Source organism: Notechis scutatus, chromosome 5 (assembly GCF_049901735.1).
Source record: "Notechis scutatus isolate UNSWTSFEM ecotype Mainland chromosome 5, rNotScu1.2, whole genome shotgun sequence".
In the NCBI taxonomy this organism is placed as follows: Eukaryota; Metazoa; Chordata; class Lepidosauria; order Squamata; family Elapidae; genus Notechis; species Notechis scutatus.
The window spans coordinates 80,446,068-80,734,425 of NC_142013.1; the positions used below are offsets into that span (position 1 = coordinate 80,446,068).

General features: G+C 37.6%; 1 protein-coding gene and 1 long non-coding RNA gene across 4 annotated transcripts; both read left to right on the plus strand.

Annotated features, from left to right (window-relative positions):
• Positions 1-221: 221 nt before the first annotated feature.
• LOC148130550 (uncharacterized) lies at positions 222-9,421 on the plus strand. Of its 3 annotated transcripts, XR_015749986.1 has the most exons (4): positions 222-519; positions 746-813; positions 3,478-3,584; positions 9,073-9,421. It is a non-coding gene; the product is annotated as an uncharacterized LOC148130550 (long non-coding RNA). The 3 variants fall into 3 exon arrangements; XR_015749987.1 differs by lacking the exon at positions 746-813; XR_015749985.1 differs by lacking the exon at positions 222-519 and having other exon boundaries at positions 650-813.
• Positions 9,422-45,291: 35,870 nt separating this feature from the next.
• Positions 45,292-188,151, plus strand: ATP10A (ATPase phospholipid transporting 10A (putative)). The gene is made up of 21 exons (XM_026666962.2): positions 45,292-46,297; positions 104,154-104,358; positions 127,056-127,141; positions 130,606-130,712; positions 130,816-130,947; positions 132,374-132,507; positions 139,177-139,429; positions 147,091-147,308; positions 149,516-149,701; positions 157,950-158,508; positions 162,775-162,878; positions 163,180-163,306; positions 164,200-164,384; positions 166,650-166,971; positions 170,027-170,103; positions 171,522-171,647; positions 177,171-177,371; positions 180,681-180,761; positions 183,219-183,323; positions 186,311-186,498; positions 187,287-188,151. The coding sequence occupies exons 1-21, from the start codon at positions 45,858-45,860 to the stop codon at positions 187,984-187,986; spliced, it is 4,536 nt and encodes a 1,511-aa protein (XP_026522747.2). The 5' UTR covers positions 45,292-45,857; the 3' UTR covers positions 187,987-188,151.
• Positions 188,152-288,358: the final 100,207 nt, after the last annotated feature.

Sequence of the window (288,358 nt, forward strand, 5' to 3'; positions counted from 1 at the left end):
GGAATGGCAAAGCACTTCTTTATTGCCAAAGAAAATTACACTGGTATGGAATTACCATGATTTGAACTTAATTCAAAGATATTTGTATCATTTCTCTTGTAACAGAATTTGGTTTGCATTAATAGGTTAGTCTTTTCCTGGCTCTGTAACTTCTTTCCAGTAACATAAAACTTTTCTCCTGACAAAAATATTTGGACCAGATGGGAACAGTCATACTTACATGAGATGCTGCAGTACTTCTCAACTTCAACACTTTTTTAAAAAATCAGGACTAGGCTTAACACCTTTTCCCCCTTAAAATATATGCACTTTATATGTACGATTGGAAGTCCTTAGGGAATAGAATGTGTTAGATTGTGGGTAAGAAAGACGTGGGAAACTCAGCTCGTCCAACTTCTCTTTATTCGTTCTTACAGAAGTGAAGAACTGCAGCTGCGGCAGTTCCTTTTACGGTAGAGCTGTCTGTTCAACCAGTGACGACTCTTTGAATTCCCACTCCTGGGGAACAACCAATCAGGGGTGAGTATGCTAATATCTAACACCCCTCCCCACTGGTCTGGTCCCACCCAATCCTGTCCCACCTAGTGTACGTAGTTGCATAAATAGGCGGGACTTTTGTGGGTGCGACTCAGCTCAGTCACTGGTTGGTCTTCAAGTTGTTTGAGTGGATTTATTGTGTCACCTGCTCTCTCCCTTGGAACCTCCTGGAACCTTCTGGCTGGGACGGCCATTTTGTTACCACTAGAGGCCACCCTTTTGACTCCTCATGGGCTGGTTCCTGCCTGGCCATGCTGACCCTCTGTTGGATTTCAGGTAGGTGTCCGCTTATTTTGTTTGGTGCTATTGTTAATTGTTGAGGGTCTGCCTTGTTAGTTGTTAGGGCCTGTTCTGTTTGGTTTCTTGATTGGGAGGAGTCTCCCCCCTCTTCACTATTTATAATGGTTTTTTGTAAAGGGTCTCCCCCTTCTTCTTTGCTTGTGTCTAGTGTTTCCTTTCCCCCCTTGTCCTTAGTTGGTCCCTTAGTTGGTCTATGTGTCTCCTCCAACTTTGCCCATCAGTAGTTTCTACCCTGTATGAATTGGGTCCGGTTAGTTGGGCCACCCTTGCAGGTATCCATAGGGGTTCCCCTGTTAGGTTTTTTCTTTTTGCCTCAAGCCCAGACTGCCTTCTTGTCAAACAGTCTGTGAAGTGGCTCTGCAACTGTTGCCTTCTGCAGTAGAAATATATTGTAAAAGTTAATAAGTCCCAGGAAGGCTTGCAACTATGTCTTATTGGTTGGCCTGGGGGCTTCTTTGATAGCTTTGATTTTACTTTCCATGGGGTGGATTACTTTGCTGTCTTTCAAATAACCCAGGAATTCTACCTTGTTGGCTGCTAGTTGGCATTTTTCCTTTTTTACTTTTAGCCCTACTTCTTTGAATCAGGTTAGGACTTCCCTTAGGCGTTCTTGAAATTTTTCTTTGTTCTTAGCTGATATGAGGACATCACTGAAGTAGGGCACCACCCCTTTTAACCCTTGTAGCAGGTGTTCCATGAGACTCTGGAATAGCCCTGGGGTTCCGCTGACCCCAAATTGTAATTGTTTGCATTTGAATGCCCCTCCGTATGTTATGATTGTCGGGGCTTCTGCTGTCTCAACGTCTACGGGTAGTTATTGGTAGGCTTGCACGAGGTCAAGCTTCGTTAAAACTTTCCCCCACCCCAGGGAATGTAAAAGGTGCTGCACCACTGGGACGGTGTACACGCTTTGCTGTAGGGCATGGTTCAGGGTGGACTTATAGTCAGCACAGATGCACACTGACCCATCTGCCTTTACAGGAGTGGTGATAGGAGCTTCCCATCTTGCATGATCAATTGGTTCAAGGATCCCCTGGGCGATGAGCTTATCTAGCTGCTCGTCTATTTTTGGTTTAAGTGTGAAGGGGACCCGCCTTGCCTTTAGCCTTATAGGGGCAATTGTGGGGTCTAGATTAAAGGAAATGGGAGAACCCAAGTACTTGCCCAATTTTCCATCGAAGACATCCCATAATTCTTCCATTAGGCTGTCTTCCCACTCGATATCAGTGATGCTATGGATTCTGGTGACTTCTATTCCCAACTGTTTGAACCATTTGAGCCCCAGCAGGCTTGGCCAGTTCTGGTCGACTACAGTTAATGGCAAAACTTCCTATGCCTATCACAGGAATCCTGTTCCCTTGATAGTCTTTTAGGGTTAGTCTCTGTTTTTTCAGCTGGTCTTTGGTTAGGCTGGGTTTTAGCCATTTGATGGTGTCCCAGGATACCATCAACAGGTAGGATTCGGAATCCACTTCCATCCGGCATTGCTTACCTCTATGGTGACCTGAACTTGGACTTTTCAAGCACTTGTCATGTTGGAGTGGCCCACCATCACTTTCTGGTGTGTCTCGCTTCTTCCAGTTGCCAATGCATTGTTCCATTGGCTTCGATTGAATTGGTGCCATTGGTTCTCTGGCTGGATTTCTCTGTTCCACAGAGGTATGTTTCTGCCTCTGTCTTCTGGTGTGGAGTTTCGATGCTCAGCATGCCCTTGCAATGTGTCCTTGCCGGTCGCAACGCTGGCAAATGGCGTCGCGGAAATGGCATTCCGACCAGGGGTGGTTTCCCTCACATCCCGCACACCAAAAGTCTTTTCTTTTCCCGTCTAGGCTTCTCTGGTTCCACTCCGAATGGAGTTGGTTCACTTCCTCATCATCATCATCTGTTTCAGTCTCGGATTTGATGTCCTCATAGTGGATGACAGTGGCTTCCTTCGGTGATAGCTGTGGTTCCTTGTTCATTTTCCTCATGGTGGCAGCGGATTTCTGGGATACTTACACAGCCGATGCTTCCTAAATGGCATCTTTTAGGGTTATTTTGGGATTCGTCAGGAGTCAGCTTTGTAGGGTTAGGTCTCAGAGTCCCAGGACTATGCGGTCCCTCATCGCCTCGTCCACATTTAGGAACTCACAAGCTCTGGCGATGTCCCTCAGGTTTGCGACAAAATTGTTTATGCTCTCCCCTTCTTTCTGGTCTCTAGTAAAATTCATGCCTCTTGATTAGACAGGATACCAGCAGGGTGTAGTGGGCCCTCCGCATCCTCTCCAGGTCTGTCCAGGCCATTGTTTTTACATTGTTGGGTGCCACTAGTGCTTTGGCCATTTTAAAAATGGCGGGTCCACAGTGCGTGAGGAAAACGGCTCACTTCCTCTGTTCCGAAATGTTAATGAGGTCGCTTCCTTCAAGAAACATGTGGAATCGGTCAACATACAATTCCCAGTCTTCTGTCATGGAGTCGAACAGTGTGGGTGGCATGTTGGTCCCGGCCATTGTTGATTCTTCGCTCAGTGTTTTAGTTGCCATGTGCTCGCTGGTTTCTCTTTGTCTCAGGATCCCACCTTCATTGCCAGTGTTACGATTGTAGGTAAGAAAGATGCGGGAAACTCAGCTCATCCAACTTCTCTTTATTTGTTCTTACAGAACTGAAGAACTGCAGCCACAGCAGCTCCTTTTACAGCAGAACTATCCACAGCTTCAACCAGTGATGGCTCTTTGAATTCCTGCTCCTGGGGAACAACCAATCAGGGGTGAGTATGCTAATATCTAACAGAATGTATGCTTTAAAACTGAGAGGTATAATGCATACATTTTATCCCCTAAAGTCCCTGATCTCCCAAAAACAAACTGGCAATAATTCTCAGCCAGACCTACTCTGAGCAAAAAATGGGGCGGGAGGCATCTGCTATGCACTATTGGTTGCTCACCCTTGCCTAAAACTTGTCAAGGTAGCAAATCTTCAGAGAAAATATCCCAACAGAAAAAGTATTCTAATTTGCAAAATTAAGTCACGCTATTGGCAAGTATCAAGACCTGGACTATTCAGTTGAGCACAGTCTAATCAGAACCACTTTGTGTATATCTTTGGGAGTGGATCTTGATGTCGTGGCATATATTAAATGACTGGAAAATCATCCACACAGCATGCAAAATCTATTTGCTGTTTTAAGGACTACCCTTATAATATTCTTTCTTCCAGGTAGATGCATCAGGTAGATACAACAGCCATCAAAGAATGGGCGTGGGGAGAAATACAGCCAAAAAAAGTGTGGGAAGAAATACAACTTTGGCTTATGAGCTACTATACTGAGGACTCATTTTCTGCAATTTCTTAACTTGGGGCAGCCTTGAGGTTTTTGAAAAGGGTCAGAGATTCTGCCTACGAATTGTGCAATCTGGTAGGATAAGCATGTTTCTTCCAGCACTTTGTAATAGTGAATAAAACCAAGGAGACTAGAAACAGATATATGCTATAAATAGATTTTCAACAATGGGGATGGCACTATGCTGTTTAATTTTTTATCCGTAGAAGTATTCAGGTTAATGATTCATGTAGAATTAGGAATACTATTGCAGATGCTGAAGTTTAGAAGGACTAGTGACCATGGTTTGTTTTTCTGCAGGCCAAGCCAGATTAAGTGCGCTTGCTTTGGTTTTGTAAGTTTAATGAACCCATAGTTCATTAAAAGTTCTGCCTTAGATACAGATATCTGCAAGGCTTTGTGTGATCCAACTTGCAAAAAATAGTCAGTACATTTTTAAAAATAGATAAAATGTTTGAGTACTCTTTTCTTCAACCCAGTTCTGCAAAGTAATGGCATCTATGCAAAGCTGAATTTTTGTGTGCCTTTTATTAAACCCAACGAGTATTTTCAGGCAATGTTTCTCATATCTTGCAGTCTGGACCTTCTCATTCTGTTTCTGTAATTTATTTTTTAGTTAAGACCTTTCCAAATAGCATCCATTCCTGTCTACTTACACAGGTGCAATCAAATTTAATGGAGCTGCTTATTCCTTAATACAAATAGATCTTTCTCATTTAAGTTGCAGTTCTAAACACCATTAATTTCTTCCCTGGTTTCTTCCCTTTCACCTTTTGCTTTTAAAGAATTGCAATCTTCAGAAGGTTATTTTTTCAGTTAGTTCTGAAGGTGATCATTTACTGCATCAGGCTGTGTCACTCAAAGGGCTTAGATTGCAACTATATTAAACTAGACTTTATGAATAAAGTATTATTAATTGCATTCACTGAAAAACCTAAATTTCTTTTTCTTTTTTTAATAAGATACTAACTCAAGTATTCTGGCCACTTGCCAGCACTGACAATTACATTTTTTCTGCATTGGTTAAAAATCTCCAGATACTGTATTCCTCATCCCTCCATCATCTAAGCCTGATAGATTGTGCTGCTGGTGCTATTACATGGTTGTCAGATTCTAACCCAGAGGTCCTTGAATTACCATTATAAATGAAGTGCATATAGTTGTAATTTTGCAAAGCAGTCTGGAGTTTGTGAGTGGCACAGTACAGATGAATACATCACTATGTTTGATTATGCACACTTCACTCAGTGGAAAAACAGAAACATTTAAAGGTTGGAAGAATTGTTGAATAGACTATAAAGTTTGCAACTTTTCTTCATTCTGGAATATTTTTACTGGCAGGCCTTTTTAGCATTATTTTTATAAACACATACAGCCTGCGGCACTGAATTGCATAAGGTTGTGGAAAAGACCTGTAAGTTGGCAAACATCTCCATCTGTTTAATATTAAACAAATTATATTTTTCTCAAATTTAATTCATGTATCTGAAACTTGGGAGCCAGCTGATTCAGAACCAAATGGAAAAGAAACAAAGCAGCCCTATTTTACTGCTCTCCTAAAAACTAATTTTGAATCCTCATCTCTTTGAAATTGTACCTACTCTGATCAGCCCTCAAACTGCCATAACAATTTTCCACTGACATTGCTTTATTTTCCCCTTTCTCACATTTTTTCTTCATTTGTGCTTTAGGAGGTAAATCTGAATGAAAAAAAAAATCCTCTGATCATTTCAATGCCATTTATCCCCCAAAAGAGCTAGAGCTTGGTAGAACAATCTGTAGACTCTAATAGACCTTTAAAGCCTGTGCTAATTATCCATCTCCCTAGAATCAATTCAGTTTCTGGGATGTGAAGTTCCTAAAGGATAGGAAATCCTCTATAGCAAGAACCAACTCCTTGATAGCAATGCTACCCTTTCTTAGGCGTTCTAGATGAGTATTGCTGAAAATTACTGTATACAAGTAATGGCAATTGTACCTATCTCAGAAATAGGACTGGAGATGCAAGTGCTCCAAAGGTGGTCCTAGAATCCTAAATCTTATTCTGCCCAATAGTGAAGAGTTGTCCCCAATACAAGGAGAGCCCTGCAGGTCTGTTTGGGACAGTCTTTTTCAACCTTGACCACTTGAAGTTGTGTGGACTTTAACTCCCAATAGCTGGGCAATTCTGAGAGTTGAAGTCTAAGCATCTTTAAGCAGCCAAGATTGAAAAAACAATGGTTTGTGATGTCAGCATTAACTTCTATTGCTTAAAATAATTATTGGCCAGTGCTGACATTCCATTTTTTTAAAAGAACACCCACAACTAAATTGACTAATTAGTATGGATTATCAATCAATAAGTCTAAACTAAATTATGAATTTTAGTTACCAGCCAATTTTCTCACCCACATAGAAATCAAAGCAAGTAAAACTGGAAGGTAAAATATAATGAATTAAAACCCAGTATTATTAAGGCAACTCAAAAGCTGGGTGAAAATCTATTTTCAAGATGAAAGTTAAGGGATACATTACAATTTGAAAAGATGTACATTTCATAGCTTCTAAATCATGCAGAAGAAGGTCTCCCCTGAATTTAACAAATAGTTCTCTGAAAGTTGATGACTTCCTTGCCAACTTAATGCTTCAACAAGTCCATACAGATTGAATGAATTAAATGTAGTTGTAATAAACCAAACAAAGTGACAGATAGGACTTCTTGTAACAGCCTCCAATATCAGTCATTGAGACTTTCTAAATATGGCACTTTGACTGGAATTCTCCTCCTCCTCCTCCATTATGCCTAATGCCAGCTCTTGTAAGCTTTGGCACCAACTGAAGACACATCTGTGTTATGCATTGGACAAACAAATGCCTTACTTGAATCTGCATTTGCTCTCCTAGCCTTCTGTTTCTCTTTCTGGATTTCTCTGGAACCAGTGGAATTTCATGGTGTTCTTTTGTTTTTAATTACATTCTTTAGAAATAATGAGAACCCGGCTTCTACACTCTACAAATAAATAAAATCATTTGCTACTTTAAGAAAATTGATTGTATTCTTTTTCTAACAGGTAAATTATAATGTTAGAATTAATAGATCAATTCAGGAACAGTAGATACTGGCTACAATAATAAAAATGGAGCCTTTTTATATAGTGGCATTATGGATCAGAAATATTGTATGAAAACAATTGGGGAGAACATAATCATTCTGTCCTGCTTGTAGTTTTTTATGCAGCTGGCTGGCTACGGCTGAAACTGAGGGCTGTTTTGCCAAATCCTCCCACACACTTCTGATATTTTTAGTGACCTAATTAATTTACTTGCTACTAATTTACTCACTTGTGAAGAAGAATGAAGAAATTAATAGCTTCCAAAGCTATGCCTTTCTCTGGTAAATTTGTTAGCTTTATAGCCTGGGCTATGAGAAAATATGAGAATTTATGGAGATCCAATGTGAAATTAGAGACTATCATAGAATGTTAATAAACCAAGGTCACCAAAAATGCTGATCTTTTTCTGCATTCTTCGCTCCATTTATAGCAATTGTGTTTCTAATCTACTACATCATAGAATTGCTGAATGCAGACCTGGCCCAAACAAAACAAATGACAGATTATCTGTATACTCTCTAAAGCATTTCTTTATGTTCATGTGAATGAGCATCTGGGCAAAACATTGCTGCATATTCATGATACAAATAAATGCACACTAAAATGAAGGGAGGAAACACAGGGACATGAGATGAGATGAATTACGGAGGATGTGCTAATTTATCAATGGTAGGACAGCATAAGAGTCTCAGTGTAAAAGAAACAATGATAGTATGGGCAAAAAACTTTGGCTATATTCTAGAATTAGACAAATAGCAAAAATTTTGGGATAGAAACTATAAACTGACAGTGGCTACTGCATATAAAGAAAATCTTTACAAACTGTTTTATAGGTGGCATTTGCTACCAGCTAGGTTAGCAAAAATGTTTCACAACATGTCCACCAAATGTTGGAAATGTAATCAGACTCCAGATAGAGTACTTATTATCATATGTGGTGGACATGTGTGAAGGCAAGAAAATATTGGAAAAAAATACATACATGGTTGGAGAAGATGATTAAGCAACACATAGATTTTAAACCAGAAATATTTTTGTTAGGTATAATGCCAGAAAATTATGACAAAGGGACTATAATCTTAAAGTTACATGTATTGACAGCAAGAGTTGTATTTGCACAATATTTGAAAAATGAGAACATCCCACCAGATGAAGATGTAATCCAGAAAAAATTGGATTGTGCAGAGATGGATAGATTACATTGAAAATAAAAGGGAGACACAGAATGCTATTTAACATGGAATAGGTTTTATCAATGGTTAGAGATAAGAGGTAGAAATTAGATGAAGAAAGTATTGTTATGTTTCAGTAAAATATGAATGTTTATAATTATATGCATGCCGATATATTTAATAGGAACATAAATAATTGAATTTAATTATAAATATGATTAGAATTATTTTGTTTCATTAGTAGTATTGCTATCAGTATATGTGTTTTTTTTTCTTTTTGTAAAATAGTATGCCCGGACAATACACTGTATTCAAAATACTTATGTATAAATTTTAAAAAAACTTGACTTAAAAAAAGTCTCAATGTACATTAGGAGCTATTAGGAAGGAATTTGTACAGCTATATAAATGAACATGTAAGCCCTACTCATGTCATTGGGGTCTTTTACAGCTGAACAGGAATATGATTGGAGCCTCCCTGTCAGCCTCCAAGATTTATTCCTCTGCTTGATTCTTTCCAGCTGCCATAGAAATTGGGGGGAATAATTGGGCCTTGTGGGGGAAGAGTGCTGGAGGTTGAAGTTGTGTGAATTGTAAAAGTTGGGATGCTTACTTGCTTACTGCACAAATGTAGCCACTTATCTTTTCTAGGCCAAGGTCAACCATCTTGGCATACCAGATATGTGAGACGCCACCTGAAGATGTACCCACATGGCATTATACACACCTCAGATTGGATATCCAGTTCGAATTGTTGGGGGTGGAGACATGGGATAACTTTCTATATGTAATTTCTGCACATTTTGCTTCAGATCTTGTATTTCTTCTGTTGCTACCACTTCATATTCAGTAAAAGTCCTTTTCTCTGTAAAAATGGAGCCTAAGGTTTTCTTTCTTGGATTTTGAATGGAGCCACATCTGACACTCCCATATTGCATTAAGTTATTTCTAATTACCCCATGATATGACATTTATTTTGCAGGAGTTGCTAGAATTTACAGTCGCTGCTCTTTACAGGAAAATATGGAATGGTTGTTTGCTGAAAAGAAGTGAGCACAAAAATAAACAGCAATTTAATTTAATTTTAACAAATACTTTGCTCCCCAGCCCTAAATTGCTATTTTTCTCCAGCAGAAGTCCAACACTAAGCTTGATTTGATCAGCACCATGTCTTCTTGTCAAGACATTGTGATTATCTTCCTTGGTTTTCCTTCTGCAAAATGACTCAGCCTGATGAAGATGCATCTTTTCTGAAACAGCCATTGAAGTACCTTTGTGACTATGTGCTTATGCATACAAATATTCCCACAGGCAGCTCAGATTTTCCTGCTGGTAGAATGCAAGGGTCACCCAAAGTTGCCGAACCTTCATCAGTAGAAAAGTCAGTGAGACAAACAGAAATCAAATTTGTTTAATGGGCAGAGCTGGCACAATGTTCAGGTATTATTCATCTTTACCTTGTGTTGATGACTTTCCGTGTAACATACCCTTTTGATGCCTGGATGTAATATCTTTGTGATGCCACTAGATGGTGGTATATTGAGGTGCTTTGACTGAATTAAGTCACCTTATGACTAAGCGTTGCTTGAAAAGAATTAATTATTATTTTCTCCACAAGCAAAAGTTTTACAATTGTTTTGCTCTTGTCTGAATATTACATGTATAATATCTGTATATATATATGTACTTTTATATTTTTTAAAAAAATGTTATCCAGGGGACTAAATTCAAATGGATTTAAAGCCAAGAACAGTGTTGTTATCCATCTTTATGGATGAATGAATCTACTATTATTTTGTCTCTCACATTGTAATTTTGAAAAGTTCTAATTCTTTCCATGCTGTTCAAGAGTTTTGCACATTTTGGCATTTGGTGATCTGAAAATGAAGCAGCATTCTAAACTATTACAAAAACAGAAGACCCTAAGAAACATGCAAATGCAAATATGCATGGTTCAAACCACTTCAGAATAAATCTCTCTAATGGGTTTTTTAATTGTATAAAATTGTAATCACAAATATTTACAAATCGTTCCTGCCCTCCTTTTTGCAACAGATTCTTTAATACATAAACAGATCTTTTAGCCATACTGACAATCTTGGATTTGAGAAGACTAAAGAAAAACAAGAGAGCATAAATGAAACAAGTCTTCGCATATATGAAAGTATATAACAAAGAAGAAGTGGGTTCATTCTCTCTTGCACCTGCAGATTAAAAAAAAGAATTAATGGGGGAACGCTTTAGAGTGAGAGATCAAAACTTAAAATAAAGAGGAATGTCCTGATTGTGACAACTATTAAGCAATAGACCAGGCCTTCTATTGAACTTCTGAGTGCCTGCCATTTGCCAAAAATGGGCTGAGGATTCCTGCATTGGCCAGAGAACCTGAACGTCCCTTCCAACCCTATTATAATCCTATAATTCTGAAATCAATTTGTCCTTTAATGGTCTACCTAATTTTATTTCTGGGTTTTAGCACATTTGAATAGCAAGTTCTTAAAAATAAGATGCAATGCAAAAAGAAATGCAATAATTAGTATGGATGAAAAGTAGTTTTGGCAAATGCTATCTTTATCTGTAATATAATATCACTTGGTTGAACTGAGCTGCTATAGAAATTGAATGAATAAATATTAAGAAGCAGACTGAAAAATGTGTAAGGTTTTTGGTCAAAGTAGTAACACCAATAACAGCAGCATCCATCCACCCATACAGCACGAAGAGCTTATCACAAGATGTCTGCTAATCAAATCACTGTGTTGTAATATGCATTTTGACTCTCTGAAACTCTAATGTTGTGTGTGTCTGTATGTGTGACTGTATGTGTGTGTGCATGTGTATTCACTCCATGCACAGTAAACTCATATTGTGCTTACAGTATATCATATTTTACATTTTCATGTTCCTGGATGCCCAGGTTGATGTCTATGGAGATTTTCAGTCATCCAGGTCATGGTTGTCCCAAAAGTGCTTTTTCAGGAGGCAATTGGATTTTCTGGGTTTTCTTTTAAGACATTTTGCTCCTCATCCAAAAAGCTTCTTCAGCTCAGAAAGTCCAGTTCCTCTTGAAAAAGACCTTTGGGATATTCAGGTTGATGTTTTTATAAATTCTAAATAATGAGGATATAGCAAAGAAGGCATATGCATCTACAGTCACTAATTTGCAATCGATTGGGTGAGGCACCTTTTTTGTAATAGTGATTCACCTCAGAGTCAATTTTCTGACAACAGATCTTCTATTTCAAACTCACGGCCCATGGGCTGGGTGTGTCACGTGCTGCCCCCCCCCCTCAGTTTAGCTAAGGGGAAAAAAATTCTGATACGCCATGTGATGCTGCCATGACGCGAGTTTGACACCCCTGTTCCATTTGATGTATTTACCAGTATACTCCAGGCAGCTTGAAAGGAGAGAAGAGGAAATAAGGCATAAGGAAACAGAAGAAGCTTTCAATTAAAGCTAATACTCTACATCTTCAAAGAAGAAAGCTAGCAGCTAAAACTAGAGGAGTAAAATCCTTATCAAAGATAACCAGGATTTGTCCTCTGACTTCTTCCATTAAAGACTTATTTTTAAATAGGAAAATTCTACTTTTTTTTTTTTTTACATACAACTGATTTTCACTCCTATATGAACTCCAAAACTCCACTCCCCTGAAACCACCCACATTACTAACATTTTCTTGTCTTCGTTTGATATGGGATTTGAGATAAAAATTAACTATGCTTTTGTGGAATAGCTAGGAATGTCTTTTGAGAACAGTACTGATTTCTTTCCAGATGAGAATATCTGATACCTAAAACAATAATATTTGTTACTTAAAATTAGGCGAGCCATAAGTGAATGAATAGAATAGAATAACATAGTTGGAAGGGAGTTTTCTAGTCCAGGGGTCCCCAACCACCGGTCCACGGACCGATACCGGTCCGTGGAACAAGTCCTACCGGGCCGCTGGTTTGCTGGGCGCCGCCATCTTTTTTTGATGAAAAAGTGCTTCCGGTGAGCTTTTCCGGGTAGAAATGGCTTTCTACCGGAAAAGCTCACCCAGCGCTAGCCGCCATATTTTTTTGATGAAAAGCGCTTCCGGTGAGGTCACGGAAGCACTTTTTCATCAAAAAAGATGGCGGCGCCCAGCTGATGCCGGTACCGGGCCGCGCCATAAAAAAGGTTGGGGATACCGGGCCGCGGCATAAGAAAGGTTGGGGATCACTGTTCTAGTCCAACTCCCTGTGCTCAGGCAGGAAACCCTATACCATTTCAGACAAATGATTGTCCAATCTATTCTTAAAAACTCCCAGTGTTGGAGCATTCAGAACTTCTTGAAGCAAGTTGTTCCACTGATTCATGAAATACCAAGTGAAGGACAATTGAAAAACCTTAGTGACTTAATTAATTGGAAATGTGAAAACAGCTTGTATTAGTGGAAGGAATACAGATAGTTTATAATGCTGGTAACAGATACAATCTTCTATTCATATGGTGGTTTGGAGAAAGTTGAGCTGAATCTCTGCCTCGGATGAAAGGTTACTTATCACAAAAACTCTGATTATTTTTTTTAGGTTAGAGAATATAGTTGAAGATAGTTGAATATTCTCTTTAACTTTTAAAATCTAGCATATGTCTTAAATTTCCTTATCAAGTAAAAGTCAGCAATATATGGAATATAGAGTTACACATGGAATACATATTAATGCATTCTGTACTTAACAGTGAACTTTGAATTGGGGCGTAACATTCACTTGTAATCTAATTCATGTTTACTCATAGACTGGAAGGTTTAATCCTGCAATAGATTCAATGCATCAACCTAGTGATTGCCTTATAGCTGTATATTTAATTGTGGTCATGGAATGATGCCTACCTGTTATTATTTCCATTGAATCTAATTATTACCAAGTAGGGCTGCAATATTTTTCCTGCATTTAGATTGGTGTGGGGGCTGGCATTAGATTTGACTGACTTCCTAGAAAACTTAATGTGGAATACTCTTTAAAATACTCTTATTTGCCTTGAACTAAACTGCAGGGATTTCTCCAGGTAGTCTCTGAGCATTGCGGGGAGAAAATGAATGTGGGAGCAGAATCATAACTTCTAGGACCAATATAAAGCAGAAATGTGATCTTATTTAATATTACACTGAACAGATGCTTGCACAGAAGCAGATGGCAAATTAGACATGATCAAATTTGGTTTTCATATTCCATGATTTTTTACTAATTTTCTCATTAAACTGATTTTGAAGGCAATAGCAGCTGATGAGCATGTGCGAAGCAAACATTGAAAGATGACTAATCAAAACTATCTTTCCAGAAACATCACAGCATGTATTTTTAATTCTATAGAAAATGTTCCACATGTTGTATTTATTATTCTGGCATAATTGAAGATAATAATATCATAAGAATTCATTTGCACAGATTTGCCAAGTTTCTTGAGAACTTCGGTAACATTGTTATCTCATTTATGAAAAGTTGTAATAATTAATAGCTTCCTTTATTTGCTGTCTTGCCTTTTTAGAAAGGTAATACAATTATTTTGTCATGAAACCTATAGAAAAGCTTTCAAAGTATCAATTTATTTGCTTGATCCTCAACAACTCAAATATACCGATTTAACAGATTTAACAGATAATTTAACAGAGTTGGAAGGAACCTTGTAGGTCATCTAGTCCAACCCCCTGCACAAGCAGAAGACCCTAGGGAGATTTATCTCCTAAGGATTTTTTTTATTGTTTAATAGATGAACTTACACTTTCTTATCCACTGTTTCTAAGTTATTTGTTGCAGCTTAAAATTTAACTGGCAAAAAAACCCTTTAAAAATGAAGGTTTGAAAGAATAGTTTTGGTTTTTATTTTTCTTTAATATGGATTAATTTGTATAATCATTGTTAGAGGAATGAGAATTTCTGTAAAAAAATTATACAGAACACTTAATTTGCAACATGAATGTGGGATATTCATGTATATATATATATATATATATATATATATATATATAAAGGACAACAACATGAATGTGGGATATTCATGTATATATATATATATATATATATATATATATATATATATATATATATATATATATATATATATATATATATATATATATATATATATATATATATATAAAGGACAGCTCTAACAAATGTTTACATTAGCAGGGAAATGTACTCAGTTTGCCAGAATTAATCTTGCCAAAAATGGAAAGAATGGAAGCAAGCAAGTTAAAACATATTTGCAGGCTGAAAAGAATCAAATTGCTTACTTAAAGATATGAAACTGGATTTCCCTCTGCAATCTTTTCTGAAGTCTGGGTTATATTTATTTGTCTCTAGAGTAATAGATACCCCTATTAAGATGCTGAACAATATGTACTTTCTGTTCTTTAATTAAACGTGGTATAAAGAGAACAGTTCAACTTTAAAAGTGCTGTAACCTTTTAGAAAGCTGTATCCAAAAGAAATTGCCCGTTTCCTATGGAGAGCAATGGCTCATTTTTAAGCATCTAAATGGCATTAAACAGACATAAAGGGGAAAGAACTTTTGAGAAAGTATTCTAGCTTGTGGTAGGCATTTGAGTATATAAGGAGGACTTTTAAGCAACCTCTCTTGCCATGGAAGCTCTACAGGGAAAGCCAGATTAAGAGGTTCTAGAACACGGCATCAAACTTGTACATCACATTGCCATCATGTGATGTATCACAACTTTTTTGCCTTCGTGGAGCTGGGGTGGGCGTGGCCTGTGCATGATGCATCCAACCTGCGGGCCACCAGTTTGTCACCCATATTCTAGAAGGTTTTAAACAGCCTATACAAATACATATCTCTTGCAGTCTAAGTGAAGACTGCAAGAGATAGCTATATAATATAACCAAAATTATATAGCTAGGAACAGTGGTTGTTGAAATGACTAGTCGTTACTTGACTTCTGCAATCAGAATTTGGAGCCTGTAACCAGCAACATATTTTTGCAGTATTTCCACTTTGACTTTATTTGTACACATTTTATTGAAATTATCTATCCATAGACTAAAGAATACTATGATATAAATGAAAATACATATATTGGAGATGTATCTTCTGGCAATAATAATGATATACATAGAAATACAGACTATGAATACTTCTCTAAAAGGCTATCAGATAAGGTAGCTGGGAAAAATTCAGGATACATTAATTTCATATCTTTTACTTAATGAATGCATTCATTCAGAGTATAATTAATATATAAATCATGAGCACCAAAATATCATTTTTATGGATTTTTGTTGTAGCAAAAGCCTATAAATGGCCTTATCTGATCTGCATACTGCTTGCATTGATCTAATGCTGATTTTGAGGGCAGAGGGATTGTCACTGAAGAATTCTTATTCATTCATGCAATATATGATAACTAAAATCTAAGTTATTATTTCAGCATTTAATTTTCTAGAAAATGGCCAAATAGATCACAAAGTAAAGAACAGTTTGTGGTCAATGCTATTGAAAACTAATGATCGCAAATCTCTTTAGAAGTGTTCTCTTATATTTTCCCCTTAACATTAGATTTTTCGTATTGGTACGCAACAATAACCTTTAGTTTTACACATGTATACACATGTGGTTTAGCCAGCAGAGGTGGTATTCAGCAGGTTCTGACCAGTTCTGGAGAACCAGTAGCAGAAATTTTGAGTAGTTTGGAGAACCAGCAAATACCACTTCTGACTGGCCCCACCCCCATCTATTCTCTGCCTCCCGAGTCCCAGCTGATTGGCTGGGTCTTCTTTGGTTGCCCTGCACAGGAGAACGGAGCTGGAAAGCAGGTTAGTGGGGTGGGGAGGAATGGGGATTTTGCAGTATTCTTCACCTGGAGTGGGGTGGAATGGAGATTTTATAGTATCCTTCCCCTGCCACACCCACCAAGCCATGCCCACCAAGCTACACCACACTCACCAAGCCATGCCCACAGAACCACTAGTAAAAAAATTTGAATCCCACCACTGTTAGCCAGGTAAGAAATTTAAAATTGAGTTTATAAAGCATGATGCTTATAACTACAGACCACCCCAACAGTTCTAAATTTAAGAATATAGAAAATGCCTCTGAAAATTGGTACCCCATTCCCTTCTAGCACTGATGATAATAAATTCTTTGGTAATGAAATGTTTGCAAGAAAATATCCAAGCTCAGAGAGCACCAAGGACCCACAGTTCAAACCTGAGCTACAAATATTCTCTTCTCGTGGTTAAAATGTAATTGATATGCAATCCACTTCAAGGGTAGAGGATAAAAGTTCAAACCAAATATTTATATGCAACTCACAGATCCATTTTGGATGTGTTGACTCTATTTTAGGCTTCAACTACTGTGTTTCCCGAAAATACAACCTACCCCAAAAGTAAGCCCTAGCTTGATTTTTACATGTGTGCCCAATATAAACCCTAGTTAAGACCCCGCCCACTCCGGGATGCACAGGTAAAAATTAAGCTAGGGTGGGAATGGGGAGTGGAGCTGCCCTATTTACTAGGCCTCACAAACCCTAACACCTGCCTCACTTTGCACCCACTTCTTCTGTGGCCTCTTGCTGCCGCTTGCACACATCACCCCTGGCCTCCATTTCACTGCCAGAGGCCTTCAGGAAAGACCTCTGCAGCTGAGAAATTGGCTCTGGATGGATACACATATGCCTCCCTGGAAAGAGTTCTGGATCGAGTGGGCCAGTAGTGGGCTCCTACTCTTGCTGGGCAGGACTGTCAGTGCCGCCTCCAAGAGTTGAGTCAGTAATTAAACATTCCCCCAGAATAAGACCTGGTGCCCTTTTTGGTAGCAAAAAATATAAGATAATGATCTTATTTTTAGGGAAACACAGATAGGTAAATAACCATTTTATTTTATTTTATTTTATTTTATATTTTATTAATTTTATTATCTTTATTTTATTTTTTCAGATTTCTGTAGCACCAATCTCCCTTAAAGGAGGACTCTGGTCACTGGCCAGTGTACAATAAAATAGTATATAAAAAGTATTTATAAAAATAAAAATTTTAGGAGGAGGCAAGAGATGAAAATTGAGCCCCCTAGAATCATCTTGGGCAAGATGGACAGCTTAGAATTTTGATCAATCAATCAATCAATCAATCAAATTAGTTAAAAGGCAAAGGGATGGCTTTCATGGGGCTAACCAGACCCATAGTTGTGTACTGCCCCTTACTCTCCATGCAGGGCACAGAGCTTCCAGAAGAGTGGAGGCCTGTCTCACCTCTGGGGAAAGAAGATTCCATAAAGTTGGGGCAACCGCAGAGAAGGCTCTCTTCCTAGGCTCCACCAATCAGAATTCTTTAACTGACGAGGTCTGCAACATACCTTCCCTGCCTGGCGAGTTGTGATGGGCTGATGTAATGGGATGAAGATGGTTCCATAGATAGCCTGGCTTCATGCCATGCAGGACAGTTGCCAATTACATACATAGATCTAAGAGACTCAGTGAAAAGTCACTCAGTGAAGTATTTGGTTAAAATGTAAAGCACCTTGCAATAGAACATTCTGACATGAGTAGATTGTTTTGTTAATCTAGGAGTTCTGTTGGACATTGTACTGACAGATTACAAATGCACACAAATTCTCCACTGCTAAACCAGATAAATAGTTTTGTAAGCCTCACAGAATTTAGGGCTATAAACCTTCAGCTCAGAGATATGTATGCTTTGGTCTTAACTACTCTCACCTTAAAGGAGAGTTTTATTTTATTTTTGCATGAGAATTGTTTGTTTTTAAAGGGCAAGCCAATTTCTGTCCAGAGCAATTTTTTATGGTTTAACACAAGTTAACAAGCAAACTAAAGTTAACAAAATAGTATGGCTGTACTGTGGGGTGGAAAATTGACCATGAAAATACCAACTCCATTGAAAAACACTACAGTACTGGTTGTTGTTCAGTCACTAAGATGTGTGCAGCACTTCAACCCTCCCTGACCCTAGCACACCACTGTGTCCCAGAGTTTGCCCAAATTCATCATCAATAACACTATCTATCACCATCTCCTCCTCTGCCATCCCCTTCTCCTTTTACCTTCAGTCTTTCCTAACATTTGGGTCTTTTCCAGTGAGTCCTCTCTTCTCATTAGAAGGCCAAAGTATTTGAGCTTCATCTTCAGTATCTGTCCTTCCAAAGAACAGTCAGGGTTGATTTCTTGTAGGATTGACTGATTTGATCTTCTTGCAATCCAATGGATTCTCAAGCGTCTTCTTCACAGCATCACAATTTGAAAGCACTCTTGTTTGGGGCTCAGCCTTTCCAACTCTCACATACATACATCACTACTGGGGAAACCATAGCTTTGGCTATATAGACCTTTGTTGGCAAAGTTATGTTGCTGCTTTTTACTATGCTGTATAAGTTTGTCATAACTCTCCTACAAAGAATAAGTGTCTTTTAATTTCTTGGCTGCAGTCTCCATCTGCAGAGATCTTGGAGCCCAAGTAAATAAAATCTGCCACAGCTTCCATTTCTTCCCCTTCTATTTGCTAGGAAGTGATGGGACTGGATACCATGATCTTAGTTTTTTAATGTTGAGTCTCAAGCCAACTCCTCTTTCACTTTCCTCAAGAGGCTCTTTAGTCCCTCTTCCTTTTCTGCCATTAGAGTGGTATCATCTGCATATCTGAACCACAGCATTTTTACTCTTAGGTAAAAAGGTGACAACTAATAAAAGAGATAGATATAGATGATATAACTATAGATGCCCAAAATATATTCTGCACTTATTTTCAACCATTTTGGTTTAATTTATTAGGGAAAATATTTCTGGATTCTTTTTTTTTACCCCCAAATAAAATTCTGTTGAGTGAAAGCAGGATTCTAGCACTCAGAGAGTAGTCCAATTGAGTATAGTTGTCTCAGTGTCCTGTCTTCTATTGTAATATCATCTCACTTGTCTGCACTTTCCAATTAAATTACTAATTAGGGAACTTATATTACAAGGCCTTTATAATAGACAAAGAATGAACAGCTTGGGGGCTACAGAAAGACACTGGGACTAAACCTTCTGAAGCACCCTGAGAATGAGATTAAAAAACACATTATCTTTCCCAGGAAAAACACATTTAGGAAATGAGGAGGCAGATTTTAGTTTATAATTAATACTGTATATTCCATCCATTTCACTATGGACAAGAATATCGAATCAATTAACTATCCTAAATGAGTAGCATTTCTATTATCATTGCCATTACAACAGCACTAAAACATTATCAATTTTTCTTAGTATAAAATAAAATGAACTCCAGCCCAGAAGATAGTGAACTGACTATTGTATCTTACCAAATTGTAATCAAAGAAACTTTAAGAAAAACGAATGAAATGATTAAATTGTAAACTAAATTGACTTTTTGATCATGTTTTTAAGGAGGGCTTTTTGGCATCATCTTTTGGCACATTTTGGAACAGGGAATACTGGATTCAGGGATCAATAGGACTGTACTAAAATCAGAGTACGTATTCTTATGATCAGTCTGTTCTATTACATCCATTTGAACTACTAGCAAAATAGTAGGAAAAGATAAAAGAGAATGGAAACAAATAAGTGACATATATAAAATTGCAGACACTGAAATCACAATTCATTGTTAGCCAGGATTTTTCTTTTCTTTTTCTTTAGGGGACAGGGAAAAGGGTTTTCTCTATGTGATTATTTTTTTTATTCCAAGCAACACTAATTTATTCTTCAGTTCATCATCACATACTTATTCATCTTGAACTATTGTTACCATAGTCTTCCTCTATTCTTTTTTCTGTTCCTCTCCTTCCTCGTGCCTCACTTTTCCCCATGATTTCTCAAACTTCACTTTTTTGTGTGACACATAAAAAACAGGTAGAATATTACTCAGTCATCTCTACCTACTTGTCTTTTGAGCCCGTGTCCACCACCTATTCATATTGAAATGGGAAAGGTTGATTAGAAAAATTTATATATGTAGGATTCTGGCTTCCCTCACAAGTGCTAGTAGGGTTCTCTTCATTAATATCAAATAGACTAATTTGGGTTCAATTTCGTATAGTTTTAAGTCTTTACAATTTGATGTTGTTACAATAGTTTAGATACATACTCCCTCGAAAGGAAATTAAAGCAGCCCTTTTGTACAAATTGACTTGCTTCAAAAAGATGTTTCTTTTATCCACTTACTTTGAAGTAAGAACGATCAGTATGAAAGGAATGGCTGGCTACAATTAATTAAAGAAAGCATCAGTGAGATCAAATCCAGGATCATTTGTTCTAAGCTGAAAAGCTTGTAATATTGGGACCTAAATTGCTGGGGGAGAGGTGTTCCTGGTGAGGCCTTTGACATTTATTGATGTACATGAATACTCAGGGGATTAAAAAAAAACCCAATACTCTCTGTGCTGAAGAGATCATAAAGCCCTCAAATTAATGAAATAGTTAAAAAAAACCTGGAGAGAGTGTATGAATTCATCCCTGTTACTGCAGCAACAGCTCTATAGAGAACTAATCAGTACCTGACTATTAAGATTTCTAAATAACAACGGGGAAAAACCCACTAAGATGATAGATGCATTTAATATATATTCAGAATGCATCCTTAGTTGCATGTGATTGGTATGTGATTTTTAAAATTAAGTCCTGTATCTTACCATAAACTGGGGGAAGAATCTTTCATCTATGAAGATTTTTAAAAAGTAATGTTTTTCCAATTGGAAATTTCATATATTGGAATAAAATCCAGGGGGTCATACGTGTAGTCTCCCTGTGATCTCCATTCCATCTCAGTAGTTTTCTCACTTAGCCCAAGTCTGTCCCAGAGATTCCTTTTATCCTTCCAAATTAGTTTTGGAAATTCCCACGGTTGGTTTCCAGGAGAAAGGATGGAAATGATTCCTCTAGCACATGGGTGTCAAACTTGCAGCGTCACATTGACGTCATGCAGAAGTGGTATTCAGCCAGTTCGAACCGTTTCTGGTGTACCAGTAGCAAAAATTTTGACCAGTTCAGAGAACCGGCTAATACCACTTCTGACTGTAAAGTGAGGGCCCAGATTGTGGGGACGATATGCTGATTCTATAAATCGCTTAGAGAGTGCTGTAAAGCACTATGGAGCGGTATATAAGCTAGTGCTAGTACTATATCCTGCAGATAGTTGTAATTAATATTAATGCCTTCATCCATCATAGTGATAGAAAAAAAACTTGGCATAAACAAAAGATGCCTTAGTTCATGAATGAATGGTGATGAACTGCAACTGACATAACAAGGATCATGTCTCTAACAGAACCACAGTGATTCTTCAACCAAAGAAAGCACTAATGCATTAAGCCTGCCAGTACTGATTTTCACCATGGTTACTGAGCAAGCTGTAAATGTTCATTAGTACAGAACACTAGGCAATATTGGTTGGGTTGATATGTTCAGCGAAGTCAGGGGCTGGCAGCATGATACTGATGTGATCACAGACACTGTTCTTGGCAGTTGCTCAACTCCTTACCATCTCCCTTGATCCCAAAAAGAAGCAGCAAGAAACAAGAATTTGCTAATAAATGGATATTTTTTGACAGGCTGCAGGCAGCATGACAGACTTTATCAGAATAAGCAAGCTCCTTGTGCCAACCATATTAATAGCCAGACATTTTTAAACAGAGGACTATGGTTATTGAAATCCAACACATGGATTTCATATGGATTGGCAACTTTAAGACTTGTGGACTTCAACTCCTAGAATTCCTCAGCTAGCAGGGCAGTGTAAAGTTAGCTGAGGAATTCTGGGAGTTGAAGTCCACAAGTTTTAACGTGGCCAAGGTTGGAGACCCCTGTACTAGACAATATTTTGGCAAAGGTTATTATGTACAAAGTGCATGATGATGCAATCTGTTTTGGCATTATTTTCATTTATTATTAAATTCATTGTTAAATGTATATGTCACCCATCTCGCTATCAAGTGACACTGAGCCTCAGCTTACAAGGAGTTTCACTGTTTAAACATAGCTCTGTATCTGCATACTATGCAAATATATCCTTTCTGAGAATTTTCATAATGACTGGGAAATGTAAAAAGCCTGCAGTCTTGCAGGACCAGTAGTAACTGAAGGATAGAAATTATTTGTGCTTCAACAGTGGGATGGAAAGCAATGGATCACTGTTCCAGAATTGGCAAATCTTAGAATTACTGTACAACTTATTGTACAAACTTTCAGGAATCGCAGCACGCCCGCAAGTGTGTGTAGAAATTCTTTTGACTCCGAGTTGTATTACTTAAATACCCAAATAAATGTTTCTTTATAAAACACATTTGCTTATTATGTGGGTGTTTTCTATAAACTGTTAGCATGTGTTTTCAATGCATTCCTTGTTCTCCCATATTTCTAACTCAATCCATTACTGCATTCATATCTCATCCAATTCTCTCTCTCTCTCTCTCTTGTGTGTGTGTGTGTGTGTGTGTGTGTGTGTGTGTGTGTGTGTGATTCAGCTTTGTTCGGGTATTTTCCCACGTCATTATAGTTGTGCTTTTAAAGTTGTAGCAACATTTCAGCAACACACACACACACACACACACACACACACACACACATATATCTTAATATATGGATCTTTGGTTATTCGGGTTTTCTCCCGCATAAGATTGGAAGTATCTAGGCAACGTTTCGATGTAAAAAATCTTATTTTATAAATCTTTGGAATTGCTTTGGTAGTGCCCTGTCCAGTGTTTCCCAAACTTTGGCTCCTTGAAGGTAGGTGGACATAAATTCCCAGAATTCTTAAGAGATCCACCCATCTTCTAGTCCAGGGGTCTCCAACCGTGGCAACTTTAAGACTTGTGGACTTGTTGGCTGAGGAACTCTGGGAGTTGAAGTCTTAAAGTTGCCAAGGTTCGAGACCCCTGTAATCTAGTTCGAAAAACACTGTAAAACAGATACCAATTACTTGCACAATATCGTTTCATAAGCAATGACTTTGTTGTGGGAGGGGGGGCTCCGATTGCACCCCTTTTCTCCCCCGTCTCCAAATCTTTTGTTGTAGACTTAGGGGACGGAGGGGGAGGGGCGGGAAGAGGCGGAGAGACCATACTTTTGCCTCACCAGACATTTTTCAGCCAACTCTGTCCGGCATTAGCAATTGGGGGAAGGGGGTGGAATGGCTGCTGTGGAAGCTGCTACCGCTGGCTCACGCATCTGGCTGCCGCAGGGCCGCCTTTGCTTTGCTCCTGGGGTCGCTCTGCAGTCGCTGCGACAAAGGGGTGGCTTTGTCGCAGCGACTACGGTTGCTGGAGATGGAAAGTGCCGCTGCTGATGTTGCTCTACTCCTCCTCTTCCGTCCCTGTCCTGCTTTGACCCGCTGGCATTTTTCCCTGTTCGCGCCTTTTCTCCCCTTCTTGGGCTCCCGCAGGCTCTCCACGTTGTTGCCGAGCCTCTACCCGCCGAAACCCAAACCCGTCTCCGAGCATCTGCAACGGCGGCCTATTCATCCCCCTCCTTTATTTTTTTTTGCACGCCCACTCAATCTTTCTCTTCGTCACCTCCCGTCTTCTGACGACTTCCAGATCTGCCTTTTATGTGCGTCGGTTTTATCGGCTGTTTTTAAAAGGGGGGGGGCGGGGGGGGGCGGAGCCCGCCGCCTTTCACTCTTCTTCATAATCTTGAGCTATTTATAAAAACGATAAAGATGGAATAAAAAATATATAAAAGCTTCAAATATCTGGAACTTTTGGATTATAAAACTGGTTGGGATTATCTAACCGAGAAAAAGAGCAGAATTTCAAGTTTGTGAAGCGTTCACGAAGCTTTTGCAGCTTCTTCCCAAAGTCGCCACATTATTATTATTTTTTTGATGTAGATTGAATTCATAAAAACTACATTTCATTTAATTATAAAATAGATTTAATCAAGAGTTAGGTTTTGTTGTGGCCACAAAGAGTTTTCTTCTGTCAGCTTCACCTTTCCTTTGGAACCCCGGGCTCTGGATCACCCTGCCCAAAGATAGTCTTCTCTGCAGCAAGAATCTGGCCAATTCTGATTGCTTTGCTTACCATTTTTAAATATTGATTGAATCCAAAAAGTCTGTAAAAGCTAATTCACAGAGATAAATTTATAGCTAGTAGTGCAAGTGGCTTAAGGGGTTATGGCTATAAATATAGTTAAGTAGAACTTCCTTTTGTGCTGAAACAAACAGTGCTGCCGCACATTGTGGATGTGGCAAATATAAATCTAGTGGACTGATAAATACATACAGACCCATCACACTGTTCTCCTTTGAGGTAAATCATATTCAGAGCAGGGAGGGTGGGGGGGGAGAAATAGTCCCACAAGTTAAAAATATGAAATCAGAACAAGGATTTATTACAGTATGCTAACAGTTTTCACTTCTCCAAGCCGTTCAATCTTCGCTACCCATCTTTACATTTACCCCACCCACATGCTGCTTCATACATTGACGTTTATTCAGTATCGTTCTCACTGCTATGTTTTAAAAATCTTTCCCAACCACAACTTTCTCAGGTTTTCTTTTCCTCTCAACCCACTGATTCTTCCTTCATATATTTATTTTGAGGCACCATTCTTATTCTCTCAACAGCAATAGCACTTAGACTTATATATTGCTCCATAGTGCTTTACAGCAGGGGTCGCCAACCTTTTGGACCTCAGGGACCACCAAACTCATAATTTTAAATCCCGCGGACCAGAGACCCTGGGAAAATCCCCAAAAAAGTCTTCAGGAAAATTCCCCATCCCGTTTTCCTATCGATTAATCATTCTTTATTTGGGATCGCATGATACCGTCTCCAGCTCCATTCTCAGAAGGAAAGAGAGAGAGAGAGACTTTTGGCTTCATGCAAGGAAAGCAGCAGAATCAGCAAAAGTCTTTCTTTCTCTTCCCCAAACTCTGCCAGAAATGAGTCTTTGTGAGATTTGTCACGCCAGGGCAGCCTCTTAGAGCAGGATGCCTTGCAGAGTCCCAAAGACTCATTTGTGGTGGAGTTTGGGGGAGAGAAAGAAAGACTTTTGCTGCTTTCCTTGTGTGCAGCCAAAAGCAGAAAAAAAAAGAAACCGAAAGAAGCAGCCCGGGGCCCAGGCAAGGAGGGGGGGGCAAGTGGGGCAAGTTCCCCCCCTTGGCCCTTTTCCCCCATCCCCTCACTACCTCATGTTGTTCGCAATGCAAGCGACGCAAGACTTGTGTTCCCACAGGCCATATCGGTGGTGCAGCCTTGTGTTCCTGCGCAGCCTGGATTAATTGCTTTGGGGATGACATTTCTCTGCAGACCACCAAAATTTTATCGTGGATCACCAGTGGTCCCCAGCCCACTGGTTGGCGACCACTGCTTTACAGCACTCTAAGAGTAGTTTACAGATCAGTGGTGGGATTCAAATTTTTTTTACTACTGGTTCTGTGGGCGTGGCTTGATGGGCATGGAAGGAGAAGGGTACTGTAAAATCCCCAGTCAGAGGTGGTATTAGTGTGGTTCTCTACACTACTCAAAATTTCTGCTACCAGTTCTCCAGAACTGGTCAGAACCTGCTGAACACTACCACTGTTACAGATGTCACCATATTTGTTTGTTTGTTTGTTTGTTTGTTTATTTATTTTATATTGCCGCCTATTCGCCCATGGCAGCTTACACAATGTAAAACCATATTTAAAACAAAAAATAAAAACAATAAAAAACTAACAAAAAGAATCAAATAAATTAGTAAAGTACAATAGAACAAAATTTGGGAAAACAAAAAAACAAAACAAAAAATCAAAAACCAACTCCCACCCACCCCCGTCCTGACAACAGCAGATCACACTAGCCACCTGATGGGCTCCATCCCTCTCTGGGTTCCCCAGGCCCGCTGGCAAAACCAGGTCTTCAGTGCCTTTCAGAAGAGTATTAGTGAGGGGGGCCATTCTAATCTCTGGGGGAATGATGTTCCAGAGAGATGGAGCCACCACGGAGAAGGCCCTTCTTCTGGGTCCCAACAGGTGTCTCTCCCTCAGGGGTGGGACCTGCAACATTCCCTGCTTCCTCACTCTAATGGGTCGGGTAGATGTCACTGGCAAGAGATGTTTCCTCAGATAACCCGGACACAAGCCATGAAGAGCTTTAAAGGTGACGACCAACTCCTTGAATTGCACTCAAAAGCAAATCGGCAACCAATGCAGCTCCTGCAGGAGAGGTGACATGTGCACACCGGGGTCTGCATAAAACCATGCGGGGTGCTGCATTTTGCACCAACTGGAGCTTCTGGATGCTCCTCAAGGGCAGCCCCATGTACAGCGCGTTGCAATAATCAAGACAGGAAGTGACCAGGGCATGAGTGACTCTGAATAGGGACCGCTGATCCAGGAAAGGGTGTAACTGGTGCACAACCCACACTATTGCCCCCAATAAGCTGGGTCTTTGTTTTACCGACTGTGGAAGGATGAAAGCTGAGTCAACCTTGAGCTGGTCAGGAGCCAGTTCTAGCTATATGCAGAGTTCGCCTGCAATACTGCATTCTAACCACTGCATATCAGGGTTCCTTCTCTTATACTAGGAGCCAATGATCTCAAAGTATGTCTTCTATAGCCATTGCTCATTTTTTTTAATTCAGCGCACATTCATTCATCACTCAGGGGTTGCCCCAAAGAAGAGGGAGTCAAGCTATTCTCCAAAGCACCTGAAGGCAGGACAAGAAGCAATGGATGGAAACTTACCAAAGGGAGAAGCAACCTAGAACTGAGAAGAAATTTCCTGACAATTATTAGAACAATTAATCAGTGGAACAACTTGCCTCCAGAAGTTGTGAATGTGCTGACACTGTAAGTTTTTAAGAAGAGATTGGACAACCATTTGTCTGAAATGGTATAGGGTTTCCTGAGCAGTAGGACAGCAGGTTTCCTGAGCAAGGGAAAACCTCCCTTCCAATTCTGTTATTCTATTCTGTTCTGTTATTCTGTCAACAGTCTAATGAGAACTAGGAGTGTATCTCTTTTTGTTTTGCCAAAGATCTGAAAAAGTAGAAATCTGAAGTCTTCTCTCCCAGAAGCCGTCTAGCCAACTTCTTGGCTCTGGCTCATGCTTGGGGATAGCAGCATCTTCTATATATATTTCTGTAGCATCTTCTATACAGTGCTTCACCCAGTGATTTCTTTCCTAATCACAGTATGTGGAGAAGAAAGAGACCTTGCAACCTGTATTGGCTTATTATTGATTGAAAAAGGAAAATAATAATAATAGTGAACCCATTTCTAAAATGCTGCATAATGTGGCTATATAATGTAGAAATGTGCGGCTAGAAGAGGTAGGCCTGCCTTGGGGAGACAGATCAATCTTATTTATTAAAAAAACCCAAACTTTACTGATGATTAGAAAGTATATAATACAAATATTTTTTCTCTAAAGCGCAGAATTATTATTTACCTCAAAGTCTCACGGGAAGGGACTGAAGGTGGCTGCAATGCTCTTCTGTTCTAGAAGGGCCATTAAATAGAAGACGGGCTGCAAAGTGAGAATATGGAATCCTATAGAGAGGACATTCAAAGGTTCATAGATTGAGACTTCAATTTCATATAGCTCTGAGAAAAGGACATTGTTATATCTTCCTTCTAGAACCACTGAGGTAGAGCATTAAAATGAACTAGGAAGAAAGCTCTGCAAAGGCTTAAATACATAATATCAGATAGGAAATTTGTTAGCATAAGCAGCTTTCAGTTAATCCCCAATTCACAGAGTTCAATGAAGGTTCCCTGATATTTTGGGTAGATCTATATCTAGATCCCTTTTTTAAAAAATTCAGCTTTGTCCTAACAAATCCCTGATCCAGAAACATTGCCTTGGAAAGCGAAATCGACTTCTATCCTGTAGTTGCATCTTCTACGTTGAAATCAAATTATTGCAGCATAGTAGAGCAAGCAAATAATTTCTTATAAAACTATGCCAATTTATTGAATTAGCAAATACAAGCACCAACTGTAAGGAAGTCTAACCCAGATTCAAGTTGTGCAATATGTAGAGACACAGCATGGGACTTAAATAAAGCTCTTACTGGATCGGGTGGTTGCCGTTGAATTTAGCTTTTTGTAGATGCACACTGGGATCCCTGTAGTATCTCAGAAATTATTTCACATTTGAAGATCTTAATAGTCACTAAAGCCTTCTTGGGTACAAACTATGAGTTTCTGCCAGTTTTTCAATGGCTGTCCTAATTTGTTCCCTCCATGAACTAAGAGGAATGGAAAGTTATTTTTGAAGATCTGCCTTGCTCCATTAAATTTTTATTCATTTGCCAACAAATTTATGGCACAGGACTCCCTTTTGAAAAAAAAAATGAAAAAAATGCAATCTTAATTTTGGAGTCGCTTTTCCTTATCTCATTAGGTTGCTAAGGGTTGAAGAATCTCCTGGCTCAGGAACTTGTGCAGTAGAAAAGATAGTGGCTTCATCAGTATCAACTATATATGTTAATAGTTTTAGGAGCGTGAAACTCACTTTTGGTGAAATGTTAAGGAGAAGACAAGCCAAATGCAGCCTTGTTCTCGTTTTGTGATTTAAGCAGAAAGAAGGCAACAGAATATGGAGGTATTTTCATGTCACTGCTTAAGTAAAAGTAACAACATTCAGCCTGTGGAGCAGTGGTTATCAACCTTTTCTTTACCACAGACCCCCATTTAGATACCTATTGTGGCCATGGACCCCTCAAGATGTAAATAATAACATTTCTTCAAGCCTTCGCAGACCCCCCTGTGACAACATCATGGCTCCATGGGATCCACAGATCCTAGTTCGAGAACCACTGCCATAGAGGGCTGAACCAATCTCTCTGAGGGAAATAAGCTTGAGAGGAGATTGGGGGCTTCATGGTAATGATTAAAGCTGGAAAAAATACAGCAGCAGAAACAATAATGTGCATTATGCAATTAGCATGTTACAACTCTGCTCCATGGAACTACATGGGTTGCCAGTATACAACCTTATCAATGTTCTCCTTGTTTCTCTCTTGGTGGGATCCAAGACAAAAGCTTCTGTAATAAGGAGAAATGTAAGAATCAAACTTTTAAGAACCACTGACCTAAAGCACTTCAATACATTCTTATATTTCTTTGTATGTAACCTCTGACATTTGTATATTTTGGTGGTGATATATCTGTAGAACTCCAGGGTTCAAACCTCCCAGACAATTCAAAGGATAATCATCTGGCCTGAATGTTCAAACAATCAGTCATAGAATAGAATGGAATGGAATGGAATATTTTTTATTGGCCAAGTGTGATTGGACACAAAGCATTTGTCTCCAGTACATAAATGTATATACAAGCAACAAAGTGATAAAACCTACATCATAAGATAAAATCATAAATCATAATATACAATCAACAAAGTCATAGTCATAAGATACTGATAGGAGTAGGTAATAGGAAAAATGAGAAAGGTATACATGGTTAGATATCCTTAAACATAAGGTGGTGCTGTGGGAATTGTGTTTAGCGGAGAGATGCCTTGGGGGTAAAACTGTCTTTGTGTCTAGTTGTTTTGGCATGCAATGCCCCGTAGCGGTATCCTTGGGGGAGAAGTTGAACTGTTTTAAGTCTACGATGTGAGGAGTCAGTAGATATTTTCTCAGCCCTCTTTCTGGCTTGTGCAGTATACAGGTTCTCAATGGAAAGCCGGCTGGTTGCAATGTTTTTTTCTGCAATCCTAACTATCTATTGAAGTCTCTGCCTGTCCTGTTTTGTTACTGAACCAAAGCAAACAGTTATAGAACTATAGATGAATATAAGTAGTATAAATAATCCTCTGTTATTAGTAGCTTGGGCACTCAAAAGAGTGTCAGAATGCAACTTTTCCAAATTGTTAAAGCAGGAAGATTATTTCTAAAGTTCTCATGGCCACTTCATAAGCTTCTTGGACTATTTTCACATGTTGAAGCACACATGTTCACTTGAAAAATATTGGGGTAAAAGAATTTAGAGAAAGAAAAACTAGCTTGATTGGCTTTAGCCTTTTAAACAAAAGAGGCATCCTGGAAGAGATAACATTGTGGGATTAGTGAAAAAAAAGTATTATTCAAAAGTACTTGATCTTAACTTGATGAGTTCATTATCTGGAAACTTATTTTTGATCGGATTAACACATAATTACACAAACCACACCTCCTGAGTCATGGGAGTCAGTTGCTGAGATATTTCAATGTTTTCTCTGCCTTTTTTCCAGGATTAGGTTGTGAGAACCTACTTGTACCATTTTGTTCATATTGGGTAGGTCTGGTCTAATACAAAGAAGGACTAGGAGAGACATGGTGCAGTGTTCCAATATTTGACAGGCTCCTACAAAGACAAGGGAGGGTCAAACTATTTTCAAACACCAAAAGGCAAGACGAGAAACAATGGATGGAAACTAACCAAGGAGAGAAGCAACCTAGGACTAAGGAGAAATTTCCTAACAGTGAGAGCAATTAACCAGTCAAATGTCTTGCCTTCAGAAATTGTGGCTACCTCATCGCTGGAGGCTTTCAAGAAGAGACTGGAAAATCATTTGTCTGAAGTGGTAAAAGGTGTCCTGCTCAAACAGGGGATTGGACTAGAAGACCTCCAAGGTCCCTACCAACTCTATTCTATGTTCTATATATACAATATCATCTTTCGGTAGAATACACCCAAAGAGTACTGTAGTACTCATGTATCTAGAGCAAGACTGTCAAACTCCTGACATCCGACCAGGTCGGATGCGTCATGGGCTGGCCACACCCATGCCTGGTTTTGCAAAGGTTAAAAAAGCTCTGATACATCCTGTGACGCTGCCGTGACAACGTGAGCTTGACACCCCGGATCTAGAGAATACTCGGTTGGATAAGATTGACCTAAAGGAGCACTTGATCCTTAGATAATGTTTATGGGCATTTCTTTTAAAGTCTATGCCAAATGATTTGATGAATGGCTACCAGAGAGAGGGACTTCTGTTATTAGAAATAATAGCAATATAGAAAGGATAATATTAGGGATAATTTATAAAATCCGAGATTGGTGTGATGGGAACCACCATTACATCAACAGCTGTCTACCAAGACAAACAATCTAGTATTTCAGAAATAGGAAGAAAAGGCCTAAATATCTCTCTCTCTCTCTCTGTGTGTGTGTGTGTGTGTGTGTGTGTGAGAGAGAGAGAGAGAGAGAGAGAGAGAGAGATGGGGGGGGAGAGAGAGAGAAAGAGAGAGAGAGATGGCTTATTACAAAGATGGCAATATCTAAATCATAAACTTCATTGATGTTTATAGAAACAATGCTGGTCCAATGCAGATTAGTAGGCATGTTTTAAATCTATCTACCAATCCACAGTAAACCAGATAGTAGATTGTACTCCATAACCTCCAATGGAGAGGCCGTCTCCTTGCAGTGGATTGATTAGGACTGATAATAGGTTTTCTTATAAGATGTATGTGTGCATGCACTTACACAAATACATGCAGTGGTGACATGATAGCAGTGTCTCAATATCTTAGGAGTTGCCATAAAGAAGAGGGAGTCAACCACTTCTCCAAAGGACTGGAAGGCAGAACAAGAAACAATGGATGGAAACCAGTCAAGGACAGAAGCATCCTAAAACTAAGGAGAAATTTCCTGACAATTAAAACAAGTAATCAGTGGAATGATTTGCCTCCAGAAGTTGTGAATGCTCCAACACTGGAAGTTTTTATGAAGAGATTGGACAACCATTTGTCTGAAATGGTATAGGGTTTCCTGCCTGAGCACGGGGGTTGGACTAGAAGACCTCCAAGGTTCCTTACAACTCAGCTACTCTGTTATTCTGTTACATGTACCTGTTGGCTTAGACTTCTTTACACTGCAGTGATCAATCAATTATATTTCATGCTTCCTTCTTGGGTGCAATAAAGTTCCTAATCTAGTTGAATCGTGTTTGAGACTCCCTTGCCAAGTCAAGCCAAGTGCTGAATAAAAGGTTAAGTATCTCTGGAGCTGTGATTTACTGCTGAGCCCTGATGTGAAGCCTGCCATTACCTCCTTGTTTGGCACTCATATTGTTTCCTCTCACACTTAGACAGACACTTAGTTTATCCCAAGTCTTACGATTGTTAAGCCTTAGTAGCATTAAAATGATTGCATTTAAAATTTATTTATTTATTTAGCATAATATGGCACATGTTAGCTAGAAATCACCGAGGTGGCTGCCTGCCTCTGTGAAAGGAATTTTTTCGGGCCTTGTTATCTTGACCCGTGGGACACCTGAATGCCAGTAGGTAATCGGGGAAGGCTCCTTTCTTGTTGCTCTGTGGTTTATTCGCTCATGGGAATTGAGCCGCCGAGCTGCCGGCCTCAGCGGTGCACAGGCCCTGTGTCTTACCACGTGAGCCACCACAGCCCCTGCATTTAAGTTGTTTCATAGCCTTGGCTTTTTATAATTATTCATTCTGTTTTCTGGAATCTGTCCAGGGAACAAGGGTTACTAGACACCTTTAAAATACAGTAAATGGAAAGAAATATACTACAGTTAGTCCTCGAGTTATAATCACAATTGAGCCCAAAATTTATGTGGCTAAGTGAGATACATGTTAAATGAGTTTTGCCCCATTTTACAATCTTTCTTGCCACACTTGTTAAGTGAATCACCGCAGTAAAGTTAGTAACATAGTTGTTAACTGAGCCTGCCTTCCCCATTGACTTTGTTTGTCTAAAGATGGCAAAAGGAGATCACATGCACCAGGGAGAGAGAGAGAGAGAGAGATGAATGAACCAGTTGCCAAGCATCCAAATTTTGATCACATGGTCATGGAGATGTTGCAATGGTCATAAGTGTGAAAAATGATTGTAAGTCACTTTTTTTAGTGCTGTTATAACTTTGAAAGGTCACTAAATGAGCTGTTGTAAGTCAAGGACTACTTTAATATATGATATCCATATATGTAATGTATGCTAAATTTAATGTCATGCATTTAATACCAATAAGGAATATGAAAAGAGAATCCTTTATCCACAGTAATCAGGAAATGCCATACAATATACATATGAACTTATGGCATACTCTTGTGATATCTTCAGGGTATTTTAGTCTCCTTCCTCAGACTGTAAACCTAACAAAGTGAAGCATACACTCCATTGTCACTTGCCTAGTGAACAGTCGTTTTCCTGTGGCCTAAACAAATGGAATTGCCACTTTCCTTATTCACCAGCAAGACGGAAGGATACTGAAGAGGTCAAACAGCCACATTTTAAACTTCTTACTCCTAGTTTGTAGTTGCAATACAAAACCAGAAAATTTAAGGCATTAATAACTCTCTATGCCTTAAGGAATAACTGTTGTTAAAACTACTTGGGGCCATAGTGACATTTTCTCTAGGTTATTTTCCAGTGGAGTTTTTATTTGCAAATGTAGTATGCAATTGATCTTTTTAGCTTTGCAGAAAAATGTCATTTTGTGCTTTGTTTACATCTGTAAAATAAATGTGTTACACATTAACTTAAGCAATGCAAACATATGATGTAATTTATATGTGGAAGAATTGTGCCTGTTCTAGTTTTGCTTCTTGCATATTATATTAAACATATTCGCTCAATTCTCTGAAGTGCTCTTTGAGCAAAATATGTGTTTGCACATGACTTCTTTGTTCTATGTATTCTAGATGAATGTGTGAACTTACTCCTTTGGCTTCACAATGAACTTATTCCCTTGGTTTAACGTTGGGTAGTATGTTACTATGGATGTTACTTTACTAGCAACTCATTTACATCCTTTTGAAGTTCTATATTCACTCATCAGGGATTAACTTCCACCTAGTTTCTGAGTAACAGTACATAGGGTTACACTTAGCTGTTAATCTCCTGCCACCCCAGCCTAATTGTCTTGCCTATTTTTTTCCTCTGTTCATCCATATATGAGAGAAGCATTTTGGGACTGATATAAAAATGCACAAATACAACTGTAAGTCAAGAACATCTCAAGCATGATTTTTAAGTGACAGGAAATAAATCGCTCTTACAAAAACTGAATCTTGTCAAGATTTTCATTCTCTCCGTATATGACACAGAAGAACATGAGAAATGTCTCTTTTTTTTGTAAATTTTATTTGAGTTTTCACAAAAAGAAATACAAATTAAACATCTTTTTTGAAAGCAGCATAATCCCGGGTTACATCTCTTCGTACAGACACAAATTCAAGTTCATGCTCATTTTTATATTCCATTCCATATCTTATTACTATTCTACATTTTCTATATAGCTTCTCCCCTCTTTTAACTTTCTTAATTTTATTTTATTTATTTCATCTCAATTCAAATCATTGTACTTATATTCTTTGTCTGTCCTGTTTCAACTGTCTACTATCTTTTCTCATTAAACAAAATCTCCTGTAATCACTGATTGGAGTATGATGCCTTTATATCTTTCCCCTAAAATTATAGCACTTAATATAATATATAACTTCCATTCGGATTCTGCTTGGTACATTCTAAAACTACACACTGTATTCTTAAAAAAGGAAAAAATTATAAATGTATAATATAATTAAAACAATGATCCATTCCAATTCAATTCTATCATTAATATTAATATTCATTTAAATCTTAACATTTTACACATTACTTTTCAAATAAATATCATACTTCTATGGGAACAATTATAAACCTTCCATAGTTAATCCCCCCCTCTTCACTTATATTTTATAAAACATTGACTAATTAAAATGTTCCCGTTCCTTCCTAATTCAATTTTCTCATTTATTTTATTTCATTTATTTTATTCACAAACATTTCACTAAATTACACTAACTATTTTATCCCTCTTTTTAATCATGTTGTTTCCAATTTTCTAACATTATTTCTATTACAAATATAACAATACAATCTTATGTACCTTCACAGAATCCCTTTTTCAGTTAGATTTTCACCCATTATCTCTAAATAGGTCCTGTTTCTTTACATCTTGCTCCAAACCTTTGTAACTTCTCTTCCTTTCCTTCTTCCCTCTCCTCTTCTCTCTCCCCTTTTTACCCCCCTGTCTCTCCACCTCCATTTCCCTCTTCTGTATTCCCCTTTTCTGTTGCTTTCCAACATTATATCCACTTTTCAAATTATTTTTCCCTTCTTTGGCTGTTTTTTGAAGTCTTAAATTCTCCATTCTCTTTCCCCCCCTTTCCCTTTCTTCCCCACATAGAGTTACTTGTTCATTAAAGATGGCTTCTTCTTTGCCCCAGTCTTCTTGTTTTGCAGTCTTTTCTTGTTGTTTCTCGTAGTTGCAGATCTCCATTTCTAAGAATTGAAAAACGAAGCCAAAGGAGTCCTTCCCTTCTTGTGCATCTTCTTTATATTTTTTAAGTTCCATTTTCAATTCATCCAGAAGTGATGCCATTGTAAAAAAATTTAAACAACCACCCAATTGTTTTTAGTCATTCAAATATAATAACCAAAAATCCAAAAGTCACCAAGCAATCCAAATACACACAAGCTGTTTCTCTTTACACTTTCTTTTTTCCCCACTTTCTCTTCCTGGGGTTACTATTTAGTTGCAAAGTTTCAGTTAAAATGTATCTTTTAGAAGTCTTATTGAAATTTTACTTTAGATTATTTTGAAGTCCAAGCAGTCTCCTCCCTCTAGATCCTGTCCTTATTTCTGACCACTGCTCCTACCGCCTTCGGGAAAGGGAGTTTGACCAGCTGAGGAGGAGAGATGCGGCTCTCCTCGACCCTGCTGGCGATCTCCCCCCTCTTCACCACCTCTACGGGGTGGCTTAGCCCCGAAACCAACCTGCTCGGGGCGCTCCAGCGACGAGCCCAGGCAGAAACCGCGCACGATCGCGGATTCCTGCCTGTCGCTGAAACCCTTCAGACCGGAAGTCCCCCATGATAAATGTCTTTAACATATATTTGTGAAATACCACTTGTCACTTTTTTTTTTAACAGAGTTGGGAAACGAAGCATTCTGTGTGGAGGGTGGCCTCAGAGTTAGCCTGAGAAAATAAGCCACAAGTGTCTTCCTGTGAACAATTACACTAAAATGAACTGCACGTGTTCATGTGTGTATGTTTTCTAGTGGATGTCCCTACCGATTTTAAAGCTCAGAGCTCAAAATTGTGAGGAAGATAATTTCACTCAGTTTTAGTCAGCATTCTGATGGCCTCTGCCATAAGCCTCCCAATCTGTGTGCATACCCCTGGTTTAATTTAACTCCCAAATGATCTACACAAATACATGTAGCACACACTCCTTCCTGGGATCTGCAAAAGCCGACACTGGGAGGAAATAGTGAATATCTTTTAAAATGATTATACATTCAAGGATCCACCTTTTCCCAAAGTGCTCTGACCTGTTAGAATAGTTTTTATCCCTTGTGGTCTTATGTTTTGGATTTGTGGCTAGCATACCGGTACTTAACCAAAGCAGAAAGAAATGGAGCTCCTTTACAGAAGTTGCCTGAGACCTGGTCATAAGGCTAGCATTTTTTTCTGAATGAGTAGACATACTCTCATTAGACAAATTTAATTTCTGTTTGGAACAATTTGCATTTGAAAGAGATAACTTTCAATCCACTTCAGCCAGCTAATTCAATATTTTTTCACACTCTCTACCCATGCTTCTCCAATGAAATACAGCAAAGATTCTAATAGGCTCAAATATCCCCTATCTTTCCCCCATGATGGCTGGACTCAAGTGATTTCCTTGAGATAAATAACTGAATTCATAAAACCTGATGGCAGATCGAGTAGAACTTGTCTGCGTCTTTTTTAGTCATGAGAATCTGGAGAAAGTAGAAAACAGGAAAAAATAGTATTTTTGTTCAGAGTTAACCTCTATTCTACTAGCAATGTTAATCAAATTGACTATTGCAACCCCAAGTACCAAATGGATGTTCAAAAGAATAGTTAATAAGGCCCTCTTGTTGAACTTTATTCCTAATTTTCATCACTATCCCTAGAAAAAAATTGAGTCTTTTAGAAGTGCCTGAAAATATGGGCTATGTTCAATAAATTGGGCATGTCTAATGCAGTTTTGATATGCTTTGCGGATATTGCACTTATTGTACTGGTAAATTTCCCCTAACGTGCCTCACATTTCATGATCAACTCTCAACAGCATGATTCTGCAGCAGAATATGGATGCATTCTTTATCCATTCATTTCTTCTTCTTGGTGGCTGAGATTAAGAGTCTCTGAAAGTGGCTAGCTATGATAAATTTAAACAATACAATGACTACACATTTTGAATCTGGCCTCAGTAAACTTTCTCTTTGGGCATGCTAGCGTAAGTATTTCTGATGAGTGAAGTTCCTGGGTGAAATATTATGGAATACGATACAGCCCTCCAAAGGACCTCTCATCTCATGATTTTTTTACGCTTTTGTACACAGTTCAGTAAGCACTGGACTGTAACTCCATGCAGCTTAATGGAAACTAATGACTAAAACCCTAGTAACCATGTTATCTGCCTCATCTCTGTGGATTGAAGGTTTCTTTAGTAATGGGTGGGGCTCTTCCCTAACTTTTTTTTTTTTTGAGACAGATTTTATTAATTTTAAAGACAAACAAAGTATCATTAAACATTGAACACATAAAACCTCTTTCCATTATAAATTTTTACAAGGCAGATAAAACATTATTTTATACAACATAATTCTAATCTATCCCATTTCCATATGGACACATAAATATCTTTTAGCAAATTTCTCATTATTTCTCTTTACTCTTATTCAATTACCTTTCTTTTCTATATTTATTCATTTTATAGTCATCATATTCATATTTCCCTCTGACTTGTTTACAATTATTCTCATCTGACATTCCTCCAAGGTTTTATTAATTCTCAAACAAACATAAACACACAAAACACAAAAACATAAAACTTCTTTTTAGAAAGTGGCTTGGCCCCGGATTACCTCTCTTTATATGGACTTCAATTAAATTCATGCTTATCTTATATACCATTACCTATCTTATTTACCATTCTATATCTTCTATATAACTTCTCCCCGCTTCTCACTCTTCTTAATTCTATTTTATTTATTTCATCTTAGTTTAAATCATTATACTTGTATCTTTTGTCCATTCTTTTCCAATTATCCATTTATCTCATTCCCTATAATAATAAAAAAAAAAAGATTTCTCCTGAAATCACTAATCGAAGTATGATGCCTTTCTATCGTTCCCCTAAATTGACATTTAAAATAACACCTAGTTCCCAATCTGATTCTGCTTAGTACATTCTACCTACTAAATTTTAAGAAAAAGAGAAAATAGTAAATCTATAAAATAATTAAGTACATAATTAAATATTAAATCTTGTAACATTCCAATTATCTATTTCAAAGACAAATGCTGCAATAATAAATTTATAATAACATCAACACAATAATCAATTGAAGTCTATAATTGAACTAAATATTTTAAACATTCCCTTTAATATTTTATTAAATCTTAAAATCTATCATTATAAAGCATTTTAATATTTTAATCTTTTTTTAGATCTTATAAAATTCTAATTTTCTATTTCTAATACAAATACTACAATACTATCTTATGTACCTTGCAGAATCTTTTTTTTTAAATTATACATTACCCTTTATCCCTAATTTTTTTTTGCTTTTTCCCATCTTGTTTCATACCTTTGTGGCTTTCCCCCCCCCTTTTCCCTTCCTTTCTTATCCCACCTGGCCTTTTTACCCCACCCCCCTCTCCTAACCTCCGCCTTTTAAGCTTCCCCTCTCTGTTGTATTCCTCTTTTCTTTTGCTTTCTAACATTGTATTGATTTTGCATCTTATTTTTCTCTTTCCTACACGGCTCTTCCCTAACTTAAAGACCTGATTTTGGCTTGAACTCAGACTAGCCTTGCCCATTCGTAGAGGTTGGGAAAATTCCTACACTGCTTTGGGTAACATCCAGGTTCTCTATAAAGACCAGAAACCTCCAATTCACCTCCTATCCAACAGAGGAAATGGCTTGCCTCCTTTCCTTTGAAACACTTTTAATTCTTAAGAAAGCTTTTAACAGCAAGGGACTTATAGGATATCCTGCACTCTCCGAGGAGCAGTGAATGATTTATTCATACATTTTCCTCTAGATAGAGCAAAGTGTATGCGGAAATAGAATTGGATTATTTAAAACTGATTTAAATTGGATTGTAAGAATCTTACAATCCATCAAATACTTTTGGGGAAATGTTGGAAGTGTCACCAAACACCAGGAACATATTACCACATGTGGTGGACTTGAATAGAAGCTAAAATATATTGGACTAAAATACACACATGGTTGGAAAAAATGATTTAAAAACATATAGATTTGAAGCCTGAAATATTTTTATTAGGAATGGTACCTGAAGGTATTAGTAAAGAAAAAACATACTCAATTATTCATATATTAACAGCAGCTAGAATTGTATTTGCTCAAAATGGAAAAGTGATAAGATACCAATAGAGGGAAAAATAATTGAAAAAATATTTGAATGTGCAGAAATGAATAGATTAACATTAGAAATTAAAGAAAAAGAACAATCTGAACATTATATGGTATTGGATTTTTTTTATAAGTGGCTAGAAAATAAAATTAATTAAAAGGGATTAGACTTAATTATAAAGCAATAAGAGAAACTAGTGTAATAGATATACTGAATATTATATATATACCGTGTTTCCCATATAATAAGGCCAGGTCTTCTTTTTTTTTTTTTTTTTTGAGCCCTGAGAAAACAGCTAGGCCGTCTTTTCGGGGGGGACTTAATTCCCCCCGCTTGCATCCTCGGGCAGGCAGCGATGAGTTGGGTGTTGACCTCGGCGTTGGTGGGGCACTTCATATCAGGAGACCTTCTGCCACCGTTGCTTTCCCTTCTCCCTATGCTGCCGTGTGTTAGAGCAACGCTGCGGCGTTTGGCGCAGCCAAGCGGCATTTGGCACAGCCCCTGCAACCGGAGCCCGGCAGAGACACTTGGCTTCAGGCGCTCCTGTCGCTGCCTTCCCGGGCATCGTTCGAAGGCAAAGCCCATTCTTTTAAAAATGATGCCCTACTACCGGTACGACAAAGCCTCCCCTGCCCGAGAGGGCAGCCCAACCCCACGTGGGGAGGCGAATCTCCCGGGGCTGCAGCGCATGATCGGCCCACCCCGGGAGAAGCGCCCAGCTGCCATCCCTGCCTGGCGCTGGGCAGAGCGTGAGGAGCTTCACCTGGGGTGCCCAGCACAGGTGACAGGCGGGCCCTCCTGCCCGGCAGCGGAGCTCTGGCCAAGGCAGCGAGTGCCTCCCTGGTGGGCCCTCCAATCATCCCACCAGGGCCGCGTCGGACCCGGGTGGGCTGGGCAGAGCTGGGAAAGCAAGCTGCGGGTGCGCGCCTGCCTGCCAAGTGAAAGAGCCGGGCCGACCCAAGCTTGGCTTCCTTCCCAAGTCCCTCCAGCCCAACCCCAAAGGGGCCACTGGGAGAGGCCGCCTGAGGCATGGTGTGATAGTGCCCAACCATCCGTAGACAGGTAGGCAAGGTGACAGCGCAGGCCGTGTCCTCCTCCGAGCTGAGCCCCGCCGAGTGAGCGCTGATGCCCATGCCGCTGCAGCGTTTGGAGCTGCCGGCGCATTTGGAGATGCGTGGGGATGGGGATAGGCTGGGCGAGGGGGGGAAAGGATGGGCAGCTTTGGGCTCTCTCCGCCGGACCCACCAGCCAGGGAAGCAGCATTGCCGTCGCCTCACCTCCCTGTCCGTGGATGGTTGGGCACTATCACTACCTCGGGAAGCCTCTCTCCGTGGCCCCTTCAGGGTCGGGCTGGAGGGACTTGGGAAGCCAAGCTCGGGTTGGCTCGGCTCTTTCGTTTGGCAGGCGGACGCGCACCCGCAGCTCGCTTTCACGTCTCTGCCCAGCCCACCCGGCTCTGGCGCGGCCCTGTTGAGATGAGCGGAGGGCCCGGCGGGGAGGCGCTCGCTGCCTTGGCCAGAGCTCTGCTGCCGGGCAAGAGGGCCTGCCTGTCAGCTGCGCTGGGCACCCCAGGTGAAGCTCTTCACACTCTACCCGGCGCCAGGCAGGGATGGTAGCTGGGCCAATCCTGCACTGTGGCCCCGGGAGATTCACCTCCCCACGTGGGGTTGGGCTGCCCTCTCGGGCAGGGGAGGCTTTGTCGTACCGGTAGTAGGGCGTCGTTTTTAAAAGAATGGGCTTTGCCTTCAAACGATGCCCGGGAAGGTGGCGACAGGAGCGCCTGAAGCCGAGTGTCTCCGCCGGGCTCCGGTTGCAGGGAGCCCTGGCTGGCCATGTGTGGCTGCGCCAAATGCCGCGTGGCTGTGCCAAACACCACGGCATTGCTCTAAATGCCGCGGCAGCATGGGGACAAGGGAAACAACAGTTGCGAAAGGTCTCTCGATACGAAGTGCCCCACCAACGTACAGAAGCCTGATGATGGCAGATGAGATTCTGCCGAAACGTTGCTACAACTTTAAAAGCACAACTATAATGACATGGGAAAATATCCGAACAAAGCTGAACTTCCATACATGTAAATACCCACGAAAATTTTATATATATATATGTATGTATATGTATGTATATGTATATGTATATGTATATGTATATGTATGTATGTATGTATGTTATTCAGCTTTGTTCGGGTTTTCCACGCCATTGTACTTGTGCTTTTAAAGTTGTAGCAACGTTACGCAGAATCTCATGTGCCATCATCAGAGTTCTAAAGTTGCTGCAACTTTAAAAGCACAACTACAATGACGTGGGAAAATACCCGAACAAAGCTGAATACCATACATGTAAGTACCCATGAAAACTTTATATATATATATATATATATATATATATATATATATATATATATATATATTTTCTTAAGTTTTGGGTGCACTTACATGTATGGTGTTCCGGCTTGGTTCGGTATTTTCCCACGTCATTGTAGTTCTTTAAAGTTGTAGCAACGTTCAGCAGAATCTCATCTGCCATCATCAGGCTTCTGTATTGTGTCCGTCTGTGGGTCAGACTTTTACAGTGGTTTCAGATTTAAATTAGCAACCCCAAAGATAATATTGACCTGGAAAACCAAGGCATATACGAAGTCCCCTGTGCATCATGCCCGCCACATACATTGGACAGACCAATAGAAGAATAAGTACCCGCCTGGATGAACACAAAATGCAGTCAAAAAGCTGGAACACACTTCTCACTAGTCCAACACATGGAAGCTACAGGTCATAGCATCAACTTCAATGGCACCAAAACCCTGGCCACTATGGAAAACCCTAGCCACAGAGTCATCAGAGAAGCCATAGAGATTGAAAAAGACCAGAAAGCATGAACAGAAGAGATGATTCCACCAGGCTGTCAATCATTTGGAAGCCTGCACTCACAAACAAAAAAATCTCCACACCACAAGCCAGGCAAACACCTGGGCACAAACAGATCCCCTGATACCTCCAGCTCAAACACACCCCAACCAGGCCCCCAGATGAAACCCAGCTTCCTAACTAATGATAGCCGTCCATTTACCCAAAGCCAAGCTGCACTAAAGGCCTCCATTAAAGTAACACAATGCTGCCAGTCAATCAAGATACAAAAAGAGCCAAAAACAGACAGAAGATATCAGAGCACCCATCAAGCAGAACACAGCAAACCCGAGACCAATAAACACAGACCAAGACTCCCAACCAATCAGGATGAAGAAAAACATTCTGGCACAGCAATAGGCTGCCCCAAATTTAAATCTGAAACCACTGTTAAGTCTGACCCACAGACACAATACAGAAGCCTGATGATGGCAGATGAATTCTGCTGAAACGTTGCTACAACTTTAAAAGAACTACAATGCGTGGGAAAATACCATAAGCAACACCATGTATATATATATATATATATATATATATATATATATATATATATATATATATATATATATATATATATATATATATATATATATATATATATATATATATATATATATATATGTGATTATTATATGGTTATACTGTTAGAAGAATATTATTAGTAATTGTTAAGCACATGAAATATATACCTAATCAACACATGATTGAAATGGAATGGATTTATTGTATATCAAAAATAAAAACAATTAATTAAGAGATATTGGGGGGGGGGAGAGCTTTTCAATGTCTCTATCATAAGAGTCAGTTTGGTGTAGTGGTTAAGGCACAGGGCTAGAAACCAGGAGACTGTGAGTTCTAGTGCCACCATAAGCACAAAGCCAGTCACCCTGAGCTTGTCACAAGAAACCTTGTCACAAACCTTGCCCAAGAAAACTGCAGAGTCGTTCACTCAGTCTGAGAATGGGACAGGACTTAGTAAGACTACACCTAGAACACTGCATCCAGTTTTGTTTACCAAATTATAAAAAAGATGTTGAGACTCTAGAAAAAGTACAGCGAAGAGCAACCAGCATGATTAGGGGACTGGAGACTAAAACATATGAAGAACGGTTGCAGGAACTGGGCTTGGCTAGTCTGGTGAAGAGAAGGTGTGCTCTTCAAGCCAGGTATAGTTAGTTAGGAATTGGGAGCTGTTCCCTTAAGGGAATGCATCATGGTAACTGTAGTTAAGGTATCCTGGGAAATGTAGTTCATGTCATGTGGCCACATCTGTAATCCTGATTGGTCACTGAATTGACCCTTCATGGGTTGAAGGAAGTTTCTTCACTCTTGCTCGGACCCTAGCTTCGGGCTAGCGCTTCTCCTTTGGCTCTACTACTATGGGATGAAATAAGGGAAAATATTACTATCATTTTACACTACGATTTCAACTATGCAAAGAATTGGACATTAGATGCATCTCGACATAACTGTGAGTTACCTTGAGGATACCTAATATAATATAATAAAAGAAACTTTGCATGGAAGAATTTGTAGAGTTATTCTATCTGTCTTTATATTCAGCAAGTGAATCAAAGGAGAGAATAGAAGGACCAGGGGAGACATGATAGCGGTCTTCCAATATTTGAGGGGCTGCTACAGAGAGGAGGGTGTCAAGGTATTTTCTAAAGCACCTGAAGGCCAGACAAGGAATAATGGATGGAAACTGAACAAGAAGAGATTTAACCTGGAAACAAGGAGAAACTTTCTGACAGTGAGAACAATCAACCAATGGAACAGCTTGCCCTCAGAAGTTGTGGGAGCTTCATCACTTGAGACTTTCAAGAAGAGATTGGACTGCCATTTGTCAGAAATGGTGTAGAGTCTCTTGTTTGGGTGGGGGGTTGTACTAGATGACCTACAAGGTCCCTTCGAACTCTGATTATCTGTTATCTATTAGGACTGAACAGAAAGGGGAAAAAACCCTCCTCTTCCTAATGAATACAGAACGGTGAAATCTGCCCTAATTAATTGCTCAAAACAAGCCTGATTCATAATTTTAACCTTCTTGGCTTTCTTCCTCAATGCTCTTGCAGCATCTACTTAAGTGAGGCAATTACTTCCACCCGGTTGACCTTATTTGACTAGCAAAAACCAGCCCACGACTGAATCCGTGGTTCAAACTCTCCTCGAGCGGGGGAGGAGGAGTTTGCCCGCATCCGCTTCCACAGGCTCGTATCGTGACCACGAAGGCTTCACACTTCTACGATCTCCTCCGAAGTGTCCAGCAGTTCCGCCAAAAAATAATCAGACGGTTGACCTGAGACTCTTCCTCCCTCCAGGATCCCCTGCAAAAGTTCCTCTTCTGGTTTCAAAACTTCTAGAAACTTGTTGGTTTTGCGAGAAAAAAACGCCCTTTTCCGAAGATGTCACGGGAATATAAGTTTTAGCCCCAACAACCGCGCGTTGCGAAACGGCCCATTTTTGTATAACTGGTACCATACATAAGCCATCGTATACTGCTTAAAACACACACACACACACACACAAAACCCTTTATCCGTTTTCTACGTTGCCTTAAAAAGAAAAAAAGAAAAAAAAAGCAGCTTCCTGCCCGTCCTTTCATCGCTCTCCTCCCCGCGACCCACCCTTTTTGGCTTTCCACCCGGTTTCTCTTTCCCAGCCTGCCACGAGGGGAAGATAATTTTGTCCAACAGGCTGGCGCGCTGGCTGCTTTCCTCCACGTTATAATCTCCCACCTTTTTTTGGGTGGTCAACACGGGAACCGGTGAGGAGTGGGTTGTGATGAGGGATGACGTGTGAAAACAAGAGTGCCTTTGTACGATTCCCGCCCGCCCGACAACGGGCCACTCATTCAGTGGCCTCGCTGAGGGAAGGCAGAAGCCAAAAAAAGAAAGCTGGGTGGTGAGGTGCGCCCGGCTCGTCTTGGAGCAGAAGAAACGAAGGAAAGCAAGCGTGAGAAGCGAAGACCTTCCCAACCGGGGCAAAGTTTGTTAGAGCGGAGGTGGGGAACCCACCCGCCTCCTCCTTTACTTCGCGGGAAATTATAAGGGCATGACTAAGTTCCTAAAGATGATCACATAAAGTCGCGGAGGAGGAGGAGGGTTCTCCATGTGCTGGAAGCTGCCGGAGAACTTTCTTCGAACACTGATTTCCTGTCCTTGCTGTGTGCGTGTTTGGAGGGAAAGGCGATGACCGAGAACACAGATGCCGTGGGGGACTCGTCTTCTCAGGAGCAGAAGCGCGACAAAGAAAGGAAGAAGAAGAAAAGGAGGAAGAAGAAAGATGTCAGGAAGGTGCGGGTTGTAGTTTCCAACCTGTTGTCTGCCTGGCCTGACGCGGACACCTCCAGGCGGCCAGCTAACAATAGACTGAAGACCACCAAATACACAGCCCTGTCTTTCTTGCCCAAGAATCTCTTTGAACAGTTCCATCGCTTTGCCAACGTCTACTTTGTTTTTATTGCTTTACTTAATTTTGTGCCTACTGTCAATGCCTTCCAACCGGAGCTGGCGTTGGCCCCAGTGCTCTTCATCTTGGCAGTTACAGCAGTCAAGGACTTGTGGGAAGACTATAGCAGATACCGGTCAGACCAGGAGATCAACCATATGGAATGTTTGGTCTACTGCAGGTAATGGGATCAAGAGAGTGGTGTGGAAAGTTGAAAAGGCAGACCAAAATGCAGAGATATTATGGTGCTGGGTGAACAGAATGGGATGGGGACTCCGATGAATAGGACAGCTTTTGGAAAGTCTGTGCTGGCTAACTCTGGCTAACTGTTTACTACTTTCCCCCTTTTAAGCTAATACAAAGACCTCCAGTGACATAGTTAAGTAATGGTAGATTATAGGCATCAATGTGTCTATACCATTTGAAATGTGTGAGTGCATTTCACTTACTTGAAAACATCACCCCCCACCCACGACTTTGAAAGGTTCATGCTATTTCCTACCTTGATGGCTCCCTAGGTGTCATACTAACTGTCCACTATAAACTTTGAATACTTCGTTCACCTTTTCCGTTCTTTACTTTCACAAGAATATTAGAAAACAATGTTGGGTTACTATATTATATCTAGATTGCAGCCCACAGGTTAATTTCTTTTTTTCTGGCAATATATTTCATTTTTGTTTCACTATTTCTCTCTGCACATTTCTCTCTATGGGCTTTGTTTATATGAAATCATGCCACAAAGGCTCTATTCTATGCATTTTTTTTACCCTGTGGGAGAAAAAAAAAAAAGGCCGCCTCAAGAAATTGGCTGGTGTATTTTGCCTAAGTTTTTTTCCATAGATTTATGGGGAAGTTTAATCATGCTATATTGGCCTATCGCCTGATGGTTTTGGGCAGATCACAGTCATCCCAACCTTAGAATTGAAAAGCCAAAGGGCATTTTGGCTGCCAGGAAAAAGCAGGGTTGCTTTAAGGTGATTGAAACAGGTACTATGTCGATCATTTATCTAATGTATGCACTATGTCCAACTCCGGGCTTTAATTTGAAGTGCTGTGCAGCCTTTAATAGGCCTTTGATCCAGCACATCTTATTTTATGATCTATAAATTTCACAGAAATAGTTGAGATCACGTGATTAGAGAATCACGTGGAAATAGAACCTTTGAATAAACCTGATTAGAATTACCACAGTGGAGTGAGATTTTGTGAATTACAATGCTTGTGCAAGTCTCATTGACTCCAGTGAGTGCAGTCTTGCATTGTTATATTCTTTTCCCAAAAGTAACTGCTTGACTGACTTTTTGAATTATGTACCTTCCCTCAATTTCTTCCAATTTAATTGATACTGCTAATGCTTGTGGAATATTTTTCTGTTAATTTTAGGCATGGGAAAAATAATTTTTTTCATCTAATATGAACTTAAATGTTTGTGTACTGTTCCCATAACACTGTTAAGTAAACATTAAATTACCAATGAGTGGCTACCGTACTTGTTTCATGTAGTGTGAAACTATGACTGAATTCTAAAATGCCTTATTTCATTAATGCATCTTTGAGATTATTTCACAGCAAAAAGGGGCTATATTTATGGCAACAGTATACAGTAATCTTCCCCTAATAATTTTAAACCTTGTTATATTAATGTTCAGGTAAACCTCTGCTGACCCAACAGAAAAAGATGATATGGTACATGTGATAGCAATGCATGAAATAATTAACCTTTTTTTTGTCTTTGCATCTCCAAGGTCTGATTTGTGTATTCATTTAATACCGTCTTTTCACTTTCTTACTTATAACATGGTGAATTGGTGATAAGACAAGTTTTATTGCCAAATATTATACTCCTGATCTACAGCATGTCCCCATTAGATATAGGTAGTTCTTGACTTAAAATAGTTCCTTCAGTGATGGTTCAAAGTTACAACAGCACTAAAAAAAGGTGACTTATGACGATTTTTCACATTTACAACCATTGCAGGATCCCCCTGGTCACATAATCAAAATTCAGACATTTGGTAACTCTCTCATATTTACGACAGTTGCAGTCTACCAGGATCAGGTGGTCACTTTTTGTGGCCTTGCAAGCAAAGTCAATGGGGAAGCCAGATTCATTTAAACAGATTACTACCTTAACAGCTGCAGTGATTCACTTAACAACTGTGGCAAGAAAAGTCATAAAATGGGGCAAAATTCACCGTCTTGCTTAGCAGCAGAAATTTTGGGCTCAATTATGGCCATATGTTGAGGATTACCTGCATGCTTCTGGTCATTGGTCACAGACTATAATAAAGATTATGTTCGTGTTTCCATTTGTCTTCATTTTTATGCCTATGTTAATGGAAAACTTGTCTGGTTACAGTGTCTTAGCTAAAGAGCTAAGGTTTAATCGCGCCACGCAAGCCTGCATTAAAAAACATTGTTTAAAAGGTAAAGTCTTGTCCTATTTGACTTGTTTAAGTGAGATAGGGTAGTATTGTGTAAATATTCTTTTAATAAACACCCTTTTTTAACCGCATGGCAATCTTCTATCTCAATGTTTCTCAACTTCATCAACCATAAATCATGTCAACTTTAACTTTCAGAATTCCCCTTGCTGGCTAGGGAATTCTGGTAGTTGAAGTCTGCACATGTCAAAGTTGGTAAAGTTGAAAAACATAGGTTTATCCATACAGGCTTGCAGGGCCAAGAGCCTTTTGTTTTGGGATCAAGACAGTGCACAAGACTCATCTAGCAAGGATAGTCCTTAATGAAACTCGGCCAGAAATTCTAGTTTCCTTTGTGAACCTCTATAGTTAAAAGAGAAAACACAAATGGATTTTTCTTACACCTTATTAGAATTAGTTCAATTGACCTAAAAAGCACAGCGGACAATATTGTACCAGAAACAATTAATGCAAACTGTTTAAGGTGCAATCAATCATAATCATTTACCTGTATGTTATATCTCAGGAAGAGACAGTGCCTGGCTGATAAGTCTGGACTCAAAAATAATTAGGATCAGTTGTACCTGGTTAGACTAGACTGGCAGGTTGGAAGAAAACAGTGGCAATCTCTTTCCATATTCAGCCAAAAAGATTACATGGCATCCCATGTAAATATTATCATTGGGAGTTGAATCTGATTTGATTTGACTTCTTAGCTGTTAAGGTCCATTATACCTGGACTGTCAAACTCAATGATCTGGCTTAAAATATCAGTTGATATCCTTAAGCCTTTTCTTTTGTGGTGCCTGCTCTTTTGAATGTCTTCCGGAGCAGGGGTCGCCAACCTTTTGGACCTCAGGGACCACCAAACTCATAATTTTAAATCCCAGGGACCAAACTCATAATTTTAAATCCCAGGGACCACTAACCGGTTCTGTGGGTGTGGTCTGTTTTGTGGGTGTGGCTTGGTGGTCATGTGATTGGCTGGGCATGGCTTGTATGTAAATATTATAAATATTTATATAAATATTGAATTTTTTATTAAAAAAGAGCAACTTTTACCCAAAATCAGGCAAAGCAGGCAGGCCGATTGAGTTGCTCACAGAATCACAGATTCATTCAGAGATCTATCTATCTTCCGTCAGCTAGCTCAGTCTGTCACATAAAATTTGCCTGCAAGCAAACTAACAAAATTAACTCACAACACACCATGTATGTAAATATTGATTTTTTTTTATAAAAAAGCAACTTTTACCCAAAATCAGGCAAAGCAGGCAGGCAGATTGAGTTGCTCACAGAATCATTCAGTGATCTCTCTATCTGCCATCGGCTAGCTCAGTCTGTCACATAAAATTTGCTTGCTGTGAGTCTGCAAATAGAACCTTCAGTCCTAAGGGAGGTTTGGCTGTGCTTAAAAACAGAGCTGAAGATCTAAAGACTAGCTAGAAAGCAAGAAATCCAACCATTTCCTGCTTCCTAGCTAATCTAAATCTCCCAGCACAGGAGAACAGCTGCTGGTGATGGTCGGATAAATAGCAATTTAGCAGGCAAGTTTGCCAGGTAAGAAGTGAGTGGGTGGGGAGGTTTCCTTTGGGCCATGTGGGTGGCGCAGCCTTGTGTTTCTGCACAGCCTGGATTAATTGCTTTGGGGGTGCTCTGGGGGTGAGATTTCTCTGTGGCCCACCAAAATTTTCTCGCGGCCCACCAGTTGGCGATCACTGTTCCAGAGAATATATGGGCCCAACCCTGTTGCCTTTCCCAAAGCTTTAAAGATGTGGTCTGTCACCAGGCCTGGGGATTTGGGTGTGTATCAGCCTGTGCGAAGGCTGTACTGATATGTGGTGGTGGTGTTTTTAGCTTGATTGTGGACTATCTGTATTCTTTTTTTAATTGTTGATTTTTTAATTCTGTTTTTAATTATTGTTAACCACTCTAAGTCATGCATTTGGAATGAGCGGCTATGTATATATTCTTTTTCGGGAAAAAATACTCAGAGTTTTAAAAGTTCAGAGCAGCTTCCCTTTCTCTTTGAATGGTGATCATAAACATTCATAATCAATCGAATAGAATACTATAGAATAGAAATCTTTATTGGCCAAGTGTGATTGGACACACAAGGAATTTGTCTTCAGTGCTAATGCTCTCGGTGTACATAAAAAGAAAAGGTACATTCGTCAAGGGTCATAAGGTACAACACAATAATAGTCATAGGCAATAAGCAATCAAATCATACTAGGAAACAGTCAATATAAATCGTAAGAATACAAGCGACAAAGTTACAGTCATACAGTCACAAGTGGGAGGGGATGGATGATAAGGAGTGATGAGAAGATTAATAGTAATAGTTAATGCAGACTTTGTAAATAGTTGGATAGTGTTGAGGGAATTATTTGTTTAGCAGAGTGATGGCATTCAGGAAAAAACTGTCTTTGTGTCTAATTGTTCTGGTGTGCAGTGCTCTATAGCGTCGTTTTGAGGGTAGGAGTTGAAACAGTTTATGTCAGGGATGTGATTGGTCTGTAAAATTTGATAAGCTGCCTCCCTGCTTCTGCTTTTTCCTTTCTGAACATTTTTATTATATCTCTATTTCTAAAAAACTTCTGGGGATGCGAGCAGCAAAAGTGTAGTGATAGAACCATAGCATTCTAAAGTTTTATTTCTTTTACTTATTTGGATAGGTACGTGCAGGTGGTCCTCAACTTACAACCACAATAGTGCTCAAAATTTCTATTGCTAAGCAAGACAGTTAAGTGAGCCATGTCCCATTTTATGACCTTTTTGCCATGGTTGCTAAGTGGATCACTGAACTTGTTAAGAGAATCACTGAAGTTTTGACTGAATCATGCGGCTGTTCAGTGAATCTGGCTTCTCTCCCTTTAACTTGGCTTGTCAGAAGCAACCTAAGAAGATTGCAAATGAAATCCCTGGGATCATGAGGTAACAATTGTAAATACATGCTGGTTGCCAAGCATCCAAAATTTGATCAAGTATCTGTGGGGATGCTGAAACAGTCATAAGTGTGAAAACTATGACTTAAGACACCTTTTCAGTGCCATTGTAACTTTTAATGATGGTTAAATGAACAATTGTAAGTTGAGGAGTACTGTAATCTTAAGCATTATAGCCTCTGGAATCTGTAGTGGAAGCTCTCTAGATATTTGCAGGGATTTGTTATTGGACAATAGAGAGCAATAAAGACTTCCTTTGAAGTTGTTAGATGGAGGATAAAATTTCACGGAGTGGAGCTATGAAAAATATATTCCGCAGAATGTTGAGACCTGATTTAAACATAGAATAATAAGTGAATTAGAAACAAGATATATTGGAAGAGCTTTAGAAAGTCTTTTCAGATCTTAATTGTATATTTATACAAATCAGATAACAGATTCGTATGAGTTGTTTCATCTTCTAGCTAATATTTTTCAGTGTGCCAGCAGATAACAGAGGATATGTTGAATTTGACCAAAAATGTGAGATAGTGGTAAAGTTGTGAAAAGTAAGATAACTTGCTGTTATCTTTTAGTTGGAAAAAAATAATCTATTCTTTGAGTTTTAAAAATCTGGCTAGTATAGCAAACTGCAGTGTTATACGTGTCATTGTTGGAGCAGTAATACTTTGGAATTGTGGCCAAAATATCAACATATTTGTGTGAGAAAATGCACAACTTTTCATAATTTCTTTTTTTAATATTGTATATATCTCTATCTAGCAGTGTCAAACTGATTCCATGTGTAATGATACAAGTTGGAACCCAACCAAGTACAGCTAATCCTTGACTTACAACACTTTATTTAGTGACCATTCAAAGTTACAGTGACACTAAAAAAAGCGACATGACAGATTTTCACACTTATGACTGTTGCAGCATCCCCCATGGTCACATGATCAAAATTCAGGTGCTTGGCAACTGACTCATATTGATGATGTCTATGGACATTTTCAGCCATCCAGGTCATAGTTCTCCCAAAGGTTCTTTTTCAAGAGGCAACTGGACTTTCTGTTTTTTCTTTGAAGGCGTTTTGCTTCTCATTCAAGAAGCTTCTTCAGCTCTGACTGGATCCAGTCAGAGCTGAAGAAGCTTCTTGAATGAGAAGCGAAATGTCTTCAAAGAAAAAAACAGAAAGTCCAGTTGCCTCTTGAAAAAGAACCCTTGGGACATATTTATGACGGTTGCAGTATCCCGGGGTCATATGATCTCCTCCTGCAATCTTCTGACAAGAAAAGTCAAGGGGGAAGCCAGATTCATTTAACAACCATATTACTAACTTAACAACTGCAGTGCTTCACTTAACAAATATGTAACAAAAAAGTAATAAAATGAAGCAAAACTCATTTATCAACTGTCTCGCTTAGCAACATAAATTTTGGGCTCAATTGTGGTTGTAAGTAGAGGACTAGCTGTAAAAAGCTTTTCATTATTGACTGAATTCTTAATTCTTAACAAATCCCTTAATCAATATCACAGCTTTAAATGAACATTTGCTGTTAATGAAGGTGAATTTTAAAGAAGAAAAAGATAGATGGTGATGAAGTTAGATCTCTAGTTAATGTAACACTTTAACCTTTTGGTTGGAAGGTTCACCTCTGACCTTTACGTTGCTTCTAAAAATTTGTAATTAGTGACTGTTATGTGACATTCATGTACAATAATTTTCAATTTGCAAGCCTGACTAGAATGAATTCTATAGCAAGATCAATATCTTTCTTTTACAAAAATAGGAATCATGGCAATAACTGAAATGTAACATTGGCGTGTCCTATTATTTAGTGGAATCATTCAAATTTCATTCATTCATTCATCTCCAGCAGTTTTCTATTTATTGAGCAATATTTATAACTTTCTCAAATCCAGATTTACTCTAGCAGTGAACAGTAGAACATAATCAGCAAAACTTGAAAACAAAATTACAAGGAAAGTAAAACAGCCATGTTGCTGTGCCAAGTCTTCCTTTTATTGATTTTTTAAATTAATGTTTTATTAATTTTTGATAGAGGATTCAAAGTCTCTTGGACCTCATCAGGTGGTTTTTGCATTCTAATATATGCATTTAAAAGTGGTGAATGAACTTATTGTTGGAAGGGAATGACAATAGCAGTGCTGATTCTCCAGCATGGTGTCCTTGTGAATATTAGTGTCATTGGTGATCTTCCTTGGTCACATGCCAAGACCCATACCCCAATTGTGCAATGTAGCAATAGCACTTAGACTTATATACCGCTGCACAGTGCCTTACAGCCTTCTTTAAGCATTTTACAGAGTCAGCATATTGCCCCCAACAATCTGGATCCTCTTTATACCCACCTTGTGGGTAATTGCAGGCAGCTGGCAGTCAGCAGAAGTGGCCTGCAGTACTGCATTCTGACCACTGTGCCACCATGGCTCCTGTACCAAGAGATCAACCTCTTACTTCTATGAATAGCTCTCTGTTTCACATAGGACATTTGGAAAAATAAATAAATAACAGCGATGCACTTTTTCAGGCTGGTGTCTTATTTCCAAAAGGTTCATTTGTTTAGGGGGGAAAAACAGCTGAAAGGTGAATTCAGATGATGGAGAGAGTCTCGGAAATGTTTGGGAATGACATCACTATATTTCCTTATGGTGAAAGGTTGTTTTGAGTTGTCTGTGCCTTTTGTGGAAGACATTGTATATGAGTGCCCGTAGTTTATTTCCAAGCTGGCAAACATGTTTACATTCCCCAAATGTTGGGTAGCTGCCACATAAGCTATCCAAAATGCACGGCAACAAATATAAAGATTTTTGGACCATAATGCTAATGGCTGCTCTGCATTTTTCAGACTTCTGGAAAATTATCACCATAGCTGCTTAATGCTGTTGTTTGCTGTTTCAAAAAAAAAAAAAAAAAACCAACCCTCCAAAACCTAATTCTTACAACTCCTTCAAAATAGGAAGAAATATCCATTGGATAAGTGAAACAAAAACATTTTTGAAAAAAATAACATTTAGTTTTTTAGTAGCATGCTGCTTGTTGTACCAAGGACATTCTGAGTTTTTTATATTCAGGGGCGTACTTTAACAAAGACAAGAAGTAGAAAGAGATCCTACTGCTAAAATTAACAATTGTTTCTACACATAAGGAAACATGGTGGCGCAGTGATTAGAATGCAGAATTACATGCTAATTCTGCCAACTGCCAGCAGTTTGATCCTGATTGGCTCAAGGTTGACTCAGCCTTCCAAGATTAGTAGAATGAGGACCCAAATTGTTGGTGGCAATATGCTGACTCTGTAAACCACTTAGAGAGGGCTATAAAGCTCTATGAAGTGATATGTAAGTTGAAGTGGTATTGCTATTGCTATATGCAAATACATCTCTCCCCTAGATTTTTCTCTGAACATCTGGATTTGCATTTATAACAGACAAATGTCACCACATTTTTTGAAATTCTTTCAACTTAAAAAAAGAGAGAGCTGGGTCTTATATTAGATAGAATGAATTAGTTAGCTAAAACAATGGATATGGCAGGATAGAGGTTAACAGTGAAGATTTAAAGGACAAATTCCGAGTTGTTTTTCTGGTGCCTCAAAAGTTTAGATTCAGTCTTCAGAGCCCTCCCAGTTGTTGACAGAATTTTAATGACCATATGGGATAATTATGTAATCTTTTAATGACCAAATGGGGAAATTATGATTACTTTCAAGTAATACTATTTAATTTAAATTTAATTAAATAGCAAGTTAAACATAAATAAATGTATACACTACTCAAAGGCCAGCTCCTGGTCCAATTTATCCCAGGAAGAAAATGTCTACTGTAAGTTAAATTTTGACACTTTAGCTTTCTGTTCTGGTTATATCACTGCCTATCTTTTTTATGTTTGCCTGGTTATAGAGTTAATGGTTCAAATCCATTTCTCCAGAATGCGTAATGGAAGAATTTTATGATAGACTTATGTCATGTAAAGCTAACAATATAACAACAGACAATGACTGTTGCTAAAGAGCACTCTACTTGGTGCAAAGCCACTAGTACTATAATTAGTTACTTAAATTATAAGTGTGGAGTAAATCTGTTTGGTCAGTTATATGTTCCGTGTTTTATGACTGTCTATGCCGAGTTGTGGTGTTGTTTCTTTACAACTGCTTGTGAAATATGTGGGCATTAGGGTGTTTTGCCAAGTTGATAGGACAGTGATCAGATGTCTAGTCAATTGGTTCTTTTGGATCCAGAGATAATAAGCATACCAGTAAATAAAATAATTTTAAGCTTTATTATTAGCTCAGGCAAAAGATTTAAAAGCATAACATAAAAAGCAAATATATCAAGCAGAATGATACCCAAATCTCTTACAAGCTGTCAAGAGCTCCTTACTAATGACAGCAAAGATACCCAAAAGGGTGGCTAGTTTCCACAGTAGCCTATGCTAAGTTTTGTGCAGAAGCTCCCAATAAATAACAATATACCCAAGGTATTTATCAAAACTTGGCACCATGACTTCATGGTCCTGGTTTGGTCATGGAGAAAACCTCACCATGACTGGGTGGCACATGACTTGGGATGATAATTGAAAATATCCTCCCTTTCCCCTTCAATTAGCAAGATAACCAGGTAGGTTAGCTCACAATGAGCTCTAAACTTCTAGGTTTTTCTGAATGTGAAATCAAAATGTGCCACTAAACTCCTTGAAATAACAGTGGTCTTCTACCTTGCCACTACATGGCAGTCTTTTGGTATTTTTCCACATAATGGCCAGAAGAAGCTAATCTTGCTAGTGAGCCATGCCAACAAACTTGCCAGACTATTAAAAGCAAGTGATCAGAGAACTAGTGGATACTTTGATACTTAGAACATTTTCTGGAAATGTGTATTTTAAATGGACGTATGGATACTTATCTGAAGCCTCTTAGTTGAGCAATTTAGAGACCCTTCAATGGTGTTTCCTTACCCTTATTTTTTGGGAGGGGGGTGAAGGTTGCACTTAAAAGAGGAACAGATGAACTATTTCAAAAATATATTTAAACTCTTTTAACATTTATAAGATTTAATGTCTTATAGAGGATCTACCATCTTTATTGCTATTTTGATACTTCCCTATTATAATTTATGGTTGAATTTTTGAATGGTTAAATCTTGTTGCCTCCAGATCTCAAACTGACATTTAATATTGCCATCTTAAAGTGTTGAAATGGAATCAAATTGGGCTGATTTGCATATGTTGAATAAATATTTTCCTTTATATATAAAGTGTTGTCTTTTGATTTACTTACAGAAATCTGGGTTTGTATGTAAGAGTAACAATGGTTTTGCCGTCTCTTCAATTTTTTAAGCATTGTAAGTTGGGTAAATGGACTGTGCCATTTTTAAAAATGTAAAATGTGACCATAATAATAAAAAAGAAGGTTTTGTGATTGTTTCAAGAGATTCAGATAAAGAACACATAGTTTGTTTCAAACACAGAACAGCCCCCATTAGTTTCATCCAGCTATCTGAAACATCTTGCTATCTGAGCACATTGTGTGACCTACACACAACCCTGAATTGGAATAACCTCTGTGTAAACAGCATTTTGCATAACTGAAGTTGGGATAGTATCAAAATATCTTGGTTTCCCTATCAGAATTTGTATTTATATATTTATTGTATATGCTACCCATCTCATGGTTAAAATGGTTCTGGGTGGCAGTTAAAATAATTAAAAATAGTAAGAATTAAGTAGAGATTAAAAATCAAGAGGATGGTACAAGGAGTGGGCTCTTCTCTTTTACCCCCTCAACTATCTTCAACATAGAGTGTCCCGATTGGGTGCCAAAGCTAACTGGTAGAGCCATGTTTTAAGGCTCTTCTAGAAAGCCAAGAAGATGAGGGAGGACCTCACCATTGGCTGCATGATATTCCAAAGGGCTTTTCTTCTGGATCGTGCCAGCTGAAATTCCTTGACAAACAGGGTCTGCAGCAAGTCCCTTCGCTGGAGCAAGTGGGACAAGCTAATCCCATTGCACTAATTGCTTGATACTCTATGATGCTTCCTATTTTTTTCCCAATAGGTTTCATTACTTTTAAGGCTTAGAATGTATTATATTTACATGCATGTATAACTGTTATTAGGGGATGTGGTGGCCCAGTGGCTAAGACGCTGAGCTTGTTGATCAGAAAGGTCGGCAGTTTGGCAGTTTGAATCCCTAGCGCTGCGTAACCAAATGAGCTCCTGTTACTTGTCCCACATTCTGCCAACCTAGCAGTTTGAAAGCATGTAAACATGCAAGTAGAAAAATAGGAACCACTTTGGTGGGAAGGTAACAGCGTTCCGTGCGCCTTCAGATTTAGTCATGCCAGCCACATGACCATAGAGACGTCTTTGGACAGCGCTGGCTCTTCAGCTTTGAAATGGAGATGAGCACCAACCCCCTAGAGCTGGAAATGACTAGCGCATATGTGCGAGGGGAACCTTTATCTTTATAACTGTTAAAAAATTTAAATTTAACATCACAAGATTCATGAACCAAAAAATGAGGCAATTACAGTCAGATGGGTGAATAGGATCAGGGCCCAAAACCAAGTGTTTTTGCAGGATTGCTTTTACATCCCATATTATATTCTACCACTGAAACCCAGTTACTTCACTGATAATTGGAGAAGGTCCATTGAAATTCCAGGAACGCTTTGAAGTAGATTCTTGCTGGTGTTTATAAGTATTCCTTAATGCATTAGAGAGCTGATTTTTTTTTTTCATTTCTCACTTTTTCCTGCTGTGAAAGGCATAATTTGAAGGTGTCTTGATCCTGGAGGCTCTTTTCATCTGTCTGTCTCTTTTCCCCTTTGGATAAAACATGGAATGAATAAAGGACAAGGACTTCTTCAATATAACTACCAGTTCCTTAATGTAATATTTTCCATGAGGGGACAGAGGAGAAAGAATTATGAGAGAGGTGGGCTTTTACCATGGATTGGTTTTAGCAGACTCCTCTGAAATCTTCACTGTGAGCTATAGCATTCCTGCTTATGCATAAATATTTCCAGTGAAGATCCATCACATCCCAAGACAGCTTATATAGCCAATTATTGCTGTGAGAGCAAAAGGCAACTCCAAGAGAGGGAAAAATGCCTGTTCCCTCAATGTTCTAATTAGGTGTGAACATGAGTAAATCAAAAAATAGTCAAGCAAGATTAAAGGTATGAAAGGTTCATAAAGGTATTCTTTATCAACTCTCTTACCAGTGTAAATTCATTGGCTTTTTGTGAAGGATCTGGATATGGCTTCAAATAAAAGGGATAAAAATTCCTTGTTAATAAAGAGAGGTAAAAAAACTAGCTGTGAAACTGAACGTTACAATTAAGTTGAATATCATTTTGAAAGGCCTGCACACCCTTACAGCCAATAATAGCAATAGCAGTTAGACTTATATACCACTTTATAGTCTTTTACAGCCCTCTTTAAGTGGTTATAGAGTCAGCATATTTCCCGGAACAATTTGGGTCCTCATTTTACCCACCTCGGAAGGATGGAAGGCTGAATCAACCTTGAGCCTGGTGGGATTTGAACTGCCAAACTGTAGACAGCTGGCTGCAGAAGAAGTAGCTTGCAGTACTACACTCTTTATTTATTTTTTATTTTATTTATTTATTTTTGTCAATTGCTTACAAGATAATAGGTATAAGTAAAAACATAGCTATGAATACATGGATACATATAAGAAAAATAAAAAATAAAAATAAAAGAAACAATAGGACAGGGATGGTAGGCACGTTGGTGCGCTTATGCACGCCCCCTACAGACTCTCAGGAAAGGGGTGAGGTCAATAGACAGTCTAAGGTTAAAGTTTTTGGGGTTTGGGGAAGAAACCACAGAGTCAGGTAGAGCATTCCAGACATTGACCACTCTGTTGCTGAAGTCATATTTCCTTCAATCAAGTTTGGTGCGATTAACCTTGAGTTTGTATCTATTGTTTGCTCTTGTGTTGTTATGGTTGAAGCTGAACTATTCATTGACAAGTAGGACATTGCAATATATGATTTTATACACTATACTTAGATCGGACCGAAGGAGGCGTAGTTCTAGGTTTTCTAGGTGTAGAATTTCGAGTCTGGTGGCATAAGGTATTCTGCAACGAGTAGAGGAATGGAGAACTCTTCTTGTGAAATATTTCTGGACTTTCTCAACTGTGTTAATATCAGATACATAATGTGGGTTCCAGACTGATGAGCTGTATTCGAGTATTGGTCTAGAAAATATTTTGTATGCTCTAGTTATTAGTGTAATATTACCAGAGAAAAAGCTACGTAAAATTAGGTTAACAACTCTTGATGCCTTTTTGGCTATGTAGTTACAGTGGGCTCTAGCACTTAGTTCTTTAGAGATGAGTACTCCAAGATCCTTGACAGAGTTTGGATCATCAACAAGGTCTTGACTATTCAGCCTGTATTTTATTTTCTGATTTTTTTTGCCAATATGTAGCACAGAGCATTTATTTGTTGAGATTTGAAGTTGCCATTTGTTTGACCATTCTGATACATAGTCAAAGTCTTTTTGAAGGGTAGCAGTATTGTCTGTGATATTGAACAGCTTTACATCATAAGCGAAGAGAATGCAGTTGCTCTTAATATGATCACAGAGATCATTTAGGTAGAGTATGAAGAAAGTTGGTCCTAGAACGCTGCCTTGGGGGACACCACTGTTGACAGGTACAGAATTTGATAGGACGCTCCCAATTTTGACCATTTGTTGTCTGTTTGACAGGAATGCTTCTATCCAGTTATACAGGTGTCCAGAGATACCGTAAGATTTTAGTTTTATGAGTAGTTTGTCATGTACCACTGAATCAAAGGCTTTACAGAAGTCTATGTAGATTGCGTCTATTGCTTGGCCTGATCAAGTTGTGTAGTCCATATGTTTTTGCAGTGTAATCACTGTGCCACAGAGGCTCCTTATTAAGCTGAAATAATGCAGATAATCCTTGACTTCCAACCACAATTGAGCCCAAGATGTATGCTGCTAAGTGACAAATTTGTTAAGTGAGTTTCACCTCAGTTTTCGACTTTTCTTGCCACATTTGTCAAATGAATCACTGCAGTTGTTAAATTAAGTAATATAGTTGTTAAGTGAATCTGGTTTCCCCACTGACTTTTGCTTTTCAGAAGATCAAAGGTGATCACATGACCCTGGGACCCTGCAACCGACCTAAATGTGAGTCAGTTGTCAAGCATCTGAATATAAATCACATCACCATGGGGATGTTACAATGGTCATAAATGTGAAAAATGGTCATAAGTCGTTTTTTTCAGTGCCATTGTAACTTTGAATGTTCACTAAATGAACTGTTAAGGCAGGAACTACCTGTACTGAACGCCCCTGGCCCTATAATTCCTGAGCCTAAAAAAATCAAGAAGCATCTAACATACCTAGCAAACCACCAATGGTAACCTGGGTGTAGGTTTAAGCAGATCATATGTTGAACACGCCTGCATTCTGAAGCACAGAAATCTAGATTTCCTACCAAAGACACTTGTTTTAGTATTTGCAAGGGGGAAATGGCTTCCAATGTATTGCTCAAGAGCATCATGGAGAACAATCGTGCTTCATGGTATTGATAAATAATATACATACAATATTGATCTGTGCAATTAGCACAATATAAAAATAGATCAAATCATTTACATACACGTGTAGATGTTTATTGCTTTTATTCACCACTTTGCTGTAAAAAGTGTCAGTTCTGATTCAGAAGAAGAAGAACTTGAATTTCTGGCTAAGACTACGCATGTGTCTGATCAGAGGTTTGAGCTGGAGCAGATACATAAGGATGGCACTTTTAATGCCTTCTTGCAGAAACACTGCATCAATGCTGTATAATCTGTAGTGAGACATGATTTTGGAAGGGTATAACTTTTGATGTTGATGATTCTGTGCACTGAAAATAGATTAATCAGAACATTTGGGCTGGAGCAAACCTGTTGGCCTTTCTTGATCCCCTTCTTTTAAAAAACAAATTAACGTAAGTACTTCTGCAACATCAGTTCAGATGGGCTGAAACTTGGCAGGAGTATTACAATGACAGTGCTATGAAAGATGATGCAATGCAGCAGCAATAGCAGTTGAAATAAGGACAACAGATGTTAGTCCTTTGTAACTTCCATTTTTCTTTCTTTTCAAAGACTTTTCTTGGCCATTGTACTTGGAGGCTATTCACAAGTGTGGCTTTTGTGAATTGGCTAGTTTCTGGAGTAGTTGAAGGTTGGCAGGGCACTCTGGTGGGGCCTGTATTTTGTCACTTGATGTTCTTCCACTGACTGGCTTCAGAAGACATAAGAGATGCTGGAAATAGATGTCAAAGTGGGCCCTGCCAGGAGCCTGGCAGATCCTAGGATGCCATTTGCTGATGCCAAACCTGAGCAAGAATACACAATATGTCCTGGGTTTGCAATATTGAATGTTCCAAGCTTGGAACGATATTCCTGCATTTGGAGTGTTTTGCCTATATTCAAACCACAATGGGATCTAATATCCTAAGTTCATGACTTGCTAATTTTTTTAAGTTTAAGCTGATTAATGTGCTGCTGTATGTGCTAAATTTGGGAAGGTTGACTTTTGACAAATGTAAAAGCACGTGAAGTGTCCCTTAAGTCCTTGGCGCTTTCTCCTGGATGTAATTTGCCAGTGTTGCTTTAAGAGATGTTGTAAGAAGGCCAGTTCATAATGTAAATATGGTGTCATGTATTCGTACATGTCAAGAAAGTGCCTATGTCAAGCCTATTGGCAGAATAAAGGTACCTTTCTGTATTGGGTCTTGCTATGGTTAATAGGTTCTTTCACTCATTTCTGTTGCTTGCTTGTGAGATATTAAAAAAAAAATGAAATTCTCTCAAATTCTGTCCGTTTATTGTAAAGCAGTGAACCAGTGGTGGGATTAAAAAAAAATTACTACCAGTTATGTGGGCGTGGTTTGGTGGGCATGGCAGGGGAAGGATATACTGTAAAATCTCCATTCCCTCCCAACTCCTAAGAGAAGGTTACTGCACAATTGAATTCCCTTGCCATCCCACTAACCTGCTTTCCAGCTCCAGTCTCCTGTGCAGGGCAACAAAAGAAGACCCAGCCAATCAGCTGGGACTCGGGAGGTGGAGAATAGATGGGGATGAGGCCAGTTAGAAGTGGTATTTGCCGGTTCTCCAAACTACTCAAAATTTCCGCTACCAGTTCTCCAGAACTGGTCAGAACCTGCTGAATGCCACCTCTGTACTGAACCATTCAGCATGAATTCTTATACTACATTGGAGTGAACACTGGAACAAATGAGGAAGTTGAAGCTTGGCTTAAATTTCTAATTTTCCCTATCAGAGGAAAAAGGCTTTTAAAGTTCTTATACAGAACTTTATAAAGAACACTAAAGCAAATTATTTTTGTTTTGTTTCCTTTGGGAAATAGATGTTTTAGATCTCATTGTAAGAGAACATCATAGGTTGAAAAGATTTTCCCGTTGGTGCTATGCAGATAAGCACTGTCACACTGTTTCAGATTTCCTTTTCTCTAATTAACTAGAGAACAACACAGAAGCATGCATACAGAAACACATACACAGGCATCCTGATACCATCTATTGATTTGTGTGGCTCTGGGGTGCGAAGGCTCACACATTGTTCTCCTGGACACTCTGTTTTTTGGTTTTCTGAGCTGACAAATAAGTGTTATCACTTTAATTTCTGAGACATTACATTTTAACAACTTTATGTGAAGCAGTAACATGTGAACCGCTGAGGAAGAATATTGTAAAAAAGGACCAGGAAGTGGAAATCTTTAAATATGTTTACCTTTGTCCAATGTGATACTTTGTAACTGTAAAATACAGTATGTAGAAATATATTACTCAGGTTCAAAAAGCTCCTGAAAGATCTGAACATTGAATATTTCCCAACAAAATACAGTTCAGTGGTGGGAAGTATATAGTTCTGTGCTGAAGTAGGAAAAATGAAATGTACTTTATTTATATCCTGTCTTTATTATTCTTACAAATAACACAAGTTAGTAAATATCAACACACCTTCCCCGTTCTATTTTCCCTACAACAATGAACCTGTGAAATAGGTTGGTCTGAGAGACACTAACTGGCCCAAAGTCACCCAGGTAGCTTTCATGGCTACAGTGGGGCTCCTGATTTATAGCTTGATGTCTTAATCGCTACACCAAACTGTATAATGACAAGATATGCATTAAATGGCTTGGGAGCAGTCCTTGTGAGAGGCATCTGGATGCCCTGATAGATTAAATGTGAGCAACAGGTGCCCCCCCAAAAAAGGCAATGCAATCTTGTGTTGCATCATCAGAAATATAGTGCCAAGATCAGAGGAAGTGATAATCTTGCTGTATACTGCAGGTCAGACTTCACCCAGAGTGTCCAATTTTGGTTGCTACATTACAAGGCAGATGCTGAAGAACTCAGAAGTGTGAGGAGAAAACCAACGAAGATGATTAAGGGCCTCGGGGCTAACTCCCGTGAGAAACATAAAAAAACTGGTTATGTTTAGCTGAAAGAAGAGAAGGCTAAGGAGGGACATGGAGGCAATCTTCCAATATATGAAGGGATGTCATAGGGCAGAGGTTCTGGATTTAGTTTTCCATAGTAGTGACAGCAATAGCATTTAGACTTATATACCGCTTTATAGCCCCCTCAAAGTGTTTTTCAATGTCAGCATACTGCCCCCAACCATCTGGGTCCTCATTTTACTAATCTCAGAAGAATGGAAGGCTGAGTCAATCTTTAGCCAGTGAGGTTCGAACTACTGAACTGCTGGCAGACAGCAGTCAGCAGAAGTAGCCTGTGGTGCATTCTAGCCATTACACCACCATGACTCTTAGTAAGACAAGAATCAATGGTATGAGCTTCAGTTAAAAAAAAAACTGAAGTAAGAAGGAATTTCCTAAGTGTGAGAGTTATTAAGCAGAAGAACAGGCTGCCTCCTGGAATTCAATCATTGTGTGTTTTCAAACAATGATTGTATAGCTGGGATGGTCTGGGAATTTCTGCCTTGGGTAGACGATTGTCTGAGATGTCTTCCAACCCTGTGATCCTGTGTGAGTCTATTGAAAAGTTGAAAACATTAGGCCTCCTTACCCATGAATGCTTAGAGATTTCCTATCACTATCACTGAACTGTGTGCTATTAAGAGATAGACTCTACTTGCATGAATGCCTGAGGCAGGAGTGGATTCCAACCCCTGGTCTGTGGGCCAGCACTGGGCCACGGTATGCCAGAAACTGATCTGCACAAAGAAGCGAAGCCCCATCTACGGGATGCAGGTAGCAAATGAAATCACACACCCTCCAGTCCACAGAAAAACCTCTCCATGGAGCCGGTCCCTGGTGCCCAAAAGGTTGGGGGACACTGCAGTGGTGGGATTCAAAATTTTTTACTACCAGTTCTGTGGGCATGGCTTGGTGGGCGTGGCAGGGGAAGGATACTGCAAAATCCTCATTCCCTCCCCATCCCACTAACCTGCTTTCCAGCTCCATTCTCCTGTGCAGGGCAACAAAAGAAGATCCAGCCAATCAGCTGGGACTCAGGAGGCAGAGAATAGATGGGGGCGGAGCCAGTCAGAGGTGGTATTTGCCAGTTCTCCAAACTACTCAAAATTTCAGCGACCGGTTCTCCAGAACTGGTCAGAACCTGCTGAATACCACCTCTGGGCCACTGTTTCTCTGATTAGTCCACGACCTAATGTTCTCCTGGCTTTTTAATACTGTTCTTCTCAGAAAATTATTTGGTTATTTTTAGTAAAAGTAACTTTGGCTATTTTCTATTTCAAGGTATAGATTTTTTAAAAAGCCAGGGATCTTCCAATAATAGCAACAGTGTTATTTTTAGTGTATGATCAAAAATACAAATGTGGCCGTCACAACAGTGTGTGTGTGTGTGTGTGTGTGTGTGTGTGTGTGTGTTTTATGGTGGCTACATTAAGAAAGCCAAGAATACCTTTTAAATTAGGTTTTACATCAGAACAGAAGTTAGTAGAAACTTCTTCCCTTGTCTGTAAATTTTTCTTATAATGGGCAAAAGATGAACTGATTTTGATCAAAACCATGTAAACCTTACCCTTTTTCAAAGCCAGTCTTTTTGTCTGTAATGAGCGATTTTTCCATGACCAGCTGTGCATTTTTATATATATATATATATATATTCTGTTTTCTTTTTTTCTTTAGCCCTTAGGGCTATAAGGGAGTGAAGTTACATTCCAAAAAAGGAGAAGTTTTCAGTTTCCTCCATTATTCGCACTATTTTTAGAGGAAGTATTTTAAGCTTTATTTTAAGGTGATTTTAAAACTTTCTAGTCAAAGAACTACTGTATTTAAATAGCAGGAGTGTTTCACTTGCCATAGACCCAAAAGAAGGCCATATGTATCGACATCCCTGCTTCAAACTATCAGCAGAAAATATGGAGCTAAGATCTTGTGGATAGGATCATTTCCAAGGTACATTTACATCCTACCAGCCATTGCCAAGAGTACAGTGAGGTTCATTGTCTCAAGTACAAGTAACAAAAAGCCCTGGGAGCTCACTTTCATGTAAAATAAAATCACTGAAACTGACCTTTCCATAAAGGCCCACTTGCAATCAGCTTGGGCATAAGTATCTTCTCAAGATAACCTGATGGTGGCACTTATTTCATGGGGTTATGGTGAAGTCGAAGTCGATACAAACTATAGAACATGTTGGCATGCTAAAAGCACTCTTTATAAATAGTAGTCATAATGCAACCAATTTAATAATAGCTACTATAAATGGGAAAGAACAGTGTTCCTCTGGGAACCTTGAATAATATTGCTGTGCTGCTTGGATGACTTTCCTCGTTGAATTTCTTCCCTTGGATCAAGCTATAGGCATAGTAGCCAGGCGTCATTTCGTGTTAAGTCATTCTATAAATTTGCACTGCCAGATGGGTTTATTTGTATGTCTTCTTGCATGTTTTCATTAATAGCATAGATCTTATTTCAAGATCTTTATCTATCACCTTTTTCCTGTTGAAAGATCTTTAATTATTTCCTCCTTTTAGCAGTCTCACACAGGGCAAGCAGATATTGTTACATTGCAGTTATCGTATTTTAAATCAGGGGTGTCAAACTCTATTCCATTGAGAGCCACCTTATATTTGATCTCAGGAGGGTGGGGTGGGTGTGGCCAGGGTGGTGCCTATGGGAGCCTGAGCACTCAAACCAGGCTCCCACGCTCCTTTTTTTGTCTGTGACGGCTTCCTGCAACCCTCTGCCAGAAAAACAGAGTTCAGGAGGGCCACCGCAACCCTACCGAGCTCCATTTTCGCTGGCAGAGGCACCATGGGCCAGTCCTTTGCTGTTTCCAAGGCAGCCCCACGGGACAGATCTAAGCCCCCTGTGGGCCAGATCTAAGCACCCCGTGGGCCAGATTCAGTGCCCAGGCCTTGAGTTTGACATTCCTGTTTTAAATGAATATGAAAATGTATCAGCCTGGGACTGAACATTACAGGTGAAGACTTCCCTTCCAACAATGACATCACAAACCTTCAGGTTAGATCATTCTGTTATAGCGACTTTACAATAGCTATAAAGCATCAATATTATCAGCTGCAGGATAGATGGAATTAACAGTATAGGGTTAACTTTTTCTGTATCTAAAAAAGCAAGGCCAAAACAACTGTCCTCCTGCCTCAAGACAAAAATCTTTCTTTGGTCTTGAGTCTGCCTTCTTGAGAACAGTCTGACTAAATCCTTGAGAGTAGAAAGGGGAATGGAGTAAAATAGAGGTAGCATCATAAAAAGAGTATGTAGAAGGGCTTCCAGTTTTAGTGAACTGAATATGGTTCTAAGAAAATGGAGCCAATGACCACGTCTAAGACTAAGGAACTGGGCAATAGATTGATTCTTTGGAACCCCTGCAGATAAGGAAAGGATAGGAGATACAAAATTCAAATATTTAAGAATAGAATATTTGATAAACAGAAATATAAGATTTTACACCTGGTAAATAGATATGTCAAATATCTGGGTTTTAGGGTGTGAAAATGATCTCAGGGTTTGAGTGAGTTAAAATCTGAATTTACCTTAGTAGCAGAAGCAATACAAGTTTCTTGTCTATGGATGCAATACTTTAATTTATTCTACATTCGCCAGAGGTTATCCATAGGTCTGTGCTGGGTGCCCAAGGAAGATGTTGATAGATTGGAAAGGCTTCAGGGGAACATAAGTAATCTTATGTGAAGAGGTTTTCAACCACTAAGCTTAACTATATTATAGGATACTGGTAGTATACTAATATTAACACTAACACTGTACTGTACTGTCCTAGATTGACGCTATACTACTGTGTCAGAAGTACCAAAGTGCTTTTGTGGTGAAAAGTTCAGTCAGTGACATCATTGTTGCCCAGGGGTTGCCCAGTTGGGGGCTCCTTTCATGTCCGCATTAATGAGACCACCAAAGTGGTACCCATCTATTTACTCGTGGTCACCTGCTTTTGAACTGCAGATTGGCAGGAGCCAGAGCAAGTGACGGGAACTCACCCCTCCACAGGGCAGCAACCAGGACTTGAACACGAACTTACCAGTTGTCAGTCCAATGTCCTAACCATGTGAGTCACTGCGCTCCTGCTCTAAGTTTAACTATCTCTGCATTTCCCCACCCCCTTTATCATGCAGTTTAACTTAACCAAGAGTAGATTCAGATATGATACTGCTCTTTAATGAGAACAAAATGCAAAGATCTGTTTGTTGCTGTTCCGGAAGGTGTGATTAGCTTATAAATCACTGTAAAAGGATAGAATTTGGGTAGTTTTAAAATGTCACTGAAAGCAACTGCCTTAAAAACTGCAAGTTCTTCCTTACAGAAAAGTCTGTGACAGAGGCTGCACAACACTTCATCTGTTGTAGATTCTCTTGATCTTAAATTGCTTCACTGAGCAGGGGTTAGGCCAGATCACTTCTATGCCATCTTCAGCTGTGTGTGATTTTTCTACTTCTGTAACATTTACTTTGATTCCATAAAGCCTATGTTTCATTAGTTCTATGTCAAGTCCCATATTGCAGCATTCCAGAGAAACTGGAAAATCCCTTGCCGTTATTTTCATTTTTATTGGACCCACGCAAGAATGCCAGTTTGAAAGACTTCTGTCTTTTAGAATATAGTTTTTAAATATGTAATTTTTACTCTATTTCAAACAGGTATCAGCAGAACAGAGTTTACATGTTACTCTGGAAAAGTGGATGGTTCATTTATCCAGGCTCTGAAAAGTAGTAGTATAGTAACCAAATTTGATGTAACATGTTCTATTAATACAATTTGTACTTTAACATAGTCACCCTTGGAATCTGGGAATTTCAGCTCCAATGTGCATATCAAGTGCCAAATACTTTGAAACCAAAACACACAACACAAAAGCCCATCTAGCCAATAAGAGTACCAATGTAATTGTGGAATGGTGGTTTCACCAGTATTCAATCAAATCTGTGGATCAGAACATTTCCATGTTTCATTTTTTGACTGCATGTTTGAATCTTCCTTCAGTATTATTTCAACAACTACTTTATCACTTTTATCAATTTGTGTTCTTTCTAATTATACTCTAAAAGCTTTGGACACAGATTGATTGGGAAAGAACTGTGTTTTTCAATATTTAAATAAATACTGGCTATTTCATTGTATATGGAAATTTCAGCTAGTACAAAACACTTTAGGGAATGCTGCATTGGAATATAATTTAGATCTTATAGGGTAAAGCTTTGATTGCATGAAAATGATTTTAAAATAATGCTGAACTCTGCTGGAATGGGAAATACAAAAGAACCATTATAAGCCTGTATCATTCTGAACTTAGATAATACTCAGTCAAGATGACATTAATTCTGTTCCCACAGTTGTATTTGCTTATGGTGGGTAAAGTGAGAACAGGAACTGTTAAGGACACTTAAATTGTTTTAGCTTCTTTATATCCATTTGTCACCCAATCTTACATATAATTGGTTGTATTTATCAAAACAGTGCTTAATTGTTGTTTTTCATTAAGTTTGATAGAGATTTTTATAATGAGGAGGCTTATTTTAGAGAGGTGTTGCCATGTACTTTTAAGTGAGACAGTTAAATGCAACGTATGCTCCTTTGAACTTAAGTCATGATAAGGATCATGGTGCATTTTTTTCAGGTCTTTTTTACAATTATTGGGAAGTTAATATGTGCTAAATGTAATTTGCACCATCAGTTTGGAGAGTCACCTTCAGTTTGCAGATTCATAGAGACTATTTGCACATATGTTCTATCTATGAGTAACATTCATAAAAGAAGAACCTTCAAGTCTTTTCAGAAATAAGTTCAATGACATTCCTTAAATCAGGAGTGGGTTTTGATATTTTTCTCTTAGCAATTGGGAAAATATTGCTCAGCTCCTAGATTTTTATTTTTTTTTGCACCTATTTTTCTAGCTTTCAAAGTACTAATTTATCACTGTTCCACAAATAATTACATCACTTCCTAATTCTATGTTTTCAAAGCTGGAATTTTTTTCTTTTCTAAATCTAGCACTGCTTAAATTTTGTGTCTGTTTTACCACCTGTCACTCTGTTCAAGCAGGAAGACATTTTTTAGCAATATTTTTTTTCTGGCTCTGCAAATTGTTGATGTCTTGAAAGTTTTTATTACTGTCCAAATTCCTTTTTTTAAAACTCCAAAGAGGTTTCTATACTCCCAGAAAATTAGTTTCCTGGAAAGGAAGGAATTAAAGCATAATTTACTAAAAGTGCACTTGCATAATATTTCTTTAAATAAAGAAGTGATGCCAGAATTATTAGATGTCTAGAGCCTAATTCAGTGAACCACAAGTATCCAAGAAGATTTTGTTCCAAGTAAAAATGCAGGCCATTAGAAGTTTCCTACCAATTACCTACATTTCTGGAGATCAGATATGTTTGTGGGAAATATATGTAGCAATTTGTCAGGTTATAACTAAGTATGATCTAGCCCAGTGGCCCCCAACCTTTTTTGTACCACGGACCGGTACTGGCATCACAAAATGATCCACGGACTGGTACCGGCATCAGCACGCATGACCAAGGCAAGGCGAGCCGAGTGACCGGCCAGCCAGCCGTCCCCCGCTTCTCCCCGCCACCTTCAACTCCTCCTTTGTACCTTCTCGCGGTCAATGGGCTTTTCGGGCTCTTTCTTAATCTCCTCCTGAGTAACGCGAGACTCCACCGCCATCGGGATGGCTCTTCGTTCAAAGCCGCCCCCCCTCTTCGACGAAACTAAGGTGCGAGGATTCCTTCAGCATCCAAACGCCACTTTCCAACAACCGACGACCGACAAGCTCACCCGGAAGCACTTTCTCAAGCACCGTCAAAACAAGATGGCGGCGCCCAAGCAAAGTAGGCGGCCTGGTACAAAATGATCCATGGACCGGTACCGGTCCGGGGCCCGGTGGTTGGGGACCACTGATCTAGCCTGTATGATCTGGAAGCCAACTTTTTTTTCTGCATTGAATGGAACAATATAATCTGATTTTTTTTTAGTGCAGAATGCTATGAATGCATGAAAGAGGGTAAAAATAACAGAACTTGACAGGAAGTTACAAACAATTGGCTTATAACATTATGAATACTTTGCTAAAATTGAAATAGCTGATAATGTAAAATATATCTCCTTTTGTCCCTCTGAATGAACCTGTCCAAAAACTACCAGTTGTAGCAAATGAGGGTCACCATGTAAAGTGTACTAAACTATGCCTCCTGCAGAGTTACAGCTGGCTTTTTCAACAGCTTAAATTTTGAATTTAGAAGAACAATATTAGTTAACATTTTGAGTTGTACTTTATAATGTTGTCAGTATTTGTTTATAAATATATTCCAAATACATAATAAAATTGCATTTGAATATACACTATTAACAAATAATTTTATATACTGGGCAACCACTTAGTCAGAAGTGCTAGAAGAACAGATCCTGGTAATTATTCCTTGCCCTCCTGTGTTTTCCCACCTGGATCAAACAGTTGTCTTTTACGAACACTTCTATTTCTTTACGTTCACACATCTGCAAACATACAAATAGTTGAAAACTTCATCCCCTGCAATCATTCTTTAAAATTTGCTTCAATGAGACCAGTGGAAACATCTTTAAAAACTTGATTAGGACATGTTGTTCTGGGAAAGGAACAAAGCATTGAAGAAAATTAGTCCCCCCCCTCCCCCCCCCACCCATACACACATACACAAACACCCACCCACGCAGCAGGAAGTCAACTAAAATAGTCCTCACCTGTATTTAAAAATACATGTACTGAGATCTTCGGAGGCTAGTTCAAAGCATTGCAGGTGAGAAAAGGTTTTGTTTTTCCAACTGGATTCAGTCCTGAGTAAACTAGGATATTTGTTCCATCAGAGTCTGAATTGAAACTTGTGGTCACCGTGCACTCGTGCTTAACACCGTAAAATAAATTTTTAGATGACCTGTGTGTTTCTTTGGGAAAACTTCCTGCTGTATTCAATGGAACTTACCCATAGACTTAGAAAGCTATGTTTTCTTGTAGTCACAGCATACATCCAAGTCACAAGATACTGGTCATAATTTATTATTATAATCTGTAACAAGATCAGTACTCCAAGTATAACTTGAACACATTGCACAATTACAATCTAGAACAAACTCATGCAGATATCAGGGTTTCATTTGTAAAAATAAGGATATCTGGTCTCTGTAGAATATTTCTGTTCCTAGTAATCATAAAGATTCTGGTATCCTATCTTTATTTTTTTAGCTTATTGTATGTCTGATTACTATACAGATAGTCCTTCACTTATGACCACAACTGAGTCCAAAATTTATGTTGCTAAGTGGGACATTTGTTAAATGAGTTTTGCTCTATTTTACTACCTTTCTTGCCACAGTTGTTAAGTGAATCATTGCAGTTGTTAAATTACTAACCTGGTTGTTAAGTCACTCTGTCCCAGCCCAACCCACCTCAGAAGATTGATCTTGTAGGGAACATAGGAGGGCCAGGACCATTAGGTATGTTCATCATTTTGTAAGGTAATAATGGTGGGATAAAAATATAATAAATAAAAATAAAAATAGAGAAAAGAACAATTATGCAAAACCTATGGATTTTAGCTAACTATCTGGCTTGACATTGCAGTGCATAATTGTTTGGCTATCCTTAGAAAGAAACCACCCACTTGTAAAAGTGTAGCCAACATGGCACTGGTCTACTAGAATCATTAATAAAATGACATCCCAAAATTACAGCTTTATTATCGTTGCCAATCTCACTAGAAATATATTCTTAAACTGTCAGGCAATTATCTGTCATGCTGCACTCTGCACTAAGAAGCAATAAAACATTCTCACACTGTAATACCTAAAAAGGTGGGAATATTGCCACAGTGCTTATTTTCTTGTTAACCTTCAAACGTTATTGATGTCCTCTCTCAAAGAATCTTCAAAATAGAGCGGCCATTTTTCATGAGTGGGAAAAGGTTTGGAGAAGTCTCTCCTCTTTTCTTTAGGGTTCAGAGCAGATTTAGGTAGTTTTCCAGAAATATAGTTCAACTGCTACTGTGTAATGAGCCTTAACTACTATGTAATGAGCCTTAGCTACTATTTTCCCCAAGATGAGATCCCAAATAGTTAACTCATGTAAACTGTAGGATACTTTTCAACTAAAACAAGATTTTACAGTTGTAGGCAAGTGGGGGTGAGGGGTGGGAAATCAAATAGCCTAAAATTACTTCTATGTATAATTTAAAGAAGCTGGCAATAACTTCCAGCATGCCACAAAAGCCTTCAAAGAAGTGAAAACAAGACAAGAAAAATCTATTATCAACCTTCTTGTTTCACTCTAGAATTTCTGTGTGGAAAAGGAATCCTCCCTATCTTCCTTCTTTCCAAATGTCAAGTTTGCACAGCGGCTGCACCCAGTACTTTGTACACAGAGAGATTATTGCTCTGGTGTTCTTTCCTACCTGCAAAACAAGTATTTTCAACGTAGCCTTAAGAAGAAGCCATCAGACTTGCTCTAGCCAAATTCTGACAAATTAAATGCCTTTGATGTTATTGGCATTATTTACTGATCTAACCATTTTGAATCTACTTGGAAGACAAGCACTTTGGGTGGGAGCTTTGCAAAGGCTCTTTTATCATGCCAAAATTGTTCATTTTTTTTTCAGTGTTTCCTCCCTTACGATTATAAAATGCCTGCTACGTTTTTACTCTGATGTCCGTAAATATAACTTTGTTAAAATAGATTAGATATAAATCTTGATAGTATTGCTGACTTGATAGACATTTGACTTCCTGTTTTTCTGTAAGGTAGGTTTGACAATGTCCTTTGATGATAATATTACTGTGCATAATTTAGGGGAGGATTGCTTCCTTTAACTCGTACGGAGATCTGTAATGGAGCTTGACAGTTTTTAATTAAAAACTGGTTGTATACAAAATCAGGGCAGATTTAAATTAAATCTGAGATCCATGACATTTTCAGGGGTGGGAATCTATCAGTTCAGACCAGTTCGGGCGAACCCCTTGCTCCAGATCAGCTGGCAACAAACCGTTTGCTGTGACGATCATATGGGCTTGCCCACCCACCCCTGCTCTTTCCTGTGCTTTATTTCCTTTTGTTAGCACACAGCTGATTCATGTGGCAGAGCGGTTTGCCATGCCTCAGCTGTTTTATTCACAGGGACTCCTGTAGAAGGTAAGTATTAGAGGTTTTTTTAAACATGGAGCACACAATGCCCGAACCGGTTGTTATACTGGTGGAATCCCACCCCTGGACATTTTCCAATGTAAAGGTGTATGCGGTACAACCAAGGCCACATTACATGCAATGAAATGCATTCAGTTAAAATAATTCGTAAACTCTTCCATTTACATATCTTTGGTGGATATTTGGGAGCAAGCCAATGCAATACATTTCTTCATATCTAAAGGAACAATTCAATTTAGAATAACAGAGGAGTCATAATTTCCACATTATAGTAAAGACTGGTCCAAAATCACTCCAAAAAGTTGTGGATGCGCTAGGACAAAAACCCAAAGTGAAGTTTGGCCCAAAATAAGTGTCATACCTAGCCATCACTTCTCAGATACAAATGTAAAATTTGTTCTTAAGAAGCCCATTATTAAAAATGCTGTTTTTAAATCACTTTAAACGCTCGACATATTTGGTCTTGTGTCTTCCGACACAAGAAATTAGGACACTGGTTTGCACACTTCACTAAGAAAGTGATTACCACAAGGTCATTTATGTGATTTCTTTAACATGTTCACCAGCAAACATGTTTCTTGAACATATTTGTTTCTGAAAATAAGTAAATTTGTATTATGTATTGATAACCTTCAGCCACTGGCATAATGTAAGTCAGTGTTTCTCAACCTTGAGAAATTTAAGTTGCATGAACTTCAACTCCCAGAATTCCCCAGTGTTCTGGGAATGGAAGTCTACACATTTAAAAATGTCAAGGTTGAGAAACACAGATAAAAGTTATTTCAATCTGTGTAATCACGTCAAAGAGTTGTTGTGGGAAACAATGGGAAGAGGAAACACTATGCATAATTGCTTGATCTTCTGAACAAAAGAAATTTGTGGTAGAAATCTAATATATACCTGTGTACGTGCTTGATGGGGGCCCACATCATAGCAACTCTTCTTCTTCTGTAGTTAAATGTTGCCTGTAATAGCAAGTATTGACAATATTGAAAATACAATTAAGTGAAGAGAGATCTCCCCTTCTTTTTATTATCTGTAATTCAACTCTTGACATCATACATTTTTCTTTTCAAGGTCTCAGTTGAAATTTCAATAGATTCAGGAATAAAACATCTTTACCTCACCAACCACAGTTTCTTCAACACTATGAAAATAAGCTTTGGGAAAGTCAGCTTATTTTCAGTTCTTCTCTTTAGACCAATATACAGTGAATAATTTTGATTTTGCAAAAAATAATAATCATCATTTAGCTTACAAACTGCCATTAGAATAGACTACTTCTAGATATAATGTTCCAAGCAATCCACTCATGAATGCCATCGGATCTCTTGTGTGAGAGTTAATTTCCTGCTTCCTTTTTTTCTTCAGAACAGCTGCTGCAAAGTAGTTGGTGTGGAAGTATTTTGCAATTTCAACATTAGCCTTTATTTCTGGAAATTGAAGTCTTTGGCTATGAGGGGCTTCAAATTAGCATTGCAACTGCATGTGATTAGTTGGTGCTTTTTTGAGTTTCTTGCAAATTTGTTCTCATACTATATACAGTACATGTGTAATGTTAATTGTGACAGGTCTGCCTACTAGGCATTTAAAGTAATTATAACAGTTTCAGCTTTTACTGCTACTATTTGCAAGTATGGAGAAACATTTGCATTTCCCGATTTAGCTGTTGTTTTGTAGAATCATACAATTGAAAGAAACACTTATGACACCAAATCTAATCTCTGCTGAATGTTAGGAACGTAAATTAAGGCATCTTGTATAGATGACTGTCTTACCTCCTCTAAAATACATCTTGTAAACCAGAAGTGTCAAACTAGCGGCATGCAGGCTGAATGTGTCATGTGCAGGCCATGCCTACCCCAGTTCCACGAATAGGAAAAACATCGCAAAATGTCATGTGGCAGCAACGTGACATGGCGAGTTTGATACCCGTGATGTAAAGGAAAGCTTGCCACTTCTTGAGGTCATTGGTAAAGAAAACCCCATGCTGATTCTTGAGGACCAATAATATCTCTAATTTACTCTCAATCCTGATCAAGATCCAGGTGAATAGCTTTTTGATCCTAGTTAGTTGTATCCTTTCCCATTTATTCCATACATTATGTAGGCAATTATTTTTGTAAGACTATCCTGCTTGAAGGGACTGAACCAATTTTATGAAATATGTGCTGTCAGCCATACAAAGGAGTTTTTTGCTCTTTGACGGCAACAGTAAATAAACTAGACTGAACATGAAAATAAGGCCAACCAAATATCTGTCTGGAAAGAACTTTTTTTTTCAATAGCAGGACTCATTTGTGTAAGGATTATGGCTTATTGTGTCATTTAATTAGCAGCGGCATAAGAAACAGATTGAACAATGAATGCAGTGCCAGGTAGATAGGCAGGTTATAGAGCTAGAGGCTGGGACCCAACAATATGCCTCTATAACCTTTCCACTCACTGGTCTTAAAAACAGCAATAGTTGAAGCCAGCACTAATGTTTGTCTGGCATTTATTTGTTCATTGTTCATTAATCTATCCCAGTCATGCAGAGAAGACATGTTAGATTGATTTGCTTTGAACTGAGCTCCTAATGACATTGACAGGATCAGCTCAGAAGTCTGTTCATTATTGCAAGAGACATCAAGTTATGGCTTGTGCCTGGCCACATTTAAAAAGATGAGAGCTGAGAAAATGAATGATGCCCCAATATAAAGTTAGCCACTGCTATTCATATAGCATAATAGGGTGGTAAATCTCATTGGGAGGCCATTCATGTCAGGAAAGCCATCAAGTCACTCAAGTCACCACGCCCTGTGATATGCTTAAAAGCTGTCCAATTGGAGTTGTACTTCAAAGCAAATTTCTGTTTCAAGTAAAGAATTGGTTGTGATGGGTTGATTAAATTGAAACTTCATTGAAGATTTTGCAAAACTTTGCACAAATCTGTATTTATACCAACTCCTTCTTGGTTCATCTATTCTTTAACCTTCATAGCTATTTTCATTGTTATAGAGAGAAATACAGAATTGTATGTGTGTATGCATGTATTTCCAAAACTAGTTGATCGGGTTTGATAGAGTCACCTTATTTGCAACGTATAAATTTAATAAATAAATTGTTTTCATGTTCACGTCCTGCTAATTACAAGTATTTTGATAACATACAATTAGAATAGGTACAACTATTACAAATATTGTACCTTATGGCTAAATTATGTCTCCAAAAGAAGGGAAATATATACGTCATGGTTGAACTGTGGAATTCTTCGTTCTCTTTGAGCTTGGTTGTTTGCCTATATTAGCCAACTAGATAACATCATCAATGCTAGTGAGTGTAAGGAGCAAACACACTTAAAATTGTAACTAAGACTCACAGTTGCCAGACTGCCTGGAAAACTAAATCTTCTTTTTTTAAAAAAAAAAAACAAATTTTATTAATTTTACAATTAAAAACAAATCAACAACACATACACAAATAGAAAAGCCAGAAAAGCGCAAGGAAAAAAGAAAGAAACGCGAAAAGAAAAAAGAAAGAAAGAAAGAAAGAGAAAGAAAAAAGAGGTGAACACTTAAAAACATTCTCATTTTCGACAGTTTGTAAGATCTTTTCTTTTCTTAATTTATATCATATATGCACATCTTATCCATATCTATATTTAGATTACACTCATATAAGTTTATCCCATTCTTTTTTACTTTATGATATAAAGTCTATCTTTGGTCTAACCATTTATACCAGCAATTCCAATTGTTATAATATATTGAAGAATCTTTGTTTTTAAGGGATAAAGTTAGGGAAAACTAAATCTTCTACCGGTATATCCAAATCCATTTATAAAATCATGAATGCCTCTACTGAATTTAGCATTTCTGGAGACAAATAGGATAATTAAAAGAATCCAATTGCTCCAGTGCATCTAAAATTAATAGTTGTTTAAGTTGAATAAATATAGATTAATTTGACTGGCAGTCTTCCCTAATACTGCTAACAAAATTTGATAGTAGGCAACTTGGCAATTGGTCAGTTTAAATAATGTTATCAAAGAAATTAAAAATTAGGTTCATTTATAGGAATAAATAAGTTTTTCATACTTATAGCCATCAGCTGAAGTCTTGACCAGAAACTCCAGCTTAGAGAATAGGTATGAACATTACATATTTCATAAATTAAGAACCCAACTCCATGCCTCAGGGAAAATTTTTATAGCTTTCCGAAAAGCCAGGAAGTTTGGGGCCAACTCAATCTCAGGGGTATAGTGTTCTAAAGAGAAGTATCTGTGATAGTAAAATGGCCTGCTTCCTGGATCCTATTAGGTGATATTCTTGAATAGATGACACCTGGAGGATGCCTCTACTGCTTGACTAATGGGACAAGTAGAATTGGAGAAAGATGGTCCCAGTATAATGAAAGCCAGAGAAGCTAACAGAGCACAATTGTAAAATGGCTATGCAAAGGTGTGCCTATAATACCCCACATCACCATATTCTCTATTAGTTGTAGCTTCCAGATGTTCTTCAACATCAATCCCATGTAGAATGTTCTGCAGTAATCCCCTCAGGAGATAACCTGAGTGACTATGTTCAGTGCCCATTAATCCAGGAAATGATACAATTGAGACTTGAAGCAAAGTTGTGTAAGCCCTTCTGACCATGTACTCCTCAAATAGGAAATGTCCAGAAGGATGCTCAAATGCTTCTGTATCATCCAGAAGTAAAGATATTACTGTATCCAGAGAGTCTTTAAAAATTCAAGGCCATTCAGGCTTGCTAGAGTTGAGCTGAAGACTGTTTTTCCCCAACCAGAACTCTATAGTCTCCAGGAACAAAGAAGTAACCTCAACAGCACTGTTGGTCAGCCTGTAGCAGAAGTATATAACGCAATCAATATATTGATAATACATTGTGGCATTAAATGACCTCAGTGGCTTAATATTCATGTTAAACAGGAATGGGGAGAGCATCGTGCTTTGAGGGAAAGCAGGAATGCTGGGTTGGATCTTTCTCTCTATCAACACTAGCTGGAGCTGATCCCTAAAGAAGGAGAACAAAGCTAACACTCCTAAATCCCAAAACTTGTCCAGAATATTGATAGCAAAAACCACTGAATAATTAAGGAAAACTAAGATGGGACACTTATCCAATCCTATTTGCACCAGAAGTTATCAGAAGAACAATCAATGTTGTTCTCATAGCTGCCCCTGAAACCTGATTGAAAGGGATCTGGATAATCTACATCCTGTAGGGCTTTCTGAAGCTTTAACAAGATGTCCTTTTCAATAAATTTCCCTTAAAAAGGAGATGTTGGAAATAGAATTAAAATTGTCCAGTACACTCTGGTCCAGCAATGAAGAGAGAATCTACCATCTCCTGATCCATCTGTAATACTAATGAATTCACCACCTCAGGTTCTAACCATATATCATTTCCTAAGTGGCTGTAGCAGACCAAGACGGATATTAATTTACACAGGTGTCCAACGTTACAGCTCAAAAACCTTGCCCAGGATTGCTTGAGACTAACAAAATCAAACTTATCCCAGGTTACTAGAAAAGACCAAGCCCCAGTCTATTACATGGAACCTGTAACGGCTCCATCGGAGCCCGGTTTGGAGGAGGAGTTGGAACTGGGACCATCCAATGGGGATTGCGTGTCTCTCTTGAAATGTTTGGAGAAGCCAGGGGCTGAGGATGATGTTGTCCAAGCCCCACTCAGGCATTGGGGGAGGTAGTTGATCAGATGGAGAGTTCCCTGCCTTCACAGACACAGGGAAGGGTAGTCCGCTGACAGGCAGTAGTGCTGTTTAGCAGCGGATCCTCTCGGATAAGGAATAGCTGCCTCCACCATTAAATCCAAGAGCACAGAACATAAGCATTCAGGGCTCCAAGACTACTTGGGAGAAGGTTGCCCCACCCCTCCTTACAAGGAACACATGAAGTGGACTTAAAGAGAAGCCATGGGGGAGAGTCTTTGCCAGGAACCATTGTTTGTTTTGGATTACACTTCCCCGGCTTTGCCTTTTGCCTTGTCCTGCCCTGCCCTGAGGATTGCTTTTCTCCTTTGGCCTTGCCTAGCCTTGAGGATTCCCTTTTGTCTTGTGCCTTGACTTGGCTTGTGGACTACAGTTTGCCTTGTGGACTTACTTATGCAGGTGGATTGGACTTGGGACCAATGGTGGGATTCAGCTGGTTCGGACTGGTTCAGGTGAACCAGATGTTAAATTTCCATCTGGTTCGCTGAACCGGTAGTTGAACCAACCGCATGACCCCGCCCATCCCACCCTACCCCTCCCAGGAGTCTCCACATGGCCCGTTTTGGATGCAGCTAAGTGCAGGGTCCGTGCAGAGGCTCTCCCAGAAGTCTGGAAACGGGCCTGTTTCTGGTTTCAGGAGGGCCTCCCAAGCCTGGTGAAGCCATTTTCATCCTGCCAGAGGCTTGAGGGAAGCCTCCGGAGCCTGGGAAGGCAAAAAATGGCCCTTACAGAAGTTCTGGTAGGCCACGCCTATCATGGCCACCCTCATGATTTTTGAATCCTACCCCTGCTTAAGACCCTGGAACTTGCCCTATGAGTGTGTTCCTGCTCTGTGGACTTTCTTTGTTATATATGGGCTGTTCTTTGGGGGACCGAGGGTGGCTGCCTTCAGGATAGCATGAGGTGGAGCCTTACCATTCATTGGAGCTCTTTTTGTTGGAACATTTACTTAGAGCAATAAAGAACCTGACTTGCCTTGATGACCTGAGTCATAACAGGACCCACAAAATCCATAATTCCAGAGGGGAATTTCTAGAAGCCCTTTCTCTTCTTCTACTCATAGTGATGCCATGGCAATCTTTGGGGAAACAAAGGTTATGATGAGCTTGAGATATGCAAAGGAGTTATTCCTTTTTCTAATGAGTATATTAAGTGATTCATGTAAGTAATTGCTGTCTTTTACAAGAAAAAGAAGATGCTAAACGGGGGGGGGGGTTATCTTAATAGGAGAATTTAATAGAAAAAATAAATAAACGAGAAGAGATTACATGAACCATGACAGTTAATTTTAGCTGAGTAAAATACAGTGAAATACAGAATTAAAAGCTTGACTTTTGACAGAAAGTTGAAAATTGTAAGGAGACTGAATCACATTTTAAAGATGGTCCTCAAGTTCAACCAGATATGCCTGAGAAGTAACCTTTTGACAGAACATCTTTCAATTGTAATCAGAAGGTTTGAGGCAGGGGAGTTACACAGCCAGTTACTTAGCCATAAACAGTTTTTATTTTTTTTTAACTCCAGGTCATCTTGGCTTTCTTCCTATTTCTATTATAGCAATAGAACGTAGATTTATATATCACTTCATGCTGGTTTACATCACTCTCTAAGTAGATTACAGGGTCAGTATAGTGCCCCCAACAATCTGGGTCCTCATTTTAGAAGGATGGAGGGCTGAGTCTACTTGAGCCAATCAGAATCAAACTGTCAGCAGAATTAGCCTGCAATACTGCATTCTAATCACTGCGCCACCATGACTCTTATATCTAGTTCTGGTGTAGAATCTGTACAGGTAGTCTGAGCACTGCATCTCCTGTGCTTTTTCTATATTTTGCAGAGAAGAAATGCCATGTAATAGTAGCTGAAGTCACTGGAACTTACCTTCTGGTTAAGATGTAGACATGACCATGAAGCAAAAAATATGTTTTGTTCCATCACAACACATATATGTATTTACAGAAAAAAAAATTTAATTTATCTTTTATATTTCTTAACGGCCCATCTCCCTTGGAGAGGGGCTCTTTATCCTAGTTTGGGTGATGCATTTGTTTGGAGAAGGATGATGTATAAATAACCATATTGGTACATTGTTAATTTAACAACGCATCTCATCATAGCAGGGAAATGGGGCATAATATGGTAATTTAACCTTTAACCTTTTCTTTCCATACCTTTGACTCTGTCAACTGTGAGGGTACCTTGTACATTATGCTGACCCACATTTAATCATTTTTATTAGATAAAGTATAATTTGCTTTATGGGGCATACAAAGTCATAGCCAAACATTAACAAATACCTACTGCTGAATTTACAAGGCATTGCACTGAAATGAAATAAACCATATTGCAACTTAATGCAAATGTGAACACATTTAATCATCATCCTCACTGTAGTTACCAAATATTGGTCTTGTGGTATATTTCCGAATAGCAAATAATACAAGCAGTAAACATATTAGGAAGTGAGATCACCTGAACTTTTTTACATTTACATACATTAACATATTTCACATAATATGTGTTTTTGCATGTATGTGTTGGCATTGCAGATTATATGTGATCTGACAGTCTCCATTGTCTTTAATTGCAGATATATCACTATCACTAAGTGTTGTGTCTAATGTTTATGATGAATGTATTTTATAATGACCTCATCCCTTTCCTAAGAGGTCTGTAGGGGACGTGCATAAGTGCACCAACGTGCCTACCGTCCCTATCCTATTGTGTTTTTTTTTCTTATTTGTATCCATTTCATGTATTCCTAACCATGTTTATACTAATACGTGTTATCTAATAACCACTTAACAAAATAAAATAAGTAAAAATAAATTAAATGTTAATTATCTATATTGTTGTATGTACATTGAGAGCTTATGCACCAGAAACAAATTCCTTGTGTGTCTAATCACACTTGGCTGATAAAGAATTCTATTCTATTCTATTCTATTCCATTCCATTCCATTCCATTCATTCCATTCCATTCTGGTATTTTATATAACAATTATTTTCCTTGATATGTTATGTTACATTTTATTCTATCTTTTGAATAAATCCAGTACAAATAATCTGTTGTACTGGATCAGAAATTACAACATAGCAAAGAAAGCATATTTAGGTATTAGCAATAGCAATAATACTTGGGCTTATATACTGTTTCACAGTACTTTACAGCCCTCTCTAAGTGGTTTACAGAATCAGTATATTGCCCCCAACAATCTGGGTCCTCTTTTTACCAACCTTAGAAGGATGGAAGGCTGAGCCAACCTTGAGCCTGGTGAGAATCAAATTAATTTGTAATAGTTCTATATTACTCTTTGACATGTTACCAATACACTTTGTAGTTTTGGGGAATAATCTTTATGGAGAGAATAAAAAGGTCAGCAACCATTTCTGAAAAGAGATTATTATAAGATGATTTATTTAACAACTGTTTTATTACATGTCAAGCTACATTTTCCATTCTCACCCTGTTTGGGACCAAAACATTTTCTTCCTTTTCTTTAAAAAGAAAAAGTGTTAGGAGGAAACCTTCAAAATTACACTTCCTCAAGTGCATAAATAGCTGTGATGTTCATAAAATAAAAACACTCATTAAACTCATTAATCTTCCTAGAAGATCATTCCAAGGGATTATGAGACACCTGGGACATCATTTGAATGCCAAAAGGTCATCCTTCCTTAAGAGAATGGCTGTAAGCAATCAGAATCCAAGTTGAATCCAAGCATACCATAGCATGTCCCAAGGCAGTTCTCCACAGTTAAGGTCTTTGGTGAGAAACTCCACCTTGGATGGTTCACTTTTTTATTATGTACAGAATACCCTCATTATTTTATCATTTGTAAATGTGAAATATGCAGCTTCTGCTACATACTGCTAAAAGGAAAGTGTATTTTTAGCTTTGTACAGAAGAACTGCAAATCATTCTCCAAGAAAAATAGCTAGTGAAAATTTATACTACCTGTGTATTAGAAGCTTAGTTTTTAATTAGCATGCTCAACTAGTTACTTCAGATTCTTTTATGGATTCCTTCAGGAGAGAAATATGGGACTGACCAAAGCAAAATAAAGTAAACATTTCCTTTTCCACAATGGGAAATTCCATCCGTACCTATTAATAGAATGATTTGGTTTGCTTTATAGGGCTGATTCCTCCCAAAGAAGTAGACATTAACAGAATTTTCCACAGGCAAAAGATTTTTCTTCAGAACTTCAAAATATAAACAAAGTAGAATGAAACTTGGAAATAAAGCAAAAAAAAAAAAAAATCTAGATATGCAGAGGAGTTAAGATATTCCACATATGGCAAAATGCAGAATTATTCTCTGGGGAAAAAATTAGGATGTATATCTGAAATAAAGAACGTGTATAAACATAATGTGTAAAAACTTTCTGTCTTTCCTTTCCTTTCCTTTCCTTTCCTTTCCTTTCCTTTTCCTTTTCCTTTCCTTTCCTTTCTTTCCAGACTAGTTTGGGTGATGCATTTGTTTGTTTTCTTTCCTTATCTATAGATTCCCCCAAATAGATTTGGCTCAAAATTTGGGAATTCTCAGGACTCACATCTCATTCTTGAACTTCCAAAAGCAACAGAGATGCTTTGTGTATGAATATTGGTCATTTGGTTTGGGAAGCTTTGTGCATTGTTTGTCACCTCGTGGCTGCTTTATTAAAATGTGTCCTACAGTCAGGGCCTTCTCTGAAGAACATCTGGAACTTTCAGCTGGTACAGCATATGGCTGCACAAGTAATTGTGGGCAGATTGAAACTTGCCTAACACTTTGTAACTTTGTGGGCTGCACTGGTTGCCAGTCAGGTTCCAAATGCAATTCAAGTTGCGGGTCGTCAGTTTAAGAGCCTGTATGTATGGATAATGTGAAATGTTCTCCAGGTTGAATCTGTGAGATCCAGAGGAAAAGGCTTGCTAATGGTACCTTCTCTGAGGAAATGTCATCTACAAGAGCTCAGGGATGACCCTTATTGGTGATGGTCTCACTTTTATAGAATAGCATATGCTTCAGTATCCAGTGTACCTCCACTTGATTGGGCTTTCCAAAGACCATTAAGACTTGTCTGAAAAGCACAGAAGACATCTAGTTTAACTTATCACCTATGTGCATGCTACGCTGTTGGTAGGCAGTGTTTTGTGTAATTCAATTTCTTAATGTGTTTTACAATTTTATAAGCAGTTCAGAGCCCAGATTTTGAATAGAATAGCAGTGTCAAAAAGACAGACAACTAAATGCTTGGGGAAATCATCTATCGTTGTTCGGTGTTTGGCCTAGAAAATGCCCTGGTGCGTTCTGGTTCCAATCCTTCGTTCCAAAGAGGAATTCTTACGGCAGCTAGACAATTGCACCAAAGGTTAATTCTGCAACCTTTATAGTGAGGCATTCAGTCTAATTATCAGGAGGTTCATGGATATATATGGTAGATGGTGCTGATTATTACTAATTCAAAAGCTGATAGTTGCTTTTCCCATAGCAGGTGGAGGAGATGCACAATACATCCTTTCCAAACTGACTTCTAGCATAAGATTTTATCTTGCTTTGTAGAAAGACTAGCTCAGAGTACTTCTATCTTGGCATTTATGCACAATTCTGTCTGCTGTTCACTGTCCTCTGTGAGATAAGAGGAACTACAATCATTGAACAGAAGCTTTGGATTTTGAGCATTTAGTGCTCATATACCTTATATTTGTGTATATGCTATCAATCTATTCTTAAAATAACTGCTTACCAGTCACTTTGAAAGTGGAAGTTCCCTTCCAAGAGATTCATATTAGGTTGCTGATTTTCTTTGCGGCATTTGATGTGCGTTTTAATACTGCTTTTTCTTCCCCTCAAAAATTCTTAATGATAGCTTATCCCTGAGTACATCACTTCTCACACCAAAGCAGCAGCTGTCCTTTTGAACTGAAAAGCATGATAAAAAGTATGAGCATTTCCAGGGATGATTATTTTTGTTTTTGTGTGGTCACAGATTAGTTCATACATCCAATGCAATGGTATTTGAGATCTATCTATCTATCTATCTATCTATCTATCTATCTATCTATCTATCTATCTATCTATCTATCTATCTATCATCACACTACTTAACTTGATACTTTCAATGGATGTGGTGGTCAGGAATCTTTTCTTAACAAAACCTGAAAAATGTAATATGCACAATATTTGCACATGTTGCTGTCCTATTTGTGTAGGAGCTTACTGTTTCTGAAGGGATATGAGATCTGAAGTTCGAAGCCAGCTCTTGGTATGCAACCACCAAATTTTCTTCAAAATCAATTCTGTATATGTTTATTAGTAATATTTGAAGCTTTAAGATACAAACATTGCTGCAAACATTTTGTGATTAGTTTTAGAAGAGGAATTGGTCTGTATACACTTGAAAAAATATGAAAAGACACTGGATTTTTTTTATTAACAATTCAAAGCATCTTGCAGAAGATTACAAATATTTGATAATTTTTGGTCTGCTATTTTAATCCAGCTGCTGTGTTGGACCATCTTATTGTCATGTTAAAAATATGTATGAATTCTCTTCTTACTAAATCAAATAGTTTCCAAACTCTGAGAACATGAATTTTTCAAACATATGAGTAAAGCTCACAGTTGAAACTTAGGACTATAAATTTTGGCTTAGATGTTTGTCTCCTTTGCTCTTAACTGCTCTTATTTTAAGAAAACCACAAAGTTGTTGAATGAGAATTTTTTTAAAAATACAGAGAGCCAAATTCTGTCAGAGCAGTTTCCTATTTCAACACAAGTTAAACAAAAGTTAATACTGGAAAAACTGATCCTGAAAAGAAATACTCCCAAAATATACTATCTGACCTCAGAATACATTTTCTTATTTTAACTGATAAAAGGAAAAATAAAGTGCAAAGGTTTTTTGCCACTTTTATACTGAATGTATGTGTATGAAAGAGGGAGAGATAGATCTCAATTACAATGACATTATCAAAATATGAGACTCTCTTCTTTGGGTCTGTTAAAGGAAAAGTAATGCTGGGAATTGAACAGTTAGCACTTAACTGTCCAGAGTTAACAAAACCACTCAATTCAAATACAACAACATTGTTGTTTTCTTACTGCTATTTCCTGATAACAGAAGTCCATAGTGACATTTTCAGGATTGGACCAGTTCTGATTAAAAATCAAAATGGCATAAAGAGTTTTGAGGAAAGAGATGTATATTGCTCTTCATCTTTAACAATTGTCATCTCCCACTGACAACTCAAAAGCCATCAGCCTCCACAAACGCTATTCTATGGTAACATGATGGTTGTGATGCAAGGAAGGAGTTACAAAATGCAAATCTTAAACTGTCTGGAAGCTAAACTTCAGTTTGATGTAGGAAAGATTTTGTTCTTCATGCATCCAGATTAACTATGTGGATGATTGCAGGAACTGAAATCATTTTCAGATACATTGAGGAAGTGGGCTTACCAGAAGGGTCCGTGTGATGATTAATATAATATTAAATTGGGCAATTGAATTGATTTGCAACAGGTTCAGGTTAACAGAAGGATGTGCTTCTTAACGGAATGTTTAACTTATTTACAGGATTCAGTACCACAGATGTGTTAATGACTACTAGTTTCGGTGATTTTGAGAACAGATTTGAAACTTTCATTTTCCATATTTAACAGCTTGGAAATTAGTAATAAGGAAGTGGCAAGAAATGGTGTAGCACATGTAAATATAAATGTATCGTACATATGTGATGCAGCAAGATCAAAGATATATCAATTTAAAAAATGTCAAGAAAAGAACTTTAAAGAAAAGAAATGGTTTAAACAACAAGGACAAAAAGTTTTAAATATATGTGATGCACATATTGCATTCTCCTGCTCATCCTCCTCCTCAGAGTCATGCTCAGTGAACACATTGGAGAAAAAGAGCTTTAGTTCTAAAAGAGGATCAGCTCAAAAAGTCACGTTTGTGGATTATTAAGCTTGTACTAGCAAAGTGGAACTGAGAATTCTTTGTGAATAAGGAATTAATAAATCCTTGGTGTGAAAATTAGCACTCTTTAACCAGCATAATTTGACTTGCTATCTGATGTATGCAAAAGGTAGGGCAAATTAGGTAGCAATGTAATGTTGCTAAATATGAAAATAAATTAAAAAGCACTAAAATAGAAAAAGGAAGAAGATGGAGTCATGAAGGGATCTTGATTGCCATCTAGTGGAAGAGCCATACAGCTCTTTTGTAACTCAACAAAAGATTTATGCTTGCCTGCAAAGGCTGGCAAGTCAGGTCTTTGACATCGCCAGCTGGGAATGGTCTCTGCTTGAAATTCTGGAGAGATAAAGTCAACCTAGGAATGACATACTCAGCTCTCCTGTCACTATTCGCTAATCTGATTAGTGTGACTCAAGAGCGTTTGGAGAACCAAAGATTCTGGTCAAACAGTGCGAAGCTACAGATAGATCAATGATTTAATTTGGCATAAGGTAGTTTATTTGATTTTTTTTGTGAAAAATTCCAAAGCATTGATGTCCAAAGCAAAAGAAAGTTTAGAATATTGAAATTGTAAGTTGAAATACAGATAATCCTCGACTTACGGCTATAATGGAATCTGCCCATTGTGTTCTTAAGTCATGCCTGTCATAAAGCCGGTCCAATAAACCCATGTGACTAACCTGATTTTACAAACTATTTTTTTGCAACAATTGCTAAGCAAATTCTGTAGTTGTTAAGCAAACCCATTGTTCACTATGGGCTGTTTCTGCTGAAAACTGGAAATACACTAAATATCTGCTTTGGCATAAATGTCATAATTCATGGTCACATGACCACAGAATGCTGCAAATAGCCATAAATGTTGGCCAGCTGTGAAGTACCCAAAGGACATGTCCATTGGAACTGGGTTGTAAACACTTTTGGGGAGGTCCATTGTAACTTGGAATGGTCACAAAGTGACCAGTCATAAACTAAGAACTATTTGTATATAATATTCCAGGGGTGTCAAACTCAAGGCCTGGGGGCCAGATTCAACCTGCCGCGTGCTTAGATCTGACCCCCGGGGCCACCCTTGAAATAGTGAAGGACCAGCCCATAGTGCCTCTGCCAGTGAAAACGGAGCTCAGGTTCCCGGGCTCCATTTTTGCTGCAGGAGGATCCCCCCCAGGCCTGCCTGGGCCACCACAGGTGCCTCCAACATGAATGATGCCAAGCTGGCCATGCCCCACACCACCCGAGGTCAAACACAATCCTGATACAGCCCTCAATGCAATTGAATTTGATGCCCCCTGTAATATGCTATTCATATATACTTTAACTCCTGTTTCAAAAATGTATTTGACCAATGAAGCAACACCCCATTAATGGTACTTCCTTAGCCCCTAAGTGATGCTTATGAAAATAGGGAAACTAGAGACAACCTACGTCCCTCACTCCACAACGCTGAACCTGTGATATCTCTTCCTGAAGATGATTCTCCATGCAGAGAACTTGGCTGTTCAGTGTAAACTTTGGCATGCCTTTTCATGTGAACTAAAATATATCTATAATTCCATCGTCTTTGTCTTTTTCCCATTAAAAACATTTAGGTGTGAAAATCACCTTCAGATTTTCAATGGCTTGAGGCTATTTACTTCACAGTGAATTCATATTCCTATGGCATTGAGAAAAGTGGTGATCCATAAAATTAAAAATTAACACTGCAATCCTATGACATCTGTTAAATATGAATAAAAGAGATTGCATTTTATTTATTTATTTATTTATATATTTATCAGATTTGAATAGCCACCCAGCTCACATGTGTGGCTTTGGGTGGCAAATAATTAGAACAATTTAAAATAAAATTCTAAAAACCACCAAACCATTAAGCCTAATATGACTAAAACCACAAGAAAATACTCTGTGAGTCTGTCTTTTCTTTGTTTTAGCTGCAAAGACGTGTAAAAACTATTTCCTCTCTTTGTTTTGAATCACGGCTCATGAAAACCATAAATAATGATTTAGGCTGAATTTTGTGGACTTCTAGAAGTTCTATTAATCTTAAAGAGACTTAACTTTCAGTAAATAGGTTTATATCCCCCAAATACCTCAACAGTTCTAAAAATCTGATGGCATTATTCAATCCAATAATGTGGCTGCTTACATTGGATACAGTAGGGATTGTTGTGGGGGGCGGTTGTTGTTGCTGCTGTTGTTGTAATTCTTGGAATAATCTAAGAATTTATTATATGTTGGGCTTGTTAAAGATATATTGCCTTTATTGTATTCAAGAGAGAGAGAGAGAGAGAGAGAGAGAGAGAGAGAGAGAGAGAGGAGAGAGAGAGAACTACAACCCTTGCATATTGGACAACTGTCAAAAGTGTCCTGGCTGAGAATTTTTGTAGGCTGTGTACAAAATGTACAAAACATATTATTTCCAGCTTCCGGCAAAGTCTTATTAGTCTAGTTGATGTCCCTATAACTCCCTTGCTTGCTTACTGGAAGTAAACAATGCTTCTTGATAGCCTCAAGGTCATGGGTTCATAATTTGCTATAAAGTTTTGGAAAAGGATGAGATACACAATACCAGAAAGGAAGCAAGAGCTTTTCACAAATTGTGGAGAAATGGCATGTGGCCTATTACTCTAAAAGGATAGCAGGTGTAGGATTCCTATGAGAAACCAGGGATGAAAATGATTGTATTGAAGAAACACGATGAGTAGAAGGAATTTACAGCACAGCAACCGGAAAATAGACCTTACTTTTTAAGGTTTGTCCCATTCCTGTATTGTGTGTTGCCATCGGGGGTGGGGGGGGGGGGTTGTTCAAAAGTGCCGCTTTGACTTCCATTCATTCAATGCTGAATGCAGAATATGTTTTGTGAATTAGATAGTCCTATGTTTTAAAAATCAAGTTCAGTTCTGAGAAGAATCTATATTGAGATAATTATGCCAGATGAAGGTTTACAAAATATTGCATGTTACTGAATTTCAGAAATTCTTCAGTAGAGTATATGTTGACAGGGATGGAGGGAGGGAGATGTTGAAATCATGCCTCAATCAGTTTCAGTTTTATATGGCCTATGGAAGTAGCATTTTCTACTAGAAAGGGGCCAAATAAACTTTGAATCAAACTGGACTTAATTTCTCAATAAAAACTCAAAATATGAACTTTCAAGACAAAGGGCACCACCAACTTCCTAAAGCTTTGAGGCTTTACTTACTAACAATAGAATATGTTGGGGAATTATTATTTTGAAACTGTTTTGAAAATATGCTTGATTTCATTATCTGTAGCTATATGGAATAGTTACAAACATGGTCATGCTTCTAGAGATGGTACAAATGCTGTCCTAATCCAACACGGGGTCCATTGACCGGTGTGTCTACACCAAACACAGAATATACAAGGTTCTCTTCATATCAGAAAAGTTCAAAATCAGAAACAAAAGTCAGTAGCAAAGCCCATTTGATCTTATAAAGCAGAGGTGGGGAACTATGGCCCTTTATGACTCATGGATTCCATGCTGCTCAGGGATTCTGGGAGTTGACATTCACAGGTCCTAAAAGTGCCATAGTTCCCCACCCCTGTTTATAAAAGGTAATATTTCTAAATCAAGGTTGAAATGAGGGGTCCCTGATGCTCTCTGAGCTGGATTGCTTTCTTGCAGACATTTCATTACCCAAACTAGGTAACATCATCAATCCTAGTGATTAATGCACTAGCATTGTTGATGTTATGTCGTTTAGGTAATGAAAAGTCTGCAAGAAAACAACCCAGCTTAGAGCACCAAAGATCCCTCACATTTGATCTTTCCAAAGCTAGAGGTCTACCAATATAATGATTACATTTTAGGATAGGTAACATTTCCTAATGCTTTCAATCAGCTTTCTAACAGCCTGGCAATACCTATAAGGGTAGAATTTAGAATTATTCTGCTTGGGTTTTTTAAAAAAAAATGTTCAAGGACTGAATTAAAATTATGGTAATGTTCTATAGCATAAAACACTGAAGGTTATTTTCCAATCACATGTTGTTAATTTTCTTTTTTCTTCTCCTTTTTATCCTAAATCCTCCATTCCACCCCATCTCTCCGCTCAAGGCAGAGGGTCCACTTTAGCCCAATGAAATAACTTCTTAGCAGACCCATTTCCTCCCCGCTCCCCACAAAATATCATTCCAGAATTCCATTGTTTTTTTATGAGTGAACAACTATGACGGCTCATCCAAGACGCAATGGTTTTGTAAATTGTACCATTATTACAAAAAAGACAACAAAGCTTTACTTTAAATAAAAAATAAAAAAAAAGTCAACTAGCTTTTTGGATGAGGTTTCCTGAGCCTAGTGAATCAACTGGCTTTACAAAAGGAAAATTACCATTTTCAGAAAGCCATTGGAAAGACACATGTTGCTCTAATTATATCAAATTGGCTTGATAGGTTAAAATGTAAATGAAAATGGATTTGCTTATATTTTCTCCTGACTTTGCCTTTACAAAAATAAAGGCTTTCTAAATCAATTCAGCAGATTTTCAAGAAGGCAGTCTTAAACTACCCTGATGGCTGCAGGAAAAGTAACTCAGGAGTGAAAGAAAAGAGGTAACAGATTTCTATCTTCTCTTGGTGCAGTTTAATTTTTCAGAATTTCAGAAGAAACAAGGCCATTCATTTTTCTGGACCTAATTCTGTCCACCGGAGAGGAACTGATTGATGGATTAAAGATGTCAGGCATCTTAGGGAAAAGCAACCATGTCATACTGAAGTTAAAGATAACGATGACAGGAAAAGCTGAGAAGTGTCAGCTTGGACTTTTCCAAGTCTCTTTGCTTGGAACATAGGTTTTTGTGAACCCATGAAAAGGTTGGGCAGCATACAATCACTTGAAGTAATCACTTGAAGTCATAAATGATAAGCAGGCCCAGGACGGATCATGGAAATGCAATACTGAACAGAAGCAATTGCTATGAAAAGGAAAAAGTGATGAAGAAATGTAGACAGCATTTCATAAATTGCTTAGATTGTTGTTTTCCGTATCCACCCCTTCCTTTAAACATGCTACACACCTGTTTTATTTGCCCAACTTCCCTCTTTTTTACCACAGCCCAGAATTTATTTTAGAACATTTAGATTCATGTGACAATTGCATTATAGCCTCCTAGTGTTTATTCAAGCCTGCTTTCCTCACTGGAATAGGCTATTATGGTGAGCGGTATCAGTTGAATAGGTTCAAAAACATTTTTTTGACTTAGAGGTCAAAAGATGTTCCTTAAACAGATTTCATAGTTGTGTGTGTGTGTGTGTGTGTGTGTGTGTGTGTGTGTGTGTACTGTGTGTGTATGTGTGTAACACAGGCCCCTACAGCTTCTTGGATGAGAGATGTGACATCTTCAAAGCAAAACCAGAAAGTCCAGTTGCCTCTTGAAAAAGCACCTTTGGGACAACCATGTCCTAGATGACTGTGAGAATCTCCATAGATACAGGGCCCTATATTTATTACATTTACTGTACTCATTATTAAACCAGGTTTGGAAAGCAATAGAGGTAGTCCTCAGTTTACAACCACAATTGAGCCCAGAGTTTCCATTGCTAAGCAAGACTGTGAATTCTGCCCCATTTTATGACTTTTCTTGCCACAGTTGTTCAGTTGAATCACTGCAGCTGTTAAGTTAGTAACACTATTTGTTAAGTTGATCTGGCTTCCCCATTAACTTTGCTTGTCAGAAGATTGCAAAGGGCAATCACATGACCCCAGTCACCGCAACTGTCATACACACATGCCAGTTGGCAAGCGTCTGGATTTTGGTCACAGGACCAAGTAGATGGTGTAACAGTCGTAAGTCTGAAAAATGGTCCTAAGTCATTTTTTTCAGCACTTTGCAACTTCAAAACAGCCTGTAGACAAATGCAGTGGGGTAACTAGGAAAAAAGATACACAAAAACATTCAAGTGCTTATTTGACATAAATGTAAGCACCAGCTAGCAGACCTACGTGTCACATGGAAAAAATGCTTTTTGTGTTTGTAGGTGTTACCAGGACACAATGGAGATGAGCATTATACCCCAGCTCAGAGTTTAATTCAATTTGGAGAAGAATTACCTTTCTATCTGGTTCTCTATGTTCCCCTGCCCCACATCCATCCCATCCCGTCCCATCAGTTTGTCTGCTTCTGGAGCTCTGATAGTGAGACAAACAGGAAGAAAGAAGGGAAATTAGAGAGATTTGTTAATGAAATATCATTTTCCTACAAATTATTGATCCCAGCTGGTCAGGATCATTGGGTGCAAGATAAGTGGCAAATAAATTCAATAATAAATAAAAATAAAAACAGAAAAATTCCCAGCCTGAAAATGAGGCAAAAATTACAATTCTTTTGGTTGGCTGTGATTTGTCCTCCTATCTGGAGCATCCAAGTTGATTCTGGGTGAGTTTTAGAGGATGGTTGTACAGGAAAGACAGAAAGTGGGAAGCTCATGTTGAATTCAGATTGCCCTGCAAATTATTCCAGCTATTTCCTGGTTTCAGAATAGTAATGGCTTGGCTTATTCGGAGGCCTGTCTAAGTCCAGGCAAATTTACTCATCCCCTGCAGCTTTCGGGAATAAAGAGGTTATTAAAAGGAAGGCTGTGACTGCAGCCAAAAATGTATATTTAGAGAATAACGAGTTAGGGTTTCTTTCCTTTCTCTCTCTCTCTCTCTTTTACCAGAATCTATCCAGTTCATTGATTTCTTAATTCTCAGAAAGTGAAACAGTTTCTGTTTTATAAGAAAACGTCTAAAATGCAAAGTGAGCATTGTATTGTGCAATCATGTCAATAACAGGTAGTCCTCGACTTACAACAGTTCATTTAGTGACCTTTTGAAGTTACAACAGCATTGAAAAATACGACCATTTTTCACACTTATGACTGTTGTGGAATCCCAATGGTCACATGATCAAAATTCAAATGCTTGACAACTGATTCAAATTTATGATGGTTGCTGTGTCTTTGAATCGAGTTGATCCCCTTTTGTGACCTTCTAACAACCAAAGTCAATGGGGAAGCCAGGTTGCCTTAACCACCACATTACTAACTTAACAGCTGCAGTGATTCACTTAACAATTGTATCAAAAAAGGCCATAAACTGGGCAAAAGTCACCTAACAAATGTTTCACTTAGGAACAGAAAATTTGGGCTCAACTGTTGTCATAAATCGAGGGCTACTGTCAGGGGTGGGATTCAACCAGTGTTACCACTGGCTCGGTGACTATGTTTTGCTGTGTGTGCATGTAAAAAAACCTTAAGCTGTGCCGCCCAGACAGCTGAAGGGCGCTGCGCGTGGGTGCGTAGCGTGTGGAAAGCCACTTTTTTCCTTATTTTTCAACCTCAACTGTGCTGTGCAAAGCAGCTGAGGTTGAAAAAGCAGGAAATAAAGAGCCCGGGCTGGCGGGTGGGCCAAACAGCATCAAACACAGTACTGGTTCAGTGTCTGCTACTTTTCAGAGCTACTGGTTCTATAGAACAGGGCAGAACCGGTAGCATCCCACCCCTGACTACTGTACAGAACTGAACGTATAGATGCCAAAACTTATCTTCAATTTTTTTTAAAACTGAATAAACTTGAATGTTATGATTTGAATAAAGCTAATTAATAGGGACTGAGCTTTGTGTGAGTTACTCTATTACAAACTATAAGGTTTTCCATTGTTTAATAATTGTTTATTTTTTTTATTTACCTTCAAATTAATTTCTAATAATTTTGAGTTAATTTCTCTGAGTTAATACTTACATTCTAATTACATTTTCTTGAAAGAAAGTCCCATTTATTACAGGAACAGACTTTCAATTAAGTGTGCTTTGGATTGTATACCTGATGGTGTCCTTGTTTCTTTCCTATATTATTTAAAGGGATCTGATTTAAATCCAAGATATAAAGTCTTTCAAGTAATGCCCTTATTGTTTTTCACAATTACACCCCTCCCCATTGTCTTTCTTGGAACTTAATTTTTGGACTACCGTTCTTATTTTAAAGGCCACGATCACTATTTACTTCCTTTAGGAAGAAGAACAAAGCATTTGGCCTCTTTTGAAATAAAAGCTATTTTGTTTCAAAACCTCCCAAACAGGCAATTGCACTGGGTGGGTTAAACAGCTCATTTCCGTTTTTATTTTGAATAGTGTCAAACATTTTTTAATGTCATTTAAGGGGAATATCAACCAGTAATATAAAATGTATAGGAATTTTATTCTATCCACTCCCAAGACCTGATGTACTGTCTTATTATGGAAGTAGTGGCTTTCCCCAGAGGGAGAAGTGAAGAACACTGTCTAAGACAGTGGTGGGTTTCAAAGAAGTTTACCATCCGTTTGGTGGCTATGGCTTGGTGGGCACACTTTGTTCATGCACAAACACTTTGCACGTGCATGTACACCAAACATGCACTTTGCGCACACACAGTGGCTTTCCTACTCACTTCCTGCAATCCCTGTAGCTTCAGGAGCTGACGCGGGGCAATTACTGTGCCACGCAAAGCAGCTGCACTTCAAAAGCAGGGAATAAAGGTCAGCATGGAGCCTGGGCAGGTGGGTGGGTCCAACAGCAGCTCATCAGAGAGAATCAGTTTGGTCTCAGCCGATCTTCGGCACTACCGATATGCCAGAACCTGCCAGAACCAGTAGAATAGCAGCACTGGTCTAAGGCATAGGAGTCAAGCTCACCACATCACCTTGCTGGCATGTGATGTGTCACAATGCTTTACCCTTCACAGAGCTGGGGTAAGCATGGCTTGCATGTGATGCATCCGGTCCACGGACTGCCACTCCTGGTCTAAGGTACGCATTCCCTATGGGTCTAGAACAATTTGCTGCAGTCAACTTGCCATAGTCAACTTGCCACAGTCAACTCGCAGTGGCCAACTTGCCATGGCCAACTCGCTGCAAGACATCTCACCATGGCCAGCTTGCCGTGGGATAACTTGCCACGTAACACAAGTTACATTAATATGGAAGAAATTGTGGAATAGAATCATTAAAGAAAGGATGCCAAAGGAGGGACAAAATGAAATGTGAATGACAAAAATTTAAACATTTTAAAAAATATTTTAAATAATTACATTAAATTAATGAATTGTCCTGTGGTGAGTTATCCCATGGTGAGTTGGCTGTGACAAGTTGGCTGTGGTAAGTTGTCCCATTCAGTGTGGAGATCATCCCAGCTTCTCAACTAAATCAAACAGACTTGTATATTTAGCGACATAGGAAAATGCTGGAAGCAGATAATCATTTTAGCAACAATTGCAAATTGTTAATTTCATATAGCAGGGAAGAAGATAGTGTAAACCAACGGTGTACTATACAAGATGATCACATGAATAGGAAATACAAAATGGTTAACAATATAGGGCCAGATGAAAGGCCCTGAAGGTTGGTTAGTGCTCATGCTACTAAGAAAGAAGACCTTTCTGAATACTTTATGACACAGCTGGTTAAAACTTTGGTTAGTGCTCATGCTACTAAGAAAGAAGACTTTTCTGAATACTTTATGACACAGCTGGTTAAAACTTTCAAGACATGTAATTGCTGATCCTGCCATGCAGGAGAAGAAAATCTGAAGCTATAGAGACAGCATTAGAACAAGAACATGGAATCATGAACATGAAGAAGTTACAAACAGTGAAAGATGAAATAAATTAATGACACATTGACTTCTTGGGCATCATCAAATTGAAATGAAATGAAATTGGACACTTTCAGTCAAAATATCATACTGTTTGCTATTTAGATCATGAAAACAAAGGGACAGTGTTGCTTTTATATTGTTAGGAAGGGCATTATAAGAACAGTAGTTGGTAAAATGCAATCAATGACTGAATATTATCAAGTGGATCTCTGATATTCTTTTAATATGGTAGTTATTCACATTTATTCTTCAACCACTGATTCAGACGAAGAGAAAATTGACATATTTTATCAACAAGCTCAATATGACATAAACAGAACATGCCAACCAGTTGTGCTGCTTGTAATTGGGGACTGGAATGCCAAAGTAGGTAGTAGGAATTAGTAGGATGGGAACATTGTTGGATTATATAGCCAGGCAAACAAAAATTAAGCAAGAAAACAATATATCAATTTCTGCCAATCCATTCTAAGATCCTAGAACAAATCAATCCAGAATTCTCACTTGAGGCACAAATGACTAAACTGACATTCTCATATTTTGGAAATATTATGCTTTGATACAGAACCCCTAAGGATAATATAACAGAATGACAGAGTTGGAAGAGGAACTTGGAGGTCTTCTAGTCCAACCCCCTGTTCAGGCAGCAAACCACATACCATTTCAAACAAATGGTTCTCCAATCTCTTATTAAAAACCTCCAGTGTTGGAGCATTCACAACTTCTGCAGGCAAATTGTTCCACTGATTAATTCTTCTAACTGTCAGGAAATGTTTCCTTAGTTCTAGGTTGCTTCTCTTCTTGATTAGATTCTATCCATTGCTTCTTGTCCTGCCTTCAGATGGTTTTGGAGAATAGATTGACTCTCTCATCTTTGTGGCACCCCTTAGATATTGCAAAACTGCTGTCATGCTACTCCTTCTTTTCATGAAACTAGGCATATCCAATTCCTGCAACTGTTCTTCATAAGTTTTAGCTTCCAGTCCCCTAATCATATTTGCCGCTTTTCTCTACACTCTTTCTTGAGTCTCAACATCTTTTTTTATATTGTGGTGAGCAAAACTGGATGCAATATTCCAATGCAGTCTTACTAAGGCATTATAAAGTGGTACTAGAACTTCACATGATCTTGATTCTATCCCTCTGGTAATGCAGCCTAAGACTGCATTGGCATTTTTGGCAGGTGCAGCACACTGCTGGCTCATATTTAAGTGATTGTCCACTGGGATAATGTTGAAGAAAGACAGTAGGGGAAAAAGATGACAACCAATTTGTGCACTGTTGGGAGAGATCATCCTGGAATAGTTCTCTCTGTGTAGTGGCTAAGAATCAACACCAACCTAATGGCAGATAATCATAATCATAAACATTTGCAAACACATTTAATTGGAATGTAAAGGCCTTTCTTTGTCAACAGAAAATTGCATATAGCAACCATGCATTAGTTGTTCTTCAATTGTAGCAGTAATAAGTAATATCAGGAACACTAATAAATAATTCAGTGTTAGCATGGTTTCCTGAAAAGAAGCAAAGATTTAATTGCCAGGAAAGCTCTTAGACAAACCACTTGTTTTTAATTATGAAGAACGTTGCACTCAGCTGTAGAATATACAAGTGCTCTGTATATGTATGTGTGTTGGTACTATGTCTATAAATTGACTGGTTCTAACCAATTAAAAAGTGGTTAATGATTTTGTTGTCAGTCTTTCTCTAATGAATTATGGGAACTTTTCCCTCTGCACTAGATTCTCTGCAATTTAGCCTTACATTAAAAAAAAGTGGATAAATCTGAAACTCTGTAATGTGTATGTCTAGCTGAATCTCCACACTTATAGTATAACTTTATGTTTAGCACTACAAAGACATGAATAGAAAGCAACAAATTGGTTTTAAAAATGCCTATGAAATGCAGTGCTTTGACATGTTGCCTTTTAAAATCTGTACCATTTTCATTTTGTATAAACATCTTCCTGTTGTACAAGCTGGCTGATCAGGATAGCTACTGAGCACAGGAATATAGAAAGTTAACACAGAGTAGATACGTAGGCATCTATAGCTAACCACAGCAAAAGGAAAGGTGAACAGTGTGTAGAAGTTTCACAATGCAACCCTGCCCCTTTAGACTTTCATTGCAACATTGAGCACAAGTATAAAAATGAATGGGTTTGACTGTGCTGTCACATTGCCCATTTAGCCCAACCCTCCAATACATCACGGAACTCAGGAGGTCATACCACAAAACCTCAGGATGTTGCAACATAGCCAATGACCCAGGAGATTACAGCACAAGATCCAGGATGTCACAACAATAGAACTCAGAAGGTCATCACACAGCCCATTACCCAAGTCGTTACAACACAGGAGGCTGATAGACACACAGCCAGTACCTCAGCCACACAGATTCTTACAAAAAAGACAACCAATCTGCAAACATCAACTCCATCAACCAATCAAGAAAAAACAACACAGCCAGCCAGCCCGCTTACAACAGAGCCAGCACACCACACCTCCCCACCAGTATTTATAGAGAGACGGCAGCTCCGATCATGCTTTGCTTGCACAAGCACGAAGCCGAAAGCACTAGTCTGAAGATGGCGAGTGGGGCCTCATTGAAACATCACCAAGATACTCTCAATCTTACACGGGAAAAGACCTGAACACGCCAAAAGTTCATTTGTAAGCATGTGTTTAGATACTTCCATGTGTGGTTCTCTTAAAATGCATCTTTTGTACTATTTCTTCTGGTATTTTTATTGCCTGACTAAAAAATTATAAGTATTATTTCTTTTTGGTACAATTTTCTAAACATGTTTTGAGTAATGGACTGGATTTCAAAATTCAGGAAACTATAAAACATTTATAGTTTTATTAGTTAGCATTAGGGTAAATTTCCATTATGTAAAAAGACCTTGCCGGATTATGGAGGATAAGAACATAGTCATAACTTTTATTTATTCTGCCAAGTCCTAACTTTTGGGGGGCGGAAATGTGATCTTCGCCTGTAACAAAAACTAGAGCAAACATATTTTTACAATTTTAAGACTAAAAGGTATTTTCTATTTCAGCCAAGAGAAAAATATGTCCTAGGCATCCAAGGCACTGTAAACTAAATGATATTTGATAGTGCATTAACACTCTTAAAGTACAAAATGTGCAAAGGTTCTTTAGAAGAAACGAATTACTTAGCAAATTTGAAGGGAACATAAAAGACCTAAGAATATTATTTTTCTATAAGAGAACTTTGTCTGCATTTTTAGCAGAATGCCTATGGTGACTCTAGCTTTGTGATTTATGCCCAAGGGCATTTTGACAATATATTTTTAGCTCAATCATCTCTATTTCATATTCAGAACTATTTCCACATTGTCCTTACAAGGAATGATATTAATTCAAAGTTGTTGAAGAAAGAGTAGGAATGCAACTCTTTTATGCTAGAACTTTAAAATAACTCAGGAAAATTCTGTTCTCCTTAGTCTGTTCCTTTCATAAAAACGGTCCTTGCTTCTCTTTTTGGAAAAAAAAATGTATGGCACAATTGTTAGAGCTTTGGTCTAAATTTCTCTGATCCTATCTATGGTCAAAAGGTCAAACTATTGGCAGTAATTGTATTCATCATAATTTACAGTATCAGATAATAATCTGATACTGACAATCTTGCTGATGTGTGGTGGTTGTTCTGGGACACTTCAGATGAGAAAAGTTTGGGAGATTGTTGTGATAACCATATTCAAATACTGAAGCAGAAACAACAGAAAATGTTCTAGTACAAGAAAGCTTCTATCTTTGGTATAAGATTCCATTTATTCATTGTATAGTGACAAAGAGATTCAAAATATAAGCAGTGCAATAACAAAATATTATATGCAAAATATATAGACAGTAAATTAAAGCTGAGTGGTATGAGTTATTCTTCAAATATTACAAACACATTATTGAATTTTTAAATGCGGTTTTCTCCCCACATGACTCAATTCTGCATAAGGTAATCGTGTATATATCTCTTAATAACATTAGAGGTTTTCCCTGTTTTTGCACAATTCTGCTATCACACAGCGTTTGTAAATATCTATGATAGATTGGAATCTTATCTAGCTACTTTTCCTGTTTTTGAGATTCAACTACAGTGTCTTAAATATAGCAAATCTATTTCACAGTTGTAAAGACTAAAATCATCATCATCAGACGATGATAATGATAGATTAAAAGCTGCAATTCCAAAGAAAGTGAATCCTATTCTCAGTGTCATATATCATCCTTTCTTGCTTGCTTTTTTCCCTCTCTTCCCTTTTCTCTTTTCTGTTCTGTTTTGTTTTTCATTGAGAACAGCAGCATATGCCTAAGTCTGAAATGTGTGGCTTCTGTTTGTTATTGAGAAAAAGACTTGAAGCAATTGCTGGAACTTATTTTGTCATGCTTCATAACTGATTCATTAATAAACTATATACTTCCACAGAAATATGAACAGGACTCTGCTACTTCCTTTTACTGTCCAAGAACTAATGCTAACATTAGAAATTTCTTTTCTGAGACAGAAGTGACTTCTTGAATCTTAGCTGTATTTTAATAAAATATGATGGTTAAAATGAAATTACATAACCTAACTTCAGTGAAATTTTCCTACAGAGATTAATATTCATCCTGGATTATAATCTTCAGTATTTCAGTCACTGCAACACTTCACTTTATATCCACACATTTTTCATCATGTATTTAACAGTTCAGATATGATTTAATTTATTTAACAAAGGAATGTTTTAACTTAGAAATATACTGTATAAGAAACAGAGAGCTTATCTAAACCTAATAGTATATCAGCAATACTTTATTTTTTTTCAATTCAGCTGCTATTTGATTGCAAAAGGAATAAAAAAAGAATGGAATCTTTCAGAGTAGGATTATCTATCTATCTATCTATCTATCTATCTATCTATCTATCTATCTATCTATCAAATTTATTTGCCACCCATCTCGCAGTTTAAGGCAACTCTGAGCAGCCTTGAACCACTCATCAAAAAAGTGAGGGAAACATCAGTTGATTAAACGGGTAGCCTTGGATAACAGATTCAATGATTGGCCTAAGAATTGATATACACTGCTCATTTTGTAAGACATGTAATTTTAAACTCACAGTGGAAAATATTGTCATTCTGCATTGGCACAGCACAGTTATTGATTTCTTCTAAGAATGAAGGATGAATATTTATTTATTTATTTGATTATGTTTATCCCACCTTTATTATTTTATAACTAATTCAAGATAGTGGACATACATAATATTTCTTCCTCTTCCTATATTTTCCCACACGAATAACCCTATGAGGTGGATTGGGCTGAGAGTCATCCAATCCACTTTCATATCTAAGGTGAGGCTGGAACTTACAGTCTCCTGGTTTCTAGCCAGCATCTTAACCACTGCACCACAGTGGCTCTCTTTATTTGTTTTCAATACCAGAGTTGCTCTGTGAGGGAGATGGGTGGTTTCTAAATTTGACATATAAATAAAATAAGTGATTTATTCATTTTCTGTCAATATAATAATCAATTGCTTTGTATACTTGTTTTCAGTTACCATTTCAACAAACAAGCACTATCATTAAAGCTATTAGTATTTTAGTGTTTCCTGCTTTGTTGAGTAAGGCAAAACAAAAGCAACTCTACAGATTTAGTGGCTGTGCTTCCTATTTTATCATCAATAACTAAGGAGTATTGAATCACACATATTTTTGTTTAGTTCATACAAAATTAAATTCACAAAATGGCTGGGTTTTCAGAACTTGATAAGCTAAAACAAGTTATAGTTCAGTGTTACTCAAACACAGGTTCTGTGCCTGGTCTTCATTCATCTTTCTTCCAGTTTGGTAACTGACTTCCTTCAGATGGTCCTGACAGAAAACTATTTACCTTAATGTAATTCTCAGATAGTCTTTCATTATTAACAATAATTTGTACATCACCTTCTATATTTGGTAATGTGGGATAATATCCATACAGGTGATGAGGTAGATTCTAATCCACAAGGATCTGGATTTTTCCCTTTTACTGCCAGTCTTCCTTAATCCTATATTTCACTTTCTATTTCTTTTTCCTTCCCAGGCTATATATCCTTTTATTTATTTATGTATGTATTTGCATGTAACGCACCCACACTATCTGACTTAGAGGACAGACAGATCCCTCAAGAGAAACTGGTCCTACATATAACCTGGACTTGTGCATTGTAGAGCTGTAAAGATAATAATCAGCATTTTGAACATACTCTTTTCTGAAAATAAATATATGGACAGCACATATCTTAAGTTTCCTTCTCATAGATGTAACCTGTATATTTTGTGCCTCTGATCCTTCAAAGGTCATCTTTATAGCAATTGTTAAGTTTTGATCCTGGGATAATGATAGCTGTTTCTCACCAAAACTGCTGTTGGTGAATAGTTTCTTCTGAGAACTTTATTCTTTGAATGCAAGTTTTTTGTGAATCAATAGGTGTCAGAAGATTGATGAAATGAAATATATATATATAAACTTATCCTGCTATTATATTTCTTTAAACTGATGTTTTTAGAGTTGATATCATGTTTTACTCGAAACATTTCTTACAGGAATGAAAGGAAATACACAACAAGATACTGGAAAGAAGTAAAAGTTGGAGACTTCATCCAGCTTCGCTGCAATGAAATCATACCTGCAGACATATTGCTGCTTTCTTCAAGTGATCCTGATGGCTTGTGTCATATAGAAACTGCTAATCTGGATGGAGAAACCAACCTAAAACAGAGACAAGTTGTGAGAGGATTTTTGGAACTGGTAAGCATGTTTATTGTACTTTTTTTTTAAGTTTCAGGTAGGTCAGCTGTTCATTAATCCTATTGTAAGAGAGAACTTCTGTTCATTCTGAACAATAAAAAAAATGAATGCTCCAGATTTTAATTTTCATGAAGGTTTTGATAGCTGCTAAGTGTGGATCCTATCATAAAGTTTAAATATCATAACACCAATTGCAATGGCAGTGCAAAAAATGGAATGACTAGTACAGAAAAAAATTCAATTTAGAAGTTACTGCTGATGCAGAAGGCATGGGCAGATTAATGAAGAAACAGGGTGCTGTCAACACATTATATCTATTTTATTTATCTGTCAACTTTACATGATCTCCCATCTAACCAATGGGATTCTGGGTGGTATTATAAATGACTATTGGGCCAAATTTGGTGGATCTGTCTTTATACATAAATCCCCATATAATTTAGATCTTGGATATTTCATGTGCCTTGTGCCTTACACTTATCTGAATGAAGATATATGTATTCACTTAACAGATATTTCTTACAGGGCATTCAACGAACGGAGGCTGAAATATGAGTATCCTAATCATACCATTCAATGAATCAGATGAGTTTTCAATCTGAACACAGCCTACCTCAAACTAAAATCAATAGGGCTGTGCCTTTTTCTTGTGATTGTAGAGACTCCAATTTTAAGGTGTTAATATTTGATGTTTTGGATGGTTTTATTTATCATATTTATATAGTCATCCATCCCACAGAATGTGATTCTGGGCAGTATATAATAAAAATGTTACTTTTTATTTTCTTCCATTTCTATAGCTGCCCATCCCAAACAAATGACTCTGGCTAGTGAACTACCAGAAAATCAATTAAACCCAAGTACAACATCAAATAAAAATGTTATTTGTTTCTTGTAACTTTCCAATTTTGAAGTGCATTATTGGTTTATATTTTTTCCTGCAGTTTTGAGATTATGTTTAGTAAAAAGCAATCTTAAAATGGCAATAAATAAAGAATTAAATGCACACACACACACACACACACACACACACACACACACGTAGTGAAAATATGATGCAGAGAAACTGGGGGACTTTTTTTTTCTATTTGGAGCAACATTCCCCTGGAAATAATATTTAAGACTGCATGCTATTTGGGGAATGTGAAGCAAGCAATGGGCGCAGCCTGAATCTTTCTTTTTTCTTATGACACCATCTGTTTTCTTTTCTAAAATTTCTTCTCTTTCAGTGGCATGCAGAAAGCTTCCTAAAAAATCAGACCAGGAACCAGATAGAGACTTAGCCTTGATCATCCACTCAACCCAGGGCAGGAGGAATAAAACAGTTATCACAAAACTATTAAAATGATTGAAGAATAGTCCCAACAATTCTCACATCTCTTCTACAAGAGATGGCAAAGGACGGAAATTTGCATTTCAGGCATGAAATTTAATAGAGTTTTCCTTTCTAAATCTGTCATCTGTCGGTCATTAATGTTGCAACCATTAACATAATCCTGTGGAGTGCTCCTTTGTTTCTATTTATTCAGAACAAAATCTCAGTAAATGAAATGGGATTACTCCATCTACATTGGATAGTAGTCTTAATTTTTCTTTGAGATTGGTGTATCTTTGTATAATTGGACCAGTCTTTTCTTGTGAATTTAAACAGTTGCCTTTTTGCTTTATGCAAGAGGAGTCAGCTGTAACCCACCAGAATGGTTGAACTTTGATTCCCATTAAGCCTGATGACTGCCATGCTATCTTGATGGGACTTGAGGCACACAGGGGATTACAGATTTTATCTGTTTATAGCCATGTTTACTTGTTTCTCCACTTTGTGGATGTTTCTCCGCTTTGGCAGTTGTAAGATACAACTTTGTAAGTTGTAAGACTTCAATTCCCAGAATTCCCCAGCCGACCACTGCCTTATAGGAACTGATTCCAGATTGCAAAGAAACATGTCCCCTGAGATGAAAGACTAGAAACAGTAAGCATTTCTTCTAGAGATGAAAATTTTGAAAATCACAAGATCACTAAAATCACTAAATGAATTAGTTTTTCATAGCAATTATCTCTTCTTATGTCCTATGGTTTGGAAGTGACTGCATTAAGACAAATGAATCCTAAATTAGTATTCAAGTTCTTTCAATATCTTCCACGGTAAATAAGCAAAGTGTGTAGTGTGCAAGAAGCAGTTATCATTCATGTCCCTTGAATGTTTAATGTGCATGATATGGAATTATTTTGAAATGGAGATTAAGAAAATCTAGTATCAAAATGCAAGGTAAAATGTAATAGTTACAAAATATGAAAGGCCATATTCTGCAGCCTTATTATTTATTATCTGATCATGAAACACCTTAGCTTGTGATAACACTTTTTAAATGAAAATCTAAACTATAAAATGATAACTCTGCTAATTTTGTTTAGCATGAGGATTTTTGTTGCTTTAAAATAAATGATCTGTTAAAATTAATGTGTCATTAAAATAAGTATGTAAAAACGGGGGTAGCATTAGGAAAACTATTCCTTTCTTGTGGCTTGTAACCATATGGCGTCAGTTATTAAACAGTGATTATAGTCTGTGAAGAAAACAAAAGAAACTCTGTAGTAAACCTCTAAATTTTATTTTTATTTTTTATATATATATATATATATATATATATATATATATATATATATATATATATATATATATATATATATATATATATATGGGGGGTATTCAGCTTTGCTTGGGTATTTTCCCACGTCATTGTAGTTGTGCTTTTAAAATTGTAGCAACGTTTCGGCAGAATCTCACAGACAAACACAATACAGAAGCCTGATGATGACTACAATGACGTGGGAAAATACCCGAGCAAAGCTGAATAACATACATACATACATACATACATACATACATACATACATACATACATACATTGTTTTCTTAAGTTTTCACGGGTATTTATATGTATGGTATTCAGCTTTGTTCGGGTATTTTCCCATGTCATTATAGTTGTGCTTTTAAAGTTGTAGCAACGTTTCGGCAGAATCTCATCTGCCATCATCAGGCTTCTGTATAGTGCTCGTCTGTGAGTCAGATTTTTATAGCCGTTTCAGTTTTAAATTTGGGGCTAGCCTATGCTGTGCCAGAATGGTTTTTTCTTCATCCTGATTGGTTGGGAGTCTTGGTCTGTGTATATTGGTCTTGGAGTTTGCTGTGTTCTGCTTGATTGGTGTTTCTAATTTAAAATTTAAAACAGAAATGGCTGTGAAAGTCTGACTCACAGACGAACACTATACAGAAGCCTGATGATGGCAGATGTGATTCTGCCGAAACGTTGCTACAACGTATCCATGAAATGAATACGAATAAGAAAAAGAAAAAAACAATAGGACAGGGACGGTAGGCACATTTTGGTGTGCTTATGCACGCCCCCTACAGACCTCTTAGGAAAGGGGTGAGGTCAATAGTAGACAGTCTAATGGGGGTTTGGGGAAGAAACCACAGAGTCAGGTAGAGTATTCCAGACATTGATTACTCTGTTGCTGAAGTCGTATTTCCTGCAGTCAAGTTTGGTGCGGTTTATCTTTAGTTTGTATCTATTTTGTGCTCTTGTATTGTTTTGGTTGAAGCTGAAGTATTCATTGATAGGTAGGACATTGCAATATATAATTTTATATACCAAGATCGAATTAAAGGCGACGTAGTTCTAGGTTGTCTAGGTCTAAAATTTCAAATCTGGTGGCATAAGGTATTCTGGTACGAGTAGAGGAGTGGAGGATTCTTCTCATAAAATATTTCTGGACTTTCTCAATTGTATTAATATCAGATATGTAATGCGGGTTCCAGACTGATGAGCTGTATTCAAGTATTGGTCTAGCAAATGTTTTATATGCTCTAATTAGTAGAGTGATATTACCAGAGAAAAGGCTATGCAGGATTAGGTTAACAACTCTTCATGCCTTTTTGGCTATGTAGTTACAATGGGCTCTAGCACTTAGATCATTTGAGATGAATACTCCAAGGTCCTTGACAAAGTTTTTGTCATCAACAAGGTCTTGACTATTCAGCTTGTATTTTATTTTCTGATTTTTTTTTTGCCAATATGTAGGACAGAGCATTTATTTGTTGAGATTTGAAGTTGCCATTGTTTGACCATTCTGACACATAGTTGAGGTCTTTTTGAAGGGTAGCAGCATTGTCAGTGGTGTTGAATAGCTTTACATCATCAGCGAAAAGAACGCAGTTGCTCTTAATATAATCACAGAGGTCATTTATGTAGAGTATGTAGAGTCCCTTGGGGGACACCACTGTTGACAGGTACAGAATTTGATAGGACACTCCCAATTTTGACCATTTGTTGCCTGTTTTACAGGAATGCTTCTATCCAGTTATGCAGGTATCCAGAGATACCATAAGACCTTAGTTTTATGAGTAGTTTGTCATGTACCACTGAATCAAAGGCTTTACAGAAGTCTATGTAAATTGCGTCTATTGCTTTTCCCTGGTCAAGTTGTGTAGTCCATATGTTTTTATGGTGCAAGAGTTGCAGGTTACAGGACAGTTTCCTTCTGAAACCAAACTGTTTGTTAGAAAGTAGGTTGTTTGTCTCTAAGTGGAGGATAATGAATTGGTTAATAATTGATTCCATGACTTTACAGGTGACGCAGCATAAAGAGATTGGTCTGTAATTTTCAACTAGGCTGGGGTCTCCCTTTTTGAAGATGGGAATGACTGTGGCTAGTGACCATAGATTTGGCAAGGAGCTGGTCCTGAAAGATTTTTCAAAGATTATGCTTAGTGGTTCAGCTATGGCAGTGGATAGCTTTTTAAAGAAGTAGGCACAAACTTCATCCGTTTTAGAGCAAGCAGGCTTATCATACTTCATATGATCTATCACAAGTCATGAAAACCTAGAAATTTGATTGATACAGATTTTGAGAAGGTCTCATCAGAAAATAATGTTACTCATCTACCAAAACATACATGGGGTCCATAATAATAATACAGCTAATATTTTTTTAAACTATTTTTTAAAATGTAGTCTTGGATTGTACTTTGATTATTATCTTCATTATTATCTTTATTGTCAGAGTACAACATGCGTACAATGAGATTGGCTATTTGGGGATAAATTAGCTTTAAATTAATAAATAATTAATTTATTAATAAATAATATGCATATGTGGCCAGGGAGAAATAATGAATTAATCATTTAAAAGCAACTAAGTATTCTCTTACCACATATAGTCATCAATAAAAAAGTAACTAGCTATTCGAAAGTTACTGAGCAAACATTGATTAAGAAAAATTACTGGAAATAAAAACTCATCATTTATTCTCTATAACGTACAATGTAGTATAAAAAGTGAATTCTGGTGAGGAAAGTAATCTAATTTACTATAATGCATTTTCTTTGGGGGAAAAAACAAGCTCAACAGAAGAGTTTTATTTTCTTTCCAGTGAAATATATACTGGATTCACATATTCCAAATTATGGTTTATTTAACCACAATTTGCCCAATTAGCTGTAGTAGTCTGATTGATACATTATATTAAGACATTAGTATCAATTAATTTTGACTGTCCAGAGTCACTTTCATGTGAGATAGCATGGCGGCCTAGATGTGAAAACACTCGCCTGCTACTCGGAAGACTTAGAGTTCAGTCCTGGGTAGCAGCAGATGTTTCTCTCCCAGGGAGCAAAGAAAAAAAATACCTGCTGAGAACTCTGCGTAGCATTAGGAAGGGCATCCAGCTAGTAAATGTTCAGCTCCATCCAGTTGCCCTGACTCTACTCCGAATTAAGGGATTACAAAGTCGTAAAAAGGGAATTTTACTGGTTTATGAACAGAAATGGCTGGGATCACATCTCACCATAAAACAAACCAAATAAGCCACATTATGACTGACAATAGAGTATATGAAACAGGTCAATATTTGTTTGTTAGGTTCATTTTTGTTTTTAAATTGTCATGTCATGGGACAGTCTTAAACCAACACTGATGTCATGTGGCTAAATACATGACTTTTTTGTTTGTTTGTTGTTGTCATTCATTTTCTTTTTTAAAAAATGTCATGAATTCCAAATCCGGTGGTTTTCTGAATTTAAGCATTTATTCATTCTTTTTGCAATTCCCTAAGCCCTGTCTGAAAATTGATGATAAAATACCCCTGTGATAGCCTGCATTCAGCCATGGCTTCCTGCTGGGTGTTCATAGATATTACACAGATACCACACACACATGCGCTTTAGTGAACAGATAAGTAAAATGTGGGGTAGAACAGACAGCGTAGTTTCCATCAGAGAGTCTATTAGAAGCTATTAAGAATTCATCAGAGGTGGAATCTTGAAAAACAAGAAAAATAACAAAAATTGGAGGGAAAACATGAACAGAGGAGATATAATGGTTGGCACAATGAATGATAGTGTCAAACTATTGAAAAGGCATTGTTTTGGTAAACAGTAACATTAGCTAGTAATTCTAAATTGGATTTAGCAGTGTTATATTACAGTATGTTTTTTGTGAACAAATCTGAAGAAAACATGAAGAAAAGTGTTGGGTGAAAATTCAGAAGATGATTTGCTGAAGAGCTGAAAAAACTGGGAAAGAACCTTGCACTAGTCTGAGAGATAAAGGTGGTACCAGTAAAGATATATTTAATCCTTATCTCTAAAACAGGATGTAATTAGAGAGTAGAGGGATTAGAAATAGCCAGGTGCATATAATTTGACCAACAATTGAGTTTGCAAAGATGTATGCACTTAGAGAAATGTAAGGCTGTATGCAGAGAAAATTCTTTTTTCAATATATTTTAAAAATCAAGAGGCAGCATTCAGGAGCAAAGGAAGTGTAAATGGTGTCATTCAATAACTCCTATGAACCCATAAGAAGAGTATATACTGTATAATACTGTAAATCTGTACAAAATGGGCTTAGATCACATATAGAAAATTAAAACAAAAACTTCCAAACAATCAGAAAATCCTTGCCTTCTCCATGTACTTGATAAAGCCTTATTCACATTGAATAATTCCCTTTTTACTGTGGCCCTTATCATAAAAAAAACACTAATTGGCTTTGCTTTAAAAAAAAATAGAACTCTTTAATAATTAATTTTCCTTCCCTACAAATATTTCCTGGCTTCATCTTTGTATCTGTTTAGAAAAAAAATATGAAAGAAAACATCTGTAACCTCTCCTTTTCTGTATATTTATATTTCATGTTTTTCCTAGATTAATTGTTATGTTCTTTGGCTGTTTTTTCTTTTAATTTTCTCTGAACCTATGCAGAGTTTTTCCTTTCCCACTACCCTTTTTGTGGTGTCTCGATTTTTTTGAACAATGTTCAGGGTGTATTGAGCACTTTTAGAAATAAGGTCAATCATAATAAATGTCACTTTTAGAAATAAGGTCAATCATAATAAATGTCTTGGATTCAGAGGAGATATAAAACTAAATATCACCAAATAATGCCAAAGAGAATCCAATACTTCTAATAGAAGACATACAAGGTGGTAGAATATCTTGTACATGTCAACCATGATGTCAGCCTACTCTTGGCATCATTAATTGCCCTTAACTGTTGTACTTTAAAGCTATATGTCTCCATCATTACCATATGATGACTTCCAATATAGATACTGAATTCCTTTTCACTTTGGAATCAGTGTTGCTTACTTCTTGATACAAATAATTTCAACTGTGCTGTAAGTTACAGTCTGCAATCAAACAGATATTCAGATCTTTTAACGTTGTTTTAACTTAGCCTTTACATTATCCTTTGCAATATGTACTCTAATAATATTGATTTGAATTAAAAGGCTATTTAAGAATTGTTGGGATAATGCCATTCCATTTGTTTGAAAGTACAAGCAAAGACTCGTCAAAGATTTTTTCTGAAAGATTTTCATATATACCTGGGTGATTGACATCCTTCTAAGATGCATGTTGAACTTTGCTATCAATGAGAGTCAAGTAACAAACATGAATTGAAACATTGTGATGCAAACTCCAGCCCTTATCTACTTACTATGCCACATTATGAGACATGTACAAAAGGGAGGAACTTGTCATAGCAAGAGTTTTGTTCAAACAAATATTTTTCATTTTTCACTAAGAGACAGTCAGAACAAACAACTATAGTAATTTTTTGGTGAAAAAAAGTCTTGTAAATAAAATGTTCCTTAATGATGTGAAGCCATTTTGGTTAGGGGTCTGTTTTGGTTTTGTTGATTAATTTATAAACTGAGATACTAAATTGCTGAAATCTTAATATAGTTTCTTTGTCTGAAACATACTTGATTTTTACAGTAATATTTGCTGTTTTATTTGCTACTCCATACTGACATTTAAACTTGTAAAAGAGGTTATTCATGTGGCACTGCAGAGTTTTAATTTCTTAAATTGTATTGCATGTTCTCCAGGCTCTGGAAAATCTCATGTTAATGTATAAATATTTTCTACAACTTTTATGCTGAGGATTTTAAAATGAGAGGGAGCACCATGATTTTTATAGGAGGATTAAATATATGGCTTCTTTCTCTTTATCTTCTTAATCTCAGAACATTTTGAAGGACTTTCACTGGGCAGTTGAATTTACCTTTCACAACAGATCAAAAATTCTAGGAGAAATTCTAGGAGAAAAATCAGTTCTTGATAGTTTTTTAACTCATTTTATAAATACGAGGAACATTTTTTAAAAATAAGCCAAATAAATAACTATGCATTATTACAGGAAGTCTTCAATTTAAGACCACAATTGAACCCAAAATTTATGTTGCTAAGTAAAACAGTTGTTAAGTGAGTTTCGCCCCATTTTCTAGCTATAGTTGTTAAGTGAATCACTGCAGTTGTTCAGTTAATTTTTTTAATGAATCTGACTTTGTCACTGACTTTTCTTGCCAGAAGATCCCATGATCCCAGGACACTGCAACTATCATAAATATAAACCAGTTGCCAAACATTTGAATTTTGATCACGTGATTGTGGGGATGCTGCAATGGTCATGTGAAAAATGGTCATGCCACTTTTTTTAGTGCTGTTGTAACTTCGAATGGTCACTAAACAAATCGTTGTAAGTTGATCACTATGTGTACTGCTTCTGTGTTTAATGGAGGATCCAGAATATAGCCACAATGAGACAACAGAGCAAAATGAACAGAGTTTAATGAACAAAGATTTTTGAAAGTGACCTTCACAAGACAGGTTATTTATTCCATGTTCTTTATGTATTTGAGCCCTGAGCTATGGCCATTGACAGATTTACAAGTGGCACCTACTTGTACTACTAAGCTGATAGGCATTCTTTCTATTCTCTTTAGCAAAGATACCTGTATTTCATGCTCTGTGATAAGAAATCATGGGTGTGGGTGTGGACTCTCCTCTCCAGGAACAAAGGTATCAGGTGTGTCAGGTGTTTAGATGTTCCCTCTATGGACATATGACAGGTGACAGGTGTGTCAGGTGTTTAGATGTGGCCTCTATGTACATGTGCTTCTGCTTCTGTATAATTTTGGAAGTATCTGCCTTTTGGGCAGTATAGGGCATGCCTCTTGCTCCGATCTGGGTCACGTGAGGGCTGGGTTGGAAAGAATAACATGGGTTGAATTGGAAAAAAAATCTCCTGGGGTGGAAGGAATAACAAGATAGAGAAAACATGCAGATCATGGCTTTGGCTATTTTTTTTTCAAGCCCTCAATAACAGCTCCACTCTAAATTGTATGACCAGAAAGAGAAGGGTTTTTAAGAAGAGAATCTGGAAATTTGCAGGGCTTCCTTCTTCCCTTAGCTCTATTTGCCTAATAAGATTTAATAAGGTAGAATCACCATATGTCTCCTCAATTAGAGAACCTTTTCAAACCCTGTTTTCTTCCCTCAGAATAAATCTCTGCCTGATGTGCAATCACCCTTTTTCCTTTTCATTTTTAGAAAGCTGGTGAAAACCTGGTTATGCCATTAATCCAAGGAAGCTATATTGTTGTTACTGCCCCTTGGCTGAAAGATTGGATTTCTTTTTATTACTGTTAATGTGTTCGGTCAGAACTCTCTGTACCATAGCATTAGTTCTAGGCACGGTTCTTAACTGAGTGTATGATATTATTCCCAGTTAAATATTACAATTGTGTTGTACAATGGCCAGAGTCAGGGAATTGGAGCAACATAAAAACCTTGTCAGTATTTACATAATACATTCATATACTGTGTGAAACAGATGGAAGCATTCTAAACTTATGCTCTACCTGTCCCATAGGAATTTGAATGGAAGATTCTTTTTCTGGAATGTTTTTTCTGCTTTTTGTAACTTGATCTTGGTTCACGCACACCCCTCCCCAATTTCTTCCTCCTCCATACCAAATTTGACCTAGTTAGGTTTTGAATAATTGTTTTGCTTACAGGCAGATGGATTGATGGACCAAGTCCTAAATTTCCCTACATGATCTCTTTACAGCATACTTTTGGCTGGAAAGAATTAGAAATATTCTAGTATATGCAGTTTAGAGAAATCGCACCAAAACATGGGGCAAAATCTATTATTTAAGTGTTTTGTTTGGTGGAAGTATTGACCTTAATTGTGCAGTTGAATTCCAATTCTTACCCAAATAAACACTGTATTGCCTGTGTCAGACATTACCTATACATGAAATGAAGGAGTCTTAGATATATGTTAGGCTTTAGAGATGGCCCATTTCTCTGTACTATCAGATGTTCAATATTTAGCTTTCATCAAGGAATAAGAAGGACTAATATGAGCTGCCAAGTTGGACATAATATTATATAAGCAAAATGTAGCCCTTGTATGATTTTGTCAAGCACAGACTGGATAATTCTGAGTCTCTAGCATAATTCATTTTACAAATTATACTCCATTGTTTTAGAAGCCTTTTCTCGAGACAATGGTTGCATTTAAAATTTAAATGTGGTCGAGAAAATTCAAATGTTATAACTATAGCAGCTAAATAATAATAATGTAGGCATTTTTCTAAGTTTAGTGTTGCTTATCTTGTGAGAGAGAAAGAAATATGTCTACACCACATTGTATCTAGGATTTCAGATCATCATCTATCTACAAGTAGTCCTCAACTTATGACTACAATTGAACCCAACATTTCTGTTGCTAAGCGAGACATTTGTTAAGTGAACTTTGCCCCATTTTGTGACCTTTCTTGTCATAGTTGTTAAGTGAATTTCTGCAGTTGTTAAGTTAGTAACATGGGTGTTAAGTGAATCTGGCTTCCCCATTAACTTTGCTTTGTCAAAAGGCTGCAAAAGGTGATCACATGATTCTGGGACACATTAACTGTCATAAGTATGAGTCAGTTTCCAAGCATCTAAATTTTGATCATGTGACCATAGGAATGCTACAATGGTCATAAGTGTGAAAAACGGTCATAAGTCACTTTTTTCAGTGCTGTTGTGACTTTGAATGGTCACTAAACGAGCTGTTGTAAGTTGGGAACTACCTGTATTGAAGGCAACCATAGGGGCTAGAAAGCTATACATTATTTATTGTTTATTTTTAGTGGAACTTTACCACATAACCAATTTGAATTATAAAACCATAGACGTGTAGGTTCCATCTTCTTTTCCTTTCTCAGCATCTCCAATATCTGTCATACACAATTGTGAGACATTTAATATAGTGGCTCTGAGGTTTAGGGCAGAGAAGTAATATAGCAGTAATCCTTTCAGTCTGAATCCTAAACCTAGGAACCATATTTGCTTGATGGAGCAGGCCAATTTTGTAAACGACAGTGTCAAGTTGACTTATTTCAACTAGTCATAGTTACATTTGATCCAATTCTCCAGTGCATATGTATTGAACCATTTTCTGGAGTGATTATCTATATCAGTGAACTGTGTTCTGAGTTCAGCTTGTTCATATCCCATTTCTGAAAACATCAGTGCTAAAACTTCCTATTAAATATTTTAATGGCAGTATTAGAAAATCCAGAATCTTTCATTTATTATTATAGCCATGAAAGGAACTTTCTATTACTTTTGCAGTGTGAAATTCTTAAGAAGATGGCCTTTTGCCTTGTGATTGGATAATCCTGGATACAGAAGGATTTCTAAGGCTCAAAATAATAGAATTCTGTCTTTTTGAGGCCCTCTTTTTGTACTTTCTTAACAAAGGGGAAATCTTTAATTACAGAAGAATCCTGTAATGCTAATAAACATCAAGACAAAGAGTGGAATGATTTATTTGCTAAGTGTGAGGATATTTTTATGCAATAATCTTTTTCCTCATATACTCTAGAACAGGATATAGCTAGAAAAGATGCTCCCTAGTTAGGCTTCACAAACATTGTTACAGCATTGTAACTCTAACGCCGGTTGTGTCCACTCAGCACAAGCAGCATGATGAAGTAAAAAAAAACAGAAGCTTAATAAGGATTTTTTGGGGGGGGTAGGTATTTTTGTTTGTTTGTTTTTGCTCTTCTAAAAAATGATGGTGATACTTTTATTTTTATATACTGTAGAGAACTGAGGGTATAAATATTTTCCACCAGTCTCAGTTAAAGTTTTCAAAACACTATAAATCATTCTTATGATACTTGACTGGAGCAAGTAAAGAATCGACCAACCTTGCTGTTCTTTGCAGCATGGCTGACAAAATATTTCCAGTTCGTCAAAGACATTCCATGAGCAATTACTGTGGGTGGGGTGGCCAGAAAGCCTGCCAAATTTCCAAAAAAACACACTGGCTCTTCTTTCATGAGCCCTCCTCTCAGAGAAATTTAGAAATATTTACTGCAAATTGAGCACAAGGAGAGTAGATCATGTGTAGAGGGCATCTCGGGTGACAAAGAAGGTACACCAACCTCTCCCCTTCTATTGGAATGTTTTTTGTGTGAAGAAGCCAAATTGTTGTGGTATGTTAAAAACATGAATGTTTGAGCCAAAGCATTAATGCCAACACCTGACCGTATGATTAGTGAGTGATCCTACACAGGAAAAAAGAAAATGAATTACTAAAAAAGAAGAAGGAAAAAGCAGTCTCCAAGTTGCATAATTTAAGGCTTTGCATTTATGTCTGTACAAATACACACTAGGAAATAATTACATATCATGTGAGAGATTTTTCAATCTGATGGTTACATCAGAGTAATTGTTGAAAGTCTGTTCTTTCAAAAATGATATAGTTTACTTCACAAAAAAAAAGTGGGGGGTAATCATTGGACATATGTTCACTTATCTCATGAAGTTCCACTTACTGGTTTCTTTACTGGATTCCACCTCCTTTTCTCTTCGAGTAGGATTGAGAGCTACTGAAGGCGTGGCTGCCTTGGTTCATTTGTTACTTCTCAGAGACAGCTGCAGTAATGGAATTAGTTCAGCATGTTGGATTTTTAACATATTAGTCAGGAGTGCTTTTTCCAGCATAAAATCAATTGTGTCCAGCAGATCCTGGAATTCTTATTACTTGTTTGAATACATTGCCAAGACAGAAATTCTGGCCAATTCCACGCATTTATTGCTGTCTTTTGGAGCCAAACAATGAACTTAGATTAGCCTTCTCAAAGCTGATGCCTTGTTGGTTGAAAATTCTGGAACTTGTAATCAAAAAAAGATGTTTCAAGAAGCAGCACTGGGAATAATAATCTAGAATTATTTTTTCAGGACAAGGTTATATTTTCCTGGACCCATGATCTTTCTTTTGCGTTATGATACAAGTATTGAAGTTAAAGGTAATAATTGTCAGGCTTCACACCAAAACCTAGCTGTAAAGCTCAGCTGTCAAACATTTTATCTCTTATTTGCATTCATTTATTTATTCAATTTGTACACTGTTTGATTTCTCTTAGGTGGGGATGAGCTTACCTGTCAGAAAATTTTCGGGTGGCATACATTTTTTATTGCAGACAAAAAAGTGACTTCACACATGTATTTTGCAATTCAAAGAATTACGTAAATGTATCATGCATTTCACTTTAGAACAGGGGTGCCAAACTCATGTTATCATGGCGGCATCATGTGACAATTTCGGCACTTTTTTCCTCTTTGCTAAACTGGGTATGGCCATGGCCAACCTGTGATGCTTCTGGCCTGTGGGCCACGAGTTTGACAGCCCTGCTTTAGAGGTTGTCAGGGAACTTCAGTTTCATCCTCCTGTTGTTTCCTTGTTTGATCTTTTTTTCTTAATTTTTTTAACTATACCATCATCTGATCCCATGTGCCACCTTTTTTGAAATATTAGTTCGTAGGACCCAACCCTTAGAAACCATCTTCTCTACTTTTGGTGTTTTAAGAAGCAGCTGTCAGCTCCCTGCAAAGTAGGGTGATATCTGCTTTCTTTACCAGATAAATTAGTGTTGTGTGCCCCCAAACTGTAGAGTGTCTGAAGTCGAACCGGTCTCTTGAAAAGTAGGTGGGTAGGAGGAGGAGCCAGGAACCTTTAGAAATATATTCTCATTGTGACCCATTTTCTGATGACCCAGGTTTTTAGTTTAATTTTGGGTCTCTGGCCATAGATAAATAAAATAGAAGTATTTCCTGACTTATAACAGTTCATTTAGTGACTATTTGAAGTGACTTGTGACCATTTTTCTTATGGCTTATGACTATTGCAGCATCCCTATGGTCACATGATTTACATTTGGATGCTTGAGAACTGGTTCATATTTATGATAGTTGCAGTATCCCAGGGTCATGTGATCATCTTTTATGACCTTTTAACAAGCAAAGTCAATGAGGAATCCAGATTCACTTATCAATTGTGTTACTAATTTAACAACTGCAGGGATTCACTTAACTGGCAAGAAAAGTCGTAAAATGGGAATATAATTTACTTAACAAATTTTGTCGCTTAGCAACATAAATTCTGGACTCAAGTGTGATCATAAGTCAAGGACTGCCTTATATCACATCTCAAAAAGTCTGTCATTTGAGTTGATAGGCAGATAAATTTGTGATGGAAGAAAGGAAAAAGATACTAAATCATTTCATAATAATTATTTGTTTGAAGTGGTGGCTGTAAACCTGATGTTATTTTATTCTCTTAGTCTTGGCCACCTTTTCTTTAGTAAACACTTATAAACATTCCTTCAGTTAATGAACAAGATCATTGAGTGAGTAAACTTTTGTTTGCTAATCTGTGATAGCAAATCAAAAGCATAGAAGCAATTTGATCTCCATGAGCTTATCTTCATGCTTGCAGAGCAGTTGCAAAAAGCCCTTGGTTGTGCCTTTGTTGACTCACTGATAAGTAAGAATTTCCATCAACAGTGTCAGAGTCTGTAACTGAATGGAATGCTGTGGCTTTTTCCTTTCACAAAGGTGAACATCAAATTTCTGTGGTTGGAGATGGATTGGAAATGATTTTGGCCATTGAATTTGCTCATTTGGAAATAGCTGGTTGAAGTGTTCTAGAGCAAGGGTGTCAAACTTGCAACAACACAGTGTTGTCACGTGACATATCACAACTTTTTTCCCCTTCGTTAAACGGAGGTTGGGCGTGGTGCAAGAGGCATCCACCCCATAGGCCATGAGTTTGACACCCCTGTTCTAGAATAACAAACATATCATAGCCAGACCTGGAGAAAGTGTTGCTTTTGTTGCAAATAACTAAATAAATGACAATTATAGATTTCTTTTTTCAAAAGAAAAGTACATTCTGTTATGCTGCTATGTGAAATGGTAAAATTCCTGATCATTTCCTGCCTCTCTGCGTATCAAACTAATATATGTAAAAGATACATATTCTTGGTCAGCATTTGTTCCTGGGTGAAAGAAAATTTGTTCATAAATTTACAATTGGTGCAGAATTTAATATAGCTACTCTGAGCTGAGATCAACCTCGGTTTGCTGAGTTCAGCAGTTACAAAGTGTTCTGTTTGATTAGCCTGCCGTTTAGCAGATGATTTCTTCCTAAACATTTGTCAAAGCTTTAAAGACATTACATTTTTGTTCCTTAAAAATCTACTAAATGAAAACTGAGAAGAAATAATGCAACCACTAATGTTATGTCTTGTCCTATCTTTTGATAGGGATAAAACCTTTATAAAATTATAAATTGTAAATTTGGAAGATATCTAAAATGTCATGCACTCCATCTTCCAACTCTGGATCTGCAGTGTCCAGTAATTGTAGGATAGCCATTCATTTACTAATTCAGATGGAGGCTTTAGCCAAAATCTGTTTCCCTACATACTCCCTACTATCTTCTTTCCCACTTGGCTTAAAACAGTCAGCATTAGGAAAACACAGACTAACTTTCTCCTATGGAGATAAGACAAAGATGCACCATATGTCTGTGCCCTGGAATTTTTATGGTAGACAGATAATGAATTCTGCTATGATTGGATAGACAATATACATCGCAAGACAGTCTTAAATTTGGCCCCATGGACAAGAAAACCTAAACAATTTCTAACACACCTAAACAACACCCCAAAATCTAGGTAGTTCACCATGGAAACAGAAACAAACAAACAACTACCATTCCTAGATGTTCTAAAATGGGAAAAAAGAAAGATGGCACACTAGGACAGACCATATACCAGAAGAAAACCCACAAAGACCTCAAGCCCAATCCCACCACCAAAGCACAGATAAACTCAGGCTAAAAACTAGAACCAGAACCAAAGAAAGAAAGAAAGAAAGAAAGACTGAACTAGACCCTGAAAAAGTACTGACAGAAAGAAAAAAAAGAAACTTTAAAGCTATGATGCACAAAAACACACTGAAACGTAATAGATTTGACCCAGAAGATGAACAGACCTAGTGGAACAGCTGGATTTCCCTAAAAATTTTAAATGTTGGTTGGGCTCACAATGGATTGTACTACACAGACATCACATCAGGACTGCCTTCAAAACAGACAGAAAAATAGCAGCCATCCTTAGCAACCCCAAAGATAAAATTGACCTGGAAAACCAAGGCATATACGAAGTCCCCTGTGCATCATGCCCGGCCACATACATTGGACAGACCAATAGAAGAATAAGCACCCGCCTGGATGAACACAAAAATGCAGTCAAAAAGCTGGAACACACTTCCTCACTAGTCCAACACATGGAAGCCACAGAGATGACCTTGCATCAACTTCAATGGCACCAAAACCCTGGCCACTATAGAAAACCCTAATCACAGAATCATCAGAGAAGCCATAGAGATTGAAAAAAGACCAGAAAGCATGAATAGAAGAGATGATTCCACCAGGCTGTCAATCATTTGGAAGCCTGCAATCAGATTTACAAGATTCTGCTACTTTAAAGCCAGGCAAACACCTGGGCACAAACAGATCCCCCTGATACCTCCAGCTCAAACACATCCCAACCAGGCACCCAGATGAAACCCAGCTTCCTAACTAATGATAATGCCGTCCATTTACCGAAGCCAAGCTGCACTAAAGACCTCCATTAAAGCAACACAATGGACTGCCAACTCAATCAAGATATTCAAAAAGAGCCAAAAAACAGACATGAAGATGAGCACCAATCAAGCAGAACACAGCAAACTCCGAGACCAATAAACACAGACCAAGACTCCCAACCAATCAGGATGAAGAAAAAACCATTCTGGCACAGCAATAGGCTGCCCAAATTCAAATCTGAAACCACTGTAACATCTGACTCACATATACACAATACATATGATGATGGCAGATGATTCTGCTGATATTATACAACTTTAAAGAACTACAATGCGTGGAAAATACACGAACCAAGCACATACACCATACATGTAAGTACACATACACAAGAAAACATACATATATATATATATATATATATATATATATATATATATATATATATATATATATATATATGTGTGTGTGTGTGTGTGTGTGTGTGTGTGTGTGTGTGTGTGTGTGTGTGACAAGCTTAAAAAAATAGAAGACAGTGAATCCACTGATTTAGCTCTTTTCACAAGAAATAGATTTACTAGATGTTTTGATGGTATTTTTGTGTTGTACCAAAGTTAGAAATTAATTCCAGCTGGTAAGAATAAGGAAATAAAACTCCTCTTGTTTGGAACCAAAAGGAAAGCAAAGTCAGAGTAAGACAGACTTTTCTAAAGAAACATTTCATAAAAGGCAACTAGCTATTACTTAAGTAAAAAATATATAGTTCTGAACTGGCAGGCCACAGATATAAAAATATCTAAGTTTCTCTTTTACATCAGCAAAATGAGAAATTAATTTTATTGTTTATTTGTATCTGACCTTTATCATTTTTTACAAATAACTCGGGACACCAAACATATCCAGTACACCATCCTCCTATTTTTTTTTCCACAACAACAACTCTGTGAGTTGGGTTGGACTGAGAATAACTGGCCCAAAGTTATCCAACTGGTTTTCATGGCGAAGGCAAGACTAGAACCAGTCACCTCCCACTTTCTAGCCTGATGTATAGACAGTAATAGTGATGTAATGCATATAGAAAAGCACCCAGGAGGTGAAATTCAGTATATTCTGAATTTGTTCTGTACAAAGCGAGTGCAAAACAACTGCACATCGTAAGCATTTAAAATATACACACACATACAAACTGATTTGCCGAAGATTCATAATTGGTGTTAGTATGTTGATATTTAAATGTCCACCTCTAAACAAAAGTGATATTTAGGCTCTTATGAAGGCATGCTAGTAAAGCCTGAAAATAGGAAGTAAATAGACATACAAGGCAAATCCCAGCTTGAGCCTAATTAGCTAGGGAATGAAGAATTTTAAATGTTAATTGGGAAAGAATCATTCTACAATATATGTATAACTTACAATGTAGAATTAATGTATCTGAGTTAGCACAAAGCAGTTGGGAAGTACTAATTACGTTTTTCAGAAAGCTTCTGTTAGCGTTCTTTGAATTAATGGTGCATTGATATATCTGGTACCAGATTCCATTGCAGCTTTCTTTGAATTTAAATGTTTAGAAGCTATTTATTGTCAAATGTTGATATTTTCAGTCTTCCTCATTGTTTTCTTTGACAGTCCAGTTTTAGTTTGAGTGTGATTTCAAAGATGTCAAAACAAGACTTTTGTCAGAACAGGTGAAAAAAATTCACCTTTGAAAAAAATTCAATACTGAGTCCTAGCTTCTATTATATCTATATCAAAATGTGTGTGTGTGTGTGTGTGTGTGTGTTCCAGCATAACTCTGGAACGCCTTGAGCAATTTCAACCAGGGGTGGGATTCAAATTTTTTAACAACCGGTTCTGTGGGCGTGGCTTAGTTGGTGGGCATGGCTTGGTGGTCATGTGACTGGCTGGGTGTGGCCAACTCAACATCACTCACATTGAGGCACGCATCTCCTCGCCTGGCCTCTCATGACTGTGGGGATGCTGCAACAGTCGTAAGTGTGAAAAACGGTCATAAGTCACTTTTTTCAGTGCCATTGTAACTTTGAATGGTCACTCCACACAAGCAAAGTACCAGCAAAGGAGGGGGGGAAAACTCCAGAGACGTTCCTGAGACAGGAAGTCTAGTCCTGCCAAGAACGTACTAAGGGTTAACAGAGAGGCAGTTTCTGTGAGCAACACCAGAATATTTCCTTCCTGCTTTCCTTACAGGATTAGGCCAGTAATTTCTTCTAACAACCAGTTCTCCAAACTGCTTAGAATGTTAACAACTGGTTCTAGCGAATAGGTGCGAACTGGTAGAATCCCGCCCCTGATTTCAACCAAACATGGTACACAGAGTACTTACTCTCTGGAAAAAAAATACTGTGGGGGTAAGACCTAACACCTCTCATGATGTGTGTGTGCCTTAAAATGGCTTCTACTGTACAGCACAGTGGAGTTGCCATAATAACAGCTTCACAGTACTCCACAAGGGGGCTCCCTCTAGTAAGGGTGATTGGTTCTTACAAAAAACAAGGGGGCTCCCTCTGGTAAGGGGCCCTCAGCTTCAAGCAAAGAGGGCAAGTTATCAGGGGAGGTGCCTGCTAATACAGATAATCACCTCAAAGGCTGTTCCCTGTATAATTTTTCCAAGGCTGTTGGCCAGAGCAATTAGGTCTCTAATTCTTACCATAGTAGTTGAGGTAACAGGACCAGGCACAAGATGCCTTCAAGGAAACATCAGGTGATTGGCCAAGTGCAATCAAAGGCACACACACATCATGAGAGGTGTTAGGTCTTACCCCCACAGCATTATTATAATGGAACACCAGCGTAGACAAGAAACTCTCAAGGAGAGGAATAGAAGACTTGTGACACTACGCGAGAGAGCTACTACATCTAGAGCAGGGGTGTCCAACCTTTCTAGAGCTTCAGAGACAGTAAAACAGTGTGAGTCCCGACTACAGTATAAGAGAGATAGAGCTGCTACATCTAGACATTCAGAGACAGTACAACACTGTGAGACCTGTGTACACTCTAGGAGAGATAGAGCTGTTTCATCTGCTGCTTCTTTTATAATTTGTATATTCTACTTATACTTTTAAAACCCTGTAAATAAAGTTACTTTGATTTGACACTATAGATATAATTCATTCCTTTTCCTGTCTAATACAGGATTGGGATAAATACATACCCGGGCAACACCGGATTATCAGCTAGTAATATATAAAATGGCTGCATGTGGTGTTCTACTAGTGTACTTTGTGGGAAAATATAAATTATTTATGTGTTTATTAGAATTGTATACTTCCTCGGTGTAAAAGGCAAGATGGTTTACTACTGGGCCCCTTCCCCTAGGATCTCATGTTGCAAAATGTCTTAGCAAGTCAGTACTGGATGTTGAATAAATGTTTACCTCTAATGCAAAGACTATCCTAGGAAAGTCAATGAACTTTATAGATAATACTAAACAAACTCAATTCCCAAGATATTTAGGAGTTTTACTCTGCTTTTTACATAGCTTGTTTTTCATGGAAAAGCATGGGAAAACAACAGTGCTGGCTCTGGCTGCAGGCCTGTCCAATCTAGCAATTTGTCTGCAGGAGGCTGACAAACAGACCTTGTCAGTAAAAGATGTCAACCTAATATGTTGGAAATCCAGAAAGGCTGTTTTGAGTTATTAAGCTAACATTGTTCCTTGGTCAATTATTATCTTTCATTCAGCCTGACCCACCCAGCACGCCCTGGTTGTGTTATGCGTATACATTGTGCCTCCTGTGCATTCTGCCTTGAACTCCAGAATATATTGAAATACCACAATAATAATTAGAGGCAGTAATAACAGCAGTATTGTACCAATGACAGTAAAGCTATTATGGCTAATATTGTTGCTAAGGAAACTTTTTTTCCAAGCTGTTTGTATCTCCACTTCTTTTGGGTAATAATGGGACACAAGAAGGTGAATTAAGTTTTTTTACCTGATCCAAGAGGGTGGAACCAAGAAAAAAGAACTGTGCATGATGGATCAATAATCAGATATTGTGAGACTGTTTATTTTTGAGTATTTTAAATTTTGTTTAAATGTGTATATTTATATGGAAAGAGAGATGAATGTTTTAAATTAATATGCATTTTATTGCAGCTAATATTATCTGATAAGTTTTTATTTTTTGGTAATCCAGTTGAGAGGCTACGCATCTTTAACTATAAGTGTACAAGGAAAATATGTACAGTTCAAAATCCTGTGAATTCAGTGGGGGTGAGCTGTTGCTGTTATAGGTTGATTAAATGCCTTTGATATTACATTGTTTAGTTACCTTGGGCTGCCTGTATATATTGCAATTCATGTAGTATCTGAACCTCTAGAAGTATTAGTGAAGCAGGCCTGCCCTTTGTTCGATCAGTAGAAAAGCCACTTCAAATGCAACTTTCTTTTTTTGGGTTTGTGCACAGGTTTGCCTCCTGAGTGAAGGGAGGGGCAGAGCTATCAGTGAATTGAACGCCATCCTCAGCCAATTCATCTTGCTAACCGTAGAATAAATTATCTAGTCCCAAGTTTATTACTAATTAATTAATCTTTTTTGAGCAGTCAATGTATAAAGCAGGATCCTTTTCTTAAACTTCCCCCTGATAAACCCGATTTTTAAAAAAAATCCATATTTTTATTCGGTTGGAAAGATGAGGCAGGAGCAGAAATTAATACTGGAAGCCACTATTGCCTGCATTTTTCCCTCTTAATTATTGTACTTTTTTGCTGATTATGATATCTTTTTGGTCTGTTGCCATGAAGTTAATAAATAAATACATAAACGAAATCACCATTCTGGAAGTACAGATAATGCATATCTACAAACTATTTTTTGAGTCTCAAATAAGCCTACAGCATCTGCTCTAGAATAACTCATCTTCCTTAGCCACCACTACCATATTAAAAAAGCACCCAGTCTGAGTGTAGCAAAGAGGCTACAGATAAGGTTCTCATATTCTTTCAAGCTCCCAGAGATATAAGTGGATACCAGAGGTGGTATTCAGTGGGTTCTGGCCAGTTCTGGAGAACCGGTAGCGGAAATTTTGAGTAGTTCGGGGAACCAGCTGGGTCTTCTTTTATTGCCTGCGGGGGAGAATGGAGCTGGAAAGCAGGTTACTGGGGTGGGGTGGGAATGGAGATTTTACAGTATCCTTACCGCCATGCCCACCAAACCACACCACACCACACGCACCAAGCCACGCCCACAGAACCGGTAGTAAAAAAAATTGAATCCCACCACTGGTGGATACCTAAGTAGACATTACTTATTGTGGGGGGAAACTTGGGAATCTCAACTGGGCCCCACAGTAGGACAAATAGAGAAATAGATTCCTCAAACAAGCAATCACACTTGTCATCTGTGGGTGACACTGACATATAAAATAATCCTTTATGTTATTTATTGCAGGACTCTGAATTTGATCCCATGAAATTTACCAGCACCATTGAGTGTGAAGAACCCAACAATGATATACGTAGGTTTCGAGGCTTCATGTGAGTATAATTTACTATTTCATCTGTAGTTTTGATTTACTTAAGGTGGAATTGCCCTACTATAACACAGTGTTGGATATTTTTTAAAATATCTACTAAAACCTATTTGCTAATTTAAATGAAAATACTTAAATTTTTACACACACACCCAATTATAATGTATCTTGGTGTTCATTGCTAGGAAAGGATGCAAATAATAATACAGAATAATAGAATTGGAGATCTTCTAGTACAACCCCCTTCTTAGGCAGGAAATCCTATACCATTTCAGGCAAGTGGCTGTCCAATCTCTTCTTAAAGACTTCCAGTGTTTGGGGCACCCACAACTTCTGCAGGTAAGTTCTTCCAGTGATTAATTGTTCTGTCGTGACATTTCTCCTTAGTTTTAGGTTGCTTCTCTCCTTGATTGGTTTCCATCCATGGTTTCTTATCTTGCCTTCTGGTGCTTTGGAGCCTCCCCTTCTTCTTTGTGGGAGCCCCTTAGATATTGGAACACTGCTATTATGAGTGGTAACAGTGACATAATGACTTAATAATAGTTCAATGAATCTTTTTAAATATCTGTAAATATGAAGGACAGTTGTAGGATTTGGGTTTGGCTTATCTAGAGAAAAGAAGAACTGGAGTGACATGATCGCAACATTCCAGTATTTAAAGGGCTGCCACAAAGAAGAGGGGGTCAACTTATTTTCCAAAGCAGCAGAAGGCAGGACAAGAAACAATGGATAGAAACTAATCAAGGAGAGAAGCAATCTGGACTTGTAAGAAGAAACGTCCTAACACTGAGGACAATTAACCAGTGGAACAGCTTGCCTTCAGAAGTTATGGTTGCTTCACAGGGATGGGATTCTACCAGTTTGCACCTATTTGCTACAACCGGTTGTTAACATTCTAAGCAGTTCGGAGAAGCGGTTGTTAGAAGAAATTACTGGCCTAATCCTGTAAGGAAGGCAGGAAGGAAATATTCTGGTGTTGCTTACAGAAACTGTAACCTCTCTGTTAACCCTTATTACATTCATGGCAGGACTAGACTTCCTGTCTCTGGAACTTCTCTGAAGGTTTTTTCCCCCTCCTTTGCTGGTACTTTGCTTGTGTGGGTGACCATTCAAAATTACAATGGCACTGAAAAAAGTGACATGACCATTTTTCACACTTACGACTTTTGCAGCATCCCCACAGTCACGAGAGGACAGGTGAGGAGATGCGTGCCTCGATGTGAGCGATAGTGAGTTGGCCACACCCAGCCAGTCACATGACTGCCAAGCCATGCCCACCAACTAAGCCACGCCCACAGAACCAGTTGTTTAAAAATTTGAATCCCACCCCTGTTGCTTCATCACTGGAGTCACTTGTCTGAAATAGTATAGGATTTCCTGCTTGAGCAAGGAGTTCCAGCTCTTATTCTGATTGATAATCAGTTTTCTATTTTAATGTCTCTTTTTTTCTCTTCGTTTTCTCATTCTCTTGCTTATATAACTTTCATGATTAAAAAAGCACATTCTGCAGACACAATGCTACAGTATCTGCCATCTCTGAACAAAAAGTATAGGGGCAAAATCCATCCTATGCCAGTCAAGCATTTAGGACATGGAGGTCACCACCAGCAGCCTTGTTTCTTCAGTTTCACAAGCTACCATGAGCTTTTAGGCAATGATTTAGGCTTCTGTAAACATTGTTTTGAGTGATAAATTGTTCTGGTACTTATGAACTTTAAGGATTATTGAACCTTGCAATCATTATGTAAGATAAAAAGCCTTTAGCAGACCAATGTAAGAACTAGCCTGTAAGAGAATTGGGCCACAATCTTACCCTTTCTTTCTTTTTCTTACCTGCTGTACTATTATATTTTTATGATTGCACCTTCTTGGGGGAAAGGGAAGACTTTATAAGTACATACATTATTATGGGGAAAAAGCAATAATAGATTTTTTTAAGCAGGAGTACATTGAATTCTTAAAAACTAAATGAATTATGAGCTGCTGCAATGTGTGATGCATCATCAGTTTGGCTGTTGTTCCTGAGATGATGTCTCAATAAATAATGCCGACATCTCTAGCATCAGAGTGGCTTTCTATCATTTTCCTTGATCCATATGATTGTCAGAAAACTATTGCCCTCTTTCAGGTTACTTTGTTCTAAGCTATATTCTCTGGCCTCGTATCGCTCTCAAAAGGTCCCCTCTAAAGGTCTTCACCCAATTTCAGCAGCAAAACACAGGCTTTCAGTGGGTCACATTTTTCTGGTTTCCCAAAAGGAACTATGAAAATGTCCTCACAAAACCTCAGCAAAAGATCATCCCCTATCTGTTCAAATGAAGTCAGTGCTTCTCTAGCTATGCTGTTGGCTCCCAAACTCTTCTATAGCTAGCCAATATTCTGTAAATGTTGATTGTGATTTTGTTAACAGTACACACTTTGATATGATTCAGGACTTCCTTCTAGCACAGCAATTCTTAGCCACAAAAGCAGTCACATCTCTTTATATTTTCAGATTCATACAGAAGTCTCAAAAAGGCACTCTGTTTTAGTGAACAGAGAAGAAGAACTGCAGCCCAACACGTCCTAATGTTTAGTTTGTCTTTCAGTCTTTACTTGTTAGGAGTTAACTCTTTACATTGCTTTGAGCTTCCTTTTATCTTTATCTTACAAGGTCCTTCAAATATTTAAATATTATTTAGAGCAATTCAAAAATAAATCGTATTTCCTAATAATATGTGAAATAGTGTGGTCATGGATACAATACAGGTAGTCCTTAACTTACAACTTTTTGTTTACTGACCATTTGAAGTTACAACATCAGTGAAAAAAGTGACTTATGACCATTTTTCACAGCATTTCATAGCATTCCCATAGTCTGTGATTAAAATTTGGATGCTTGGCAACTGATTCGTATTTATGACAGTTGCAATGTCCTGGATTGATCTGATCACCTTTTGCAACCTTCTGACAAATAAAGTCGATGGGGAAGCCAGATTCACTTAACCATTTTTTTTTTTTACTAACAACAGCTGCAGTGATTCACTTAATAGTTGTTGCAAGAAAAGTTGTACATTGGGGCAAAATTCACTTAACAACTGTCTCCCTTAACATAAAATTTGGGCTTAATTCTAGTTGTAAGTCAAGGACTACCTGTAGTACATAAAACTCTTAAATATGGTTTTTTTTCCTCTTGCATTTAAAAGTTTAAGCCAATAGTTCGATAAATTACTCAAATAATCTATTTGTTTCACAATTCTGAAAGAGAAAATATTGTACTGATGTTTTGTGAAATACCATGATATAATACTCTGAAATAAGTCTTCCGTTATGGAAAGTCAGTGTGGCTAAATATAAAACTGTCAAATTCAGCCTTTCTAGCTTCCTATAAATTGCTTAAACTTAATATATCTTTCTCCCAATCTTTTTAAATTATTACACATTATTTATAAATAAATTATTATCTCCTTCCTTCTTCCTTTTTGGCAGTGTGCATAAGAATGGGAAAAAAGTTCCATTATGTAAAGAAAATCTTTTGTTACGAGGATGCACTGTTAGAAATACAGAAGAAGTCTCTGGAATCGTGATCTATGCAGGTAAAGTATGGCTGTTATCTTTGTACTTATTATACATTTTCCCTCCCTTCATTTTTAATTCCATTTATACATTCTATCATGTAATCAAGTTGTTGTTTTTCAGGTCATGAGACAAAAGCCTTGTTAAATAACAGTGGACCACGTTACAAACGTAGTAAGCTTGAAAGGCAAATGAATTGTGATGTTCTTTGGTGTGTCCTCATACTTTTTGCAATGTGTTTATTTACTGCTATTGGTAAGTTCATTTAACTTTTATTTATGGACTGAGCTCAGAAAAACACAGCTCAGAAAAATCAAAATGAAAATACAGATAAATAAATATTTTAAAACAATCTCTTGGCTTAATTAAATGTTGAAGGCCTACTTCTGATGGACTGAATTAAATGTCCCAGAAGGAAGACTTCTTTCTTTCAAATATATATTTCATATTCTTAGCCACTTAGAAAGTGCTGAAAGTGATGTCTGACATATTAAATAGCAACAGTACAATCCCAATCTTGTTATATTTTGTAAACCAACCAATCCTGCTTTGTGAAGCATAAATTCAAACATAACTACAAAGCAAAAGCAACAGAATGAAGGCAGAATTAGGATCAATTTCCTAATGTTGTTACAAACCTTTTAATGCATTCAGTTTTTTTCTGGTTTAGATTAAAATTTAAACTGAAAGAATTGCCAGATTTTTCTTCTCTTGTCATACATGTAAACAGTGCACTAATCCTACACATCATTCCCAGGAACTCCAATCGTTCGAACACTACCAGAATAATTCAAATATAGGAACAACAGCCATACAAATTAAGCAGAATAATAGTGGGTTTTCTCCTATAGCTCACGATATTATATTTAGCTTGTCACTGGATTTTAAAACATATGTTTCATCGTTTCTCCCTCAAACACACTCACATGGATGCTTGTGCAACATGATATCAACTATGTAAGATCAATAATAATGTTCTTCTGACTCAGTGTTGTCTACACTAGCTACAGGCAGCAGGTTTTTGCATCCTTCAAGATTCTATGAACCTTGTACACACAAAGCATGTTTTATCTAACAATGATATAGTCTTTTCCTAAAAGAGAAAGTCATTACCCTCTCTAATAAGGAAACTATCACATCAGGTAGTCCTCGATTTACAACAGTTCTTTTAATGACAGGTCAAAGTTACAATGGCACTGCAAAATGTGACTTATGACCATTTTTCACAGTAACAACCTTTGTAGCATCCACCAATTGTGGTTATAAGTCGAAGACGACCTGTATTATATCAAAGCATCTAGTTTACAAATGCTTACATCAGGTGTGTAAAATCTGGATCCATTGGCCATGACTGAATCTGTGGAGGTTGATGAAGGACACCAAATTATCTGAACTTGGTTAACACTGACTAGCTGTCTGAGTTTCAGAAAAGAGTCTTTCCTTTTATTATCTGAAAATGTCAATGATAAAATATTTGGTCGTCTGTATGCAAATTGTATGGTTGTCACTGAACCATTATATTCCAAAGTGACTTTGAATGTATACTCCTAAAATAATCTAGTCTTACAAATTAGGAAAGATCATGAAAGTGTTGTCTCAGAAGACAGAAAACATATCTGTTAAATGTGTTTACTTTTCCATTGTTTAATCTGTGTTTTAATCTCTCCCTTCTCTCCTGCAGGGCATGGAATTTGGATCTGGCAGTATGATGACAAAAAGAAACCTGCCTTTGATGTCCCAGCACCTGATGGAAACTATTGGCCTCCAGCTCAAGCTGCGGTTTATTTATTTTTGACAATGATTATAGTTCTTCAGGTAACAATGGAGCATAATACTGAAATAACATAGATGTTTCTGCCAAACCATTTGTGATAAGTCATCGATTAAAAAAATAAGGAGAGGTATAATTAATGTGGATGAATAATGTTTCATTCTAATGTACACTTGCCTGGAATTAAGTAACACTGAACATTGTGAAGCTTATTTTTGGGTAGAAAGTAATAGAATTGCTATTTAACATGTAGATATACTGATATATTCACATACTACTACATACTTCATAGAACTCAAATCAGATTCCACTTAACAAAAACATTTATGGCATATGGCATTAAAGGAATAGTTTCTCCTACTGAATTTTAGCCTAGATCTTACTGCACAGAAAAATGATTCTCAGTAGTTGTGCTAGAAACATTAACCAACTTAATCAGCCCAGTAGATAGCAGTTTGGTTTAAATTGATTCATTACAATCATAAACACCAGAATAGTATGGTTGCTTTCAAGAAAAGATAAAATTATTTCTCATAAATACTATTCACAATATCAGAAGCTTATCTCTAAAATCCTTAAAAATCAGTTCACTACAAACTAGACCATATCAATTTTCCTTTACCAGCCCCAACCTATGGAGCAAGTGATAGTGAAAAACCTAAACTCACTATTGGAAACCTTAGTGTTAGGTCCTTGCAGGCCTCATAGCTCAATTGCAACCAAACTCTGACTATCTCTGTAGAAGGAAGATTGTAAAAGAACATGTGTTTGATTTCACATTCCCTGATCCGTAGAATAAATACATTATAATATAATAATACTCCTAAAGGGAGAATTTTTTACTTAGACCAATATAAGAATCCAGCAATATTTCCTTGCAAGTGTTTGAAAGGAGAAAGATGACAGTAAATCTGTTCTTTCAGATCTCTATGTAGGAATGGCTATGAGACCGTTTTTTGTAGGCCATCTCACTTTCATTGTTTGATATCTCTGCTGGCATTTTCAAGACCTAATATAAATACAGAGTGTGTTGGTTAAGGCATCAGGCTAGAAACCAAGAAATTGTGAATTCTAGTTCCCCCTTAGGCATAAAGCCAGCTGAGATCAGGCGTTCTCTCTCAGCCCTAACATACAAATATGTTCTGGCAATTTAAGCAGACACAAAAATGAAATCCTTTGGCAGGCAGCTCTTCCAAGATACAGGATGTGGAGTGATTTGGGAGTTGTGGGCTGAAAATCCTGCAGGGAAGATTTTCAGCTCCTGAGCACAGCCTGAGTCCAACTTCACATTTTTTTCTACCATCCTGAATCACCCCACACTTCTTACCTGAAAGTGTTTAATGACCCACAAGATTTGCTTAATAATTACAGCCTGAAATCTCAGGATTGCGGTCATTGAGTGAAGCAGTGACATGATGTCTTGCTTAACAACTGCTCAGCGACCAAGATTCCAATCCCAATTGTGATCCCAAGTCAAGAACTACCTATTTACAGTAGGTTAATGTAAGGTAACGCCCTGGAACTCTGTTGAAAGGAACCTTCGTTAAATTACTGCACTAGAGATAAATCTATGAACTGCAAAGGTAGAATAACAATTTGGACTTTGCTATTTTTAGAGTATGTAGCAAGTAACCGGAATTCCATAAAGCAGCTAAGATAATATGTTTTATATAATGTTCACTGATATTTGAGCAAAGATCAGACTACCATAAAAACAATAAAACAAAACAAAAAATAAGACAAATGTATCACAATCCACCTAGGAAAGTACACATTAATAAAATATGACCTAAATTTAAGTAAAAGACTCTTCTGTTCTCCCAGGGAATCAAAACAAATGCTAAATAAAATCCACAATAATCTCTAAAAATTGCAGTAGAGAAGTACACACTCTAGATAGTTTTAACCTTCCCAAAATCATAAGCATATATGCTCAGACACAGGAATGTTATTATACCTACCATTTAAAAGGTCTGAAAGTATTCCTGAATAAAAAAAAAATGCTTACAGTGAGTGTGGGGAGGTTTAATGTGCTTGAGTAGTTTTACTGGTTCCCATATATTCTTACCAAAGTGTATTATATGCTGTATTAAGAAGCCAATTTCAGCTTCAGGTCTATGTCTTCTAGCCTGTGATAGATAATCCTTTTAGCCTGATCATAGCCAACAGAAATAAGATATTATTTGGCTAATCCGATGGGATTTAATTTATTGTCCCCTTATGAAGCCGACAATGAAAAATAGCCCCCTGCTGGAGTCAATAGTGCCAGGCCCAATGGGGAAAATTTAATTTCATCCAGTACTGCATTAGGAAGGTCTGAACCCTCTTTATCCAAACGAAAGAAATCCTGCCTCGAGTCCAAGAACTGCCTTAGGGATGCTTTTAGAAGCAGAGAGGATGGAGCTGAGAAATTTAGGCTTTATGACCTCTTTAGGGTTTTCTTTTTTAAAAAATCTGTGGTATACAAAATCTGGTTTGGAGTTTTGGCCTCAAAAAATTTAAGGGCCACAAGTTTTTTTTAAAAAAACCTATCCTCTAGTTTTAAAAAGAACTCTTCAGTTAGTCATTTAGATGCTGCTTGCTTGATGTATTTATAATGACTTTTCCTAGATCTCGTGGCATAAAATATTGTTCTATGGTATTGAAAGAAAGAGAGTGATTTTATGCTATTTCCACCCACAATCCTTCTGTGCTGTTTCAGCTGCTAGGAATGCCATTTATTTGGACTTCTGGCAGTTTAATGATCAATTTTTGGAACTCACAGAAGTGAGTAATAGTCTTCAATGCTCTTCAATCAAAGTATAAGAGATAACCCCATGTCATTGGCATAAAGGAGTATCGTGCACTGTCAATTTTAGGAACATGTACTTCCAAGCATTCTAAGGCTTCTACCATATCATTAATATAAATATGTACAAGGCCAGGCTAAAATGCACTTCTTTTTCAATTGCACACTCTTTTTTAGTACTCTGTGGGGTCTCACTTGGAGCAATGGTTAAAAACATCAGATGCCTACTGATAGTAGTAGGTCTTTTCCCACAATAAAGTTCAAGATATCAAATAAAATACAATTTTAAAATCAAGGAAGATCATATAAAAAGTTTTAATTTTATAGATTGGATTATGTTGTTGCAAACATTGTATTTATTGGATGGTACAATACAAAAATGAGATCCACCATCAAGCTCCCTGTCTGAAATCCCACTTGTTCCAATGGTTTTTTCCCCCGCAGTTTAGCCTGTTCTGTAATATCTGGTCCAAGCATCTGACATAAAGCTTAGTGATTACACTCAAAAGGGTGATAGGTATTTGAGCAAATGGACCTCCTCTAGTTCTTTCTTATGAATAGGCACAATAAGCAGCTACAGTAGCATTTTTGCTTCAAAAATCTTTAAAGCAGTAAAGAAACATTGGTTACTTCTTCTCCAGTAGAATCTAGAGACATTTGCCACAATTATGTGATTGCAATACATATTACACAGATATTTAAAGTTTTATTTATATATCATATACCTTTTAAGTACTTAAAATCTCACTTATTCAAAGACCTTTTGTCTATTGCCACCTTCAACATTTTTCTAATTTTCATTAAAAAGCTATAACTTTGGTTTTTCTTGCTTTATCAACAGCTTCAGAGTTGCAATACTCAACAATGACCAAATGGTGCAAGATAAGTAGCGATAATTATCAGATACTGTAGCATAGGGAAATAATAGTTATGATTCTTGAGTAACACATTTAAATAAAAAATGAACAATAAAGGACTATTTGGGACAGAATTTCTCTGAACAGTTGGTACTGAAGATTGCACTTAACTTCGGAATATGCGTTACTGTATAGTTGTTGAATGAAAAGGCACATATTTGCTTCAAATTAAATTTCAAGATAGCAAGACTTAAAATGGAAGTGTTGATACTAAAGCTCCATCTGTAAGATTATGTGTTTTTAGCTAGATTCCATAAAATTTGGACATTGGCCAAGAGTACCTTCTCCTTCCCTAAAAAAAAACCTTGTACATTCTTCCATTAAGAGATCTCTGACAATTTCCAATTTAAATGACCAGCTCACATTTTGACAATAATGCTTAGCAAGCCAATCAGTTGGTCACCAGCAGTCTTTTTATCTTACATATAATGAAAGTGGAGCCTCCCATCTTTTAAGACCATATGATTTTTAAGTGAAATGACATATCTATCTTTGTCTCCACTAGATGTTCTTCTAAATTTCAGTTGTGTAATGAATTTAAGAGGCTGTAACAAAAGCCAATGTGGTAATGTATCAATGTAAACCTAAAGTTAGCAACAAAAATGGTGCAGATATATTTATCATAGGTAACCATGAAAATTGAACAATTATGGATAAACTATGATGTAAACTGCTGTCAGATGCCCCTCAAACCCACAAATTTCTTTATCTAGTAACTATGACTAAATATCCCCAATCTTTCTTAAAGCGTTAATATTTTTCATCCTTATCAAATGTTTAGACTTACTTTTCCTAAGGACAAAGGTGTTGTGGAAATGTGGGATAATTATGTAATGTATAATTGGCTATTATAGCTTTTTTAGCCTGTATGCCATCAAAACAGTGCTTACAGTTCATGGAAGAAACTGATTATTACCTTGATTTCCAGTCAATGAATATCCTCTTTGCCATTCTCTTGTATTAAGAACTGAAACTTGCAGGGGAGATAAAGGTATCTTAGCATTGTTTGATTACAGGTGGTCCTGGGTTAGGATCCATTCCTAAATCTTTCTTTAAATTAAGTTTGTAGGTAAGTAGGAACAGGTACATAAGTTCTTATTTAGCATCAATTAGTCAATTGTTTGTCTCAGTATATATAGTATATATTTTACCTTTTCTTGAAATAGGCATTAACTGGCCTTAAAGTAGCTGGGGCCCTCAGTAACTGTAGTAAACTTCAATGAACCTCTCTGTATTAGGATCTTACTAACTTTACCATCCCTGCTTCAATGAGATGAAAGTCTTTAGCTAAGTCTTTCCTCAAAATCTTTTTCAGTTCTGGACTTTTTAGGTCCAAGACTTCTTTCTCAAATGCTATTGTCTGCTGCTCTGATTGCTTTATTTTTTCCCTTTATTTTCATAATTATTTTTCTTTTCTTTGATGCATCATCAGCACTTGCATTGGATGTACGCTTCGGAGGCATGGTTACATGGGGATAAGTAAGAGAAAAATACAAAATTACATACTCAACATAGTGTTAACCACAACATGATTCACTTTAAAATGGTGGATAGTACTCGAGCCAATGAATTGCTGAAGCTGTGAAGTGTTTTCATGAAGATCACAAAGTAGTGTGCACAGTCATAATTTTGAACTATTGTTTTAGCTCAATTGTTTAATATAAAAAGCTTTCTGTTGCTGTCTGTTCATAAGTACAAGTTGTCTGTAAATTGGACATTTGTTAATCTGGACTTCCTGGCCTGGCCTGTTCTAGGCCTCCCTTTGAATTTTGAATTTTGAGGCTGGAGAGTTGAATGCAATGGAGTCAGTTGGTTCCAAGATAATGTACATATTTAACTAATTAATTGGTCAAGTCATATTAACTTTCAATTTACATGTTTCTTAGAAAAAGACTTAAATTAACTTTTCTCTTGTACATGCTCTTCTTTGTAGTTAATGCAATGGCAGTACATGTTGAAGAATTATACTACAATAGTTATAATTGTCTTGCAGAAACTAAGAGATCTCTACAGATCTCTGCACTTTGAATAAATTATTAAATTTAATTAAATATTTAGGAGGCAAGTGGTTGGCGTGCATGGGTTGTTAAAGATACAGGGTGCTCAGGGACTCTCTGTGGCTAGCAAAGACATTAGCTGGAATTTCATCCATTTCTGATTACTTTACTAGCCACCACTTTTACCGGTCCTTGCTGAGCTGGGAATTTGACACCAGTGAAAGTTCCTGAACTTTTCTGACACATTCCTGGGCCCACTTTATTTCACGGGGTTATTGTAGGAAGAATTTGGAGAAGAGAGTACTCTGTACACTGCTTCAAACATACTGTAGAAGGAAAGTAATATTCTGTTGCGAATCAAGGCTTTTATGAGGTTTCAGAAAGTATGTGAAAAACTACTACAAAATATCTGGAGAAAAAATATAACACTTTGCTTAGTGATTACAGAACATGTTGCTCATTTCCACAAAAGCAACTGTTGAGGCAATTTCTTTGCACATAGACCCACACTATGTTCCTTGTTTCAAGTTGTGCTAGAAAGCTCATTTGAAAACCTGTTGTGCTTATCAACAAAATGTTAGGACTATTAATTAATGTTGTTTTCTTTTGCAAGCTCTTTTATGCTGGCATGATTCTGACTGCAGTATCTCTTTCCTCCCTCCCACTCCCTCCACCCCTACAATATTTTCCTTCTTTTCCTAGCTTCTTTCAAGCTCATCTTATTACCCTGAAAGTATTTACTTCTTTTGAAGCTTTTGATAATAATACCACCAGACCTAATTATGGATATCATCTCTGCAGCTGCTCCATATGCTTTCCTAATCTGTCACAGTAAACCTTTGCAGATATTCTAATAACTTTACAATGCTGGCTTTATGTCAAAATATATAAGTTCCAAAAAAGGTACAGTACGATACTGCACTATTCATAACCAGTTGATTCAATTATGCATCTTTTCTACCACCTTGGTTGTTTCTTCTGTTAATGACTCTCTATTTTTATGCGTTCCAGGTTCTCATTCCAATTTCCTTATATGTCTCCATTGAAATTGTTAAAATATGCCAAGTTTATTTTATTCATCAAGATAAGGATTTATTTGATGAAGAGACTGACTTTCAGCTACAGTGTCGAGCTTTGAATATCACAGAAGATTTAGGGCAGATTCAATATATATTTTCTGACAAGACTGGAACCCTCACTGAGAATAAAATGGTTTTCCGGAGGTGTACAGTTTCTGGCATAGAATATTCCCATGATGCTAATGGTAAGTGTAATAACTTTTCATTTAATTTAACACGCATGGATTTGTATTCATCATAAAAATCAAGTGCATAGTTTTAGACGTGAAAACAATCAGCATGGAAAATTGTAAAGACAGTTTTAAGAAAATAGCATATAAAAATAAAACCACGTCTGAAATCAACTTCATGTAAATGATTTGGAGGGTAAGTTTCAGTGTTTGTTTGCTTGAGAGCAGTTTCTTGCTTTCCATACATAAGATTATGGTTTTAATTTGTGACATCTTTAGCTAAAAGGACCTGAGCACAGCTCAATCTTACCTCCAGTTAAATATCAACAAATGTTTTAATAAAGTGTTGTCACAATGTAACTAGTATATAACTAATACAATAAAAAAAATTATTCAGGACTGTCCCTGGTCTTATAGCATCCTTTCTAAGCTTATCTCAGAGGCCCTATGACCTTCATTTGACACAGACCTACTTGCATTTCAAAGTTTCTTAAAGACCTGGATGTTCCCTCAGGCCCTATAGAGCAGGGGTGTCAAACTCAAGGCCAGATCATGGGGTTCTTAGATCTGGCCCATGGGGCCACCCTGGAAAAAGCGAAGGACCAGCCCGTGGTACCTCTGCCAGTGAAAACAAAGCTTAGAAGGCCACAGGCAGTCTTCCTGAGCTCCATTTTCACTGACAGAGGGTTGCAGGAGGCTGCCGTAGCTAAAAACAGAGCTTGAGAGCCCATTTTTACTGGCAAAGTGCTCAAGCCAACACAGGCGCCCCTTGAATAACATTGAGTTGGCCACCCACCTTCACCACGCCCACCCTGGCCCCCCAAGGTCAAACACAACCTTGACGCGGCCCTCAGTGAAATCGAGTTTGACACCCCTGTATCAGGGAGACTTGAAAGAAATTTGTTACAACTGTTATATAAACAAAGAGGGCTGAACCATTCCTTAATTCCAGAAAACAAGATAGTATTTTTAAAAGGTCCAGGCAGATTCCTGCCTGATTCAATATAGGCACGGTATTTGAATGCTGGGTGAGCCCATCATTGTGACTTGTTATAGGTGTAGGATTGCATTAGATTGTCCTGTTGTGGCCCGCCAGTGGCTGATGGAGCTGGCAGCAGAGTCGGACAGTAGCGGGGAGATTGGGAAAGAACCTGGGCCAGGTCTGGAGGCTGAGGAAGATCTAGAGGAGAGTGCTGCATCAGCGGCAGAGATAGGGCCAGGGCAGGCTGGCAGTCACCAGTTGCCTTCAGACACAGTGATGCAGGGAACCAGTTCCCACCCTGCGCATGTGCAGAGCTAGCAGAAGACAAGAACAATTGAGAAAGCGGGGAGTGATTGGCCCCTCCCATAGAACATAAAAGAGTGAACAGGACGTGAGCTTTTGCAGGAAGCAATTAGTTCATTTGCTCAGAACACAAGCTTTGAAAAATCCTGTTTGACTGTGTCAAGTTTGGCTTTGCCCCGCATCTGGCAATTATTCTCTAGCCACATTCCAAGTGTGACAATGTAGGTGTTTATCAACATTCCCCTGAAAGATTGTATGTGAAGCCTTGTGAATGAACGTAATTCACAGCTGTGGAAATAAAAGAGGTATTGCCGGGAGAAGATTGTGTTCTATGCTTTCTAAGGAAGCCTAGGTCAGAACATGTCCTGGGATGATATTGTGCTACTATTATGTTTATGTTTATATTATTATTAATTTTATGTCTTGTTTTTAATCTTGTGTTTGCCACTCAAAGTAGCAAAGGCAAAATAGGCAGCTTTATAAATTAAGAAGTAAGTAAGCAAACATAAATTTTTGAGAGGTTCTTCTTATCCCTGGTAGTTCCCAAGATTTCACTACCTTTTTTCTGTTGCTGGTTTTAGGAAGTGAATAAGGACAGGGATACTTTTTCTGTGAGCTTTCTTAAATCTATTAACCTCTTTGAGAATCCCAGCCAAAGTTAATATCCCTCCCTATAAATACATGCATGCCCACAGCAGTCCTCTATTCAGTTCTTCAGAAGCAGTCTTCTGTATCAAATAAGTTTTATTCAATAGGTTCCTTTTGTGGCTTTGAAAGTTGTAATTTAACTTTTTGCTCTTAATAAAGAAGCTTCTGTATGGGAGAAGTCCAAGAGCATTAGAAGTCAAGGTAAAGAATATTGACATTGGCAACCATCCCACCTTCCGTAGACGGAAGAAGTTTCAGAAAAATATTTGTGGTAGAAAAAGAAAGAATGTGCTGTCCCAGGTGGAATTCCTTACAAGGCAAATCAAGTGGCTTTCCATCATTTCTTAAATATCTCCCTTCATCCATGAGAAGGTGTCTTCTTTATTCTAAGAAAAGATACTACATCAAAAATTGGGTTCATTTTGTTCTCATTTGTAAATAAATAAATAAGTGCCGATTTGTGTTGCCTAAGCACATATGCGCAGAGTGGTTAAAGACATCAGGATAGAAACCGGGAAATTGTTGCGTTCTAGACCAACTTTAGGCACAAAGGGGGTGACCTTGGGCCAGTCACTCTCTTTCAGTCAGAGGAAGGAAGCAATTGCAAACCACTTCCAAAAAACCTTGCAAAGAAAACTGCAGTGACTTGTCCATGCAGTCTCTAGGAGTCAAAAAATTGATTCAAAGGCACAAAAAATAATAATGAGGTCAGCCACAAAGTAGAAGCAACCCTGCCTTCTGATTATTACATACCTAAAGCAGTCTTTCTCAAACAGATGCTATTTAGATATTTTGGACTGCAATCCCCAGGATTCCCAGCTGGCATCAGTATTCTGGTATTGTACTGCCCACTCATCTTGACATAGTCAAGCAACAGTCTATAGAACAGGCAATAGTCTGTAGAACAGGGGTCTCTAACCTTGCAACAGTCTATAGAACAGGCGATAGTCTATAGAACAGGGGTTTCCAATCATGACAACTTTAAGCCTGTGGACAGGCAACAGTCTAGAAGGCTGCTATGGTACATAATGGAAAAGTCCTGGCATGTTCTGTAAAGGATAGTTATTATTGATTCGAGAAAGCGGTGTCTAGGTTACAGGTTATAAACCAGAAAGTTACACACAAGGCCGTGATTATGGGAAACGTTTGCTTTTCTCCTTTTTCCAAAACAAACTCTCCCGCAGACTCTTTGAAAATGTTAGTTAAGGAAACAGATGTCTGTATTATGCCTGCATTTTCTTCCAGGGACACAGTTCTGAGTCAACACTGTAGCACCATCACAATAATGTAATAGCTGTTTTTAAATGTTAAGGTCACAGACTGCACATAACACAAGTCTTTAGGAGGCTTATATTATATGCCTAAAAAGAAATGTTTTTTATTGTGAAGTGTGTTGCTTATAATAAGAGAGGAAGAATAAAAGCGGTTTAAACTGGTCAAGATGGTGACCACAACAGCACAAAGATGCAGGGCTTTGATCACACAGGTAAAGACACAGTCATATGTTTCTACAACCCCACTATCCCCCAAGCATAGTTATTAATCTTAGTGTCAAACTTTATATTGATTATATTCATGCATATTTGCATCTTGATGCCCTTTCAGACTTATTTCAATTTGCTGTTAATAAAGAACTCAGTATTCAGTCATTTCAATTGTACAGCATGCAGTTTCCTTTTTATATGGTTTGCACAGTTTTGTCAGTGCCTTTTCTTTCTTCCTGGTCTATTTAATTACAGAGATCAACATGGAAAATTTAATTATGATATAATCAGATGTTCCTCCTTTTATATAATGAAAGGGAGAGTCAAGATGTGCTAATTAGCTTTTCCCTCTGTAGCAGACAAATGTACCAAGGAGCCTGAATACAGATAGGCTCTTTGCAGATCAAGAACTAAAGGATGTAGAAAAGCTACAATTATAGCAAATTTCTCACAGCAACACTTGCCCTCTAGTACATGAGGGATAGAGGTAAGGTGGCCCCCAAAACACAAAAGATAGCTTGCATATCTGTTCACCATGTGAGTGTAAGGATAGTGGAATAGGAGCAACTGGTTGTAAATGTTCAGTAAATGGTCAGCCAATGTTCAAGTGATAAAATGAGAAAATATAAAGACTAATCAGAAGACAACATAGGAAAGGAAATTCTGAACAGAGAAGTGCAAAGACCAGAACAGGTAAACATCTGTTATGGTCTTTGCACATCTCCATTCAGAATTTTCTTCTGTTTCTTACATCTGAAGTGAACAGAATCTGTGTATTTCTGTATTAATATACACCATTAACATTATGAAACTGTTATTTAACAGTGACAAAATAGCTTTCTCCCAATTAATAAAATGAAAATCTAACTATAAGCTGACACTGAATTCAGTTCTGATTCTCAGAAAAGCACCTGGATGTGAAACATTTTAATTTAATTCTAGTTAGTTATTAACTTCTAGTTGATGGAAAGTTCTTGAAAGCCAATCCTAATATATTTATTTCCCTTTTAACTTCCCTTGTGACTTCCATCTGCCCTGGCTGTTCCCCATGAAGATAGTCAAACAAATCAAAGAATTGAAGCATTCAATAATCCTCTTTTAGTTCCATCTTTCTATAACATTATTGGTCAACACAATGGTTCCACACATTGTTAAGCCATGCTAAATTGGGTTGAATTGGATTAGGTTAGGCTTTATGCAGTGTGTGAATCTAAATATTGATTATTTTGTGTAATGTACAAATCTATCTTATGTTTGTTAATAATGGCAGCTTTGATTCTAAAGTCTCCTTTATCTCCTTTATCTTAAAATGCAATTATTTTTAGGCTTACCATACCCAGCAATTAAAAATTAACTACCAAGTTCTAACTTGTATTAGATTAATATAAAACTTTGGCATGTGTCAAGATGAATGAAATTAACACAAATGTTATCTGGAACACTTTGAGTTATACAATAATTGACAAAAATAGATTTCCTAGTGTCTGGATCAGAAGATTCTTTTAACATTCTGCCAACTTGGCTTATCAATCTAAAAATAGATAATTAGCAGACTTGAGGCTATTTTAGTCCCTAGTGAACTTTTATAAGAGTGTTTGGTGATGTTTTTCAAACTAATTATTCATAGCTTTCATATCTATTTGGAGTTTAGTTTATATTGACCTACAATCTACCATTTCCTATTTATTGCTAATTTTAATTTAATATCCTGTATACATTTAACCAAGTTTCTACCTTTTCCTTTGCACTGTTTATTTTCAATAATCCCTACAGACTTATTTTTCCTCTTGATTACGTGCAAATAAAACTGCAAGATGATACCACTTAGCTTAGGAAAAAGTACACTGCAAAGACATTTTTCTCATGGGCTCTACTAGGTTTTATGAGCTATTTCCGCATGAAATAGCTTTGTCACATTGAGCCAGAAAATGGGGGAAGCTATGTACTGAATTAAATAACTAATTATTTTACTCAATTAGTCATTATAACTTGATGCTCAATTAAAACCCATCTGTGTTATGCTGTAATGTCCAAATTGTTCATTCTCCCTTCAGTATAATATCATAAAACAAATGTGGATGATGCAGAAAATATTTGTGTTCATTACTCATCAGGATAGTTCCCTATGCAGTTGAAGTAGGATGGCAATGAAATTGGAAACAGGAACGGTCATCTGGTCTGGTCCAGATTTAAGTGAATTACACTTTCCAGCATCCCTCACTTTTGGCTATGATGGTGATGGTTATTCAGGAGCATCCACTAAACTACATATTCCCATTCCTGATATAATCTGTTGCCATAAGAAGCTTCCCCTGTATAATCTTCCTGAGGTCCCCTCCTTTAACTCTGGATTTTAGGCCTATCCCCAGTCCATTTTTGCTTCTGGCTTATGTTTGTAACTCAAATATATCCTAAATTTAGCCCATGGCAAGAGTCTCAATAGTTTTATAACAACCAGTAACATAATCCCATTATTATTGTGGTCTGTTTCAGTCATTTTGCTATCTTAAGTTTCAGAATAACAGAATTGGAAGGAACCTTGGAGGTCTTCTAGTCCAACCCCCTGCTATGGCAGGAAACCCTATACCATTTCAGACAAATTGTTGTCCAATCTCTTCTTAAAAACCTCCAGTGTTGGAGAACCCACAGCTTTGAAAAATGAAGTACAAGAAAATCTTTTTTTATTTGCAATATAAATTTTGAAGACCATTCCAGCTCAGCATTACTTTGGGTGATGTGTATTTAAAAATAGAAAAGAAGAGAAGAAAACAAGAAAATCCTGTACATCTGGATAAACACTCTTCTTTGGACAAAAAATACCACCAAGAGCAGGAATCTCCAACCTTGGCAACTTTAAGCCTGGAGAACTTCCAACAATGATGTAGTTCAAGAGATTGGGCTTGGTCTAATGATAACACTATTTTTAGCACTACATGCAGGACTTTCTAAGAGAAAGTGCAATAATGGAGTAAGATCTTTCTGTATCTTATTTTTAAATTGAACTCTTGATTGACTCAGCAGATCATTCATCCATATAGCCAGTATGCTGATGAGTCACTGATTTCTGGGCTCTATATACAAGCCTGCTACTTAAGTTTGTTTTAAATAAGAAGAAACATATTAAAGTATTTTAATATAATAAACAGCCAAAATGAAATTGGAACTTACTCTAAGCCACTGGCATTATCCTTAAGTCACTAGTGCAATCTCACAACTATGTGGTGCTTTGCACTGACATTTAACCTCCATGTATTAATCATTGGTTCTAATGATTATAATAGTTCAAAATTCTCAATAGTACCAGATCCCTGTATTTTTGTTTTGTTGAGATTTTTGGTTGTTTTGTCATTTTGCAACTACTGTTTAGTAAAATATTCAATTACTGTCATGTTAACTTTCCTGGAAACTAGTAACAACTGGGTACCTATTGATATACATACACCCATTTTATTAATAAAAGTATTGTATATAATCTAGTGTAGAGGGGTGCAATTTGTTTGTGGACAAGAGGGACTTTCAAAAGCACAGAGACTGTGGTGGTAATGCAAGATGACAGTGCAAGAGATGGTGGCAATTTTTGGTGCTTTTAATGGGGAAAAAAAAGATAATTGTATTTCAGAATCCAACAACTTTTCAAGCACCATTGTATAAATCTGCATGAGTATCAAAATATTAAAATATTTTAATATGTCTAAAATCTTGTGATCTCACAAAATCCCATGACCTTTCAGTGATCCAAGCATCCCGAAAGTTAACAAGACTTAGTATTGTATTATTTCAGTCTTTTTATTTTAATTAATATTTTATTTTATTATTTGGTTTTTGGGCCATTTAGGGCCATTGTATGCCAACTTCTACTGCACTTATAACAATTTGGGGAGCTGTTTCATCATGAAAAAATGCACTACCAAATTTCAGCAGTGTAGCAGGTTTTAGGTGGCTGGAATAAAGTTTCATGCATTTTGTTGAGACAAAATAATCCAATGCCAGGAACTATACCCAGCAAATGAGAGAAATAACTAAAGAAATAATTACTAAGACTGTGTGCCTGAGGTCAAAAAATATTTTAGTAGTCTAAGGCTACTAACTTTTTAAGCTCTAAGTTCTGAAATGTTTTGCAAATTAGAATATTATTTCTTATTTGAATCTCAATTGGTGATTGTGCTAAGAGTCTTAATGGGTTTTTATCTGGTAGCTGCCTGTTTAACCACATGTTTTCATTTTTTATATTCATTTTCTTCCCATACATTAAAAAAAAGCAAAGCGTTTAGCTATGTACCAGGAAGCTGATTCAGAAGATGAAGAAACCTCGCCTAAAGTGGGGACCTTGTCTCAACGGGATAGCATTAGCAGCCATCAGAGTGTCAAAGTTCCCTACAGGAACCAGAGTGTAAAATCTCATAGACGAACAGGAAGCAGAGTAGAAGCCAAAAGAGCAAGCATTCTTTCAAAGCATACAGCTTTCAGTAGCCCAATGGTAAGTAAGGATGGAAAAGTGATATTTTATTCTAATTGTTCCCTTAGTACCACCATTTTAATCTATTTGTCATGCCCTTGTTGGAATCTGATTCTGAGGTGGAGGTCGAGCAGCTGACAGGGAGTGGGAGTGTGGCTCCGGTGGTTGTAGAAGAAACTGAGGAAGGGCACAGTCTGGCTGGGCATTCAGAGGAAGACCCAGGGCCACCTCCTCTTCATCCTAGGGCACGCAGGGAGGAATGGAGAAGGGACCAACGTGAGTTACGTGGTTTATGGGGGAGGAAAGGGCCCTGATCCCCTTCATTAGTTGCAGCTGGGAAAACTGTTTAAAAAGGCAAACTACACAGAGCAAAGTTGCTGGAAGCAAAGCATCTCTGTTTGTCGAGGCTTATCTGGGTTCTGGCGTCCTCCTAACTGTGTGTTTCATTATCTTTTGGAAGTCTGCAATAACTTATCCTGCCCTGTTTCGTTAATTGCTGCAGCGTGGTTTGTATTGGTTTTTATTGATAATCTATATTTACTTTGGGTTCGGACTGAATTTCTTCCCTTTAAAGATTGCTCTTGGGAGAGTTTTTTCTCCAGCCAATGATAACTGGACAGGGGGGCCAAGTTGGAGGTATTAAAGGGGTGTTACCTACTTTTGTGACTTAGTTGCTTTTGTGCTACGCCCTGGATCATCACACTAACTGCACCCAATCCAACTATGTTTTACTAAACCTGTACATCATGACTTGCCAGACCAGAGGAACCTATGAGACATGTTACCAGTCCACCAAACCAATCTTCTGGCTTTGCTGTCTTTGTAGCAATGCAGAAACTGAGCAACATAAGTTCTTATATACATATATTGTAGTACCAGGTATGATGGGGAATACAAGCCAACAATCAAAGAAGAAACTTGTAGTTACTTCTTCCTATGTTGATTTTACATGGGACTTCCAGTTGTCCTAGGTGAACCAGTAGCATTGATTCATTTTCTTTTATGGAAAGCAGTAGGACTCCTAGACCTCAATTTAATAAAAGATGTGCTGTAACCCCATATAGTCCTTTGAACTTGTGATTTATGGTTTTGATGATTAGATAGAATAGATTAAAGAAAGAAGAGAGTTATATTGTAACCATACATATAAATTTATAATTGTATTTATAATGGCTGTAAAGAAGATCAGAAGCTACTTCTATCTTTTTTTCCCTTTTCCTGATTTACTTGTTTTCATTTCTTGCATTTTTACTTTCTCTTTAATTTTTTTGTCTTATTTATGTTAGTATTAGTCTTCTATCTTAAAAAAAAAATCTTTAATAAAATTGTAGAAAAAGGATGACCTGTAATTATTAGATTTTTGTGTTCCTATGTCAAATCAATTTATTTTAATCAAATATCATAGACTCTTAGAATTTATTTATTCCATCCAGAGTCTGTTTCAAGACCTTTAATAAAGAATTAACTATTTTATGTATGTGACAGTCCAACTGAATATCTTTCCTTGTAATTTTAAGCCATTGATTCTAGCTAGTCCTGTCGTCTGGGCAATAGAGAATAAGTGCTTTGCTTCTTATATGTGACAACCCATCATATATTTGAAGACTACTATCATATTGTTTTAATCATCTGTGTTGTAAGTTAAATATTCTCAGACTCTTTAACTATTCACCAAAGTGCACAATTTATTTTTTAAGTTTTTTTAAAAACTTTTCCTAAACTTTGATGTTGAAAGCTGCCCAGAGTTGCTTTGGAGTGAGATGGGCGGCAAACAAATTTAATTAATAAATGAATTCATGCATGCACACACACACACACACACCATTGACAATATTATATGATGCACAACAGGAACAGTTTAGTTTATAAATAATTTTATAACAAGTTGCATGCCTATAGTCAATTGCACTGAAACAGACATTCAATGAATAAATATTAAAGTTTGTTTCATAGAAGTGAAATCATAAGGAGTAGTTTTTACATTGCTTAAAAGTGATTTTCTACCCATATAAAAATTTACCCTTTCAATGGACAAAAAAAAAACGTACTTGTTAAGATAGAAGTTGGATCACAACATCCTCTGGATGAGAAAGTATTTGCTCAAAGACAAATGGGATTGTTGAAGTTAGAACCATTTGCAAAACAAGCACATTCTAGAGATTTGGGAAGGTATAGCAGACAACCAACAATATGCAAATTGTTCACTCTGCCACTTGTTTTTATTCCAGGAAAAAGATATAACACCTGATCCTAATTTGCTACAAAAAGTAAAAGAATGCGCAAAGTACTTGCAAAATCACGATCAACCATTATCCCAACTGTCCCCTGAGCTTTCAGACATCTTTGACTTTTTCATAGCTTTGACAATCTGCAATACAGTGGTGGTTACATCTCCAAATCAGCCACGACAAAAGGTAAGTTAGACCTGCTGTTGACCTGATTATTATGAGGAGTCCTTGGTGCTCTCTGAGCTTGGTTGTTTTCTTGCAGACATTTCAATATCCAAACTTGGTAACATGATCAGTACTGGTAAGAAGTGAAGCTTGCTCTTAGTTTATATTCTAGTGGCTTGCCCTGTCAGTATTGGAGAGGGTGTTGATTAGAGGCTTTTTGGTTGGGTTGTTTAATGTTGACTTATTTGGCAGTTACTTGATTGAGGTATCGTTTACTTGATTGTTGGTCTGATGTTAATCTTGGAGTTAATCTATGCTCATCTAGATGCTTATTGTTGGTGGAGACATGCTTAGGTCTTTTTGTTCCCTTTTTGGCTGGTTGACTGTCTGTTTTGCATAGCCTGTAGATATTATTTATGTCTATTGATGGCTAATTTGTCAGACTGCCAGGCTTCTAGAAATGTTTTTGGACTTGGTTTGGTCTAGAATGGTCACAGTTTCCCAATCAAAACTATAGTTAAGTCTGTCCATATGTTGTGTAATTAAAGAGTTTTCGTCATGTCTTCTGATTACTAGTTGGTTTTCATGGATACATTCTGCCAGTCTTCTGCCCGTTTGTACTACGTAGTGATAGTTGCAGTCTATATGTTGTACTATATGTTGTAAATGACTCCTGTTTTTCTTCTGGGGCTTCTGGGTCTATTAGTTTACTTAGTATGTTTTAAAGGGCTTTAGTTCAGCGATCGCCAACCAGTGGGCTGCAGCCCACTGGTGGGCCGTGAGAAAATTTTGGTGGGCCGCAGAGAAATCTTACCCCTAGAGCATCCCCCAAAGCAATTAATCCAGGCTGTGCAAAAACACAAGGATGCATCGCCCACATGGCCCGCAGAAACCCTCCCCGCCCATTCACTCCTTACCCGGTAAACTTGCCTGCTAAATTTCTATTTTTTCCTTTTTCCGACCATCATCTGTTCTGCTGTGCTGGGAGATTTAGATTAGCTAGGAAGCAGGAAATGGTTGGATTTCTTGCTTTCTAGCTAGTCTTTAGATCTTCGTCTCTGCTTTTAAGTACAGCTGAACTTCCCTTGGGACTGAAGGTTTACTTGCAAGCAAATTCAGTACAGACTAATGGCAAGCATATTTGAGAGACTGAGCTAGCCGATGGCAGATAGATAGATCACTGAATGATTCTGTGAGCAACTCAATCTGCCTGCTTTGCCTGATTTTGTGTAAAAGTTGCTCTTTTAAAAAAAATAAAAAATTCAATATTCAGTGCATGGTGTGTTGCGAGTTAATTTTGTGAGTTTGCTTGCTAGCAAATTTTATGTGACAGACTGAGCTAGCCAATGGCAGATAGATAGATTTCTGAATGAATCTGTGAATTCAGTCTGCCTGCTTTGCCTGATTTTGGGTAAAAGTTGCTCTTTTTTATTAAAAAAATCAATATTTATATAAATATTTATAATATTTACCTACAAGCCATGCCCAGCCAGTCACTATGGTGGATTGACATTTGAATGAGACACAGGGAACTGTCTCTGAGAAAATGCCAACCCTGAGAGAACTCAGGTAGCAGTATTTATTGAGAAAAACACAAGCAAAATATACAGTATGCATATTCAGAAAACAATGACCTCAACAGGGAGATTACTTCACCAGCATGAGAACACACAATCTTGAAAGTCCCAGATGTTACCTTGCTAGGATGAGATCATGCAGCCACGGAAAGTCTCATGGGAAAGTTTGGAAAGTCCCATGAGAAAGCACAACTGTGTATCTTGTACCTTGAACTTTCACCCATTTTCCTATTCCTTCTAAACTGGCAGAATCAAAACAGAATGAGGCACTCTGAGCAAAGATACTCCTACCCCCACCAAGAATGCCCACATCTTCCTAGACTTACTGCTAGTATTCAAAGGCCTTACAGAAAATGATAAAATGATCAATAAAATATATTACCACATTCCCTCCTTTTTTATTTATTCAAAGATAGGGGGTGTTTTTGTGGCATAGTACACAGTTCCTCATGACCTGATCCCTCACGCCGGAAGACTGAGGTACACATTTGTAATAGATTAGGAATACATTGAATAAAACAACATAATAAGATACATATAGCAATAATAATAACAACCCCTTGCAATAAGGAACTAAACCATGATCCATCAGGAAGCCAGGACCACAGACTGTCCCAGAATGATGCATTAAACCCATCGGCTCCAGATTGATGCTGAGCAATACGATCTTCCATGTCCTGAACAGTTTTTGTAATGTTTGGCTCATAATTATGTATAAAAACACAACAATGTGAATGAATTAAAGCACAAACTCCTCCTTGAGCAGCTAACATAATATCTAAAGCATATCGATTTTGCAAAGTAACTGTACGAATTTCAGACATTTCTACATTAATCATCTTAATATTCTTTATAGTATCATTAAACATAGCAACAGTAAAATTATTTAAAATATGAATATCCCTATAGTTCATAGCAATTCCCAAAAGGTGGGATAAGACCTCGAGAAATTTGTGTCCATAGATTACCTCCCATGGTTAGGATCTGGAATTGCTCTGTTGTAGCACAAGACAACTGTTTTCTCCAGGTTGCATTCTTTATTAAATCTTTTTTTCCTCAAAAGGCACTCCATGCAATGTTAGTCCTTCTCCCACTCTCCCAGGAAGGTGCATACACAACCAACAATTGGTGATGTTCAAGTTTTTGGCAGTTGTGCGCAAATCTTTAATGTAATTATTATCGGTCCACAAATCATCGCCCAAATCTCCGGCACGCTGAACATGCTGTCGCTGCTCTCTCCGCACCCGAGCAGCCCAGGACAGATTAGGCAGAATCAGCAGGATCAGGAACCACAGATGCGCCATCCTGCTCCTCCGAAACTTTCTTCACAGGTGCCTGCGAATGATCAGGTCGAACACACCGACCAGGAACCCAACGAATTTGACCAAGATGTTCAACTGCTGCATAACCACGTCCCCACGTTATCAGCTCAGCAGAAACCCATGCTGGATCTGGAAGGAACCGCACCAACACCCGAGGTCTCACTGCATCTGTAGAAGGAGAAGAAAAATGCCTGCTGGCCGCGCCGCAGGGGTTACCAGACAAATTTAAAAATTTAAAGTATATAAAGCTAGATTTAATTGATCTTGAATCGCCGGAAGCCCCAGGAGCTTCCCTCCTTTTTTTTTAATTTAGTCAACATGGTCTTGAGCGTGGAATTATGACGTTCGACAATAGCCTGCCCAGTAGAATTGTATGGAATGCCAAATTTATGTTCCACAGACCATTGTTTGCAAACTGATCAAAACCGGTGCTCGATAAGCCGCACCATTATCAGTTTTTAAAGTTTTAGGTGTTCCAGCAACTGAAAAAGTCTTAATGCAATGATTGATGACATGTTTAACCATCTCACCTCTTTGAGGGGTAGCCATTAAAAATCCTGAGTAAGTATCCACAGTCACATGTATATATTTCCAGGGCGCAAATGGTGGATATTGAGTAACATCCATTTGCCAAATCATTGAAGGTTTCAACCCTCTGGGGTTAACTCCCATAGGGATATTCGTGCCTGCTTTGAACAAGTTGGACATTGTTGAATTATGGCAGCAGCTTCTGCAGTGGTAAGTTTAAATTGCTGTGCCAATGCTTTAGCGTTTGATGAAAATAACTATGACTGTCCCATGGCTGGACAGTGAGAACTGAGTTACAGCACCGTCAGCTTTGGCATTACCTTGTGATAAAATTCCAGGCAAATTACTATGACTACGAATATGAGCAACAAAACACACATTCACACGCTGCTCCAAACATCCTTGTAACAACAAAAGCAATCTTAAAATATCAGGTGATATTCCAGGAGACAAATAAGAACCTGCTACAAAGGGTAACAAATTATACACATACAATGAATCCACTATTAAATTAAAATCCTGATTGTGAAAATTTTGAAAAGCCAAAACTACAGCAGCAAGTTCTGCCTGCTGGGCAGACTTCTGCTCTGATGTCACTTTTGTATGCCAAATTCCAGATTTATCTTTCCAAACACAAGCACCAAAAACTTTCCCTCCATCAGTAAAAACTGTAGGAGCATCTGATATGCCCAATGGTATCCTTTCTTACATTTTGGGCACACTGATTTAGGACGAACACCCTGTCCCATTGATCTCTTATTCTGCTGACTTTGACCTCCTCCAGGAGCCCGACATTGCGCTTTAAAATGTCCAGGCTTCCCACAATTGAAACAATTCCCCTTCTGAGCATGTCCTGTTTGTAAAGCCAGAGCTAAAGTTTCCATGTTAAAAGACTGACTCCCTACCTTTCTACATGCATTAATCAAATCTGCGATTTCTCTCTCTCCACTTGCTACCAGTGGATTTAAAATCTTTTGCAATCTGTGTTAGCTTGCTCTACTGCTAACTTAAAAGCAACTCTTTCTGGGCGAATTGATTATCAATTTGTCTTTCAATAGCCAATTTCAGTCTGCTAATGAAATTTTCATAGGGTTCATTGTTCCCTTGTTTGATGTTAGTAAAGGTCTTCTCACCACCTTCGCCGTCAGGGAGAGACCCTATGGCTTGAAAAATTATTTGTGGGAGAAGAATGAACCCTTCCTCAGGCATACCATCTCTCTGTTGTTCCACTGTTGTAAAATTACCAGCTCCATAAAGCTGATCTGGGGTAACATTTGCTGTTCCCTCTGGACTGCCAGCTGTCTCCATTTCTGATCTAACACCAAATATTGAGCTGGAGTTAAAATCATATTCAACAGAGCTTTCCAGTCAGCCGGAATCATTTTATTTCCATAACCAACTGCTTCTAACAATGCCTGAGTATATGGCGTTCTAACACCATATTCTTTTGTTGCTTGCTTAACTTCCCTCAAAATTCTGAGCTGTAAAGGCTTCCACTCCCGCTGGATTTAATGCAGCATCCATGACAATTTCCACTGGATTAAGTTGAACTTCTACTCCAAACTCCACCAAATCATCTCCTGATAGTTCCCTCTATTCTTTGCTTCTTGAATAGCTGCAGTAACTGCATCCACCTGAACCCTTAAAGGTAAACTCTTATCTTCTGACAAAGTATTTCTAGCGCCAGACAGTCCCCCAGATTTATCTGGAGGTGCCGTCGGCGGCAACAAACGATACCGCATGGTAAAGCGGCAAACCTTCTTCGGGGGTGATAGGAGCGGTTGTTCATAAGTAGCTAATGCATCCATAATCACTCTCCAGGTTAACAAAATTGAAGAAGGGGCACGAGGTTCCTCATGCAAAAATTTCCCTATCTTTTCCAGGACTCCACTTTAATACTACCTCCCTCCGGATATGACTTAATATTTTCCAAACATACTGTAGTAAATCCTCAATTTCTTTCTTTCCTACAGCACAACCCCTACTGCCAATTCCAAACCCAAAACTATTCCCAATGATCCTCTCTCAATTCCCTGATGTGCTCTTTCTGAGCCTTGAGAGATCTCCCCCATACTCACGAAAAGAATCTATCTTCGTCCAGCGAAGAAGATGAGGGCCAGTCGGCGTCCGCGACGATGAGTATAGGATGCGGGAAACGTATAGCCTTCAAGCTATCACGTCGGGGTCACCATTTATGGTGGATTGACATTTGAATGAGACACAGGGAACTGTCTCTGAGAAAATGCCAACCCTGAGAGAACTCAGGTAGCAGTATTTATTGAGAAAAACACAAGCAAAATATACAGTATGCATATTCAGAAAACAATGACCTCAACAGGAGATTACTTCACCAGCATGAGAACACACAATCTTGGAAAGTCCCAGATGTTACCTTGCTAGGATGAGATCATGCAGCCACGGAAAGTCTCATGGGAAAGTTTGGAAAGTCCCATGAGAAAGCACAACTGTGTATCTTGTACCTTGAACTTTCACCCATTTTCCTATTCCTTCTAAACTGGCAGAATCAAAACAGAATGAGGCACTCTGAGCAAAGATACTCCTACCCCCACCAAGAATGCCCACATCTTCCTAGACTTACTGCTAGTATTCAAAGGCCTTACAGAAAATGATAAAATGATCAATAAAATATATTACCACAGTCACATGACACCAAGCCACACCCACAAATTAGGCCACACCCATAGAACCAGTTTTTGGTCCCTGGGATCTAAAATAATGATTTTGGTGGTCCCTGAGGTCCATGAGACTTCTTTTGAAGTGCATGAAGAAAAGATTGTTCATCTCCTTAATCTGCTTACAACTTAACAACTTAAGTTAAAATCATGCAAGTTAAAAGGATTTCAGAAATCATTCAATTCAGTCTATCAACCTTCACCCAACAGGAGTTGGGTAATTGGAGTCAATTAGACAAGTTCGTAAGAAGTTTTGATAATTAACTACTATTGAAGAAAAGTGAAAAAGCCATATTAAAAAGATTCCCGTGAATGCTGTGTTTCAAGAGCAGGTCTTATACATAGAAAAAAATTAAATTATTTGAATCATTACATCTTTCTCTTTCCTGCCCTATTTTAACAAACTGCCTGGCCCACCATTATTATTATTTTTTTGCACAAGAAAACCAGTTTCCTTGGACCTTTTTTTTCAAGAAGATTTGCTATTCTGTTTTTCTCTGTGGGAGAACTTTCACATGGCATGCTGTGAATGCAGAAAATCTATAACTACCACCATCTTGATAGATCTAGTTAGTTAGTTAGTTAGTTAGTTAGTTAGTTTACTCATTCATTCATTTATTTGCTGCCCCTCGCATGGATAAGACAATTCTGAGTGGCTTACAAACCATAAAGATAATTATACAGCCTCTATTTAAAATCCTCAGTCAACCCAAAGGAATACCTGTCTCTAGAGAACATTTGTTCCACTGTTAAATAGCTTGCAATCTTAGACTGAATGTTAGGAAAACTCTTCTGAATATATTTTTTTTACATTTTTAAATGCATAAATTCAATTCCTACGTCCTGGAACAATAGGAAGGAAATTATCTACAAAGGTTCTTTGAAGGGAGCTTCGATGTTGCCTTAGTTCCTTCATTCTTCCTTTTAGAATTCTGTTTTCTAGCATCAATCATATTAATTACCCTCTTCTGAATACATTTCATTTTGTTGATATTCCTTTTAAGTTTAATACTCAAAACCAGAGACATCTGAAGCAAAAGCTTTTCTTGATGTTGTTATTTCCAGGCCACATCAGGAGAATTTTATATAGACAAGAGAGATATATATTTTATTAGCAATCCATTTTATTATGAATGTAAAAGTACAATCCATGAAGGACTCCAAACAAATCCAAAGCAAATAGAGCAAGGAAAGATACAGGAAGGCTGATATGGGGAGCAATTAATCTTTCTACTATAATCACAACAGAATTATGAATTCCCTACTGTTCCTCTATCCCATATGCATCCTGATAAAAGTTCTTGCTTCGTTATTGTGTTGTTTTATTAATCTTTCGCAAGAAGAAGATTTTTAGAAATGTAAGCATATATTTGGCCCCAAAAACATGAATTCCAAAGGACAGATTACAGAAATAATAACCAATTACATTTTTTTTCTTTTTATTGATCTGCCTCAGCTGTTGATCTGTTAAATGTAAATCAGCGTAGGAAAATTAGACCTAGAAGTTATTCTCCATTTATTTTCTGCACATAAGGTTATATTTGAAAAATCTGATTGAATGTCAGTGCATAAGCTATATCAGTATGTGTTACTCTGTATTTGGGGATTTATTCTCTCTAACAATCTTTGTTCTGTTCCAGTTCCCAGTTATGAATTGTTAATCGTCTTCTCTGAATTGAAGAAAATATGTGTAAACATTCAGTCTATTGTTGGGTTCACATCTGACATAAAATAGTTTGTGCCATTTGATGGGTGAGCATCAATTGAATAAGTTATAGTTTTTTGGAGTAGTAAACTAGAGTTAGAGTAGTTTATTCTAACCTTATTTATTGCAATTATGGCTTCGTATGTGTGTGAAGAAGAACATATGGTATGGTTTTATCTTGCTTCTTATTCGTGTTCCCCACTCAAGCTTCTGTCTAATTCAATGCAAAAACAATTAAGAAAGGAAGGAAGATAAACCCAAAATTGGAGGCAAGCTATGGTTATTTTGCTTTTAAATCTTGATATGTTATAGACTCTGAATTGTTTCTCATTTTTTTCTGCTCACTCTATTTAAAACCAACAGGTCACATGTGAGTACAACCATAAACAAACAAAACAAAAACAAAAATATCTCATCCCACTTATTGGTCTTTTTTCCTTGAAGGTCAGAATCAGATTTGAAATGAAGTCTCCAGTAAAGACCATTGAAGATTTTATTCGGAGATTCACCCCCAGCCGACTGACCTCTGGATCAAACAGTAGTAGCTCTTCAAGCCTGGCAACCAGCAAATCAAGCCAACGAATTAGCTCAGGTGTTCTTTCCCCAGGGTCTGCAGAGTGCACTTTATTAAAATTAGAAAAGTTCTCCAACTCTTCCCAGCTAGATGACAATGGCTACAGTTCCCAGCAAACCACCTGGACCTCAGAAACTGTGGCAGAAGAGGAAGAACTGCGCTATGAAGCCGAGAGCCCTGATGAAGCTGCCCTTGTCTATGCATCCAAGGCATACGAGTGTGCTTTAGTTGGCAGGCTACCTGACCAGGTGTCAATTGAGCTACCTCACCTGGGAAGACTCACCTTTGAAGTTCTACACATCCTAGGCTTTGACTCCACCCGGAAAAGAATGTCAGTGGTTGTCAGACATCCTCTTACAAATGAAATAAATGTTTACACTAAAGGAGCAGATTCTGTAATCATGGACCTCCTTCTGCCCTGTTCATCAGGTAAAAACTATTTTTAGAGTAAAATATACAATAATCTAAGAATGACTTATCCTGCCATAGTGCTGGTGGAGTTGGCGGAAGTGGGAGAGCTTTGTAAATGTTCGGAAATTCACTCATCGCAGTTTCTTTTATGAGCTCTTCAGGAAAAAAAATCCAATAGGAAGTAAAAAAGAAAGTGGATTTCACCTATATGCCTTTTCCCATGCAAACCAAAATCAAATGTTTCATCAAAAGAACAAAATGTGCACTATAAGATTGCAACACATGCTCTCCCCTACAAATTTGCACAACATACATATCACAAAGTAGTGAAATTTGCATCATAATGCACGTTTCGGTCAACTCCTACAGTCATCCACCTCCCCAAGCACTCAATATATTTTATTACTAGGTATTTTCTGACAGTATATTTTAATTCTGGGGGCATTATATATTTTTCATTGTAGCTCCTGAATCTTCCTTCATTTTGTGGCTGTATATTTTACCCTACCAGTAGTTAATTCAGACAACACTTTCCATTCACAGATCACCATGCTTTTAAAGTTGAATATGACTCTTAAATCTGTTGGACATTCACCTGAAAGTGTGTAAAGCTTAAATCTGACATAAAAATGGAGCCATGCAAACTGCCGTGCTTCTCATGGGACCCTAATAAAGTTAGCACACAGATTGTACTTAACAGTTATATTTCTGTTCCAGGGGGTTGGAGAGAAGCAGCAGAAATCTTGATGTGTGGTCTTCTTCTTTGTACATGTTGAGTTCTTGAAATGGATGCCAGAACAAGACTACTGCTGAAAATAACTTAATTACAGCTAATATTCAGAACTTTAATTGAATTTAAGCCAGTGGATTTTTGCTATTTACTTATGATCAACCCTCTTTGGAACTAGTTTGTTCGTGTGATACAGTATAGCATGATAGGCTGCTCCTTTCTTGTTAGCATTAGGAAGAATTATCTGAATCTTCAAATGTGTCATTGTGTTAAGAAGCTCCTAATTGCATAGTGAGAATTCTTGAGAAAGGTTCTGAAAATTGAATTTTGGACCATATCCAGGATTCATTTTTCATTTGGTTTAAATGCTACTCATAATTGTACACAGACATCTAAAGAATGTGTGTGGGCATATATTTTGACTGGACTACTAAAGCTAGCATAACTTCTTCCAGTATTTCAGCTTGCCCTTACTCTGACCTTCCTAAACTGATAAGGCAGGGCTCTTAATTACAAAAAAAATGTAGTTAAATTCATGCTTTATTCTTTCGGTACAATATGAAAAAGTTAGTGGTGGAATTCACCGTGTGGCAATATAAGGAGATAATCCTTACTTCTCTTCCAGATATTAGGAAGCTCCTTTTAATTTTCATTCTTGAACACCTGCACAAGGTTACTCTAAAGATAAACAGATATTCTGAGGCAAAGAGATGTTTGAATGTCACAAAATGGCCAACTGATATGGCATAGCCAATCACAAAATACTGTTTACCTAAAACCATGCTAATGAGATTTCCTGCCATTATCCCCTAGACTAGGGCTGTCAAACTCATGGCCTGTGGGCCAGATGCATCACACGCTGGCAACACCCAGGCCCAGTTTAGCAAAGGGGGGAAGTCCCAATATGTCACATGACGGCACCGTGATGACATGAATTTGACACTCCTGCCCTAGACTGTTTCCATACCCACCACGCTTATTTTCTTTATCATTATTTATTTATATTTATTAAGAATCTTAAATACAGTAAAAGTAAAATCTAAAGGAAAAAATAGGACAAAGAAAGATGAAAGAAGGATAGGATAGGATAGGGAAAGGGGAAAGGAAGGAAGAGAGAGAGGGAGGAAGGAAGGAAGGATTATGAAATATAATAATTTTCTATCTCCTCCCCCTTAATTTCTCCAGAAATTCCTTCAACCCATTATTTAATTCTCATCTTTTCAATCATTAAATTCATAAATCATGATTTTACTTTTTTTGTTTTCACAAAAAAATCCATAAAGCTTTGCAGCCTTTTAAAAATGCCCTTGTTGTTTTCACTCTGATCAAACAGGTCAGTTGTGCCATTTCTGCCAGTTCCAATATATTTACAATCTATTCTTCCATTGATGGACAACATATTTATTTTTTACAAAATTGGGACAATTATTGAATACAAAATTGATACTAGAGATCTGCATTTGTTTTGTAGCATGCCCACTTCACATTAATTTTGTTCAAATTGATTTTTTTTTAAACAATAACCTGGCAAATATCAAGATTAGTATCTATAGCCTTGAAATGTGTTAAATATAGAATAAAAGTGATCTAACTTCAATAACCACAGAGAGGCAAATTAGGCAGTTAAAATAAAGGGATGGGCTTATATAGTTACCTATAAATCAACAGTGTGTATTTTTTATCTGTATATGAACGTACTGTGAGACAGAATACATATATATTCTGTGTTTGTGTGTATACAAACACGCATACCATTGCTTATTTTAATATTTAGTTTTTTAAAAGCATTTTTGGGGTTTTAGAATGATCTTTTGATATCAAGGGTTTTTTTAATTTGTGAAGTTATTGAGGCTATTTGCAGAAGAAGAAGAAAAAGGAGGAGGAAGGGGAGAGAGAGGAAGAGGAAGAAGAGGAGGAAGATGGGAAGAGGGAGGAGGGAGGAGGAGGAAGAGAGGGGGTGGCAGGGAAGGAGGAGAAAAGCTCTTTGTTTAATCATGGACAATTCTATGGACCAGCTCTCTTCACATATTCCAATCTTGTATAGTTTTTTATTATTATTACTGCCATTCCAAGCATAACTGCCTTTACCCGAGAATTTGATTGCACGACATGGCTAAAATAAGTATGGCGGAATTTTTTGATTTTGTCTTCCAGTGATATATCTGGTTTTATATGCTCCAGTATTTGCTTCTTTGTCATTTTTGCTGCTGTGGAATACACAGGAGCCTTCTCCAATACAATAGTTTTCCTGCTGTCTAGTTTTTACAGCTTTCACAGTTGTAGGTGGCTATGATAGCATCTTTTGCGATTTTACAATTAATAGTACTTGCAAATACTATTAATGAATACAATATATTCTACGGAATGAAATGCTAATGAAACAAGACACTGAAATAAAAACAACTTTTTAGATTTGGTAGTCAGATCAGATTGTTTCCTGTGACACATTTGCATGGTATGTTTGCATGAAATGTAATCTTCAGATTTTTGACAGATGTTTGTTCTGGCACAAATATCTTGCCATAATTATTTTAAAATTTCTGGAAAAGCTGGAGAAAATTACTTCAAAGGTTTTCTGTATACAGTATTTAATGAAATGTCAAATGATGAAGCAATGAACCTTTTTTGCCTTTTAGAAACCAAACTAGAAGAAAGTTACAGGATTAAGAAATGTAGTTGAAGTAAACTTTTCTGATGAGGCTATTTGTATTCTGGGTAAAAGCATCCGCCTCGATGCTTGTTTTTCTGACCATGAGAGTTTTGCTGGTGCAAAACAGCTCAATAATTAAAGCTTATCATGAAGGAGTGTTTGAAAGATTTATTGGGCACCCCTGTGCATTCATCATATCAACACTTAATATTTTAGCTGGTATAGACCTTTACATTATTAAGTATTATACTAGATGGTGTTTTTAAAAGTTTTACTTTTTTTGCTTGATAGAAAAACCCTTTTTTTTAAAAAAATGAAAACATAATTAAGGGGTTTTTTTTTGTACCATAAAGTCAGGGCTGATTCCTAACAATTACCTGGACAGGTTCTTTCTGTATTCTTGGCAAGATTTCAAAAGTGGTTTCCCATTTCCTCTTTCCTGGAGCTGAGAAGGAGTAACTGGCCCAAAATCATTCCGCTAACTTTGTTCCTAAGGCAGGTCTAGAACTCACAGTGTCCAAGTTTCTCTTCGGGACTCTTTAAAATGGCTCTCAGCATAAGTATTACATTTCCAAAAAGGCAGCTATTGCAATTAATCACAACTAGTGAGGCCTTCACTGTCTATGCTTTGACCGTGTATATAAGCCTCTCCGTCTGTCTACCTGGCTGGCTGGCTGGCATATATAGTGCTCTCCTAATTCTACATTAATCTGAGCAGTTGAATGGTAAATAATAAAAATGACATAGAAAATCTCAGAGAAAAGGTATGCCATATACTTAAAATAATTCATTTGAACAACACAAACTTGGAACTTCATAGGAGTTAGCAATTCTGAAAACCAAAGGGTTTCATGTTAAAACAATGGATTAGTACTAAATTTAACTGTTCTTTTGTTATTTCTAGATGACGCCCGAAACAGGCATCAAAAGAAAATCCAAAGCAAAACTCAAAGGTTTCTTAATTTGTATGCTGCTGATGGTCTGAGGACATTGTGCATTGCAAAGAAAGTAAGCCCCCCCCCCAATACTTCCTAATATATATTTTTCCACCCTGTTGCTCAGCATCCCAGATGACTTGGCCAACTCTTAAGGACTTTTGGAGATCAAGTCGAAGACATCTGGAAAGCATTTGATTCAGAAAAAAATCCCGAAGTGTATATTTCAGGGTACTTTTTTTTAATCTGGGGTGGAGGGATGAATTTATGGTCACAATCCAAAAGGGCACTAGGAGATAGTTGATAGCGTTCGCATTAGATTGGATTATGATCTATACATTCTGTAAATGTTTGCATTTTGATTTTTCCAAAAGGTGCTGAGCAATGCGGACTATTCTTGCTGGTTAAAAAGTCACATTGAAGCAGAAGCCTCTATTGAAAACCGTGAGGAGCTGCTCTTCCAGTCTGCCAGCCGTATAGAGACGAATCTTCACCTGCTAGGTATCTTGGCATCTAAGCCATATATTAATCATTCGCTTACATACCCTGTCCCGTTTCAGTAAAGTCAAAAATATCATTTCTCGTTGAGCTATTACCTGTGTTGGAGGACCAAACAATTAGAACCTTCTAATGTTTAAGAAAAAATAAAGAAGAAAATGACATTTGAAATACAGTAGTAACTTTGATAAATGAAAGTGTAACTGAACTCAGCTGAAGTAATGAAACCATCTTAATTTAACTAAGCCATCTTAATTTAAGCCATCTTAATTTAACTAAGTCCTAGAGCAGCCTTTATTAAGGTAAGAGAACTTACTATAAGCTGGGCTGTATAAGTGTTGCAATGATGCAGGTTGATCAACTGTCCTTTCCCACACAGCTGGAGCATGTGTGTCTAGTACCAGCCATGTCTCATATATGTTACACATCTTATGATATCATCATGCCAGTTCCCCAATATATGCAATTTATATGATGTCATCATCATGATGCTTTTAACATTTCTTGTCATCTCCCCAGGACACTCATGAGTTTAAAATACTTTAAAAATCCAGCAATAGAGTTTCCACATCCTCTGAGGTGATTGATTCCACTGTAAACCATTTCTGTTACCAGACAAATTTCCAAAGTTTTCATCCAATGTCTTTTGCTTTATAAGCCTTATAATGCACTTTTTCTGCAAGATTGTGATTACTAGCATGACATGTTTCTGATTACACTATGTCCATTAACCCTAAAATTGCAGCAAAATCATCTCCTTTGTCTATAGTTAGTAACAGTGACAATTGAAGGATATTTTAAATGATTTCGTTCCAGTTTTGCTGCTGGCATGTTGTCTTCCTTTTTAAACCATATGTTTGAAGCATGGTTTCTGTTTTCTTTTGCTTTTGTCCCAGGTGCCACTGGCATTGAAGACCGTTTGCAGGATGGGGTCCCAGAAACCATCACAAACCTGCGCAAGGCTGGCCTTCAGATATGGGTTCTAACAGGAGATAAACAAGAAACTGCCATTAATATTGCTTATGCCTGCAAGTTATTGGATCATGATGAAGAGATCATTACTCTGAATGCTGATTCAGTGGTATGACAACATATAGCACATTATCATGCAATTCTAATCTGGTGAACCATAAGCAATATACAGTATGTTATGGTGAACTCTTTGAGATAGATCAGATGAATAAACCAACTCAACAGGAAGACTGCCTAATTTATTTATTTATTTTATTTATTGATTTGATTTGTCAATCGCTTACAAGATAATAGGTATAAGTATAAACATGAGTAAGAATACAGGAAATAGGTACGAATAAATGGGGACAATAGGACGGGGATGGGAGGGACGATTGTGTACTTATGCACGCCGCTTACAGACCTCTTAGGAATGGAATGAGGTCAATAGTGGATAGTTTGAGGTTAAAGGAGTGGGAATTTGAGGATGTAAACAACAGTCAGGTACTGCATTCCAGGCATTGACCACTCTGTTGCTGAAGTCGTACTTTCTGCAATCAAGTCTGGAATGGTTTATTTATTGATAATTTATTGAGATTGATTTAACTAACAGAATATAGGTCGTCCTCGATTTACAACCATTCATTTGGTGACAGTTCACAGTTACAATGGCATTGAAAAAGTGACTTATGACCCTTTTGCAACTTTATGACAAGCAAAGTCAATAGTGAAGCCAGATTCATTTAACAACCATGTTACTAAATTAACAGCTGCAGTGATTCACTTAATAGCTGTGGCAAGAAAGTTGTAAAATGAGGCAAAAATCATTTAACAATTGTCTTGCTTAGCAATGGGAGTGTTGGGCTCAATTGTGATCATAAGTCAAGGACTACCAAGCTTGTGCTGCTTGCAATACTGCTTGTGTTTTCCCTTCCCACCTTTTTATACCCCACTGAGTCAGGAAGGAGCCAGCATGAACTTCCTCCTAATAATATCTCCTTTCTCGGGGCTTAAGGGATGCTTCTGCCCTTGTTCTTTGGCTTCTGAATGGCTTCTGAATATTCCTTCAAGGCTATCTCCACATCTCTCTACAATTATCCATCTACTGGAAAATATGTCTGAAATACTTGGAATACTCATCTCTAACGATCTAAGTGCTAGAGCCCACTGTAACTACACAGCCAAAAAGGCATTAAGAGTTGTTACCCGAATCCTACGTAGCTTTTTCTCTGGTAATATCACACTACTAACTAGAGCATACAAAACATTTGCTACACCAATACTTGAATACAGCTCATCAGTCTGGAACCCACATTGCATATCTGATATTAGCACAGTTGAGAAAGTCCAGAAATATTTCACAAGAATAGTTCTCCACTCCTTTACTCGTTGTAGAATACCTTATGCCACCAGACTTGAAGTTCTAGACCTAGAAAACCTTGAATTACGCCGTCTTCAGTCTGATCTAAGTATGGTATATAAAATCATACATTGCAATGACTTACCTGTCAATGAATACTTCAGCTTCAACCATAACAACACAAGAGCACACAATAGATACAAACTCAAGGTTAACCGCACCAAACTTGATTGCAGGAAATATGTCTTCAGCAACAGAGTGGTCAATGTCTGGAATACTTTACCTGACTCTATGGTTTCTTCCCCAAACCCCAAAAACTTTAACCTTAGACAGTCTACTATTGACCTCCCTTTCCTAAGAGGGGGCGTGCATAAGCGCACCAACGTGCCTACCGTCCCTGTCCTATTGTTTCTCTTATTCTTCTTTTATTTTTCTTATATGTACCCATTTCATGTATTCATAACTATGTATATACTTATACCTATAATCTTGTAAGCGATTGACAAATCAAAATAAATAAATAAATAAAAATAAATATCAGATTTCTTCACAATTTTCAGTTAGCACATCTAACATGGCCATGCTATTCAATATGTTTGGAGGGCATAGGATTGAGAAAAGCAGTCCTAAAGTATTTTGTATACCTAAGCACAAAGCCAGCTGGGTGACCTCAGGCCTCAGTTTCTCTCAGAACTAGGAAGGACAAACACACATTTGAAAAACCTAAAATCTATCTATCTGTCTTCTCTATCTGTCTATCTAATCTAGCTAGCTATCTGTCACACACGGACACACACTGTACATATCACTTGTGAAACAATTTAATAATTCTCACTAATGGAAAGAGGAGTAGTTCTGCTTTTCTTTGTGCCAGAAATTGTGTTTAGTTCTTAATTCTAATTAATTCTAATTTATAAACACATTAATATTTTCAACAAAATGAAAGCATAATTTTAAAAACAGTGCTGCAGCCATCTAGTCATTGCCATTGGAATACTTTCCTTTCTTAATTGTTTTTGTTGTTTTTCTAACTAGGAAATGTGTGCTGTGATGCTGGAACAACACTTGAATTTTGTAGAGTCTAAATTTTACAGTGAAACAACAGAGAACTTTCTTCAGAAAACACAAGGAGAGTTTACCCCCTTCTCTGTGTCGTCATCGCTTAGCAAGCCCAACCTGGGCCTAGTCATTGATGGGAAGACCTTGGCTTATGCTCTGGACAAAGGCCTGGAAGACAAATTTCTTACATTAGCCAGAAGGTGTCGCTCTGTGCTATGCTGCCGTTCTACTCCCATTCAAAAAGGGATGGTGGTGAAACTGATCAGAGATAAACTCAAGACAATGACTTTGGCCATAGGCAAGTATCCTGATTTAATGAATATTGGTTTGCATAAGCATCAGTGCAAACATTCCCTTTTATTTGGATATGAGCCCTGATCTTTATTCAAGCCAATATATCCATAAGTCTTATGCTTGCATTGCTTGGATTTTGTTCTTTCGGTCATGTAAATGGCTAGCCTGCATGATTAGATTTTTAAATGTATTTGTAAAAAAATATATTAATGTCTAATATAAGTTTCTGCATTGATGTAGGCCTGAGGTTTTTTAATGTGATTTTTTGAGGTTTGAATGTAATTATATTTCAAAGCCATTTGAAATGTGCAAAACATAAAAAAAAATATTGTGTTTAATGTGGTCAAGGGGATAGGGAATGACAGAGAGAGACACATAATTCTGAATTGTAAGGGGGAATGACCTTTATCAAATAATAGCAGATGTGTGAAACTAAACAGAGAAAATTAAATTGCATAGGACTGTCCTATTTGAATCCTCCATAGCTATTGACTGATTTGTTCTGAGGCCACTATAGTTTAACGGTTAGGGGTGTGAACATCCTCATTTCTCTTCGTAGAAATTAAATTTTGGTATTATACTTCTGTGGCAGATGTCATAATGTCATGGAAGGTATGGGCTTGCTAATTTGCTAACTGCTCAGGGACTGTACTAGCAGTAGAGAACAGTTACAAAAGGAAGAAACCAGATACTTATAAGAGAAAGAGGTGTTGAAGAAGCCTCAAACCAGCAGCAGTTGATTTGTCTGCTGCTTTATGCTCTTTATAATTTTAAAAAAAAAGGCTTTTAGAACAAAAGGCTGGTGCTCTGTTTTTCTTTCAATGGATGCCATGTACAACTGAAAGGTAAAATCTTTTATCATGGCTAATAAGGTCTATGCTGTATTTTCCAGTTAAGGCCACTTATATATATATATATATATATGAGCTGGATTGATGTTCTCTTTCTTCTCCTCTCCCTCCCTCCCCTTTCCTATTTGTGGATAGGGAATGGATGCTTAACTTCAATAGATGGTCAACTTCTTACTCGTTTAACTTAGTTTCTAAGTGTTTGCACTCGAACTTCGGACTCTTTGTGTATTTCTAATCGTAGCATCTCATGTCATGCAGGCTACTGCTTGCATACCTTTGAAACTAATCAAGTAAAAATCCAAAACATTGCATTTCCTTGAGTGCATCTGCTCTTTTATCATTCCAGTTCTGTGTTCGGAAAACATAATCCTCAGCTATAGGCTTACTTTTGAAATTGGAGAAAATATTACCAAGCAATTTGCATGATATGAACATATGCTTGGTGAACTCAGTATCAAATTTGTTCTAAGAAGGCAGTCTTTCCTTGTTAAATCTCAAGGGAAAGTAATGGGTTATATTCAGATTTATTTAGATTTAGAGTGAAATAGACATTGTCAATCCTGACTATTGTTTCATCCATTTCAATGGGACCATTCTAAGTGTGGATATTCATGTTTGGGTTTGGCGTTGTTTTTCATGGCAAAAGTAGAAAAGTGTTCCTATGGACTGTTATCTGAAAAGGAAGCAGGAATCTCAGCATATAATATAGCACATAGCATTTTTAAATATGAAATTGTCATCTAAATAAGTCTTCCATGATGTTGGACTAAAATTCAAAACTATTGTTGCCATAATTGGAAGAGAATTCTGGAATCAAGTATTCTGGAATAGGTATTAAAATTCTGGAACATCTGGAGAGTTTCTGGTTGTGGGACAACTAACTTAAAGTATACCAAGATTGCTACAGTGGAATATATCATATCCTGGATATTTTTTTCTGTAATCTTTGTAGCAAATACAAGAACAGTCATTAGCAACACCTATTAACAAAAACTGCACTTTCACTTTATAATCAAGGATCTGAAAATAATAGAAATGAATTTCTAAATGGCAATGACATTCCTTTTCGAATCTGACCTATGCAGAGAGAAAAAAAGACAGAAAAATTGTTTTTCTGCCATTTCCCCATGCAAAAATGATTTGGGGGTGGAGTATAGAGTTTAGAACTCTGCAGAGATCAGGGTTCAAAAGCTAGATGTGATTCATAGCACATTTGAGTGTGTGCATGATATCTGTCAGGAATGCCTTAAATGCATCTTTTTCCATGGCGATGAACAAATAAAAGTAAGATGTTTAGCAAATATGTGTTGTTTTATAACACAATACTATAATGTCATGACCAGCATTTTAGAACAACAAGAAAAGACAGGACAGCTGATCTGACAATCTATTTCCAGTAAATCCTGGAAATTAGACTTCAATGTTACTAGCCACAATCGTAGGCAGGAGGTATATCAGGGGTGTCTAACTTGCATCATCACGGTGGTGTCACGTGACGTATCGTGGCTTTTTTCACCTTCGCTAAACTGAGCGTGACTGTGGCCAGCACCTGATGCATCCAGCATCTCCTCAGGCCGCAAGTTTGACAGCCCTGAGGTACATCTTTGAAAAGCATCCATTTTCTCTGTAACTGGATAATTGGATACAACATTAATTGTAAGCATACAAACAAATAAAAACAGATTATCCATGTCCTGTTCTGCAGGCTCTGCTTGTTTTGTTCCCAGAATTAAATTTGCTACTTCTTCAAAGTAAATTCCAAACGTGCAATATTTGGCATCACCTTTCTTATCAGCATCTAGAACATATATTTGTCATTTTTCATAACAATATTTCTAATTGCCCAATCACTGCATGCGAATAAGGTTTCCAAGAAATTTACTGTTTGGATATTGGTTCATTCATTTTCTCTTTTGAATGGATGACAATTTTGCGATGAAGAGCAAGTGCAAACTGTATTTTATATGTCATTTAATGGCTATACATTGTTTTAAGATGATTTAATTTGGCATGAATCCCATCTATATAAATGGGACAGATGAGGCTTTGAAATTATAGTTAGTCTAAATTGTAGACATTCCATTCATGGATAGCTTATCTCTCTCACAATTTTCTTGATTTAAAAGAGCAGTCTTTTCTGCTGTTACCTGTCCTTAATAATCACTACTTCACTTAATGACAAGCAATATGTTTTCCATTTGTTACCAGGTGATGGGGCTAATGACGTCAGTATGATCCAAGTGGCTGATATTGGTGTGGGGATTTCTGGTCCAGAAGGCATGCAGGTAATTTATGTTTACTGACAAGTGCAGGGTAGAGTTAAGTCCATATGTTTCTGTCTGTCTAAATATACTCATCTTGTTTGTTAGCTGCAACAGGCTGATTGAAGCAAATTTCAGAGGCCTTACTTTCTGCTTCAAGACTGATAAGACAGATGTTAAATAAAAGTAATTTGCTAATTTATCTATTTATTTTTTAGCAATCTCTTTTCTACACCAGTTACATTCATCTATCTAATAAGACAGCTTTTGCACACTGAAAAGTTTCTCTTCTTTAACTCCAGATTCCTTTCTAGGTTCTTGTAAAATTATCTCTCAACAGAACTAGAAAAGAAATACTAATTTGTATAGCTAAGAAAAAAAATCTAGACAGCACATGATATATGACAATAGATATCCATACCTATTCACAATTATGCTGATATGACAAAATTTACAAATTATTCCTTGAAGAAGTCTACTCATATTCATATTCTCATATTCTTAAAGCAGCTGTACTTTTTTTTCCTCACATGAAAGCTAAAAAAAGGCTACTCTTTTTGCATTGTAGAGAAGAAATAGACTGTCACAAGGTCTAAAATATTTCTTCCATATCATTTTAAACATGTGCAGCCCTAATAAATATACCTGTTAAGCCTGGATTCCCCAACGGGTGCTAAGGAAAACAAACTAAACAGAATGTACAGCGAAGTCAGATAGGAAGACAGGTAAATGTGTGAGATAAGTTTTCTAGTTAACACGCAGTAAAAATACAGATACGCTTGTGCTATCAAAAATATAGTTTATTCCATTTAAGAATTATAGCATAGTCAAAATAACGGTCCATTAGTCATATATCAATTTCAGTCAAGTCTTGTCGGGGATACTCTATTTGCAAAGTCCGTGTTGAATAGCCAATGTCAGTTCACTTACAATAAATCAGTCCAATCTTTATCTTCTCTCCGTTGAGAAAATCAACACTCCTTTTTCTCTCCCCGTTCCAGCAAGAACGCAGTCATCAATCCATCCAGTAATTAGGGATCAGTAAGCCAGAGAGAGAGAGCTGCAATTGCCTCGCTTCTTATATAGTGCTTTTACAACCACACCCTTAATTACATTCTTGCAGTTAAAGTTACACACACTTTAACTAACAAACCATGATACCTTATTTATTATTTTTACCCAAACCAGTTAGGGTAAACAATGTTATCCCTAACAATACCCACTTATGAATGAATGAGCCTTCTTTTGTAGACAATATTAATAAGCAAGTTAAATGACATTTTCTCTTTTTATAAACACCATGGACTTTCATTTCTATCATTTGTAAATCAGTGATATCAATGGATTTCTAACTATACCACCTAAATTGTGATATGTCATTTCTATAGTTTAAAAAGTATCATTCATAAATAATGTCACTTTTAATTGTTCTTGCATTGAAGGCTGTGATGGCGAGTGACTTTGCAGTTCCAAAATTCCGATATTTAGAGAAACTACTTCTTGTGCATGGCCACTGGTGTTACTCCCGACTTGCCAACATGGTGCTGTATTTTTTTTACAAAAATGCAGTAAGTATATTAGTTTGAAGTTATCTTTATTCCTATATCTTGTTCCTGGATTGCAACAAGCTGAAAAGCTTACCTGTGGTTCAGAGGTGGTATTCAGCAGGTTCTGACCAGTTCTGGAAAACCAGTAGTGGAAATTTTGAGTAGTTTTGAAAACCAGCAAATACCACCTCTGCCTGGAGATTTTACAGTATCCTTCCCCTGCCACACCCACCAAGCCACGCCCACAGAACCGGTAGTAAAAAAAAAATTGAATCCCACCACTGCTGTGGTTCTTTCCCTTTGATCTCAATTAGTAATTATATCGTGTGTCTTCAGAACTTTAAACATTCAATATGCATTCCAGTTAAATCACCTCAAAAAAAGAATTTTGAACAGATTGCAATATCCTAGCATGAAAGGCAACAAAAACCTAAAATCTGGAGTTGGTGTTGGTTTTCAGTAGCTGTCTAGAACAAATTCACATTGATGGTTCTGAACTAGAACTTCCTATATCATCCAGACCTCAAATGGCCAAGAGATGTGTCCCACCATAGTCCATAAAAGCAATTCAAATGTTGTGATCTCCTTAATGACTGCATAAAATCTGAATGTTAACAGTATGTCTATATTGAACAATTGTGCCATATTGATAGAACACCATTCTTTTTAAAGTTATAAGATAGTTTTCTGGATATAATTATTAAACTCTAAGTTTTCAGAAAAAGTTATTGCGGCTGAGATGTATGATATATTGAGTGCAGCTGAGATCAGTGCCAGGTAAAAATCATACCCATGCAACAAGTTTGCTCCTTAAGGAGAGTGTGACCTTTTCCAAATGGACATGTATCTCATATCCAAATTACTGTTCTACCGTTCTATTGCTTTGATTATGCTTCAGTAAATCATTCTTATTAGTCCAATAATTACTTCATTCATGGGGAATAATGCCACATTTTACCACTTTTTCAATAATCTTCCTGTTACAATCATTATTTATGAAACTAGAAGGGAAAAGAGGCTTAGGTAAGAAAAATGCAAGTTAAAGCAATGAGATCCATCTGGCTTGGTCCATAAGATGCAAGAACCTGTAAGACTAAAAGAAGATCTTCTTACTTTTGGTAAAGTTAGTCCTTTATAGTTCTGTGGTGATTAGTGGCTAATAATTTATGTAGGTTTCTTACAACAGTATTTCACTTTCTTTTAGAACCTTTTCCAATACGTTATAAGCAAAGGAACTTTTTTTTAAAAAGTGACATCAGCATTCATTAAAGAAAATAGAAAGGTAGATCAGGTTAGACCAGACTAAGGAACCAATGCCATATAGGTCAGGAGTTTTATTTTAACTGCTATAATAACAGAATCTTGCAAGTCTGATCGTGCTTCTCCCCTCCCTCCTTTATCTCTGTGAGAACTAGAGAGTTCTCTTTTCTGAGACATTTTGCAAGTTTCAGTTCAGCCCCCATTAGGGTTAGGGTTAGGTTAGGGTTCCATCTCACTTTAGCCTGGTAGTGACACTTTCTCTTATCCATCAAGGCCATTTTCTTAGGGAAGGAAGGAAGGAAGGAAGGAAGGAAGGAAGGAAGGAAGGAAGGAAGGAAGGAAGGAAGGAAGGAAGGAAGGAAGGAAGGAAGGAAGGAAGGAAGGAAGGAAGGAAGTTCATAAACATTAGCAAAAGAATGTGGCAGAAGATTAGGATTGTGTGGAAAAGTGGGAAACAGTTGAATTGGAAAACAAAGCCAGGAGAAGGGGTAAAAGGTAACATGGAGGAAGGAACCAGTGATATGCAGCGAGTCAGAATTCTAGTTGCTGTAATAGATACTCTAATTTCAAGTGCCCCATTCTATATCATTCTAAGGAATAAATGCTATAATTACACATTATCCCTTGTTTTAAACGTTTTTGGTCTGGCAGTACTTGTTAAAATACAGATGGCTGGCATTTACAAGACATTCACACAGACCCTGCTGTGTGACAGGGAATCACGTGTATAAATTTGATAACAAGAATAAGATGTGCAACTTAGGAATACTTTATGGAGCACATTTGACAGATTTCAGCTTTACAGGATCCACCATATTATTTTTAACTCTCCAATCAGCCAGAATTTATCACACCGAATATGAAAGCAATATCAGCTTCAAAATGGGGCTTACAACAACAAAACCAGACTTAATTTCCTGCAGCAAAATTGGAAGGATACACTGGAATGACCCAATTGCAAATGAATACAATTATATCTTATAATCATATGAAGCTAACCATGCACCAGGAAAATACAACAATAAAAAAAAAAACTGAGTCAAAAACAAGTCTTTCAAGAGCTACAAGATATGCATAGCTGCTTTGCAGTTAGAATGGTCTTTCTGATCCTCTTAATCTATTCATTCAGTTTATCTCTGTGTGTACTTAATATGAAATGACCACAGATCTATACATTTCAAACTGGCTCGCATGTAAACATGGATACATCACAAAATGCTGCATGATGACAGTGAAGAGAAACATCCTTGTTCCAAAGTAAATTTGAGCCAGTCAAAACCAATACTGCCCTCTTTTTTTCTATCACATAAAATCTAATGCATAAAATCATCAGAAAAGTGGACCGATTTGATATGAAGCTTCGGTTTGCCCTGCATCAAGTAAAAAGAGACAATATAAATGATGTTACAAAATATTGATATAAACAGAATAAAACAACAGTTAAATTTAGAAAGCCTGAGGAAAAAGAAGTAAATGAAAGATACTCCAAAATCATCCTAGTGGTTGCTAAAGGTCATTCTAATGGTCTAGAACGGGGGTGGGAAAACGATGGCCCTTTATGAATTGTTGATTTCAGTTCCCAGAATTCCTGATCCAGCCGTGGGAGTTGAAGTCCACAAGTCATAAAGGGGCCATTGTTCCCCACCTCTGGTCTAGAAGGACATTCCAATAAGGAAGCCCGGGTAAGGACTTAGGTCAAGAACTCAGGCAAACAAGGTCAAGATTTGAAAATCTTCAAACATTGTAGCCCTCAAGCCAATTAACAATCATAAAGGTCAAGGCCACCATTGGAACTGAACTCATAAATAAAACAAGCATGCACTGTTAAGAATTGAAGTCTCCCTTGCCAAATTCAGTCTAGTTATGGGAAGAAAAGCAAATTGTGATTACTTCCTCCACCACAGTATGAAGCCTATTCTCCATGAGGAGGAAAAGGAAAAGGTTGATTATCCACGTCTTCTTTAGGAACACAGAAATAAATTCCTAAAAGTGCAGTTGGGTTTTGTAGGCAAGACTTCAGAAAGAAGTTTCTCCACCAACTCCCATTAAGGCCGTGGATCTGAACGTTCTATTCCCAGAAAGAGATTGTCTTCCCTGATACTGATTTGGCATTATAATTCATCCTCAGAGCCCATTTTCTTAAAAACAGTTCATGGTGACATTCATGGCTCTGCAGACTGTTCTAAATGTAGATTAAAAGCTGTTCTTAATGTAGGTATAAAGCAAAAATTAAATGTTTTTCTGATCAAGTAACTTTCTATAATATCACATTTATTAAAACTGCATATATCCATCATCTTCACCTGACAAGAATGATTATAGCTTTTATGCTATTCTGCTTTTCAGTTGCATGAAAAGAAATGTATGTATGTATGCATGCATGCATGCATGTAAACACACACACATACACATCCAATTCTTTAAGGGCAAGACACACACACTCATATATGGAAAATTATACATTAAGCATTTTTTTTGCAATAGGCATGAGATACAGTGAGGGAAATGGTTAAACAAGTGTACAATGGGTGTCTACTAAGTAACTTGTATACATCTAGAAATGTTTATGTCATTAGCATTTTTAATAGCAGGTGTACATTAATTGTTTTGTTTCAAACTCGGGACAAAATAATCCAACATTTGAATTTACTTGAAAGATTTTGAGTCATAGCAAACAATGGAAACATGTTATTCCTTTAGTTTTATTTTACAGAGTAAATGGGATGGTAGTCTATAGTGAGTGCTATCTAGCTACCAGAATATACATTTCACTTCTTTCAATGAAGATTGATTCCCCATAGCAGATTACACCCCATAACAGTACTCTACTCTCATAATTGAGGTATAATTTACAGCTCTTCACTCCATTTGATTATAACAAATTAATTTTCGGATGAATCATATCTAATATTTGTTGCAGATCATTCCGATTTTTGAGTAAAATTTGGTACTTTACTACACAAAAGCACTTGTAGATCATGCTTCCAAATCACACATCTTACACCTCTACCATTTCCATAAATATTCTTTATGCGTTTATTTGTAAATATACTAACCAATAAAGGAAACATTACTTATCTTTGTCTTATTCCCTACTTGATATTGAACTATTTTGTTAAACGTTTCATTTGGTCTCATATGTGCTTTATTTTCCATAGACGGTGTATAATCACATTCAACAACCCACCTGCAACTCCAAATTCACACAGAACAAACCATAATACAATTACTGTCTCTAAATCAGTAAACTCACAATAAACTTTCTTTTTCCCAGAAATATATTTCTTAATGATAAATATTTTTGGTGACAAATAACTGTTGTGTAGAATATGAAATATATGTAAAGAAAACCCAAACACATTAGCTTTGTCTGATTAAATTCTTACATGATACTTAAGAAGAAGAGAACAAGTGATGTCATTTTCAGTATCAAACTATCTTCTCTCTCCCATTATTGGGAAGTTGAGCCTCTTTTTCTTCTTCAAATCAATCAGTAGAGAACCAAAATACAGACAATGTCTGTCCAGGTAGTCCTCGACTTATAATTTTGTTGTGACTTCAGCGGTGACAAAAGTCACTGAAAACAGTGACTTATGACCGTTTTTCACACCTACAACCATTGTAGCATCCCCACATTCACATGTGGGGGTTCAGATGCTTGGCAACTGATTCATATTTATGGCAGTTACAGTATCCCAGGGTCATGTCACTGGTGGGATTCAAAAAAATTTATACTGGTTCTGTGGGCATGTCTTGGTGGGCGTGGCAGGGGAAGGGTACTATAAAATCTCCAGTCAGAGGTGGTATTTGCTGGTTCTTCGAACTACTCAAAATTTCTGCTACCAGATCTCCAGAATTGGTCAGAACCTGCTGAATACCCACCTCTGGGTCATGTGATTCCCTTTTGCGACCTTCTGACAAAGTCAATGAGAAAGCCAGATTCATTTAACAATTGAGTTACTAACTTAACACAGTTAACTGCAGTGATTCACTCAACAACTATGTCAAGAAAGGTCATAAAATGGGATAAAATTCACTTCACAAATGTCTCACTTTGCTACAGAAATTTTGGGCTCAGTTGTGGTTGTAAGTCAAGGACTATGGTGAGAGATTTGGCGGTATGTGTTGAGTCAAATGAAAAACTAGAGTTAGACTTATTTTATGAAATTCAATATGTTCATGAAAAAAGGAGATATTCTGCTACAGTTTTATACATAAATATGCTGCTTGCAATTACTAAAGATTGATGTTTTGCTCTTTTTCTTTTTTCTTTTTTTTTTAAAGATGTTTGTCGCCCTTCTTTTCTGGTACCAGTTTTACTGTGGATTTTCAGGGTCATCAATGATTGATCAGTGGTACCTGATCTTCTTTAACTTAATGTTCTCATCTCTTCCTCAATTGATTGTTGGAGTTCTTGATAAAGATGTACCTGCAGAGACATTAATTGCTATGCCTCAGCTCTATACAAGTGGCCAGAAGATGGAGGTAAAAATGTGTTCATTTCTACATTTTTCAAGTCCTAAAATGTGACATAAAGATCATTCTTATTTTTTATTTTATTTTAGAAAAAACACTAGAGTCTCAGGATTCTTGAAAAGAATAACATTAAGGCCCATCTAATAGTCCTCTGCAACATATAATGATATATCATGTAACATAATTGTTATTTATTTATGTACAATATTTATATAGCCACTCATCACAAACTCTGGGTGGCTCCCAATCAAAAATTAAAATAACGAAAACTATATTAAACTATTAAAACCAAATACATAAAAACAAAATCTAGTGCCAAATCAAACTTTGATGTGCAGTCACCTCACCTTATTCCTGTACTTAGGCGAAAACCAGTTCTTTAGTGCTTTAGAATGGAATGGAATGGAATGGAATGGAATAGATTTTTTTATTGGCCAAGTGTGATTGGACGCACAAGGAATTTGTCTTGGTGCAAATGCTGTCAGCATACATAAAAGAAAAGATACATTCGTCAGGAGTCAAGAATCATAAGGTACAACACTTAATGATAGTCATAGGGTACAATAAGCAATCAAATTCTACTAAGAAAACTTTATGGAAGACTACTAAGGTAGTGGCTTGCCAAACTTCAGGAAAGAACTAGAAGCATGCTCACACCATCTAGCCAGTGGGATTCAAATTTTTTTACTCTGGCTTGATGGGCGTGGCAGGAGAAGGATATTGCAAAATCTCCATTCCCACCCCACTCCAGGGGGAAGGTTACTGCAAAATCCTGTTCCCTCCCCACTCCACTAACCTGCTTTCCAGCTCCATTCTCCTGTGCAGGGCAACAAAAGAAGACCCAGCCGATCAGCTGGGACTCGGGAAGCAGAGAATAGATGGGGGTGGGGCCAGTCAGAGATGGTATTTGCCGGTTCTCTGAACTACTCAAAATTTTCACTACCGGTTCTCCAGAACTGGTCAGAACCTGCTGAATACCACCTCTGAATTGCACCCTGAAAGAAACTGGAAGCCAGTGCAGCTCAGGCCACAGAGGTGTTAAATGGGCAAACCTAGGGGTACCTATCACAGTGTGCGCTGCTGCGTTCTGGACTAGTTGAAGTTTCCAGATAATCTTCAGGGGCAGCTTTAGGTAGAGCACATTGCAATAACCCAAGTGGGAGGAGACCAAAGGCATAAGTGACTGTGACCAAGGTCTCCAGAAAATGAAGCAGAAGATGAATCTGTGGAAAAGTGGCCCTAACCATGGCTGCTCCTGGTCCTCATGCAAGGGCCGTGGATCCAGGAAGACCGTCCAAGTTGTGCAGCAGCTCAGTCCAGGGAAATGCACCCAATCCAGAGTTAATGATGTAATATCATCTGGACCTGGGGAGCAAAAAATCCATAGCCGCTCTGTTTTGCCAGAATTGAATCAAAACTGACTCCTCACCATCCAGACCCTTTCAAATTCTAAGCACTTGGCCAACACTGTCCAGCTAGGGGTGGAGATATATAATTAAGTCTCAGCAACATACTTGTGACATGAGATCTGATACTGATGGATGACCTCCCCTGGCGGTTTCATGTAGTGGTAAAAAGCTCAAGCCCTTGGACACCTCACGTTGCAGGGGTCTAGGATTCCACTGCTCCACTGCCAACACCAACTGGAACTGGCCACAAAGAAAAGAGGGCAACTATTGTACCAGTGCTTATCACTATCAGCACCCAAAGACCAATCCAGAAGGATATCAAGATTGATGGCATTGATAGCCACTGAGAAGGTCCAGAAGGGCTGCCGGTTGACTACCTGCAGATGCAACAAGGGTAGAGAAGTAATGCCAACCTTGTTCAAATTAAGCATACGTATATGTATTAATGAATAACTTGGGCATTATATTGCCATTAGGCATACTGAGTTTCTAACTTTTAACAGGTAATCAAAAAGCAAAATAATTCTACAGGGTAGAAAGAAGTTCTACCCTCTTCTTCCCAGGACTGTATATTTTGACAGCAGAATACAGTGAAGCTTGAGGCCGGAATACATTTCTAGATTTCCACCTGGAAATAGAGGATAATACCAAACAATGAATTATGTATGTGCTCTTATTCTGTGCAGATAGAACTTTCCAGGTCCCTGAATAGTTACTAAAAATGTTGTCCGGTGTAGCCAGAATCTTTGCAGAGATTCAGATGGCCTTGATCCTGTCATCAGTTAGAAATACTCTGACCTGGGTCAGGATGTTATATGACCCCTTTTTAATATGTTTGATGTGAGTTGCCTCCAGGGTGATGTGTTTTAATAATTTCTGTTATGTTTTGTGTTTCTATCCCTCACTGTCAAATGGCACAAATAGCTGGATGATAAGATCAGCTGTGCACCGCTGCTTTTGCTGTGAAAAAATAAATAAAATTTTATTGGGAGGCATATGGGTACTGCTACTAGGGATATAATGTATAATCAGCATAAAATTGAAAATGATTCATTCAATCCACAGTGTTTAATTCCATTTTAGATTTATTGAAATCAACAGAAGCTAGACCCTAACTCATTTGCCTGCCTGAACTAAATGCAGCTAACTTGTTTGGATCCAACATTTTTGCCATATTAATGTCACTGTCAGTCACAGGACTCACATTCAGGAATTGGGATACATCACACATCACTTCAGAGTTTGACCTGTAATCCTTGTCAGGACTGAAGTGGGGTTGTAATGTCCATGGTACGGGAGATGGATAATCCTTTCCCTTTTTCATGACAGACTGACTTAGAAAAAGAAAGAAATCTGAGCTGCTTCCAGAACGACTGGCAATTGCCTTATACACAAACTAAGCCTATCTAATATTTCTGAGCCAGTCATTCCAAACCTATTCATCCTGTTCAAACTTCTTTGATCCTCCAAATAATCCCTGACTTACTCTTCCAGCTCTTTAATGCCAGCTCTATCACTATTCCAGGTAGTAAGACAGCATGTTCAATATGAGCCTCAGTGGAAACAGTCTGATCAGGTGGCCTTTAGAAAATGTATTTTTAGTCAGGACCTTCAATGGCCTTTGGTAGGACAGTAGAGGAAGAAAAAGCTAAGGGTCCACTTAACTTTGTTTGAAAGGGAAGGGTTTTTAGAAAATGTTGGACTGGGTTGGAGCAGGTCGAACTGCCAAATAGGTTGGATGGGAATGTTTCTTTGGCTCAGAATATGATTTGTATTCAGCAGCTTTTCGAGATGAAATCCCTACATGAACTCGTCTGCTTCTTTTAATCACTGAGCTTTTTTTCTTTTCTTTTTGAACAAGAAGTGGTTCATTAGAGGTAAAGCTCTCACTCTGCCTCCCCCATTACAGGAGTACCAGCCACATATGTTTTGGATGAACATGATTGATGCTCTCTACCAAAGCTTGGTTTGTTTCTTCATCCCTTACTTTGTAAGTTATCAAGTGATAAATATGCTCCAATCCTTCTGTTCTTGAAGCGTGGGGGGAAAGAAGCCAGGCGTGGCAAATGTATGCAAGTGAAATGAAATGTGCTGGGAGGGTCAGTTTGGTATTTATGACTTGGATTATTGAAGCTGTGGAGGCAAAAAGACATTCAGAATTATGGGTTATTAATACAGATAACCCAAACTGCTGCTACTGGGAGATAAGGACTAGCAGTTGGAAAATAGTGTTATGAATGAATGTAGGAGAAAAGCTGGCAGAGCTGGGAGCAGAATTATGCCATCAATTTAACATCATTGTGTTCCCACAAGTGCTCCAAGTCCCCCTCCCCGAATTCAGTTGACCCTTACCTGACACCAATTTAGTGTTGAACTTTAATTGACCAGATTCCTGTGCATAGGCTTGAATAAATCTTCTATGCTGCGACTTTATAAATACCGTGTTTCTCATATAATAAGGCCGGGTCTTATTTTTTTTTTGAGCCCCGAAAAAATGGCTAGGCCGTCTTTTTGGGGGTGACTTAATTCCCCCCCCTTGCACCTTCAGGCGGATGGGCGGCGACGGCTTGGATGTTGACCTCGGCATTGGTGGGGCACTTCGTATCGGGGTCAACGCAGGCAGCACCATATCCGGGTGTGCAACAAAAGTACTTCCTAACGACAAGCCACCCACCATTCCCCCCATTTCGCATGTTTTAATATAGGCCTTAATTTGGGGGGAGGGGCTTAATTTCATTTCATGCCTATAAAACATGCTGGGACTTCCTATTGGGGGAGGCCGTATTGTTGGAGAAACAGGGTAGTCCTGATTTTTTTGCATTTGACAGTGAAATCTGCATGTCCCCTGTACCATTTATCAGAGATCCAGATTTCATATAGCTAGAATAGGAAGAGATGGTGCCAGGAACAAAAACTATGAAATAGTTACCCCATTTATAAGTTTTTTCCAGGAATACAAAAAAAAAATTCCAAAAGTTTTCAAGAGTGGGCTTAGCAGTGGGAGTATCATCGCTTTCTTTTTCCTAATATTGTTTAAGAGGAACAGTGGGGAGTTGGCAATCAGGTCATTTTGTCTCACGCTAAGCATCATTTATTGAAATTGTAGAAAGAAAATTATTGCTATTATCACGGATAATAATTGCTTAGGGAGTAATTGAAAAGACCTCTACAAACTGGCTTTTTTCTAGAGTGATGAGACAGGGAAACAAAAAATCTCAGTAATGTTCTTAGCATTTGTTTCTAGTTATAACAATTTTATTATGATAGTCACAGTAATTAGTATATCCCAAATTAGAGTCTAAACAATTATATTTTACTAAGTGGAATGCAGTCATGGTATTAATTTTCTTAGCACATAGAACATAGAATAATAGAGTTGGAAACGACCTTGGAGGTCTTCCAGTCCCTGCTTAAGCTGAAGACCCTATACCCATTTCAGATAAATGATTGTCCACTCTCTTTTTGAAAGCCTCCAGTGATGGAGCACCCACAACTTCTGAAGGCAAGTTGTTCCATTGGTTGATTGCTCTTACCGCTAGGAAATTTCTCCTTAGTTCTAGGTTGCTTCTGTCTTTGGTTAGTTTCAATCCATTGTTTTTCATCTTGCCTTTTGGTGCTTTGGAAAATAATCCCCTCATCTTTGTAGGAGCCTCTCAAATATTGGAACACTAGTATCATGTCTCCCCTAGACCTTTGCTTTCATTAGACTAAACATACCCAATTCCTGCAACGGTTCTTAGTATATTTGCCTCCAGCCCCCTAATCATTTTTGTTGCTCTTCTCTGAACTTTTTCCAGAGCCTCAACATCTTTTTTATATTGTGATGACCAGAACTGGTATTCCAAGTGTGGTCTTACTAACGCTTTGTAAAGTGGTACTAGAACTTCATGTTCTATCCCTCTATTGATGCAGCCTAGGATTGCATTGGCTTTTTTGGCTGCTGTTGCATGCTGTTGGCTCATATTTTAGTGATTGTCCACTAGGACTCCAAGATCCTTCTCACAATTACTGGCATTAAGCCAAGTTTTCACCTAGCCTGTACTTATACAGTTGGTTTTCTTGCCTAAATATAAAACCTTACTTTTATCTATGTTGAATTTCATTTTATTAGATAGGCCCCAGTATTCAAGTCTGTCCAGATTTTGCAAGCATATATTCTCAAACACAATTTCTGATTCAGAAGGGCTAACTTTTCTGCTCTAATCATAGCTGGACTAATTCAAATGGTACATTTTGTAGGTTCATATTGCAGATGCTTTTTGTTGGAATCTAAAAACGTCAAATGCATATGGAACAAATGTCTTTTGAAACATAAGATAAACTTTTGAGTTTAGACTCTGTCTAATATGCAGATTATTTGAATAGTTTCTGGACTTTGGGTTATGGGTTAATATTCTTCAGGTTTTATATTGTCAAATGTGCTTAATTCTCATTTAACTTTGTTTAGATATATTATGATTCAGATGTGGACATATTTTCATGGGGAACTCCTATCACCACAACAGCTCTCTTTACCATAATACTCCATTTGGCTATAGAAACCAAAACCTGGGTAAGTTACCTTCAAAAATGTGACCTGGTATTTTACACTCTGCCACTCAAGCTGTAGTTCTACAGTTGCCTTTCAGTTAGATGTTATTTTATTAGTGAACTTCAGCAGATAATGATTTCATACATTCTTTTATATGTACTGTAAATAATAGCTTATTGAAGTATATGCTGTGTTCATTTTGAGATCCTGCACACCAACTCACATGCACATGCATTAAGAAACCAAAGTTAAAAACTCTGAATCTCATAAACATCCACAGAAGACACAATTTAGCATATTTTATAGCAGTGGTCACCAACCAGTGGGCTGGGGACCACTGGTGGTCCACGAGAAAATTTTGGTGGTCCGCAGAGAAATTTCATCCCCAAAGTCCTCCCCAAAGCAATTAATCCAGGCTGTGCGGGAACATAAGGCTGTGCCGCCCAAATGAGGACACAAGGTTTGCATCACTTGCATTGCGAACAACATGAGGTAGTGAGAGGAGGGGGAAAGGGCAGAGAGGGGGAACTTGCCCCACGCACCCCACAAACCTCGCCTGGCCACCGGGCTGCTTCTTTCCGCTTCTTTCTTCTTCTGCTTTTGACTGCACGCGAGGAAAGCAGCAAAAGTCTTTCTTTCTCTCCCCCAAAATCTGCCAGAAATGAGTCTTTGTGACCCTGCAAGTCATCCTGCTCCAAGAGGCTGTGCTGGCATGACAAATCTCACAAAGACTCATTTCTGACAGAGTTTGGGCGGGGGGAGAAAGACTTCTGCTGCTTTCCTTGCATGAAGCCAAAAGTCTCCCTCTCTCTCCCTCTGAGTATGGAGCCGGAGATGGTATCCTGTGATCTCAAATAAATAAATAAATGATCGATAGGTAGGAAAATGGGGGTGGGGAATTTTCCTGCAGACTTTTTTTGGGGTTTTCCCAGGGTCTCTGCTGCTTTCTGCAGAGACCCTGGGAAAACGTCAGCAAGCCACCGTCAGTCAAAATTCATATTAGTGATCTGCGGGATTTAAAATTATGAGTTTGGTGGTCCCTGAGGTCCAAAAGGTTGGAGACCCCTGATTTAATGGGCTCCATCCTGCTCTGGGTTCCCCAGCCCACTGGCAGAACTAGGTCTTCAACGCCTTCCAGAAGAGAATCAGAGTGAGGGCCAGTCTAATCTCTGGGGGAATGATGTTCCAGAGGGAGGGATCCACCACTGAGAAGGGCCTTCTTCTGGGTCCCACCAAGTGTATTTCCCTCAAGGATGGGACCCGCAACATTCCCTGCCTCCCCGTTCCGATGGGTCAGGTAGATGTGACCGGCAAGAGGCGGTCCCTCAGATAGCCTGGTCATTATTCTCATGGGATTGCAATTTGACAAAGTTGTGTCCACTTCAATGCTCTGACACAGCCTCATCAGCCAGAGTCATTTGACCATCATTTAAAAAATTCCCTACCAGTTTCCCAAAAGGAAAGTCAATGGGAAAGCCCTCAGGATGTCACTCCCACTGCTTTATTGCCCACGCATGGTCATTCTGTTTCTTGGTTTAGATGATATCTCTGAAACAATGATTCAACAGATCACAGGTTGTCTAAAAAGGGCATCATGCCATTCAAGTCCCCTAGAGCAGGGGTCCCCAACCGCCGGTCCGCGGACCGGTACCGGGCATGGAACAAGCCTTACGGGCCGCTGGTTGCTGGCGCCGCCATCTTTTTGGTAAAAAAGCAATTTTTCGAAATCAAAAGAATGGCGGCGCAGCGCTGGTGAGCTTTTCCGGGTAGAAAGCCATTTCTACCCGAAAAAGCTCACGGGCGCTAGCGCCATGATTTGACGAAAAATCACTTCGTGACATCACCGGAAGTGATTTTTCGTCAAAAAAGATGGCGGCGCCAGCTGACGCCGGAACCGGGCGCGGCGCCCAGCTGACGCGGAACCGGGCCGCGGCGTCGAAAAGGTTGGGGATCCCTGCCCTAGAGTGTATAATTAATCTCTTATGACCTACTAAAATGGAACTAACAATTCCATATAAAGCCAATAAGACCTGATATGTCTTTGGTAAGATTTTATGAATAGTTGGGGCATTGCAAAAAGGATTACCTCCACCTTCATGCTCTTTGGTCTCTCATGTGGACAGCAACCTAACCTCTTAGATTCCACCTGGAGAAGATGGAAATTAAGAAAGCTCAGAACAAAATCACCTAAGTCTTGAGAGGCAATCACTAATACTTGGAATTGGATTCAGTTCCATATATTTTTCTATGTATAATTTTGCTATTAACCATATTTTTGCAAATACTATAAAGATTACGATAACACTTTTTTTACTTAATACAAAGATAATCCAGAACAGTGTGGTTTTGGCACATTTTCTTTTTTTTTAGTTCAGGAGGATCCAGTTAGATAAGTTTATATAACAATCCAGATCATTTTCCCCCCCATCCCTCCTGACATCAACACATTATTGTTCTTCACCCTCGCAATTTAAGCCTCCAGTTCACATAATATAATTGACAAACTGTTAAGAGGGATTTTTTTTAAAGTATTCTATAAGGTGCTGATAATAGCCAAATCCATGCATCCAAAGTAAGTCTACCCATCACTAGATTTGGTGATATCACAGGAATCATCCATAGTGAGCTACTGACTGAGTAATGCCTTGTAGCAAAACAGGTATTAATGTTCATTTGCTCAAAGATGTCTTTTATTAGAGGTTGTATCTACTAACCTTCTTGGTTTTGAAAATCCTCCTACAATAGAAATGTCCAGTTTGGCAACACCATTTCACTGATTTCATTGTGGTTACAAAATTCTTGCCAAAGTAAGAAAACCCTTATTCAAGTTTTCTTACGTTTCTCTCTTGATATAGATTTCAACCTTGGTGTAGTGAATATTTCCTCTTGAATTTACTCCATCCTCTTGAATCTTTTAGGAAATACTATGCTAGTTTTCCATTTTATCTGAGCATGCAACGCTAGCAAGGTACAGAATTGCAAAATAATTTTGAATATGTTTTTTTCAGACTTGGCTACATTTGTCATCATGTAGTTTCAGCATTGCTTTATTCTTCATTGTGGCGCTCATTTATAATATTTCTTGTCCAATATGCTATCCTCCATCAAATCCCTACTGGACTATGGAGAAGCTGATGGGAGAACCAGTGTTTTATCTGACTTGTCTTATTTCCCCTGTTGTGGCTTTGCTTCCCAGGTAGAGTATCTTTTTTTTTTTCTTGTGGGCATCACTTAGAGAGTTAATTTTATAGCATTTTTTTTCTTTTCTATATATTGTTTGAGAGCAATATTCCTATGAGGAAGAATGTGCATATGCTGCAATAATCAGAATATAGAGGTGACAAAGCCAAATAAATCAGTGACTTTATTTTTTCTGCCACTGGCCATAATAAATATGGAAAGTGAACATCAAGGAAAGCACAGCAAAAAGATATGCTGACAAGTAAAAGTCTCCTTCTACAGCCTCATTACAGGATTTATCTAGAGATCTAGGGGAGAAGAGAGCAGTGAATTTGCAGTCCATTCCCGTGAACCTAGAGCATAATTTTCTGACACACTGGGAGGGTAAGACCAAAATTAACAGGGGCGGGTATACAGAGTAAGGAAAATTACCTTGATGAAAGTATTCAGGAACCTGGGGAACAGGGGCTGAGGCATTTTTTTAAGTCCAGAACAATAAGTTAACATTTGGAAGTAGTTTAGACAGATCCCTCCCCAATTCACTGAAATTTAAGAAGCAGAGGAAGTATAGTACAATTGAACTTTATTATTATTATTATTATTATTATTATTATTATTATTATTATTATTATTATTATTATTATTATTACCAAGTTTAATAAAGCCTTCAGGTAGAGTTGATTCCCTAGGCTGCTCTATCTAATTGCACTGACAGCTATTGTCCCTGTTATATTATTCAGGTTTAAATTGGTACAGTATTCTTTTGATGCATTCATTTCTAATTATTTCACTTCTCTCCATCAGATTTCTGTACAGAATACTTCAAGGCACACTTTTCCCAACTCAGCTTCAACTTGGACGCCAGTTGTCCAGACTGCCTCCAGGTTCCCGCAACCAGCTTTTAAACAAATGGGCCAACAAAAGGGACACCAATTCTCAAATTTATCAAAATACTGGTTATTTTCCCGAAAGCCCATATTTCATTACTAGTGGTTTTTCAAGGACCTGTAACCACGATAACCCAACGGAATTATCTCAGCAAAAAGAGGAGCTATCTCAGATGCCAAAACCAGGCTGTTCAACAGATTTAAATACTATTGTTTCTCCTCTTGGTGCTCAATTTTGTGATGAAAATGGACATCTTTCAATAGCTAATGATAAAAGTGAAGCATCTTTGGGTTTTCAAAAAAGTGCTTTTGATCTGGAGCCAACTTTGATGAATGTTGATGACACAGGACAATGGAGTTCAAGAGTAGATGGGTCAGATTTCAGCTTGTTCAACTGGTTTTCATCAAATATGTTGTTCAAGAGCATCAGAAGTGATCTCCCATCATTTTCAGGCAGTTTACGGAACAGAAGGCACGACAGTATAACTTTGTGTAGCTGTCATTCTCAGGACTTCAAAGGCTTGACAGAGCAGAACTCTTCCTGTTTTCAGGAACAGGCAAAAACTTCTTCAGAGGACTGCTTGAAAACCGAATCTCTTGAAACAACCATTTTATGACATTGGCATTCCAGAACATATATTTTTTTATTTGCACAAAAAGGCTAGGGTGCTCTTTTTCTCAGGATGAAAAGGGCATTCAAGGTACATAGTTTTATTATGGAAGAAAATCCAAGTAAGAATGTTGAAAATAAAAATTGTATACAAATAAAATATATATATATATATATATATGTGTGTGTGTGTGTATTTGTTTTCTTAAGTTTTCGTGGGTACTTACATGTATGGTATTCAGCTTTGTTCGGGTATTTTCCCACGTCATTTTAGTTGTGCTTTAAAAGCACAACTATAATGATGTGGGAAAATACCCAAAGCTGAATACCATGTGTGTGTGTGTGTGTGTGTGTGTGTGTGTGTGTGTGTGTGTGTGTGTGTATACATATACATATACATATACATATACATATACATATACATATACATATACATATATATACATATACATATATATATATATATATATATATATATATACACATATATACATATATATATATACACATATATACATATATACATATATATACATACACATACATACATACATACATATACATACATATATGTATGTATTTATTTTTCATCTCATTTTGTACAGATGCAATAATTTTATTTGTACAGGTAGTTCTCAACTTACAATAGTTGGTTTAGTGACTGCTCAAAGTTACAACGGCACTGAAAAAAGTGACTGATGACCATTTTTCACACTTATGACTCTTGCAGCATTTCCATGGCATGTGATCAAAATTTGGATGCTTGGCAACTGGTTCATATTTATGACAGTTGCAGTCTCCTGAGGTCATGTGAACAGCTATTGCAATCTTCTGACAAAGTCAACGGGGAAGCCAAATTCACATAAGAACTGTGATACTAACTTAACTGCAATGGTTTCCTTAACAACTGTGGCTAGGCAGGTCATAAAACGAGGCAAAAACTCACTTAAGCAGTGTCTCACTTAGCAACATAAATTTTGGAGTCAATTTGGTCATAAATCAAAGACTACTTGCATTGGTCCTTTCATTATCTCATTTACTAGGCCACAACCAATTTGATTTAATTGGGGAGATTAAGTCAAATGCCACACTGATTTGATAAAGACAGTATTTTATTTATTTATTTTATTTATTTGATTTGCCAATTGTTTACAAGATAATAAGTATAAGTGTATACATAGTTGTGAATACATGAAATGGGTACATATAAGAAAAATAAAATAAGAATAAGAGAAACAATAGGACAGGGATGGTAGGCACGTTGGTGCGCTTATGCACGCCCCCTACAGACCTCTTAGGAAAGGGGTGAGGTCAATAGTAGACAGTCTAAGGTTAAAGTTTTTGGGGTTTGGGGAAGAAACTACAGAGTCGGGTAGAGTATTCCAGACATTGACCACTCTATTGCTGAAGTCGTATTTCCTGCAATCAAGTTTGGTGCGGTTAACTTTGAGTTTGTATCTATTATGTGCTCTTGTGTTGTTATGGTTGAAGCTGAAGTATTCATTGACAGGTAGGACATTGCAATGTATGATTTTATATACCATGCTTAAATCAGACCGAAGACGGCGTAATTCAAGGTTTTCTAGTTCTAGAATTTCAAGTCTGGTGGCATAAGGTATTCTACAACGAGTAGAGGAGTGGAGAACTCTTCTTGTGAAATATTTCTGGACTTTCTCAATTGTGCTAATATCAGATACGTAATGTGGGTTCCAGACTGATGAACTGTATTCGAGTATTGGTCTAGCAAATGTTTTGTATGCTCTGGTTAGTAGTGTGATATTACCAGAGAAAAAGCTACGTAGGATTAGGTTAACAACTCTTAATGCCTTTTTGGCTATGTAGTTGCAGTGGGCTCTAGCACTTAGATCATTAGAGGTGAGTATTCCAAGGTCCTTTACAGAGCTTGGGTCATCAACAAGATCTTGACTATTCAGCTTGTATTTTATTTTCTGATTTTTTTTGCCAATATGTAAGACAGAGCATTTATTTGTTGAGATTTGAAGTTGCCATTTGTTTGACCATTCTGATACATAGTCAAGATCTTTTTGTAGGGTAGCAGTATTGTCTGTGGTATTGAACAGCTTTACATCATTTATCCAAGTGAAGGGAGTTGGGAAGGGAGAAGTAAAGCAGGCAGTGAAGCTAGCTGCTGAGACATTTTAGTATTACGTGAACTGCTTTCAGTGAAATAAGTAGTAACATGCTTGGGAAATGGTGAGAATTTTTGTGACCTATTCACAAAATAATGGTTCAAAAATGTCACATAGAATGTTTGGGTCTAAAACAGAGGTGGGTAACAATGGCCACTTTGTGACCTGTACACTTCACAAGTCATAAAGGGGGCATAGTTGCCCACCTCAGTTTAGAATAAAAAGAAGACGACATTTCACACTATCAAAAGAGATTATGTTTGGATGGGGTTGCATACTCTATTCAACCTTGGCTGTTACTCCCAAAGCCCTTCTAAAATTTGCTACTAAACTTCAATTAGTAATGCCATAGAAAATGGAAGAATAATTACATAGGAAGTTTTATTAATTAATGTATACTAGTATAATATATTAGTTAATTTATACTAGTACAATATCTTTATTGTGGTCACTGGAAAGCTTTTTACATAATTTTTGTAAAAAGGATGCTGAACTCAAATTTAGATACATTTTCTAGATAATTAACAAAATTAAATAAAACATCCAGACTACAAAATATTTTAAATACTAGTAGAAAATTACAACAAATCTAAATACAAATGGACCAAATTACAGAACTATTTTGAAAATAAAATACTAAATTGTAAATTACTTAACTATAAAGTAAACTTGTGGGTTTGTTTATCACTCTATCTAGTTTGATTGTGAGCAGGGACCAGTGGGATATAACAGAAAGACATAACAATATGAAACAACATAGAAAGCATGAAAAAGATGTATAGTACTGCTTTATTTGTATTTATATTTTGCATATTGATTGTTTATATTTTGTATATCCTAACATTAGAAGAGTGTTTTCCTATGTAAAGAAATGATAGCTGAAAGAAATTTTGCAATACTCCTGGAGTTAGGGTTCTAGTCCAACAATAAAAAGCAACTGAGAACATCCTCAGAGTGGACCTTCTATTAGTAAACAGAATTATGTTATATTATGTGACATATATATTATGTGACAGGATACAAGTTGCTATAAAAAGGACATCAAAGGAATACATGGCCTAGCGTTCCAATATCCTCCAGGTCATGGGGCAGTTTACTCTGTAAAAAGATATTGTATTTTTAGGCCTACCTTCTAATATGTTTCACTGATTAGCTCATGAAAGTGTGCTGAGGAAAAAGCTCAAATATGCTATGGGATTTAATGCAGAAAGTCCCTGGGTTAAGAATGCCCCCATTTAAGGATAAGCCCTAGTGAAGAATGGAGCCAATTGTAGAAAAAATGAGTTAAATCACAATTATTCAAATTAAATACACAATGGTTCCAAATTCATTATACAATACTATATATATAGCATTATACAGTAATACTGTTCTGCCTTACATACCAATTTGACTTAAGGGCAGAGTTGGGGATGAAACTCATGCTTGAATTGGAGACTAGCAGTATTGAAAGGGAATTTGCCAGAAGAAACGTTTCTAGTACTTATTACTAATTTGCCTTCCTCTATCTGGAGAGCTATGTCAAATATCCATTGCCAGATTGTCGCTCTGGCTCTTGCTGGTACCCATGGCCAAGAGACTTTATGTAGGAAGCTGCACTGGCAGAAATCATTCTCAATTTTGGTTTTCCAGGAAGAAGAAAACTTATCAAGAATATTTGTGGCGGTGCAGGAATTGTTGGAAAAGTAAAGTTTGACTTAGAAATAGAGGAACATTGGGGACTCTAAATTCTAGCAGGATCATGCCAGTTTCTAGGTGGAGGGCTGGAGAAGAGGAATAGATGATATTTAAGGGCTTTAAGTTATTATATGCAGACAGCTGAGAATTATGCAATGTCTAAGAGATGGATTTGGCTTTAAAGAGTTTGTGGCTGCATATATGCCCTTGCCTCCTTTATTTGGGAAAAAAAGCCCAGTATATGGCTTTAACACTACAATATTACTGGCTTGGTCAGAAATAAATGTGATTTGTTCATCACAGATTTCAGAGGGTTGGAGTACTATGCAAAGATATTTAAAGGATGAAACCTGGTCTACATTATAATGGCTTTTCTGCCACTGAAGTTTTTAATATAAATGTCCCTTTGAGAAAACCATACCTGTAGATTCCTGTACCTATAGAGTTCTTCCAAGGCCAGATTGAATTAAGGACAAAATGATTGCATCATTTCACAAAGTAGCACAGACAACTCTCTATTGTGGTTGCATTGCAGAAGGTGGTGCTTAGGTGCAGGTGGTGATTATTGAGTTCACATAAATACTGAAGAGGAAAGGGACCAGAACACAGCCTGCTTCACACTTTCCTGAATTGAGATATCAGGAGAACGATAGCTGTTGTCATATTGCAGAAGTGTTTTCATGTAACATCCAAATTAAGTGAAATCACCTCTGGCTTATGGATGAATAAAAATGCTTCCATCAGATTCTTTCTCTAGGAGATGATGGGACTTTCAGTGTGACCCAGATAGAGATAACCATATTGGAGTAAACGGATCTGGAGAACTAATGTTACCCGATTGTTATTGCCTTCTGTTCTGGTTTCTCCTATAGCCCCCTTTCATTCAGTTGTTAACCTTCATATTATGATATAGTCTAGCCCTCCCTGGGTATATTTATTCAGCAAGGTCTCCAGTTGGGTGACAAAAAATCTAACCATATACATCTTTGGCTGTTCATTTCAGCAGCCTGCTGAAGTTATTAGCATCAAGACAATGGTATATCCCTTTCCCCTTTTAGGTCTCCCAAGTAGGTTTTTTAATTATCAAAATAATTTATTGTTTTGTTAAAATAACAACTATGGAAGCTTAATATTTAGAGAGAGAGAAGAGAGAGAGACCCTGAGTTCCACTTAAGACTCACCTCTTCAATTCCATCCCAAGAACTCTAAGAGATCTGCAGGGAGAAAATCTGTGTATGTAATTCCATATGCAAAGGCTTTTCTTCTGCAGACAGAACCAATTTTGTAAGTGGCAAAAACGGCTTACCGGAGTACTAATGTTAAACATCCCCCTGCCCTCAGAAAAAAATCTGATCAGGGCTACTGAAATGTTGGCTTAAGTACTGAGCAAGCAAATAAACACTAGCTAAATATCTAGTCCTTCAATGTCTTAAATTCTCTGGTTACTCATTTTATTTTTCCTCCCACACATTTGGGCAGAAATCCCACAGGTTGAAAGGCTATTAGCAACAGAGTTGTCTGCAGTGGTTTCTTTTACCTAATTAAAAATAATTTCAACAGTCTTCAGCAGTATTATATGAAACTGGGAGATGTATTGTGATTTCAAGTGTCCACAAATAGGTAGATCTTCTTTAGCACATTAGAAGCTGTTAAAATATATCGCAGGGAGAAGGAAAAAAATCAGATTTTTCCAAGTCATGTTCACCTACTCATTTCATGAAACCATACAGTACATTTTAATGTATGCATATATGATTTTGATAAACAAAAAGGGTTTACTACATTAATATTTATATTGTTTAAATCAGATCTTACTTTAATATGATTTGTTGTCCAAATTGCAAGAGGGGTTCACAAAATACACAATTCACTATTTATAAATCTCTAATGTGTTTAGCCATTATTATGACTTAGACGTTTTAGCCTTTACATTTAAACAAAATTCCAAAGTACCCCACTATTTTTGGGGTGATACTCCTTCTTGTATACACATTGCACTGCCAATTATATAGAGAAATAAATACTAAAAACTACAGGGTATAATATGAACTGAATGTTTTTTTAAGAATCAGAAATTATAGAGCATTTAAAGTTTTAAAAAACTTGAAATGGGCAGGGAAAGAAAGAATTGAACAAATAAGTTTTCTCTACTAATGCTTTGTTATATTTCCTAGCCAGATGAGCCAATACCTCTACAAATGTTTCAAGAATCCTTTGGTTCCAAACAGCCTTACCATTTCATTTATTTAGGAAATATTTTTTTAATTTATGAAATGTTTTATTTATTCATTCATTTATGACTGTGTAAGAAAATCAAGTCATTTAATGCTAATAGCTGAACTATATCTGTCATTTAATTATGTCCATCAGGTAGATATTAAAGGAGGATGAGATCCAATTAGTTTTAACACTTTTATACTTGCAACAATAAGCTTTGCTCTTCCAAAATGACTTGTGAATTCATGAGACCTCACTCCATCCTTGTTCTTTGCTTCCTATAGTCAGAATAATTAACTGAGAATGAAATTCTAGCTTAGTAGAAATCAGTGGTAAAGCTCCCATGGACTTCAGCAATGCTGACTTTTCATTTTGTGTTAGTTTATGGCTCTGCCATTAGCAAGAAATCTACAAGCAATTACAAAACTGTCAGGTCATTAATCTTAAAATCCGTGCAATGACAAAAGAAATGAAAGCAGTAGAAGGCACATTGTTGATTAGAGGTGGGATTTGAAGAATCACTCTGAGTTAATGGCAGGCTCTTGGAGGATTACAGAAAGTACATTTAAAATATTGGATGGAGAATGGCAGCTTTCGGAAATTCAGTTTTGTTTTTCTCTCTCTCCATTTTTAGAGATGAAGTATTTAGCCCTTATACTTGAGAATAACTATTGAAATACCTGTGGAAAACATCTAGTAAAATCTCGATAGGGGCCAAATAATAATTCCAGAGCTTTAATGCATAACATATCCCTTTGATTCAACACTAAATCAGAATAAATAGATACATAGCATAAGAAATACACAGCTTTATTTGTGCATGTGGTTTGCACGCTACCTACTGCTCACACAAACGGAGCACCCATGCACATGCTTGCCCATTGTTCACGCAAGTCGGGATCCATGCTCACCCACCATTTCTGTGGCCCGGTTGCAAACAGTTCATGACCAACTATTGGATTGCAGCCCAGAGGTTGAGGCCCCCTGTTCTAACAAAATCATATGAAGGTATTTTTGAAATGCCAAGAGGAACTTTACAAACTTATAGAAATTTGAATGCCAGGAAGTGGGGCTACCACAGAGAAGGCCTGTTATTTTGTCCATGTTCCCTTTAACTTAAATGGAGGGGGGATGCTCAGCAGGCCTTTAAGATATGTTCTCAAAGGATGGACACATGCCCTTCTGGCAAACTTCAACTTACACTTGCTAATTCCCATCTCTCTGACCACAAGCTGCTATGGTTTAATTCTTTCAATATCACAGCCAGCTTAAAAAAAACAAAACTCAACTTTACAACAACAAAACTGCAACAAGTTACAGAAGTGCTGTTGTATTAGGAGTCCTCTCTTAGCTATAATATCAAAATGTGCCATATTTGGATCTATTCTGTTGTAATTCATGACTCTCCTGACAGAAGAAATAAGGCCTCCTTCTTGAACGTCTATCTAGAATATGATTTTAACTATTAAGTCCCTCACCTCTGTTTCTTCATTGTGAATACTGATGGTGTCAGCTTCATTAACATCCCAAAAGACAGTGAAATTAAGCAAGCCATTTCATCTTCAGCACTCTTTCAAACCTTTGTATGGCGTTCTGTATATGTGTGCATGCCAGTGGTAGGATTAAAATTTTTTTACTACTAGTTCTGTGGGCATGGCTTGGTGGGCGTGGCAGGGGAAGGATACTGTGAAATGTCCAGTCAGAGGTGGTATCTGAAAGTTGTCCAAACTACTCAAAATTTCCGCTACTGGTTCTCCAGACCTGGACAGAGTCTGCTGAATACCACCTCTGGTGCATGCATATCTATATTTACTTATTTCTTACATTTACAGCCTAGTTCTTCTACAGGAGATTAAGGTGTTCCTGCCTCTCGTTTTCCTAGCGTGGGAGTGACAGTCCTTCAAGGTAGACCAAATTAGGAAACCAAAATTATGAATTCTAATATTACTTTTATTATAAAGTTACAATAACAGAATCTTGTTAAATCTGCGTATGCTCCTCCCTCCTTTTTTTTTTTTTTTTTTTTGTGAGGAGGGTCACGCCTGAGAATGCTTTCTCATATTACAGTTTTGTTTGTCCCAGACTCAGATTTATTTTATCTGACTGTTGCCTTAAGAGCGGCTCTTCCTTCTGTTCCTCAAGGTTCCCTGTTCCATTCTTCCCACCATAGGGAGTTTGGGCTGAGAAAGAATGACTGATCCAAAATGACTGACAACTCCATGCAGTGGGTGGTCTAAAACCTGAGTCTTCCCAGGATCAGTCCAAAACCTTTATCATTATACCACACCTGTCCAGAGCACAAACACATATCAACAAAGTGGGGAATATGTTTAACAAAACATACCACTCTGTGACTTTAAATAAATACAGGGCAATTAACAGTAATTGAGAAGGGATACATGTATCATATAAACAAGCTGTCAGAAATAAAACAAACATAATAAACCTCACCAATTATCCTATTAAAATTAAAGGGTAAAAAAATTAGCCACATCCAATTTAAATCATATTCATTGCAATCGAATTTAACATCAATTATCTCTGTGTTTTAAGATCACTACATCTGTTTGCTTATAATACCTGGAGCTTAAAAAGCTCCCGAGAAGCTTGAACACAGTAATCAAGACAGATTCTGCCCATTACAAGACACTACACAAAAAGAAAAAAGGGATGGTAAAGTAACAAGGGAAAAAAATAATCACCTTAATTTTAAACTCATTTCCACTGATTCCTGTATTTCAAAAATGTAATTGTTTATTTTCTCCATGTAAATATTTTAAAAGAGAGTAAAGACACTTTGGAGCCAAGATTACTATCCTAGAACATGGTTGTCCAAACTTTTGGCTTGCCTGGGCTGCATTGAGTGAAGAAGAATTGTCTTGGGCCACATATAAAAATGTATAATATAATGTATATAAATAATAAAGTTTATGTTTTTATATTTTTTATTATTTTGTTGGGCCACATTACTAGTTGTCCAGGGCCCTATGTCTCCCATGGTCCATAGATTGTATATCCCTGTTATAGAGTTTTTTGGTAGCAATGTATGCATGCATATCTGTATTTACTTATAAATATTGTATTAATTAAGGAATCCTGGGAGTTGAAGTCCACCAGTCTTAAAGTTGCCAAGTTTGGACACCCATGCTATAGGCTAAACCAGGAAGTTGGAAGTCCCTTCTAGAGTCCTGGGAAATAACTTCTGTAATATTTATAAGTAAATATAAATATGAATGCATACATTCTATAACAGGCATGTACAACCTATGGACCATGGGCCACATGAGGCCCTGGACAACTATGGCACAACAGAATAACGGCTAGCTGAGGAATTCTGGAAGTTGCAGTCCACAAGTCATAAAATTGCCAAATTTGGAGAACCTTGGCCTACAGCCTTGAAATGTTCAAATGGACCTTCATGCAAGGGTTATCACAGCCCCATTCTTATTATGTTTGAAGATACATATACAATCAATTCCATGCTGCCACCTGCTGAGATACCCATAAATATATATACCCGTAAATACTGTAGTTATCAGTGTACAATCTCCATGCAGAAGGGGAAACTTGTCAGTGTAACATCAACTCAGTTGTTTGATGGGTTATGCTTGGCTTCCTTCTGATATACTTGTTTACAGCTCTGTAAAACTGCTGACATCTATGTTATTCTCGCTTGGCAGGGCTAAGGCTACATTACACTCATGTACTCTAAGAACAAGGTAAAGGAGATTCAAACTCATAATTTATTTAGTTGTCAATGACAATTTGCCAGCTCTTTAGGCAGTACAGCTTTTTTTAAAAATCCATTTAACTCTAGTCTCTGTGTTGGCTGCATCTGCTGAAGGTATTATTTTCCCTAGTATCCTTTGATATTTTTTATGCAGATATCTATATTGTGGTAACATGAAATCTCATAGAAAGCTTCAAAAGAGAAGTACAGATAGTCCTCGACTTACAACAGTTCATTTAATGACAGTTCAAAGTTACAACAGCACTGAAAAATGTGACTTATGATGGTTTTTCACCCTTATGATCATTGCAGCATCCCCATGATTCTGTGATCAAAATTCAGATGCTTGGCAACTGGTTCATATTTATGACCATTGCTGTCTCCCAAGCTCATGTGATGGCAAGGAAGTAACAGGCAACAGAAAGCAGAGCTGCTAACTCATTCTTTGCATCGGTCTTCACGCAAAAACAAACTATAGCTCAACCCACCAAAAACATAACTGTAAAAGACAGACCAGAAATAAAAGTTAAAATAAGCAAAAAAAATAGTAAGAGAACACCTGTCTGATCTTGATGAACACAAATCACCAGGGCCTGATGGATTACATCCCAGAGTTTTAAAGGAGCTGGCAGGGGTCATCTCAGAACCACTGCACCATATCTTTCAAAAATCCTGGAGCACCGGGGAACTACCAAAGGACTGGAAAAGAGCTGATGTGGTTCCCATCTTCAAAAAAGGGGAAAAAAACCAGACCCACGAAACTACAGACCAATCAGCCTAACATCAATACCCGGGAAGATACTGGAAAAGATAATAAAAAAACAGATCTGCCAACATCTAGAAACAAGTAAAGTAATAACTAGCAGTCAGCATGGGTTGCAAAAACAGATCATGCCAAACCAATCTTATAAACCTTAGTAAAACACTCTATAAACCTTAGTAAAACCACACCTAGAGTACTGCATCCAGTTTGGGTCACCACACTATAAAAAGATGTTGAAACTCTAGAAAAAGTACAGAGAAGAGCAACCAGGATGATTAGGGGACTGGAGACTAAAACATATGAAGAACAGTTTCAGGAACTGGACTTGGTTAGTCTAGTGAAGAGAAGGACCAGGGGAGACATGATAGCAGTCTTCCAATATTTGAGGGGCTGCCACAGAGAGGAAGGAATCAAGCTATTTTCTAAAGCTCCTGTAGGCCAGACAAGGAATAATGGATGGAAACTGAACAAGGAGAGATTTAACCTGGAAATAAGGAGAAACTTTCTGACAGGGAGAACAATCAACCAATGGGACAGCTTGCCCTCGGAAGTTGCGGGAGCACCATCACTTGAGACCTTCAAGAAGAGATTGGACTCCCATCTATCAGCAATGGCATAGGGTCTCCTGCTTGGGCAGGGGGGTTGGACTAGATGACCTACAAGGTCCTTTCCAACTCTGTTATCTGTTATCTGTTAACCTATTGTGACCTTCTGATAAGCAAAGTCAATGGGGAAGCCAGGTTCACTTTAAAAAATAGGTTACTAACTTATCAACTGAGGTGATTTACTTAACTACTCTGGCAAGAAAGATTGTAAAATTGGCCAACACTCACTTAACAAATGTCTCACTTACCAACATAAATTTTGGGCTTGGTTGTGGTCATTAGTCAAGGACTACCTGTAACAGGTAAGAGCAATTCGGTATGATTCTATTGATTAGGAGGAGGAATCCAAATTTCTAAATAGTCAGCTATCCATTTATATATTTTATTAAAGAAGTGGTCCTATGACTCGTTTTATCTCTGCATCTTCAGATGTTGTTGGACTGCAACTTTTATAAGCATTAAGCAGTACAGATAATAATTAAAAATTATCAGAAACATGATTGGCACAAATGCTCTAACACTGTCCTATTGCCCTTGCAACCCAAGTCTGGTGTGGCAAAATTGAGAATTTTCTTTCTCCCATATTTTTGCATTAGCAAACCTGCTCCCAGGATCAAGCAAAATAAGACACTTCCACTAATTTCAGCAAAATTCTATTTCAAGGCAATAGTATTTTAATAGGCAATTCTGTTCAGGTCTACTAATAAGAAATTTCTACCAAATCCAGTGGAACTTACTACTAGGTAAATAATAGGATTTGCATGTTAAGATGCTTAGCCTTAGCAAGATTGTGCACAACTATGTTTGTTTGTCTCAAATATTGGTTGCTATTTCTAGCAAAAAAAATCTAGTTTTTCCAAGGAGTGCCATATATATTCCCTTTGATGTTTTCATGCTCAGTGATCTGCGCTTATATTTTTTTAAACAGTACATTGAAATGACAACCAAGTTGTAATTACTGGCTGAATCCATTAAAACAATGTGGTTAGTGTGTTTATTATTTAGCATGTTTATAAGCCTAGTCAAAAACACAGTTTAAGTCCATGATTCTCAACCTGTGGTCCAAGGACCCCTGGGGGGCCACAATGTCATCACAGAAGGTCTGTGAAGGCTTGAAGAAATGTTATGATTTGAATTTTAAATCATAACGTGTAAACAATTTAAATCATAGTTCAAATGATTTGAACTATTTTCTAAAGCACGAAAAAGCAAGACAAGAAACAATGGTTGGAAACTAACCAAGGAGAGAAGCAACCTAGAACTAAAGAGAAATTTCCTCATGGTGAGTTCAATTAACCAATGGAACAGCTTGCTTTCAGAAGTTATGGGGGCTCCATCACTGAAGGCTTTCCAAAAGAGATTAGACAACCATTTGTCTGAAATGTTATAGGTTCTCCTGCTCAAGCTGGGGCTTGAACTAGAAAACCTCCAAGGTCCCTTCCAATTCTATTATTATTCTATGTTCTAAATCTTAAGTCTTTGGAATCCATGGCCATGATCCATGGTCACAAAAGGTATTGTGATGACCCGGGGTGTGGCACAAAGGCAACACAGTCAAATAAGCAAGAAGAGTACCTTTATTATCTCCAACTTTGCCCCCAATGTCCAGGTTACCTTCGGCTGGAGAAAATCTCTCCCAGGAACAGCCTTTAACTGTAGAAAATTCAGTGCAAAACAAGGTACATACAAACTGTAACTAAAAATCCAAACAAACCAATCTGAAGAAATTAACTTGACAGGGCAGGAGAAGGAATTTCAGATTTGAAAGCATACCAAAACTCACACAGTTGGGAAGATGCCAGGAACACAGATAAGCCACGATGATACAAGATAAATTCACATTTGCTCCCAACAGCTTGCTGAGCGCAGCTTCCTTTTTTATACACTGTGTTCCCAGCTGCAGCTCATGAAGGGAATCAGGGCCCTTTCCTCCCCCGTAAGCCATGCAACTCACGTTGCTACCTTCTCTGTTCCTCCCTGTGTTCCCTAGGATGAAGAGGGGGTGGGCCTAGGTCTTCCTCTGAATTCCCTCTCCCTTGCTCTACCTCTCTCCTGCTCTGCCCAGCCAGACTTTGCCCTTCTCCAGTTTCTTCCACAGCCAATGGAGCCACACTCCCACTCCCTGTCAGCTCTTCGGCCTCCCCCTCTGAGGCAGATTCTGACAGGGGCATGACAAGGTATTTAAAGGGGGTCCAAGATGAAGAAAGGTTAAGAACCACTGGTTTATATGTCAGTTTATTAAAGTGTTTACCCCTTTTGCCTCTAGTGTTAATTTCCTAATATGTCATCCACCCAGAGCTATCTTTCTGACTGAGACGGTACTCAAAATTAAATAAAAGCAAACAAACCATTTTTCTCTGTATACTAACAACAGATTGCACCTAAAATGGACTACAGCTGAAATTTAATGTCATTATTCCCCAAATAATTATAAATCAGCCTGAAATAGTCTTAGAAAAAGCACCTAGAAATTGCTGCAAGGGAACAATTTGGAAGCAAAAGATTTTGTTACTGAGGGTAATGAAAGAAAAGAATTTGATTAAAGAAAAGGTCTGACTGCTTCCTCCTCTTTCCTCTTTCACCATAGTCAAGGGTTTCAAGTTAAACCAAATGAAATGTCTGTCTTCAAGCCAGTCTTAACTCCTAGTAACTGCCTAGATATGTCCCTGCAGCTTTCTTGGCAAGAACTTTGGAAGTGATTTGCCGTGGCTGGGCTCCAGTAGCTGTGAGAAAACGACTGGTCCAAAGTCATTCAGATGGATTCATGCTTAAAGCAGGATGAGAACTCAGAGTCTCTCAGTTTCTAATTTGCTGCCTTTATCCAGTAAGGTACCACATTTATAAAAAAAAAAACACCTGCCCTTGAGTTTGGCAAATGGGGATGTCATTTAGGTGCAGTTTGGACTAGTGGCTATATAATGTTAGGATGCTGTTTTTTTCTCTTATTTTGTTTTGCTGTCTTGCATAGCTGTTGATAGTTGATTGTGTGGACTTTGTAGGATCTTTCTTAAGGTCAAGTTCTGTCTCTTCTGCCTTCACACTATTCTTTTATCACTGTCATCATCACTCCACAGTGGAAACGTATCATTTTTCCATGCACCTGAAGCTTCCTTGACTATACTGCTAAATATCATCCAGGAGACTGCCAAAAGTCAATGATGGGCTGAGCACTATTTATGTGAAAAAGAAAAATCCATCTCTCAGCCCTTCTCTAAACAGAAAACCCAAACCATTCCCATCTATTTTGCATTATCATCCAAGCCACTGCGATCAATATCTAACCCCCCTAATCAACTTGTCTTGCTATCAAAAGCTGATTCCCTTTATTTTATAACAGAATGACAGAATGACAGAGTTGGAAGGAACCTCGGAGGTCTTCTAGTCCAATCCCTTGCTCAGGCAGGAAGCCCTATACCAGGGGTCTCCAACCTGGGCCACTTTAAGACTTGCAGACTTCAATTCCCAGAGTTCCTCAGCCAGAATAGATGACCCTTCTGGTCTCTTCCAACTCTATCCTTCATGTCTGGCTGAGGAATTCTGGGAGTTGGAGTCCGCAAGTCTTTAAAGTGGTCCAGGTTGGAGACCCCTGCCCCATACTATTTCAATCAAATGATTGTCCAATCTCCAATTTTTTTTTTACAATTGGAGCATTTACAGCTTCTAGAGGCAAGTCATTCCATTGATTAACTCCATTCTTTAAAAATCTCGATATAATTATCTCCCTTTCTGTGTATTTTAGTTTTCATAGATTAATGTTATAATCTACTGCAGTGGCTGCTAACCTTTTGGGTACCCAGGAACTGTTCTGTGAAGAGAGGTTTTTCCACGAACTGGAGAGAGCGTGGCTTAGCATGCTGCCTGCATCCCAGAGATGGGACTTCACTTGTTTTCGCGGCCCAGTTTCTGACTGACAGGTGCCAATGCATAGACTAGGGGTGTGGTGGTCCCTGATCTATTGTATGCCAATTATTATACTATATGCCTCATCTTTCTTTATTATGTATTTTCTATTGGTTTCTTTTCTTAATATTGAGAACGTACCTTCCTCTGGTAATGGGCTGTAAATTCAATGGAAAGAATATGGACATTTCAGAGATGGATTGACCTTGTTCATTTTCCTGCCTATTAATTCTCAAATAGATAGACCATGCTTTTTTCCCATTATATGTCCATTCCCTTGAGATACTGTATTAATGGAACAAATAAGTAATTCTTTCCTTGCTCTTTTGACATTTCTTGCAGGCCACCAGAGTGGATCAATTTCTTTGTGTGATCTGAAGAATTCTGCACTGGCCTATCTGGTAAAAAGCAATCTTCTTGATCAAAGCTAGGATAATGTCCAAGCTTTGGGGTTTTTGTTTGTTTATTGTAGTCAATCCAGCCATATGATTTTACACAGATGATTTTGAGCTCTATTTGGTGCAGAACTATAGGAGAAGAGATTGAGCTATTCAGCATCTTCTTGACAATACCAAGATACTTGGATTTCCTCCCAAATATCTTATGTCTTATGAGAGATCTTGTAAATGCCCACTCAGAAAATACATAATATAGATCTTCAATAGCGATCAGGGTTGTGGCAACTGGGGAATTCTGGAAGTTGGAGTACACAAGTCTTTTTTTTTTAAATTTTTATTCTTTAAAAACAAAAAATACAAAAATCTCATTTCCATTAACAGTTATTGTGTCATTGTATATACATGTTTCTTATTTTGTGACTATACATTATTTTTATCCTTATCCTTCACCCATTCGTACCACATCTCCCATGTCACATAGTATTCTTGATCCTCCTTGCCTTTCAGTTCCATAGTGAATTTATCTAGTTCAGCACAGTCCATAATTTTTTGAATCAAAACTTCATCTGGTGGTATTTTATCACTCTTCCAATTTTGTGCTAATGTGATTCTTGCTGCAGTTAAGATGTGTACAACAAGGTATCTTTTATCTTTACTCAAATTCCCTTTAATCATACCTAATAAAAATGTTTCAGGTTCCAATTCCAATTTATATTTTGTAATCTCAAAAAGCCATCTCTGTATTTTCTTCCACTATTTTTTGACCTCTATACATTGCCACCACATATGGAAAAACATTCCTTTCTTTTGTTTGCACTTCCAGCATTCCGGTTTCAAGGTTGGATACATTTTTGCCAGTTGTGCCGGTGCTAAGTGCTATCTACAAAACATTTTATGGAGTCCATAAGTCTTAAAAGGTGCCAATGTTGGACATTCCTGATGTAGATGGATGCATTCAATTCAATTCAAAATTAATGCCTGAATACATCACAAGCTGCTTACTGTCACATTAATATAAAGATGAAAAAATCTATTGTTTTTTTCATATATGCTTCTGTCTATTATGTACAAACCTTGTAATGGAAATACAATATGTCCTGAATGCCATCTTTCCTTCAGGAGAGAAAGCTAGAATATCTGTGGGGAGAATGGGGAACCCATACAACAGTATTTAAGAGGTTGAAAGATTCATGGATTCATTTAAGCCTGCCCAATCCCATTTCTTATGACAACTTATTTTTTGCTCATTTTTTTCATTCATTTAAGGTTTTTTTTTTCAGACAGGAGTGGAAGAAAGGAAGTCAACATTATGAAATACTATTTTAGACAAACACCTTTGTGGCCTTGAATGAAATACACCATCTCGTTCTTAAACTGTACTTTGGCTGGGCCTCCTCCATATATTGACCCTAAACAATAACCTATTTAAAAAGGGTCCATAGTGAAAGTTATACATGTTATGGAAATAGAAGAAGTAGGAACCCCAAAATAATAGATGCAGGTTAGCTTGTAAATGGGGTTCCTACCAGAAAAAGCAGACTATGGATTGAAGCAGTTTATATACTTTTTCTACAGCAATCAAATTGTTGCTAAACAGTTGTCAGGTCTCAGGGCATTTTGTTCCAGAAAAAAAATAGGCCTAGGCACTAATCAGTTGGAGCTAGAGAAAGAAACTGTTCACTGGAACTGTAAGATCTCATTGATAGGAGTGCAGCAAGTAAGAACAGAGATAGTATGAAACTCCAGAGATAAGATAGTATTTCCAGATTCCAAATCTGAAAGGAAATTTAAACCATCTGTCTATATTTTTTTTATCAAAAACAAATAAAATAGAACATAATTTTAAATTTACCAGTTAGAAGATCTTCCTGGGAATTTTCATACCAGGACAGACCAGAGAAACAAAATACAAAGAATTTAAACATTAATACCGTATTTGCCAGCGTATAAGACGACTTTTTTGCCCTGAAAAGATGCCTCCAATTGGGGGTCGTCTTATATGCCGGGTCGCCTTATACGCCGGCAAATAGTAATTGGGAAGCACTGCGGCTGCCCAGCGGCTGAGGCACTTTGCGCACCGTGGAAGCGAATCCCGTGAAGCCGAAAGGGCAGCCAGCCTTCTCCCAGCTCCCAAGGAAACGAGGCTCGCACCGCCCGAGCTCGCTGAGGTATCCGGCTGGGGCTGTCAGGAGTTGTTACCGCTGGCGCGGCTCCGCGCGGCTCCAGTCCCGCGTTGCCTCGGGAAGGGAAAGGCAAAACCAGGAGCCGCTGCTGCCATTGCAAAGCGCTGCCGCGGCTCTTCCTTTTTGCCTTTCCTTCCCGAGCAACGCGGACTGGAGCCGTGCGGAGCCGCGCCAGCGGTAATAACTCCTGACAGCACCAGCCGGATACCTCAGCGAGCCCGGGCGGTGCGAGCCTCGCTTCCTTGGGAGCTGGAGAAGGCTGGCTGCTCCTTTCAGCTTCACGGGATTCGTTTCCACGATAGACAAAAGTGCCTCAAAAAAAAAAAAAAAGTGCAAAAGTGGAAGGCGTGAGGAAGAGGGGCGGGTATATAACAAACTATATTTTGAGTGGAAATGTTGGGGGTCGTCTTATACGCCGGGTCGTCTTATACGCTGGCATATACGGTAATCATAAATGTCAAAATAATGCAAAAGACCAGTAGCATTAAGCCTCATTTACTCCAATTTATAGAAGAAATGAACAAAACGTCAAAGTTAAATTCTACTGTTCTATAAATCCAAATGGATGCAATTTAAGTAATTTATGCAATCATATAATTGATGTTATGCTGTATGCCATTTGTGCAAATGGTAAAAGAAATGCCAATTATATAATTACAAAAATGATGTTAATTGTCTGGCGTGATTTGGAAACCACAGACTATGTCCACTATTTGAGGTTGAAGCTCAAAGTAAAATTTTGTCCATTGTATCTGGAGAGTTAAGTCTGGAGAGTTAAGTTTTATTTGAATACATCCATATATTTTACCTCCCCTATTGTAATCACTTCGATATTTTCAGAGTGTCTAAAGTCCAAAAAGAAGACAAAGGTATTTTAACAAAGGAAGAGGCACCTGTTTAATAATTAGTTGAAAGAAAGGTGGAATTAAAAGTATTAGCCCAAAATATAAGACTTGAGGAAACCCCGAGTCAAAATCTCTTTCAGAAACTTCCAAGATAACATATCAAAAGCTTCATCAACATCTAAATAAATAATGGCTGCTGGATTCTATGAGTAAAAGTAAGTGCATCAATCAAAAATCTAATATTATGAGAACCTTGACGTCCCCGTATACAGTAAATCTTGCCTAGGTTAGATGCACAATAGTCAGAAAAACAACCTGAGGGCCAAGGTAAAATCATGGCATCCATACTTATCAAGGAAATAGCCTGTAATTGGAATGCATTATTGATTATGTATTTTTAAAGTTATGAGGATTAAACTTTCCAATTTTAGTCACTGTAAAACATAATTTGAACAAATGTTGTGACAGAAGTTATCTAGAGAAACTGAAAAAATTAACAACCTCAACAACAAACTCAATTTTTTATAGTTTTAATAAGTTCCCCCTTTGTTAGAATATAATAATAGGTTTGAAGGGACCTTGGCAGTCTTTTAATCCAACCCTGTGCTCAGGCAGGAAACACTATACCATTTTAGACAAATGGTTGTCCAATCTCTTCTTAAAAACTTCCAGTGTGGGAGGATTCACAACTTCTGGAGGCAAGTTGTCTCACTAATTAATTGTTGCTTCTCTCCTTGATTAGTTTCCATCCATTGCTATTTGTCCTCCACTCAGGTGCTTTGGAGAATAGCTTTTCTTTGTGGCAACCCCTGAGATATTGGAACACTGCTTTCATGTCAGATACAGATAATCAGAGTTGGAAGGGACTTTATAGGTCATCTAGTCCAACCCGCTGCCCAAGCGGGAGACTTACACCATTTCTGACAAATGGCAGTCCAATCTCTTCTTGAAAGTCTCAAGTGATGACACTCACACAACTTCCGAGGGCAAGCTGTTCCATTGGTTGATTGTTCTCACTGTCAGAAAGTTTCTCCTTATTTCCAGATTAAATCTCTCCTTGTTCAGTTTCCATCCATTATTCCTTGTCTGGCCTACAGGAGCTTTAGAAAATAGCTTGATTCCTTCCTCTCTGTGGCAGCCCCTCAAATATTGGAAGACTGCTATCATGTCTCCCCTGGTCCTTCTCTTCACTAGACTAGCCATGCCCAGTTCCTGTAACCGTTCTTCATATGTTTTGGTCTCCAGTCCCCTAATCATCCTGGTTGCTCTTCTCTGTACTTTTTCTAGAGTCTCAACATCTTTTTTATAATGTGGTGACCAAAACTGGATGCAGTACTCTAGGTGTGGTCTTACTAAGGCTTTATAGTGTGGTATTAGTACCTCACTATGTTACCCCAGTCCTTCTTTTCATTAAACTAGACATACCCAATTCCAGCAACCATTCTTTATATATTTTAGCCTCCAGTCCCCTAATCATCTTTATTGTTCTTCTCTGCACTCTTTCTAGAGCCTCAACATCTTTTTTACATCAAAATGGATGCAGTATTCCAAGTGTGGTCTTACCAAGGTATTATAAAATGTATTAAGGCTGGCTAATATTTAAGGGATTGTACACTAGGATTCCAAGATCCCTCTCACTATTATTGAACCAGGTACCACTTACACAATACCTGTGCATTTGGTTTTTCTTGCCTAAATGTAGAACATTAATTTTTTCATCATATGTTAATTGACTTCATACGTAGGTTATATATATTATTGGAGATGCTTTTATTTGGATATATCCATTGGACCAGGAGTCAGATTTGATGACTTAAGTCAGAATTGGGCAATTTTTTAGTGGCCAGATATCCTGATTGACAGTGATTTTGTTTTATTTCTATTTTTTATATTTGAAATATGGTGCAGCAGATCTCTAGAACAGGTGTCTCCAACCTTGGCAACTTTAAGACTTGTGGACTTCAACTCCCAGAATTCCTCTGGCTGAGGAATTCTGGGAGTTGAAGTCCACAAGTCTTAAAGTTGCCAAGGTTGGAGACCTCTGCTCTAGAAGGAAAAGGACTTATTTGCCATTTGTAATACATGCAACAAAAGTAACAAAAGAGAAGGTCTTCAATTGTGTAATTATTGCTGCAATCTTGGTTTCAGGGACAATTTTCTTCCTTCACAAATGCCCCTGGTTATGCTCACTCAAAAGGTCAACTGCATGATTTTGTCTGAGCGATTTGTTGTTGTTGCCAAACAAAATTGCCACAACTAAAAACAGTGCAGGAAGGGAGAACATCACTGATTCTGTTCTGCTTTAGATTATCCTTGTGGTTTGACTTCATAATTTTTCAGCTGATTATATAAAAGGTTTTGGGTGCTTCCCAAGACTGAGAGTGATAAATTTCCCCACTGTGCTTAATTCTTTGCCTTCCAATGATCTGGTGTTTTTCTACTTTCTTGCACTAAAGTAAAAAAACTTCATGTCCTCATAAGAACATCAAATAAGTTCCTCTGTTTCCTTCTCTTTCATTCAGTTTCATTCCATAAAGTGAATCATTTTTTCCTTACTAAAAAGTAAATTTTGCAATTGCAGTGCAGATATTTCATATTGCAGTTATTTGGCTTTCCCAGCTATGCAATCATCACCTTCAGTTTATAAAAGAAGTGAAAATGATGGGTTTGTTCTTTCACTCAAAACCAAGCTCACCATTCAGCTGTTTTGTGACCTGAAGGGACCACAAAAGGAAAAGGAATTAGAAAAGGAAGGAAGATGAGGAAGATAACCTTTCTGATATACCAGCCTTCCCGAGTAAGCCACATTCCCCATTGCCACAGCCTACCTGTTCCCATTGGGGAAACTATTATTTGCTTGAGAAGAATGGCACTTTAAAGGAAAAGCGGGGTTAACTTTCAGCTAAGCAAATCCTCCCTGTCAATGTGTATGTGTGAAAGGAGTGCAGTGAGTGAAACAGAACCGTCAAAGATAGGTTTGTTGAGTCTCAATATAGTTATCTTTGAAGTCTTAGACTCTGCCTGCTATTAATTCTGGCCCCAGGCTGGAGGAACCACCAAAAATGCTATTCAGGAGCCTTGCCCTTCAGCAAGTCCCTGTTGTGGTTTGCAGCAGATGCGGACGGCTGAGGTCTCAGAGAGCGAGGACTCAGATGAGGGCCCTGCATGTGATGCAGGGATGGGGCCAAGACTATCAGGGAGTGGAATGCTGCCTTCAGAGACTGTGGAGGCTGGCAGAAAAAAAATGAAGCTAGTTCCAGGTTTCTGTGAGCCACGATGACAAGGCATTTCCATATATAGAAAATAAGACGAGCTTGTTGGCAGTGAGATGCTCCAGTTGGGCACTAATTTGGAAGAGCACACCAGCCAGCAGGCAGCCAAAGAGGCGAAGAAAGAAGGGAGTAAAGGGAGCCACCAGACGCAGATTCTGCCTCAACAGAACTTGCCACCTAGAAAACAATGCCGGGAAAGAGAGATGAGAAGACAAAAAAACCTTGCAGAAGCAGGCCACGGTTGGGAGATGAAGGCTGCTAAGGTATAGTGAGCTTTTTCCTCGCTTAAGTTTGAATGGAAACAAAGCCAGCCAAAATGAGGAACTCCTTTACCTGGTTAGACCCAATACATTCTTGGGAATGAGACAGGAAGGACCAAAAGAAGATAATTTGCATTCAAGCCTTGGCGGGCTGCTCGAAGAAAGACGCGGCCCGCTTCGGAAGAAAAGGTACTGGCCCCCCTTAGATAAAAGCCAGGCTGAAATGAGAACCCGGGTCCCCCCTTTGCGGAGACTCTCTTAGTTTGTGTTTGGAGATTCTTTGTGTTTGAAATATTTCTTGGTAACTTTATCTAGTAGTCTTGGCAGTCTTGTACAACCTTGGCAAGGCTCGTCCTTATCAGACACAATTAATTTGAAACAGCCTTTTAACCAGGAAGGAACGGAATTCATAAAGAATCATTTAAAGGTTTTGCTGTTCCCCCCCTTTTGTGTTGGTTTTCTTGGAATAAGGTTTGGGTCAGAACAGTCCCTAGCAAGGTATGAAACCACCTAAGTTGCTGTTTCATTTACAGAATGGAGAAAAAACTTTGTCCATGAGACTCTGGTGGGTGATGTGATATAAACTGACCTCTTTTCACCCTGCTTCAAGCATTCAATGACTTCTTTGCTTTCTAATTCTTCTGATGGGCAATAGCGAAGAACACAGAATTGGAATAGGGGTACTACAGTAATGTATTTGTTATTTTTTGCAGGAAAATGTTCTGGATATGAAGAAAATGGGAGGAAAGTATTAGCAAGAAAATGGTAGCCATGTCCAGTTCCTTCTTTCATCTTGACAGCAAGTAGATCCAAGATATGAAACCCCTAGAAGTAAAGTGGAGATGACTGATGCCAAGTTCTCTGGCAAGCATTTACTTGCTCTGGCAAGTAAATGAGTAGATAACAGGCTTTCAAGTCAATGATTGTCAGTGTCAGATTAGCGTAGAGAAGTCAAAGAACAGAGGATATAATCATTCAGCCAGTGGCTGGATGCACCTTCTTTTTCTTCCTTTTTCTTTCTTTATGCTATGGATTGAAGTGGTAACACCCTTTTGTAAAATGGTTTGTCATTCAAATTAACAAAAAAGAAGGTTGCATTTCATGACTGAAGATCATCTTTAAAACTCAATGTGCCTTACTATTTTAGTTAAAGAAATCAGATGTTAGGGCTGCTCAGTTCATGCACCAGTGGGATTTCTGCCATGGAGGGAGCGGTATCTTTGTGTGTTTGAATAAACTTTCAAGATGTACTCCTGTATTTTAGGTTTATCATTGGTTTCCTGAGCAGCTTTGTCAGAAGAATCCAAATTGACAAGATTTAAAAAGCTGACTGTATTATAGGATTTAAAGTTCTGGCTTTCAAATTCTAAATATAGCTAGAAATTTTCTGGAGAGCCAATGTGATATAACAGTTAAGGTGTTGAACTAGGACCTAGGTTCAGATATACCTTGAATCAAGGAAAGTCATAGATGATTTCAAATTCATCCTTGTCATTTTTTCAGCTCAGCCTACCTCTAAATATAGCAATCTGTAGGAATAAAATAGAGATATCGACACAACCTACCTTGAGCTGTTGCAGAAAACACAAGATATAAATAAAAATTTATTTTCTGCCCAAAGTGCATTCAATTAGATGTACACGAAATTGCTTTAGAATTCTTTCAAAGGAGAAGTCAACTTGGAAGATATTCCCAAGGGTTCTTGCCAAACCTGCCCCAGTCAGGTCCTTTAGGAAAGACAGACTCTCGATTCCATTTAGTTTAGTTTAGTTTATTGTCATTGCACCTCGTACAATGAAATCAAACACCATCAAACACACGTGAAAGGTTCTTTTACTAAAGGCTGCTGGCTGCAGTAAAGTCAAGCTAGAACTAAATTTCCCACGTGAAAAAGGTTACCAATTGGGATAGGCTATATTCCAATCCCATAGTGGGTGCCCTTGAGAGCTGGCACAAACTGGCTTTATGCTTTCCTGGTCTTCATTCAAGTCTCCCTCCCTATTTCCTATCACATTCCCAAACATGTTTATTACCCATTTGTTCTCCCCTCCCCCTTGCGCTCTCCCTCCTAGTCTTTGATGGCAAGATGCCAGTAAGGCACCACACCGAAGATGGCAGACCTGGCAGTGTTGCTCTTTCATTTGCTTAGTTATGACTTGACCAAGAAACCTTTATATGAATATCCACCCCCTCATTGTTCAATTATCTCTGCCAATGTCTCCAATCATGCTTTAGTTAAAAATCCTACCAACTTCTGAAATTTTTAAGTAATAATGCTACTATTACTACAAAGGTTTTGTAGAAATTATTTTCTTTTTGCTCTAAAGAAATCATCCACTCAATTTTTCTACTCATATCATGAATGCGGTGAATTTTAAAAGGATATTTGTGCCTGGCTTATTTCTATTATTCCTCTAAGTAGCTGCCCAAATCCATGAAAAATTTGCATAGTTCCGTACTATAATATGAATAGAAGGACCCCACTGCTTTCATATTCCTGTTCTTTTCTGCATTAATTTGTCTTTGTACACCTGTCAGCCCCTGCTCTTTTATCACAAGTAGTTTGTGTTATGTATGTCCTTTAATTATTGCTTTACTCTCTTCCAGTGATATACAACAAAATAGCCACCTAGCAAATGTTAAATGCTGGCTAGGATTTCTTTCAGGCTCCCAAGTTCATGGCACAAAGTAATGTGTTGAAATTTACTGTATCTTTTCCAAGAGATCTACTTCCAGGTTTTCTGTCCAGCAGTTCTGCTGAAAATTTTATTCATACAGCCTGTGTGGGGATGCATTTGGCCAGACAGCCATGAAAGATTCTAATAGCTCATGTTTTGTATATTTACCCTGCTTTGTAAAGCCTATTTGCACAGTTTATATCAGAAGAAAATGAAGCCAATGCTAGAGGCAAATTTAAGTTTTGTTAAAGGTTCCCTAGGCTTAAGTTTGGGGGAATAACCAAATATTATGGTGTGCAAGAGCTAAACTACTATTTGAAGACATATCCTGTTTGAAGGAGTGTCCAGTCCAAATTACTCCTTAAGCCAGTGCTGCAATTTAACTGGTATAACTACTAGTTCGGTGAGCGCATGCTTTGCAAGCGTGCTCTACATTTTAAAAAGCCCGTTTTCAACTCAATTACTTATCTTCTGCTGCATCCCAGTGAGTAAAACAGTTGATACGTGGCAAACTGCTCTGCCACATGAATCAGCTGTGCTAAAAACCCACGAAATAAAGGACAGGAAAGAGCAGGGGTGGGTGGATGGAGCCAAATGCTCACCGTTACTACCGGTTCACCCAAACCAGTCCAAACTAGTTAAATACCATCCCTGCTTTAAGCTAAAAAGCTATATTAAAAGGGGTAGCTGAAGACATTGGGAAATCACCAATAGGACTATGTGGCCTTTAGTAGATTGCTTTGTTTTGAGAAAAGGTTGAGGAACTGATTTCAGATATTTACAATTGTCTAAGCAGAAACCTTCTTCAGCTTTTGCAGACTCAGATTAGTCTTCCAACTATTTGTAAGACAAGATAGAGCTCCTGCCACTTTGGACTCAAAATCACCTCCCAAGATCCATCAGCAGCTAATATCAAGGGACAGGCACAAAAGTCACCTGATGTAGTGAACTGCAGAAATAACCTATGGGGGAAGTCAAGAATGCTAGCAGAATTATTAAAGGATAACAAAGATATAAGGAAAAGTAGAAAAGTAGATACCACCTCGGCCCTGAGAAAGGAAAGATGATAAGAAATAAATGGCAGCTAACTCCATCTTGATTCTGTGTGATATAAGAAGGGGGAGGGGAAATCAGATTTCATTATTATTATTATTATTATTATTATTATTATTATTATTATTATTATATCCAACAATAATACCAACATGGGGTTTCACTGGGGTTTTTTAGTGTCAGCTTCCTGTCCTGGTCTATTTGAAGGGCTCACAACCGGCTGTAATATTCCCTCCTACAGTGAAATAAATGCTATTGCTATTCAAATAAAAGCTTTAATGAAAAGAAGAACTAGGGCTGATATGTTTCAATATCTAAGGGGCTGCCATAAAAAAGAGGGAGTCAGCCTATTCTCCAAAGCACCTGAAGGCAGGACAAGAAGCAATGGATGGAAACTAATCAAGAAAACAACCAACCTAGAACGAAGGAGAAATTTCCTGACCGATGGAACAATTAATCAATGGAACGATGCCTCCATCGTTGTGAATGTTCCAACACTGGAGGTTTTAAATAAGAGATTGGACAAGCATCTGTCTAAAATGGTATGGGGTGACCTCTGTTATTCTGTTAAAGGAAATTCCTTCTAAACAAGTACATGCACATTTTATGCAAATCTTTGGTATCATTTGCCATCTTCATGCTGCACATTTATCTTTTTATTTATCACATTTTATTTCAGAGTATTATGAAATGTCAGGGTAGGAAGGGATGCTAGAGATCCAGTCTCTACCAAGTGCAGAAATCCACTACCACAGCATTGCCCACAAATCATCCTACCTGTTTCTGAAGAACACTTCCATGCCACTGTCTTCTGAGGCAGTCTTTTCTACTTTCGACAGCTCTTATTACTAAGACATTTAATATGATATCCAAGTAAAACCTACTTCCTTGTAATTTAAATCCATAATTTCTTTTCCTATGCTATTAAGTAATTTGAAATAATTCTGAACCATATTTTACATGACAGCTCTTCATATACAGTATGTGAAGACATTTGACATGTCTTGTAGCTGTGTTCCCTTTTCCAGGCAAACACTGTGTTCAACAAATCTTCTTTTTCCCTCCTTCCCAGCCCCTTATAATCTTGGTTGTTCCTCAGAACATGCACCAAATCAATCTCCTTCTTAAAATGTGAACCCAGAACTATTTGTGAATCATAAGTGACCATCTAATTATTTCTGAAGAACTGGTAGCGAACATTTTGAGTAGTTCAGAGAATTGGCAAATACCACCTCTGACTGGAGATTTTACAGTATCCTTCCCTGCCATGCCCACCAAGCCACGCCCACAGAACTGGTAGTAAAAAAAAATTGAATCCCACCACTGAACTATAATCAATGTTCTGATTCAGTGTTTATTGCTTCCTTATCCAGCGAGGATAAGGAGTTTACGTGCTTCTTCCTACAGTTTGATTGTTCCTTCAATTCATAATTCACTTTCTTCTTTTAATATGGAGGAGGGTTCTATAAAGGTGAAATGTTTAGAGTTTCTTTTGACTCAAGAGGACACCTGGACTTTGAATGGCTTGTTGTAGGCCATCCTCCAAATGTGAGTGGGACCACTTTTTTCCTTAATTTATTATGTATTGTTTTCATTCCTTATTTAAACTAAATTATGATTTGATAATAACACATCCTAGCCTGAATATAAGCTGGAACTTCTTTTCGTCAATACTATGTGGAAAAAAATGTTACACAGTGGTGAAAAATATTATACTCTCCTTCCTTGTCACCTTTTGTAGGTTCCTATCCAGTGATCCCAGTGTACCAATCCTGTAGAAAAATGCCAGTCTCTCTGGGAAAAGACAAAAATTAATCAAAGAGGAGCAGAAGAAGACAGAGGAAGAGAGAGGAAAAAAACAGAGTGAAAGTTATAAAGTGCTTGATAAAGTGCATGGAGGACTTTCTTCTGAAGATGTCAAAGGAAAACTATGCAGCAACAAAAGGGAACAATAGCAGAAATAGAGAAATCCAAAGATTTCCAGAATGCTGCTGATTATTGCTTTGACAGTAGGGAAAAGAGCAGGGAACTGGCCACAAAAAGGCCCAAAGCATTGGCATTCCTATCTTGGAAAAGCAACACTGAGATTCTGAGTGCTGGGTAACTATAACGAAGAACAATATGTTGTCAGTTGCATGAGAAAGCCAAGGGAGGACTTCCAGTGACGTTGCGACATGGCGAGGTAGGAGAACTCTGCTCCCCTCTCCTACATCGGGGTTTTTGCTCGTGGGCGACCGTTCGAGGTGGGACTAGATCCTGGCAGGATCACCCAAGTGAGGAAGAACTTGCAGAGCCTATCAGGGAAATTGCAACCCCGGAGGTAAAGAAGGGAGCCCGAAGCTCAGGGCAAAAGAAGTCAGCCTGTTGAGGCTGGCCCGAAGACGCGATGGAACAATTCAAGAAGGAAGCAGAGAGAAGAGATTGAATTTGAGTCCAGGAAAGATATCGGAGGCAAAAATTGGTGTTGGATAATAACTAGTGGATAGTTTGGAAAAGTAATCAGTGAGTGACTGAAACTCTGAAGCGGAAGGGGGGGAAGCTGAAAGTGGCGGCAGGATTGAGTTGTTTACCCCCAGCTCTGGATAAAGTGAAATTTACTCCCAAAGAGGAAAGTGGAAAGGAGAGAAGAGCAATTATTGTTGGTGAAAGCCCTTTATTTCTAGCCATATGAACCAATTGTGGAGAGTACTTTATAGACGAACAAGAACTTTGAAAATTTGAATTCAAGTGGAGGAGTGACAGTGCAATTTGCGGTGGTGGCCATTGAGACCGGCAATTCCGGGAGAGTGGAGGAAGGTAGCTGAAGTGACTGTTAGAACTGAGAACTGAGACCTAAATTTATTATTGGATATATCCGGAATACCAAGGCAACGATAGGAAAGTAGGACACTGTAAATCTTCTGCTCGTCCAGTGCTCTTTTTTTATTTTTTTTATTTCTTTTCCCACTTAGGATTGACTGGAGTAGTATAGTTTTACGATATATTTATTTACGGTATATATTTAAGTAATAAGACAATAAGATCATTTGGTTATTTTGAAATAGGATCTAACCGGAGTAAGTGATGTTTAATCCCTTTGGATTACACTCTATTTCTCCTTTTTCTTCCCCCCATTACATATATTTGATTGAATATAGATTAATGAACTTAATATATTAATATAATGATAAATTAAATGATTGTTTCCTCCCTCTCTTTCTCATATCCCCCTTATATTGGATATTGTGATTTACTGAAATATAAAAAGTATTAATTTGAATTTTGAACTTTTATTATATATCTAGGGAAATATTAGCTAAAATACAGTAATCAACTTAAAAAACTGACTGGGGTTATATTATTGTTATATATCTAAGCACAGTTGAGTGATTCTTTTTTATCGGTTAAACAAATTAAGAACTGATGAGTTATTGAATTTATTAAGATTAGGTATTGTATTAATACAAGGTGAGGGGAACATTTAGAGTAATAATAATTAAGGTGGGCTTGGAAGTCTGAATACAGAATTATTAATTGATGATAAAAAAAATTAAGCTAAAGGTGTTAGGAAATTAGATTAAGTAGATAAATAGTTGTATAAAATATTAGATAATTGAGAAAATTGAATTGTAAAATACAGATAAGGTTGATGGTAGTTGGCAATACGACTTGGGAAAATATATTTAGGATAGTGGAGGAACAACAAAGAATTATCAAAGATATGACAAGTACAACTGCCACTATTACAAAAACAGGAAGAAAATTGGTATCAACAGCAACACCATCTACTCCTAGAGTAACATCGACTCAAAAAATGATTGAAGGGATGTTGGTGCCAGAAAAATCTACAGCCCAAACTAACACACAATTGGTTCAAACTACATTACTAACTATTCAAAGCACGATGCTGGCAATGCAGAAGTTGATGTCTAAAAATCATACGGAAAGTACAGCAGAAAGAGAAACAATGAAAGAAGAATTAAAAAATGAGTTTGGAAAAATGAGAAGTGAAGTTAAGAATTTGGATGGAAAGATAGGTCAGATACAGGAATTGATTAAAATAAATGAAGAGAAGATTAAAGAGATTGAAAAACTAGCTGATCAAACAGAAAAGAAGTTGGAAGGCATGGAACAAAAAATTATGGAACAGAACAAAGAGACAAATGAGACCCTGACTCATCTTGAGATGGATAAGGCCTCCTATTATCTCAGATTCCAGAATGTGGAGGAAGAGAGGGGAGAGAACTTACCATTGGTGATGGCGGAGATATTGGCAGAGCTCTTGAATAGAGATAAGAATGAGATGGTGAATGAGTTGGATGACATATACAGAGTGTACACGAGCTACGCGAGATGGCACAGACTCCCCCGAGAAGTGCATATTAGATTTGCAAGGAGGCGAGTGAAAGATATAATTTATAGAATTACAAGAGATGAAGGAATAAAATATAAAGATAGAGAAATGATTGTTCTAAAACAGGTGCCGAGAAGAGTTCGCGAGCAGAGGAGAGATTATCGATTTCTCACGAATTATTTAAATAAAAAAGATATACCTTTTAGATGGATTACCCCAGAGGGTATCTTAGTAATATGGAAGGAGAAAAGGGTGAGAATAGATAGCCTAACTAAAGCTCAAGAATTTTTTTATCAAATAGGGGAAATAGAGGAAGAATTGAGCAGCAAAGATGATCACGAGACCTAGAGTCAAAAAGAGTTACAACTTAGAAGTAGGGGGAGGGATAAAGGGAAGGAGAGGGAAGGAGGTGAAGAGATACTTGGAAGAGAAGAAATAGGAGTGACGACCAGAAGTCAAACGATGAGTAAAAATACTGAGGGATAGAAGCAAGAAGGGGAATGGATAAAGGAGTGAACTTAGTATCTATAAATATTAATGGGTTAAATGATCCAGTTAAGAGAAAAAGAATATTTTTTAAGTTAGAAAAACAAACAGCTGATATAATTTGTATTCAAGAGGTTCATATGAGGATATGTGATCAAGGATATTTGCTAAATAAAAAACTGAGGAAAATGTATTCAGCATTGGCGGAAGAGAAAAAAAGAGGGGTAGTACTATATATAAAAGAGGATATAGCCTCAAAATTGATTTATAAAGATGAATTGGGAAGAATAGTAATAGTAGAGGTGGTAATACAAAATAAAAAGACACTATTAGTGGGGATATATGCCCCCAATAAAAATCAAGGTGAATTTTAAAAAACTTTATACGAGAAATTAATAGAATTTGGCAATTCAAGAATTTGTATTATAGGAGATTATAATGCAATAATAAACAATAGCCAAGATTATGCTTGTGAACAAAGACAATATAAGAAACGGAATACAGTGCCTAAGAAATTTTTAGAGATGGTAGAAGAATTAGAATTAGTGGATGTGTGGAGGAAGAGGAACCCAGGAATATCACAGTTCACTTTCTACTCCAGCCCACACAAATCATGGTCCAGGATAGATATGGCTTGGGTAAATAGTGAGTTATGTAAGGAGATCCAGGATATAAAGATTTTGGCCAATATGTGGGTAGATCATAACCTGGTACAGATAATCTGGAAAAATAATCACTATAAAAAAAGGTAGATGGACACTCAATTCGCAATTATTGAACAAAGAAGACTATATTCAAAAAGTTAGGGAAGAACTGACCAGTTTCTTTAAATATAATAAAAAACAGGATACCTCATTGCAGAATCTTTGGGATACAATGAAGGCATATTTAAGAGGAATATCGATAGCCTTTATAGCAAATAAAAATAAAGAAAGAGAGGGAAAACGGAAAGCTCTAACAAAAAGAATAGAGAAAATGGAAAATAAGCAAATGGAAACCCCGGGGGATGAGCAAATTAGAAATGAATTAGTGATAGTTAAACATGAAATGAATATCTTAGACCAAGAGGAATTAATTTAAAAATTACTACATACAAAACAAAATTATTTTGAACATGCAAATAAATCTGGTAGGTGGCTGGCATATAAATTAAGGAAAGAAAATCAGAAAAGAACGATATATCAATTAGAGAATAAAAATGGAATAATAGAAACGGATTTAGAGAAAAAAAGGAAATCATAAAGGAATACTTTGAGGATCTTTATAAACAAGAGGAAGTTGACTTAAATAAAATAGAAGAATATCTGAAAGAGGAACCCTGTATCCATTATCGGATGATAAAAAGGAACTGCTTAATAAAGAAATAACCTTAGATTAACTAAAGGCTGTGATTCAAAAACAAAAAAGAAACAAAACGCCAGGTCCAGATGGGTTACCAAATGAATTATATAAAGAGATAGGTGTCAAATTAGAGAATATACTGTTAGAGGTCTGCAATGAGGTATTACTGGAAGCTAAAATTCCAGAATCATGGAAGGAAGCTTACATAACAGTGATTCCGAAAGAGGGTGCAGATGCTAACCAAATAAAGAATTATAGACCAATATCCCTTTCAAATTCAGATTATAAAATTTTTATGGCTGTGATTGCGGAAAGATTAAAGAAAGTACTTAGTAACAAAATCCATTCGGATCAGAATGGTTTTCTTCCCATGAGGCAGATTAGAGATAATACAAGAATAATAATAGACACATTAGAATATTATGAAAAACATCCAGGAAGCCAAATGGCCTTGGTCTTCCTAGATGTGCAAAAGACCTTCGACAACTTAAATTGGGACTTTATGAAGAAGCAGATTAACTTGATGGACTTTGAAGGTAATTTTGTAAAAGTGTTAAATGCAATTTATGCCACACAAAAGGCTAATGTATTAATAAATGGAGAGATTACTAAATCATTAAAGATAAGGAAGGGTGTCAGACAGGGATGCCCTCTTTCACCTCTGCTTTTCATAACAATTTTAGAAACTTTGTTGGATAGAATTAGATCAAATAAAGAAATTAAAGGAACTAAAATTAAAAATCAAGAGTATAAATTTACAGGCTTTCGCAGATGATATGGTTTTTGTTATAGAAGACTCAGCACCAGCTTTACTAAATGAAATAGATAAATTCGGTAAATTAGCAGGATTAAAAATTAATAAGGAAAAAACTAAAATGCGAGTTAAAAATTTAACAAATAGTAAACAAAAAAAATTGGAAGAAAAGATGGGATTACAAATTGTAAATAAGATCAAATACTTAGGCATATGGTTAAGAGCTAGAACATTAAATCTGCGGGAGATTAACTACACCAAATTATTGAAACAGATTGAAAAGGATTTGGAAAATTGGAATAAGAGGCAAATATCATTATTAGGCAGAATAGCAACAATTAAGATGAATGTTTTACCTAAAATACTATATCTGTTTCAAACAATTCTGATACTATTGGATTTTTTTTCCCAAAGAAATAGATAAAATTGTGATGAAATTTATTTGGGCAGGAAAAAAAATGAGAATAAAAAAAATTATCTACAAGATAACAAAAGCAGAAGTGGATTTGGACTCCCTGTCTGGAAGATCTATTATAAAGTGGCGGCATTAGTGTGGATAAAAGATTGGATTAATTTGAGGAACAATAGAATTTTAAAATTGGAGGGTCACGACTTACAATTAGGTTGGCACACATTTTTGTGGAACCCGAATAGCAAAAACAATCTATATTTTACTAGACATGTATGCTGAAAGTCTTTAATTAAAATTTGGGCTGGTATTAAAATAAATCATTATACTAAAATTCCGAGGTGGTTTTCAACAATGGAGGCAATGTTTCATTTAAACACAATGGAGATCAGTAAAAACCTTAAGTACCATCAAATATTAGATAAAGAGGGAAGAATTAAAATGATACAGGAACTAGAAGCACAAGGGATAGTCATTGACAATTAGTCATATTTTCAAGTAAAATTGAGATATAATAAAGACGTAAAGGAATATGGAATTGAGGTAAAAGATACTCATTTAGACAAAATACTTTCAAGTCCTGAGAAAGGGTTGATCTCTAAACTATATAATTATTTTTTAGAACATGAAACGGCTGAGAGAATTGTAAAAGGACCTATGTAAGCTTGGGAAAAAAAATTGGTTACAGTATACATCTGGATGACTGGGAAGAAATTTGGCAAAAAAATCTCGTATTAACTAAATCAGTAGCACATAAGAAGAATCTGTATAAAATGATGTATAGATGGCATCTGGCACCCTCTAGATTGGCCAAAATATTTCTGACAGCAAATTCAGACTGTTGGAAATGCAAAGGGAAATTTGGTACTTATTTTCATTTATGGTGAACCTGTCCTGAGACAAAGAAATATTGGTTAAAAATAAAAGAATGGATAGAAAAAATTATAGAGTGTGGGCTGGAGTGGAAACCAGAACTGTTCCTGTTGGAAATGATCAAAGGAGATTATACCTCTAAAGTAAGATATGTGACCATCCACTTACTAACAGCGGCACGGATTTCATTAGCAACAATATTGGAAGAAACCAAATGTAGTACCAATACATGTTGCTATTCAAAAAACATATGAGTGTGCCCAATTGGAGAGGCTCATGCTCAAAATCAATGGAAAGGAGGATACAGATTACTATAGGATATGGGATAAATGGTCCAATTGGGTAAATTACAAGGGGAAAACATGCAAATGAACCCAAGAAACAAATTATATTCAGCTGTCTATATGAAATGTATAAGAATAACAAAGGTTTTAAATCCTCTTTTCTTTTATATTATTATCGTTATATATTTACTATATCTTTTTATTTAAATAATATGAATGTATTATTAATTAAATAATAGTTATAAACCAACGAGAAGATTAGTAGAGTATTGTGAGTTACTTAGTGATTAAGATGTGATAGTAAATGAGAATGCGATAGATATTAGTTAGTACTGATTATTAGGACTTATCAATTTCGATACCAGTGTAAAGAGGAATGTGTTATTTACATACCATTGTTTTTGTATTTTTTAAAGTTGTATGCTTTTGATTCTTTTAAATAAAGTTTACTTAAAGACTAAAAAAGAGAGAGAGAGAGAGAGAGAAAGCCAAGGGTGCTGGCAAATATGCAAGGCAGCTCCAAATGCTGGCAGGACTTAAAAACCTAAGCAGCATCTCCAACACAGAATCCAGGCTTAAAACAAAACTCCAGCTGTGCACACACAAGATCTTGGGCCAGTGCTGGCTGGTTTGGTTCGGCAAGGCTGAAACAAAACACTAAACCAAAGTAGAGGTAAGTTGTATAATTGGGTTACACAACTGGCCTTTTTTGTGGTAAAATATGCAGCCCTATCCTGTTAATAGCCTGCAAGAAAGTGGAAGCTGCAATGTTCCAGTGTGCCACCAGCTCCTGGCAAATTTGAAGAAGGTATTTTTTTATGTATTCCTATTTCCTGGTTTTCTTATTATGTGTTTTTATCTTTATTTTGTAGCCGTCTACACTAAGAGGCCTTCAGTGTAAATAACAAATAACATCTTGGATAATATAGGAAGTAAAATAGAGTAAAAAGTAGAAAGTAGAATCACAAAAATATATAAAACATAGTATAAATAAGATGAGAATAGGTTAAAGCTCTTAATTGAACAAAAGAGACTGGAAATGCAGGTCTACATTACCTGCTTTGTTCTGATATAAATTTTGTAATAAAAAGCACTGATTAGAGAAATTATCTTTTCTCCTTCCTGCACTGACTACTTTCTGCAAACTGGATGCACAGCAGTGATTTTTTTTTTAAATTTAATGTTATATCTCCCTCTACTGATCAAGATAAAATACCAGGAACTATCTCTCCTCTTTTCAATGGAAGAACAAGAGATTTCCAAATAAAGTAAGATCAAAGTTCCTTTCCCTCTTTTTTATTTTTTTCTTTTGACATTTTTTGGGGAAGCAGGATTGCAGTTTCAATGGACAAAATGGATACCTTAAGCTTTGCAGAAGTATCATTGTGCCCTTTAAAATAATTTTAAACAGAAATATTTGGGCCAATTTATGGAAACTTAAAGTGGTTTCGAAAAGATTTCAGCGTATGGCATGAGTCTCATGTTTTGTTCATTATAATGCTCCTAATTCCTAAAAAAAAAAAAAAAAATCAGGAAAAAAAGCAAGCGACAACATTTTGGTCCCATCTAAAGGGGTTCACTTTGACTGTGTCATCTATTGAGGTGAGCCGAAAGCAATCAGAGCAAGTATGTCAGCTAACCTAAATGGGTCTGGGCCCTAGTAGTTGAAGATTGACTTTTTCCTAAGCTTGATTTTAGTCAAGGAAAGACATGCAGAATGAAGTTGAAACCTAGCCATCTGGGACTGCTCTTTTCTGATGTTAAATAGAACTGGTGATTGGAGAATTCTGAGTTGAAGTCCATTCACCTTAAAGTTGCTCAGTTTGAAAAATAGTGAATTAGAATACTAGCTTGCCTGGCAAACATAATGAAGAAATGTCCTGGGCACCTCTCATGAAGATAAGTAATCTGCAATTTTGTCAATGTACATCATGTGAAAATCAAAGAAAGCCAGTATTTTAATCTGTTAAAATAATCCCCTAAAATAAAAACCCAGGGATAGGATGTAATGGCATCTATTAATTTATTTCCTATTTAAGAGTAGATCTAAACATTCAATGTCTTTTTGAGTTGCTCAAGCCAGGCCTCATACTGGACTAACTCAAAAGTCTAAGAAGCATGTTATAGAAAAAGAGCAGGACAGAAGATAACTGCTTGTACATGAGGTAATGTGTCTATCTAATTACACCCAAATTCTTTGTTGTTGTGGTTCCCCATCTGGTTAAGACCAATTAGCACATTATTGTAAAAAGGCCAACACTTCTTATAGCAGGAACTAGACATTACAGTAGACTGCAAAGCAGGTGCTAACAGTGTATTTGTGTTGGCTCACACTCTTCCTGGTGCTTCCCAATTATTTAAGAGGAAAAAGAAAAATTATATCCGATTTATCCCTACTGACATCAATAGAGACATTTTCAGCCCTGACAGTATGTAAACATTAGCACAATGAGAGTTCTCAAATCCAACCAATCATTGTTTTTGAGTTATTATATATAAATTTTCATATATGCATTTTAAAGCATTATCAGAATGACAATCTGGTGGTCTATCTCAAAGATGTGGGAAAGACACAGACTTCAGAGGATAATTAGGACTGCAGAAAAAACAATTACTACCAACCTGCCTTCAATCAAGGACCTGTATACTGCACAAAAGAGGGCTGTGAAAATATTTACAGACCCCTCACATCCCGGACATAAACTGTTTCAACTCCTTCCCTCAAAATGACGCTATAGAGCACAGCACACCAGAATAACTAGACACAAGAAAACTTTTTTCCTGAAAGTCATCACTCTGCTAAACAAATAATTCCCTCAACACTGTTCAACTATTTACAAAGTCTTCACTACTATTACTATTAATCTTCTCATCACTCCTTATCACTCATCCCCTCCCACTGTGACTATATGACTGTAACTTTGTCACTTATATCTTTACAATTTATATTGACTGTTTCTTTGTATGATTTGATTGCTTATTGTACCCTAAGACTATCATTAAGTGTTGTACCTTATGATTCTTGACTCTTGACAAATGTATCTTTTCTTTTCTGTATACTGAGAGCATTTGCACCAAGACAAATTCCTTGTGTGTCCGTCCAATCACACTTGGCCAATAAAGAATTCTAATTCTAATTCTTAAAAAAAAAACAAGGTGGTACCTTGGTACTCAACTACTTCAAAACATGTTGCATTTGGTTCTTGACCAAATTGATATTTTGACACAAAAATGTCCTGGTACCCAGAGTTTGTTTGGTACTTGATGTGCTGCAAAAGGAAGTGGGGGACAGCTGCAGAAGGTGGACAGGAAATAAGCCATGCTGGAAAGATCACTGACATAGGAAAAGGGACAGATAGGAAGTCCTTCCAACTGAAAGAAAGGATCATGTGATGAGTCAGATGTTTGTTTGGTACTCATCATTTTTAGTACTCAGCGTGCATCCCTTAAGGATCAATACTGAGATACCACTGTACCTCCACGCATCTTTAAAAATTAGAAGCACAACATTACTGGAAGTACAGTATAGGAAGTTGAAAGTTTGTTTATTATTTTCATATAGCTGCCCTCTTCTTTGCCATGGTGGAAATAAAATGAGGAACGCTCCTATGCATTGAACTCTCAGAATTAGTTAGATATAAATGAAATAAAAAATAAAGGTAAGAGATATGAGGAAAAAGTATCTTTTTGCTCTTTACTGCTATGTTTTATGTATTGACCATGTGATACTTTCCCTTGCCATGTCTCTTTTCTATTCTTCATTTGGGTTTTCTTGTAGGTCAGATTAATTTCTCTAGTACTCAATAAGTCCTCATGGCATACTTAATAGCATCAGGGGTGGGATTTAAATTTTTTAACAACCAGTTCTATGGGTATGGCCATGTGACTGGATGGGCATGGCTTCTTTTCTTTTTTAAAGCAACCCCCCCATTTTTCTCCTGGGCCTCAGGGAAGCCTCCTGGGGGGCATTTTTGCTCCCAGAAGGCTTCCCCGGGGCTCAGGAAGGAAAAAACAGAGCCAGGAGGCCTGCAGCACCCCCATTTTTGGGCCTCCTGGGCCTTAGGGAGGCCTTCTGAGGGGACCTTTTTACTCCCAGAAAGCTTCCCTGGGGCCCAAGAAGGCAAAAAACTAGAGCATGGTGGGGCGCAGCTCCCACCCACCGGGCCCCTCCCCCTGCATGCCCCTTTTTGCCTCCTGGGCCTCTGTGAAGCTTCCTGGGTGAAGCAGTAAGACAGCGAGGGGGATCCAAGCAGAGCTGATCATCGGACAGCTGATCATCTGGAGGGGGGAAAGAAATACCTTGGAATGACTGGGCAGGGGAGAACGCAGTCATCAATGTCAGGCATACGTGCGATGTCACGCATGCACAATAAGGACTGACTGGGGGGGAGAGGCAGGCAGAGAGGGGCAGGGCCAGCCAGGAACAAGATTTGCTAGTTCTCTGAGAATCCTAACAACCGGTTCTATAGAACCGGTCTGAACCGGTAGAATCCCGCCCCTGCATAGCATACTTCAATGCATTTTCCTCTGTCATTCAGATATTCTTCCAATGTCCTTTTTTTCTTCTTCAACTGTCTTTTTTCTTCTACAACATTCCAAACCCACCTATTTTCCTTAATAAACAGGGTCTGTCAACATTGCTGCCTGGATGAAGGGCCCAGTTATCCACTATCCCTAATAACTGGAACTGGTAGGTGTTAATTGCCTTGGTATTTCCTGCACTGAGTTTGAATTTAAGACCTTCTTCACTCTCATGATACATTCACTTCTAACCTTCTTTTGATTCAGTGTACTTGATGTCAGCTTGAAGGTTGCCCAGGTATTTGCAGTGATTGTTTTCATTGACTCTTTTGTTATTTCTAAAGGTATCTTGATTTCTTCCATTTTCACTATTTTCCCATTATTATTGTTGTTGTTGTTATGATTATTGTTATTATTGTGGTGGTGGCGTCTGGACTTCTTTGAGTTAAAAAAAAGAATAACGTGATATATTCTTGCTGCTATGTAAATGGGAATCCCATCAAAGCAAGGTAGCAATTTTTAAGGACTCAAAAATACCCAGAATGAGTTCAGCAGAAGCAAAACATAACATTTATAGCTTCAAATGTTCACATAAGTAATTAATTCTCTAGCAGTTTGTTTTGCTTTGTTTTGTTTTTGTTGCAGAAAAAACCCTTTAAATGAATGAGGGTTTATCTTTTCTTTAAAAAAATGTAAGCTTTTAAGAAGAGCTGAAATAAACAACTGTTAGAATTTCACATTGCCCAATTTCTTTCAATGAAAGCCAGCTATAAAAAGTGTCTTCTATGGATCCTCATGTTAATTGAAATACATGTGGTATAAACTGTTAGTGAATTTCATGAGCCTGTTTTTTTAAATTTACATTGCATTTTCCCAACTCCTACACAAACAGTGACCTTACAACAATAATTTTTAATACCATTCTTCTCATTTCCAATTGTGAATTCTTAATGTGACAACCAGGGAGACTCTACAATCTGTTGAATTGAAGCAGTAGTTCACATTAGTCTCGAGGAGAAAGTGACAGAAAAGGAGAGAAATTGATTTCCTCCTTTCTGGCTTCTAGGATGGGAAAGGGAACCAATATCAAATTAATGCCATGCCTTGCTCATTGGCTGCCAGTTTCCCCTCCAGCAAAAACCATGGTTACTAATAGCCTCTTGCACAAGGATAAGCCAGTTAAATGACAGAAGCACCTGAAGCAGCAGCAATCTGAAGGTCAGAAAATTGCCAGTTGCTCCCTTATAAATGCTTGATTCTACTTCTTGACTTTCAATTCAACAACTGGCTGATTATTTAAAACCAATATGTAAGATCGAGGCTGCTTCACCTTGCTTGGTTTTCTAGAAATTCTTTAAGATTCTTTCTTCAGCCGCTACTTCCAATTTATTTCATGGCTTCCGCCTGCTTCTCTATGGCCTTTCATAAGTAGTAGCAACTGCAGGCTTTTGCTACTTTGGTTGCTTTAATGAAAGTGGCTTCTTTAGGAGATGAAAGGTTTCTTGTGCATAGGTAGTATGAAGTAAACCTTTTCTGCTTTGAACTCTACTCCTGTTCCTGGTTCCACACCTAGAACAAATACATAAGTCATTGCATTTGTGTAATGATATCACCATGTCTGTGTCATCACCTAATCTCCCCCCCCCCTCCCGGATGCCCAGGGATAAAAAAAGTGAGAGTGAGCAGAAAGTGAAGTGACAGCTTCCCAGCACAAGCTCTACCTTTTGGGGACATGTGTACAATGATGTAACGCCAATAAAAGGGGCGGGGCTTGCATGATGATGCACCAGTTCACCTTTCTTTGATCTGGACTCCCTTTTCACTTATCCTCTGCAAATGCTGCTGCCAAGCAAGAAGTCTTGTATTGTCTGAAGAATGTCATTTCATGGCTCCAACATCATTGATTGGAGGTCCATAAAACTGAGACTTTACTAAAGGGCAAACCAACATAAGAAATGTAGATGGAGTTTGTCATGCCTTCCCTGCCTACCATGTATACGTGTTCACTGTACATATATATGGGACCACCTGAAGAAAAGAGAACAAGTTAAGAGTTTTCCATAACTGTGATAAAACTGCAGTTTACTGCATGCCAGACTGAAGATATTGCTCCATACTAATTGAGATTCTGCTTTTAAAAATCCCTTCCTTCCAATAGGAGACTGCCCTTACATAGTTATGAGTAGATAGCTTTTACACAGTCATCAATATATATTTTTTTATCAGGAAGAAACACCAAAAAACTGAACCGGACAGCAAACTTCTTATACTGAGAAAGTCTATTTCCAATCCAAATCAATTTCACATATATTTAATCCCAAATTTTAGACTGACAAACGAAAACATGTACACAATGCTTAAATAGTGCATTGGAATTGTGCTCCATTTATTCTAAAATGTACTTATATATGTATTTCCCTAAGAAATGCATTTTCACACATTGTCTTAAAATATTCAAATTCCCATTTTTTATTTTTTATTTTGAGCTAAGAAAGGCTGTGGCAAATTTGGAGAAATATCTTATGGAAGGTAATAATCCTGAAAGTGCATACCTGTTCATTTCACTTAAAACACACCATTTGATTTTTGGATAACACACACTCCCTTGTTCTCCATCAAAATGCTTTGTACCAATATCTAGCCACTGCATGTGGATTGCTTGTTTCTGCTTTAATTAAAAGATCCCGTGTAAAGAGAAAGAGAAGAATACAGATATAAATGTGTAAGGTTCATCAGCTACAATCTGGAATTTCTTCAGAAGAGCCAGACTTCTTTTGTTGTCAACCTACTAGCAGTTGGTAATCAACTCCTCTGAGGATAAACTAATGAGTCAGAGCTCAAAAAGTGTCTCGCAAAGTAGAAGAGAGATGAGTGCCTCTAGCAACAAGAAAGCTTTCATTTAAAACCTCAGCAGGAGCATCATTTGTGACTTGTTCTGTTTGTGGGAATAATAGAGGAACTTTAAAAAAAACCAGGAAGACAGAGTTAAACTGGGGACAGACTTTTTTGGAGGTTGCAAATAACTAAAGCTGAAGCTGAAAACAGAGCAGAAAGGCAGACCTTAGGCCACACAAAGGACTCCCTTGGATGCCATTGAATATGCATAAAGTATTCTATTTTTGAATTAAAAATAAATGTGGGAAGAGGGAAGAAAAAAGGAAACAGACCTGAAAGGTTGTGTGTTGTTTTTTTTAGACTACCACTTCTAGCTGTAGGTGCAGTTTTGTTGCTGGTAGATTTCAAAGATGGAGTTCATAACAAGCAAATTTACCCACCTCAACAGGGGCTCTTAAGCAGCCCTGAATCAATCTTGCAAGTGCTAAACTTAAGATATGCAGACAGTGGACTTCTGCATCAGAACTGAGCCTGAACTCAGGAGAAAGATTTGCAAAAATGGAACCTCAACAAACAGGAATCTTTCTGACACAATCAACAATACAAATAATCCAGAAAGAGAAATGTTGGCTTTAACAATCAACACTTCTAATATTCAAATGTGCATCATGTCATTGTTTATTATAATTCAGTAATAGTCATTGTACTTATACTCATTACACACACATGCACACATAAAGACTGACCTTGTAATTTATCTATTGTCTTTGCAGGACAATAGATTTAGTAAGGTCATGACAGGCATGCCATCTGCCCACTAAAATTCAGGCAAAACTATTTTATTGGATTTTAGTTTGTCATTTTACAAAGTGTCTGGTCTTTTGCAGAATTCTGATCAACAGAGAACAAGGAATGCATTTGCGGCAAAGGGTGAAGTTATCAAATTGTGGGTATACATAGAATGACATGTCAGCTACCCTCATATACCTGGTTCCAACAACTAGCACAAATATATAAGTCATTGCATTGTGTCTGTGATCACTTGATCTCTCTTGTCCCCTCCCCCCGTGGATGCCCAATGAGAGAGAGCAGAAAGTGAAGACCCAAACAGGATGTGTGCAGAAATTAATTTTTATTGTTAGCAGCTCAAGAGTAGTGTATATATGTAGAAAGCAAAATTATGATTGATTTAGTGAAAGTGCAAGATACAGTGACTAGATTGGTTTGTAGAATGTTTTGCACAAGTATAAAATTGAATATTGATTGTTGAATGTGATAAGAGTAAAAGTAAAGGTTTTTCCTGTCCAGTCATGTCTGACTCAAGGGGGTGGTACTCACCTACATTTCTTGGTCGAGGGAACCAGTGATGTCTCAAGACATTTCTGTAGTCCTGTGGCCAGCACGATTATAGCTGAGGTGCATGGAACACTGTTGCCTACCCACTGAATGGTACCTATTCATCTACTCACACTTGCATGCTTTCAAATTACTAGGTGGGCAGGAGCTGGGGCAAATTAGCTGACAACTTTGTCATCCAAAAAGTAGAGGAGGGAACTAGAGGAAAAGCTATACTGGACCTTATTCTTACTAATAGAGAAGAAGTGATAGAGTAATTAAAGTTGCCAGAACTTTAGACAAGAGTGACCATGTCATATTGGAATTCAATACAATGCAAACACAATCAATAGAACCTGGGGTGGTGTTCTACCAGTTCGGCCTGGTTCAGCCAAACCGGTAGCTCCGACAATCATCTGTGAGAAAACAGGTTCACTCCGATGATCAGTTGCTGGGCCCACCCACCCACCCTGGCTCTATACTGACCTTTATTTCCTGATTTTGAAGCTCAGCTGCTTCGCATGGCACAGCGGATTGCCGTGCATCAGCTATTGAAGACACAAGGAGCATGCAGGATTTCAGGAGAAAGTAAGTAGCAAACCCTCTGTGCATGCGCAAAGCACATGTGCATGCACAAAGCGCACCCACCAAGCCATGCCCACAGAACCAGTGGTAAAAAGGTTGAATCCCACCACTGAATAGAACATAATCCAACCAATGTCTTAAACTTTTAAAAAGCTGATTTTAACAAATCCAGAGATAGCTTCGGTTTGAGTTCCTTCAGTGACAGATAGAAATCCGCGATCGTGCGTGGTTTCAGTCTGGGCTCGCCACTGGAGCGCCCCAAGCCAGCTGGTTTCGGGGCTAAGCCACCCCATAGAGGTGGTGAAGAGGGAGGAGACTGCCAGCAGGGTTGAGGAGAGCCGCATCTCTCCTCCTCAGCTGGCCATTACTCCCTTTCCCGAAGGCGGTTGCAGCAGTGGTCAGAAATGGCCACCACAAAGAAGAACTCGACTGGAAAAGAATGTGCAGGAGGAAGATAAGAAGTGAAAGTTTTGGCTGACCGGGTTAAATTGCAAAAGCAACAACTAAGGTACCCTGGAATTTAAACTTACAAAAAAATAACATCGCTCCCAAAGAAGAGTCAGAAGCAGCAAAGGAAAGCGAAAAGGGAAAGGTTTGGTGTTTTTTTTCTTCTCTCCCTTTCCCTATACTGACAACTAAGAGACTTAAATAAGAAATCAGAAAAATCCGCTTTGACATCAACAGGCAATTAAGCTGAAAATAAAACAAAATGTCAAAGGGATAATAAAGATTTCTGGACACTAAAAATTTTTTTTCATAAGCAGGAAGGGAGAGAAAAAGAATAAAAGGGCAGGATCTGGAAAGAGGGAGGAGACTTCCTGGAATTAAAAAGAATCTACAGTAAAACTTCAACAAGACTTCTAAAAGATACATTTTAACTGAAACTTTGTAACTAAACAGTAGAACCCCAGGAAGAGAAAGTGAAAAAAGAGCAAAAAAAAAACAGCTTGCATGTATTTGGATTACTTGGTGATCTTTGGATTCTTGGTTATTGCATTTGAATGACTAAAATTAATCGGGTGGTTGTTTAAAAATTTATACAATGGCACTACTTCTGGATGAATTGAAAATGGAACTTAAAAAGTACAAAGAAGATGCACAAGAAGGGAGAGGTTATTTTGGCTTCGTTTTTCAATTCTTAGAAATGGAGATTTGGAACTATGAGAAACAACAAGAAATGTGTGCAAAACAAGAAGACTGGGACAAAGAAGAAGCCATCTTTAATGAACAAATAATTCTCTGTGGGGAAGAAAAAGGAAAGGGGGGAAAGAGAATGGAGAATTTAAGACTTAAAAAAACAACCAAAGAAAAGAAAAATAATTCGAAAAATAAGTATAATACTGGAAAGCAACAGAAGAGGGGAATACAGAAGAGAGAAATAGAGGTAGAGAGACAAGGGGGTAAAAAGGGGAGAGAGAAGAAGAGAGGGAAGAAGGAAAGGAAAAGAAGTTACAAAGGACCGGAACAAGATATAGAGAAACAGGACCTATTTAGAGATAATGGGTGAAAATTTAACTGAAAAAGGGATTCTGAAAAGATACATAAGATTGTATTGTTATATTAGTAATAGAAATAACTTTAGAAAATTGGAAACAATGTATGATTAAAATGAGGAATAAAATAGTGTAATTTAGTGAAATGTTTGTTAATAAAATAAGTGAAATAAAATAAATGAGAAAATTGAATTAGGAAGGGATGGGAACATTTTAATTAGTTAATGTTTTATAAAATATAAGTGAAGGGGGGGAATTAATTATGGAAAGCTTATAATTGTTCCCATAGAAGTATGATATTTAATTGAAAAGTAATGTTAAAGAAGTTAAGATTTTAATGAATATTAACATTAATGATAGAATTGAATTGGAATGGAATGTGTTGTTTTAATTATATATATTTATATTTTTTTCTTTTTTTAAGAATATAGTGTGTATTTTAAGAATGTACCAAGCAGAATCCGAATGGAAGTTATGTATTATATTGAATGTTATAACTTTAGGGTATATATTGAAGCCTAAATTAAATGGATAAACTTAAAAGATATAAAGGCTCCAATCAGTACTCCAATCAGTAACTACAGGAGAAACTTTGTTTAATGAGAAAAAATAATAGATAATTGAAACAGGACAGACAAAAAATATAAATATAATGATTTGAATTGAGACGAGATAAAATAAAATTGAGAAAATTAAAAGAGGGAAGAAGCTATGCAGAAAATTTAAAACAGTCATAAGATATGGAATAGAACATAAAAACGAGCATGAAATTGAATTTGTGTCTGTACGAAGAAATGTAACCCGGGATTGCGCTACTTTCAAAAAAGATGTTTTATTTGTATTTTTTTGTGAAAACTCAAATAAAATTTACCCAAAAAAAAAAAAAAAAATCCAGAGAGACCCCAAGAAAGATTCCATGGATGAAAATCCTAAAAGGAAAAGCAACTCAAGAAGCATGGGAAACTCTGAAAAATATGATCATAAGAGCCCAGTCCAGCATAATACCACTGAAAATGAAAAGCAAAGAAATCCAAGAAGAAACCAGCATGATTGCCCAAAGATCTCTCTGATAAACTGAAAGACAAAAAGGACAGGTACAAAAAAATGGAAAGAGGGATAAATAACTAAAGCAGAATATCAGCAGACAGCCCAAATCTGCAGATGAACAAAGACTTGCAACAAAGTCAAAGATATTTTTTTAAAAAAAGTTTCTTTCAACATACGGTATAAATAATAAGTAAAAAAAGTCAAGAAACAGTCGATCCACTAAAGAGTGAAGGTGGCAAGGAAGTAACAGGAATCAGAGAGAAAGCAGAACTGCTTAACTCATTCTTTCTATCAGTCTTCATGCAAAAAAAACACACCTACATATAGCCCAACCTACCAAAAACCTAAGCATAAAAGACAATCTAAAAATTAAAATTAAAATAAGCAAGAAAGTGGTTAGAGAACACCATCAGTGAGTATTATACATTGTTTCCCGCAGATGGTATCATGGGAACCCTGGTGATTTATAGACAAAGTTAGGTAGACTGTATGGTGTAATATGGATTATGAAACTGAAAACAGAGCAAATAGAAGAATTGGTATATTTTGGTAGGATGTTTTCTAAAGATGGGGAAATGGATGGAGAATCTGCAACATGGGAAAACATTTATAGAAAGGTAATAGTTTGTAAACAACCTTCTTTAAGGAATACATTTTTATTAACAAAGCATGGTTCCATCTGTTTTGCTTTTTGAAAGTGTAGAGGGGATGTGTTCAGGGAATATAAAGGCAAGTTAAGTGTAGGTGAATTGATGATTTAAGAAGTATGTGAGTTATGAATAAAAAAAGAGTTAGAAGTTGTGTGCTGAATGAATGTGGATTGAAAACTAAGCAACCAATATAAAGGAAATACATTGAATTGGCTTGGCCATACAGAGACAGTGATTGAGATTCAAATCACAAAATGAGTATATGAAAGAAAAGTGAGTAGGTTAAGAGGAAAAGGAAGATGTAAAAAGTCCTGGCTGGATTCAGTTGATTAGATCCTCAAGTAGAGAAAAGTAAAGTTTAAAAAACAAAAAGCAGTGTTTGAATTGCTATATAGAGGTGGTGGAATAGAACCAAGAATGATTTACAAAGATAGAAAGATATGTCAAGGTTTAGCTATATTTCTTTTTTTTAATCTCCTGCCTTTATTTTGCTTGCTATTTCTTAATATTTTTCAATGTCTGCATAATGTTGTTTATTCTGATGGAGAATAGCTTGATGGGTAAGTAACAGCTACATGAGACAAAATGAATGGAATGAAGAAAACTATACTGCTAATTCCCCTGATGCAAGATGTTCATTTCAAGATGTAATCAAATTTAGAAGAATTCCCCAAAGAGTTTTCACACTAATGCTCAAATTAAAGATAAAATGTGATCTTGGTGGCAGTTTTTGATGTAGTTGGCAGGCAGGTAATCACTCTCCAAAATGTGCTATATCCTCAAGAGGCTGACAGCCTTTTCGTTGTGGATTTTCTTGGCTAATACCCATAGCAGATAAACAGTTTGCACCATAAGAAAGTTGGCAATAGGGAAGATTTTACATTCAAGCTTCAGAGATAAAGGCTGAGAACTAAAAGGAAACTAGCAACTATGAAGAACATTTTATTTCAAAGAGAAAAAAAGAAATATTCAATAACACCAGGTGAGGATTTTAGACCAGAATCTTCCTTAGCATTCTGAGTAAATCTGGTCTAACAGCCTTTCTTTACTTGCATCTAACTGTGGATCTAAGCCACCACAGCCACCTCTGTGTTCTGCATAGCCTTCATCCCAATAACCAAGGGAGCCTTTAAAAATCCTTTATTGTACTGGTGATATTTCACTTTATCCTGAGACAGGTTTTGAAGCAAATACAATCTGATATGCTTCACCAACCACTCTCTTGTTATGCAGTCAGGTAAGTCTTAGAAGGTGGAATCAGCTAGCACCAATGTCCAGTTTAGGCTGGTATGGACATGCTCTTTTCCCCTTTACTTACCCTCTTCTCCAAGGCCATACTATCTGGGAGAGGAAGAGTCCAATTCTTTTAGACTGGTCTCTTTCTCTGTACCTGCCAGGTGTCCAAGCTGACTCCAGTTCAGAGGCTTGGTGAAGTAGACAGAAAGAGCTAATCAAACCATCTCTGTAAGAAACATTTAAACAGAGGTTTAGCATCCTTCTCAAAAGGTAGCAAAGTAAACCTCTGTTCAAAGAAAAATCCAACATCAACTGCTACCTCATGAACACAGGTTTTGTGCTTTCTGAAATTGAGCTAAACTTTTGGAACATAGGTTCTAAGAAACATGTTCTTCTGCAAGTGGACAGCTGGGTTCCTTTTGAACATATTCATTCACAACACTTGTACAAAACCATTTCTTCCAATGTCAGGTATGTATACCTAACTTTCATGACAGAATTCAGTATTTTCTTTTTATTTACAGGACTTATATGGCCAGCTGTTTCGTACAATGACTCTAAGTGGCTCAGCTCACCACAATCCATAAAACATAATTAAGAACAAAGCAAGGTACCCTGTTCCCACCAAGTACCAGGACAAACAACCTCTCAGCAAAACCTCCGTTCAAGCCCAATTCCTGAAGAAGAACTAGGTTTTCATAGCGCTCCAGAAGGCTAAAAGGATAGGGAGAGAGGTTCCCCTCTATTGTAGTAGGAGAACATATTCTTGGTAGTGTCACCTTGAAAATATTGTTGTGTACATATAACATTGGCATAAGAACTTCACATTTTATCCTGTTCTCATTCCTGATTTAGAAAATAAGTTGCCACTGAGGAGTCTTTCTGAAGAATTATTTTCAACAGATGTGATGCAAATTCCACCAGGAATTCATTCCAAGTAGCCTACTTTATATTGCCCAGGAGAATGTTCACTCTTGTTATCCTAATTCTCTCATCTTCTAAATTATAACTCTCTCACCAATCATTTTTCATCCAGAGATGTCAGATTTGCACTACCACATCTTTACACTGCAAGGAATTCAAGTGCATAATCCATAATATTGTGGCAAGAATTTCATAGAATAATAATCCTTTACTGCATTGCATAGGATGATCACTTCTTAATTGTAGAAATTGTTTTTTCCGTGCTTAATGTGATTTCCAGAAGTCTTCATTAGGTTTTTATTTTCCCTCAATGTTTTTATATGACCTATACGTCATATAAATATAATTACAAGTTGTATTAAAAAAGAACTTTCCAAAATCTCTCAAGAGGAAAAGATTCAAAGCCAAGTATTCAGAAGATCAAAGGGTCCATTTTTGGCACAACCTGCTTCAATGTATTATAGTACACCTCTACTAATAGGTAATACGTTCCCTACATTCCTTTTGAAATTAGAGGAAAGCTTTTAGTTTTCATACTTTCTTTTAATTATTAGCACTACTTTCCAAGCTGAAGTTTGGGGATTTTTTTAAACTAAAGAAGATGCTTCCCACCCCAAAAAAGAGAGAGATGAAGAACACATGTTTAACATAATGCTTAAGATACCAGCCTAGAAACTGAGATGTAATTTTGTTCCTACTTTAGACATCAAGCAAATTGGGTGACTTTAAGCCCTAGAAAGAAAGCAAACCATTCCTGGAAAAAATATTGTCAAGAAAATTGCTGAGGCTTATCCAAGCAGTCACCAGGAATCAAGAATGACTCAAAAGCAGAGAGAAAAAGAGGGAAATGCATTAAATGGAGAAAAACATGCATCGAATATTTATCCAAAGTACTGATATTGCCAAAGATCTGAAGCAACTATTTAATCCTTTGGTTTTACAAGCCAAAGCTTTAGTCTGTATAAAATCTGCCACTTGGATAAATCTCAAACAGACTTCACTGAGCAGATGTTATTCTTCCCAGCTATATTGAAGCAAGAGTAAAGATGGTGGGCTAATTCTCCCCCACACACACATTTTAATAAACTTATTTAACTTAACCATCATACCGATAACAAATTCACAATTTGAAACTTAAATGTTGCAATTCTCCAATTTTACACTGCAATTTGCCAACAGTGGAAAAATATCCTGTATATTAAGAAGAGAGTCATACAAAAATATAAATATTCAATAGAAAAATATGAAATCTATTAGGAAAAGCAACAAATTCACCCATCCACAAACATATGTATATGTATATATAAATTGCAACCAAAACAAAACAAAACAAAACAGAAGTGATTTGAAAAATGTTATTGTGCATGAAATACATATAGATTTTAGTATGAAGTTAAAAATAAACTTCAGTTCATTAAAATACACATAGCTTATGCCTTTTAATAAATTGTGTTAAGGAGAACAAGTACTACCGGAATCCAACTGAAAATCTGAAGAAGGCTGAGCACAGGAGATGCACTTGCACTTGAGCTTTGGAGTGTTTTCACAAGGAAGAGCCGGCAAAGATTCCCAAGGCAAGATGTGCCTTGCTGACAGGCATCTTACCCAGAGGTAGTGTTCAGCAGGTTCTGACCAGTTCTGGAGAACCGGTAGCAGAAATTTTGAGTGGTTCAGAGAACCAGAAAATACCACCTCTGATTGGCCCTGCCCCATCTATTCTCTGCCTCCCAAGTCCCAGCTGATAGGCTGGGTCTTCTTTGGTTGCCCTGCACAGGATAACAGAGTTGGAAAGCAGGTTAGTGGGGTGGGGAGGGAATGGGGATTTTGCACTAACCTTCCCTTGCCATGCCCACCAAGCCACACCACGCCCACCAAGCCATGCCCACAGAACCAGTAGTAAAAAAAAAAATTGAATCTGATCCTACTCCAAAAAGACTGAAATGCTGAGGTCCATTCTCCGAGCTTGTGGATTGGTTTCTGAACATTTTGTTACCAGACTAGGTAACATCTTCAGCAGAATTTAGGGGCTGTCAGTGTCTGTGTTCTGCCTATAAGGGCTTCATGTGATCAGTATGTCTTGTGATGGGAAGGTCATGTCAGAGGATGAGTCTTGTGATAGATTACTTTTTTTTTTCATCTCAAAAACCTGGCATTTTAATAGGGATATAGGGATAGGGACTTTTTGTATCCACTGTGTCTGGGGTATTATGCAGCAGACGCTTGTCTGTTAAACCCAAAATAATTTAGTTTATTCATATTCTATTACTTTGTCTAATGTGTGGTCCCACCAGTGCTTGGTTGCAAGCAAATGGTATTACTGGCGGTTATTTATTGTTGTTATTGTTTTTGTTATTCATTGCACAGTCAATTAGATGTTTAGACTGGTCTTGGCATTTTTATCCATTTCTTTCTATCCCAAAGACCATTTTTATCCACCTTCCCAAAGACCTGGGATAGCAATAGCTATAGCAATAGCTCTTAGACATATGCCGCTTCATAGAGCTTTACAGTACTACTACTGTCTAAACAGTTTACAGAGTCAGCATATTTCCCCCAGAAATCTGGCTCCTCATTTTAGCAACCTTGGAAGAATGGAAGGCTGAATCAACCTTGAGCCAATGGGGATCAAACTCCAGACTATGGGAAGAGTTGGCTTGGAATACTGCATTTTAAGAACTGTACCATCACAGCTCCTATAAGAATAGGGATGGGTAGATGTTGCTGTTTCATTTTCTATTACTTTGTCTATTTTATATTCCCACCAGTTCTTTCTTGCAGCTAAATGATATTTCTTGCAGCTCTTTCAGTTCACTATTGTCGCTACTTTATCATGCCAGTCTATGTGACCTTCTTGCACCAGCTAACCAGGTGGTCCACTGTTTCTTCAGCTTCTTTTGTGAAGCAACATTTGCTATCTGTTGCTGTCTTTTCAATTCTGGCTTTGTATGTTCTTAAGGCTTGGACTTGTATAACCACAATTAGCCCTTCTGTCTCTTTCTTCAACTTGCCTGTTCGTAGCCACTGCCAGGTCTTTTTATCACCTGTTTTCCCTACTAATTTTGTTCATGTGCTGGCCATGTAATAATGCCTCCATTCTGTTCTTCATTTAGTCTTTCTTGTAGACCAATTTGGTCATTCCAGAATTCAGTATGTCTTCATGAGATACTAGCTTCAGTGCATCTTCGTCTTTGTCCTTCAGATATCGTCTTTTTTATTTCTTCTTCAACTGTCTTCTGTACTTGCAGCATTCCACATCCACCTATTTCCCTTGATAGGTAGTCTATCAACATTGCTGCGTTAACAAAGGATATGACTTATTGCTCATTATTTTTCTTGTCTCCCTAACCAGGGCTTTTAGTTCTGGTGGAGTCCAGTCCAATATTCCAGCAGTATCTAATGGCTGGAATTATTAGTAGTAATATTAATATATAACCAGAGAAAAGGACAAACAGAACACTGCAAAACCTGGGAGAGGTAGACTTACATAAAATGTTGAGCCAATATTTATAGCCAGCTCTTTGTTTCCAAGGATGGATGAGCCTCAGCTAGAAGCTGTGATATGCACATTCAGAATGCTTGTCTTGAAAAATGAATCCTGCTGCTTGCTCATATCACTGTATTTTTGTTATCCCTTAACTGCATAAATAGAACAAGGTTACTGGATTTGTTTCTTGGGCAATTTCATAAGTATATCTATAAAAATGTCCCTGTAAGCAAAATAACAATGGTGTGGAAAGGGTTGTCTTTCTTCTCTCTTTCTCTCCATTCTCCCCTCCGCAGGACACACATGCAGCTGATAACAACAAAAATAAATGAAAGCCTCAGAAACCAGCATCCCAAACAGCTGCATTATGCAGTTTTCAACTATAACCTCAAAAATCCTGAAAATCTGTGGGTCATTGAATAGTTTATATAACTTCAGTGCTTAAGCACTATTCTGCAGCTTGTTTCCAAAGTCAAAAGCTTCTTGCATTGGCAAGTTATTTTCCTGTCAGCATATAAGCTAACCCTTAGGTGATATCAAAAATAAGATGGGATCAGGTTTATTCCCTTGAGTAAACACGGGGGAGGGGGGATCCTTTGTTACAGAAGCAGTTTGTTATTCTTACATCAAACTTACTAGTTGTATAAGAACCCTTGAGTTTCCAATTAGTATCAAGCCAGTGTTCTAGACTTCACCTCTTATCATCTCTATTAGCCCAATTGACTTGGAGCCAAAGCCCAAGAACATATGGATGCCCTTAAAAAGAATGTTATGGATGTTTAAATGCTAACCAATTTAATTTTGTTCCAGTGGAAGCTTTTGCAGTTCTTGTCCACTTTATCTAATGGATGGAGCACTGATGTCTGAATGAGATTTTTATAAGTACATATAATTGTAGAGGGATAGGGGAAGGAGGTTGGGGAGGGAATAAACAAGATTGTTATGAAGAGTCAAGAAATAAAATTGCTAGTTAGAGGACATAAATAAAATGGTAAAATCATACTGTATTTTAAAACTAAAACTATTAATGTGTGTTTCTGAGACATAATTATTTCTTCCTGAAGTACTGCAGTCTTGATTTCAGTAACTTTCAGCTTCCACACATTTCTTTCTAATCTATCACATACATCTTTAGAGAGTTGCTTTTAATGACTACAGTGGTAGAAGTAGCACATAGGCTTTTTGCTGAAATAAAGACACCTACTGTTGTTGTTATTATGCTATCCTTTAAACAAGCAAAATTGACAAATAAAATCCAGATGTGGAGAGGAGGGAGGGAGCTGGGAGAGAAAGACAGACGGACAGACAGACATTAAAGCAGCTTGTCTTTCTTCTTGCTTCCATGACAAATTTGTAAACTACCCTCAATACCCTCACTTGTATGCAAATCTGCTTTGCTTAATTGGTAGGAAATGCAATATTCTGTAAACAGCAGCCACTTTATATGGCTGCTCTCCAAGGTGCTGATACTATATGATTTTTCTGGCCTGTAAGGCAGATAAACCTAAAACGTGCCTCCTTTCTTGACACAATAACACACTTCCAATGTCTTTTTTGTTGAAACCACAGAATGTCCATTGATAACCATGTGTCTTTACTACTCAGGTCAACCAAGCAAACTCTATGATTTGTTAGCTTTTTTTAAATTTGGGGTGTTAAATAATTACTATTGCCCAAAGATGCAGAATTATTTAGATTTATTTTACAATCCAGTTCACAGTAGTAAGGAAATTGACATGTATAATTGATACTGTATAGAACTGCCCAATAGAATGTTTTTTAAATTTCCATTTTAAAACTTCAATTGGACCTTTATTTTGCAGACAAGTGTGTATTAAATTAGGTAAATATGTCCCTCAATAATTATTTAGAAACATTTCAAGGCAGTCCAAAAAAAATTTATTCTTGTAACTCTCAATCCCTGTTACACATATACACAAACACAGAGGTCCCAAGTGCTTGTCATACTCCCACTCTTCTGGAAATGTTTGTGGGAGGATGTAACAGCCTGACAGTCTTTCTCAGACATTCCAGAAGTTAAAAAAAAAAAAAACCACACTTTTCCCTATCTCTTCTGAGAAGAGAGCATTCTCTTTTCCAAACTTCAACATTCATGTAGTCAAGAGTGGAAACCAGATACTGTCCAGGTCCAAGGAAAGAGGGCAAGCAATTATTTTTGTTTAAATTTTCTGAGACATTTACCAAGATTGTCAGAGGGTAGATAGAACAGTGAAAACAAACAATGGTTTTAAAAATGCTGAAAGAACAAAGAGGGCATGTTGATTAATAGCTGACAAAGGAACAACCGGAACAGTGAATATGGAGCCAGAAAGAGAAGTGGCATGGCAAGTTAAATAGGATAGTTCCTATAAGACTTCTTGCTTGGAGTTCTAGAAACTCAGTGTAGTCACTAAAAATATCTTACAGTTGTAGAGCAAGGAAAGATGCAATGACTTGCCATTTATTCCCAGTTCACATCTTTAACTTTCCTTTTAATTACGTCATGAATCACATGGTTATCAATCAGGGGTGGCAATCAAAAATTTTAACAACTGGTTCTGTGGGCATGGCTTAGTTGGTGGGCATGGCTTGGTAGTCAAGTTATTGGCTGGGCATGGCCAACTCAATATCACTCACATCGAGGCATGCATCTCCTTGCCTGGCCTCTCATGACTGCGGGGATCCTGCAACAGTCATAAGTGTGAAAAAGGGTCATAAGTCACTTTTTTCAGTGCCATTGTAACTTTGGTCACTCCACATAAGCAAAATACCAGCAAAGGAGGGGGGAAAAACTCCAGAGACATTCCTGAGACAGGAAGTCTAGTCCTGCCAAGAATGTAATAAGGGTTAACGGAGAGGCAGTTTCTGTAAGCAACACCAGAATGTTTCTTTCCTGCCTTCCTTAGAGGATTAGGCCAGTAATTTCTTCTAACAACCAGTTCTCCGAACTGCTTAGAATGTTAACAACTGGTTCTAGTGAATAGGTGTGAACTGGTAGAATCCCACCCCTGTTATCAATCTATTAAATGTTGCCAGATGAGTTAGGACAGTGGTCTCCAACCAGTGGGCCGTGAGAAAATTTTGGTGGGCCGCAGAGAAATCTCACCCCCAGAGCAACCCCCCACAAAGCAATTAATCCAGGCTGCGCAGAAACACAAGGCTGCACCGCCCACATGGCCCATGGGAACCCTCCCCGCCCACTCTCTCCTTACCCAGCAAACTTGCCTGCTAAGTTGCTATTTTTCCAACCATCAGCTGTTCTGCTGTGCCAGGAGATTTAGATTAGCTAGGAAGCAGGATATGGTTGCATTTCTTGCTTTCTAGCTTGTCTTTAGATCTTCGGCTCTGCTTTTAAGCACAGCCGAACCTCCTTAGGACTGAAGCTTCTGTTATTCAGTGCAGACTCACGGTAAGCAAATTTTATGTGACAGACTCAGGTAGCCAATGGCAGATAGATAGATCACTGAATGATTCTGTGAGCAACTCAATCTGCCTGCCTGCTTTGCCTGATTCTGGGTAAAAGTTGCTCTTTTTTTATAAAAAATTCAATATTTATATAAATATTTATAATATTTACATACAACCCATGCCCAGCCAGTTACATGACCACCAAGCCACACCCACATAACTGGTTAGTGGTCCTCAGGATTTAAAATTGTGAGTTTAGTGGTCCCTGAGGTCCAAAAGGTTGGCGACCCCTGAGTTAGGATATCAGTGAGGTCTCCTTTTCATAAGGTGCAATACAGGTATGATCATTTATGCACTCTTTCTTAGCTTCTGTGTGCTGTGAGCCTACCATCATGCAAACAGCCTTCTTATATATAAATCTGTTATTATATATAAATCTTATATATAAATCTGTTATTGCTTTTAAAATAATAACAGAAAAAGGGGGGAAAGGAACAAAATACAAGATGAATGTATTATAAAAAACATAACAAGTGATTAAAAAGTAGGCAAAAAAGGTAAAACAGAAAAAAAATATAAAGTATGTCACAGTAAATAGTTACCAGTTTATTATAATTATCTAATGAAAACATTATGCATATATGTACGTACATAAAATATTTCCTTCTCACTCTTATGGGTGGTATGTGTCATCCTCAATGTCAGGGTCTCTACCATATAATACACATATGTAACTATCAAGTTTTTCTTTATTTTACTATATTTTGTATAAATGAGTCTCATATTTCATTATCCATGCAAAGTCTACCTCTGTAGACAATCTGCTCATAAATAGCAAGTGTAATCAGGTCTTCAATCCATTGACTACATGAGGCCATACGTTTATGTTTCCAATCTTGCAAACCAGTCTTTTAGATATAATAAGGGTGTGGAGAATCCATTTAAGTTGTCCAGTTGTCAAATTCCATGTACTAGGAATGCAGTTCAAGAGACTATTATCCATGAATGAAGGCAAATATAAATGTGCCAGGACAATGTTGCAGGATCTGCGTCGGTGACCAGGACCAGAGGTTTATGTCTTCCTAGCTTTCGGGTTCATGCTGGAGCCCATCCTTAAAGAACTTCTCTCTCTCACACACACACACCTGTAACAAAATTCCCTGAGGATAGGGTCCTGCATGAGTCTGAAAGCTTGTGTTGGAAGAAATATCCTTCTGGGTTCAGTTCCAAGTGGGGAAAAAGACACTGGAATCATGGAAGTTGCTTAGAAAGAAAGTTTAATGGTGGACAGCTTTAATGGAGCTCCTGCCTTGGAGCTCCTGAGCGGAAAAAAAGGGACAAGATGCTGAAAGTCCCTGGGTTTTATGCCCTCTGTTGGGATTTGAATTTGAGCTTGTATTCTGATTGGTTGTCAGTCTCCCATTGGGCCACGCAGGGGCAACTCTGTAGGCTGTCCTGAATTCCAGGCTTGGTTGAGCCTTGCTAATGATGCCATGTGGTGAGGTGGATAAAGGGCTCTTTTGTTATGTAGAATAGACTGGCCCAGGCTTTAATGGCCCATTGACAAAGGTAGGGGAGCTGAATTTCTGCCTCTCTGAGTTTCTACTTCTCTTTTAGGGGAAATATTCTACCTTTTTAATATATCCTAAACTATTTTATTTTTCTAGGAGAGGGGGTGAGTGCTAACTTCCTATACTTGGAAGACTAAATCTCTGGTCCTGGTGACAGACCCAGATTGGATCTTCCAGAATATTATCCTTTGAAAAGTTTAGCATTTGTCACACAGACACATTTATATAATCTACTACTTTCTCCCCAAACTTAGTGTAGGACATGCAGGGGTGGGATTCAAATTTCTTAACAACCGGTTCTGTGGGTATGGCCTGATTTGTGGGCGTGGCTTGGTGGTCGCATGACTGGGTGGGCATGGCTTGCTGACTGGACGTGGCTTGGTGGTTACGTGACTGGCTGGGCATGGCTTGTATGTAAATATTGTAAATATTTATGTAAATATTGAATTTTTTATTTTAAAAAGAGCAACTTTTACCCAAAAGCAGGCAGGCAGATTGAGTTGCTTGCAGAATCACAGATTCACTCACAGATCTACCTTTCTGCAACCTGCTGCCTGAGTCTGCACTGAAAAAATAGAAGCTTCAGTCCTAAGGAAGGTCTCATTTAGCAACAGAAATTTGGGGCTTAATTGTGGTTGTAAGTCAAGGACTACCTGTATATGGACATTGTTGCCCAAATCAGGAAATTAATACCAATTGTTGTCTTCCAATATTTAATTTTTTGACAGTAAGTAAGCTTGGTGATTCAGGTCCAGATCTGGAAAACTGAACTCTTGTTCATTAATTGCTAATTGCCCTTTCTGTAATAATATTCGCAGAATCAAAGAACTCCATAAAAATGTTTCAATCTATTTGCTGAAAATATTTTCCAGATATTTGAACAGGAATTCCCCTCAGAATATAAAATAATCTGGGAATAATATTCATTTTGAGAACATTTATCTTTTCCCAAAAGGTGACCCTTAATGAATATTATCTATCCATAACTGAAGATACCCCTTTATTTATTTTATTTATTTATTTGATTTGTCAATCGCTTACAAGATAATAGGTATAAGTATAAACATGAATAAGAATACAGGAAATTGGTATGAATAAATGGGGACAATAGAACAGGGACGGCAGGCATGATGGTGCATTTATGCACGCCCCTTACTTTTATTTGTAGCACTTGTTACTAGCTGAGTTTATATATTTTTGTATACACATATCTAAATATTTAATGAATTTGGTACAAATACAGAATAGCTATTCCTTAAATAGATGAAGTTACCAAATTTTCACCTATTGAAATCAACTCTGATTTGTACCAGTTAATAAAATATCCTTCTATTTTACAAAAGGCAGCCATCACTTGCATCAACCTAGGAATAGGGTGTGAGGTTTAGAAATAAATAGAAGAATATCATCTGAAAATAAAACCAGTATGCGAACAGCCTTAATTTCAGTAAATATTTGCTGTTCTAGTTCATCTTGATTTGCTTTTAGAGACTGATACCTCCCCAGCACACATAATATCAAGAAGAAAGCTGAAAACAACCCTTGCTTTATAGAGATAATGAATTGATGTGGTAGCTATTGGAAGGAGTTTCTGCCATCTACTGGCCACAGGAAAGCTTAGCAGATCTGGATATTTAATGTAAAATATTTGCTCCAAATAATGTTTCTGACTCTAAATCTTTTAGACTATTAAGATTGTGCAAAATGTTTTGAAGGAACCACTTGACATTGCATGGGAGCATGTATCAGATACATTTTTAAAGGTACCACATCTTTTTACCAGTGGCTTATGTCTGGAAAAAAAATGCTATATCATTTTTTAATGATATCACTATATCCTTTTATAGTGATTCTGCAGTTCACCCATTTCCAATAATATTTGCTTCTAAAGGGTTGCTGGATTTTCTTACTAAAATTTCAATATGCCTGCATTTTGTTGGTAGTGTTTGGATCTGGTTTTCTCAGTTGGGAGAGATGGTAATAATCTGTGAGAGGAAGTCTTAACATCTCAGTTATCATATATCATTGTCTAGTGGAGTTGAGATTAACTGAGACACATAATGCCTGGCAGCAAGTTGATTAACCCCAAGAATTTGGTGGATCCAAATAGTTCTATGGCACTTTGGGCTGATTTTTCTGTCACCTTTATAGGTCACTCTGTCAAAACTCTTCTTGACTTTCTAGAATGAATAAATACCCTCTTTCTCCCTTTGAATGTAGACTGCCCAAAGTTGGAGTGGAATATCAAAAACAGGAGGATAGCTAAAGCAACAATAGGACATGCACATAGACACTAAAATAGTGTTAAATGCAAATAAATTATTCATTGCCATTACTGTTGTCCAAAAGGCAACTGTACTTTGTTTTTTTCCTTGAAGACATGACAAATGAAGAAGTTTCTTGGATGAAAAGTAAAATGTTGGATGACTTACAATCTCCATAGACATTTGCCATTATTGCTGCATCTTCTCAGGGTTGCCTAATAATCTTGTTTTTCCCACTATATCAATAGAGTATGGTACAGGAAAGAAAAATATAAAGTATTTAAAACCATTGTAAACAAAGTTCAGTAAAACTGCTTATATCTGTTGCTGCATGAATGTCATATTTGATATACTGTAGCCTTGGCTACTGAAACTTTGACTGGCCTGCTTGATGAAGTAGAATATATCCTTTCCAAGCCTGTGACTAAAGAGGGCTCTCTGGAGTGATGAGACTCACTACAAGTGTACTTGTCTGTTCCCTTATTGATTTATAAAAGTGTCCTGGAGCCAAATGGTGTGAGTGGGAAAGAGTAATGGGATTTTCTTTTTACAATGAGAATCCCACATGCTTTCATATGGAGTGTATTATTGTTCTAAATATAACTCTCTTTTATTTGTTCTTTACTGAGAGACATCTAGAGTGCTGTTTTTAATGGCAAGGTGAAAAGGGATTGCTTGAGCATAATTTATTCTCAAGGTCTGTGGACAATAATAAGTCACTGTTGCACATAGCAACATGGGCTTGTACAGCTTTAGTTGTCTGCCAAGTGAAGTAACAGCTCTGTGTCTAGACCCCTTGGCTGAGAAATCTGTCACATGAGATTTGGGGTTTTTTTTTTCCTATTGGACAGAGCAGATTCAATTCTTCACAGGGCTATCTTTACTCATGGATTTATTCCTTGTTTGCTTCTTGGGATATAGTGATTTAAGTCTTAGGCTAGAACCTAGATTCAAGTTAACCCTCAGCCATGGATGTTGAGTAGGGATTTGAGTTAGTCATAATCACTCAGCTCAATCTTCATCACAGAATGTTGTGGTGGTGGTAAAGAATTGAGAAGGGAGTACATATATTGTCTTGAAACGCTGTAAGAAAAGTGGGATATAAATCTAAGCAATTAAGAAAATAACTAGAAACCCATGTGTTCTGTCTCACCTGTATCCACAGGTGAGAATCCCAAGTTCAAATATTCAAGCAAGCAAAACCAGACCCAAAAGAGTTAACTGCCTTGTTTTCACAGTTCTTGGCAGTCTTCCTGGAATCCGTCTGGCAAGTCTGAACTGTCCATAAATCACAATGCCGCAGCCATACGCAATTCTTTCACACCAAAAATACACTTTGCTTCAAGCGGGGGAGAGGCGTTAACACGCTCCTTATATATCCCCTGAAGGGGCGTGTCAGCCTCTTTAATTAATCATTGGCTTGACGTCTCTTTTCTAATTGAGATTGACGTCTCAATCTTCTCCTAGTCCTAGCATCAAGCCAGCATCCGGCAGTTTCATCATCGCTTGAAGCCTCTGGCACATTTTCCTGATTAACAGTTAACACCTGAGGTGCAATCAGGGAGGGAGTTCCAGAAGAGGAAGACGCCTCTGAAACTTCTAATAAATCAGGCTCATCTCTCAGATTCAACTCCTCCTCCTCCCCCAGACTCCTCTCAATGTCGCTCAATAATGCAGGCTCGAAACTCAATGCCAGATCTTCTTCATCACTCGAGCCTACATCTGCTGACGGACCAGGTTCAAACCTCGGAGGCACAACACCCATGTAGCTATTTTCTTATGAGTCTTATTCATGGTCCATGTTTGCGTTCATCAAAAGTCAATGGAAATAGAGAGAGATGAAAGCAATGTGTAGAAACCTAAACCTCAACGTTTTGGACCTCAGGGACCACCAAACTCATAATTTTAAATCCCAGGGACCACTAACCAGTTCTGTGGAAGTGGCCTAATTTGTGGATATGGCTTGGTGGTCATGTGACTGGCTGGGCATGGCTTGTATGTAAATATTATAAATATTTATATAAATATTGAGTTTTTTTATTTAAAAAAAGCAACTTTTACCCAAAATCAGGCAAAGCAGGCAGGCAGGTTGAGTTGCTCACAGAATCACAGATTCATTCAGATATCTATCTGCCATCAGCTAGCTCAGTCTGTCACATAAAATTTGCTTGCAAGCAAACTCATAAAATTAACTCACAACACACCATGTATGTAAATATTGAATTTTTTATATTAAAAAAGAGCAATTTTTACCCAAAGTCAGGCAAAGCAGGCAGGCAGATTGAGTTGCTCACAGAATCATTCAGTGATCTATCTATCTACCATCTGCTCGCTCAGTCTGTCACATAAAATTTGCTTCTGGTGAATCTGCACTGAATAATAGAAACTTCAATCCTAAGGGAGGTTCGGCTGTGCTTAAAAGCAAAGCCAAAGATCTAAAGACTAGTTAGAAAGCAAGAAATCTAACCATTTCCTGCTTCCTAGCTAATCTAAATCTCCTGGCACAACAGAACAGCTGATGGTTGGAAAAATAGTAATTTAGCAGGCAAGTTTGCCGGGTAAGGAGTGAGTGGGCAGGGAGGGTTCTTGCGGGCCATGTGGGTGGTGCAGCCTTGTGTTTCTGGGCAGCCTGGATTAAGTGCTTTGCGGGGGTGCTCTGGGAGTGAGATTTCTCTGCGGCTCACCAAAATTTTCTAGTGGCCCACCAGTGGGCAGTGGCCCACCAGTTGGCGACGGGTGTTCTACACAATCATAATACATTAATTTGACATGGGCCCTAATAAGAATGACATAGTCTAATATGGGTAAGTGATGTATGACTTGCATTACTGCTTTTCTTTTTCTTGTTACACAATTATTAAATTACCCTAAAGTACAGTACTGTCTTGGGATTTTTAACATGCTTTTGCATCAAGTCATTTCCTGTGCCTCAAGCATCTTCTCTGTATCGTGGCTGTTGGTATAAACAAGAAGAGCAGATGTATGGCATGCCTTATCTGACCTGTGTGTTCTAAAAACAGTATTTCTCTAACCTCTGATGAAGGATAAAGTCTTTTTCACAGCACTCAGCAAAAAGATGAAGGGGGAAACAAATTGTTGCCCTTTTTGCTGAAAGCTACAACAATGCAATACATTTTTTATGACAAAAATCTGAAATTGTGGTGGAAAAGAGGCTTGCTGGGCGGGGGGGAATATTACATGTCTGCCTTGACAACACTGTTTTGTTTTGCTTTTGTTTCCAGAGAAATCTGATTTAAGAGTCTTTATAGACATATATGGAAATTAGTACCCTCTATAAAAAAGCATTCTAGTCCTTTTGAAGAATGTATGGTAAAAAGAGGCAGCACTGTATTTATAGTTTCCTACTGGATTCATTTTATAATCAATAAAATCTATATTTTCCAGAATGCCAAAGTGAAGTTGGGGAGAGGGGGATAATTTGTGGACATTTGGAGGAAGTTTAATCCAATCTTGAAATCAACTTGACTTGCTGAATAAAAAAAAACAGCTTAATTTTTTTACTCAGGCAAGATTTATTCATTTTTTCAAAGCAGGCCTGAGATTGATCAATGCAATCCAACATTTCTGCTTGATCTGAAATGAATTGCATCAATGTTCAGTATTAATTTGATAATTAATCCTATTTATTTAGAAATGTATTATTTATATTATGTACTTTATGATACTGATAATGTCTGAGTTGGACTGGGGAACTCTCTGTTCAAATCTACATTTCACCATGAAGGTCACTGTATTGGGTCAGTTGTTATATCTTTGCCTTAATTACTTCATGAGTTTGTTGTAAAATTAAAATGGGCCACTGAGAATTACTTGGAGGAAGAGCTAAAAAAAAATCGCAAATGCAACTGTCCAATGCACAGGATCTTATATGTGTATACAGTATTAATTTCTGGATTACTATAGGAAAAAATGTGGAACTATGACACCATATGCCTTACTAATTTTATAAAGGTAGTATAATGATGACTGTGGGTACATTTGAAATAATTAATCATCTGGAAATATTGCTATATGGGATTTTTATAATGTGCACTTTATAATTATGGTAACGGTTACCAAGTTTTTATTTGTTGTGGTCCGCTGGCAGCCTGCAGAGCTGGCAGCAGAGTCAGACAGTGGTGTGGGACATGGGACAGTCCGGGAGTCTAGGGAGGACTTGGATGAGGGTTCTGTGTCTGATATAGAGATGGGGCCAGGCCTTTCTAGGAGTTATGTGCTGACTCCAGAGCCTCCAGAATCTGACAACAGCGAGGCAGAGGAACAGGGGGAGCCTGTTACCAGTGCGCACATGCGCAGAGCTGCCAGAAGGCAAGAACAGTTAAGACAAAAGAGGTGACTCAGGAGTAAGGCCTGGAAGTGATTGACCCTCCTATAAGACATAAAGGAGGAACAAGGGACAGGAACCTTTTCAGGAAGCAACTTTGTTCGTACTGGTTGGTTTGAAACCTGAAGCTCTGTGTTGAATTTGTGCTCCGTTTGGCCTTGTATAACTAATTGGAAATTTAGTTGTTGGTAACATTTCAAGAAAGATAAAGGTGCGTGCTTATCAGACTTATCCTGAAGGACTTTGGCAGACTTCCCTGGGACTCTTTACAAACTGTTTGAGACGCATTATGGGCTGTGAATGACTAAAATTCACAGCCATTGAAATAAAGAAAAAAGGGGTTGGGGGGGCCTTCCGGTTTGCAGGGCTTCGGCGGCAGGCAGGAATCTGCGATCGTGCACGGTTTCTGCCTGGGCTCGCCGCTGGAGCGCCCCGAGCCAGCTGGCTTCAGGGCTAAGCCACCCCGTAGAGGGAGATCCCAGCAGGGTCAAGGAAAGCCGCATCTTTCCTCCTCAGCTGGCTAAACTTCCTTTCCCGAAGGTGGTAAGAGTGGCGGTCAGAAATGGCCACCTCAAAGAAGCACTCATCCGGAAAAGAAAGTGCAGGAGGAAGTTAAGAAGTGAAAGTTTTGGCTGACCAGGATAAGAAGCAACAACTAAGGTATCCTGGAATTTAAATCTTATAAAAGATACATCGCTCCCAAAGAAGACTCGGAAGCAGCGAATGAAAGCGAAAAGGGAAAGTTTTTTTTTCCACTCTCCTTCCTTACGTTGACAGCGAAGAGAGATGAATGAGAAATCGGAAAAATCCACTTTGGCACCAATAGGTAATTAAACTGGAAATATAATTAAATGCCAAGGGGACAATAAAGATTTCTGAACACTAAAAAATTCTTTTTTTGCTATAAGTGGGAAGGGAGAGGAAAAGAATAAGGGCAGGATTTGGAAGGAGGAGTCTGCCTGGAACTCAAAAGAATCAAAAGTTAAATCTTAATAAGACTTCTAAAAGATACATTTTAACTGGAACTTTGCAACTAAATAGTAACCCCAGAAAGAGAAAGTGAAAAAAGAAGAAAGTGTTAAAAGAAACAGCTTGTGTGTATTTGGATTGCTTGGTGACTTTGGGACTTCTGGAAATTATATTTGAATGACTAAAAACAATTGGGTGGTTGTTTTAAAAAATTCTACAATGGCATCGCTTGTGGATGAACTGAAAATGGAATTTAAAAAATATAAAGAAGAGGAACAAAAAGGGAAGGGTTCTTTTGGCTCCGTTTTTCAATTCTTAGAAATGGCGATCTGTACCTATGAGAAACTACAAGAAAAGACTGCGCAACAAGAAGATTGGTACAAAGAAGAAGCCATCTTTAATGAACAAGTAACTTTATCTGGGGAAGAAAGGGAAAAGGGGGGAAAGAGAATGGAGAATTTAAGACCTAAAAAAACAGCCAAAAAAGGGAAAAATAATGTGAAAAGTGGATGTAATATTAGAAAGCAACAGAAAAGGGGAATACAGAAGAGGGAAATGGAGGTGGAGAGGCAAGGGGGTAAAAAGGGGAGAGAGAAGAAGCAAGGGAGGAAGGAAGGGAAGAGAAATTACAAAGGTTTGGAGCAAGATGTAAAGAAACAGGACTTATTCAGAGATAATGGGTGAAAATTTAACTGAAAAAGCGATTCTGCAAAGGTACATAAGGTTGTATTGTTATATTTGTATTAGAAATAATGTTGGAAAATTGGAAACAACATATGATTAAAAAGTGGGATAAAATAGTCAGTGTAATTTAGTGAAACTTTTGTGAACAAAATAAATGAAATGAAATAAATGAGAGAATTGAATTAGGAAGGAATGGAACATTTTAATTACTCAATGTTTTATAAAATATAAGTGAAGTGGGGGGGAAATAACTATGGAAAGTTTATAATTGTTCCCATAGAAGTATGATACCTATTTGAAAAGTAATGTGTAAAATGTTTAAGATTTAAATGAATATTAATATTAATGATAGAATTGAATTGGTATGGATTGTTGTTTTAATTATATTATATATTCATATTTTTTCTTTTTTTTAAATACAGTGTGTAGTTTTAGAATGTACCAAGCAGAATCCGAACTGAAGTTATGTATTACATTAAGTGTTATAATTTTAGGGGAAAGATATAAAGGCGTCATACTCCAATCAGTGATTACAGGAAAAATTTTGTTTAATGAGAAAAGATAATAGACAGATGAAACAGGACAGACAAAGAATATAAGTATAATGATCTGAATATTCTTTCCTATATTCCTCATGAGGTTGCCAGTGGTTGAAATAGGGGAGGAGGAGGATAAATGCTTATTTCAGGCACCAAGAATGTGAGTCTTCAAGAGTCTTTAAAGAAAAAATGAGAGTTAAGTCTCATTTGAGCCTAGGAGAAAAAGAATGTCTCAAGTGCCTCAAAAGGATGTTTCAGACATTAAAAAAAGGATTGTGTGAAAGCCCAGTGTGTTTTGGCAAATTATTTTGTCAAGGACACTGCCCAAACCGACTGATTTATATCCCACCTTCATGCATGAGCTCAAATCACATAGAAGGTGCTCCTTTGTTATCCTTTATTTTTTTTCTAAACAATATGCCTAGATGGTAGGTTGGGATGAAAGAGAGTAGGCCAGATGGTAACTTTTATCAGTTTTAAAAACATTTTCTGTTATTTTATATCAATGTTTTGCATTCTCATATAAAACATTATTTGCCTACACTTTCTTTTCAAGGCTCTAAAATTCCCATGAAATTGTTATTATTTTCAGGATTACTATTACTAGAAAAGTTATTCCAGTTGTTGGTGCTAGTGGGAAAGAGATCACTTCTGAAGGACTTCTGTAATGAGGTCCCCTCTGGCCTTATCATTTTCCTCATTAGGACATCAGAAATCATCAACATGCAAACAAAACACATAAGCTGCACATGTCATCTCCGGATTTAATAGGATCATTTGACTGAGGGAACAGTCAAGAGAGACCCAGTTTCTAAAGGTGGCAGAAACAAGTTTAGGCTTAGTCCCAGGAAAATGGAGTGAATCTAGATTTGGAAATCATCCGACTCCAGAGGAAAACCTTCCACTTCCAACCTTCCAGAGGAAAACCTTCCAAGATAGCTTTAGTTCTAAATTAATTGACTCAAAGCTATACCAAGACAACCAATGATCAGATCCTCAAAAGCCAGCTTAAGATTGACCCAGAAGGCCCTGTCTTGAAGTATCTTGTGCAATTCTTGAAAGAAATTGAATGGCTTAACTTTTAGATACTGGTTTATCTGGAGATCAAGAACAACCCAGCCAGAGAATATTGCTCTTGAGCATCTTCCAGGAATATAGCTGGGAACAATAAAACCCAAAGGCCTGTAATAGAAAACAGTAAGACTCAAGAGTCCTTAATGGGCTAAGTTTCTGCTGATTTCATAAACTTTAGGACACCTATGAAGAGCAATAATAGATTGAATAACTAGACTTTCTCTTTGCTAGTTTCTTTTACAAAGGCAGCAAAGTTGAGATAGTTAGGCATATATGAGAAGACCCACATAACTTTTCTAAACATACCTTTTGAGAACTTAGCTAAAATATAAAACTCTAATCATTCTTTTCCGACCATTTGATCTTTTTTTTAATTCATGAGATTTCCCATCTAGAAAACTTAGCTACTTTATGCAATGCTAATCAAATATTCTCCAACTTTCTTATTTTGGTAGCAGAACAATATTTTCCCATCATGATGTCCTTAAATGGCAGGTTATAACATGGAAGAGAAAGCAGAATGATTGGCAAACAACTGACTCAGTTGATGCTGTATTGAGAGTAAACACACAGACACACAAAAACACTTAAGAAAAAAACACAATGATACTATTGCCACTTCAAAACATGTTGGGAAAATCCCACTTCCCTTTGTCCTTCCTCTGAGGACAAATTGTAAAGGTAAAGGTAAAGGTTTCCCCTGTCCAATCATGTCTGACTCTAGGGAGTGGTGCTCATCTCCATTTTTTTTTTGCATTGTCCAGAGACATTCCTATGGTCATGTGGCCAGCATGACTATATGCCAAGACACAGAGGATGCTGTTACTTCCTACCAAAATGGTGCCTATTTATCTACTCATATTTGCATGCTTTTGAATTACTAGCTGAGCAGGAGCTGGGATGAGTAACAGAGCTCACACCGGTGCTTGGTCTCAAACCTGGATTGTCAGCTTTCCAGGTAACAAGCTCAGTGTCTTTAACTGCTGAGCCATCACACCCAAATTGGATGAAAAATGTCAAAAACTCACTTGCACATGATGTAGTTATTAAGCAATCCTTCTCACATCTGCTTAGCAGATAGAAATCCTCCACAGATGTGATGTTTTTCTTCCCACTCATGTTTTTTCTTATCCTAATGGAAGAAATGCTACATACTGGAAGATTTTCCAAATCAGTTTCAAAGGCAATAAATCAATTTAAGATGTTAATTTAGGATCAGAGTAAACAACACTTGTTATAGTCAGATTTAATATATTAACAGTATTTCTTAACAAGTTGGACTTCATGTAGACATTAATACTTTTCATAAAATGTAATGCAGCAGCTCATACATGACTATAGAAGTAGTAAACTTTATATTTGACAGCTGTATTCTGCCATAGTAAGGAGCTTGTCAACCAATGTTGTTCTTACTGTTTTAAGAGTCATGGTGGCGCAGTATTTTAGGCAAACTCTGCCCACAGTCTTTGATGGGGTTCAAGGTAGACACAGCCTTCAATCCTTCCAAAGTCAGTAAAACGAGGACCAGATTATTGGGAACAATATGCAAATAATACTTACACTGTAAACCGGAGGTCTCCAAACTTGGCAACTTTCAGACTTTGTGGACTTCAACTCCTGGAATTTTGGGAGTTGAAGTCCACAAGTCTTAAAGTTGCTAAGTTTGGGGACCCCTGCTGTAAACCATCCAAAGCACTATGAGGTGGCATATATGTCTAAATGCTATTGCTATGTTAATGCAGGAGAACTTAAGAAGATCATTTGGTGAAATCCCCCAGTTTTTTTTCCTTCCCCCATGTATTTCCAATTGGGAGGAAAATAACTGCTAATATAGGATGGGATGATACTTTGGATGAGGTAGCAGCCTGTAAGGTTGCCTAACTGAATGGTTAGAGTGATGGTCAGGCAGAGTGATGCATCACACTTGTGACCTCTCAATCAAACTATTTCTCATGATGGTCTAGAAATCTTCAAGAAGAGCACTACACATATATGCAAGGAGAACCCATCTCACCAGCTACAGGCCTGGAGGAAAGCTAGTGCAGTAAGATGGAATAACTGATAATAAACAAGCTCCACCCTCAGGGCTGCAAAGAAATGGCAGTGCTGACAGTGAGTCCATTCTCTCCATGTGACCAGCAGATACAGGAGGCTGTGAGCTCGATTCTAGGTAGATGTTAATATTTGGAATAGACTCTCCTGCTTGAGCAAGGGGTTGGACTAGAAGATCTCCAAGGTTCCTTCCAACTCTGTTATTCTATGGTCTAAGCCCATGGATAGAGAGGGAGCCAGCAAGAGCAGGCAAAATGATAGTGGCACCCCCAAGCAAAACTACCTCCATGCAATCTTTCAATCTTTGCAGAAAGACTGAAAAAACCAAGGCACTCATTCTGATGGAAACAAACACACCGCTAGCAGTACCCAACTCTTTTTTCTTCTTCTTAACAGTCTTGTTTCTGTGAAGCAGGATTCTGCCTGACCTCTGTGTCCCTTTTTTAAATATAGAACTGTTATATTCCCGATCGGAAGGAAGACGCTAGGTTCAGTGACTTCAGCTCTTTATTTTATTTAAGATCGGCTTGGCTTGGCTTGGCTCGGGCACGCGGCGGCTTATATGGATCTAGCCGGCCGAGCCGCGGCCAATGACACCGCTTTAAATCTCCCGCAATCGGTTTCCTCCAATCGCGGGAGATTCTCAGCGGGCCAATCGGCGAGGCTCGCCCGGCCAATCGGGTCGCCGCACGCCTTGGCCAATCAGGAACGGGTATTTACAAGAATGCAAATGTACAGTACAGAACAAGAACCACTAAAACCTGTCTTTAACAGGAATCTGCATAAGACCTGAGAAATGCTTTGGAACTATTTGTCAGGTGAAATCACTCTGTAGAAGCTAGATGCCAAGTGATCACAAGGGCAATTTCAGCATTTCAAGAAGATGGGATGTAATGGCAGCGGCCTTCAAGTCAGCAACCATCTAATCCAGGGCTGTCCAACCTTGGCCCCTTGAAGCCTGGCGGGGGAATTCTGGGAGTTGAAGTCCGCCAGGCTTCAAGGGGCCAAGGTTGGACAGCCCTGATCTAATCAGTGATCATATCCATTACCAATATTGCACTGAGAGAAGATAGAAAACATAATTTATTTGCTTATTTATTCCCACCTTTGTTATTTTTACAAATAACTCAAGGTGGTGACTATATCCCACACACCTTCCTCCTGTTTTCCCCACAGCAATAATCCTGTGAGTTGAATTGGGGAGAGAGAAAGGGGAGAGGTGGGGAGGGAGGGACCCAAGGTCACTAAGTTGGCTTTCACGGCTAAAACTCACAGTCTCTTGCTTTCTATAAAACTATAAAAATACAGTAAAGTTTATTTTAAACATCCTTATCAGGAGAATGGGTGGAGGATGAAAGTGAAGGCAACTTCATTAAGACATAGCATAAAACCAGTGCTTATTGGTCATGTACATATTACTGTTAAGGGGGAGAAAAGGGTGAACTTGTAGGATTCTCTAGGCCTTGAGAAATTTCCCTGAAGACTTTTAACCAGGACATTTTCCCATGCCCAGATCAGAAGCAGGACTCTCACTTGGAAAACATAGATTTCCTCCAATTTTGCTAACAACATCTGCAGAAGTTTGCAAAATTTAGAACATATTTGACTAGGCAAAAACCTTGATAGAGGTGTGCAACAGACAGGTTGATAGATGTTGATGCCTCTCCCACAGATAATTGAAGAATGTTTATATCAGACTGAGAGTTTGCTTACATGTAGTCCTTTCTTTGGGGCTTGCTAAAATGTGATGGTAAGTAGCTGTGCAGATTAAAGACCATGACTACTTGAAATGAATTCAACTTTCAGGGCCAAATTTGGATATATTTAACATTGTCAATGTATTTCAAAAAAATATTCCCTTCAGCTTCAGCGTTCTTCTTTTATGCAATTGAATAATAAATTTTAAAACCCCATCTCTGTCACTAAAATAATTGTTTCGTTTTGTTCCTTCTCACTGTTCTGTTTAGAGTCTGCAACATCTCATGAGAAACAGCAAAAATAAGAAGGCTTCCTTTTTACATGGGCTTTCCTTCATGCAACTGGCTTTAGGGTCCTGTGAATTTAAGGAAGGAAAAGTGTGACTACAGTCCCAAATTCTTATCTGTTTTGTCTGTGTGTGTGCCATTGCCTAGCTGTTTAACCAAGATTTCTTTCTACAGCACTCATTACACAGACACATATGTCATATTGAAGGAAGTCAAGAGAACGGCAGAACTGCAAGGAAGAATCCAGATAAGCGTAATATTTTGATCAAATAACTAGTGCTCAAAAGTTTTTTCTCTCTCTTTCCATCCCTCGTTTCTTTTTATTTTCAAATCCAGTTTCAAAATGTTGGTATAAGAAATTATATAAAAGTGGTTAGGACTCTGCCTATCCATCCACCATTTAGCAGGATCACTTTACAAACCCAATAAAACTTTACGAACCAAACCCATCAAGTTTGGTGTGGCCAAGGAAGTCAACAAAATATGAAGTGCACAAAAATTCACCAGATCCAGCCAGGGCCTGCAGGAAACCAAACAAGAGGGGGGAAATAATCAGACCAAATATTAGAATATTCATGAATGAAGTCAAATATACGTGTCCCGGGATAATGTTGCAGGATCCAATCTGGGTCAGTCTCTGGCACCAAAGGTTTTATCTTCTGAGCCTTCAGACTCGTGCTGGACTCCATCTTCAGGGAATTTCTCTCTAGCAGTGTATGTCACACATTCTGCTAGAGCAGGGGTGTCAAATTCATGGCCCACTGGCTGGATGAGTCACGTGCTGGCCCCACCCCCACCTGGTTTAGCAAAGGAGAAAAAGTCCTGATACATCACGTGGTGCTGCCATGACAACGTGAGTTTGACATTCCTGTACTAGAGATAAATTCCCTGAAAATGGGCTCTCGCATGAGTCCAAAAGCTCGGAAGACAAAACCTTTGGGTAACAGACCCAAATTAGATCCTGCAATTAGAATATTGTCAACTGCTCCATTTTAAGCTCTTTTCCTTCTCCGTCCTGATCACAAGATCAACAACAGGACATACTCACTTTGTGTTTTCCAGTCACAGATACACACTATCACACGTTCACAAGTGCAAAACAAGGGACAAGCAGAAACACATACCTGACAGAGTCAGCACATATAAACTCCCACTGATTAGTCCATGCGGATAAAGTGTGCAGATGCAACACACATTAGTTCAAAATGTGTTTCTTGTAGCTGCTAGTGCTGAAGAGATCGGGAAAATTCTAAAAGCCATGTTTATTTTTTCCTTCTTTGTTCGTTTTGTATTAAACCAAAGTCATTGTGAATTTGTCTGCCAGGAATTTTTAAGTACAGTATTTTACTATTGTGTTTGACCAAAATAGTAATTATAACTATTTCCTAGACCCTGTCTATTCGATTTCTCTTATCTACAAAACATAGAAGATAGGCCTACTGGTGTTGATTGCACCAGCTATGATTGGCCCACAATTGATGAATTAACTGTGCAACCCAGTACATACAAAAGAGTTTACTTTGTAGAATTAGTGTCTGGAATGACAATTTAAAGGACATAATGCTTGTTTCTATACAAATGAGTTCAACCATATATGAGTGTGTTTCCAAATTAATTTAATTTGGCAGTACACTGCTCCAAACTAATCCTTTTTAAAAAAAAGTGACAATAAGAAATAGAAGCTGCAAGCTTATACATTTAAAACTTCAAATCTCCCTAGAACTAATAAAGGCTGAAACTGAAATATATGATTCATTGGTGATCAATTTAATTTTTCATAAGTGCAATTTGTCCTATCATGAGTTTTCCAAGTTGTTAAGTGAACCAGTTTAGTGTAGTGATTAAGGCATCAGGCTAGAAACTGGGAGACCGTGTTCTAATCCTGCCTTTGGCCTAAATCCAAGTGGGTGACCCAGGGCCATTCACTCTCTCTCAGCTCAGGGAAGGAAGAAATGGCAAATTGTGATGACTCAGGGTGGGATACAAAATAAACACAGTCACAAAAAACAGCTGAAATCCCTTTTATTCCTTCACTTTGCTTCCAAGGTCCAATTAGCCTTGACTGGAGACAAAAAAAACTCTCACACAAGCAGTTACAAGAAGCTGTTTAAATTATAAAGAGTAAAAAACAACACAAACCAGGCAAGATAAGTGCTTGAAGACATCCACAGATATCAGAACACACACTGGGAAGGACGCCAAATTAAGAGAGGAACAATAAACTAGAGATATTTCCATGCTTTGTTTCCAGCACTGGCCCGTACGCATGTCCGTTCTCTTATCCAGTTTTCACAGCTGCAGCCCATGAAGAGGATCAAGGCCCTCTCCTCTCCTGTAGACCATGTCTCTCCCTTATCCTCTTCTCCCTGTGTGCCCTAGGATGGAGAGGGGATGGGCCTGGGTCCTCCTCTGACTGCCCAGCCGGCCTCTGCCCTTCCCTATTCTCCAACACAACCTCCGAAGCCACACTTCCACTCCCTGTCAGCAGTTCCTCCTCTTCCTCAGAGTCAGTCTCCACCAGGGGCATGACACAAACCTTGCCAAAAAAACTACAGGAATTAGTCTAGGCAATTGCCAGAAATCAACTCTGAACGCAAAGCCACCAGAGAGAGTGGGGTGGAGGGTTAAAAGCTGTACATATTGAAACTACTTATCACAACTAATCGAAGATCAAGAGGCATGTTTTCTACAGTACAATTTTGACCAACATGTGTTGTTGGATGAGGAGCTTGCTCAAGAAAATCAGTCCTTGTATATAAATACAGGCAATTATAAAAGGCAATTATACTTGTATATCTTGGAAGTGGATCACTGACTCATCATTGCTCTTATAAATAATTTCACTGCTCTTATTTGAAGGGAAAATATATATTGATATCAATAAAACTTGCAATGCTTCTTTGAAAGAAGAGTCTCAGCAGACAAATGAACTTGGTATTACAGTTTAAAAGCAGGTAAGAAATACAGGAGATCGCTGCTAGTGAAACAGATTGGTTAGACAAAATCCCTGAGTCCGCCCAAATGTTCCATGTAGCATGCCTAATAGGATTAACTCTAATTGCTTCCCAAATCAACCTGAAATTGAAAGACTGAAAACTAGCAACCGGTAATAATGACAATGATCAGATAATCCATGAGACCAGTTCCCACTAACAGGTTTTATTGTTCCTTTTAACCATACCATTGAGCAGTCTATATTAGAGCCACAAGCTAAAACATCATGTGATCACCCCAGAAGTTAAGGAGTCCTGTGTATTCCATGTCCTAAGAAATCAATCTTCCTCCAAATGCTCTTTAAGCTAGAACAGGGTCACTTGAAAGGGAGTCCCAGGGAAATGCTGAGTATCAACTTGACACCTGCAAAGCACTTAATAATAAAAGGATAGCCTGACAGATGGCATTCAGGAATGCAGGCCTTCGTAATTGTGAGGATTCAACTGATTAGTGTGGAATTGCCGCACAGCTGCTAAAATGCACTGGTGCGATTAAAAGCATATGGATTGCTGCGACAGTGATAAATCAATGGCAATGGATGATGAAAACAAAGGAGACCAGAAGAGTTTGCAACAATAGGGTTAAGCTACTGACAGAAACTTGACAGCCTATAGATAAGATTATTGTTCCTTATTTGTTCTTTTATTTCAATATAATCTGTTTATACAGACTCTTGACGAATGTATCTTTTCTTTTATGTACACTAAGAGCATTTGCATCAAGATAAATCCCTTGTATGTCCAATCACACTTGGCCAATAAAGAATTCTATTCTATTATATGCTCTCTATTTTTCTCTTTATTTTCCCAATGAAAAATTACTTTGATTCTTGCCCATCTGAAGTTTTGATACAAATATTAACAATGATAAGAGATTTGTACTTCCCGTTTCATCTTCTCAGGCTTTAGTGGAGAGATGGTTTCACACATCGCGCTGAGCCATGGTTTGTTTAATGTTGTTTTGTTGAATAAGCTGCAACGTACTGAGCCATGAATTATGTTCCCTTCCAACATAGGACTTAACCAAACTGCCACCACTCACCTTTATCCCTTTTTGTAATGCTGAATTTTATTTTATTTTATTTTATTGATATCAGGAAAAGCTGGTGGAAGGCAACTTGATTCAAAGGTCATCTCAGAAGTCAGAGTTCACTCTCCAGAGGCAAAGAAGGAAAATCAAATTGGCCCTCATTGGTTTGTTCTGCTCTGGCAATTTTTCTTTTATCATTTTCCAAAGTGAGCTGCATATTGTCAGGTTTAATATTTATTCAGCTTGGGGGCCTTTGGGCAAGAAGTGCAACTTGCAGCCAAACAAATGAATAAACCAACAAATAAGCAAACATTGACAGCTTTAGACAAGAAGAAATTATTTGGGGAGGCTGAGACTCCCTGAGATTCTTAAATGTGCCATTTGCAGAAACTACAACAACTTTGCTGAAACGCAGTAGCCTTGTGCACAATGTCTCAGGGGGGAAACTAACTGGTTTTCCTCTGTGTGCTTTCAACCTGGGGCACTGGTTTGGGTCTGCAAGGCAGCAGGATGTGGGGAGCACATCGACTGCTTCTGACATCAGCATTTTTCTCCAGTTTCTGAAGTAATTGCACATTCCACTTGACTCAGGTCCCCCGAAGGAAAATTCTGATATTGTTTTCCTCTTTTAAAGGACTTGAGTCAGCTAAAGAAAAAGAAAAGAAAGAAAGAATGAACGCTGGAGCAATATCAAGAAATGTAAATATTAGGAAAGGTGATAGGAGCTTCAGGCCAGCACTTGTACAAATGTGTTTATTACTAAAACATTAGATGTTAAAGTATTGGATAACCCAAAGAGAAGGACAAAATCAAAACACAACTGAAGCTCAGACCTCCCTTCTGCCTCGAAGGGGTCTCTTGTTTCAGCTAAAACAATATTACTGGTCTGAGACAAGAACATTATCTGTCTGATTTATGTAATGCATGTCCTGAGAAAGAAACTAGTAGTGTTATATCTTTGGAATTGATCTGATGCACAGACACTAATTTGTCTAAGTGGTTGGGGGGATTACTTTGATTGATCACAGTGTTCTGGATGTTTCAGGCAAAACATATTCCCAGTTCAGCTGGAGTTCCTTGTTAACTGGAGATGAACTGCCTCCGTCATTTTCTGCATAGAAAACCCATGTTTTTAACCTTGTGTATTTTATATTTTTTTAGCTTTTAATATAAATTGTTTGCATTTTATTTTTATTATGCTGGCCTATGACCGTAATAAAGATTTTTTATATATATGTTCTGCTCTTGATCTATAAGGTTAATAATATAATTGGCCATAATCTAAGACAGCAACCTTAATTTTGTACTCGTTCAGCAATACTCTCCTATTACAAAACGATACCTCCGTATAGGATTCCGCCCAATTGCATTTTTTTTCAGACCTCAGCTGAAGGCAGAATTTTAAAAACAAATAATAATGAGCACATGGATCCATATTATTTTCTGGCTTTGGTTTGTAATGCAACATTTTAATGATGGCTTTAGGTTTCGTTTTTATTTCTTTGATATATAATTATTTTTAAACTTGTTAGTGTATAAGCAAGGCACTTGGTATAAGATTATAAATAGTTTAAATAAATAGGTAGAATTCTGCATCCATGGAAAGGAAGGCAGATTCATTTTTCCTCCATTTCTTTTGTGCAAAACCGCTTGCTTTGAGATAGTGTATATCTCACACACATACATACCAGTACATATCTACATCTGAGAGAGCCAAATAAATATATGTATCTTTACATTTACATTTACATTTACATTTATATTTACATATACATATACATATACATATATATATATATATGGATCTTTGGTTATTCGGGTTTTCTCCCGCGTAAGATTGGAAGTATCTAGGCAACGTTTCGATGAAGTCTCATTCATCATCTTCAGGCTTGTGTCTTCAGCTCTGTGAGAACCACAGAGCTTAAGACACAAGCCTGAAGATGATGAATGAGACTTCATCGAAACGTTGCCTAGATACTTCCAATCTTACGCGGGAGAAAACCCGAATAACCAAAGATCTATCTATCTATCTATCTATCTATCTATCTATCTATCTATCTATCTATCTATCTATCTGAGAAAAAACGTTGTTGAGAAGGTTTACAGCATGGAGTATTTCTAGGACTGTCCTCCTCTTGACCACCACAATCTGGAGGACTCTCAAGAATGGAGGGCCCTCCTTTCTGTTTTCAATGGCTATCCTTCCTGGAACAGGAAGCAGGAAAACCACCAATGACAGCTGATATTTGGATGGGGAAAAAGATGGAAGCAAGTTTGGGTAGAGGAGAAGAACAAATGCCAAAGGAGATCAAGAACAGGAACAGACATCAATACAATTGGTGGTTACATTTCAAAACAACAGGCAGAATACATATATTCTCTTCCGTTCTCCATGCTGTTCTCTTCAGTTCCATCTCTATTCTATTTTACAGCTATTCTTTTCTATTTGAATACAAGCTTAGCTACTGTTAAGATTATTGATGACCTTGGGCTTCCGCGCACATTATTCTCATTATTGGCTTATAACCAATAATGAATGAATAGAAATAAATATAACCATTTATAACCAAAAGAATGGTGCCAAGGCCACAGCAAATCTTCAAATTGCAGGTCTTGATGAACAATCACACCCTGAAGTGGGTTTTTGTGGGAACTAGATGAAGTTGCTCTTAGCATGGAACTGCAATGACCCTTTGTAACACTTGCAAACAATGCTATTTTCAATCAGCCGCAGAAGCACAGACAACTAGCTAATTCCTGTCATGGATGGTTTATAGCCCACAAACCAGAGTCATCCTCTCAAATGTGTGCTGGGTAACACCACCAGTGAGACATGGGTGAAATAAAGCATTGCTCTGGATTCTTTCTATCATGCTGTGAAAGGGACTAGCCCAGATTAAACTGTGTGGTTCTGTTAGGTTTTCCTGGTTGTGGACCAGACGTGTGCGACACATGCTCAAGAAACCTTGGAGATCTTTTGATCTTTAGCATAAGGTACCCATTTTCAGGGCATGTCTACTCTGGATAGACTTCCTAAATTTAAGTGTTCATAAGAAGTTTGGGGCGTCTGTTCAGGCAAGCCCTCCGTTGTCAGTTTTGTACATGACCCTTTTGTACAATGGTTCATGAAAGTCAAGCTTTGAAGTGGTAACAAGATGGTTACACAAACCAAAGGGCATATATCATGTTTATTCGGCAAAGTCTGCACATTTCTTTTTTCACAATGCATCTGATATGTAAGGCAGAAAGGCAGCAATGCTCTTGAAGGCAACTTTACACATGTGATTGGTTCAGTTATCACTTAGTAACCAGTGTGTGCAAGACTTAGCACACCACAGCAACTCATCATCGCAGGCAATTATGCAACCATGGAAACAGAGCCACTAGGAGATACTAAGCAAACCTATCACATATGAGCTTCCAATTAGTAGAGCCTATCCACTTGCTGTTTCTAAGGAACTCTTTTAGAAAAAAAATGGTCTCGGTGGAAATTCATCACTTCCTTACCCACACATAATTCCCTCTTTTTTTAAATTTTATTACTACAGTCATTTTCATGGGGACAGGATCCATTTCTAAAATTTCACAGCTCATCCTGCTTATTTCCCACTGGAGCTCACATAATCTACACAGGAGAGGCAGAATAATCGGTTGCCATGGAGGTGATTACAGCATAAAAATGAAATGATCATTAATCACCAGACTAAGAAGGTTTCAGAATAAGCTTTGAGTAAAATAATATTAGTTTAGTGCTACCTTTATGAGATAAAGATGTCACTTTATCCTCACCAAGAAAGGGGTGGGGGGAGCAGCATTTTCTCTAATCTCCTTGAGCCAAGGTAAATTGGGGAAAGTGACAAGCCACAGCAAAATCAGACACTCAGCTCAACACCAAAGATGCCATTTTCAGAAGCTGATATAAAAATGTGCTTCTACCATATCACGCTCAATTTCTTTCTAAGTGCTTTCTAAGAATGATACCCTCACAGTGTTTAAGTTATCCAGGCATTTCCTACCTAGTTCCATGTCTGTTGGGACTCCTTTAGCAGAATTGCCTGCCTGAAAGCCATGCTAGGGAAAGCCTGAGATATTTATTTATTTATTTGATTTTATTGATTGATTGAATTTCTATGCTGCCCATCCCATTGATACACTGACTTGCTCCCAATCCTTCTGGAGGCAGACAGGTTGGAGAAAATTGCTTTTCTGGATTCTGCTTTTACATTGTGCATTCTAAGAGACCTTTTGTGTTTGTTGTGGCCTGTCAGCCACCAGGTCCTCCAGCAGCCAAATCAAAGGAGGAGGAGGAGGAGGAGGAGGAGGAGGGGGTGGTGGTGGTATGGGAGTCAGGGTCAGCATCAAGGCAACCTGAGAGCTCTGAGGGGGAAGAGGTAATGGAGCTGGCAGAGAGAAAGAGACAGAGGCGGAGCCTGGGCCATCCGTCAGCCTGCAGATGGAAAGTCAACAGTCGCCAGGTTTGGAGGTGGTTGATGAAGAAGAGAAGGAACAGCTGGGTCCAGTGCCTGATGTGCAGCTGTGCAGAAGGTAGAGAAGGGGAGAGCAGTGGAAACCTGTGGGCTGATCCTGGGGAAGGAAGAGCTAGCAAGGCCCCAACCTAGCTCTGGGAATAAACAGCAGGGGGCAGAATAGAATAGAATAGAATAGAATAGAATAGAATAGAATAGAATAGAATAGAATAGAATAGAATAGAATAGAATTCTTCATTGGCCAAGTGTGATTGGACACACAAGGAATTTGTCTTGGTGTAAATACTCTCAGTATACATAAAGAAAAGGTATATTCATTAAGAATCAAGAATCATAACGTAGAACATTTAATTATAGTCATAGGGTACAATCAACAATCAAATCGTACTAGGAAACAGTCAAGTGGGAGAGGATGGGTGATAAGGAGTGGTGAGAAGATTAACAGTAATAGTAGTGAAGACTTTGTAAATAGTTGAACAGTGTTGAGGGAATTATTTGTTTAGCAGAGTGATGGCTTTCGGGGGGAAACTGTTCTTGTGTCTAGTTGTTCTGGTGTGCATAGCGTCGTTTTGAGGATAGGAGTTGAAACAGTTTATGTCCGGGATGTGAGGGGTCTGTAAATATTTTCACAGCCCTCTTTTTGACTCATGTAGTATACAGGTCCCTCAATTGAAGGCAGGTGGGTAGTAATTGTTTTTATTCAGAGATGAATAGATATGGCAGATAACTATCCATCTTCTGGCTGGCCAGACTTGTTAAGTCTGCATTGAGAGAGAAACTTTTTGCCAGAGCTATTGGCACTCCTAATAAAGGAATCTTTTGAGTTCACTTCAGAGGGTTTGTCATGTGGAGAACAGTGTTGCACAGCAGCTTTTTGTGTTGACCCACAGTAAATTTGGCAAGGAGCTGTAACTAGACCTTTGGCCAATGTATTGATATGATAGCCCTGTTCCACACATGTTTATTCCATTCAAGTTTGGTGTCATAAGTATATTTACTATAATGGTTGATGCAATTCTCTTCCTGAATCCTGTCCAGAATTTTCTATTTTTATTCATAATGCAGCAGCTGCTGGTTTGTTGTAGTTCATAGCTGATAATTGGCCCAAGAGAATTCAATTCTCACTGATAAAATATCTTGGTTTTACCATCTGCCATGGTATATTTGAATAAAATGATTAAGTACCAAGCGATGGAAAAGATTTACATTAATGACCACCAGCTGAATTAGACCAGTGTTTCCAAATCAGATGTCATTTAAATGGCTTGGGTTATAACTTCCAGAATTCCCAGGCAGCCTTTCCAAGCCTACCATATGAAAGTTGAAATCAAGGGCTCCAAGTTGGTGAAAGTCAGATTGGACCATGTTGGGCAATCCATCAAGTCCAATGTAATCCTAGAATTGACACATTATCCATCCGTCAGGCGTGAAGAAGCAGAAATACATATTAAGTTCCAGTTAAGCTGATTTATTGTTCACACTTATACCCAAGAATCTAATCAACTGTCAGCACTAAATTGTGACTAAGTAAGAGTTATGGAATTCAAGGCTAGACTTGAATCACTTGTGAGAACCTAAGAATTTCAGACTGATTCCTCTCTTGATTCCACCTCCAGGCCCTCCCTTATCTTCTACAAACAAGGCAAGAAACCACTCCAAAGTGAAGCAAGGCACTTTCATGTATATCTAGTAATCTGACTGAACAATAATTCTGGCAACAAGTGGATTGAGGGTGTGGGGTGGTGGTGGTATGGACAAAACTCTTAAAATTAGGAATCTCTGAATGATATTCAGTGAGGAGAAAATAAAAATAAAAACCAGGAAGTTCCTTCTTCTTGAAAATCTTTCATATTCAGAATGCCAGCATGTATTAAAAAGAGCAACTCAGTCCAGAAGTCACTGTGCTGGTGGCTGAAATTATGCTAAAGCTACTTATCTTTCAGGAGCACATCTTCTGATGAGTTCTGGTTTCTAATACTTTCTGTGCCAGAAATATAATTTTAAGCCAAAGTGCTTGTTCTCTTGTCTAAATCACAAGTATGGGGAAACAACCTCCTTTAAAGCATTCAGCAAATCTCTTGTCTGCAGCAGATGTGCAGAGCAGTAGTAGTCTCAACTGGATTAGTTGCAATCAAAATTGGACCACAAAAATCCTGACTGACTATTAGATGGCAGCCAAGGCTTCAGGTTTGTTATATCTTTTTTCTGGTCTCTAGTAGTCATTCAGTTGCATTAAATACAACTTGAAATATTCAATTTCCTATATGTATGTAGGAGTACAGAAATAACCAGGAAGAAGGAATGCAAGAATGATTAAGTAGCATTTCATTTAGCTCTGGGAAAGAAAAGGGATGAGAAAGAAAGTCAACGATTGCCTTGGTTCTGTTTGGTATACATAAGGGCAGTCAAGATTTAAAGAGACTATTGTAAAGTTCCAGTGATCATTATGGTGCCTCTTTCCTGACTGGCCTAACACAATATTTTTAGGATATTTCCTCTTTTGCTATTGTGCTTGGTAAACAAAATCAAGGAAGCGGTGGCCAGAAATATTTCAAGTTGAACTTTTAAAATATTGATTGATTGATGATTTGCCATGAACCCAGTGTTAACTCTTAGCAACCAAATAGATAAATTTGTTCTAGAATTATCTTCCCTTAACCTGGAAATAATGCACCATCACTCTGTGATCTAGTCCATCACTTTGCAACTAGTTGTCCTCTTTTCTATTCTTCCACCTTTCCCAGCATTATGGACTTCTCGAGGCAGCTCGATCTCCACATAACAAGTCCAAAATATGAGATATTCTGCAAGTGAAAACTCTGGATTGATTTGTTCTATGATCCATTTGCTTGTTTTCTTGGTTATCCATAGTACTTTCAGGAATCTTCTTCAACAACAATAGAGTCTCAATACTTTTTCAGCCTGCTTCTTCAAACTTTCATTTCCCCACAGTTCCAGGGAAAACCATGGCTGGCATGATTCTGATAGACATATTCACAAATGGACTAGATGGCTGGAGTGTGGCAATAGATCTCAATTCAAGAAACTTTCAGTGATAATCAGTTATGGAGGTGCCTAATCTTTTTGGTCCAAAGGGAGCAATTGATATTTTGAGAGCTGACATTGGTGCATTCATAAAAAGATTGCTATTAAGTAATGTGCTTATTTACAAAACTCCTAAGATGAGTGTGGACAGTCACAAAACATCAGTTTCTTCAAAGGCAAATTGATGAGGTTCCCTGCCATGTTTTCTACTCACCTAGAACACTGGCCATGAAACCTATTTTTGCCTTTTTCTTTCTTGGGAAGGGGAGCACATTTATACAGAAAGCAAAGAACTGCAGCAATTCCTCCTTTATGTTCTGAATACCTACATGGGATTCATTCTTGTGAATAAAGGACATTTCAGCAATTACTGATCTGCTTTGCAGCATAGCAGTTTCCTTTAAAATTAAAATCACATTTTAAGAAATATTACATGAGTGTTTTGACTAACCTTAATGAAAAGGGTCACATTTTATAAAGTCAGGGATGAAAAGGATATGTTTCCTTACATTTCTAAAATTTTTCTAAGTTTTGTAAAAAGAAACATAGTTTTCCCAGTACATATAGATACCTAGGATTGTCAGGATTTCCTTTGACTCTGATAGGTATTTTGAGTTCCCCCCATTTTACATGATCCACCTGATATGGCAATTTCCTGAAAACATGTTTCAAATAGTTTGGTACTCTTAGATATAGACTGATCATCCAAGCTAATTAGTGGATTGTTCTGGAGAAGAAAGATGAGGCAAACTATTTCCGCTTCAGTTAAGTTTTTATACAGTGGGCTTCCCACACTTTGATATGTTCCTTTGTCATTGGCAGTTTTTGGGTGCTGATTTTGATTTATTTCCTATTTAGACTTTTTGCCTTCCTCATCAGAATTCAGTATCAGTACCAGTAGTTTATTTTTAGCCTTCTCTATTTATTTGACCATAAGCCTTAGGCCTTGAGTTTTGTACTCTGCCATAAGCATTCCTGCCAATCCATCTCTGAAGAAGAATCACTTTAACAGCTTTTTCTCTTATTCCATTCCATTTCAGAATCAGACTACATGTGTCTTCCCATTTTGTGTCCCCCCTTACCTATACATACATACATGCCTTACATACATACATATATACATACATACATACCATACGTACATCTTCCAAATGCAAGTCTTAGGAACTATTGCCACTTAAGCTAGCTAGCATAGTCTTTACCAATCTGATGCCCTCTAGACCAGCGGTTGCCAACTGGTGGGCCGTGAGAAAATTTTGGTGGGCCACAGCAAAATCTCACCCCCAGAGCATCCCCTGAAAGCAATTAATCCAGGCTGCGCAGAAACACAAGACTGCGCCACTCACATGGCCTGCGGGAACCCTCCCCATCCGCTTACTCCTTACCCGGCAAACTTGCCTGCTGAATTGCTATTTTTCCTTTTTCCAACCATCAGGTATTCTGCTGTGCCAGCAGATTTAGATTAGCTAGGAAGCAGGAAATGATTGGATTTCTTGCTTTCTAGCTAGTCTTTAAAACTTTGGCTCTGCTTTTAAGCACAGCCGAACCTCCCTTAGGACTGAAGTTTCTATTATTCAGTGGAGACTCATGGCAAGCAAATTTGAGAGACTGAGCTAGCCAATGGCAGATAGATAGATCACCAAATGATTCTGTGAGCAACTCAATCTTCCTGCCTGCTTTGCCTGATTTTGGGTAAAAGTTGCTCTTTTTTTATAAAAAATTCAATATTTATATAAATATTTATAATATTTACATACAAGCCATGCCCAGCCAGTCATATGACCATCAAGCCACACCCACAAATTAGGCCATGCCCACAGAACCAGTTAGTGGTCCCTGGGATTTAAAATTATGAGTTTGGTGGTCCCTGAGTTCCAAAAAGTTGGCGACCCCTGCTCTAGACATGTGTAGCAAACTGTCAAGATTCTTTATCTAGTGCACTCATTGCTATAAATTACTGAAGTTGATAGTTATACATCTAGGTTTCTGGTCTAAGTAAAACTAAGTTAGCAAGCTTCCTAGATAAAGCTAGTAACCTTCTTTCAGCTATTAACTTTTTTCACAGAAAGACCACTTGCTTTAAGTTTTGCTTGAATAGTTTGTTCTTTTATCTTTGCCCCTGATTTCTACTTTGTTTCTTGATTCTATATACTAGAGATATTTCTGGCTTGGGTTTTGGGTTTGGGTTTGTTTGGGGGTTTTGTTTTGTTTTTAGTTCTGATGACTGGCTTTTCCCCCAATGGATTCTCAGGTCCTGGTTTACCATAAGTTACTCATGAGCCATTTGGTTTTTCTGTCCTGCTGCTGCTCTTCAGTAACAGCATCATAAGAAGGGCATGGCATCACCTATGCTGATGCTAGACATTCCTACCGAATGCTGAGGTAGACATTCCCCATCAAGAAAAACAAGGTATTTGGGAAGAAGGCGGAGCCTCCACACTGACGGACCGTAGATCACGACTCTCTGTGCCTCTGGTCCATGCTCTTTCGTTGGAGAGCCCCGATTATTATGATTAGGGGCTGAAGCTGCCTTGGAGGGGCGGCTGAGTAAGGGAAAGCCACAAGCCAGGTTGAGGGGAGCCGCATCTCCCCCCCTGGGATTGGACTTCTTCCCCCCAAAGACGACTGCAGCGGTGGTTTAAAATGGCCACCCTGAAGAGGAGGACTCAGCTGGATTAAGATTTGTGCAGGAGGGAAGAAAGAGGTGGATAACATCTGAACTGGGACAACTGGGCAATACAACTAAACAAAAGTACCCCGGGATTAAGGTAACATGGAATTTTTAAGAAAAGAAAAGTGAGCAGCAAAATTACAAAGGGACAGGGGGAAAAAAGAAGAAAATGTTTTTGACAGCTAAGCGGGGCTTCGAACCAGGAAAGGAAGAAGCTGGAACTAAAGATTTAACTAAATTGGACTAAAATGTTTTGGGAATAAACAGGCATAAAGCTGGACTTAAGATTGTCAAAAAATAATAATAATAAAGTTTACAAATTGGAGACTGGACTGTGCTGGAATATTGAGGTTTGAAAAACCCTAAATAAAAAAATAGGGGGAAAAGGTGAAGACTTTGTATAATGGAGAGTGCCACCTTTTGACAAAAACTTGAGCTCAAACAAAAGGGAAAGCATCCTGTTTCTGAATGAACTTGTGTGGATATAACACTAAAGAAATATTGAAACAAAGTAAGAATCTTAGAAAGTGAAAGCAGAACCAGAATAAAGAAAAAAGCAAGGAAAGACTGACTGTGGGATTGATTGATGTTTTTAGTATAGACCCTCGGCTGGAATAACTGAGAACTTTAGAAAATTGAAAGAAGAAGGAAAGTAAAAGTGTTTTTTTGTGGACTTTAACGATCATAAAATATAAGTGTGTAATGATGATATCTCTTCGGGAATTAAAAATGGAACTTAAAAATATGAGAGAATTACTACAGGAAAGAGGCAAATCACTTTGCTCTGTGTTAGAAAAAATGGAAATGGCGACTGAAGAACAAGAAGAAAGAGCTTCAGAGGAGGAGGAGTCAATTCAAGGAGAAGACATTTTAAATAGACAATTAACACAAAGAACACTACAAAGAAGTGGGGAAAGAAGGAAGGTTAAAAAGTTGAAATTTAAGAAGGCAATCAAAAGGGGGAATACCTGTGAAGTCAGGAAAGGCAGAAAGACCCAGCAGAAAAGGGGAAAGGAAGATATTAAGAAAGAGAGGGATATAAACTGGAATGAGAAAAGATATGGGGAAAAGAGGGGGAGGAGAAGCAGTAAGAAACAGGTGCATGAAATAAAGAAATACGAAAATAGTAAAATGTTGAAAAGAAATTGTTTTTTCAGAGATAATGGTTGATGAATTAAAAAGGGGATTCTGCAGGGTGACAAGGGGTAATAAGAATATTTCTGCAATTAAAAATATTTTAAAAATAGGGTAATATTGATACTGATAACTCATATTAAAAATCAAGGGGGGAAAATATGCTGCGGAATCCAAATGAAAAGATGTAATGATTATTATTGTAACTTCTTAAAAACAATGGTTTATTGGGAATCAAGATGAGGGAATAAAGGTATATTTTAATCATTGAGGTGTCACACTCAAAACAGTAAAAGGGGGGAAACCTATACTTGGTTGTTTTTTTTAGTGTTAAAATTTGTATTAATCTAGAATTTATAAAAAGAATGTGTAATGGAAAGGGAATATGACAGACTAAAGAACCAACTAAATTAATAAGTTAATATAGACTATTAAAAGCAAGGAGAGACATTGGTAACTTTTTATTATTATTATCATTATTGTTATTATTATTAGGCAAACACATATTGTTTATCTTTATTTTTAAAATATTAAAGGATTATATTTGAAATAATTGAAATGAAACAAAAAGATGTTTCAATTGAGATTAATGAAAGAGGCTAGAATTAATGTGTTTGTTTCTCTCCTTACTGAAAATTTGGAATGGAAAAGGTAATAATAGAATTAAGTATGCATATATGAATGTATAATTGCTGTCATATTTGTATGTAAAGGTGATGACCCGGAAATATGTTGTCCACTAAAAAGAGATTTTTGTTTTTAATGTGAAAAACTGAATAAAATTTGTTTAAAAAAGAAAAACAAGGTATTCATGCTTCTCAGAGGACAATGTGGAACTTGAGCAATCAATCCTAAACTCAATCAGATGGGAAGGAAAGCAAAGTTATAACAGGAGTAGTGATGCATGGCCATCTTAGAAATATCCAGTAAAAATCTGGCTGAATTTGTTTTAATCTTGAAAAATTTCCACTTTAAGAGGATTATATGCTTTACTTCTGAAGAAAAAGAAATATTGTAACACATCCCAGAGTGCACCAGCCTTACAGAAAATAAATTTGAATTCAGAAACAGTTTGTTCCCTGTGGATTTATTTGTTTGTTAGATTTGTATCTTGCCTTTCTTCCATGACTTCCACAATTATTTTTCTCTAAAGTAGACTCCCACAGCTACACCCCTCTAAAGTAAATTTGGTTAACAGACTGTGATAGACCACAAATCAACCAATGAGCTTCTTCCACAGTTGAGGATGGACTTGAATCTAATCCTAATCCTAACCATTAAACCACACTAACTTTCATGAGAAAAAAATAATTCTTGTCGCGCTTATTTTGCTCCATAATTTCATCTAGACTTTGATGGGCCACATGCATCAAGAGTTGCCAAGCCTGAGGAGAATTTATGACTAGAAAGAAAATAATTTCCTGAAAGAGAGTCACAATAGAAAAAGATGGAGGTTGGATTTTTCTCCTAATATCACATGTTGTGTTCTCTTCATGTTCACAGCAGTAAGAAATGATTCTGGTACCTGTTGTAGCTTTCTTTGGCCAAAAGACCTCTGAGAACTGTTATCTTGATATACTGTTTGCCTTATTGACCTATATAAGGTGGAAGCGAACAGAAATTCTTAAAAGAAAGCATTTCATTTCTGTTTTAGTGGTCCTTGAAATCTTTGCCAAACCACTTTTCTGCTTCATCTCTTCTTGTTTTTTGTTTGTGGTTTGGTTAAAGTAGAGACATTTCTTATTATTTGCATAACATGCTTAGTGGATAGAGTTGTTTAGGTTTACAACAGTTTTCTGTTTTCTAATTAACCAGTATTACAGTCTTTGCCAATGAAAATGTCTTCAAAACCCCCAAATCAAATTTATAATCTTTTCAGTTTAATCTTCTTTGATTTGAGGCAAATGGAGATTCTTAGGACAACCCATGGTATTTTTTCCTATTGTAGTTGTATATAGAATGTGCTTTCATTAGTACCATGAATGACATCTCATCTGTGACCTTTCCATTTATGGACTTAATTATATTGTATGTACAGCATATTTTGCACTGTATTCACTAATACATGAACAATAGTTATGGATAATTTTTTTTCAGGATTTACAAAAATGAAAGGCCCAGTAAATTGAACCTTAAATCTGCCCAACTCTACACCCTATCTGAGGTCTGGTATGTGGCTACTAGGAAAAAGTTATTTTCCATGCTGACACATACAATTTAGACCTTTTTCCTTAAGAATGTCCATCTGGTGCCTTCATTTAGTATATCAAGAGCCTTTCAAGATTCATCCTGTTCTCCCAAGCTTCTTCAGCTTCCTAACTAAGAATATATTTGTTTTGACCTAGTGGTCCTAACAGTGCATAATTTTTCTTTTATATTTGATGTTAGCTATCCTGAGAGGGCCAAAATCAGATGAAATATTTAGAATACAAATATATGTATAAAAAATAGGGAGATAAATGGAGAAGACCTTGGGAATGATTCAGAAAAGTTAACATATTTAAGATTATGCCCACAATCCAAATTTCTAATTCTAACTTAAGTTGTAATTCAAAGTTTTGAATAAGTTCTTCGTCCAGCAGCCGCGTGAGCATTACTGTCAGCTCATTAGGAGTTGGGAGGACTCTAACAAGCTGAGCAAGCAAATAAAAATAAAATTCACTTCTATTATACTATTACAGGATGCCAAATACTTAAATAGGAATGAAAAGATGCTGAGAGAGACAATGAAGTTACTGTTGAATGAGATTCCTCTGGATTTTATTAATACACTGTAGCTCCAGAATACAAAATTTTGGAGAATCCCTCTTTAGGAGCAGATTGTCTGGATAATGATATTACATGAAATGGTAAAAAAAAAACAATTTAATAACACCATGAGAGTAGAGTTTGTGCATTGGCTATCCCATGCATAGAAGAAGCTGGATCCAGTGGTCCATAAGTGTACCAAAATATGTGTGTTTCATCTCAACATGCTCTTGAGTTCGAGCAGAGATTGGTGGACAACAGTGGGCCAACTGGATAGACCAAGCTTGAATTCAAGCACCACAACAGTGTGACAAAAATAAGGCATTGGGAAGATCTGAGTGGTGGACCCATGGAGAAGGTGAGAGGTAGCAGGGGGACACTAACCTTGCCCCATTTGCCTTGAAGAACTGTCTGAAATTTTATTGGTAAAGATTCAGAACAACTAAAATGTTCCAATCTGAGTTTGATTGAATTATGTCCTACTCAGAGCAGTCTAGTAAAACTTCAAAACCACAGTGAGTTTGTTACACACACACATACAGACAACCATTTTCCAACTGGAGCATCATCCTAGTTTATAGTAAAATATCATGGTATCATTTTTTTTAAAAAGCTAGCAAATGAAATATAAAGAGGAACACTATTCCCCTAATGTAATTTTTTTTCCCAAAATTCATATTAATTTTGAGGAAACCCCAAGGCTTTGAGAAAATGTGTAGGTAAAATGATTTAATAAAGCTCTATACCAGATAGCATAACAATATTGCACATTTGTGTCTTAATCTCATGCTTTCCAGTGTTTCATTTTTTTTCATTTTTTTCTCCAACAATTCAAATCTGCCTTGTGAAGCCAGAATTTGTACAAGCAACTAAATTAATTAGACATAATGCAGCATAAGCTAATGAAACAATGTTAAAAATAGAAAATGATATAAACAGGGACTGCCTTCTTCCCAGGGTGCTTAAAATCATTAATTTACCCTGTAAAAGCTTTCTGCCAGAGCATATACAATATGCATATCCCTGCCAAGTTGCTTGATCCAAGTGTTTATATTATAGTACTAAAAATAAGATTCATATTAAAGAAAACTGATTTTCCATAGAAACAACAGAGCCTTTCCAGATGGTTGGCCTTTCTATCTTCCAACCCTTCTCAATCCAGTCTAAAATGCACTCAAGATTATGCCAAGCTACTAGGACTATATTTACAGTTGCCCTTAAATAGCAAGAAGGGACAAGGTCATGTTGCTATGTTGACAAGGGTAGAAACTGCAAATAACTCCCAGCCAATCACTGTTTGCCCTTTCTCTGAATTGCCAGCCAATCAGTCCTTCCTTGCTATCCATTCAACTTGCAAATCACTGAAGACCTTGTCTCTTCCCACAGGTTTCACCTGATTGATGCCTTTAAATAAATCCCTTCTTCATAAGCAGAAAGGAAAATAATCTGCTGGCGTTTCTTTCTCCCTTTCCTAGGTGATTCTCTTGCTTTGTGTGTATTTGTGAACATTTCTCCTTTGTTCTGCACTGAAAGCCAAGCAGCAGCTTAAATGGAAGGAAGGAGGGAGAGAGGGTTGTTATAACATATAAATGGATACGTTTTAAAGAAAAAGTCAAAACCTTTTTATATGCATGGCAACAAATTTCTGTTGCACTCCAAGTTACAAATGCTGGCAGACAAGCATTTTGCCTCCTCTTCCTTCCATAACATGCTGCTATGATAAAAATTTCAAGAGCTGAGAAGTGGAATAGCCAAATACCTTATCTCCAATAGAAACACAGATTGCTCCTTCCAAAACAAGGCAGCATTATGTTGTCTTCTGTGAAGCAGCAGCTACTGCCTGGAAACAGAATTTCCCCCCTCCACAGATGGTATAAGAATGTTGCTCAGGGTTGCACATTTCATGGCATTATATGATCACCAGAGATCTTAAGTCATCTAACTATCCCAGACTGAACCTTCATCTGGAAGACTTCATAATAATCTTCTTGGTGATGGCAAAGTGTTATAATCTCATTCACAAGTTAACTGCAAACCCACCGACAATGTCATCATCTTGTCTGGGTCCTAGTATGAGGCTGTGGCAATTTTCCTTTCCTCCACCATGCATATACATATCCAGAAGAGCTTTGTCCAGGGGTGGGATTCAAATTTTTTAACAATTGGTTCTGTGGGCGTGGCTTAGTTGGTGGGCATGGCTTGGTGGTCATGTTATTGGCTGGGCGTGGCCAACACAATATCACTTACATTGAGGCACGCATCTCCTCGCCTGGCGTCTCATGGCTGTGGGGATCCTGCAACAGTCATAAGTGTGAAAAATTGTCATAAGTCACTTTTTTCAGTGCCACTGTAACTTTGCCATTGTAACTTTGGTCACTCCACACAAGCAAAGTACCAGCAAAGGAGGAGGAAAAAACTCCAGAGATGTTCCTGAGACAGGAAATCTAGTCCTGCCAAGAATTTAATAAGGGTTAATGCAGAGGCAGTTTTTGTAAGCAATAACAGAATGTTTCCTTCCTGCCTTCCTTACAGGTTTAGGCCAGTAATTTCTTTTAACAACCGGTTCTCCCAACTGCTTAGAATGTTAACAACCAGTTCTAGTGAATAGGTGCGAACTGGTAGAATCCCACCCCTGGCTTTGTCCATCTTGTCAAATTGATTTCCCTGGTGAAGTCTTGCACTTCTGAAACTGTTGGCTATTCAGGCAGCCACATATCAACTGACAGCATTGATTAGAGATCTTTTTTCCGGCTACTGAAGCCAGATATGGTATTGCAGGAATGAGGGCTTGTACCTTCCTTGTCCAGTTACATCTTCCCCTTCCCTCATCGCCAAGCTCTTCTGCTACTTTCTTCTTTCCTTCAGTCTCCAATACATCTTCCCCCTTTTCTCCTTTTCTCCTTCACCCTTTTCCATTCTTTCATTCTTTTGGGCTATTTCTATTGGAAAAGCAAGTGAATGTTTATTTTTGTTGAAAAGAGTAATTTGCACTTGAGAGGAAGAAAGACTGTGGGTGCAGATATAGAGACCATTAATTTTATAGGGAGATACTTTATTTTATAGTGATTAATTTTAATTAGAGGTGATTCATTCATTTTATATAACCATAGTTTTTGTCCTAGTCTTGTCTTTTTTCTACTGTGGCTTCAGGTAGATAATATTCAAGCTTATATACAACTGGATGCCCATATTTAATATTCAAGCTTATATACAACTGGACACCCATATTTAAATAGGGTGGGAGATATTTTCAAGAACCATTTTCAACTGAAGTTGACAAACTTGAATTGACAAAGTCGGGAAGCTGGGCATTGTTCAGAATATTTGAATTTTTAACATTTTCCCCAACTCTTCGTATGACAACAGAGAAGTCTTAAATTCAAATTCATCTTCCTTTTTGGTAACTATAATATTAAGCTTTCCAATTGTTCATACCAAAGTAGTATAACTGAGTTACATATTTCTTAGGCCTATCAAGATACATTAATAGGTACGTAGTGATCCTAAATTATTCCTTGGAAGATGAACACAAGATCATCTTGCTCTCCTATTTAGACATTAATAAATGGCAGGTTGTTGAATTAAATATGCCTTGCATGTATACTCCCCTGGCAGGGCAGAAACTGCATCCTTCTGATGCTAACCTATGTATCTGAGTAATATGATAAATTGCATTGCCTTTAAACAAGGTAGATAAACAAGATGGTTAATACCTAAAGAAGCAACTCTCTGTGTTAGCAGTCCAGATAGCATGACCTTTCTTATTTAGGAGTTATGATAACAGTGCCACATGACAATTCATGCTATTCCATTTTGCAAAACCTCCTTCTCTGTTTGGATAAATCTATTTTGCATAGTCTTTTGAATCTTTGCTCCTGATTCTGTTTACAGGTAATCCTTGCTTAGCAACCATAATTGGGATCAGCAATTTGATTGCTAGATGCCACAGTCACTAAGCATAATTTCACATAGCTAGTTTGGGCATACAACCTCACTTCCACTTCAGCTGTTAAGCAAAGCACTGCAATTCATCTTACAATTTTATTTCCACCATTTGTATTAATTTTGCTTGTTGCAAACAAAGCACACAAATGGCAATCAGGTGACTGTGGGATACTATAATGGTCATAAATGCAAGGACTGGTTACAAAACTAGACACATAATTTTGAATGGTAGCTAAATTGTTTGTCTGTTTGTTTTGTGCATCCCCACAGCTCAGATCAGTGACTCTAGGCAGGGAATTAGAAAAACAATTAAAACAGTTAAAACACAATACATAAATACAGACCTACTGGTATTTTATCTACGTGCTCCATTTTCCCTATAAGTTCATATATGTTTACACTGGATATTTTTGTAGAAAGGAAACTGTTATGACCTACAAGCTGAACAATAAATTTGATGATGAAGATGATGATGATAGAGGAGAACTCTACATAAATATTAGTGATGGTATTAGAAAGTGTAATTTCTGCATAAGTTCGTAAATCAAATACTGAGCACTTCATATATGTGTATAATTGCCTTCAAATTATCACAAAATATTTCTTTAATCCTCCTTCTTTTAAGAAACAACACTGTATTCTTTTCATTTTAATATATATATCAAAGAAAACTTATTGTTATAAAAATATACAAATAGTACACATTCCACTAAACTGAATTTCCCAAAGCTGAGACATTTTGTCATTTCTATCATTTTTCTTATTTCTGAAAAGTTTGACAGACCAATATTAGATCCTATGTACTGAATTATAACAATAATAAAATTACTCATATATGTTTATCAGTCTGAAGGGACCCCTTTCTTAACTCATGCAAGCAGAAAGTGTCACTCAATATTTCACTATTTTTGCATAGTGCTTTCTAAGCTCACTGAGTGTTGTTCATCAGCTCAGCTTTTTGGAGGTCTATTTTCTTTTTCTCCAAACTTTTTAATGTTTTCTCCACTCTGCTCTAGAGAAATAAAGCTTTATTTATATATACTACAGATGTCCATTTTTAATTTTTGTTTCTGGAATTTCCCTAGCTTTTTATATTTCCACAAGTCTAAATTTTAATCGGTTTAATTTGTTCTCTTATCCATTACTTCATAATTTTCTATACAATTGTCTTTATTGTCTGCAAAACTATTTTCCTTTCCTTGTAGTGTTTTTAGAACTACAGTTTTCATTTCCTTGTAGGGTTTTCCCTCTTTGTGCTACTTTTTATTATTTCCCATATACCATACACTCTGATTTTAAGTGTAAAGAACATTAATTCCTTCTTTCCATCTGTCTTTGCTTAAAAATCTCAATGCTTCTTTTTGTTTGCTTATGTTTTTCTCATGTCTCTTCTAATAATATATTTATTAGCAAAGCAGCTTAAATTTGGCTCAACAGATGTCAACCCTTCAAGCTAAACCAAGTCAGAAAAGAAGCAATACTGAAACTCTATTGGTAGAGGCTATAATAACAGAATCTGACAGCATGTCTTCTTTCCTTCTTTCTATACCACTCAAGGTGGGAGAATCTTAAGTTTGTCTTTCATCTCCTCCTATTTTCCAGGGCCAAGTTCATGTTTTTGTAATAGCTCCCCAAAGTCATTTCTATACTCTTCTACAATAGTTGTTGGGTTTTTTTTTTTACTGAGACAAAGAGACAGGCTGATCTGCCTCAACAAAATAGTAATGGTAAAGCTCTTCCCCATTTCTTACCACCTCATCTTCTTCCTCTCCTTTTTACTAGAAATACATTTTTACTGCTTCATCCTTGCTCCCAGTCTTATTTCTTTGTATAGATTGCAAATTATCAAGGTCACAGTTTTCCTGGGGAAACTGGAATGTCAGAGCAAATGTATTAAGAGACATTGACATATCTAAGTTTTCTTAATGTGTTTCTCTATTCATGCATGCATGTATGCATGCATTTTTACAAATACTTGCATGCTGTCTATTCCTAAATCTATAAGTGGCTTATGATGGTAGGTAGGTAAAGGTATGACACAGTGATACTGAATAAAATTGTGGGAAATGCATTGGATTGCAAGAGGAGGAAAGCCATAGTTATCATTGAAAGCCCTAATAAAAGAACTAAAATTTAACTATTTTGAACACACAATGCCAATGCAAAGGACATTGGAAAAGGCCCTGACGATTGAAAAAGTGGAAATCAGCTGAAAAAGAGGCTGATAAAAGATAATGTACAAAAATATCACTGATAATGTAAAAATGATTGCAGGATTCAATCTGGATTGATAAAAATGATCTTCCATTACTGACACACAATCCTGGTAAAGTGATCACCAAAGTCAGAAACAACAGAACATCGATAACTAGAACATGAAGTAGAATGCTTACTACTATCTAATTTTTACACAATGATGTGGCACTTCAGCTGGTCATTAATAATAAGACTAGAGGGGGAACCCCTTTGTATCACGGTTAAAGTACAGTCAAAGTTGTACTATGTAGAAGCTGCAAAGGAAGTATGTGTGGATGGACAGACCGTATTGAAAGCACAATCCAAACAAGAAGCATCCTAAGCAGAATGACTTTGGGTACTGACAGCTGATTAGACTTGTCAGCTATTTATTTGAGGTCTGTGTTAAAGCTGAGTGAAATGCTTCTTAACAGCCTGATTATAGACAACAAATTCCAAATCTATTGGGACAAGTGCTTTGGTTCCATTTAGCCGTTCTCTGGGATAATTGTTTCTTTTTTTACTTTTTATAATCACTGTCCAATTAATTATCAGAGTAATTCTTTTACAAAATAAGAATGAAAAAATTATGCAAGCATGCAATGAGGATTTGGCAGGAAGCTGAAAGCAAAAGAGAGAGGCATGATTCTCACATTAGTAAAACTGTATCCCTAGAAGAGATCCATCAGTCTTACATTCCTCACCTGACTTTCATATAGGGGGCTCCTTTCCTAGGAGACCAGGAATATTTTAGACTTTTAAAGATGGTAACTTCAGTGCTTCTGCCCATTCTTCCTTTTAAAATATATTTAAAAGCTAGTTCCTCTCTGGTTGTGGATCATCTGAAAATCTGATAGCCATTTTCTCAAGCTCTTCATCTAAGTCGTGAATGAAGTTACAGAAAAGAAATATTAGACCCAGGACCAAATCTGTAGTCCCTGTTGACTATCTCTTTTTCCACCTGATGAAGAACTGTGTGAAAGTACCACATACTTTGTGACAATGTACCTGTAGGTGAGCTCAAATCAAATAAGTAGATGAAAACAGGAAAATATTTTAAAGTTAATTAAAATTAATTTACTACAATTGACATAATTATGTTTCATGTCTTTAAATCCATTCCAGATTTAACCCTTTATGCCATTGTTATTTTTTCCTAAATATTGAAGTTACCCAATTATAATTTTAAAGTATTATATTGTACTTTTAAAAAAAACATGGTTCTTACTGACAAGATTTTGAGAATGAAGACCTCTTTGGTTAAGCACAATGACTAATGGCAGATGCAAAAAAAAAATCAATGTGACTTGCCCTTTCCCTACAGGTATTCCCAACATATAGCTTACTTCCTACATGCATTAATCATGTGAATTCAACAAAGGGTTGAACTGCTTCAAGGACACAAGAGAATTTCAAGTTCCACCCAACAAAGCAAATTTCACCTGACTTGCTAGCATGAAAACGTTTCTTTCCTGATTGGACATGTCTGTGCAATAGTTAGAATGATTAGTTGGAAAAAAGAACAAATGTGTCACATTGTCATAATTTTACAGAATGGAACCTTCAACAAGTTAAGCTTGCAGGATCTCTGCTGAAATCCTTCTTCAGAACTATAAAAAAGATCAGATACCATACTTGCAACACTCAACCTTTACTTTTCTGCTGAAGTTAACTTCACCCTTCTCGTTTATAAGCTAAGCTTCTTAGCAGGTCCTAACTTGCCAACTCCCTAGGCTGCCTTTTGCTCAATATTCTGGCATCTTGACTTTTCAGTAGATTATATTTTGATTCCCTTCATTTCCAGAATCATTTGCATCTCTGAAATTAAGGAGTTTAATATTAGAAATGGCAGATAAAAGAATGCTACCATCAACAAATCTACAAATAACAAAATTATGCTGGAAAAATTTTCCGTGTCACTCTATAGAAGTGACAGACTAGATTTTGAAGAAGCAAGACAGAAGGAGTATTGATACTTTTGAACTTTGGTGTTGAAGAAGGCTCAACACCATGGAAATACCATGGATAGCCAAGAAAACAAACAAAAAGATCATCAAATAATTTCAATGCAGAACTCTTATTCAAAGCACAAATGACTAGGCATAAATGACCCTACTTTGGACACATTATGTGAAGGCTTCGTTCTAAAAGGACTATAATATTGGAGAAAGTAGAGGGAAAGCCACATGTTCCTTACAGGTGAGTCTGGGAACCAGAGCAAAAAGAAGTGATCTGATACAGTATTAGCAATCTCTTAGACAAAGAACAGGTTCACTAACAGAGAAGAAGAAAGCAAAGAATAAATATTTAAATTTCTACATTTTACTAGGGTGTTGTGGTCAATTGGTCATAAGATACCAAAGAATCATTCCTACTGATTTACACATCCGGCTCAAAGTAGTATATTATGAAAGTAAAACGTGTGATAATAATGGGATTGTAACTGAACAGGTAAACACTGAGTAAAAATTAAGACAAAGTTGCAGACGTCTCCTTGGTTGCTTAATCCTCCTGGTGACATTAGAGATATGTTGGTGAGAGAGATGAATGAGCTCATACTTGTGGTTTGCCAACACTGCTGAAAAAGAACCACACAGTGAAAGTTAGATTACATGGCCTTTTAACTGTTATCTATTTTTTTCAACAGTTGCAAAGATCATTAATAAACAACAACAGAGCTGAATCTGAAGAACAGTACCAATGTTTGCTCCTTTTCTAATAAATACAAATAAATTCATTTCCAAAATGCAAGATGCAGTTAAAAGAGCCAGTATACTGGGATGCAACTATTTCTAGCTGCAGGTATAGTTCTTAAGCTCCACATCTCTTAAAAAGACAAAAAGAAAGAAAAAAAATCTAATGTTAATAATTGAGATAACCTTGTGCTTAGATCTACTAAAGTCAAACATCTTAACTTTTATGATTGAGTGTAGGACTGAAATCTAAAATGTGTTCCTAGAAATGTACACCATGATGTTCCTAGAAATGTACGCAATCCAAAGAAAATGAAAAATTAGCCTTGACTTCTGTATCTGACCCAATACATCCTTTAAACCACTGTCTTCCTCTAGTTAAATTTATTCACAGTGGTACATTATAATTACAGTGAAACCCTCAGATCAAAAGTATTCCCTCTGCGTATGTTGACAAGCTTTCTGCAAAGCACAAATGGCACTATATATTAACCTTCAGCACGGTTGAGAACACTGGGCATATATCAAAGAGTGAGCCATAGTCAAGAGATGGCAAGCCACCTACATTATTAGATGAGTGATTCTTTGAAGCAATGAAAATGATGCACGATACTGGTTGTATGTTGACTTGTTCATTAATTTATTCACAAAATAAATTAATTACAGTGCTTTTTTTTTTTTAAAAAAAAAAGATTTCTCAAAGTAGCAGCATTTTTCTCCCCAAATACAATTACAGCTTTTTGAATACCTGTGCAGTATTCCTATAACCTTCATAGTGGATTGTAAGCACACTGCAGGAATGAACCGAAAAACAGATAAACAGATAATCAGAGTTGGAAAAGACCCTGTAGGTCATCTAGTCCAACCCCCCGCCCAAGCGGGAGACCCTACACCATTTCTGACAAATGGCAGTCCAATCTCTTCTTGAAAGTCTCAAGTGATGGCGCTCCCACAACTTCCGAGGGCAAGCTGTTCCATTGGTTGAACAAAAATCTGCCATGTATCTTTTATACAACAGCATTGATATATGTATTAATCATATCAGTTTTTTAAAATGTCAGCAATTCCAGAACCATCATATCCCTTAAGAAACCTTTCCATTTCTTTTTTTCTTTTTTCTTTTCTTTTTTGTTTTGAAGTCTAAGAACATATTTTTGTATGTATGCAATTTATCATTTGAAGCCTATGTTACTGCTATAGGTGACCTTGGTACCTTGCCACAGATTCAAGAGTACGTTTAGATTGCTCGTATCTCGAACACAATATTTCAGAGTTATCCATTCATAAATTAAGCTGTTAGACACCAAATGAATAATAATAATAAAATTAAAGTAACAAATCTATCGGCAATTGGTTTTTAGGACTTTTCAGGACAATCCATACAAATGTTTTTTTTCGTGCAAAAACTGTTTTCCAAAGCTATCTATAAAGCTATTGATAAAGCTTGTCCATGCAGCCATCAGAAACCAACACTGATTTGAAAGGACATGAACATATAGGGGGAGAAAACACTGTCTGAAATTCTTGTTATTAACTTCTGTATTACTTTTCTCCTCATTTTCCCTAGTATATTGAGCAATCTCTTACCCATTAGCACTCTACCAAAAGTGATACATCCAGTTGCACACTTGGAGCATGATTCATTCTATACCAGGGGTGTCCAACCTTGGCAACTTTAAAACTTGTGGACTTCAACTCCCAGAGTTCCTCAGCCAGCAAAGCTGGCTGAGGAACTCTGGGAGTTGAAGTCCACAAGTCTTAAAGTTGCCAAGGCTGGACACCCCTGTTCTATACCATAAGATCCTCTTCCATGACAGTAGTTTCATACCAACATGTTACAATAGCCCAATAGTGATTCATTATAGCAATACTCATTCAACATATGTTTTAAAATCAGAGTCCTAGAGCAGGGGTGTCAAACTCACCTAGTCACGGCGGCACCATGTGACATATCGGGACTTTTTCCCCCTTTGCTAAACCGGGCGTGGGCATGGCCAGTGCGTGACACATCTGGCCCACCAGCCGGGAGTTTTACAGCCCTCTCCTATAGGATAAAGGGATTTTGGGAGTCATCTATGTTAACCTTTTGCTCAGTTCAGGGTCACTGCAGCATCTCTGACAGTTGATCATCCAATCAACTTGAAGAGCTCTATTGAAAGAAAAGAACCAGGTTGATGTAGAGGTTT

Excerpts from the sequence above, each read along its gene's own strand:
- ATP10A (XM_026666962.2), top strand. The coding sequence starts at position 45,858 with ATGACCGAGAACACAGATGCCGTGGGGGACTCGTCTTCTCAGGAGCAG. Across the intron at positions 166,972-170,026 it reads GACAATGACTTTGGCCATAG|GTGATGGGGCTAATGACGTC; the intron begins GCAAGTATCCTG and ends ATTTGTTACCAG. Across the intron at positions 180,762-183,218 it reads GTTTCTTCATCCCTTACTTT|ATATATTATGATTCAGATGT; the intron begins GTAAGTTATCAA and ends AACTTTGTTTAG.